Source organism: Aulostomus chinensis, chromosome 16, assembly GCF_037954235.1.
Source record: "Aulostomus chinensis isolate RoL2024-O1b breed Wild chromosome 16, RoL_Achi_v1.0, whole genome shotgun sequence".
Classification (NCBI taxonomy): domain Eukaryota; kingdom Metazoa; phylum Chordata; class Actinopteri; order Syngnathiformes; family Aulostomidae; genus Aulostomus; species Aulostomus chinensis.
The window spans coordinates 10,034,020-10,302,599 of NC_141335.1; the positions used below are offsets into that span (position 1 = coordinate 10,034,020).

At 40.4% G+C, this 268,580-nt stretch overlaps 3 protein-coding genes, 1 long non-coding RNA gene and 1 pseudogene across 12 annotated transcripts; 2 read left to right on the plus strand and 3 right to left on the minus strand.

The window, feature by feature from the left end:
• Positions 1–3,896: 3,896 nt before the first annotated feature.
• Positions 3,897–215,929, minus strand: LOC147247430 (protocadherin-15-like). Of its 5 annotated transcripts, XM_086181511.1 has the most exons (39): positions 170,204–170,450; positions 147,320–147,438; positions 134,112–134,126; positions 132,551–132,616; positions 111,195–111,355; positions 108,939–109,094; positions 107,893–108,012; positions 107,671–107,781; positions 104,208–104,378; positions 98,680–98,788; positions 98,403–98,515; positions 93,535–93,741; positions 91,093–91,227; positions 88,755–88,904; positions 86,105–86,298; positions 84,554–84,686; positions 84,239–84,318; positions 79,006–79,099; positions 72,954–73,082; positions 66,355–66,660; positions 65,015–65,245; positions 60,374–60,490; positions 54,886–55,026; positions 52,991–53,103; positions 37,389–37,498; positions 35,794–35,934; positions 31,936–32,063; positions 27,773–27,988; positions 26,044–26,132; positions 24,764–24,940; positions 21,746–21,964; positions 20,280–20,288; positions 18,884–19,003; positions 9,779–9,800; positions 9,150–9,188; positions 8,934–9,007; positions 7,011–7,125; positions 4,863–6,858; positions 3,897–4,043 (listed from the first exon to the last, which is right to left on the minus strand). In XM_086181511.1, the coding sequence occupies exons 2-38, from the start codon at positions 147,408–147,410 to the stop codon at positions 4,885–4,887; spliced, it is 6,576 nt and encodes a 2,191-aa protein (XP_086037637.1). In that variant the 5' UTR covers positions 147,411–147,438; positions 170,204–170,450; the 3' UTR covers positions 3,897–4,043; positions 4,863–4,884. The 5 variants fall into 5 exon arrangements, with proteins under 5 accessions (XP_086037637.1, XP_086037633.1, XP_086037634.1 ...); XM_086181507.1 differs by lacking the exons at positions 3,897–4,043; positions 4,863–6,858; positions 7,011–7,125; ... (4 more) ...; positions 20,280–20,288; positions 170,204–170,450 and adding exons at positions 184,412–184,469; positions 215,459–215,929 and having other exon boundaries at positions 21,727–21,964; XM_086181508.1 differs by lacking the exons at positions 3,897–4,043; positions 4,863–6,858; positions 7,011–7,125; ... (4 more) ...; positions 20,280–20,288; positions 170,204–170,450 and adding exons at positions 184,412–184,469; positions 215,838–215,917 and having other exon boundaries at positions 21,727–21,964.
• Positions 215,930–224,421: 8,492 nt separating this feature from the next.
• LOC147247431 (elongation factor 1-gamma pseudogene) lies at positions 224,422–225,609 on the plus strand (annotated as a pseudogene).
• An 11,460-nt stretch (positions 225,610–237,069) lies between these two features.
• plek (pleckstrin) lies at positions 237,070–242,454 on the plus strand. Of its 4 annotated transcripts, XM_086180756.1 has the most exons (10): positions 238,401–238,478; positions 238,646–238,691; positions 239,628–239,783; positions 240,320–240,501; positions 240,591–240,682; positions 240,778–240,962; positions 241,052–241,156; positions 241,800–241,883; positions 241,977–242,046; positions 242,175–242,454. In XM_086180756.1, exons 3-10 carry the CDS (start codon positions 239,682–239,684, stop codon positions 242,312–242,314), a joined length of 960 nt encoding a protein of 319 aa, XP_086036882.1. In that variant the 5' UTR covers positions 238,401–238,478; positions 238,646–238,691; positions 239,628–239,681; the 3' UTR covers positions 242,315–242,454. The 4 variants fall into 4 exon arrangements, with proteins under 4 accessions (XP_086036880.1, XP_086036879.1, XP_086036882.1 ...); XM_086180754.1 differs by lacking the exon at positions 238,646–238,691 and having other exon boundaries at positions 237,070–238,478; XM_086180753.1 differs by having other exon boundaries at positions 238,371–238,691.
• Positions 242,455–257,596: 15,142 nt separating this feature from the next.
• On the minus strand, positions 257,597–258,797 carry LOC147247433 (uncharacterized). The gene is made up of 3 exons (XR_015109320.1): positions 258,526–258,797; positions 258,274–258,426; positions 257,597–257,745 (listed from the first exon to the last, which is right to left on the minus strand). It is a non-coding gene; the product is annotated as an uncharacterized LOC147247433 (long non-coding RNA).
• A 220-nt stretch (positions 258,798–259,017) lies between these two features.
• prokr1b (prokineticin receptor 1b) lies at positions 259,018–266,785 on the minus strand. 2 transcript variants are annotated; one of them, XM_086180392.1, is made up of 3 exons: positions 266,556–266,785; positions 264,690–265,259; positions 259,018–260,200 (listed from the first exon to the last, which is right to left on the minus strand). In XM_086180392.1, exons 2-3 carry the CDS (start codon positions 265,127–265,129, stop codon positions 259,498–259,500), a joined length of 1,143 nt encoding a protein of 380 aa, XP_086036518.1. In that variant the 5' UTR covers positions 265,130–265,259; positions 266,556–266,785; the 3' UTR covers positions 259,018–259,497. The 2 variants fall into 2 exon arrangements, with proteins under 2 accessions (XP_086036518.1, XP_086036519.1); XM_086180393.1 differs by lacking the exon at positions 266,556–266,785 and adding an exon at positions 265,347–265,410.
• Between the last annotated feature and the right edge of the window lie 1,795 nt (positions 266,786–268,580).

Here is a 268,580-nt window from a genome sequence, read left to right on the forward strand (position 1 = left end):
CACAGCAGTACTCCTGCATGGTGAAGAACGCAGTGGTAAAAAATCCTTCCGCGAGGGAGTTAATGGGGTTACAGTCACACCTTTGGCCAATTAATCTGGTTTGAAATGAAACTCTCGAGACACACAGATATCATTTTACATACGTAGAAGTGTTTGCTGCAGCTTCTGCTGACGAGAGGTAAACACTCACGCTGCTGGCGACACAAAAATTCACCCAGGTCTCGCCGCAGCCACGTAGTATCCAAATATCCTGTAGAAGAATAAAAGAGCTGAGAAACAGCAGGCACTGCTTCCTCCAACTGCTTGTACAGGCTTCACTTCCTGGTTAGTGAGGTCATGAGACTCTCTGCTTTCCTGTGGTCATATTTACTATGGCCACTAGATGGCATCGGTCACACATGAACACGAGCCCTTTGTGCCACTTGTTTTCACAACTTCTGTTGAGGACAGGCTGGACACCTCACAATCATGAGGCAGTCATTTTTTTATATAAATATTGAATGAAGCCCCATTTTAAGAAACATTGGATTCTGGGTTCTCTGAAGCCTAACATTCATTACTGCAGGGATATATCCAGTCTTATGCAGTAATTTAATCAACTAAGTGACACGATCAGGGTGAAGAGTAAAAAAAAAGTAGACTTGGAACATAATCCTGTGAAATGCTCAGTAGAACGGCTTCTTTTATTTGATGGGACAGCTTTAATCTAATTCTTCAGGAGAGGGACTGCTGAAGTACGTCCTTGTGTTTGAGAAGATGAGGACACAGATATATCGCATATAGACTGCTAATTATTGTTCAGGTTAGGAATGTGGATATTTTGGAATCCTCGGATTCCACGGCACATTGAAAACGTACACAAAAGAAACACAGCAGGTATTGAGTCATACGGTGTTTCTCCGTCTGAATAGGGGTTCTCGAGTGCTGTCAGCGACGCTGCTTGAGAGCATTCAATGGCGGGGATGATTTTTGATAGACAGCTTTTAGACTTGAAAGAAGTGGGTATAAAAATTAATCCACACAAGGCGTCAGACATTTAACAGCTGAGAAAACACAAGTGACTACTAAAAACAAGCTGATCTTTGTGCTTTTTTATTTCAGTCTCGCTGCCATTTTCTTTTTCCATCAGCACAGTGCAGAAGCGTGTTGTTGTGGGAACAAGCTTCCCTCCTGACCTATTTTCTGTGCAGCTTCTTAAGCTACTTCACTCTGGCATTCACCTCCTGCTTCTTCGGGAACTTCAGTTTACAAAGATCTCTGTGAACTTGATTGGCATTCTCTCAGTTTGATTGACTCCAGGACACTTTTTGTAAATGTCATTCTTGATGTGTCAATCTCTGATAAACCGAGACACAAATCAAGAGTGTGTGCTTGGGATTTCCACTGCCGTCTGTCTTTAAAAAAAAAAAAAAAATTCCTTCAATCACCGCCATTTTTAAAACAACAGGTTTTTTTTGCCTACCTTTTTTTTTTTTTTTTGCAGTCTTAAGTTGACAGGTGAGAAAATGGGCTCAAGAAAGCTGTCAGCTCCTCACACTTCCCTTCATACTTCCCACTGCTTCTTAGAAATACAGTAACTATCCATCCTCATGTTTGTTGACCTGTCATTGTTCTTCTTTCATGTGAAAACCCACCACACAGAGAAGGCTCCATTCTAACAGACCCCTCTCCCCAGACATCACATTTTTATGAGCGGACCTCAGAGTTACACTGCCAACTGTTTATTCAGCCTTCATCCAATTATGCAATTCAAGGACTACCTCTCAAACCCACAACATTCCTTACATCGCCACATTGAGTTGTACTTTAATATACTGAGAGCTACTTTTAATATTCAGTGTTGTTGAATCACCTTGATGTTGAAGGTAGGGTGAAGTGGTGAAAGTAGGCCTGAAATTATGCTTCACAATACACATCTGAGTTGAAACTTTGCTGAAGCTGGTTCCTTATTTTGTAGTTCTTTCCTCCACATGTGGGTTCCTGATGAGTCAGTTAAAGAAAAACTGCAATATTTTTCAATACGCTTATTTGCCATCCTCCACAGAGCCAGACAAGAAGACAGACTAGCTAACCGCTAGTTAGCTTAGCACAATGCATGTAAGTGGATGGGAAGTGTTAGCATTCCTAAGTCAAAAGTCATTAGCTTCGGGATCTTGGGCTGTCTAGATGTTACCTCCACATATTCTCTTGCAAAGTCGGCCATGATTAGTAGCAGCCCTTCTAGTTGTTGACAACAACTTTTTTGTTTTTGTCCAAAATATTGATGTGCTGCGTGAAATCATGACACCCCGTAGGGAAAGTAGTTCTGGCTATTATCATACGCTAAAATTACAATGTCTTGTAATTTGAAATTGTTTTGTCATAAAAAAAAAAAACATGAAAAGTATTTGAGAACAGTTTATGTGATGACTTTTGACAGAGGTATGCTAACACTTCCCATCTACTGCCATTCATTGCACGGAGCTAACTAGCAGTCAGCTGGTCTCTGTCGGTTTCAGCTCCCGAATGTAGCACAGAGGAGAGAAGTGTATGTTAATTCTTGTCTGGTTCTGGGGAGGATGGACAATGTGGATTTCTTAAAAAGTTAGCATGTTCTTTTGATCAATTATCATGAACACAGTATTTCTGCCAAAAAAAAAGGGGGGGGGGGAGTTGAAAATACATCCGAAGTTACAAACGTCCATATAAAAACATGATCATAATTCACTGTTTAAATACAGTGAAGACAATCATGTGGATACTATGCATTTAATGTCATATGTTAGCTTTTTAATCACTGTTAGATACAAAATAGACAAAAATAATTTCCTATATATATTTATATATATGTATATCTTTAGAAATCTTCCAAAACATTGTCAAGTGATCACAACATAAAATAATCGATGTCAAATCATTTTTTGCAAGTTAATGCTGTTATCAAAATAAGCGTCTTTTTTTTTTAAACTTTATCATAGACTATATAATCACAATTTCTTCATATTTTCACCTTAAAGTCTCTATCTTTAACATCGGTATGAAATCAATTTCTTTGTGATGCTTTCAGGATAAAAAGGGCAAAGAAAAACATGGTATTTCTCGATGTAAAAGGCCCATCTGATGCGTTGCAAAAAAAAAAAAAAAGGATTTCGGTTAAACATGGTCCACATATATATTTCTTGAGGCACTCGTTGCCCTATCCCATCTGTAATAGTGCTGTCGGTGATAAATGCTTGTAAAGTTACTGACTGGTTATTCTTTAAATTATTCACAAGAAAGAAAAATCAAAACCAAAACAAAAACGTGACTGTAGTCTGGGACAGCGATCACAGCTTCTATGTTTGAGGCACACCATCATTTTTATAAACAAACAAACAAAAAAATCATGACAAAGAAAACAACAAGACAACAAGAGAGAGGTGACTTTTCCACACGGTCAGTCAGAGTTTTGTCATTGGTATGTGCAGGCTGTTCCAGGGGCCCATCCATAACTCCTCCTCGTCTGATAATGTATGGTCACTGTGGGACTCCAGCGTCTCCCTGCTGTCCTTGCGGTTGTCAACAGAAGTCTCCTGCTCCTCATTGACACACAGGCCAACACCGCCGACGCTGATGGTGCTGCTGCTGTTGTTTCTGTCCACTAAGGCCTTGGCAATATTGGTTTTGGAGACAGAATTTTTAAGAATGCTGGATCCCAGGGAGCCACAGGGGGACCGAGTGTTAAGATTGATGTCCACGTTCGAAGGTGTCCCGTTCTCCGTGTTGTTTTCTATACCTTCAATACTAATAACAGGAGGGGGTTCTTCATGAGTCACTCCCAGCTTGTCTAATTTTCTAAAATGCTTTGCCAGCCGGCACGGAGATCCAACTTTCAAGTTGTTTGGTTGGGGCGTCCGCCTGGTTCGGACTATAGTGCCGTTCTGGGCGAGGTAGATGTTCCCGTTGATGTTACTGTGGCTATTGGGGAGTTGACTCCTCTGGGTCTCCGTGGTGGTCTCCTCTCCCGTGGAGCCAGTCTCATTTTCTCGATCTACCACCAGCTTAATCCGCTTTTTCCTTCCGGGCTGAGAAGGAATTAAAAAAAACAAACAAACACTGAGTTTAAATACGGTATTTGTTTCAGAGAGAACGTTAAAGTTTCACCTGAGAAGAAACACAAAAGTAAGCACCCACGTTAACGGCTGTCTACCAGATGTTGAGATCATGGTATTTCTGAAGTACTTTTACTTCATAGTAGTTTCAGAAGTCCAGTTCAACTCTCTTGAAGAATATGAACAGGAACTTCAGATGTTTTTTAGTGGATTTTGGCTGCTGTGTTTCCATACTGATCATGAGAGACTATTGATTAATGCTCCAGCACAGCTCAGGCTGGGTATCGATCAAAAATTCCCAGTACTGGTACCTTCACTGTTACCTTTACTTTGACTCTAGTTCCTAAATGATCCTTTATTTTTCAGTACAGACTTAAAAATAAACAAAAACAATTTGATATCAATAAAGGCTTGATGTCACAATTCTTCGATTTTAGTTTTCAGCTCTTTTGCACTTTCACACTCATTCAGTTCACTGTGAGCCATCCTGTTTTTTTTCTCTTGAAAGGAAAAAAATAGTGATTTTCTCCTGGAAAAAAAAAAAAATTCAATTTCACAATCCTGGAAGACCACCCTACAACATGCAAGAGAACACAGCAGAACAAGAGCATGATGATAGAGAGTAAGAGTGAAGGAAAGCATGCTTAAAGAGAAAGGTAAAGCTTTTCTGCAGTGGTAAGGTTTTTCCCCTCCTCTGGGCGAGTGAGGAGAAGTGGAGGTTTGAAACACTCAGCAGAGAAAAGCACTGATCTCCAATCCCATGCAAGGGTAAGTGATTTGATTTGCTCTTACGTCACTGTGACAATATATTGTTCTAGAAGGAAGTCGAGTTGCCTTCGGACTCTGAATCGGTGTCTGATGTCGCTTCCGTTTCTCCCGTGTCTTTGGACCCACCAGGGGCTTCTGATCCAGATCCACTGGCTGAAGATTTGTCAGAGGAGATGGCGTCTTCGTCCACCTCAGTAATAGGAGACAGTCCACCATACGTCTCCTCAGAGGTGCCATCGATGCTTCTGATGTCAGAGCTGTATGGGGGTGCGATGTAAGGTGCAGATGGTCCAGGTCCTCCTGACACCACGCTGGACCGTCTAGATGATGTAGCATCACTGAGCTCGCTGGTCGAGTCTTTACTTTCATCTGCAGTCTCGGATTCGTCCTCTTCACTCTCTTCTGTGATTGTGTCTGTTGACTTAGGTGTCAGGATGGACTTCTGGGAACGCCAGCTGCCACTAGAGGAACTGTAACTAACTGAACCCTCCTCACTGCTTCGGGAGTTCTCACCTGTCACCTGAGTGCCGGAGGAAGACCCTCCACCAGACTGTGACCCAGACGTTTTCCTCCAGCTGGATCCGCGAGAGGAAGAGCCCTCACCTCCTGACCCTGACTCGGCCTCGCTGCCCATTCCCGTCCCTGACTCAGCCTCACTGACTTCTTCGCTGGATTTCTCAGAGGTGACTGCACTTTTTGATGATCCGGTTCTCTGTGATGACCTTACGCTTGAACCAGATAAAGAGGCAGCGGTGCTCATGCTACCACTTCTACTCCCACTACCACCCACACTACCACTCCCACTCTCACTTCCACTGACGCTACCACTAACACGCCCACTCCCACTCTCACTAGCACTCCCACTGCCTCCCTTGCTGGCCTCAGTAACTGATGATTTCATGGAAGAGCGAGCAGAAGACCCACTTTCTCTTGTGCTCCCCGAGGCCTCTTCCTCTTCAGACTCTTCATCAGAGTCTCTCTCTGTTCCAGAACCCTTTTCAGTGCTGGTTTCCTTTTCTGTTGCTGTGCCTGTTCCTGATTCTGTTTCTTTCTCAGTTTCAGACTCTTTCTCTGATTCAGACTCTTTCTCTGATTCAGATTCTTTCTCTGATTCAGATTCTTTCTCTGATTCAGATTCTTTCTCGGTCTCTGACTCTTTCTCTGTCTCCGACTCTTTGTCTGTACCTGATGGCTTCTCAGACTCCGACTCTTTCTCTGACTCTCGTTCAGTGCCAGATTCTTTCTCACTGACTGATTCCTTTTCAGTTTCTTCCCCTTCTGACTTGGACTTGCTTTCCTCATCAGAGTCCCCTGGCTCTTCATCAGGTTCTTCCTCTGAGTCCACAGTACTTTCGTTGGCATCGTCCCTGTCTAAATCTACTTTCAGATAATCTCTGTCAACACTGCTTTTCTCTGAGGATTCCTCGTCGGAGCCTTTTTCCTTGCTCTCTCCACTTTCACCTGCCTCTGGCTCACTTTCTGTCACGCTAATAGACACTTTAGATTTCTTATCATCCTCACTGGCTACTTGTGAGGTGTCCTCGTCTCTCTCACTGCCAGTAGCGCTAACACTACTCTGAGACTTTCTTCGGCCTTGCAACTTGTTGCCGAGGTTGATTTTCTTCAAAACTTTGCCAAGCCTGCTGCGGGAATCAGACTTGCTTTCGATGGGTCCCATAAGTGCTGGGCCATCAGTCAGACTCTCCTGGCTGTCAATACGGCGGGCTGACATCAGTTTGGCGTAATCCTTGTCCTTCTTCCCGGCACCAAACATCTTGAACATCTTGGCAGTCTTCCATGGAGATGGGCCAGCATCAGATGGCTGCACTCCTTTCTTACTGGCAGCCAGGAGTTTGCTGAGTTTCATGACAGTTTTCAGCTTCTTGGCAGCCTTGGACGGCTCACTTCCCTCTGCTGGTTCAGCTTCTTCGATTTCCTCCTCTGGTGGCGCGTCCCTGAATGCAACCCTTTTGGGTGGACCTCTACCCCTCACACCGCGGCCCCTGCCCCTGCCTCGACCCTAAAACAGTCATATTTAATTCAACAGGTCTCTGTGATGATGACGAAGGCATAATGTGACAAGACAGCTGTTCTAACAGTAAAATGAACACATGATCTATTAAAGCAATGATCACTAGGCCTGTGAAACTGACATTTAAAGGCAGGTAATACCTCAGGGCCATGCGGACTGTAGTAATAACCGTCATCCTCCATTATCACCTCTCCATACTCATCATACACTGGAGGTATCAACCTCCTGCGACTGCCATACTGAGGAAGGTCATATCTGAGAAACAAATTCACAAAATTAATCAGTTATTAGATCAAAACTATTGATAATAACACCCAACCAACAAAACTGTTAAAATTAAGCTTATATGACCCTCTGTGTCTTTTAAAATAAGGAGGCTGCGGACTCAGTTGAGTATTGGATCCTGACTATGGGCACATTAAAGATTATTTCATCATAAACTTGCCTCAACTGCCCAGTATGTCAATAACACTGCTGGAACCATATAGGACATTTCTTTTAACTTCATAAAAATGTTTCTTATCCGTATTTGAATCTTATTTTCTACACCTTCAATTAAATCTTTTTTTCAGACCGGCCCTTTGAGGCAAGCTTTTAGCTTCTCTTTCTGTTTGGTTTTGTTTGTTTCCCCCCCCCCCCAAGAATTAGCAATATCTTTGATCAGATGCTACAGTGATTTTCTGTCCTTATTGAAATTCATTAGCCTGTCTGAGAAAAATAATGAATAGAAATAATATACTGTGAGGCTAAAAGAGCTTTTTTTTTTTTCCCCTCAAAACAATCCTCACGACAGTTAGACACTGTCAAGTGTGCGCTCGCTCATATTAGTGAAAATTAAGTCGATTTCATTCCAAAAATGCATGCTGGGATGGTAAAATTTGTATTAGTAATGCCTAATTGCATAACTAATCACCAGTAAACTCACAGTGATAAACCAAAACACCCACAAACATTTGATATCTATTAATAATTTGTCATTATTGAAAGATGTTTCTGCACCGAACATGACCAGACCATAGTTTTTTTGGTTTTTTTCATAAACATAATTTACATTTTCCAATATTTACCACCATTAGGTTTCCATATTACAGCAGATATGGCCTCAATTAGCTCAGACATCACTGACATTGAAGATATGAATTATACTTCAAAACTGCTGAAATGGAGCGGAGCCTTAGGGAAAGTAGCAGATGGCAATTTATATCGCAGACACCTTCTGAACATGTGAGGGCAGCTCTGTGGACCACATGCTCTGATGATTGCGGGATTAAAAAGCGCTTTAAAGTGCATTGCAAATAGAAATAGATCAAAGGCATCGAAGTCATCGTGATGCTACACTCATTAGCCCTGCCAGCTTTTTACAATGAATGTTGTGACATGCTATTAAAACACAATTACGGCTTGTTGCAAATGAAGGGCAGTGTGATATAACAGCTAAGGTAATTACTGTTGGGATGATGACACTTAAGGCAAGTCGGTGAGCGGCTACGGAGGTAAGTGCCGGACGACACGGGTAGTTTTGAAACATCTGTCAAGAGATTTAAGCCGCTCTTCGTTTGGATAATCTTGTAACTTAATTGCCCCGTGAGGCGCGAGTCACCTGCTACAGTGAGAGTTTAATGAACAACAATTTCTCAGAGGGTTCAGTGCCAAGTTTTTGCTCTTTATACCACATTGGCAGCCTAGTAAGTGAACCAACCCGCACCCTCCTACTGAGTAAGCCATGAGAAGAAAAACTTGGGTCCTCTCAGGTGCCCACCTCAAGCAAGTATAATTGGTCTCATTTGATGGGCAAAGAGAACGTAAACACTCAGATGGTATGTTCTCCTGAAGGGGCAGCGTTAGTTATGCTCATTATTTTATTCTCAACTTCTTTGAAATGCTCTCCACACCCCCTCCAAGGACCGAGGCACTGGGAGCTGGAAAGCAAGATCTCAACATGCATAAAATCCTGCTATTAAATTTTTATTTATTTTTTTAAACTTTGAAGCAATGGAGATCATTTTTGTGGATTGGATTAAAACTGATAAAAAAATGAGACGGTCAGCGGGCTTCATGCTCACCCTTGGTCATAATTATAGTAGTCCTGTGTGTAGTAGTCCTGGCCTGGGTCAATACCCGACTCCCTGGAGAGTTCCTGCATTTCACAGAGGTAGAGGTAGAGGGAAATTGCTCAGCACTCCTCGTTCAAAGAGGAAGAGCAGCAGCGTACAGGGTGAGTACATTACACATTGACCACAATCCCTGTGAGTTAAGAAAAGCAGGAGCGTTGCTACTACCTCAGGTCTCAGAAGGGATGGCCTCAGCAGTTGCTGTTGCTGTCAGTGATTAGTGCAGGAGAGGGGAAAAAAAGGTATGGCAGGAAAGAAGGGACGGTAGGGGAGAGACACAAGGAAGAGTTCACTCTGTCGTTTCAGATTGAAAGCAAGTAAAAGTCAAGTATTCGTTATGCATCATGGAAGTGAAAAGATTGATTAAATGTTGGAAGGACGACAAGGACAAAGGAGGAAGAACTTGGGGATGAAGAAAATAAGACGCAAAAAATAAAATCCTGTGAACGGCTTATGGATATTTACGGCATTTCTTAGTTCATTTATAATACATTTGATTTAAAAGTGACTACTCACTTTGTTTTGTTGATGACATTTTTTTTTTCCCCCCAGAAAAGAAAATACTCATCAAATTGCTTATCCGCTTTTTGACAGGAGAACACTGGAGAACAAAAGGAATGAAAGCCTAACGCTAATGTCAATGAAAGAAGTCCCATCTACAGGATCCCATCTTTATGCCTTTTTTTCAATGTTTTCCATCAAGTGGGTTGAAGATAAGAATAATAGGACATAAGCTTCGTCGAGCTGCCTTGAGAGTGACAAATTGTCTCGCAAGACATCACAACAGGAATGCTTACCTGTCTGCCGTAGCCTCGCCTGCTGTGGGATGCGGAAAAGAGGAAATAAAGACAAATAATGAATATGTATTGACAGCAACATTTCCTGTGCTTTCAGATAAAAGAAATGTTAAGTCTACAGGACTAGCACGTCTCAATCCTGCTGACCTGTCAGGAAAAAACTGCTGCTTTACTTACTGTGCATTTTCAAATGTTAAATTACACAGTTGCAGATATTTTAGAAAAGATGCCCGAGGCCACAATGTTATCACACTGGTGTGGGCTAATGTTTTTTTTCCCTCTCCTTTATCTTAGCCAAACATGGAAGTGGGGGTAAAAAAAAAAAAGGGGAAAAAATGCAACAATAAGCGCAAATATGAAAGAGGCTGGGAATAAGGGACTTCAGTGTTTATACAGACATATCTGGAGCATCTCAGAGCAGATATGAAAGGGCATTGTGGTTCAGAGAAGAATTACGACTCAAAGAAAGTTAATAAAATTGTCTTTGGTTATCGCATCATACTGTATATAATGTGCCATTTCTTTTCTTTGTTTGTGTTTTTGTTTAATTTGGACTTAGTGGTAGTATTATATACTAGTACTAACTGAAAACGCTATACACGATAGTATTGTATCTGGAGCGCATTCACAACAAGTCAATAAGAAAGGGCGAGTAATGGAGCCCCCCCCCACTCCAAACCTCCGGGTTCATAAGCGTACAACTGTAACTTGTCTGAGGCCATAAATAATGACGACTTTCACACTCAGATATATGGCGAAGCAATGATGTGAGCTTCCTCAGGAGAGCTGTAATCTGTTATTATGGGCAGGGACCAGGGACAGGGCACAGCTATATAGCCACACCTCTCAGGCAGAGAGGATGATGGGAGACGAGGTGGGGGTGGGGCGTCTGATGGATGACTCGTTGGCTAGGCTCCTGGCCTCTACCGCTTCATACAATATCAAGAAAACAGCACAAGCGGGGACTTGGGAGAAGATGGGTGATAAGTTAAATTTGTGCAGGAGGAAAAAGAACCGTCAACACTTTAGACTGTTTTGCTGATTTGATCCTTAACAAAAAGGCGTCAAAATGTGGAAAATATTTCTATTTTTTTCATTATTATTCTGCTGATATAAATGCCAACAATTATCCCCAACTCTTTGTGGCAGGCATTAGTTTAAGGAATAGTTTGACATATTGAGAAATGGCACTCGATTTAAATAATTCTATTTTTGAATAACATAGACTTTGCCATCAATGATGTGAACGAGTGTGTGTGTGTGTGTGTGTGTGTGTTTGTGCTGGGGTGTGGATGTCTAAGTTGTTTTTGTTTTTTAACCTTTATGTAGGTATAATGGCCTCCATTTTAAGGCAGTGCACTTAAATTTCATTGTGTTTATTATATAATGACGATAATAGACTCTTGAATTTTGTATTGTGGAATCAAGTTTCTGGTTAAAAACTACGAATAAGGGAGGGACTTGTTGCGTATATTGATTGACTTCTATATTAGCCAATAGTGCCGTATGAGCGAGTCAAATAGAATTCCAGCGTGAGTTGCAACCTTCTGGATGAGTGACGCGCCCGCTCCATTGCGTTTTTGCAACCGCAACTGAAATATATGACAATTTGGCGGCACTTTGCTAAAGCGTCGTGAAACCCGTTACCATGGTGAGACACTGTGAAGACCACCTACATCCGTGTGAACATCCGCACCTGAAGGAGAAAGTAGAGGTTGAATTTAGCCAAATACAGAGGTGAAGTACTAAACCCCAGGCCCAGTATTCAGGCATTCTCTTAGGACCTCCTTCCTGTGAAACAAATAAATTCCAGGATTTTCCAGGGCCCTCTCTCCTATTGGTGCCCTCGTTAGCCATTCATTTTGCCCCCCTTTTTACTCCTCCTCTGGTTATATAATTAATTTGCATCAAAGTAAAATCAATGCATTACGATTCCCAGATTAATTTGAATTGCGGGCGTGAATGTGTTAACGTTGACAGTTCTGGTGATAAACTGTCTTGTAGAATGATACAAACGGTCAATGTTCTCATGCTAGAAGATTTAAATTCACCAGCGTCCTGCATTTAACCATTTCCACCAACAGCGTTCCTCAACAGTTGCTGTTTCCCTGTTTCAATTTGCTCCCAAAAACCTTTAGTGTGATGTTTAATAATCCTGTATTAAACTAAAATCAGGGGATGTCAGTCTGCGTCAGTAACAGCTGTAATATTCTGATGTGTCGACCTGACTATTTACCTCGTGAGACTGTTGGGTTTGACAAAACAAAAGGAGAATCCTTCTTTCGAGGCTAGTCAGGGTTCTGGATAAGAACCCCTGTCAGTGATGGGCGGGGTTGCAATGTGACATCAGCGACAAGCATCGATGGAAGTGTCATGAAACAAAAATGGTGGCCCCTGAATGGTACTGCAGGATTTTCTCCACAGAAAAGTTCTGTTCGCTCTTCCATCAGCCGGCTTTGGCTTCTACGTGGTTTTGTTGATCTTATTGGTTGAATTTATACACAGATGGTTCATCCGTTCACCTGCTGAGTATTTCTTGAAAGTGTCAGCTCTTTTCTACGGGGGATTTTCCAGATGGTTCAAACCATCTGGCGTGTCAGGTAAGCCGACTAAAGGCCACATCAAGGTAGCTGAATTGCTGCTGATTTGTCTTGGATTGTGGTTTAAATGCTTGTTGTCCTCACCATTTCTCACTCGCTGAATGTTCACCTTAATCTTTCACGTGTACACGCCCACAAGACATTTCATGCACAATTTCCTGCGCTGCAGGGGTCAATCAGCACTGATAAACCAAGTTTTGTGTAAGTGCATCTTAACCCTGTCACATTTTGCCTGTCAGAACGGTAAATACACATTGCACAACACCTTTTCTTTCATTTACAGGCACAAGACCTTGGCGCGCCATCTTTCTAAAAAATTAAAAAAAAAGTCTTTTGTTCAACTCTAATAAGGACACAAATACTTACAAGCCCTGTGTTGTTTTATATCAGCCCCGTGTCCTTTAAAAAGGTGCTCTATGATTACAACACTTCCATTATAAAATTTTCCAAGTCTTTTATGTTTTCATGCTATTGAATTATCAGTCAGGAATAAAAAAAAAAGTATTTGATAAAAGCAATTGTAAAACTGGAGTATAAAGAATAGCATCCATTAACGTGTACTGCCCTTTGGGTTGAAAGAAACAGCGTGTGATCTGTTGGCCTCTTTACAAAAGAGATTACCCCATGTAGTGAACATGGAATACAGAAATAGCAGGCCTTCGATTTGCCCATCAGGGAAACGTGTGATGAATCAAACATTACATTGCACTGGCAGGGAGATATGCTAAGACCATTTGCCTCCGGGCACGGAGGGTGAAACAAACACATGGCAGCAGGTATGCGGGGGGAAGATAGAGGGGTGGAAGTAGAGTAAAAAAAGGACGAGAGAAAGGGGACAAAGCAATGAGAGGGTAACAACATTTTCTGAGAACTGTGAGGATAGACTAACAAGAGGAGGTCAAGGGATTGGGAGATATTAGAAATAAGTGGAGAGGGAGAAACAGACAAATGGAAGCGGCAGCAGGTCAGAAGGATGGAAGAGAAAAGGCGAGGTAAGTGTAGTTGACAGCCCTACAGGCAGCAGCCCTGGTCAGCCATTGATTGGTTCTGTAATTAGCCTTTTCAAGTGTGCTGCCCAACATCACTGTGACTACTTTATCATGCTGGGAGGATCTCTGCAGACACAGGAATTGACAAGGCCACCACAGGTTGGTTTTCTGCCTACAACATAAGTCGGGGAGGCGGGACAGTATTTGAACAAAATAATACACTGCTTGTTTTAGTGCAATATTTCGTCAATTTCATACACTTTTAAAGTGTCGATGTAAATAGTTCTGTATTCGTTCTGGTTTATTTGTCCAACTGCTATTGGAATACATATGACAATGAATTTTCTCTTCATTTGCATGTCTTTTGTTATGTGTTATGTGTACGAGTCCGCGCCTATGTGACGCTACGTGGTCTGTGTCTATATACTATTATTTGTGCTTATATGTCTGCTCTTATTTGTGCTTCTGTGTGTCTGTATATTTTCACTTCCCATCAATCTGCAGGTGAAAATTAGCCTTCAAAGCTAAATCTTGATGTCAGCGCTCACGTTCCAAAAGGTGCATTATGCCCATTTTTACATAAAATAAATAAAGACATCTGTGCCTCCTGCTCATGCATCACCCCATATGGTGCCTTGAAATATATATAAATACTTTTTTTTTTTTTACGGTAAATCTTTAGCTACAACTACCTGTATCAACTAAAATATGTACTCATCCATCCTGAATACTCCAAAGCTTATTTCACAGAATTTGCATACATTTGGGGATTTCTTAACAGTATGTTAATTTCCCTCTCATTTGAAAAGAAAAAAACTGTTTAATTAAAAAAAAAATTCTCTTACACTTAATTTGTGCTCAGCACAAAGCAACACTTTCCTCGAGTCCTCTTATCTTTGCGAAAATAACTCTTAGCAAAATATAGCCATTAAATTGTTTAGGAAACAGACCCCAAGGTGGTAGCAATTAAAAAAAAAAAAAGTTAAAGTTTAGGGTAATTTAATTTGAGTGTTTTTCCAACCCTATAATGCTTATTGCCAGTTCGCCACAATGTGAAGTTTTAGGAGAGACTGGCCAATATAATAGGACCATTCGAGAAGAACCGTATATGATCGGAGAATGTTTCCTTTAATGTTCGCATAAATCTAATGTGATGCACCATTATTATTGATCAAATGAAAGTCCAGGTAGTTCAAAAATGCAATTAAACTGGTCCAATCTTTTATAATTCAAGCCTACAAGCACATATACAGTCAATGTGGCAACACTGAGGACACCGTTTTGGCAAGTGGCACTAAAATATGGTTTCCAAACAAAATCAAATAGCATCATTTATAAATAACCATAACCAAGTAAAAAAAAAAAAAAGAATTTTGTTACTGAAAAAAAAAGATAATGTGTTTCTTTTTTTTTAGTCTTATGCTACTGAGTTCTTTCAGAAAAAGTACTGCTGGTGAAATGTACTTAAAAGTACATAGTTTGGAGTGTTACATTTACTTAACTGACATCATCATTGAGCTACTTTAAACACATCATGAATAATTTTATCGTACAACAATGCATATGACAGAGGTTTTAATGTCGGCCAACGTACCTGCATATCTGAGAACAGCCACTATTGGCCATGAAAATTGGCCAGCCATTATAGCGGTCAAGCTCTAGAAAACTTGATGAAGCTTTTATGTAGTACTACCAACTGTGCAAATATGAGATCAGACACAACAGAAGAACAGGCATGGAAATGTAAAGATGGAATCAATGAGAACATGGAAACAAAGAGTCAGAAAACTGTGGATTGAGAGTGTTCACTGATCTCAGTGGTATCTTCGCTGTTCGTGGTCAACTTTGTCTGCTGAACGTCTGCAGCCTTGTTCAGTTGACTCGCTCCGTTTGCAACAAAGTTCCCACTTGGCGGGTCGATTTGGACTGCAGAGCTGGAACTGGTTTGTTTTGGCGTGCTCTGCTCATGATGGAGATCAGATTCTTCCAGTTTGTTAGCAACCTCTGTCTCCTCAGTCACTTGTGGTTTCTTTTTAAATTTGGGCACCTTACAATTTTTGTCCACTTGGCTGTACAAGTTGGCAACGGACCTCTCTATGTCAGCTAGATTCTGGACGTTTTTCAGGATCCCTTTCAGCTCCTTCTTCCCCGTGTCAGTCGGTGATGGGGTAGGAGAAGAGGGGCGTTTCCGTTCTGAAACAGGGCGAAGCGAGGACGCGAGTGGCAAAGAGGTTGGAACAAATTGGACAAATGGACGCCCATGATCGCTAGCAGGTGAGGGAGGGGGGGGGAGAGGAGGTGGGGGTGGAGGTGGAGGTGTAAGCTGTTCATTATTAGGAGGAGGAGAGGACTGAAGGGTAATGAGAGGTTTAGAATCATAGGTGGGTGATGATGAAGAGGAAGATGGATCAGGGATAGGGGATAGGGAGAGTGAGGGTGGATGCTCCTGCTGAGGCGGAGGCGGTGGCGGGTTTTCCGGTGGGTCTGGAATGATCTCCACAGTGATCTGACAAGGCTGCACGGTCATGTAACTGGAGATGCTGGAGCTGAACTTCCTGAGGACAGGAGGAGTTGGTTTCTGACTCGGCAGGGTCCACGAGTCATCTCCCTGGGTGACGATAATGTTGGGGGGTATGTCCCTGCCGACAGGAGTGAAGGTGTAGGGGTAATCCATGATGGAGAACAGGGTGTCGGGGGTCACCTCCAGTACATCGGTACCGTCTCTGTCCCTGACAAGTATAGGAGAGAGGGAGCCTTGACTGAGGCTTCGTTCCTGCAGGGCCTGCTGCTCAAACTGCCTGGCCTGCTCACGAACTGACAACTTGGTGTCTGTGCTGCCACACAGGTCAAGTGTGTCGGTACTGTCCAGCCGTCCCTTGCTTCTCAGAGCTTGGAATATCTCATACTCCCAATCAACTGGGTCCATAAGAGCTTGTCTCCTGGGTACCCCGAAACCGTGCAGGTCTCTGTGAAGGCGGGCAGGCATCGACCACACACACCCTGCCCCTTCTGAGTGGGAAGGAGAAAAGAAGAAGCGCTTTTCAAAAGGGCTCTCCCACTCCTTTGACACATCAGGGCTGCCGAGAGGACTGTTGTCACTGTAGACGGGGTTGTGGGTGGTGAGTGGGTTGCAGTCAGAGAGGAAGGTCACGTTGCTTTCTGACTTGGGTAAGTTGACACGCAGCGTTCCGTTGCTGCGGGCTGCAATGGCGCGACTGGCAAAGGTACTAAGAATCCTCTGGTGGTCGGCTTCCTCAATGACAGACTTTTTAGCCCTGCCACGGTAAAGGTGGAGGTGAAGAAGAAACAAGACTTGAAAACAAGTAATGGAAAGTTTAAGGGAAAGAAAGCTAAGAAAAAAGGGTGAGGAAAAACTAAATACTACAACTTGCGCGTATTTTTTACTGAACATCAACTCAGTATTATCACATTATGTATTGAACAACTGATCACTGAATGTAAATGGAAAAATACTAAATACATAATTCACATTTTACAATCTCGCGCAACAATTAACCTGCTGTATGTTGTATCAAATCAACAAATCCTTTTCGCAGAATGAAAGATGTAAATTAACATTAAAATAATGAAATCCAAAGTTCTGTCAGGCGGGACAACATCGTATAAAAAAGGCAATAGATGGTCCTACAGGATGGGAGGGAGGAAATGTCTAATTCAGAATATGTAATTTGAGTTACACCAAAAATGTACAAACCTAAATGCTAGAGAGGTTGCAAGGGCTGCTATTATGCTAATATGAAAAAGTATTTATGGATTTTGTATATTTTATAATTACTTACTGCAGTCTGAATCCAGAGAGACAGGGGAATAGAAATGATGGAGAGGATAGAAACACAGACAGATGGTAAGAAGAAGTAATGTCAGAGGTAATAAATAATCTGTGAGATTTTCATTTGGGGAACACAAAAGTGATTGAGCCGAAGGCCCGGTGATGATGGTGTTTGCGATGGAGTATTTAGGACTAAAAGAGCTGAGTGCGCACAGTTAATAATGTATTTTCCCTCTCAGTGCTCTTTGGATCGCTAGATTAAGATCAGAGGTTGTTCTGCCAGAATTCCTCTACTGCCACGGGTCGGTTCTTCAACGGTTTTCTCCAGTTTCTGGAACAATTGTGACTAAATGGTTCCTGAGGCAAGAAAACATCGATGGCAACAGACTACCACGTAAAGCTTGCTGTCTAATTGCGCATCAAATCGATGCTGTGACCTATGAATTTACAATCGCTCATTTCCTTCTCCTCCTCTGGCCTCATCTCCGTTCAGCATATATCTTTTTCCGTTAATGAAAAGGATGTAAGCTCGACCTACCAAAACTGAATGCTATTGTTAAAAGTACACGAAGAAACTCAACACAGCAGCGTCGCATCCAACTTGTGTTTCGAAAGAGCAGAACAACACATCCGGACACCATAGAAAGGTAAGTGCAGCACAGGTCACATGATTAGTATCCACGTACAACTATAAATCAGGTTTAACTGAGGCGCTACCAAACATAACGGCAATAAAATAGAGGACGTAGATGAAGTTTTATCTCAGAGGTACATTCAATTTTTCCTTTCTGAGGGTAAATACAGTACTGATGTATCTGCTATGTGTATTTGAGAGTACAGCACGCAAAGCGCGCGCACACACACACACAACCACCCAACACACACACACACGCACACACAGAGTATACCTTTCTCCTAAAAACAAAACTTTCAGAGTGTTTTAATGGGGGTCATTTAGAGGATCAACTCAAGTTTCTAGTGCAGGCTGGGAAGAAGAAGAAAAAAAAAACCCAGTCCCCATATAAACAGCATTTATTCCCCATGAGAGCTTGTCTCCTGCAACAGAAGCAAAAGCTTCTGCTTGTTGTTGAGTGTTGGTCAATGTCTGTTGTAAACACTGCAAAGGATTTTTACAATTTACCATTTTTGTCCCAACAGAATTGATGTTGCTTCAGTCTTGTGAAAATCAGATCTAAGAGGGCTGCACTTCCACAGCGGAGGCTCACAGAAACCAAGCGTTAACGTTTTCATTGAACTTTCAGGAGTGCATTTAATGCAACGAGTGAAACCTGACTGTGCCGATGGCCAAATACTCACGCTCATGAAATATTTTGATTGATTTCCATTCCTGTTTTTTGATTAAAATCTTACCTTGAAAAAGGACCAAGCAAAAATGCAAACAATCAAATCGGAAACACATATACACCAGATTAAATCTAATCAGCAGCTGTTGTTTGCAGACATCTAAAGTGGATTATAGTTGCTGAGCGATCCCTTGATGCAGCTACTAATGCGAATCAGGCAGCAGGTAAATTTCTGATACGGCTAGTGGTCATTTTAGGTCAAAGGAGGGATGTGATTTTGAATCCAGCAGCTTGTTTAAAGGTCAGGGAAGAGGCAGAAGTACTAGCATTAAACTTGAAAGCATTTCTTTTTGAGTTTAGGAAGTGATGTGAAGAGGCACGATGGATGGGAGCAAGGTAAAAAAGGGTCATGGTTGACTCACATGCTGCTGTCCCCGAGCTCTTCATAGAGATTAGCACCAGGAGCGCTGGCTGGAGCTGCTTTCCCTCCCGGTGGCAAGGCCATCTGAATCCTGGCAGTTTTGGCACACTCTGCCTGTCGCCTGTGCAAAGTTCCATCAATTACAGTCAATCAAATAAGCATTTCAGAGTTCAAACATGTGTACATGCACATATGCAAGAAGATTCTCTCACACAAAAAAAAACCCACTTTATTTCAATATTTCAACCACAAGGTATTTTTGCAGCTACTAACTAACATATGTTTGTGGATAGAAATAGAATAAATTTAAGACCTGGTAGGAATGATAAGATAAGAAGAAACAACAACAATAACAACAACAAAAAACATTTCAATTGACCAAACTTGAGAATTAACTCACCAAGTGAAAATTTTTAGGCGGCTCATGTAAATCTGGTGTCAGGAGGAAGTATTTAAATGCATCTCACAGAGCTAAAACACCCTCCCTCTCTGCTGCGCCTCTCATTTCTGTGCAAGGCCTGTTATTATTTTTCTAAACAAGCAATTTCTGTTTTGAAAGCATTTCGTGTCTTATTAATTCTGCCATTTTTTTTTTTTTTTTACACGTACATTATTACATGTACTTTGCACACTCATTGTTTTCTATGGCATCCTAGTTTCTGCTTATGTTTATGTGTATTCTTTTCCACCATGTCCACTGCCGGCTTTTTCAGGTGTTCAGATGTGCCCCAAGTACCGCCATAGTTAATCGTTGTACTGATTCATAAGTACATTTACAAAAATGAACAAGCAGGTCATCCCATTTGACTCAGTGGCCATGTATCAACCTCAAACGAGCCTATTATGCACTATTATGTTTGCCAAAGTTTAGTCCACTAGGCGACCCTTTGTTAGCTCAATAAAATGTTCAAACTCTCACTTAACACACGGCTGCAGGAATGGATTCTCCCTGGTGTTCACGTGCATTAATAGGAGCGGTTATACAGTATTTATCAGGAATGTTCATTTGAACTTCTAGGTCAAACACAAGCAGTTTATGCACAGTATGCAAAGAATAATGAGATCAGACAGCTGGCAGCTGAGTGACAAATAGAATAATAGTGGGATGATAATAGCACAGACATTGTCTTATTGACTTAGGGTGGATTTTCCTTTGAATTTTCCACATGAAGAGAAACGGTTTAATTAAATATTCATTCAACAACCAACAAAATGAACGAGCTAAATATGTCATGATAACGTTTACATTTCAAAAAGGGTTTCACTGGAAAGACTGCATTAATTTCTTTACATATTAAGAAAATTAATAAATACTTCAGATGAAAAACAAATGTAATTCTCACAAGCAATGAGAGAGAAGGATCACTTCAGGAGCATGAATAAGAATAATTACTTACTCTTTGAACCTGGAGATGGGATTGGATGCACAGAGAAAAAGAGAGAGAGACACACACACACAAAAGATGAACGATTACATGAATTGGCAAAGGTTACAACAGCAACCCCATATAATTAACCAATACAAACATGGGCATCAGGTGAAATAATGAGTATTATTCATGCAAACATTCCTCAAACAAACATGTTTACCGACAGTATTTAGCCTAGGAACAGGAAAACACACCCACCCACCCAACCCTCACACACACGCACATATATTTTCACTTTATATTCTTTCACTTTGCAGAGGAAGAAGCACTCAAGCCTCCAGCAGTGACTGCAGGGCTGCATGCTAAAATAGCCGCTGTTTTTTTTTTTCCTTAAGTAAATCTTCCATCTTTCATTTCACCATTACTTATTCAAAACAAAATTCAATTACTATGCATGAATGATTCACTTTTTCAATATTACATGAATCCCCAAATTTAGTCAAAACAAGTGAGCGATGTTGACAAAAGCATTGCGAGATTTTCTAAAATGATGTAATCTTTTTTTTAACCAAAGTCATGTAATGCCACCAACAAAGCACCATCTGCCACGACAGTTTTTGTGTGTGTGCGTGTGTGAGGTCTAATGTCGCTAGCAACAGCTTTGTACTACATGTTGAGTGTCAGCGTTTGCTGAAGGAAAACTGTTCCACCCATCTGCCGTGGATAAATATTCCTCAAACATCAGCGTTTATGGAAGCAACAATTAGAGGGGCAAAGAACCCGACTCTTGTTTGACTTCAAATGACTTATCAAGCTGAATGACGTTATAAACAAAAGGCATTGTACTTTTGTTTTTTTTGGAAATACCAGCGAGAGTGACAGAGAAAGAGCAAGCCGTACACATAGAGAGCTGTTTATTGGGTGTGTGTGTGTGTGTGTGTGTGTGTGTGTGTGTGTGTGTGTGTGTGTGTGTGTGTGTGTGTGCATGCGTGCTAGCCAGAAATGATTAAGTAGCGTGAAGATGCACTGTGACGGTCACAATTGGCTATAGATATTTGTCACAAATGAGTGTTAATTAATCTGCTTTCACAGAGCATGAGCAGGGAGATTAGCCCAGCAGAGTGCGCAGTCAGCATGTCTGATGAGAGAGGGAGTGAGTGAGCACGAGAGCGAGATGCACAAAAAGGCAGCAGCCAAGCAAGCAAAAAAGGGCTTTCCCTTTATCTTAAACACTTGAGAAAAACACTCTTCAACAATGCTGTTTGTGGTTTTGCAGCCACTGTTCTGGCCGACCACAGGGATGTAAACAATGGCTTACACTACGTTCCAACAATAAAATGTATGCTTTGTTTGTGAACTAAGGCCCCCCCCCATAAGTGTCAGTTAATATTTTCCAGAAAAATAACACCACTTAATTAAAATGTATTTCCCTCTTATTATTCTAACAGCCAACTAAGGATGATTCATTGAAGCAAGCGAGGGAGAGTACTCACTGTTTGTAGGTGACCATGACAATGAGGATGGCAGGAATGCAGCAGAGGATGATGATGATGGCCAGAGCTAGGAGGGCGCCCTCTGTGTAGCCAACAGCTTGAGCGGCCTTCTTCACGCTGGCCACGATGTCTGGTGAGCGAATCTCCAGGATTCTGCCACCTTCACCCAGGTACGGCTGGAACTCCTTGTTGATTTCCAGCACGTTTCCATCAAGAAATCTGGGATTGATATCATGGGAATAGGAGGAGAAGGTTTTTTTGTTTTATTTTAAGAGGCACAGTGGTTGAAATTGTAAATTCTTGAATATCATTTATTTCAAGGTCAGTGCCATCTGATGATAGAGTGGTACGCCCCAGAAATGTGAGTGGTGTGTTCCATCAGCGGCACAGAGGGGAGTTTTAGACCAGCTACACTTGCTCGGTATCTTCTGGCTCATTCATATGTGAGTCTATGATTCGGACTCGCAGCAGATTCCTGGTGTCTATCATCAACATGAGGATGCTCCAGTTGCTGACAGCGATTATTGACTGCAGTGACTGTCGCTACGCTCATGTTAAGCATCGTGGATGGACCTTGTGTTTCAGGCTTCAATCCCACGAACTGGAATAAGTTAGCGCATGTCTGAATGTCGGTTTATTTTCTGAATGGGTTTTGTGCTGCTAACGTTCACGCTGGCTTATGAGAATACGTCTTCATGGACCAGCATGTTATGAATGATGGGACAAGAAGATATGTGCTGCTGTTTTATCAAAAGATTAAAAAGTAAACAGTGAAATCCTTAATTCAGCCTTGCCTAAATACCCGCATTCACATTTCAGGGGTGTTTCAAGAACGCACTTGAGGAATAATTTGCATCAATATTGTAGTAACATGCGCAAATATTACACTGAGGCGATTCACCCGCTGTTGTTTCAATGTTGATTTATAACAATAGCCAGTTGTTACCGAGTGTCTCTCCAAACCTCCTGCATCACAAGGGAGTGAGCACACTGCCACAACCAATTACTGTCATTTTTGTTTTGCTATAGGTGGATAAATGAGAGCAGATGAAGGTTATTAACTGGCCTCTCTGGCAATCTATCCTCTGGAGAGCTCAAATGGTAGAGACTGCAATATTCAAGGTGGCATAAGGACACTGTAATGCAGGGGTACCCATCACTTTGTTGTCTTCCTCTTTCCCTTTCAGGTATCCGTGACAGCAGAGTCGCAGATATATAACATGTAATTACCCCGAAACTTTGTCAGACTCATACTGCATGAACAACGACGTTCCTGACAGAATCTGTATCTTAGAAGCAGATTCAATGCGGAAAGCAAAGAGAATAAAAAGCCCAAGAGAGGAAACTCCAGTGCACTTTAACAACAGCGCCGCCGCCATTATGGACTGAATATGTCAATGAAAACATCACAGGATAACATAACAAGATGACCAAGAAAAGATTTGTCTGGTAAGTTTTCAGTCCAAAATGGCAGAGAATGCTGTATGTCGATGTTGAAAGGGACGCCCAATTAGCTTTCTCTTCTTGTCAATCAATGTAGTTCTTTGTTGAAAGCCTCCTTTAAAAAAAGCTCAATAGCCTTTACTTACAAAGACCGAGGAGATCATCGACTTCAAGAAAAGTCACAGTCCCCCCCCCCCAGCCCCCGCCCCCGTATGACTACCGAGGGAACTGAGAGAGTTTGCAGCACCAGTTTCCAGGGAGTGCGCATTGCAGATGGCTGATCCTGCTCTCACCTAGAAGGCCAAACATGGCTTCGATTTTCTAGGGAGACCGAGGAAGGTGACCACCCCCCTCACTCATCATGTTTACAGGCTCCATTGAGAGTATTCTGGTCCCTGCGGAAAATGATAGAAACTGCAGAAAGGACCATCAGTGTCTCTCTCTGACATCTACCAAACCCAGTATGTCCAAAAGCCGACCCCTCCCATTATCTCTTTGCACTCTCTAGAACTACCAGACTATGCAATGCCCCCCCCCAGCCATCAGGTCTCTGAGGAGGCACAGAAACCTGCCTCCCCCATCATCCACCAAACACAACTGAACTGATCTGAACTGGGCAGCTCAGCCACTTTTTAACCCCTGGGACTTTCTTTTCCTTTCTGTGCATTTCTTTTTATGGTGTCTTGTCTGCTACATGTTATTGGCTGGGGAAAAAAAGATTTAGTTCAAGCGTGTATTATAAGTATGACAAATAAAAAAACCTTAAATACTGGCAACGATGGCCAACTGTACTGTTTTATGGCAACTCTCAATTCCAAATGTCAATCCTTGACTTTAAAACAGTTATGATGGAGAGGTTATGTTGATAGATGACTTCAGCGCCACTGCCGCCAATGTTTCTTTTCAAAGGATCAAAACATGTTGATGGAAACCCGACTAATGTAAGGTAAGCACATTCGGAGAGAACAATGGGGACGACTAAGACGGGTGCGTTTTCGACTGACTCTTATGGAAATGTTTTTTGCTGACAGAAGGGACATTAAAAAAGGTGATTGTACGTTAAATGACTTTTTTCACCTGATAGAATGAAAAACATCTTGTAAGCACATATTACAAGAAAGCAAACATGTTCTCACATTGGTCAAAACAGTGTTTTTGCAAGCTCGCTCAGACAGACCCCCCCCCTGTTGGAACAACTTTGAGCTACTCTTGACGTGTTGGTAGACTGATTAAAATGCTCTACTCTCGCTTTACCCCCTCCTAAACCCATGCCCTCCTTTTTTTCTCCCCCTATAGTTGCCCCTGACATATGATGGATTCGGTGCACCTGCTGGATAATAAAAATCTTATGAAAAAAAGCACACAAAAAAAAAAGCTGAAGCATAAAAAAAGAGGAGACACTGTAAAAGTGAAAGCCAAGGGGAACCTGAGAAAGTGATACTTGCTGACTCACTGTTCGGACAGAAGGGTAAAGAGAGAGTGCAGGAAAACATGCAGCACAGCGGGAACATTAGAACATCAATTTAGACCAAAAAATGTGGACTAGACTTCTTTCAACAAAAATCTTCCACTCACTTGAAGAGCTCCTGGCGTGAAATGGCCCTGTTTGTGAGCGGGTCAATGGCGTACACCATCAGGTCTGACTTACTGTAGTCCTCTAACTCAAAGCCATCGCCATGGCGACGTGGCCCAATGGATTCCACTATTACCTTGGCACCTGGAATCTGATCCTGAACGTGTCGCTCCAGGATACTGAAATCACCACAAAAGTAAAAAAAGAAAAAAAAAAGAAAAGAAAAAATTAATACAAAAGGAACAGATATCAACACTTTTGATGGAAGCCTTAACTTAGGTAGCACATTTGCTCATAATCCATTTTTGGCACCTCTGCGCCCAAAGCAATATGAGAGCCACCAGTGTCAAATACTCCACTCTGGCAATGATTGTCCCACTGGGCAGCAGTTTGCTCTCCAATAATCCTCCTTTGGCAGGGAGAAACCCAACCTCCTCAAACACCTCATATTACAGCCAAAAAAGAAAACCTTGCTGTCTGCCTTTGCCAACACGGATAAACAGTTAGACTACTCAGGTAAAATGACCACGGATTATCACCAGCGCCGTGCCAAATTACAGAGCTCTTAAATGACATCATCGCAAAGAGCTTACCGTGACTAATGTGAGTATTTTTCAGTCTAAAGATCGGTGTCATTTGTGCGAGGTAGACACAGCAAGTTCCTGAAAAGCAACTATTAGCACCCATTTGCCTTTCAGATGGACTAATTAGGCTAAACACTCTTCCCCAGGAGAAGCAGAAAAAAAAGAAAAAGGAAAAGAAAAGATTTTTCAGTGAATCTCTATCAAACAACTTGGAAAAGAACAAGTGACACTGGAATATAGACTCAACTGTCACATCAGTTAAAGCTTGCTGTCAATTAGCTGATCAATATTTAGTGGTAAAAGATGGATTTGAGTTTTTTTTTCCAGCCACTGTTTGTCGCAGGGATTTCTTACATTGCTGAGTCACACACGCACTATGGAAATGGAGGTGCCACCTTGAACCACGTCCAGTGGATATCATCATGGCTAACGCACTGCATTAATTCTGCAGTGTCCATATTAATAAGGAAATCAATTAAGCAAAGTCATATTGGAGGGCAAGCAAATGTACCGGAAAATAATGTTGGATGGATGAGAGTAGAGGGAATGTAGTGAATGCGGAGAGGAATAAACATGTTTCACTGTTGAATCGTGTAGCAGCTGATTTATATCAAAAAAAATATTCACAAAACATGAGAGAAACAGCTTTAGTCTCAGTAATTTGGTGTTACATAATATTACCCTGAGGATGGCTTTACCTAATGAGCTGTTCTTTGTGCTCTTCAACTAAAGTGGGCGGGACGGTCGACACAACAACTTGCATGTCCAAGGCATTGACCACAGACACCTGCAAACCAAATACAGAGAAGGAGAGAGAGAGGGAGGGGAACAAAAGAGAAAACATCAGAAAACAGATCCACCTCGTCTTTTCGTGAGTCTGGTCGGCTCTTACAAATGCTTCATCTGGCGGACCCTCTAATTGCCTGCCTGTATTGTTGCCATGCGGCAAACTAAACAGGTCCTAATCCTGATGCGACAGTTAAGTGCATAGGCAACAGCTTCTGCGCTGCGAAGCCAAAACTCCCATGTGGTTTCTATGAAATTAGGTTGCCCCTTGAAAATTAACGAGCACCATGGTTAAGCACTCGCCGTTCTCTCACATCCAGGCAATGTCCCAGACTCTCCTTCTGTCTCGTTAGAGGCTTGTTAGCCAGCACATTTCGCTGAAATTAAAAATAAAAAAAGTCTATCCACAGTCAGCAAAGATTAGCACTTAATCAGGCGGGGGAGATTATTAGCAAAAAAGGAAACACACGCAGAGACATTGAGACAAACATGCACATAAAAACAGATGTTCATCACTGACACATGCATGGAGATTTAATACACACGGCTGAAAGGAAAAGTTTAATTGGATCATCAGCTTGTGGCACAGGCCGCATGTTTAGAGTAATGTACCTACTGTGAATAATTCAGTAGACTGGATGTGAGACATTTAGTGCTGCAGTGCAAAACAGACCACCACAACAAATATATGCAGCATGAGACTGGCTTTCACTGCAGGTGTCTTTCTCTATATTGACAGATTAATGGTGAAAATAGCCCTTCATGCCTATAAAATAAATACGCTTCAAGAACAATACGCCATAAAATAGCTAACGAAGTGGTTCTCAAACAGTTTAATATTAGTATTGATGCGGGGCAATCTGCAGAGCTCTCTCAACACCTTAGCAACTAAAAACTTAATTTAGAAAGCATTTACTTTTTAAAGTTCTGATCGTTGTGTAGCTCTGGATCAGTTAAATCACATCCAGTGTACTTATCTTTACTTCATAATGAAAGCAGGAATGCTTTAATGCTATGATTTTGCCAGAGCTGTCTTGCAGAGCATAGTTGCTAAGCTGTGCTGCTTAATTCCACAAGTTCATCACCTCTCCTGTTTTTACAAAACTCCCTCCTTTCACAAAGAACACCGTGTTCACCCTAATTGTTTTTTGCCTCTACATTTACAACCCCCCCATTTCAAACTCCACAACTCCAGTTTAAAACATATATTTTTGATTAAAAACGTTTAGACTTGTTTTTTCTCACAAATCTCAAACTATTTGAAGTCTGACATGTAAAATCAGGGGAAATTCCCCTTTAATAAGGCCTTCTGTACCAAAGAAAGCGACATAACAAGAGTAATTCCATACTTCAAAGGACCATCTGCTGAAGAGAGAATACGCTGTTGAAGCCAAACAAAACACGCATTCAAGTTGCTGCTCGTGTGTAGCTGACATATAGGTCAAGTACTGGCACACTGTGTAACAGAGTTGTAAAAAAAAAAAAAAAGCAGTGTATGTGAGTAGATCCTCAGTGAATGAAGATCTTGCAAACATTTAGAATTGCTTCAATTATTAGTCTATCTGCAACTCTTCTTTTTTTGTGTGTCTTTGGCGATACGATACGATAAATATTTTAAGACGCACTAGAGGAGATCCTTACCACCACTTCGGCGCTGCTGCTCAGACCCTTCCCATAGTCATCCGTGGCGATAACTTCAAACTTGAAGTACGACCTGCGCATGTTCCGAAACATGATGGCCGACTTGATGATACCTGTGAACGTCTCAATGACAAAGCTGTCCTGACCCTCGGGTGTGGGTGGGATGATGAGACGGTACGCCATGGCGCTGTAATTCCCGGTGTCCTTATCAGTAGCCTAGAAACACAGTAGTACCAAAAAGAGAGTCCAGTTCACATATTTCATATTTGGTGAAAGAATTGTGTTATTTTTAAACCATTTGCTTGAGGCTCTTGATCATGACGGGGGCTAGTATGACCAAATCACAGGAAATTACTGATAGGAAATACCTAGTGAGACACCAGCGAGTCGGGCAGGAAGTTCAATAATCTCCAAAGACAGAGATAGAGAACATTTGTTTGGTGACCTACTGTGGAGAATCCATCTTTCTGTGATTCATCACAGCATCAACAATCAAAATGATTCCATTTTCTCACAACAACAGACAATTAAAGCAGTTTGATTGAAGGTAGTTCGGAGAGCAACAACCTCCAACTGTGCGTTTCGAATTTTGTAGTGTCTTATGGTATCAAAACCATACGTGTAGATCTAATTAACAAATTAAACCGTTGATAGTTTCACACAAAAAGAGCGCACCTTCCAACTGATATCCTTTTGGCACCGATAATTGCCTTTTTCCTGTGAAAGTATTGTGCTTTACATAAGAAGCTGATATGAGAGATGCAACTGGAGGCGCGTGTTATCTTTATCCAGCTGCAGCCTCTTCCAGGGCAACTCATTTCCCCTTATTATTATTCTTGCCAAGACATTTTTCGGTCTATTAGGTAAGTGAAGAGAACCCATTTTAACAAAAATATGTCTGAATTAAAATACATGTAATTTTCAAAGATTTAAAGGGCCCCCTACACTACATAAAGCTTCAATATTAGAGGTCATTATAGGCAAAACCTCAGAAAAACCTTTGAGGCACAAATCTTGACAGGCAACTTAGCTCAAACACAAGCATCAATTTCCAGAGAACTCGTGTGTCACATGTGACACTGATAAATAGCAGCAATCTCGCTTTCCTCTCCAGCTATACATCGGGGGGGGACACAGCAAGGACCCCATGAAAGGGTTGCATGAATAAAGACAGGTAGAGGCAGTTCAACCAAACTGGCATCTTGTGTGAATGAGTACTTATTTAGAATTGTTAGTATTAATAATGACTTCATTTGTCACACAAATTCTACTCGGCAACTGACAATAAGTGTGACTCTGCTTTCTATTCAGGGAATAATTGCTACACATCTGCAAAACTCTCCCTCAATTATCTCAACTTCCGTAGATCTGAAGGATGTCAAAAGTGGCATGTGGATTGCTTGGCACCCAAACAAATATCCAATTTTGAACAGCCCATATGTGTAATATCAATGCATTTTAATGCCCTCAACGAGCCGCTGTGTCATGTGCAAGGGACGGCGGAGCTTCACGTTGACATCCGTGCCATAGAAAAGCGTTCTGAGGAGAGAAAAGTAAACAGCGAAAAATGGCACACTTACAAAGCAAAAAACAGCGAGGGAAGAAGATCAGCTGCACCACACACGAGGTGTTCAGGTGCATTGTGGGGAGTAGGTCATGCTCTGACCCTAATACATGACTTTTGTATTTGGATGTGTGAAACAAAGGTAATACCTCAACAAGCAGTTGAACTAGTTTGGTTCAGGATTCACACGGGATGAGTTGAACATTACCACACTTTGAATAAACCAGCATTCCATTCGGTTGTGCTTCAACGTGCCTCGACGCAGCGACGCAAGTGGCGTTTAGGTAGACTGTAAAGGTCAGGGATGTTTTGAAAGCCTAACAGAGAATGACTGTAGATATGTGTGTCAAACTAAGCTATTACTTCCTCAAATAGTTCAAAACCAGCTGGTCTCATATGCTCTGAGACTGTGGCCATTGTGATGCACCACTACAGTGAGAGAAGGGGCAGAAAAATAGGAACAAGATGAGCAATCCACTTTATTTCAGGATGCACATTATATTATTTTCAGACGCAGCCCCTCCAGTATTTCACTGGAAATAAGAAGACAGCCCTTATTTGCTGTTACAATACACTGACTGTCATCTGTGTATAAAAGAATGTTCTTTCATTTTGCTGGTGTATGTACTCACTGCCACCTCACATGAACTGTATTCATTCTTCAATGCGGCATGCTCTGAATGAGCGCTATGTTGGTAATATCTGATCAAAGGACGAGGTCAGAACAAGGGTCACACAGCGCAGGGTGTATTCATGCATTTCTTAACAGAACAGTTCTACCCATATTAATAAAACATTTCCTAGGCTTCAGATTCACGATAACACGTTAATTTAGTTGCATCCTGCTGGTTATTGCTTGTTTGAAAGAAAGAAATCTTTTAAAGCCCTGGCAGGTTTGCTGAAGGGCAACAGGTTAGACAGATGGTAACCAGGATGTCAACAGTCCTTCAGAGGGTTGGTGACTCTACAGAGGTAGAAGGATCTGGCGATGTCTCCGAGGAAGGCAGAGCGCAGCCAGTGATTTTCCGTGCAGTATTGACGACGTTCTGGAGAGCTCTCCTTTCTGCTACTGGGTGGCCGGTGGTACCACACAGAAATGAAGAATAACAGTCCTTTCATGGTAGCGGAGGAGTCGTAAAAGGCCACCGTCGGCTTTTCACCCATACATTATTTGTGACTAAATTATTGGACTCAAACCATATTTGGAGAAACAGCAGAAGTAAGAAGGGTCAGAAATGTGGATGACGCACCTAGTAATTATCTTATCTTCATTAACATTCAACCGGAGTACGCTTCACACAAGCTGTACACCAAAGGCCTCTGGGAAATTCCATGCAGTAGTTCTACACTTGGGTTTCTAATGTAAGTTAGAAAGTGTTAACTGTTAGTTAGAAAGGCTGATTTCCCAATTGTTTGGGTGGTACAAGCTACTGCACAGCCGTTCGATCAGTGCTGGAATTTGAGTGCTGAATGTGAACCTAAATTAATTTGTCTATCACAAAATGTTACAGGACGTACCTTTCCTGATAAGTATAAATACTTCCATTCTTCATGTTTACAGCACACACATACAACATCCTCAAACTTTAATATCAGCTACACCCTTACTACTGCCGTCAATTTTTGGGCTCTTTAATGACGAGTATCCTTGGACGCATATAAATTGAGATTTTTAATGCTGTAACAAAAAGTTCTGTTAGGGGAAGTTCCAGAGATATCTTGTGAACGGAGATCTCTTGCATTGTCGTGTTAATTGTACTTTAACGACAGACTTAATTCAATGTCTGAAATTCACTAGATTTAATCGGAACCAATACATTTATTCTACTATCTATTCTCCTGTTGATATATTTCAATCTAGACTCCATTTTTGTCTTATAATGCTGAGGTGGAATTCATTACATCTGAGGCAGACTGATTTAGACTCATAACTGTTTCAATTACTGGTGAGTTTCAAGCCTGTAATTTGAAGGGCTATTACACTGCAGCAGTTGTTCGCATCGGCTGGAATGTGTTGACATTTTGCTGTTAATTTTTTGGCTTGCAAGTATTTATGAGATAAACGCCTCGAAAAAAGAGAGGAGAATTTAGTCATGATTAAACTTAGGTTTCTGTCAGGGCTTTTCTTTCAGTATGAATAAAAATATTCAAATTTTAGTCTCTTGTAAAACGAGAAAGATAAACCATAAACCCAACAAAACCTCTGATCCCTCACATGTGAAAAGATCTTCTTCATTGCACATTTTAACGGTGGTCTACGCTACCACCCAGCCACTCACACGGACACAATGACTGCGATACCGATAAGCAGACAGGACATCCAGCCATGCTTCTGTGAACACACCGGGATTACAGTGCTCACCTCGCTCTGATCCCACCTGCTCGTGGTCAAGACAGTAGGGAGAGCGAAATTGAAGAAGAGATGTAGCGAGCGATACAAGAAGGATATGAACCTGCCACGGAGAGCGGATCGGATGGATTCTCTCACAATGGCTGCAGGGTGAGTGTTCAAGAAGTGGCAAATGCAATCAAGCACTCAGGCTTAAGTCCTGCTTCTATGTATGCTGATAGGAAACAAGACCAGCTGATATGGTCTTACCACTATCTTGAGTACAGAGCTGAAGATCTTGGTGTCCTCGGTGACTCCGCCTATGTAGAGCCTCCTGGAGAAGACGGGAGGGTGATCGTTCTCATCTTCAACCTCAATAAACACCTTGGCTGTGTTAGCTACCAAAAAAAAAGAAGAAGAAGAAGAAGAAACAAAAGCAAATGGCAGCAAAATTAGTTAAATAACGATGCAAATTGTTCACTTCAGTCATGAATACAAGTTACATTGTCTACCACAAAACTATCCGAGCCATTGGGCAGAACAGACATGATTATCAAACATATCCAAAGCACCAGGTCCTGACCAACGTGGGATTTTGGTGGCAGATTCCAATATTGGGGTCATAAATTAAAAGAAAAAGGGAGATAATATATACAGAAATACAAATGTTTTGCAATGATCCCTCAAACGTGGTTCAAATACTTTTGACAACCATATGTATCAAAGGCAGAACATTTTACTGTTTGGCAACATTCATTTTACCAAATGGCATCATAAAAAAAAAAAAAAAAGTTCTCAACGGTTAATATCGGCCGCCACCCTAATCATTACGTCCCTGAACAAGAGCATTGAGCAAGGTCAGTCAGTGTTTTTACAAAGGCTGATACATTCATGATGACATACATTTCATGTAGGGTTAAACATTTGGCTAAAAAAAATATTATTCATTAACGGTTTCCTGAGGCCAGACCTTTGACTGTGAGCTGTTTCTTCGCTGGTGCTTCTCGTTTTGCCCGGTATCACTCCACTATTAAAACCTCACTAAAAACAGTATGTTGGCATTGCCTTTCAATTAGATTTAGGTTGGTCTCCTGTGATTGGTCAGGGAAAAATCAAATCCCTCTCCAAAAACAGAAATCTTTCTGTGTGACACCACTGAACCATTGGTTAACTGACTCTTATTTTGAAGCCTTGAGTTCATTTTAGCTTAATGATACAGTTACAGTTAGATACAGAGCTGGAGCGAAGCACAGGGGTGGCCCTGACTAAGACTCAGACAGGTACTCACCCCTAAAACACATCCTGCTTTTTCACATATTTTTTTGCCCTTTTTATTCTAAATGGGATCATAATTTACGATATGAACATTATGCTGCTTTGAAGACTAGCGATTCAAATAGTGAAATCGGTAGGAAAATGTTTACTCAGGTAGTAAAAATATAGTGATTTTTCTCAAGGATTTCAGTACATTCAGATTTCTTTTTGCTACCGTTAGAATAAATACAAGTTTAAAGCACCCTGTGGTGCTATAACAGTGGTTAGCTCCTTGATTATTCTGAAGAGTTTGCATTTATTATCAACATGATTTGTTTCCTTACGTTCATTCAGATCGCCACTTCACAAATTCAATTACCCAGAGTTGCTGCTCTCACATCACATGAACTACAACACACAGGAGTTTATACCATCATGGCCACTGTTGACTTAATCAAACGCTTGATGATGTATTGTATAAGTTACCCTTCAAAATTGCCACGTCAGTATCATTTTTCATGGTCATCAGTTGGTCCACAACTTCAAAAGGAGAGAGAGCTCGAAATAATTTCCAAAAACATACCGCAAATAAACCGTAGCTGACCCATCACAGTACGTCAGAAAGGTTTCTATATGAACACACTGTTGGCTAGCCATCAGCAACTTTAGAATAATAGCATTTTTAAGCTTTCTTTATCTTGGGAGAGGGCTTTGTAAAACTCAAATACAAAGCTTACCTTAAAATATATGATATCAACCTGACAATAGGGAGTCACACATATTCAGATCAGACCAGCTGGAAAGACTTTAAAGCGACACAATGTAGAGGCAATTATCTCCGTTTCATTTGAAATGTAAGTTGTTTTGGAAAACTTGCTTTGTAAATTTGCTTGCAGAAAAAAAAAAAAAAAAAGAATGTTTTCTTGTAGCACAGCTAATGAAACAGGCTGAAAAGCCATTTCTTGGTGTATCCCACATCATTTGACTCAATAATGAGTTGAGTCAAATGATAAGAAGATCAACAAAACAATGGAGCTGGTTTGGATTCTGTTTACCAACCAATTAGGGATGACGCTCAGACTCAAAGTGAAACAAGGCTTTTGTGAGATAATGAATATGTCGTAGAAATCTAGCCTTTTAAGCCATTATCTTTTATGTGAGGTCTAACTCGGAGCATTTACTGTTGAAAAACTTTTTAATACCCTAATTTGGTGCAAGACGACGCATAAACAGAAAGTTCAGTCCGGCATTTTGTACATAATGTATAATTTTACGTTTTTCAAGTAAAAGGGAAAAGGAACATTTTTACATGACACTACTAAAATTGAGGGTTAAATTTTCGAATCACTCATCCAGTCCCGTTTAAAATATTCAAGATACCCCCCCCCCCCCCCTCATTTGTCATACAAAAATGTCATGTGTCATTGGAGCTGAGGATAAAACCGGTGGTACTGGACAAATAAAAAACACATCACATCCTATTACAAGCACAAATGCTGTAGTGTGAGACAGAGAGGTGGGGAGGGAGGACCCACCAGGGATGGGAAAAAAGGTCTGCAGATTTTCTTTCTCTTAAAAAAAAAAAAAAAAGTAGCTCTCTTCCATCTTAAGGACACATAAACATAAATATGCTCTCTCTCTCTCTCTCTCTCTCTCTCTCTCTCCTTGTCTCTTTGTCACGCACAAGATGCAGGAAAAAAATTGGCCCATTGAGATGAGGGGCTGTTACTAATGCAGACTGGAATTTGCATGAGGGTGAATTTTTGACTTACAAAAAACCGTGTGTGTGTGTGTTTGTGTGTGTGCATCTCCCGTTTGAGTTTGTATGCACTTTTTTCCTGCGTGTGCGTTCGAATATTCATCCAGATCAGCAAAGCAATGGAGGTGTAAACTCAATAAAGACTCATTACCGAGGAGAGAGATTTTTCCTATCACGGAGCCCTGATTCACATTTCAATAATAGGCCTACAAGTGAGAAAAGAAGTGTCTTCTCCAGTCTGCCAGGAGGATGTTACGCCTTTGATGCCAGGCAGAGAAAGACAGCCCTCTACTTTACCTCTCTCACATATGCGCCGTGTGTGTATGTGCATTTGTAATTGCTGTCATTAGTATGTAAGAGACAGCCTGCGATAAGGAGGAAGGAAGTAATGTAGGTTGTTGGTTATTCACTAGAAACTTGAATGCATTAAGAGTAAGGTATGAATGGCGTTAGCGATAACACTTCATCTATCATTTCACAGACAATTATCTGTTTGATAGAAGATCTTAATCACGTTCCAGATGGGATATGTTGACAGAAGAACGCCGTTTTGAGGTTGAAGTATTCTTCAAAGAAAAGAGTATGGCGAGAGCTATCCTTGTAATCTTGCAAACAAACATAACCTGATGCAACAATTATTTCATTGGACACACACACACACACACGCGCACATAATGTTTGGAAAAGGTTCACCAGTTCATCCTCAAGTTTCAGGAGATGGTGACAGTGACCTTGACCTTTGACCACCAAAAATCTTTTCAGTTCATCCTTGAGTCCCAGTGGCATTCAAGACATTCAAGAAACACCGCGTTAACAAAAAATGGGACATACAGTAATAAAAACAAGAAAACATAATGCCTCCAGCCTACTGATTTAAACAGTGTGAGGCCATAAAAATAAATGCAAATATATGTACAAGCATGCAACAAACTCTGCAAAATTTTGGCAGACATCAAAACAAAAAAATAAAACATAATTTCTACAAATGAGTTCAATCAATAATCACAGTTTGATGCAATGTCAAAGTACCTGGAATCAAAGAGATCTTCTATTCCTACAACACAATTCTGCCATCAACCCCCTCGTGAACCGATTTACTGGCTGCTTTTTCTTACTTTTAGAAGGCACACGTAGGTTGGACAAGACAACCAGCATGGAGTCTGCCTGGACCCTGAGGACATAGCCGGTCACATTTTCATAATCCAGCGACTTAGCTGTGGAGATGACGCCTGTTCTGTTGTTCACACGAAAATGACCTGGAACCAAACAAAATCAGAGCGTATGAAACTAACTGCAAAATACACGAGGAAAAAAAAAAAAAAAAAAACTGACCAAAAAGAAAAACCGGATGAAGGGGAAAAGAACATAGATAACAGGAAGGATAAGATCTCTGCTTAGACACAGGAACAGGAATACAAAGATGAACCCAAATACGGTGCTGTGTGGTCAAAGTTAGCATGTTTGCTTAGGCTTTGTCTGCACTCTCAGGGTGAAGTGTGTTTAAATGAACTCCATAGGTAAAAAGAATGAATGCAAGTACTCTTGTTGAAAGGCATTTTTCTTGCTGTGCATGACTCAATACAGTCATTTAGCACATTCACACACACTAGCAATGTTAGGCTTAATTATCTAGATATGAAAGTCATCTTTAATCATTTCTCGTGTAAGAATCTTTGATAATTTTTGTTCATAGTAGCATTGGAAACAAAGCAGTCAAAAGCACCCAAAACTGTATTTTTTTTTTTTTATCTTTCAAGTGCTCACAAATTGATGTCTTAAGTTCACAAACACATTTTTCCCCTCCTGCATCACTTCGTTGTGACACCAGAATGCAGAAAGAGCCAGCCACGTATATTTGGCTTGAAGTTAATAGCAACTGATGGCAAACAACAGCTAAAGCAACAACTGAAATTGATTCGGTTGTTCACACAAATCAAGTACTTTTGGACTGCTGACCACCTAAAGAAGGATAAAGGACAAAGAAGACTTGGATGCTCTTGAAAGTGAGAAAAAGCTATTTTTAAACACAGTTGCGGCCATCTTGTTGCTGCAGCTGTCGTTAGCTCGAAGGAACCATTAGCTTCAACCTAAGTCGTCGGCTCCCTCGACATTCTGGAGTCAAAAATTAGTAATACAGGAGTGAATTTTTTTTTTTTTTTGTGAGCTCAAGACACCTATTTGTGAGCCATTTAAAAGGCAAACTTACAAACAAAAACTCTTGTCGGAAGGAGACGACAGAAGATATGTGAGGTGCATGTGGGGAAGAGGCCACTAAGAGCTCACTTTTACCACATTTGTACTTTCTGTATTTCACAGGTACATCTTCTTTTGGTTTAACGAATCTGACATCTGTCTGGTTGCTTTCTCAGGGAGCAATTATTATTAGTCCTCAGACTCACATATTGAAAGCAGCCTATAGTCCTCAGTACTTCAAAACCGAAAAAGAAAAACATGGTTATGACCTACGTATAATTGGAGCTGTATGAAAAAATATGATCGGCCATGTTGCGATGTTGGACATATTTGTCTTTGCTTTGTGATATACTGTATACGAAAAAACATGAGAAAAAGAGGATTTATATACGTGTCATTTAAGTGTGTTAGTCAGGGAGTTTTATGAGCTTGAACACTGCACTGTAACATACGATAGCAGGAAAACATCAGACACTGTAGGGTTAACGCACTATGTTCCATAATCTGTGCTATATACCTAAATCATTTCCCGCCACAATGGAGTAGAAGATGGTTTGGTTGATAGCAGCAGCCAGAATCGTCCCAACTGGTGTACCAAAAGGAGCCAGTTCACTAACTGGTGGGAACCTGGAAAGATACAGTTGACAAACAGTAATACAAACAGCTTTATGATTAAAAAGATAAATGACAGGAACTAGAGCACATTGTTAAAATACCAGCTGTATAAAAACACTGTGATAGAGCCTGTTTCAGATGATCATTATTTGAATCACTGAGTCGTCAGTTAATTCATGTAAAATTTAGTACAGATTTGTCCAGATATAATTGCACGTCTTGTCAACCAATATTATGAATAGTAGATCTGTATGTTTTTTGCCCTGGAGTTAGGTTAAGTCATCCATTTTATTTTTTGTTTTACTCTTAAAAAAAATAGAACACATGAACAAAACTGTGTTCTAAGCATTCCTTCTCTCTCCCTTGTTTTCTTTAAAATGCTTCTTTTAATTGAATTAAAGTCACAAGACAACTACAATAAATGATTTTGCCTCCTCGGTGGAAATGAATAATTTTTCTCTCAGGGAGCGCAAAAATAGCAAAAATTATTTCCATTTTCTAAACAGAAAACAGAGAAGTGAGGATAAACGCACACAAGACAGACTATGAGCTCTAAAGTTGAGTGTGAGCGAGGCAGCGGAAGGAAAGCTGAGCTGGGAACCAAACAACTATGGTCTGGGGGCTTTGGGTAGTGACCGCAACAATGTGATTGAACATTCAAGCTGCTGAGATGAGAGTTTCCCTGCAGGGTGGCTGGTCTCTCTCTCTCTCCATGTGATAAAGCAAAGAATTCAGCGATACAAGAAAACATCTGTACCGAGCTGCTGCTTTGCGGTGAGATGAGCCAGATGAGGTTATTCGGGAGGTTAGTTTTGGAAACGACCCACTGTGAGGAGACTGCACATTGGGCAGAGTAATAAATTGTGAAACTTCATGAGAATGTTGAGGTTTTCACCAAGAAGGGCTGGAGGACAGTGCTGGTGTAGAAGTGTGTAACCAAATGCTGATATTTACAGTTAGAAGGGTGTAAAAATGGGCCAAGGAGGAACCTAATAGTGCCCCCTACTGGCAGCAATAAATGATGTGGTCTTGTTGGGCTTTTTTTTCCCCCCACTTTGTTCAACTCTTCATTGTGGGTTGACAGATCCATCCCAAATTTGGTCAGAAACACCTTAAACAGTTAGTGGTGGGTTACTGTGATCCCAGTCTGAAGACATCTCCCAGTCTGAATTCAAATCCTAGTGCCATGCATTTACAGGAAGTAACCCTGCTGTAAGAGAGAGGATTTCATTTGCATTAAAATTCCATTTTGTTGCCCTCATGTGATACACAACAACGTGTGTATCTTCTGGCACGACCTACTTTGAACAGGAAGCAATATTTGCACTACAATGTACACATTGATCTGCTTCTTTAGGCAGTGCACCTTTAGTTGGGGTTGGAGCATTTAAGCGCCAGGAGCTTTAAGTATGCCTTCGCTTGCATTGGAGGAGGAGGATTTGAAGGAGATTTGATTCATTGATAACAAATCGTCTGTTAGTTTCCTTTTTTAATTATAAAAACAATAACGTCCAAACAAAATTAACAGTAAATCTAACAAGAATTGTTCCTCCCGTAAAGACTGAGACTTTGTTACATCTAATAGCAGAGCTTGACTTCTACAGTAGGCAAAAAGCCCAGCATTGCTGTGCTGCAGGTATGTAATCATATCCAGCAGATATGATTGTCACCACACTCCACAGAAATTACCGCTGCCAGAAATAGCAGGGAAGCCTGTCTCTGTATTGTGTCACGAGGGCTGATTTAAGCTGATACACGCTGGGACACCTTCAAGTGATGCCATTACTTGCTTATTTTCTCATCTGTTTAAATGAGGAGTGGGTGGTTGCGTTTGTGCACATGTGCTGGGTTACATATTCAAAGATTTATCTGTTATTATTAGTATTCACAGCAGCAGAAATTAGTCTGTGAGATTGCTGTGGGAGTATCATCATCTGTGACACAGAATCTATAAAACAGTAAGTCTTTAAAGGTATTTATTCAGAGTGGACGACAATGGGGCAGCAGGTTATGAGGCGCCTAATCTCCTCCAGTCTATATTCAGAACATGTGTTTAAGTATTATCATGTCTCTAGTCTTTACTGACCTCTTTGTTCCAACACATTTCACTACACGAATAGTAAAATAATCCAAATAATGAAAATGAGGCCATTTCCAGTTTCCCTTCAGGGTTGATTGATATTTTATAGCACAACTCCCCCTTACACTACTGCAGTTATGTGAGATTTCATATGGAAGCAATATCCTGCTGTGGAAGTGAAGATCAGAAAGAAGTTTAGTCGCAAAGAAAAGGAAATTTGTCTTATATGAATACGTGTTAAGAGAAACGACAGTATCCATTGCTCACTGCAGTTAAAAAAAACAAAAACTTTTTAGACAGTTGGCGGTTGCCACAGAACATTTGTTTACTGTCTCTTCAAAGTTTCAGAGAAAAATAAAGGTGCATTCTTGGAGGACATAAAGTTAAGAAGAGCGGTTTGTTCATCCTGGAGGCTACAGTTACTGTCTCCAGAGACAAAGCATCCCCAAGGACATGTTTGTGAATAATTCAGGAAAATAGGAGTCATTCCCTTAGACCAGGGAATGATATAGCATACGATTTTGTGAATATTATTGCTGAATGCTGCAATGAAATGACCAAATTTCATGTGCTTGAATAGCCTTTTACAAAAAAAAAAAAAATGCAGTGCAATTGACATGTAAATAATGTGCTGTTTGGATAATAGTAAATGATTTCTCTACAATTTCCCCTTTGCTGTGACTACTGGGCTGTCATTGAGTAATTGTTGCCTTCGTGGCATCCAGGGAAAGGATGGAACGCCATTCTCCATGTAGCCGTCACTTAAAGAGATTCCCTGATCGGAGAAGAAACAGGCAAAATACAGGAGGCAAACAATGGGAACAAAATAAGAGGAGTGTGAGTCTAAACCAGTCACATTAACGTCACACTCGTTGGTGGTCACTAAATGTATGTGAAATCTTTTCAAAAATAGTGTGTCCCGTGTTTTGGGGAATTATGAGTCCAGCTGTGGTGATATCATCTGCTAAATGAGACTGTTTTCCCCCATGTGCACCTCCTTAGTATCTATACGTGATCACGGTCATGCATGTAGATTCAATCAGAGTTTATTGTTCGAATTTGACTAACGGGTGACATCGAAGCGGTTGCTATATTGCTCACTACTCTACAATATTCAAGCTTTGCAATATCAAAACAAAGGGGCTGATTAATTGCTGTTTTGACATTAAATAAAATGCATTCAACAGGACATATGACGTGATTAATCTGTAACAACTTGTCTTAATAGTTATAAAAATGATCATTGTGTTAAACATCATCCTTGAGATCAAGAATAAACAAGATTTGAGGCCAGGCTCAGTACACGCAAGCAGTTTATGTATCGATGAATATAAGGGAGACAAGTATCTGTGTGTCATAGATTTCAACGAACTCCTCATTGTTTCAGATCCAACGTTATGTGACAGAACAAATTCTACGCCATCATTCAATATTTATAAATACTGTATCAGTATAGATCATTAAGAGCAGCTGATCATGTGTGTAAAACACTGGCGTTAGAAAACGGCAGGAAAACTAAGTGTCCTGCTTCAGTCCTAAACCCTGAACATTCCTTTCTTCTTCCGTCTGCTGAGACACCAGTCGAGAGTCCTCACAAGTGTGTTAATGAATGAAGCCTTCTCTCTTTTCAGCAGAGCTCTGATGAAGTCATATATTAAACTGAAAGTGGGACTGGTGCGCGCCAGCTTCCCGCGCTGTCTTGCTGTTAAGAGGGTTTTAATGATGGTTTTTTTTCCTTCCCCGCAGTCTCCTTTCTGTTATTTTACACAAAACTTACAGTGCACTCCTGATCCGTGTCCCAGCGCAACATTTGTACATGAATTTCAACAAAGAGGGAGTCAGTTAGTCAATCAGTTAGTGATTCAGTAAGCTCCAGCCTGAATTGATTACCAAACAGAAATGATTGAAAAGAGCACGATAAATTGCAGAAGAGGATTAGCGATGTTTTGAGTTGCCTTTCTGTTGTTTTCTTTTTGTGCACGCATTCAACATGATAAAGACACCAGACAGTAGTTGTAACATCCCTGGAAATGAATATCTTGGCCTTGTATATTCTCTTTGGTAACAGAAGTAAAGGCAGCATGGAGGACAGTGAGGGTGCTTCTGCTCTTTTGCTCCGTGCTTGAATGCAGAGGGGTTGAATTTGAGGCCGAGATGAAACAAAGTTGAGGCGGTTACTGGCAGAGGTGACGGGCTTTCATCACATCCATGTATATTGTTAATACTGGAGCTCTAACCGTACGTCCCACCTGGGTTTAGTGTTGACATCAAAATCATGTCATCTGCAGAGACATCGGACCCAGGAGGGATTTTTCCCACTGCAGAAAAAAGCTGGATGCTAGCTATTTTTGGACCAGTGAAAACAGGGCTTAATTGAAAGCAATTAAGTGTCGGGTTGGCTGTTATACTGGAAGGACTTGTGTATTCAAGAGTCACGCAGAAGGCAAAGTCATAGTAAATTATATGTAATGCAATACCATGTACTGCTGAGCCGGACCAAAGCCACTTTTTATTCCTTTCATATTTAGATGAGGTAAAAGCTCCTCCAGAGTGCAATACAGAGAGAGATAGAGGGAAGTCGGAGGTGTTGACATGTCTACAGGCAGCTGCAGACAGTCCTGGTGTCAACATGAGAGAGGGTGAATGACACGCCACTGAGAAGCACGGGCGGCACACAGGTGTCAGCAAGCGCTCTGCCCCAGGGCCAATGGCGCAGTGATGCTTACAAGACAAGGCAGAGGCGTATAAAGCTGGTGGTGCGCCAAAGGAGTTGCTGTTATGGTGTCGAATCTCTTTCTACCTCACATCGCCTCTCTATCCACTGCATCACACGGCGAACAAGCGGGACGGACATGCTGGGAGATAGATCACAAAAAGTGATCTTGTATATCTCTCTCAAGTCCTCGTGCAAGTCTTCTGGCCGATGTATACATGCAGATGAAAGGAAACAAAGGCCAGAATTTAGCTGTGATTCTCTTGTGAAATCCCATCAATACAAATGTGCCGTAGCACATTCTGGCTGCTGATGGTCGTGTTATGCTGCACATTTTGCTCAGCAATTATGTCTCATTCCTAATTTGATGATTGTTGAGGTGTGCTAAAGAGTTAGTTAGCCAGTTGTTATGTCGTCCTGGTGTTAATTTGTTTGTTCGTGCCTGGAAGCAAATTTGGAGAGTGACAAATGGAGACTAAATTAGGCATAGGGGATGCATTGAAGCTCCTTCTCCGACACAAGCAGACAAAAAGAAATAAAATATCTGCCATGTTTCCGTAGCTTATATTACCCATTAAGACCACAGGCAATGTCACTTAAGTCCCACAGCACACAGGAAATAGCTATTAACCTGTAATAGTTATTACTTTTCATGTGCCAATTCAACAGGAACCGGCTGAAAATGGCAGTACTGGAAGAAATAACACCACTATCTTTAAGTGCATTGTATGTACATACATTAGAAAATGGTCTTTAAAGGGTGCAATGAAAAAAATGCTTTTTGCCTCTTCGCCAAAACGCTATAAATTCCTCCACTTCTGCTTCAACTGGGTCCTTAAAACTTTATGTGCTAAAATTCATTCTGTGCCCAAACTATTTTTCTCCTTTTCAAACACTGAAGCCCATTTAAGTCACAGTTCAAGCTGAGATAGAGAAACCCGTGTTAGAGAGTATTCGGTTATTGACTGAGGGATGAACTTTAAAGATAACAGGTTATGTTTGGCAGGGTGGGATGTGAAGCAGAGGGAAGAAAGGTGAAATGAAGAAAAAAAGGGGGGGGGGGGAACCTTTCCAAGATTTTGAAACCACCAGATGTTCAGAGCGTTTTGGCAAATAAAAAGCCTTCCAGTTCCAAGACATTAAAAAGCTTTTTTATTCTTAATATAAAGTATTTTCTGCCATTGACGCCAGTAACTGTGAACACACAAAATCCAACTGGGTCATGATGGAAGAGTGGCAAGGCTAGCTGCATTAATGCTGCATACATTCTCCAAAAGAGCTGTGAGCGGCACACTAAATTACATTTCTGCAATTGGGACTGAATAGTTAATCAAATAAAATCTTGATCCAGGCCTCTGTGCAATCTGCTGTGTGGAGAAAGATTCAAAGATGATGACAGGTATGTTACTTTGTTAATTTCAATACTGCTAATACCTGAAACACATCAAACAGGCTGGAAAAAACTTCAAAGAACTCTCGGGCACTGACTCCAACACCCAACCGTGCGTTAAAAAGGCTGCAAATGCTGTGACTTCTTACCTGAAGGGAGTCACGTGATTTGGGGAACCAGTGCAAAATAAAGGACTAATGCTTTGCTGCTCCCAAAACTGTTCACACTGGGCTTCCTGCACTAATGTTCAATGTCAAGCAGCAGTTGAGATAGAAAAGTGGAGACCAGAACTGTTTTATGAGTAATACAGCCTGATACAACTCTTGTACTTATATGTGTCTATTCTTAATACTTATATAACAACTGGCACTGTGAGAAACGTTAGTTGAATTCCTGTGTTTCTTGTACATATGGCGTTTTGACAATAAAGCTGACACTGACCTCCGCTATTGAGGACGTATCTTTGATAGCAGTTGTCTGTTGGTAGGAATACACACAAAAAAGGACAATTTTCACCAAACTTGGCGGAGGGGTGTAGAATGGTCCAAGGAAGACACATTTAAAGTTTGGGACAGATTAGTCACAACAGAAATGCCTTAAGTAACATGGTTACTGTGAGGATATGTTGCTTTCAAGTGCATGTCGGATTGATGGGATAATGGATTTTTCCGGGTGCAGGAAACTAACTTTCAAAAAAAAAAAAGAAAAAAGTTAAGGTCCTAATCACATTAGAATTTTAATTCGATGGAATTTGAGAAGGAAAGATGACGTAATGAAGGAAAGTTTTAATCATTGCAGAATTACCTCAATTCCACCAATGTAAAATGTTTTAAGTTAGAAGTTAATTGGGGACACAATTTCAAAATGTAATTTTAACTTATGCAGTGGGAATGTATGCTTACAGCTTCTCAGCATTATACTGCTTAGGATAATACAAAAGTCCTGCAGCCACCTGAAATTAATCCATGTTTTCAATGTATAACTATTACTACACATTTTATTGCTATCAACCGAGCCCCAAATCCAAAAATTGTGTACAAATTAGCATTTCATCACCTCCTCCGGCAAACGCCTTCTCGTCTGTAAAGCAAATTCAGCATTAGCAGATATTAGCACATAATGTTTACAAGTTGCTGACTCATACTTGCTAAGAAGATTCTGTTCAATATTATCAAGTGCTAACAAACAACCCTGGAAATACCGCATTTCTGACTCCAAATAATGCTTGAGTAAGTATTCGCATGAAAATACCGCTTTGTAGAAAACAAGAAAAACATGTTTACAACCCCTCGTCTGATCATGCTACTCCCTGAGCTGCTCCACTGATCGTTTATCTTACCACAGCAGACCACATGTATTTATGGTGAGGCCCTTTTTTCCCCCCTCCTGAGTACCACAAGAGAGACATGGGCTTCAGTGAAAAATATCTTCAGGGGAGGGGGAGGGTGCACAAGATGGAAAATACTGGCAAAGCTGGAGAAACAACATTTACTGAGCAGCCAGATATGGTGCACCACTCTTTAGCTTACTGTCTACCCACATGACATCACTTCACATATCATCCACTGGATCATTTAGCACACAAGAGGAGACCTGGCCAGCGAAATGCTCGTATGATAGTGGATGAGTGGGTTGTCCAGACTCAGCCACAGAAGTGAGGCACGCGGTGTGTGATATCATACAATGCCATCGGTAAATTACTGCTCCTGACTAAATCATGTCACCTACCACGCAAACACCTGGAGGTCTCACTGACAGACGGACATGATTACCTCTCAAACTAGAATGCCGCAGGGAGCGCAGAGGGGGGGCTGTGACGTTCTGGTGACAGCGCTACAAATCATAACAACAGAAAAGGGGTGGGGTGTGTGTGTGTGTGTGTGTGTGTATGTGTGTGCATAAAGACTATGAATATAGCATCATCAAAATACATTCAACACTCTCCCCAATCACCGACATCAGGCCATCCTGGTAAGATCCAGAACATGGTCCTTACATCTTAACATTTCTCTCATCAAATACAATGTCAAAATCATCCAAAAACAAGATATTAACCAATACATTAAAAAGAATGGACTTCAAAGATGACAAATCAAGAATACCATCAGGAACATCTGGACACGGATGAAAATTTGACCAGAAAGATGCAGCTAAAGCTGGGCACGCAATGTACCACTGGTCTGATTTGTGCCTACAGTAAGAAGAGAGCAAAATGCCCAATCAAGCTGACATCCTAGTCTAAATGAGTCGTGCAGGTCAAAATCCAGTCCTGCCGAAGTTAATTTACTTCCTATCTTTCCTCATAATTTAATTAAATTCCATGATGTCATACCTATAAATAAGTCAGAGGTTATTAGCTATTTGTTCTCTTGATCCATCAAAATTATGGAATAAAAGAAGAATTGAAGCAGGTGCCGGAAGACGACATGAAGCTTCACAACTCAATATATTAACTTTCTTCATCATACTCAATCATTTCAAATAATCTGACTGTTTGACTCTTATTATCCGTGACCCAGAAAATTCCTGTGAGCTGTGCATGACCCAGCTACTTTTCTTCCTTTTCATGGTTGTCTTTCAGTGTCAACCTTTAGCTGAAATTTGAGATGTTTCCATTGAGTGTTACTCAGCTTCTCCTAGACAGCCACATGTCTGCCTACTTAGCGGAGACAAGTGAAAGGTCAGTGCACTCCTCGTGCTTAGAGGTTCAAGGCTCCGGGCGGCAGCTTCAGAATTGTGGCTGAAAATCAATCATGCCCTTCATAAGTATGCCAGCACTCCTCACCTTGTTGCTATGACTCACAGGTATAAGGAAGGAAGGATAATAAGGAAGGTAGGTAGACAGAAACAGAGAGGAGAGATATTGCCTTTTTTAATGTAGGCTTGGTGTGAGGTACGAGGGCCGAGTGTGGGAGAGCACATTGTAGGTAACCCTTAAAATGGCTGCAAAGGGTGTATGGAATATGATCTCCATCAGTATGCTAGTCTAATGGTTGCATGATGGCTGCCGCTTAAATAGCCGCATGCTATGACAGCGTGCCATCATCCAAATTATGTGCCAATCACAGCCTTGTCTGAATGACACACACAATATGAACTCTGCTAAAAATGATCAAGGCTATTTCCTTCCAGATGCCAGAAAGAGTTGATGTAAAGCACGGCGTTGAATTGTTGTCTTCTTTCTCATTTCTCTAAAAGGAGCAGCATTAAATTGACAAGTAATTTATTGCTTTTTGATTAGTGGCTAATAGTAGTGTAGTCCAGGATGGTTGGTATTTCAAGCTGCAGGACATCTATCTACTTCAAGTAATGTGCAGCCATTTGTGAGTTCCACCCCTGGGAACATTAAATCACTGGTCACACTGTGGTCAGACATTCACAGGAAATTCACACAGCAAGTCTCTCTGGTCTACTGACATCAAGCGATAGCAGAAGAAGGTATTACTGCTGTTATGCACATTGGAGACCCGAATAAGGAAAAGTTATGTTTACGCCGAGTAAATCTGCATATGTATTTCATACATAATACATGTTTTGAAGTGTATAAACACAACATATATATTAATTTTAAAGAGCACTGACACCATGTAAAGAGGCAGCATGCATGACGTTTACAAAGTAGTCTATGCATGTCACTAATTGTGCAATTATTAGCATTACAGCATACACCATGGCAGCATTTTGTTGATTGTAATAATGTTCACTGTTGACACTGTTTACTATGCTGACAGTATGACTGAGCATAGCTCAATAATGGGCTACAGAGCTCTTCTCAGGATTGCCAGCCTGCATATTAATGTGACAGGTATGGAGCAACATCTGCTGTCTGCAACTACAGTGAGCTGACGTACAGAGAATAAATAACAGTGTCATCCAATCCCAAATTATATTCTCTTCAGGTGAAACATTTCTTAAATATCCTTATGATAGTATATGAACCAGATAGAAGAGATTCTCGGGCTGTTCCAGACCCAGATTTTTCTGAGTTGATTCAAAATCAGCTGATCAATACAATAGTTTGACAATTACTAGTAGCAACAACTCTCTACTTAGAACCAGAGTTTATCATGAAATGAAAAGGAAAATACAATAAAAAAAAAACACAAGGTATCAACCAGCAGCAAGGCAAGTAAACACTAGCTGTCTCCTCTTGTAGGACGCTAACTCAATGTGGTGTCTTTGGCAATAAATTTTGGTATATTTCATATTTAATGACTGCAGCTGGTCGTGATTTTTGGGATGTCTGGTGACAGGTGACCATGGGCGCTTATCACATATAGCGAGCGTAGCCGCTGGCTATGCTACCTGGGCCTAACAGATGCTGTCTGCGACTGGGCAGTCATCGCTGGTGGTACACAGCAGAGAACAGCCTCATGTGAAAATCATGCTGAAGTTTGAGGCTTGTTTAAATGTCTTTGTAGGGGTTAGAAACTGGACGGCAGAGATGTGGGGATGGCTAATATAGTAGCTTGCGATGTGATGGATCAGTCCACAGACAAAACAGCTTCACGTTAGGCAGCACAAATCACTGACCTAAGCAGTCTTGTGGGTTTGTGTAGCAGTCACGTTAATCATACGATTGTTTTCTCTTCAAAATTCCTTTGTGATTAATTTTTTTGTCATTCGCCTGAATTCTTGATGATTTCCACGACTGTATAACAATGATTATACTATAAAAGCAGCAACCTTGAAATGAATTTCCCTGCCCAATGGTTAGCTAATAGGCTCTGAGAGAAAAAAATACAAAAAAAACAATGTCATATTCACTTTGAATTGTCTGAGGGTACAAACCAAACGGAGAATCATGCAAATGAGACCACCTGTATCACAAATTCAGCTCAGTTAAGTGATAACAGAGAGCAGGAAGCTAGACAGAGCGTAAACTTTGATAACTTGGCAAAAAAGCTGCAGCGGACCGAGGCTGTGTGACAACTATCTGTCGACACTGATTTAAATACAGATGAAGCCGATTTAACATTTGAGAAAGCATTTAATATGATGGGAAATTCAAACCAGTGTACACATCTGAGTGAATTTTGCTAAGAAAAAGAAAAACTCCCTCTCAACCTTTTGGTTGTTGTTGAGCCACAAAGTGTATAGCTGACATTCAGAGCAAGACTTATGTATTAAAAATACTTGGATATTTGAAATAGAATATGCTAATGTGTCTAGTGGCATCTATTTCAATAATGGCTCAAAACAAATTCCCAATTGGGCAAGAAGACATTAATGTACACTCGTGACATGCAGACTGCAGTATATCCACGGGCCCCGCGGATAATCCACAGTTTAGGTGCTAAAAATTAATATTCTGATTAATAGTGGATGGGTTGCAGGTGATGAAATACATAATTAATGGAGAAAATATTAATCAAACTCTCTAAAATATGAACTGCAGAGCTGAGCGGCAAAGCTGCAGCCCGCTGACAGCTTCATTTTTCGTCAGGCATGAATAACGGCTGGCTGCACCTGTGTGTGACGGCTACCTAGCTAAAGCTTCTCCAGTACAGACGGCGTTGCTGCTCCAGCGCTGCTACCGTCAGCCTCTCTACATTTCATTTGCCTTCATGTCCTTCTACAATAGAGTCTGTCTTTTCATTGTACAATAAAAAAAAGCCTAAAGCCACAGGAAGAGGGAAAGAAAGCACCAGGAACTACGCTCTTCACCTGATGCTCTTACACAGCCCAGTTTTTTCCATAATTGACAGATCCTGTAGTGAAAGCTGTTGCTGGTTTGATGGTGTTATCTACTGACAGTTTTTTGCTGAGAACTACCGGTACCTGTGTTCACTCTTGCGCACTGCTTAGCATTGCAATGTATGGGGGGGGGGGGTGAATTGCAAATGTGTGTTGTAAGTCAGAGGAAATATTTCCTTTGGATGAGTGGCAAGTGGATCACTTGGAAACATGCAGACCGACTTCACCACGAATCTTTGCATCAATATAAATCAAGGTAATGTATACATTTTTAATTACAGTAAAAAACAAAAAAAATGCACATGAATCAATTGTGATCAAATGAATGCTCACACATGCTCACATGAACAGATATTCACCTCCTCGATCAAGAGAAAATTAAGGGTTACTGTACAGTGAGGAAAGAAGCAAAGAGAGGATCAAGTAAAGAAAATGGAAAAAAAAAAGATATAAACCGAGAGGAACAACTCAAGGGAAGTGGGTGCTCGGGGGAGGGGAATGAGGAGAGCAAAATGACATACTTGGAAGCAGTGAGGCAAAAGTCCCATGTGATTTACGAGTAGATTTAGATGGGGAATTGCTGTGGGCAAGCACAGAAAACTGCTCAGACCACCAGGTTTACAACATGGGCCCAGAACTTCAGTTTACGTGGGTGGATTTATATAGCTGGAACATCTTAGGTAGTGTTTTACCCCCCACTCAACTCCACTTACAAAAGCAGACAATAATCATTCCTTTCCTGTGTGACCTAAAATCTTCCCACAGAGTCATCTTCATGACTTCAATATAAAAGAATAATTAATAGTTTACACAAACAGTATCAAATTTCTCCTGTTGGAGCCACTGGATCTAAATATGTACAGCAGATGTAACTTGACTCTGAAGTAGTATGCTATCATGCGAACAGTCAAATAGCCATCATGGAAGAATAATTAATATGAGATGAGGACGCAGTAAACAATGTATTAGATTTTGACATTTATTTATGTTGATTTGCATCATGTCATTTTATTCCCATGAAAGGCAAATAGCATTAGCCAAAGTAATGTTTTGTATACATATACAAAACAATGTTTTACGGTGTCTAAGTAAATGGAAAAACTAAATTTGTTAAAGCAACGAGTGGGTGTAAAGGAAATGTGATGTACATGTTAACATGTACAGTTAACATCAATATGCATCTTTCTGGTTGTGAACATTGTTGCAAACATTTAGATAATATAAACGCACACTTCAACAACCTAGTCATTTCTATAAAATGCTTTAAAAATTGATTTTAGGTTGGGTTTTTTTCCCAAACTGATCAAACTGTGTATGAATTATTCCCATACCTGATAAATAATATCACCTAATGCATTTAATGCTTTGTCAGGGGTTCACCTAAGGATATTTGTAACTTATTCTTTGAAGTGTTACAAAAACTGCATCGGGTGGTCTGCTCCAACCCTCTGAACAACAAGAAGCAGCATGTCTTATCAACTATGGTATAAGCCATTTATTTTCGCCAACAATGACTGGGAGCCCTTCATTTCCCTCTGACAGATGGAAGGGACCAACCATAAAGCAGGAGCAGAAATCATTAAGTCAGCCAAAGCCCTGCAGACTTGTTTTAATTGTGTGCTCTGGAGCTGTAGGCACAGCTTACCTGATTGCTGATATAACTAACTGCCTTCACAGAGACGGACGAGATCTTCCCGGGACATTTAGAGAGTGATTTGTGTTCAGAAGGTTCCTCGGGGAGAGGAGGACGGGGAACGATAGCGAGGTGAGGAATGTGGAGACAGTCCATTGTAGAGTGAGCAGATTGGATGCTCTCTGCTGGAGACGACGTTGTCCGACAGGAGAAGCTCAAGCACCTGGCTAATGCTTTCATGGCTCATCATTTATAGCGAGCCCGCTGCAGTGTGTGGCTAGCGTTGTCGATCTGGTACCCTACTGAGGTCTGAGCCTGGGCTCTCGACCTTCGGCGAGAGTGTCAAACACAAGCAGTGATTCAAAGTGTTAATCAATGACCTTTCCACTGCTACGCTGCTGTGCATGTGTATCAATCATTGAGTAGAGCTGAGCTACGGGGAACTATGGTGCTGGATCATAAGCAGTCACATGTACTCTCTGACATATGAGAAAAAAAACAAATATTACACTCGAGCTGGAACAACACAGGAAAGGCAGAAAACCTATCTATGGTAAGCAAAGAAACCTACAATTCCACCTGTGTTTTGACAGGTTGGGCAGGACTTCTAAGACCTGTCTAGCGCATAAAAGCACATTATATTCTGCTATAGAGAATAGTCTACCAAGACGCCCTACGTTGACTGACACGCAAGCTAGTAAATAAATCCACTTCAATCAAGCTTTACTTTAAGCTCCCAGCGACAGCATTGTGCCAGACAACTTTGCCATCAGACCGAAGGCCAGAGTTTGGCGAGAATCTCCTCAGACAGGTACCAATTGCAACATCATCTATTACAATTGTAGCACACGCTCATTATGGGAGATTTTTCAAAGCAGCTTCAGCTGTTCTGTTAATAATCCATGTAGATTTTAATCATAAATGACTCCTCGTCAGTAACATCAGTACACCCGGCCCTGGCCAAGCAGAACCGCATACTTCATCCACTGTCAATCATCTTGGAGATATATGGATTCGATCTCCTCATCCTGCATCCCGCTGGCATCATAGCCTAAACACTTGTCAGAAGTGACTCTTATTAAACGGAGAGGGAAAACCTGCTTCGTTCTCAGAGAGAAACAAATGTGGTTTACAGCAGTGATGATCTGCAGCATCTACCCCGAGGCTCTAATACATATTTATAAAGAAAACCATTATTTTGTCATGCTTGTAGAAGAAAGCCCGAGTGAGACTGGGCTTCTTTACTGAGAGTTGCCGATCACTGCGTTTACATGTACAATAGCAGTTGAGCAAGGCCATTTCAACTGGAACACTGTCATATTCCCAGTATAAATGGCAAAGAATTGATTTAGCAATGGACGTATGTCTACAGCCGCAACAATCAGTGGCCGTATGATGCCTTACAGGTTCACCTGTTTCGTCACATACTAAACAAATTAACCAGGAAGCTGTATACCGTCCAAACGGTGGACTCAAATTCAAAACTAAAACAGAAAAACCTTCAGCTGAGAACCAAAAGTTTTTCTCGATTTATTGATTCGATTTTTTTTTTCCTTTTTGTATAAAAAAATGCTTTGTTTTTGCTGAAATTTTGCCCACTTGACATTTGGGTTAAACAGCACAGTGGGACCCCAGATCCTGCACAAAACACCATGCGGATTAGAGGATGATCCAAGTGTATACAGGTATGGTACATAGGTATGGTAGTCCAAATTTGAAAAGCATGATTTCGGATGGACAAATATCTTCTCATGTATTTTTAAAATCCTGTTTTAGCCCCGCAAAAAAAAACCCCAACATCAATAATTTTCCTTTTATAAGACCATGTAAACACACTAAATGAGATAATAAATACATTAATATCGAGAAAAGAAATGAGAAAACAAATGTGTGTGTTGTAAAATTCTGTCAAAATACACTTTTTTTAACGTCTGTCTCTTCCTGTGTGGGACAACACACCATTTGCCGTTTTGTACGTGAGTGAAACCTACCTGTACTCCTCCTGTGTGAATATTGGGATACGGGAAGGTTGAAGGACAGTAACTTCCACCAAAGTACTGTTGGTTTTCACTGGCTCCCCATCATCAAAGGCTATCAAAAACAACTGCAGAGGAAAAGACAGAAACACACACATAACACGCAATTCTTAAGGTTTTGTTTGCCACACTAATACAACACAACCCGTCTCTTTTATAAGGTTGGCAAGCGTTACTTTTGTGGACATGTTCAGCATCCTTAACACTGGCAAAAGAGGAGCTAGTGATCAGCCTGTAAAGCTCCCAGACAGCAAGGATGCATGTATTGATCTAGATTCATAGACGGTGGAGGAAACTGTGGTGTGTTGGTCTGGAGGGATATCAAAAATGAGCCAAAAGATAACATTTTTAAGAAACAGAGAGCAGAGCAGACAGGGGAAGAAAAAAAAAATATATATATATATATCAGACGCATCCTGCAGCACCTGCACACAAACCACAGATATATACCTTACACGTACAGGTGGTAAAATATTTATGTATCAATAAATTAAGAACATTGGAGAGCATTTGTTAATCTATAAGAAAAGTCAATATGCCTGGTTGCAAATACAGCAGAGGCCATTACACCATTGTTAAAACAATTCAGCAGCAAAAACGTTCTTCGATTTCAAGTCAGTATGCACAAATGTTGAGCTTGCAAATGACACAACAAGAAAGAACAAAAGAAACATTAACTGTAGGATGGATTGTATAATGATACTGGAATAGCATGATTTTATTTATGATGATGATAAATTTAATTATGAATAGTACACGGCAATGCTGCCATCGAGTCATCATCACATTAACATGTCAAGTCATTGTGGTTTGTTAAAGCTGACGGAAGAACTTTGTCTGACCTGATACTCCTCTTGAATAAATTACTCAGTACTCAAGGTTGTTCCTGTTAAAAGGGAGTTTTTTTCTTGCCTCTATCACCCAGTGCTTTCCCATTTGGGACTTGTTGGGTCTAGACCTGCCTGATATGAACAGTGCCCTTAAAATTCTTCTGATCTGAATTGGTGCTATGTAACTAAAACGGAATTCTTAACTTATTACAGCCCGGCATCCGCATGATTAATACTTTAAATGTTAATTTGCTTAAACTTCATCGGGCTGCCTAAACCTAATTCTTGACTGAACTTTAGCACAATATTTACAGTACATGACCGAATGGTAGACAGGAATAATGTCATGGACTCAAACTTTGCATGAGACGTGCGATTGCATACAAAATATGCACGGACGTGTTTTTGCATCAATTTGTGTCGGCTCAAAAACTTGACCAGAAGAATCTGATTATGAATACGCCTTGAGTACATGAATTTGCCTCATACACGCAGAAACGGGAGGGTAGTGAGTGAGATCAGTTAGGGACTGAGCTGCCACACTTTCAAACATATGCATTAACTAACAGCTAACACCTGCTGTTTGGAGGACAAACATATAAGTCCCTCCAGGACTTTTATGGCAAGTGTTTTTGTGATTGCTGTAGTTGAAAATACTTGATTTTCCAAAAATCTGCGACAAAATTTGTGGGATTTTGCAGGAAATAACCACAACACTGTACGGACAAAATGCAAAGTGCAACTTCTTACAACTTTAAGTTACTATGAATTACATGCAATTAATGAGATGGGTTGCGAACATTATAAAACCTTTTGCAGCAATACTGCCAACATTTTTTGCAACTACTGTTTAGGAATTTGATAAAAATACCTGACTTAGCATTCCTTTACACGATTGCAGGATTTTCAGGAGGGACTTCCATATTGATTCAATGGAAAAATATGCTTCACTTTTTGTCTTAATACACGACTACATTGCAACTGTACAACATTCCAGTTACTGGCACCATCATGACTCACCTTAAAGGTAACGCTAGGCTCCTCATTGAGGTTGACCTTAGTGACGACCCGTCCGCTTTCCTCTTCCACCTCAAAGATGCTCCCGCTGTAAGGTGACTTCTCCTGGTCCACTTTGTAACGGACAAAACTGGCTGGAGTTCCCTGGAGGACGGAGGACGAAGACAAATTAATATAGAGCAGCGTACCTGCAGGGGCAACTGTTGAATTAAACTGTGGAGCGAGACAGGGCATATCAAAATGGATTTAAGCAATATAGTTTCCTGGGGAGCAGAATCATTGTAACATTTGATTGTTATGGATTGGAGAATGCATGCGCGCGCACGCACCGTACACGCACGCACACACACACACACACACACACACACACACATACACACAAGCCAAGGAAGGTGCTGCGATGAAAACAGCAAAATGTAAAAAATAATTACACGCAGTTCGCACACTGAGGGGCTCCAGTGTTCAGTGTATGAACGCTTTGTTCTTTTTTCATCTTTGATTGTTAAATCGTCATATTATTTTCTTATTGAGACCTGGCAAAAGCAGTTTAAAGTAATGATATCAAAGATTTGTATTTATACAAATAAATTTCCAGTCTTTGCTGTTATTGCAGACTAAATGTATCTTGCTGTATCTCTGCATAAGAATTTAACCGGTGAAACAAGATTTGACATCTGTTATGAAGTAGTCACAGGAAATGCAACGTGTTTATCAGTAGGCTTGGCAACGAGTGTTTTTAGCTCACCCCCCCCCCAAAAAGGTCTACAAAACAAACATTTTGGGGATTTTTTGACAGCGGATCAGTTTGAAATATTGCAGCGAGTAATGGAACAAGAAGGAACAGCCAGAGAGAGCTGTTAGATGAAGAGCTGCAGGCGACAGGCTGCAACTTCAACTTCTCTGTGAGGTAACTCCTTTCACGGCGTCCTGCTGGTTCTCAGACACACGCTGGGTGCTGCATAAAATCTGATCCTGCTCATAGCAGAAAAATTAATGTCGGGATTCTTTACAAAAATAAAAATGTTTTCCTGCTCCCAAAATTCTGGAAAAGGGAGCACTTAACTCCTCCTACCATCAGTGAGGTGTTGCCTAATCAACCTGGACTGTATTTCCTACATTATTAACTAATATATCTAACTTCATCCATTTTATCCCTTGTAACACATCAAAGCTCCCATTAGTTTGTCCCTGATCAAGCTGCATACGAAAAAATTCACTGTTATTTATCGATTCGGAGCTCTTTCCTTTCATTTGGATTAAAAAAAAAAAAAAAAAACTTCAACATTAAACCCACACTCCAGTCTCCAGAGAAACACTTTAACATTCATCAGTATGAGCCTGGACTTTAATATGACCCTTTGATTAAGATTAATCACAGTTCCTGATTATTAATCATCTCCATAGTTTATCTCATGCCAAATTCATCCCATTGGACCTCAAATTCAGTCTAGGTTTTAATAAGCTTTTTGGAACTCTGCTCTGTCTTGCTCCCTTGCCTGAACTGATTTTGATTTTGCTCCCCAGGGACTTGCAACCCATGGCTAGAGAGGGGGGTGAATCCAGGAGTAGCTGCGGACCCCTTGGGAGGTTTACTCATACAAATGTGTCTTTAGAAGTTATGAAACTATCCGAGTGATTTCACTGAGGGGATTCTCGGATAAAAATGGGTTCGTTTTTCTAAAAGCTCTTCTGATTATTTTTTCTTCAAACATGTAATAGAAAAAGACGTCCACACACAGGTGTGTGTGTGTGTGTGTGTGGGGGGGGGGGGGGGTGTGCCACGTTCCGTTGGAGTCAAAGTCTAAAGTTTCACCTTCAGTCTTTCTCGCTTCTGACCGACTGGCGGGGAGGCCCATTAATCATGTGACAGAAGCTAGAGTCACATGAGTCCAGGTGTTAACAGGGTTGGTGGTATCTGAACAAGCTTATGCGGAAAACACTCACACTCTGATGCGAGGGTGCAACCTCGTTCCTGAGTCACAGCCAAAAACACCTTCTCTTGTCTGACTTTGGACTATGAATGATTTATGTCCACTGCCCGAGTGAACTCGGTCTGTCATTAACATTGCAAATGAGAGAAAAAAATCGGACATACAGCACTTAGTGCTTTGGCAACAAAATAATTATTCCTTAATGACACCCACAGGAAGGTTTTGAAAGCGAAAATATTTATCTAGCGAATTCAGACACACACAACAGACAAAAGCGTTAACCTGTCGATGTCTTAGCGGTGCGTCATCCATGTTGGCCCCATTAGGCCCATTTTGTTTGTTTGACTTTTCTGGCCATCTAATCTTGCTGGATCAGCAGGAGAAATCGTTCTGATTCGCCAATGTATGAATGTATGATATAAGAAGTGAGCAAAGCTGCAAACAAGTTTTTTAAAGAAGGCAAAACGTTACTCTGGTAATATTTTTCTGAAAAAATCCCAAATTCAGTGCAAAACTCACAGTGGATTTTGGTCTAGGGAATCCATGATGATGCTAACCATGAATACATTATCCCTCAATTGGTGCCAGTTCATATGCTGTGGTTTGGTGTGTTTTTGCACTTACTAAGGGCTTGAGACAACAACATCAACACATTGCAGCTTCAGTTGATAGTTGTATGAAATAATAAACTACATGTTTGATTTGCATTTGACTGAAAATACTGGTTAAGTACAGCAGTGAAAACAGCAGTTTAGGAAATTTTATTTCCTGCTGCAGTGAACAACACTGAAGAAGAAAAATGACTGGCACTGCTGAAATTACAGGCAACTGTTACGAGCCTTGTTCAGAAATATGCAAAGCTCATATTTGTCACATCAATTCAGAGTTTCTTCCTCACAATTGTGCAGAGAGATGGAGTATGTATATGTGTGTGTGTGTGTGTGTGTGTGTGGGAACACATTTGGGTGTTAAGCAAGCAATAGACTAATCCTTAATTCCTGAAAAAGAGGTGTCTATGACCGACATCCTGTCAATAAAACGGTTTGAGTCCCAAATCCAGGTCAATAAGAGACTGGGTTAGTCGGCTCCTGTTAGAAAATCTAATCCCTCTGTCCATCAAACTACTTTGCTGCATCTCACACACACACACACACACACACACACACACACATGCACGCACGCACGCACGCACGCACGCACAGCTTCCCCATGACTGCACTCATGAACACATAATGAAGATTGTTCTGCTATTATTGAATCACCACACTGCTGGGTATTCGCACCCGAACAATATTTCTCAACAGAAGTGTAAAATCTCGTAAGAGAAGAAAAAGTTCACATTAAAAAGAATAATTTTGAAGCTGCGTGGTTGGAGCAGTAGAGAGGGAGGGAGGAGAGTCTCCCTCTGAGAGGGAAAGTGAGATGTACAGCAGTCATCACTGAGCCGCAGAGAGCTTCTACCACCCACAGCTGAGGCTAACGTGCATCTACTGTATATCCCTCAGTGTCTGTGTGCTGCTGAGCATACAGAAGCACCCCCAGCCTGGGTGAGATCCCACCAGCAGGAGGACCACTAATAACAAGCATTAAGACCATCTGTAGAGGATAAATTTGATGCCTCTTATTCCTGAAAAACACCATCAGAGGCGGCAGCTGTGAAAGAAGGAGCTCAGTGTGAGAGTCCTGCTCAATTTTCACTGTAAACATGAGAGAATAAATAAAAAATATATATATTTATATTAATGGCTCAAAGCCAAAATCTTTATGGAATAACTTTTTAGCTGCAGTTTATATGTTTGAACAGACTCTGTATATATACTATATTCCTATAATCCATCTTTAAGGTGAGGTTTTAAGGTTTTTAAGGTTATTTTGACAAGAATGATTACAGTTTAAAAAAATAGGGTTCTGTTCAAAAACTATTATTATAGAGGAGCACAGAGCTCAAAAGGGCTTGAGATTAGACATCATTTTACATTTGCACACATAAAATGAATAAAAATCTAGTTGATGGAAAAAAAGTAGGAAATGTGCCTATTTAAATAGGGAATATTGCACCAGTGTTAATGTTACTGATATATTCTGGCTCTATTATTTTTTTGTTTTATTCCAGCTAAATGAAAGTCAACTGGACTCACTGGTGCTGTCTGCTGAAAGGGATAGATTAGACAACTTTAAATGAAACCAAAATTAAACTGAAGCATGAATACTTGTGACCCACCTCCAGTGCACTCGAAACACTAGCTGGGTTTACATGGAGCCGAATATTCCAATTAGAATCGGATTAGAAGCCCAAACCGAATAAAAATGTTCCATATAAACACCTCAATCCGAATAAAGAGGCCTAAACCGAATGGAATTTCATTCGGTATCACAGGGGTAGAATATTCCTTTTCCCAAACCGATCAGATGTAAAATCTTATCATGTAAACGGTGAAACGGAATGCTGTCAGGCTGTGTTCTTTCTGCGCATGCTCTGTCTTGACGTAAATGCGCAGTGACGTTTCCTCACTTGATAAAAATTGCGGCTTCCAAGCAGCAGTGCACGCAGAACTGGTCTGCGGCGCAGAGTTTGTTTTTAAAACAAACTCTCAAGACCTGAACAAAAAAACTCAACGAAGCCGGCATCGACCGAAGCGTCGAACAAATTAGAAACCGCTGGAAAACTCTGAAGACTGGACAAGGCTAAACAGCACAACAACAAAAGTGGATAAGATCCCACAAACTTTCCGTTTTTCGAGCCGATGGACAAAATTGTGGGCGGTTCCGATTAAATGTAGTGGCACACCAGATCGGAATAGATCAGGTCACATGTGAACAGTTGACCCGAACTCTTCAATCGGAATAATTTCAATCGGAATGAAGAAAAAGTCTGCATGTAAATGTGGCTACTGAAGTTTAAACTGAATGACAGGAATGACATAAATGTTAAAAAAAAGTACAAAACAATGTTCATGCATTATTGTTAGGGTTCATTTTGCAGTACTAAATAGTCATGTGATGCGCTTCCAACCCGCCCCTTTCCGCACAATGATATTCGTTACCTCAGTGTTTCCTCCTCTCTAGTCGTACAATTTAACTCCTGCACTGTTTAACTTTGTTCTTTGGTTTGCAGATTCCAGAAAAAAAAAAGGAAAAAAAGAAAGACTAATCTTCACATTTCCAGCTAGTCCCAGGAGAAACTGCTGAGATAGAGCTGAGTTAAAGAAGTCTTAGGAAGCATGAAGATTTCTGACTGCAACCGGTAGAGGAGTGGAAAGAGCGAGGATGCTATAAGAACCCTTACAATTAGAGCGGCGAATGAAGAGAAGCATAGCCCTCTAATGAGAGCATCCGAGTCTTGGAGAAAGTCTTTAAAGTGCATCGTGTCAAACGCTTCGGATGAAATTGCCTGATGTTCAGAGAGCGACATATTGCGAGAAGGTAGAAATCAAAGTGCGATGCTTTCATCTCTTCTACCTATTTTTTATAAAAACCACGCGCGAATTTCTTCATGTTTTATTTCAAACGGTGTGTACAGTGCATATTTTAAACTTAAATTTGACTTTGCTCATACTCACTGGTGGGTCCTGGTCGTCTGCAAAAACAGTTGTGATGACGGTTCCTTTCTCTGCATTAGGAGCCACCATGCCTTTATACAGGGTTTGGCTAAAGATGGGAGAGAAGTCGTTCATGTCCTGAAAACCAGAGATAAATACAAGGTTATCTGTCAACTACTGGTGCTATTTACAACCCTGAATTTCTACAATTGAAAGATTTACAAACAGAGCAAAACAGAGGGAGGCCAACATATTTTTCTTTGCTTACATGAAAAATTTAAAAAGTCAAACAACTTTCTAGCTCTATTTCAGTAGTACATTCGCTGTTGGCATGCTGAGTAGCATCAAGGCAGAATTTTACATCCTCTGCTTTGTTTGATTCCAGTTAACAACGCCATTGTGGATTCAGACGATATTTCTACCCTGCAACAATTCCATACTCTTGTGTATTGAACAGCATTGTTAGATTTAGTTATGCTGATATACATAGAAATCTCACTATAACAACTGATTGCTAATGAAGTAAAAAAAACAAAAAAAGAGGAATATAGAGGATGAATCATAAAGATTTTGATCACACTTGGATGTCAGCGTTTTATCTGCTTGGATGTAAACTGGCGGTTCACTGTACACAACCATCAGAGACTCTGAGACATCAGCTTGAATAAGACGTCTAGCAAGGTACCATTCAAAAATAAATGAAGAAGAAATCCCACTGCTTCCAACTGCAGAGTACCAAGACTAATGTGAAACGTTGTGAATACTGCCTTCTTATCTTAGGTTTTTTTTTTTTTCTTTCTTTCTTTTTGCATGGAATTCCCTTCAGGCCATGAAACTGTTTAGTTGGAGTTCAGCGATACAGAAGCTCCCAAGAACATCGCCACTTCTTTTAATAATGTGTTCACTGTAAATAATGTATCGCCTGTATTATCATGAGCCTGCACTTTGATGGAACCTCATTAACTCTGCCATTTTTGCATCGCCGTGTTCGAAGGAGAAGTCGGTAGGCCAGTCACACCTCTGGCAGGTGAGGCTCTATCATAAAAAGCCACAAGCGGCGATGGCACATCAGTGTGTGGCTCTTCTGGAGAGTGAGATGGAGGTGAAAACTGATCATATGTGGATTTTACATGACGGAGCAGACAGCTACTCTGGGGTGCAAAAATCCCTTCTTGCATTTATTAGGGGGCGCTAGAGAACACACATTTGCTCTTTGTGTCGTCGCTGCTGTTTCCATGAACTCAAAACTCTGTCTTTACATTAACCGCTAATGCTAAAGCTGATCTAGCGCTGTACAATCTTGAAAAATATCCAACTGCAATTATTTTGACTGAAACTGTGATATAATTTCAGAAATAAGAGGGATTGGTAATTATACACACACACACACACACATATATATATACAGTGTATAAATATATATACACATATATATATATATATATACACATATATAGATATACATATATATAGATATACATATATATATATACATATATATGTATATACATATACCGTATTTTCCGCACTATAAGGCGCACCCAAAAACCTTGAATTTACTCAAAAACCGACAGTGCGCCTTATAATCCGATGCGCCTTATGAGTGGATCAATATTGGTTCATTATGGCTACCGTAGTCAGGGGGCGTCGCCGAAGTAATGGCGGTAAAAACGGTATCGTCACTGAACTGCCAGACAACAACGGCAACACTGACTCGGATAATGACGACTTTGACGAGACGGAACCGGGCACGTTGGATGCCGTACTCGCCCAACTGTTCAACTCGGACACTGAAGAGGAAGAATTCGATGGATTCGTGGATGAGGAATGAACTGAAAGAGTGAGCTTTACGTGTTTCTTTCCCGTGTTTACAACTGAACAAGGCTTGGGAGATATTGTGAATATGGACATTAACGTTTGGACAACGTTGAGTTATTTAGATATTGTTATTTGCACTATTTCGAGAGTTACTATATTGTGATTGCACTAGCGTTTGATTTACTGACTGTTTCTTTTACGTGTTTACTGAATCAGGGGAAAGTTCCCCTCCCCGTTTGTGAATGCACTATCTTGTTTTGGGAGTGAACGGAGTTGTCAGAACGTTGGTTTGTATTCTACGAATAAAGTTTGACCGACTGACTTATCTGACTGTTTTGTTGACGTTCCCTTTAGCGCAGCTCCATCTAGTGGATGCATAACGCAACCCCAGCCACTACAGTCGTTTAGATTCTATGCGCCTTATAATGCGGTGCGCCCTATATATGAAAAAAGTTTTAAAATAGGCCATTCATTGAGGGTGTGCCTTATAATCTGATGCGCCTTATAGTGTGGAAAATACGGTACACACACATATCATCACATGATTTTCATTTTCACTAAAGAAAACATTAGAATGATTATGATGTAATTTTTATGCAGACCTGTATCAAGTAAAGATGTTTCCTTAACTCAGCAGGCGTGATGTCTCTGCTGTACCACAATATTTAATTCAATATGTTATTTTCACACATAATTAGCCTTTAACAAATATGGTACCTTCCAGTGATTTAAAAATTGCTGTTGGCCACATTGGGATTTCAATTAAACTTTTGCAGCCTTATGCTAATCGGCCCCAAAATGTAATGATGTGCTCTGTTTGGCCAATACTACCCCTCCACCCCCAGCAGGTTGGGTGAAACTCGGCCTCATAGTTTTGGTGTACCCCCTCTGACAGGCAGACGAACACATTGGACAACACAGTGGCTATAATCACGAAAGAATGAAGTACTGATTTTTTGATTTTCTCTTTATTTTCCTATAACTTTTGACCGTTCTGAACTAAATTACGGGTAGCAGCATATGTTTTACAAATCTACTCTGATGTAAATACAGTTTGAGTGTTTCCTTGCTGAAAAAAATAACAGATCCTTATCGATGTGCTGCAAGTGTTCGTAAGGAAGCTGCAAACAAGATAATACACACAGGGACTTAATTTGCTTAGATCATATTATTATTGGTCGCATACACATAAATATTCTATTTCCATCCATGCACACGCGCATGCACACACACACACACACACACACACACACACACACACACACACACACACACACGCCCACACTTGCAGACCTACACACACAAGCACACCTCTAAGAGTAAAGGAAAACGATAGGGGAGTTTCATTCACAAGACGAAGCCACACAGGACACTCAATATATCACTGCTAGGCATCCAGCGAAAGAGACAACAACAAACAATACAAGTGGAAATCAAACACAAGCAACCTTCAAATAACCCTCTGCAGATGTTACACGAAGAGGGAAGAGGAACCACGATGCCGCTCTAGTCACAGAGACGCCCGCGTGAATCCACTGGGCTTCTTCTAATTCATGTCTGCCATTTCAAATAGCAGACAAAGGTTTGATTTCAGTGGCTGTGCAATGTCTTATCCTATTAAACACAGCTCCTGGGTGACAGCACGAACGGTACAACAAAGCTTACCCTTATCGAAGGACAAACTCAGTCTTACAGGTTGTCAGCCCATGTGGTGAGTCTGCTTGAATAAACTTGAGCTCATCGTCCCGTTTAGTCTAATAGGAAGAGATAATTCTGCAAACTTGGAGACAGTCTCCCCGGGCCAACCGACTTCATGCAAAAAGATAAATGTGCACGCACCCATTTTTTTTTCTTGAGGCTGATGCATTTACAGATACACGCTGATTTAAATACACCCAGTGAATAGCGACACAACACAAGATGTCTAATCCTTTTGGAAGGATTGAGCTGTTAATCTTTGAAAGGGAACACAAGCTTCTGAATAACCTGACATCATCGCTGTCATAAAGCTAGACAGTTGAGATCTGGAAGCAGCTAGCCATCGGTATTCTTTGTCCCGGTGAAGCTACAGGGAGAGGGTTTTATACAGGGGCAATCGGTTTGTCACATTAGGGCGTTGTCATAAACACAAATATCACAATTTCTCTTTGAAGCAGAAGCACATCCATCATCACAAATCATACCAAAATGGGAAGAAGCGCAAAGCTAGTTGTGGTGACGTTGATGTCTACATCTATGGTGTAGTTCAATGATATCCTATAGCTTTTTAAATCCTATGAATGCATTAAGGCTTCAAACATCACATAAATGGGGTGTTAGTTAGTCAAGCTGTTGCTGAATAAATCATGTAAGTCTCATACGATCCTGTATGGTACAGAGCTGCTTCGCTTTAAATCGTCCAGCTGCAACTATTAATTGATTAGGGGGTTTCATGAAAATTAATCATCGACTGATCTGATAACTGCGCAATCTGTTCAGCTTATTATTGAAGCGGAAATGTGTTTCAGACTCTTTTATGAAAAAAAATTAAGAGTTTTGGGGTTTTGGATTGTCGGATGGACAAAAGAATGTGCCAGTTTGAGCTCTAGGAAATTGTGATGAACATCTTTATTATTTTAATTCATTAAATGATTAATTGGTGAACTGTGAAAATAATCAGCACATGATGAAAATAGTTATTAGTTGCAGCGCTAGTAAAAGCACCCTTAGGTGATGCTAACTTCTGCGTTGGCTTGCATAAATACGTCAACCCTCCGGCGCTCTGTTGTAAAACTCAGCTAGATAGATGGATTGAGGCTGAACTGTTGAGAGGATGTGGTGGACTCAGTGTCCTGAGGTTCTTACCGTGATGCGGACCGTGACGGTAGCTAACCCTGGAGGCATGACCCCTGCGTGATCGACAGCTTCCACCTGGAAAGTGTAAGAAACCCCCATTCCCATAGCTGCCAGGTCCTCAAAGTCCAGGGTTTGCAGTACAGCTAACTCTCCCGTGACAGGGTTCAGAGAAAACAGCTGCCTGGCCGATTCGGTCTTGATTCGATACGTGACATTGGAGAAGAGGTCTGAGTCCACAGCCTGTAAAGAGAGGGAGTGAGGTGAGTAGGAGAAGAAAAAAAATCCATCCAATTACAGTACTGTACTTTTAAATGTAACAGAAAATGTATGCAGCAAAAAGTGAGGTGAGGAAAGGGCAGTGCGAAGGAGAGCTGCATATATTTTAAACATATAGGCAGGAAGGCTGCAGACAATGAATATTAATGCTTGTATTATAAATCTGCAATTTTTTTTTCACTCAGCAAGGGTTGCTAACGTTAATGACTAAAGTGCAACGAAATGCTTAAACTGGCCCTCATTGGATGAAATCACAACTTTAAAAATGATATATAATTAACTAGAGGAAATTAAAAGCAACGGTATACTGTGTAGACACACGCACACACGGAGCACTATTCCATAAATATATAAAGAGATTAAGTTATTCAAGCATTAAAAGAACTTGTTTCAATCTACCAAAAACAGCTACTACCTTTTCTCTGATTTAATGTCATTATGTTAGTTGCACTCGGCGGGCTTCTTGCCAGCTCTCCCCCCCATTCGTTAAAAGTTGAGGTGTCGTCTAAGAGATTAATGTCACAGTGCAAGTGTCACTCAAACCCCTCAACCTCACCACGTGCTTCTCACTCTCCCGCCTTGCCAGGAATTGTCACCGACAATATGCCAGCAATTAGTCAGCTTTCTTCCTCTGCATCCAACTAGGTTTGCGTTACGCTTCACGTCAGCGTGTGCTGCCATTTGACAGTACCAAAGACACATTTTACAAAGTTGAACATTTTTTTCTCGAGAATTTATGCAGCATTACATTAATGTTTGTCAGGCGAAATGGAGAATGATCTTGTAAAGCCTCGGATATGACTTGAAAAATCCAGCTTTATGTCTTCTTCTGTTTCCCTCTGCTGCGTACATATAAGACTGTATATTTCTGTCTCTGCAAGTGTTTCCGCCTGGTAGCATTTGACATTTTAAACACTAAATTACCCACACTTGGAAGTTAACAGATGCTAAAACCCTGTTTATACAACAGTTGCTACAAGCATCCGTGCTGCCTGATATGCAGAGAAACATACAGGGGTTGAAAGAAAGACACAAACACACGCACACAAACACACACATCTCCACACACTTACACTTAGCTTTAACACCACAGTCCCGATGGGGCTGTTCTCGGGCACGTTCCCCACATATGTTTGTTGAGAGAACACGGGGCTGTTGTCATCGATGTCCGTGACCTGGACTGAGACGGTCAAGGTGGTGCGACGTGGGTCCACTGCTCCATCTGAGGCTTCTACCACCAACTCATAGCGGCTCCTAAGCTCCCGGTCGAGCGGGACTCTTGTGTAGATGCTACCGTTAGCACTGATTAGGAACAAGTCAGGATGATTCACGATCCTATATTGCACCTGGCCATTAGCCCCCGCATCTGGATCTGTGGCCTGGGGACACAGAACATAATCAGGGAGGGGGTTTGTTTTTGGGAAGATAAATGATTGTGTTTGCAGTTCAGGCACATACAGATATTCCCATGAAATGTTCACATTTGTGCATCTGTCTCATGCGCAGATTCCCTTCTAAATCTGGAACGTATGATTGATTGTCATTTTAATAAAAAAAAATGGTGATGTAATTGTCGCCAAGCACCAAAAAATAGTCACAATGACAGGAATTCAAGAACTTTTTTGAATAAAGAAGGCCTGGAAGATCAGATAGAGGTGTAATAACTAATGATGCAATGCTTAGAGGTGATTTGGGTGCTGGGAAAAAAAGAGGAGGGGTAAGTGGGATTGCTAAAGGAGACGTATAAGGAGTCGTCAATAAACATCCTTCCACTCCTGACGCTACAAAGGTAAACCGACAAACCAGTGGGTAAGACAACCCAGAATCCATTTACATACATCAATAATAGCAGAAAGCGAAAAATATGCACCAATACACAGCGTATGAGTAAAAAAATTTAAAAACAAAATGTAAAGGCATTTCCCTTTAGGCAGACAGCAGCTGTTTTGTGTTGATGTAATCCATTACATGATCCATTAGAGCTGGGCTTTATTCTAACACCTTTCTTATTTACACAGGCTTGGAGCTCAATCTTATGTAAGCTGCAGTGCCGTAAGCAGGCTGAAACAACTCTCATGCATTTGAGTCGCCTTTCCTGGTCTTCATTTTGAGATTTGAGTCTTTGTTACAGACACATGAGTAATCATCCATAGGTTCAAAAGGCCAAAAACCTTTTATAATGGAAACTCTGCTTTTCATCAAAAGGAAATCCTTGAATTCCAAATCCCCCTTTGATATCATGCATAATATTCTTTAAATAAAGAGAGTAAAATAATACAAAAAAAAAATGGAGAAATGAAGAGATTTAGAGAAGCACACGTTAATTCCCCCGCGGATATGACAGCTCATTATTATGGCTGTCTATGTACGCGCTTGTGTGTATGTTCACACTCCCGCAGTCAGCTGGTAATTTTTTGTGGTAATTGAGAGAGTGACACACTCAAAGAGGAGAATAAAAGACAGAAGGAGATCAAACCACATTTTATCTGTCTGTTTGGCAATCGTCTCTCAACAGTGCAAGTGAGGACATGACAGTACACAGAGGGGGGAAAGACCCCATGAGGTAAAATGGAAGAGTGGGCAGGAAGATACGGCTCCTAAGAGCTGCTCTCAGTTTGCTTTACGCGGAGCGTCGAACATATATCCAAAGCCTCTTCTGGAAATCTGACTTCAGCTGGGAAAATAGAGAAAAGCACATCTTGTATATATGCACTTACAGATCAGTGCTCCTCTGAAGTGACTGCATTGCCAAAAATTCACCTGCTTAGAGGTGTAATCCAGTTAGTTCGCAACTAATAAAATCAAGTATTTCTGTAGCTTTATGAGCCATGTTTCTGTTTAATCTTTAAGTGAATGTGAAGCAAATATTGGAAAAGTCGCAAAAAAGGGAAACATGACGGTGTGTTCATATCAGCTGGTTTTGGTGATAATAAACTAGACTGTGCATATTTTTGTCAATAGGTGGCAGTGTTAGGCAGCTGATCATTCACATGACTAAAGATTTGCTACATTACTCCTTAATTCTATCAATATTTTCTAAAGCAATATTTCAAAATATGCTGATGGAAACACAACTTTAGGAGCATATGCAGCTGAGGTGATTAATGCTGAAACCTCAACTAATATAATGAATTACCCAATCATGGTGTAGCCCGGCTAGAATAAAGCCTGTCCAATACTCAAGGTAATGAATTTCAAAACTAAATGAACCCTTAATGCTTTTATCTAAAGACCCAACAAAAGGTGAGATAATTGTGTTAACCGAGTGCAGTACAGCGAAGTCAGCGAGGCAAAAAAAATAAATAAAAAAAATAAAAATAAAAATGCAGCAGCCTCTCCAGTTATCAACCGATGCTTTCATGATGCAGCTGGCATGAATGCTAATCAATTTGTCCTCTGGTGATCATGACGCTCAGATTACGGCTCCCTGCTATGAGCAAACAGAATGGGCATGTACAGTGCTGGATTTGTCAGTCACAGAACAAATGGCAGTTAGCACATGCAGCAAAGCTGTCAATTGTGATAACCTGGTAATCTGTCTTTAATCTACACGAGTGTGTCTCAAGTAAGAACAGGTGGGAAGCAGTTCCAATTACTGTAAGTCCAAAATGCTTCAGGGCTAGCATTAAGCTACATAATAGCATTATGCATTGACAGTGTAGTTACCTTCACTCCTGGCAAGTTGCCTTATGCTGTGTTTGGCTGTATTATTACTCCCTTCCTAAAAGTACTGTACATTAAAGATGAAATATATATATTTTTTAACCTTGCCAAATCTCATTTATATTTTATATGACCGAGGAGACAAAAATATCAACAAAAATCATATGTTTGTAACAAAGTTTCTCACATCAAAACATCCAGGCCTACAAAAGAGGTGGCTGACAGATTTATCAGGCATCAGGGGTATTTTTGACTTTTCACTTGCTTTTGTTTGCTCCGGTCCAAAGTAGCTTTTCCCTGATGGTTCGGTTTGTTTTCATGCAGACAAAACCTTTACCAGAATGTAAGATTGTGAGAGATTTCACAGTGTTTATCACAAAGGGGTGAGAGCGTGAGCGTAAATACAGGAAGAAGGTCCAGTGCTCTTTACTAATTCAATTAATTTCAACTAATTTTTTTCAAAAAAAATCAGATTGGATACTATGTTGCATCCAAAAACGTGAAGTACACTTTATTACAGAATCCCCTTAAGGCTCAAACTTTCAGAGTGCACGGTTTCTTGGATTGAACTGAGGTTGGCTCACGTTCCCACCACAAACCACTTGCACCAGAGTTAATCTGGAAGCCTACCAAGACCGACTCTTCAGCAAGGTCTTGGTCCGCCCCTTTGTTCCGTACTAGATTGTTTGATTGTCCGCTTGGCATGAACCAACTGCACCAAGGTGGGAAAATCACCAAAATGAACAAAGTAGGCGTGAAAGCAAAAAGATTGCATCAGAGTTGTTGACCTCCCTCCACTTTCGACAACTATAAATACAATGTTACTGAAAGGCACTAACACTTCACAGCCTATTGCAAACATCAACTATATCACTTCCCCAGTGTTCAGATTAATTTGGAGCCTCATCCTGAAGGCTGAGCTCTCCCAACACCGTGCAATGAGCATGATCTCTTGAAATTTAAATGTAGAATCTCTGCGAGGAAATAAAGCAAATCTCTTTGCACTGTGTGAGGTTAAAACAAAGGCAAACCAGAAATATTCGAAAAACTGTGGCTTGTTTGGTGTATGTCTCAATGTGCCTGCTGCTAGTGACAGCCTTCAGCCTTCAACTGTTTTTTTGTTTTTGTTTTGATCACACTTCTTTTTTAATAGTCATACGTAATTTATACCTCGTCAACGACACAATGAGACGATGAAAAGTGATTTACAGAGAGTAAAAAAGTAGGCAGGCAAACTAACTGAGCACAGTTAGGTCAAGCGCACCATGTGGTCCAGCTCAGCTCACAATTGCAGTTCCATCAGCTGATTGATGAGCTATTTCCCTTTCGCGCTTCCAATCAGCAAATCAGTCCTATTTTAGCTGCTTTAGTTTGTCTGAACTTGGCTGCTTTGCAACCCCTCCCCAGCGCCTCCTTTTCGTACCGTTTCTGAATTATCAATGTCATCACATCTGTTGATATTGATGCTCGCTCTGTTCTGTACCCTGGGGGTGTTTCTTATTGCTGCTCTCTCTGCCTCAGGCTTCCCATGTATGCACATAGAAAGGTAGGGACCTGGGAGGTCCAAAAATGGAAAAAAGGAACAATTGTGCGCACATTCAAAAATACACACAGGTGCAGGACAAAGAGCGATTCACCACAAAAACAAAGAAAAAATAGATCCGCACACTGCTGCGCTCCCAAGAAACTTTTATTCGTTGTTACACCGCAGCATGTCAATCTCCAAGGCCGGAGTTTTGGGTGTTGGAGATCGAAATGTTGCCTGGGAGCAGAAAATAAAAAATTTCTTGGGAGCTCAGCAGTATATGGACCATTTTTTTTCTCTTTTTCTTTGGTAGGTCCGAATACAAAGCCACACCACCAAATATAGCGTACTGCGATTATATTAACATTTCTTTTTTTAAATGAAGATTATCAATAAAATCAGCCGACAGTTGTAGCCCATATAAACATATTGAAGATCCTAAAGCTTAAAACACACCGGGGTTGTCCGGGGATGTGGGAGTAGTGACAGGTGCGGCAGTCGTTCTTTGCATGAGACATGACGCATCTCTTTCTTATCGCAGCATCGGTTATTTTTTCCCTTTTCATTGCGAGATATCCCAGTCTCTCACATAATCCATGCTGCGGGTCGCCAGAGCAAACAGAAGAGTAGTGACTGCATAAAAATACTGCTACATGGCGCTATTGTCATCTATAGCGTCTCACACGGGAACATTTCCTGCGTGTTCTTGGCAACAGGTCTAGATGACGGCTTCCTGAAGGTCAAATGGACCTATTGGGTTTGTTTTAAGCTCATCAGAAATATATGTTTGCTCGAAGTCATGAAGCGATTCAAAAATAAACTGCAGTAAATTCAGGCAAACAAGATAACAGCGCAACCAATATGAAATGAAGACACGGACATCCACACTTACATCTGGCTCATTTGTTGTAAAAGGCCAAATGAGTTATGTCTTGCTGTGATTTCTAAAATGTTTATTATGTTGTCCTTTTCTTTTCTCTATGCAACTAAAATCAAGTAGAACACGACAAGAACGGAGCTGCATTGAAAAGAAAAAAGGAAGGAAACGTCTCCATCCCTTCTTGATCAGCTACAGCAGGCTAAGCTGCAGCCTCTCCATGAGCATGTGCATAGAGAGCAGGATTGTGTTAAGCTCACTACTTAAATGTACTTTTCATTTCAGTCAGAAAGGTGCAGCCTCAGCTCAAGTTGGCAAGATGCCAGCTGAGAAAACCGTTCTAAGCAGGATCGAGGGGGATGGGGGATAGTGGGGCAGGCAAAGCCCCAATCCCGCTGCTGGCTGCGTTTGTGAGGGAACACTTGGGAGTAATTCTGCAGGAGTATTAACTCCTGCAAAAACCAAGCCTCTTGCATGCGTTCCTTTGTCTTATTTCACATTTTATAAACTCACAACACCTATTGGTAGTCTGTTATTTATTGTAATCAGACGGTTAAAAATCTGACATATATGGTAAATGGACAGTGTATTGAGTGGTCCAGTGTAAGCTTTTGGTGAGAACATTTCTGGAATAAGGTCTGTTGCAGACACTAAATTAATATTTTTTAATGTTTTGTTGTAAGAGTAGAAAATACAAAAATTTACACACAAGTCAAACATCCGAAATGTAGTTAGCTTGTAGCATAACGTTAGCTTTGCAGCTCCAGAGCCTGTATTTACGCTTCAAAAAATCATAAAAGTGCCTTTCAGTTGTGAGGATCGTCTAGTGAAATAAAGCATTTAAATCTCATTAACTATATAATTACCTACATTTCAATGTAAAAAATTCTTTAGGCTTTTGGTCAAGTGCTTTCTTCAAAAAAGTTATCTGCAGTCAGCGACCTAGCATAGAGATGAATACTGTTATCAATGATTTATATAGTAATAAAAAATACTTGCAAAATGTTTACCAAAAATACATAATTCACATAATGTAGTTTAATCTCGTCTGACATATCAAACAGCACAATTTTGCAACTGACTCAAGAATTTCTGTGCATGTTCATTAAAATTATATCTCATAATTAAACTAATCACATTCATTTGCCATCAAAGAGAGAGAGAGTTCCTTAATTACCTATTTATGGACAATGAAGATCATTAAAGCCACTTTTTCCATTAGTGACTATTAATGTACATGCTCATATAGGGTATGTCTCGTGTCATTGTTCCATGATTAATCCAGTGACAAACATCAGTCCAATTAATCTGCAACACTAATTAGAAAAGTCCAGCTGGTTCAGAAAAAAGCAGCCAACTGTGAAGCAGCTTTAGGTGACAAATCTGTCCAACAAAGATCAGTTGTTTGAAAACCAAAACTAACATTTCAGTGGTTATCAGAGAGAGCGAGGAACTGTTGTGATCAGTTCAGTTTATGAGGAACTGGAAAAACTATCACTGGCTATATTTCAGTTGAGAAGGGTGATTTAAACAGCTTAAGTGTATCCTGTTCATAATTGAGACTCATAATTATCACCATGCCACATTTATAAGAGTATTACACTCACCCGGACTTGCCCCACGAACAGGTTGGCTTCTTCTTCTTGGACAGTGAAATTAGTTGGTATGGTGAGGTCAAACTCAGGGTCATTATCATTGACGTCAGTCACAACTATGTTGACAGTGGTAGTGGACGTCTGAGGTGGAAAAAAAGAGCAAAAAGTTAATGACGTTTTGGTTTTTGGCGGTGTTTGCGAGAAACAAGTATTCGGTTTGGAAAGATGAAAAAATTGAGTAAAACACACAAATTCATACATTTACAGTAGTAATACTAAATACTACTTATTCATTAAGCTGTGTTTTTTCAGACATGACAATTAGTTACAAGAAACAATGATTTTTATGAAGTACTTGGAACCTGACAACAGCTGTAAAGACAAAGCCCAGATTCGTATCTATTATTTGACCAGTTGCCATAGAAATCAATAAGGATCCAGGCTTAATCTGACGATTGTTGCCATTTTAAACTTCCTCAATGGGGATAAAAATGTATTTAAAGTGAAAACACACGGCAAAACGTTATAGCACTAGTATGTCATGGAAGTATCCTGAACCATTCAGATAATTAGGAAATAAATGATAAAATCAAGGAAGAAAGTTATGTAGAATTTCCAACTGTACACAGCAGGGTTTGCAAAAGGAACTTTTATTTCAGGTAAAGTGGATAACCCCTGCAAACTACAACCCAAGACTCATAAATAATTACATGTTTTAAAATGTCAAAAATATTTCTATTAGATAAAAAAAAAAGAATTATTTGAAACAAAAGAGTGAAGCAGGAATGAGACCAAAAATAGGAAACGTGAAAAGAGGACTGCTGATGGGCCAAGTGGCTAGTGGCAAGTACCATGATACTTGAGTTACACTAGTATCGTGATACCACAGTAAATCACACTATTCTACAGGAACAGATATGGTGTCATACTAGGTGAATTGGCAAGTTGGTTGAGTTCCCTGAATATCTATTGACAACGAGACAAGGTTTCCAACTTTCGTTTTCTTTGCCCAGCCGTTATTTTCTTTTTAGGGCCTGAGCCTGAAGGTACTTCAGGCGAAGACCCTATTATTTTATTCTCTTCCACGTCGACTTCTTACAGGCCACTTCCTCGACTGCTTCACCCACTGCTACAGGAAATACCACCTCAGCATCGTTGCTCTTCTGCAACACCTACCAGAGCAGACGTGCTGAATGTAAAAATCGCATTGGCGTTTGGTTGGAGGAAGCTACGACATCTGGGATGGCCTGCAAAGTACAGCACGTCCCTGCAGCTCTATAGAGTACTGTAGGTCAACCTTTAATGTGTTTTTGAAACGCAAAGCTGCTTCAGTTCTCAAAGAGAGAAACAACTTATTAAGCAGGCTGGCACAGATACACTTTGTTTAATTATTCTTCTATCACTACTGGGTGCACAGGTTAAAAAAAAATAAAACTCAATTAAATCCAACAATACAGTCTTCTACAGTATTCTACAACACTGGGTAAACAATGCTGTCAGAAGAAGGAGATAGTCAACACTTTCTGCCAATGACTTTGACAGCCAAAATTCTAATGGCAGGAGGATCTGGCACAATGAAACTGCAGATGAAAATGCTTTTGTCAGTCTTTCACCTCACGGGAATGAGAACAGAGACAGACTGGAGAAACTGGAGACTGATATTATGTTGACTTTTTGCCACTCTAGCAGCAGGACTGCGGGGATGGCGTTGGTCCATTTTGTGGATAAATCTATCATCCCCAGAAGATGAATCTTTAAGACTTAAGAAACTCAATCTTTTCTATATAACCACCATGAGAATTCCCTTTGTGTTTTTAGTGAAATACAGAAACAAATATTGGATTTTTACTAAATTTAGTGCCAACATTCATATCCACATCGAGATTTAACTCTGCTGATAATGTTGACACAGTTTTCTTTGTCCTTTTACCAGATGAAAAGGCTCTGGCATCAACAATATCACAACTCTTGAAAAGGTGAATAAAATAATTGAACGCGTGTAGGAATACGCCTACAAGCACTTCGGATAATAGGAATGAAAACATTAGTTTTCATTTACAAAAGCCAAACCAAGACCTCCATGATTACAGAGAACAGAATGACTGCCCTTAAATCATGACAAGTTAATATTTATTCGGTTTATTGTTTAATCTTTTCTCTTTTTCATTTACAGATAGTGTTTATTTTGATGTTAGCTGTTGTACTCTGTAAGGATGTAAGACTGAGTGGTCCAACAGCTGAATTTAATCAGATTCACAACATTTTCCCCTCTTGGATAATATACTTTAAATAGTACCAAGCATGCAGAAGTACAAGAAGAAGAACAGTCAAAAAGATTATATCAACACTGGCACTTTGCATTGCATTAGATGATAATTGCACAATGTATTTTACTGATGTTTACAGAACATTACAATATCTTTTTTTCAAATGATAACACAGTACACGTGCAGCAGAGGAATAAAATATTTCTTTTTTGCAGAAAAATATATTTCCAATGAAAATATTTACATTCTAATTTGACATGCATGAAGAATAGCTGCATGCAAATATTGGAGTAATTGGTCGGCGTGTTAGAGGGGAAGAGAGGATGAGTTGGTAGTGGGAGGAGTTGGCCCCTTCCAAGAAAAAAAAAAAAGAAGCTTCCTTCAAGATGAGTGTTTGAAGTTGCCCTGGTAGATAAGACATGCAGCGGTGCATGTCACAGAGGAAATGATGTTAATGTTACCTTCATCTCACTGTCCACTGGGAATTCATTCTACATTGCTGTTTGCTTTGTTCCAGCTTCTAAGACATGCATAATCAGTACTTTCATGTCAGAAATGACACTGAAACCCAGGCTGATGACTTGATGCTTCTCTTGCTCTTTTGCTACCAAGGAGACTTAGCTTAGCATCAGCTTGCAGAGTGGATCTTTATTTCTTATTTCACACAAGACCTGAAACCAATCGGTGTCTCCTTCCAGGCGCCAACGTTCTCATCAAACCTAAAAATTCTACTTTTACGGCCACAGGTCTGATTAATGAGCTGCAATTATTTATTAAATGTAACATAGAAGAGGGTTCTGTCATGTCTTGATCTCTGTCCTTACAGTGTGAAAGATACAGAGGTGCCTTGCCTTTCAAGTGACAGCGCTCTCACCAGTCACGTTGCAGGGACAGATATGATCAAGCTGTTAGCAGTCATGTATTCCCTCAGCTGAGGGCCAGAAGAACAGATTTATCCAGCTTCCCATGGTGGGTTTTTAGCATCTGAGCCTACGAGGCAGTGGTGATTACACCGTGCACTGTTGAGAATACAAATTCTGGATTGGTCACAGAAAGGGAACACAATTTGTTTCATTCAACAAGTGTGAACTTGTACATAAACAAAGTTCATGTCTGTAGCCTCACTCAAAGTGGCACCAGGGCTTCTTTAGGCCCTGTGTCAGGTTCCCATGGTTACCAAAGTTCTGTGTTAATTACACATCTAAATCCCTGGCGGCCCCTAGTGTCTGTCCCCACTCCCTGTGATTATTCTAATCTTTCCCCTCTGTGCCAACATCTTTACCCATCTCCCTTGTTCTACTTCTCTCTTGTTGTGACAGTAGGACTTCCCATCAGTGACATTTAGCCCACTTGAGCCATGCAGTAATCTACTTTGTGAACAAGATGGCTTCGCTCTCTCTCCCTCTCTCTTTCTCTCACTCCCATCTCTCACACACATACAATATAGATAAAGTAGTTCTTCTAGGATTCCAGGAGGAGGGCTTTTTTTGTGAGTACTGTGGCAAAAAGAGCTTAATTTTTGCACCTTTTTCTTAGGAAAAGCGAAACATTTTCTGGATTTTTTTTTTTTTTAATGAATTACAGGAAATGGCAGAGCTTTGTGACTGGGTGTGACCATTTTTAGAAAATATGCTTCTGTGTTTTTGTTTGTGAATGAGTTTACATCAACTTTGATGAACCAGAAGTTTTGCGAAGTTACCTAGTGACCAACTGACAGTGGCACAGGTTCATTGAGAGTGCTATTTCGCACGAGCAAAGAATAATTTATTGGTGAATATGCCAACTAACATGTAAACGGGAATATTCCCTCCACTGTGATGCATATAATCACCTTAAGAATACTACCTCAACCATGTTGTGCATGTAGATGTAGTTTTCATGTGAATGTGTGCACTATGTCCATCAATATCAATGTTAAGACCTACTTGTTGAAGATGACTCCGTATTCATTTGCTCCTCTGACCCATGACCTTTGGTCCCCTCCCCTCTCCTCTCTCTCTCTTGCAGTTCTGGGGTTCTCACCAATACCGAGGCACAGCAGTGCCCCCCCCCCCCCCAACCCACCCCCCAAATGAAAGCGAAAGCAGATATAAGTGTTAATACGGAGTTGTGTGTGACTGTTGAGGGGGGTGGGCATATCGTCCTCACTTCTTTGACAGCTCATCAGCTAATGTTCATTATCTATCACATGCAGCATCTTAAAAAGGAAACCACATTTCAACTCTGCCTGGAACACAGACAGCTGCAAAAGCTGAGCCAACTGAGGTGACATCTAATTAAATTAAGATGGTTTATATGATTATCAACTCTCAGTAGGAGAAAAAGCAGCAAAGATTCACATGCAGTTTTGGGATATTGCTGCCTATCGGAGTTACAAAGACATTTCTGGAAACCTACACTCTCAGAAGTCATCATTTTTTGGGGGATGAACTTTGGAAATAGTTGTATAATATCTTTTGTAGTTCTGGAGGATGCTTGTATCTGAAACATTACACATCCAGTGACACAATAAAAAGACACAACACACATAATCCATCAAGACACGTAACAGGTAGCGACCATAAATGGGAGCAACCGAAAATAATAAGGATCCATATTCATTATGTGAGTGTTTTCATAAGAGGAAAAATGTACAGACAATTAAGCATCTTGAAAATCAAGTAGGACTGGGACTTTTTTCAAGCCGACACACACCGCGTAATACCAGTAATACAAAATAACTATATAAATGTTCCAGGTGGTGTATCTGTGCTCTAGCTGCTCTCACTCGTATTTTTCACTCCATTGCTCATGTTTAACTTACCGTGTTACCTACCACACAGCTATTGATAGTTTCACCTGCTGCAGATCGATTGCCTGCCTGAGGCATGTTGTCCCAGTTTATGTAAAACATAAATAAAGTGGTGTTTTGCATTTGCTGCAGAGATGAGCTGGACTACAGTTTTATACACAGAGCAATGATGAGGATACTGTACTGCGTGCCTGCTTTGTGTGATTTGATGAATGAAAGCACAGATTGATTGTGTGTGCGTGTGCATGTGTGTGCGTGTGTGTAACATGGGGGGGGGCGAATCATTGCAGCTCTACAATGAAATATTGGAAACGGTTATGTTGGCAGCTGCAAAAAGAACTGCATTGTCTACCTCCAACAAATACCGCCAAATCTTTTTCTTCTTTGAGGGTTGGAATAATGCATTACTCTTTTTGGCTGGCGTGGTTACATCAAAATGAAATTCAATAAAACAAACACATTTCAAGCTCAACATAATATCATCAAAAGTCTTTGAGATTAGCATTCCAGAACACGATGTGGACCATCTCCGGGAGCTTAATCCGTCTAATTGAAATACATGATCTCATCAAAATATGCTCACTTTTCTTCTTAGATATTCGACTAAATTATTATTTTTTTTCCTGGATAACAGAATATGATCAAAATGGTTTTCAGAAGCTGAGAATTTCAAATCACCGAAGGAATTTAATGTCAAGAAAAATACCACGAACAGCTAAATCCTGCTAATGAGTTAGAGCACTCTTCAGAATCCAGGATTTTCAATTTGATCAGGATGGCCTGCAAGAATTAATCACTTGTCCCATGGAATGTCTCTTCATGGAATCTCATCAAAACCCATTAGTATTTGAAATATCCTGCAAACAAACAGACATGCCGTTGAACGCATTACCTACCTGGCGGTAGAAATTAACCAGAAAAAGCATGAAATTCCACATCTGTTAGCAAGCACTTCATAAACTACCGTGTTATTTATATCTAACATAAAGGGGTTAGGGTTCCTCACCCCTCCAGGGTTCCCATCCGAGGCTGTGACAATCAAACGGTAGCGATCGGTGGTCTCTCTGTCCAGAGGCTCCGCCAGAAGTAGAAGACCAATCCTGCAGAGACAGGGGTTAGAGAGGAGAAGATATGATTATAGACTCTTGCACAACAAACTCAGAAAAAAAGAGCAAAATATATGAAGTATTTAGTATAAACTTCGCCGCTGAGTCATTAGGGGGTGATAAAATAGGGTGCATTTCAGTTTACTTGCATAAACATATATAAAACATGGTCCTTGATAGAGGAGGTTGAGTTTTGGGCGAAAAGCAGGTGGACTTTTAAATGCTTGTACTCTGTCTTTTACTCTGTGTAGCACGCCTCCTGCTCACAAAACACACCGACTACAGACAGAAAGATTCATGTTTTCTTTCCAGAGACTGCTACAGACACAGCAGCCTTCCTGCTCGTTCACAAGGTATAATTTGGCACGCTGGCATTGCAAACACAGAGTGTGGATGCATTCCCAAGCAGAATGCAGAATTATCTTTGTTTGCACAAACACACAGGCACATAAGGTATACACACACCACACACACAGGCACAGCATGCACAACACAATTTCAGTGGCTCACTCAGGAGAGGCTCTGCCAAGACCACAAACGGAAGGAGGCAGCATAAATGCATCTGAATGCACAGCGAGATTAATGACCGTGGCAATTCCCTGCTGTCCCCCTGCTCCTTCACATTTCTAATTTAATGCTCCTGTGGATAAAAAGCCTGAACAGAAGCTCACCGATACTTCATCCCTGCCCATAACCTCTAACTATAGAAGCGATTCTTAAAGTGTTTGATACGTCGGATGATCGCCAGTGCACGAGGGCAAACTTTTAAAACAAAAAATAATTGTTTTTATTGGTACTTGAGCAACAGAGTAGGAAAAACACATCTCTCAGTGTGCTCAATAAAGCCAAAGGTACAAGAAGCACTGGGCATGAAGATGGTGATATGACACAAAGTAGTCAGCCTGAGGAGTCTACACTCGAACTGCGTGATCTGATACCAACCTGCTGCCATTAAAGAATAGGTGTTGTCAGACAGACAGCGTGTTGTTAACGGCACCGTCAAGAATGACAACAGCGGTTATTCATCCAGAACACAGCTGATCATTCATTCAACTAAGGTTAGGTTCATATCTGGAAGCATGTTACCTCCAGTTGGTGTTAATCTGAATAATGGATTAATGCTGGGTTAACATAAATCTGCATGACAGTGCATGCGTTTGAGGGATGAACCCAATCAAAGGTCATCAAAGAAGAAGTTTACAGTCAGTATTCAATTCAACTCCCCCGACTCTTCAGGCAGCCGCCGAAAACCCCATGAAAGGGAAGAAGCAGTAGGGGAAAAAAGAGAGAGAGAGAGAGAGAGAGAGAGAGAGAGAGAGAGAGAGAGAGAGAGAATGAGGAGTAACAGTATAACAGTACATAATGTTATAATGTAAAGGCAGCAAGATCTGGGCTTTCTTGAAGGATTAAATACCGCGAATCATCTTTAGTTCTGTGTTTGATATTGGCTATTATTCAACTTTATTTAATCCCACTAAGGTCTCTCAAGATGTTTGATTAATATATGCATGAGAAATACCAAATTGTATGTCTCTGGTCCACCCTGGCAACAATAATATCTTTTCCCATCAGTCAGTGGATTTTTTTTTTTTTTTTTTAAGACCAACACATCCAAACATTATAGCTTATAATATAATCTGCGGCTGTAATAGAATAAAGAATTGTGTGTCTTTTTTATTATTATTATTTCAGATGTAATGACATTTCCTCCAGGCTTTCCTGACATATGGTTACAAAGGGTTGAATGTGAGGTCACAGTGACCTTGACCTTTGACAATAGAAATTTTCTAAACTCCTGGACATACGTGCTAAATATGAAGAAATTCCCCCAAGGTGTTCCTGAGATCGGGTCGACACAAAGTGATACTGCCCCTGGCTAACACTGCCTGTGAGCGAGCTTTAAAACTGAAATCAACTCGTGGACGGACTTTAATAGTCTGATTCAAACGTTGTTTTGAAAGGACAGCTAACAAATGTTACTTTCAAACAACCATTCACAACTAATTTAGAATTTCCAATCAAAGAAATTACATGTTTTTGGGTGTGTGCGAAGAAGCAAGAGGGACACGAGGAGAACAAGCACACAGGAGAGCCTCAGCTGGTCGGCAGAGTCAAACCCAGAACCTTCTTACTGTGAGGCGACAGTGCTAACAACTGCACCACCGAACCACCCACTGTATAAACCGAAGCCAATAAATGTGGGAAAAGCAGGTGTCAGCCAATATACTGGGCTGGAAGATTTATGGGTAGTTAGAACAAGGTCAAATGAACTAGCAGTGTATCTGGAGTCTTGGCAGTTGCAGCCGGCTGTGACACTGAACAGTTACAAACCAACATTGACCACGATATTCAAATCCAGACAGACAAGAATACGTAAGGCACTCATCGCCAGTCCCCGCTGACATCTGAAGCACTTCATTAGAAATACTTGAGACATCATGTGATCTTGACTCTGCCAGTAAGTACGTCATTACTGAAAGCTCTGTTTCGCGGCTGGTGCTTGACACACTCAAAGCGACTCATTCACTGGTGTGGCGAGCTCGATACTGTGATGTTGAGGGTATATCAAGCATATCAAGCTCCCTCAGGGGGACCCGGCCCATTTAGAAGGAGTTATAGACTGGAGAGCTCATTATTCACCATAGCTGGACTGAACCATCTCCATATGTAGTCTGAATTTGAACATGCAGCAATGCCACAACTCTTCACTGAATCATGGATTTCTGAGGGGTTTGAAAAATGAGATTGTGAAGAAGGGCTCTGCGCGGTATTTTGCACTCTCATCAAGCCTACCGGCTAATCATTCTTAATTTATCGTGTGCTATATCAGCACCTGCTTGAAGTTTTTACACCACTAGGAGCTTGTGATGTGAGTTTAATATTCTGCCGCACGTAGAATGGAACGAAGGAGAATGTGTTATTTCTGTCTGTCTGATGTGTCCTGCCGTCTGAATATAGTTGTAATTATATGTAGGGGGCACAACATATACCAAAACACACTGTGACATACAATGACACTACTATACCAACACACACTGAAATTCTAATTTCATGACTAAAATACTTGGTGGCGTTTTCACTGCGGTAAGCATAATTAAAGGAACAACAAAAACAAACCAAACAATTAGAGGAACAACTGCTGCTACCAATCTGCAGGCTTTGGAAGCTGAGAGAGCGAGACAAGATTGAGGCAGTGGAAGTAGTTATGCATCTGATAAAATAAAATTATGTACTTGTCAACAGTTTTTGTTGTTGTTGTTGTTGTTGTTGTCTTTTTTAATAGCGAATGTTAAGTGCAACCATACTTCTACCAATGTCGGTAAAGATCGTTTTGGAAAAAGTATATTACATCACTTTTGAGACAGAGTTCTTCACTATCCAACAGCTAGCGTTCCTTGCAGCTAAGCTAACTAGCAGTTAGCCATCGGGTGGAAGTCTGGAGTTACGTAATCCACACAGAGCACAGAAGAGAATCTATCAGCTTGTCTGGCATTAAAAGTAAATGCTGGAAAATATACATCTCTTTTATGGAAGTCTACATATTGATAAGTTGCAGTGTGAAAAATATTGATTTAATGGGAATAAATCAGAATATCAAACCAAAAATTGTATTTGGAAAATTATGACTGCTGTATTATAATATACATCTTTATCAGTATGTATAATTTATCTTGCATTTTTGTGTGTTGAACCATAAATACATCCAACCTCTGATATTTAACTGGGATATTTAGCTGTGTGACAGCAATGACGAAAATAAGACTGATGTATATACAGTAGTTCTCTCATACTGTTACTATCATGACACCATCAGCATCCCTCCATAAAACAAATGCTTTTAACAGAAAAAGACTGCAGTTTCAACGGACATTCAAGAAATGTGTCCTGCCTTTACAGTCTTCGTGTGTCTCCTCTCTCCGTATTTTCCTTGTTGTTTAAAGAATGATAAGAATGATAAGAATCACTGGTCACTGTTAAGATTTCTTGCAATTTCCTCTGTTGCTGCTTATGCTGGATTAAGGTGAGATTTTAAATGCTGATGTTGTTCTGGAGTGACAGAGGAAGCTGGTGGCTGCCGTGAAATTCCTAGGGAATGTGTGATGTCAGTCTGCTCATTTATCCTTTCATTTGCATGTTCTAAATCTGTTGTCATTTAAGAACATGGCTGTGAATAGACAATCTCCCCCATTGCATCCTCCTATCTTCTTTTCCAAACCACTTGACCTCATTCAAAATGTCATGTAAGAGTGCTGAATGCGTAAGGAATTGGTGGGAAAAAAACAGCACGTTTTAACGCTTGAAATGCCCCAAGGACATTTGCTACATCACAGACATTGTTAGGGGCTGCAAACTGGTCGTTTTAAATAAACACAGATTGAGCGTAGGTGTTTCAATGCACCGTCACATGCAGAGAGTGGAAAAAAATTGTCACGTTAAAAAAAGGAGATCTGCCACACAGCGAACTCAGAGCGGAAACTCCTTGAGTCACAATAGCAGCTCAAATCATGATGGAAGCATCCTGCAGTAACACATTCTAGATGTGCCTGTTGGATTTCAGCTGTTAGAATGGATGACTGGCTACATCATTATGAAATGCTACATGTTATTGTTGTGGTTTACTCTCCTCTGTGCATATACGACCCCTCCTCTTGTTCTTTTCCTACTGCTTCTTCCCTTTCATGGGGTTTTCGGCGGCTGTCTGAAGAGTAGGGGGAGTTGAATTTAAAACAGACTGTAAACTTCTTCATGCCAAATATTACAACTTGGCAAGAACATGGATGTCATGGGTACAAATAATCACCAGATGCAGCAAGTCAGTGTAAACAGGTGTGTTTTTCTGAGCTACGTTGGGATTATTCATGGTGCCAAAAGCCAGTAGCAGTGTTCATAAAACAAGGTCATATACTGGCCAATAAAGCGGACAAAAGCAATAACTAACACATCAGCATCTGCTCTCTTCCACCACGGCACAACTGACTATTTACATTTTGAAACTGTTATCAAAGGAGTGAAATGCTGCCGTTATCATCTATCTATCTATCCATCCACGCTCCTACAGAACCAGCCCTCTGTCTCAAACAGGTTCTATCAAGAATACCTTATGAGACCTGTCAATAAAATGTCTGGACTCACGTCTCGGTGAGGTTGAAGACCTTCTGGGTATCCCCACTCAAAATTCGATATGTGATCGGGTCGTTTTCTCTGTCTGTGGCCTGGGGAAGTAAAAAGAAAGAAAAAAAAGTAGAAGCAGAGGTTCTAAGGTCATAGAGTAAAGCTGAAGGCTATGAGATAAGAGATTTGAGCAACAAGGGACCAACGTGAGTGTAAGCTAAAGAATACAATCTGAGGAAAAAGACACGTTGATTGCAATTAAGGCAAAATTAAGAAGTAGCATCATGATGAATGCTTGTTAATGATTGTGTATCTGTGCTTGGGTTGTTGACTCGCCTGCAGGTTGAGCAGAATAGCTCCGATCCTCATGGCCTCACTGACTTCCAGGCTGTAGGTAAGAAGAGGGAAGCGCGGGGGGCTCTGATTGTTGGGTGGCAAAACTTCAATATAGACTGTAGTGATGGAGCTCCTGGAAACAAGAAAAACATATATTAGCCCACTGATTGCATCACATCCTCCTATACCAGTGGCTCCAACATGGGAATCAGGACTCCCGCAGATAATGAAAGAATTTATTGTATTGCCAAGATAAAAAAAACAACATTTACAGACAGCAAACTGTTATTGTTGATTTTTAAAGTCTACCACCAGTAACATATAATCTGTCTTTGCATTGATTCTATTGATTCCATTTAAAGTGTGCCTGCAAATGAATATTTCCAAGTATAAAATACAAACTGAAAGAACTATGATAACAGTTCTTAAACTAAGGTCTCCGAGGCCATACGGATTTAATTTTACATAAAACATCAAAATCAAGAACGATTGTTCTAAACAGCCTGCTGAGCCGTAATAATGTGCCTTCAACAGTTTTGTCTGATTTTGTGATGATTAGTCAACCAAGGGTTCTGGGGAAAACCAGCTGGCAGCATCTTTTTTAAACTGCTTCATTTACAAATGCATGATCAAGGTGTTGAAACAAGTCATCGTTTCAACCTGGAACCTTCTCTTTTATGGCGTATTCATGGTTTCCTTATGTGTCCCTTGGGGTCAGCAATGGCTGGCGTGACATGAATACTGGCAAGGGTTAGTGGACGCCATCCAAATATTTGAGACAGTATAAATTGAACATAAGGAGTCCACACCACCGTCCAGCTGGTAGCGTCTGCATCCAGTGGCGAAGACTATTGATGCGTTTCATCTTTTAGACCAGTGTACTGTATTTCCCCGTCTGATGTTATTTCCCTAATTTTGCTCCTTTTTTCTTGTTCAGCGAAATGCAGGAGCTTCTTCTTAAACATGCAGGCCTCCTTCCCAGCAATCTTTAAGCGGGTAACAAAAGAAGTTGATCCCAACTTGAAGGCCAAGGTGGATGGTAATTGCTGAAAGTTAACTGCAAGCATGACTACAGGCAGCTGAAGTCCTGCCCCCTCCCCCCCCCAAAAAAACCACCTCGTCCACTTCCAGCTAGGGTTCAGGTACAGAGTTTAGACTGAAATGTGAAAGCTAGTGCTTTAGAAGAGCTTTCAAACAGCTATTTTTTGAGGAATCTGTACCAGAATCTTTCCAGTTTGTGACTGAAGAAATCCATCTGCCTCATAACAGCTTGAGTCGCAAACGTGTCTTCGGTACAAAGGCTTTATAAGTCATTTAGGGGCTGACATAAGCATCACCTTAAGTACGTATGAAATGCATTTAAAAAAATAAAGAAATGCAGGCTGGAGAGAAACGCCGAAAGGAGAATGACACTGACGGAAATGACTCGAAAATTAATCTGCTATTTTGTCCACATCACATGAATCTCAAAACATTCAGTAAAAAGCTCTTATGAAGAAAAAAAAATTCTGTGAGACTAAAGAGATGGAGTGTATTGTGAAGTTGTTGTACCTTCTCTGAGTCTCTGGCGCATTGTCGGAGGCCTTGACAGTCAGTGCGTATGATCGTCCCACCGTTAAAGTGACGCCAGGCGCTATTGTGATGCGTCCTGAGTGATTACTGATGACAAAATGTCCCTGAGCTCCCGCTAGTACCTCATAGGTCACCAGACCATTCAGTCCCTCATCAGCGTCTGCTGCTGTTAACTGGAAAAGAGAGAGAGGGGGACATCATACGGGAAATATCTGGAGATGATCACAGGGAGCAGGGTGTGCACAGCTGTGAGTGCTGTGCCTACTGAAGTAGTCAAGCAGTAAATATCTCTAAATTGAAGTTCATGCAACCCACTTTGAATGCATTTAGAGGGTCTCTTATTATACAAAGGAACCAGTACCAAAAGAGCCAAAAGTATAGATGCAGCAGATGTTGCCATTTGACTTATTCCTCAATCCAAGCGATCCATGTTTAATAGCATTAATGACGTTTGGTTTGACAGAATTTATTCCATGCTACATTTGATACAAACAGACTTTGAAAGTCAGCTTCTGGAAAGTGTTTTTGGAAACTAAAAAAAAAAAGGAGTTCTCTTATTAAATGTTTTAAAAAGCAGCCATTTCCTTCAAGCCAATTATTTAGGGCATCCCACTGCTTGTAATTGTGGCTCCATGCTGTTGTTGGCTTCAAATCTTTTAGGCCCTGAAACTTTAATCTAAACTACACGCACCTAGGTTTTTCATGTTCCTGATGTTGGAGTAAAAGCTGTTGCATCAAATAAGGAGAAGCTTCCTCAGGGGCCTCCTGCTCTCATAAACGGCTTATAAAATTCGGTTAAGCGGTCATACCAAACACTCTACGACCTCTGGCCTCATTTCAGAAAAGGCGAAAGGGACATTTTTAAAGACAGATTAAACACGACCTTTCGGTGTCTGGCGTTTTTTTTTTTGGAGAAGCTGTGCTGAAAGAAGAGTTCAACTGAAAGATAAATGATCGTGGCCAGACTACTAAATGGGAGACAATGAAATGATTGAACTTCTAGATACATTGAGCCCAAGGGGATTTTGAGGACTGTGTACACACAGAGTATATCTAAGCACGTACCTACGTACCTGCTGTACGTGTGCATGGATATTTGTTTGTATTTTTATATTTGCATGACAGAGAAAATAACATCCTGACCTCTAAAGCAGGTGCACTAATGAAATCAAGAGAATAATGTCCCTAATCCATTAAAATAATCCAAATAAAACAAGAAAATCGTGTTTTTAACATTCAATTCAATCTAATCATTTATCTGCGTCAACTCATATTGATACAGGAAATAATGTTCCCTTTGTCTGGCTTTTGTATTTGTTGTACCAGAGTGGAACTGCTGTCAGCCAAACAGACTCTCTCAGTCTCTGAACAGTTTGTTTTTCACTAAATGGGTATTAAAATGCCATTTCAGTGTAGTGGCGAGGCTGCATGCCAGTGCCCTTTTTCACCTTAAAGCCTTTTCATAATTTAAAACTATAGTGCAAATGTCCTTTATATTCCATCCCTCTGTAAACGAATTCACAAAATGCTCATTAAATTTTACGCTACCAGGTAAATCCCTCTTTATTTAAGAGTTTATGGAGTTTTGCTGTAGTTTGTCTGTGAGCCACGCTGGTTCACTTTCAGTGTTTCACCCAACAATGTTTGGCCACAGCTTAAAGGGAAAGTGAGAGTAGCAACAAAGTGACAGAAAACTTTGGAAGAAGCATCAAAGAGATATTTCTGGAGGAAAAAGGAGATGGGACAGATAGCGAGGACGATTGGTGTAGCTGGTCCTCATTAGCGAGCCGATGCCGCATTTCTGCTATTGCTTAATATTTGAAGTAGTTGATGTAGCAATTAGATTTATTCCATATAGCTATTGTCTTGTAACTGAGAAAATGTTCTGTTTGTATACTTATTACTGAACACAAGCCAGGGGACCTTCCCAGGTTGTGAATGTACAATGGTAGAGAGCTAGTTAGCGAGCTAGTTAGCTTGTTGGCTGTTTTACAAGATTGTTTTTAGAAACAGAACTGTCCTGTCTTGCAACGCAAAAAAAATTGAGTTTACACCACCTGACATCTCTCAGCACCAGACACATTCCGACAACCTCATTCTGTGCCGCTGTGATACCAGAGGGTGGAGACAAATATTATGCACTACAGCTTTAAGGCGTGTGAGTGGCTAAATGCTACTATGCGTATTCACACAATCCCCATCAATTGAAACGGACATTGTGAGTATTTGACATTTACCAGATGTACTTTATTCCCCCTGCATGTGCAGTCAGTGCTGTTGTGCTCTGTGATAGCAGTATGACTGGGCCTTGATCATCTGTCATCCTGCTGTTAAAAGTGATGTATGGCCATCATTACTGCCAACCATGCCACAATGGAGTACAGCCATGAAAGCAGGTGATTTGATGGGTAAAAGGTTTCTAATCCGTGTGCTCTAAAATGAAGAGAAACATTCTGACTTGTCACGACAGCAGATGAGAGGCAGGGAACTGTTCCAGGGGTTTGCCTGTCAACACAATGCACTGAATTGTTGTGAGTATTTTCTGTGAATATGAAAGCGAGAGAAAGCATAGTGCGACAGTGAGATTTCAAATGAATAAGAGCGAGAAAGAGATCGTTGGACTCATTACCTGTAGCACTGTCTCCCCTGGCTGCATGTCTGTGAAGACCTCAACACTGTAGGAAACCTCAGCGAATGTGGGCGTGTTGTCATTCGCATCAATGACTAAGATGTTGACAGTTACCGGGCTACTCTGCTGGACGCCATCTGATGCCACCATCTATAAACACCAGACAGAGTAATGCATGTTGTCGCTTTAGAAACTCAAGACAGGAAAACAGACTTCCTGAAATAAATCAAAAAAGACTGATATTTCATCTCAACTTGTGTTTTCAGGGCTTTAGTGTTTGATTAGAAAATGTGCCAACATGTTTACAATACCTTTTTACTTCTGAACAGCCACAGTAAAGTAGCTTACACCCTTTCTGAACATAGTCATTTCTCATTCCCTTTAAGTTAGAAAAGCAGTCAAAGAAAGAGCTTGTACAAAGCTTGATAAAGGACAGCAACATGAGCAAGCTGCATGTTTTTAGTCCCTGGCAACTCTGATCTCCAGTTCTTGGCAAGGTACAAAGAAAACGGACTGAGCAGAACAACAAATGAAGTGGAGGAGAGAGGTGATCTACACAACAGGAGTGGCAGCAGCATGAAATGCATGCTTCTGTGGGGGGAAATTGTTTTTCTCTCAAAACATCTGAACTCAGTGCTGAAATGGAAATGGCAGGAGTTACTGGGTATATACTGTACATCAGGGGGGTAGCTTTAGTCACAACGAAACATCCACAAATTCACGGTAAATGTGTTGTACACAAACACACAACAGCGAATAATAAAGCGGCTCTTTTTCTCTCCCGAACTGATTTTGTTCCGCGGCCAGCCGGAGGACAGAGACAATTTTTGAGAGCCTCAGGGGGGAAACAGGATTTGGATTCACCGAGTCATCACAGTTACATGTACAGTATAGACACTCCATGATTACACATGTGCCAGAAAACACACACACACACACACACACACACACACACACACACACACACACACACACACAGTATAGAGGTAAACATTGTTATGATTGCATCCCTCTCTTTCACACATACACACACACATCCACCACAATAATAACTTTATTTGATGCGAACATTATGCATTATTCAATAGCACTCTCTTAAATGACAGCACAAGTACAACCTGCGAAGCCTTGCAGTTATTAAGTAAACATTATGTTAAAAAGCTGTTAGCGAGAGAACGCACAAGACAGCTTCGCTTTTAAGCTCTGAAAAGAAAGACAATTAGGAATATTCATCCAAGATGTCACATCTGCGCTTCAGATTATTTCAGTTCATTTTAGCTGTTGAGATGAAGACAAATGTTTGGCTAATTTATTGAATTCCTCATTGAGTTCTTTAGAAAGGCCCTCAATTATTTATACATAAGTATTAGAGATAATGGTTAGGAGAGCAGCATTTGAGCTCCTCATGACCCAAACCACGGAGTAAAAATACACTCGGGATATTAGATGTGGATGACTGAAGATACGTATGTCTGTACGTTGCGTCTGCAGCTGGCAGCCAGATAAGAAACTGCAACTTGTTGCTCTCATTGTGTTTTCAGAGAACGGACAAAAAAACAAAAAAAAACCATCAAAAATGAAATCTAAACAAATTTCAATACCTTTGTAAAGAGGACGGTTAACCGTTATTACGTCACTTGCCTATGATTCGTCGTTACAAATCGTCCTCATAAAGATTTGTCCTGTCGCCAATACTGTGCCACTTTCTTTGCAGCGTTTGCACTGATGAAGCTTGATATTTGGTGGAAAGACATGGAGCAATAAAAAGAAACAGGCATGAAATTATAAAGAAAATGTATCTATATACATTTTTTACATGTCATAGATGATTTCCAGTCAAATTCCTTGAGTCAATGAGAATATTTTGACTTTTGGAATTCACCTTGAATGCATTCTGGAAGTGTGATCTGGAAGACATATTTTTGGTACTTTGGAAGAGAGTTTCTTTTGGGAGGTGAGCCTCTCTAGATTACTACTTGATGATAGTTAAATATTAAAATTTTTATGGTCGTTTTTTGTGTTTGAAAGGCTCTCAAGATAGTATGGTGACAAAATAATAATGTTTAGGGATTTGTTTTTGTATTTTGACATTTATATCATGACCACAAAAAATATCATGAAATATCGGGAAATGGATTTTATTCACTGACCTCTGATTCTAGTCTCTGTACAGAACTACACCGGGCTTCTCATAAAAGGATAGATTTGCCCTTGGGGGGAATTTTGGACCCCTGATAACCTGATAAAGGTCATATTGTTCCAGCAGTGTCAGGTCACTTTATCTCCCAGTACCTCTTGGCGATATACAACAATAGGAGATGTGGGTCAGAGGTCGTACCGTGAACGTATAGGCCATCTGCTTCTCCCTGTCCACAGGTTTGAGGAGTCTCAGGTAGCGGATGATCCCAGTTGGGGACAGACCAAAGATGGAGGTGTAGTCATCCAGGCTTACCTTCACCATGGGATCTTTTGTCTTTCAACAGAAATACACACACATACACACACACACACACACACACACACACCAACGCACACATGCACACGAGCACACACACAAAAAAAGAAACATGTTACCGCGAAGACAGCCGTGGTTTATCATTTTTTTGAGAGGTCGCAGCTGCGGGGAAGTAAATTTTGATCTGCCAGAGAGTTGGAAAAAGTAATCAGCTGGTCTGTCTTCGGAAAGAAAAAAAAAAGAAAAGCGAGAAGAGGAAGCCAAGGATGGAGGCAGGAAACAATGACTGTATCAATAAGGGAATGAAGAGAGGAAATTACTTCTGCTAAAACAACACTCACACTCTCCCTACTGGGGGAGAGGGGGAAATAATGAGCATGGGAAGCCATCGTTTAAGAATAGCTTTTGTCTAAACAGCGAATCACCAAAACTGTGTCATGAGCAAGAGCTTCACATCATTACTGTGGCTGAACCATTAACAAGTCCATTGTGGTCATTTACGTCTTCGATTCACGTCCATCAATGTCTCCTCTTTGGTCAACATCATGACTGGGTGGATTATTGATTTTGTTATCTCTGTTTCCACTTCACTTTGATTAGTTAATCTTCTCCAAAGACCGAGTAAAGGAAAGAGTTAAAAGATGTACCAAAGGTGGCTATTATTTGTTTTGGCTTTGCGTATCTTTTCATTGATCTAAATATAACTCATACCATACAGTGCATAGGGTAAGGGATTTAAAGTATTTCTCTGCTGTGGTGAGCGAGCACGCAAGCGAGCGCACACCCACGCAATTTACTTATTGTGTCAAAACAGCCTCTTCAATTGACTACAAGACTTCAAAAATGATACAAACAATGTATTTCAAAACGGTTAGTAGACAAGAATAATTTGACAGAAACCACTGCAACGCTACAGCAGAAGACGGAGAACACAGCACAGCAAAAACCCATGGAAACACACACCAAACACACACTCTCATTAAAAGCCAGTGCATCATCAAGATTTCCCATACACACTTGTCATTACTGGAGAATTGCTTAATATTTCATTTGCCACTCATAAGATTTTGGAGGGAAAAAAAACAAAACATAATTCTTACTACTCTGAGTGCACTGGAGAGAAGTTCATTCGTTGTGTTTATCAGAAAACATTGTTAAAAAATTCATAGATGTATGCTGACAATATCTCCAGCAGTGAAGAGTGCTCCCAGTTTGTTTTTACTGCCCACAAAGTGATACATGCATTAAAAGCAGGGACGTCCCGAGTTTGCAGAGAACAGGGATCTAGTGGATTGGGGGATTTTGAACCCATTTACTTCTAAAAATAAGGAAAACCCAAACAACAACACATCTTGGGCAATTTGGAAATATCATCTTAAATCTGGGGGCTTCTCGGAATAGGTTGATAGAGGTCCACTATAAGTTTTTATTTTGGAAATGTGATAGAGAGAAACGTGAAATAAAGAACTAAATATAAACGTGGACCTTTGTCATCTATGTAAAATCACCGGTCTTTCTTGGACTATTCTGTACATATTTTTAAAGAATTAAATTAAAAAAAATAATAAAATGTTGTGAATTTGACATCAGGTCTAAATGGGTTAAAGCAGTTCTATAAAGCTAAATCATTTCCTATCCATAACTTGGTGCAACTTACTTAACACCTATGCATTCTTTTTAAGTGAAAGGACAACCGAAATTCAACTTTTTTTTGGTTTAAATTGACATAATTTGGTTGATTAAAACATCAACCCTGCAACAACTGTCTCACTCTTGCTTCACTTGCCAAGAAAAAACAAAACTTCTCAAGGAAACAGAATAGTATAAGAAAACCACTCCAAAAAGCTATAATGCTGATTTAATGCTCCAACAATAAGGGGAAAAAATCCGTCAATTGAATTTGATGTAGGGTTATAAATGTACCCTACTTTAAGCAATTAAGTGCACACAGAGCACCTGCATTATTTAGAAAAAAACATACATAATGGACTAACCTTGGTATCAAGATGAATATTATTTAAGGGCTCAAATGAAAAATAAGCACAATACTCAGGACATCCCTGTGCGTGTGTGTGTGTGTGTGTGTGTGTGTGTGTGTGTGTGTGTGTGTGTGTGTGTGTACATGTGTGTCACTGTCTCCAAAAACAACCCCTTTACCTACAGGTGTATCACCAGGAGCCAGCTACAACAAGGACACAAATACAGCAGGAAGAAGACTCGTGAGTGAGTTATTTTCTGTACAGACCCTCACACATGGACAACATGAAGATCTCTAATCAATATGTGCGTGTGTGAATCGGTGTGTAAAAATATGAACCCATCTACCTCCTCAATGTCATTATCCAGAGCGATGATTTCCAGGGGGATGGTGAGGTTGGCACTGGCTGAGATGGTCGTGCCCACCGGGGAGGACTCACTTACGTAACCCTGATAGGTTGCAAACTGGAAATACGGTGCCTGGTTGTTCTCATCCAGGATTTCTATAATGAGGTCAGCAAAAGCTGGGAGGGGATGACCGTTGTCCTGCTCAGCCTAGAAAACACACACACACACACACACACACACACACACACACACACACACACACACACACACACACACACAAACTGTAGTCAGTGTTTAAGCATTATGAATAGGGCTTCTTTTTTTTAATAATAATCCAAAACTGCTGGAAATGTATCAAGAGGGTGTAATAATTAGCGTGGATGATGAGAAGAACATGTGGAGAGCTACATCGTCCCAACTCTCAGACACAGGGATGTTAGAGCCCTCATTTCTCTGAGTGTGATTCCCATTACAAAAAAACCTACACTGGCTAAATTTAATCAGGGGTCCACTTAGGATTAGGTCTTAGAAATTACCAAAGCACTTAACACAAATACTATCATTTGTGAGGGAAAGACAGTAATTAGTGGCGCTGGCTTCTCCTTCAAAATGAGTTACCAATTTAAGAATGAGGGCCAAACAGAAACGCAAGCCAATTTCAATGTCAAAAATTAACCCCCCCCAAAAAAGTTAACAAGTAAACATATGTAACAGCACATGCTTCTAATTTGCTAGACGACTGTCGATTGCCCAAACTCCATTAAAACTCTATGCCTCTGTGCAGTTTTTCCCTGAAAGCACTACAATAAACTGTGGAACAGCTTGATATTATAAAACCCCAACTGTCAAGTCTTCATCTCCACAGTACGTTAAAATATTTCATGCAGCATCCAGCCATGGAACAAAAACGCATTTAAATGTCACTTTGCAATTTCGGCTGAAGACAAATATGAGGGTTAAATAATAAAGGTAAAATTGCAAAACTGGAAAACAGTTTCTCAGAATCAAAGTTGCACTCCCGTTAAATCAAATACTTCAACACTTACAATGTGTTTCATAAAACAGCTACGAAAATCATTTTTATTTTTACATGACATGGATTCATAATCAGTGCATATTAGCGCCATACTGTGGAAAACTTGGATGAACAGTGTATCCAACATTAGCTGACACGAGTGAACCAAATTATTTCCAAAAATTTAAAACGCAGAAGAAAATAAAGCGAGGAGCTCACAGCTTTTTTTTGTTTTGTTTTTGAGGCACCGAGTGACCTAAATTCACACTAAAAGCTGCTGCAGCAGTAAGTGGGAGTGGTCACACGTCACGTTTGAAACGGACCGCATTTGTGCTTGAGAACCCCCCCCCTAAAGGGTACCAACTCAGGTTCTGCTGCTTTTCTGCAAAAGCGGGCCGGGCAGTGGTGACACCCGTGTAACACAGATACACAAAATGACTCTTAAGCTCACTGTCTTATTTCTAAACGACTCACATGCAGAACTATGCAAACTGTGTCCTGTTACGCCAGTTGCATCAGATACTACAGCAGCCTTGTGAGACCAAACTTTTCCTTCCTATGCTCTATTGCCTCCCACACTGGGATACTTCGGAAACATTGAAGCTTTGAAAATAGAGAGGAGAGGGGGAGTGAGACGACATCAGTTTAAGCCATGACCTGGAACTAATTCTGCACATTAGCTCAATTTCACTGGGCTTGTGTTGCAGAGTGCCAATTGTAACAGCAGTATAAAGTACTACTGCTAAACTGTGAAGTGTTGCAGCCAAAAGTCTTTTCTTTTTTCTCCTATATAAACCAGATGATCCCACACCCTGTGACATTCTTTTTAGTTCTGAAACATCCAGCTGAGTTTCAATCCAGTTGACATTCACATCTGTTTTTATCGCCAGCACAATGTTATGCCAGTCTTTTCCTTCTATCTGACTTATAATAAAGAACCCCCAGACTGCAGTGACCCAAACATCCCATGTACTCGCAAAAAAAACACCTAAGGGAAAATTGCTGTCACTAACGGAGAGAATGTGCGTGCCAGGATGTTTGCTCTTTGTCTCGACATTCACACAAATTTTTTTTTGTCTGAGGGAGAAAGACAGGGTGTAAGATTACAGTGGGTGTCCCCTGGTGATTTTGCTCTTTAGTGGTGTCTCTTTTTTCCCGTGAGGCAGTGCTAAATGGCATGCACTCCACACTGCTACAACACACAACCCCTGAACACAAGTCGCTGTTTATGACTGACCCGTGACTCGCATCAATCTCTTCTTTTCTTTGCTTTTTCTACAGCCCATTTCTCTCCATTTCCCTTGTCTTCAATTCATTCTCGACATCTTGTGTGGTATGGCTCCGTCAGGATCAATGATGAGCTACAGATGTGATTTTCTTAAATGCGTGTGATGATATAGCTTATTTTAACATTAGCGTCTGATGAGTCAATTTCTCAAGAATTAGCTTTGCTGTGTCAGAGCACTCTCCAGATACCAAAGTCCAATTTTCGCGCTCTGTTCCTGCGAGACCTAGTGCAATTGTTCCCCCTCCTCTCTGTCACTCTGATAGATAAACTCCTACATCCTACAAATGCATTTATATATGCTTTCTTTTCCTGCCCCCCTCCCCCCAAACATTCATGCTTCTTCTAGCTATGCAAAATCCACTGCAAAATACAATAATACCTCCAGGGCTCCAGACTGCTACAAACAAGGTCGCATAAGTGGTTATTTATTGTGATTGTGCTAGTAAAACTATCCCACGATTGCATTGTTGTGAGATCTCAATAATTATCTGTTTTAATGTCACGGCCTCTGTGTTAGCGATTGTGGTTTACAGCAGAGCTTTTCTGTCAGATCCAGAAGCAGACTGCTAACGACTAGCCTGTGAGCAGAAATGAATAGAAGAAACGAGAAGGCCGACCAGCTTATTCCAGAATCTAAAGGAGGGGTAATATAATGTGATTAAAAAGGTGAGTAGTGAAAATATACAGGACAGAGCAGAAAAAAATAGGAGTAATGTTGTCATTAGCTATCTATTGTGTCATGCTAGCAGAAGCTAAATTCCTGTTAAGAAATACAGTATTAAGAAGAAGAATCTGGAAAAAAAAAAAAAAAAACGTAGCTGTTTTTCCAAACAGACAGTAGACTAGGCTACTTAGAAAGTAAAGCACTGCTGCTGTAAATAATTTCAGAAAAGTACTTTTTTTGCCTTATTTTCTCCATTTACATTATCTTTATTATTTTATTTAATACAATATTAGGCCAAGGCAGCGTTTTTGTTTTTTTTAATTCTGCAACCACAGCTGCTTTTATTTTGAAGACCCACTGAAAGTAATTTGCAGGCAACGTTTCTGATGGTCCAGACAACTACATATACTTCGCTCCGTCACTTGGTCAAGTTGTTCTCAATGACAGCTAAATGTGTTAAGTTGTCAAAGGCTGCATTTCAGTTAAGTCAAAGATACCGTGGAAGCTAAATGTGACTGACGTTAATTTCTAGGTGCAGCACGGTGGTTCGCACTGTCACCTCACAGCAAGAAGGTTCCGGATTCGAGCTCCGGGTCTTTCAGTGTGGAGTCTGCATGTTCTCTCTGTGCTTGCGTGGGTTCTCTCCTGGTACTCCAGCTTCCTCCCGCAGTCCAAAAACATGCAAATGGGGACGAGGCTGATTGATACTCTAAATTGACCGTAGGTATGAATGTGAGTGTGAATGGTTGTTTGTCTCTATGTGTTGGCCCTGCGATGGACTGGTGACCTGTCCAGGGTGAACCCCGGCTCTCGCCTGAAGGCAGCTGGGATAGGCTCCAGCTCCCCTGTGACCCTTAGCAGGATAAGCAGTAGAAAATGGATGGAAGGATGGATGGATGGCTGGATGGTTAATTTCTGGTACCAACTGTGCAGTTTAAAAAAAGCATGCTTGAACAGCAACAGCATACTGCATGCTTAGTTTTTATGTCCTATTTTTTTTTATAATCACTGTATATATTCTGAAGCTGCTTGATGTAGAAATGCACCTATTCATCAACAGCTCACTGACTAATACAGCGCTGTTCAAAAGAGGAAGAAAAAGTTAATAGCACCAGTGCGACCTGTGCGAAAGTTTGTCTAGAGCCCTGGTCTCATGTGATCTATCAAGGTTTACACAGTGCTCTGAGGTGTCTGCGGGTTAGTGATGGGTGGATGAAAGTTTTGGCTGCACTGCTGACCGCACCTGCAGCGGTGAGGCAATCCCTTTCTCCACTCCACATTAGGATTCATGAGAGCGCAGCAGCCTTTCCTCCTGCTAAATCCATGAATCATAACATCATTTTCACCCCAATCTCCCGCAGAGTTAAAGATAATGCTAATGGCCTTCAGGGGTTGAGGTTATCTAGGTGGATCAGAATGAGGGTGAATGGTGAATTCAATGAGATTATCAAGTTAAATTTAATGTGGCACATTAAATATACGAGGACATAACTGAGATGTTTAATAAAATAGCTTTGTTTTTGCTAATGCAACAAAAGAATCAATAGCCTTAGTCAGAGCCCGATAATCAGGCTCCATTACATTCACTGAATGATTTTTGGAAATGTGTAATCTATGCAGTTTTTTTTTTTTTCACAGGTTTAGTTTGACTATGCACATCTGTGACTTAACAGCATCGGGGGATTATTATCATTTCAGTTTGCAGTAATTTTTAACAGCGGAGATTCTGTTTTAATCAGCCTACTCATCATGTGACACTGCAGTTTTGTTTTGTTTTTTGCAAGTGAGGTTCAAACAAAGGTCAAACTGTAAATCTTGCTCACAGACCTTCAATACAACAAAAGAATCGTGCCGATTGTAGTGATGCAACAATAGTGAGTGCGTTGAAATTCCTCATTTACCTTAATGATGAGTGTGAACCTTTGATACAAGTCTCTGCTGATGGGCTGCAGAACACGAAGCTCTGCAGTCGTTCTGTTCAGGGAGAAATACTGTGGGTATGTGACTGGATGGCCTGCAATAAAGAATAAACAACAACATCGACAGATCTGGATTCAGTGAACTTTATAGTACCATCAGGAACATCAGACTCAACATTCTGAAGCCAGGTCGTGGTGTACAGACAGAGCCAAGGAAGATTAAATGTGTAAAATCAATGAGTATACGTGATGAACTTACCAACCAGGATGTAGTAAAGAATGCCGGGTCTTTCTGAAGGAGGTTGTATGTTTCTGTCCATGTCTACTGCCCTTATTGGAGGAGTCACATTCAGTGGATTCAATTTGCTCTGCAACAATGAAAGTGGAAGTTAGATAGAAGGCAATACACCAAGATGCAAATCCATTTAGTTACAGTGACTACTGACGGTGTAGTCGCACAGACCAAAACAACCTTGAGTGCAATCCTTGTGCAGAGGCAGTAATTTCAGTATCTTATCAATCAGATTTAGTGTGCTCCAATAATATCACATAATAACATACTGTATCATAAAAATTTAGCCTCTGCATAATCACACCTGATGTCTATTGGATATTCAATTGTTCCTTGCCACTGCTCCTGCACTTGACTCTCCCCCTGGACCACTTAAATGTTCTCCACTTCCAAATTGAAGTCAAGGAACTGCTGCGCGTTCTTCAAACTCCATCTGCTGATACTGGATTCCTCCTAATAATGTTACCCTGCTAACGTCTTTTGTACGCTGCGCTAGGATTGTGTCTCCAGTCAGCAAAAGTGAAGAAATACAGTTGTGTGTACTTTGTATTTGTAGTTACACTTGGCCACAGTTCCAAAAAGTGAAAGGTCACACACATTTTGGTTAATTAAAGTCATTTCTCAGCACTGAGTATAAAGACTTAAACAACTAGAAAGCACTTGCATACCTGAGCAATGGAAGCTATGTAGATATAGAATTTGAGAGGCAGTATAGTCCAGATCCATTCATATATATTTTCTTCCCAACTTCCACAAATAGACCACAGATCTACAACACAATCAAAACCATCTATCATCTGTATATGTCATCTTTGTCTCCCTATGAGCCCGACAGCTGCCTGGCATCGTCCAGTGAGGCCCGTCTAATGGGTCTAACTCTGTATCAACTTTTAAATCTTTTCTTAGAGCTCACTTTTATAATATATATATATATATATATATATATATATTTTTTTTTTATAAAGCCTTGGATAATATAATGCTTGTTTCTATTGCACGTTTTTGATTCTTTATTACTTGTATTGTCTTTAAAGCATTGGGTAACTTTTTTCTTTTTTTTGGAAAAGTGCTTTATAGATAAAATGATTATTATAATTACCTCCTGAGGCTCTCCAATTAAAACAAATGCCACAAGGAATTTCATTGAAACATATGTTCAGAGCAGGTCTTTTGGATCACAGAATTACATTTTTTCAAGATTATTTCAGGATACTCCTTTCAAAAAGTCATGTGCAGTTAGGTGTTACTCATTAGCATGCTTCTACACGTGCCAAGGAGAGTTGCATATTAAAGATAATCTGTTGTGTTGTTGTGGGCTACATTTCCTGTTCATGGATACTCAGACATCATCAGCACTGAGCTTTACCTCTTTAATTTTACACTATCATATGGCCAAGTGTGAATATGTTTAGCACATCCGATTTAAGAATATGTCTCCTCATGCTAAATACCTCCATATGGCAGAGACAGTGAGGCCTGTGCTGAAATTCCTCCGCGTATAGACAGGCACATGGCTAACATGGCTCTGGCAGGAAGAATCCCTCCCTGAGGGGGTATATTTATATCCCACAGCTCGGGAGTAATCCTTACATCCCCCCCCCCCACACACACACACACACACACACGCACACCCCCAACCCATCACCAGCCCTCTCGTTTTTACAATGTCTGGAGGTGCGCTAAATCAAATCCCCCTAGCTCTGCACAATGATGATTAGCTATAATACCCTCCTCCAACAGTCATTATACAAGGAACTCCGGAGCCCACATTATATCCCCCCAGGGCAAAAAATAAATACAGATCAACTTAATACTGCCTGTCTAGCCATTGTGATTAATTACAATACACTCATCAATTATGAGGAGACAAATCTCCCTGTGGACAGATAGGCTAGCGAAATGGCTACGGATTCAGCCGAACGGAGAAAAATCAAACCAGAGGGAAAAAAAAAAAGACTGAAACCGTAAGCCAAAATGTTCAGGAATGAATGTCTAAAGTGTTATGGAAAAGACGTATTTCAAACTAAATTCTCTGAAAAATTCCTGTGATAGAAGCCAGCATGCAAGTGTGTAATGTGTATGTCCTACTGATGTACATATACAGTAAAGCATATATTACATCTCTGCAACATTATGGTGTGACTCTTTGTGAGGAAATGGCAAAAGGAGGTGGCATGAGGCCAAAATTTCATCCCAGTGATAAGAAAGTTTTGGGTTTTATGTCTTGAGCTTAAAGGTCCTGTACACTGAGCAGTCCATGAACCTTTTAGGATAAATTACACATTACAAGGGTAAACTCTGAGTGGAAATCCCTTGTCTATGCACTGTGCTGTATTTATACATAATTGAGTCAAAATATTCATGACCGCTCTTTCTCTCTCTATGTACGCTGAAATCATTTTTTTCATCTCCGTGGCATTCGTATCATTTGATTTCTCTTTTTGTCTCGTTATAATTTCATTTAATTCAGTTCCACTTGCATGTTCAAGCCCGTACAACTAAAGCACACCTGATGCAGTCCCCCGCCCCCACACTGCCTCTCAGCATTATTCTCAGCCAAGTGTGTCCCATTCATCACACTCCAGTTAGTAGCGATAATGAAACTATAAGTTAGTTCGCCAATAAACAATAAACAACGCAAAAAGAAGTTGGCACTCATTTGTAAGTTCTAATTCCACTCGTTAGAAAAAGTAAAGCGCTCTGAAATTACAGTCATTTGTTCACATTAACCCTTCAGTGTACGGGAAGAAATAAGAGAGGATGTGGTACGACGTGATGTAACAACAGAATCAATATAGCATTATAGCAATAAAGAAAGGATTCATCGTTAATAGATTGATTTTTATTCTTCTGATTCTTTATTTCCACTGTGAAAGAAATCCCAGCAGATTTAGCCAAATCTAGCAACAAGGGGGAGAGAGGGAGAGTGTGTGGGAGAGAGAAGGAAATGTTTTAGCATGTTAATAAGAACCTCATTTTTAGCCAGCAAACAACACAAAAAAAAGACTCTTTTTAGCACATTTTTGCAGTAAGATAATGGTTTTAATATGGAGCGCTGTGGTTTTAGAATTTCACAAAGTAGAGGACACAGGGTGTGGAGGAGCATTCAATATGTTCAGCAGGTGTAGGTGTGTTAAGTCCTCCCCCACCGACTCTGTGACGTCTCTACATGTGAGATAGAGGATTAGAGACTCAGTATTATGTGAAGTTCTGCCTCCGCACCTGAGAAAGGTTGCTCTCATGTCCGATCTGGACGTAACACCATATAGCACCCGCCCCGATATCCCCACACCACCAACATCACCCTCGCTGCTCATCTACCTTTTAAACTAAGCAGGTGTTGAAGAAGTGGCCAGACGAGTGTGTTGGGAGAGAGCTCCCCACATACTCATAGAACTGGACTGACATTATGCTGTATATGCTCCACCCTCGCAATGAGGATCACTAATGGTTTAAACTTAAGAGGCCTATCAGGAATGACTCCCCCCCACCCACCTTAGCAGGATCTGAACGGTTCAGTCCCATCCTAACATAACACATGAAATTTACCAAGCTATCAGCTTGGTGCATAGTTCTGGGAAGTCTCTTCTCTGCAAAAGAGCACGTTGGAGGAGTCTATTCCTGCTTCTTTTGCAGGGAAGATACTTCCCAAGACTATGCACCAAGCTCATAGCTTGAAACTGACATACCACTCGACAGCAGTACCAAAGAAGAGGCAATACACCTGGTGGAGCAAACCCTTTGGCCCAGCAGGGCAGGGTAGACCACTGGATTATTGAAGATGGCCTTATAAATCCAATAAGCAAGCTGTAGCGCACACAGAAAGACCCCCTGAGTCCTGAGTGGGCATATTTATATTCCTAAAGCTGTAGTCTGGAGTAATCCTCCCACCCCTCCCTAACCAGTGCTCTTGCATTTGCAATGTCAGGAGGTGTGCTAAACTAAAGCCCCCTAACTATGCTTGATGATTCAGGTGCACAGGTCCAAAACTAGTCTCATGCCCTATGATTTCTGAAGCACCGGAAAATACGAGGAAAGGAAGAGTGCATTCGAGGACTCCTCTGTTACTTACAGTTTTGTTTAAAGTGTAGTTCCTTCTCAGTCCCTTGTCTATCCGGGCAGAGAGCGGTTCGGACCACAGCACTCGTGCTGGCTAATGATCCATCAATTTGATGGGATTATTGGGGTGCCGCCCATCCGCCTCCTCCCACGCAAAGAAAAATACAACTCCGGCAGAATGGAGGAGTGATTAATGACTGATGCTGATATCCTCGAACGGACCTCCTGATATCCAGATGTATCCCGAAGTGCTCCGTCGAATTATCCACAGGGATATCTGAATGGAGCCTCATTTAATAGTGTGACCCGCCACATTTCAATACATCCGTGAATCTTTACACTCCTAATTGTAGTCTGAGAAGGAGTTGCAAATTGTGGGCAAGTTAGAAATTCTAATTTATGCCTCTTGCACATTAGATTTAGATATGAAAACCCAGATGACAAGTTCAACATGACGGAACGTCTTTAGAGGACGACATAGTGCCAACTTCAATTTCAGCTAGTGCGGTAAATCAAATCAAATTCAATCCAGATTACACCGGCCCAATCCAATTCAACACAGATCAATCCAATCCGGTCTAATCTAATTTGGATGCAACTGCTGATGAGCTCTGGGTAACAACAGTGAAAAGCTCCAAAACAAATAAATAAGAGGACCTTAAGAGGAGATTGTTTTGCCAACTATCTTTGAAGTCAACATGTAGAAGAGGTCCTGGAGGTGCTTAGGAAACAAATCAGAAGAATCAGTCTGCTATTGAATATTTTCATGATATGATCTGAATAATATGACTTTTTAAACCTTCAGGTAAGATTATTTTTATTGTTTTTTGAAAATTCTGCCACTCGATTCAATGTCAATCACTCCAGTTCACCTCAATGCGTTCTAATGAAGTAATTTCTAATGGAAAAGATAAACTGTATGCACAGATATATCACCTCGATGGGTGCACCCTTCTCCACATCACACTCTTCAATGCATTGCTCAACCGCCTCTCCATGTCTTTTTCTTCTGCCCTATGAACTCCAGTCGTATTTTGCTCTGATCCCAGGTCAATACAGCCTTCAGCTCTAATTGCTGGTCCAATGCACCCGAAAATAGAGCCTGGAACCTCACACAGCAGGCTTAAGTTTGAGTTACAGTTGTGTGCTCAATCAGTGTGACAAACTGACATGATTTAAGCCACCCGGTGCCCAACTCCCATATAAATAAACCCTTATTTACAAAGAAAAAGGTTGTCAACATTTATGACATTTGAAATGTGTTGAACAGTTTAGTACAAGAAATGTACAAGCATATCAGAGATCTGAATGATAATGGGCAAACACACGCACACACACACACACACACACACGCTGTTCTCTAACTTGGAAAACATGTGCGCATATCACCATTGTCTTGACCAAGCGGTAGAGCTGCACGTCTGCCTCGTTCTTACCGGTTCAGTGAATTCAGGGATAGCAACGCGGTAGGTGAGGGGGTTGCAGTCGTGCGTATTGTTCACCAAAATACAGGGCAGAAACATGGGTCCCAGGTCATCTCCATCTAGAACGTCCACGGTCAGAGTCGTGGTCGCCGTGCGTCTGTTTGGGGGGTATGGAGCCCGGTCCTGGGAGATGAAGAAAGGCTTTTAATTTCAATCACTAACAACTTACTGCTCTAAAATCAACATGTTATGTAAAAACTGATCACTGCAGTTGTTTCCAAGCGTCGAGTGTTGCTACATTGCACATTTATAGTCACTTCATGCTTAGTTAACCATTTGTATTGCTTAGATAACAGTTCCTTAACAGTCAATTTAATTTTCAGGGTAAAGTGATACTTTAGGGGTTATTGGTCTTCATTTTACAGTAAGAGACACGGAGAGCATTAATAAATAACTCATTTTTCTTTAATTGTATTCCATAATTATGGAGGTTTATCATTAGCAATTTTTAGTACAACCTGGTTATACACACCAGTGTTGAATAAACATTACTTTAGCATAATTAACCATTTATTAATTGTGCCACTTACTGTGGTAAGGAAAAAGAATCTCTTACAGAACACCTTAAACCCCCTCACTATGACACGAGTTAGCTGTTAAGTAATTGTTACTGATGGTTAACTAAGCATGAAGTAATAGTTATTAATATGCCCATCTTGCACATGTTACAGATAAAGTTGTATAATTACGCCAGATAAATCTTTTATTAATGCTCTTTGTCCCCGTGATTATAAATTTCAGGACCTGTGCTCCTAAAGTGTTTGCATTTTTCTTTTATAATCCTTCACTTGTTGTTGCTTTTTTTTCCCAGAGAAAAAGCGAGAGCAACCTTTTTAATATCAACTGGTACACCCCCACAAGGTCATGTAAGGAAATATTAAACTAGATAAATGCAGTTAATATAAACAGGTGCATATGTTAAAAGCAAGATATTCTGCTATATAATGTATGGATGAGAGGTTTGTTTTTTTCAGATGCACATATCTTAATGGAAGGAATAATCCTGTTATGATACAAACAAAACAACAACATCAGGCTACCAGATGGAAAAAAACAAACTCTACTACTAAACTGCTTTTCTTCTTAAGGAAATCCTTGTTGGCAATAACACATCTTTACAGCAGTTATACTTAGACTCCCTCTTGAGCTACTGTTGCTTCTCTGAGTGGCACCATGAGAAGTGAGCACAGCACTTCAAAGATTGACATTGTCAGTATAATTAAAAGTTTGACACAAACAGCACCGGGGTTCTTATAAATACCATGCCTTCATTCTTTTTCTAGTCTGACAGCCTCTTGCAAAGGAATCTCCACGGAGGACTTCTTGCAAGGCTAAAAGGTTGAGTCATTTGCTCCCTCATGCAGGAAATAGAGTGAATAGAGGGAGTTGGGTTGACTGCTAAATGACTATCTGCCCTACAGCACTGTCACTCTTCCATTCTATAGAGACCTTGGATCATTGCTTATTAGGCTAAAGGTAGTCAGCGATTTATATGTTATCATGATATCATGAGGGTTGCTTCCTGTTTTCCTTTTGTTGTGGTTGTTGTTAATGATAGCGATTCTTCATATTAATGCTAATAACACTGCTTTGAGATATTCAGGGACCAGAGAAACATGCAGTTATCATTTATTCGGCCTTAATGGCTTCATTAGGATTTCTTGTTTTACAATATTTTCTCACTCATGTCGCCTCATGAGAGCGTGACAGGAATTGCCCTTCTTCCAGTGAAAATCAGATTTTAAAAACACATAATTAAATCAACTCTAATGCGCAAAGGGGTTGTAGTATGTACAAACTACAAACCGTTATCTCAGAAACATCTCAGAGACAACTTCAGTCATTTTTAATAAAGAAATAATTTGTGCAGAAACCCCTGGGAGCTCACTCATCTCTGACTTAAAGCGATTCTGAATTAGTTAAATGTGAGTTCCACAGCTTGCTTATGACAGGTCGTCACACTGACAGCCAATCTGAGAAGATCCCTGATTGCATCTTGTTAACATCTAAACATGAACAAGTATCCTTCTTATCTAAATGCAAAGTGACAACAATGATTTGCTTGTTGTTGTGCGGTGATGTGTGTGTGTGTGTGTGTGTGTGTGTGTGTGTGTGTGTGTGTGTGTGTGTGTGTGTGTGTGTGTGTGTGTGTGTGTGTGTGTGTGTGTGTGTGTGTGTGTGTGTGTGCGACTTCATGTGTAGTGAGTGTTCAAGGTTGAACAATCCTGGGAGACAGGGGGCAGGTCAACACTCCTGGATCAGAAACATACACCTGTGTGTGATTTACTCCTACAGTTTAAACTTTTTTAAAGTGATTTTCTTCATGATCAATGTGGCTGTATTTTATTATGTGTTGTTTTATTGTAAATGATCCCTCTGGCTGACTGAGGCACAAATGGATGGATGGAAAAGCTAAAATGTTAACTGACGTACACTGTCCCAAGAGGAGGCCGCATTCTTTCAGTAGCGACACGAGCCACACCGGAGCGCCGCCCCATGAACGGACGAACAGGTACACAATCATTCGCACATCAATGATGACGTGTTGCAATGCATTTGGAAAGTCTTTTCAGCAAATGTTTAGTCTGACACACGTCAAGGGATTTGCTTTGTATTGATTTTATCTACCGTTAGCATGAGGGAATCATTGCTGCACCTTTGCAATAAATACGCCAAGTAAAACAAGACTTTTGATCCTCAACACTTTTGGTCTTTACAAATGGAAATCAATAGAGGTGTTGATTCGCATTCTTGGGACCTGAGATCCATACTCACACACTGTGAACAGGTCATTCGGGATCATAGTTTGAATTACAAGGGTGCTAATAGGATTTTGGTTCCCCTTAAAAAGGACATAACCTCCCCTGAAGGCGCTACGATGAGACATCTCGGGGACAGAACTTTTAATCAAGAAAGGATGGGCTCATATTTGTTCATTTCATTCACAGGAAGTTCAAAAGTGTCTCATCTGTTCAGAGAGAGCGGGGACTATTAACAGCAGCAATGTGAAGCACCACTAGGAGGGAAAAAAAAGAAAGAAAAAAGAGCCATAATATGCACTGAAATCCAAACTGAGAACACAAAAAAGTAACGGTTACTGACATGAACTTTCATGAAGCAGGTTCAGTTACAGTGCCCCCAAAAGCCAGCGTGTAATTCAAACTCTGTTAAGGATTCGTGTTAATGGACTATCTGAACAAGGCCTGAGTAACTTTGTATTCAAAAGGCTTCAAAGGGAACAGCAAGGAAAAAAGCAAGTCCTTGAGTCGTCCAATTGCATGCTAAAAAAAATGTTAATACAACTAAAGAGTGAGAGACCGCACAATATTTGTAATCTGTTAATATCGAGTCCTTCTTAGCGTTAACACTTGAAATACGAAGTGATTGGGTTTGGGGAAAAAAAAGTCTCACTTACATTCGCTTGGACCAAAACCAGGTAGCGTGTTTTCTCCTCATAGTTTAACCTCTCGGCCAGAATAATATGTCCTGAAAGGGTGTTTGCAACACTTGCTGTCCTGTTAGATGCCTGAAAAAAGACAAAAGCTGTGATGGGAAAGTACTAAAGAAAGATAGAAATAATATACTGTTGATTTGCTGAGTAAATTTACGGTGATGGAGAAGGTGTTTTATCATATACCGGATCATCTGGGTTGTAAAGAATGCTGTATTCTATATGTCCATTCGGCCCATCGTCAATGTCCGTTGCGCCGTTGTTTCCTGAGAAACCAGTAAATATGGTTGTTCCGACTGGCGTCAGCTGGAGGGAAATGAGCAGGAGAGAGAAATGTGAACAGGTCCAACATGTGAGTTCACGTGTTTTACAATCCAGAAGCCACACATAGAGCTATTGCTGGAGCCACTCCGCGCCATTAGTATAAAAAGGGAAATGTCTGCAGTCAGCAGTAGTATAAAGGCTTATGCACACTGCTGACAGGAAAAACAAAAATTAAGTATGAGAAGTACGGCTTCTCTCCAGAGCCCTCAGCAGAGTCCACATGACCAGGCGGTGGGCAGGAGAGCTTGTTCAGGGGAGAAGTTGGCAGCGATATAGAATGACTCACAGTATTGTTGGGGCTACTGCACACAGCTATGATAACACACTGTGACAGGAATTTTCAGAATATAATCTACGCAGAAGATGTAGCTGTCCAAAACTCAAAAGGGAATTATTTTCTAATATAAGAAGATTTGATTAATCATTCCTGAATCACTCTGAATCACTGCAGGGGATGATGTTTGTTATGACGTATCGGTGAATCCTCAGCAGGCTGCAACATATTTTCTGAAATCGCCTTGCGAGGAATTAGCATCCCACACACTTAAAATGCTGTAAAAATCCACCGACTGGTTTTCAAGTATCAAGTTTGTTCATCCGCTGATTAAAGGAGAAACATAATCATTTGCACATAAGCAGAAAGCTAATGACAATTGCCGACAGTTAGATAGGAAGTCAATGTTCTCAGTTACAGAGTCAGCGACTTAATTCAACTTTTCAAGAACCACATTAAAAGTTCATTTGTAACCAAGCGAGTGCAATAATGTGAACAATTTTGACTCCCGAGGACAGTGAGATGAATATCTGGAAACCAACATGTTTGATTCGTAATCACAATACCAAAATAATTCAGTAGATACAAAAAGAGCTTTGATACAGACAACTAGCGATCGGCAGGAGGCCCTTACCTCATTTACCGCAACATAGTAGCGCGGCTGCTGAAAGCGAGGGGTGTTGTCGTTCCGGTCCCTCACAACGATCCGTACCTCGTGCAAAATAACCGTACCAACCAGCTCATTGGTGCACTGAATCTGAACCACAATGGTGGTGATATAGTTAGGAGGCTGAGAAAGAAAGGAGAGACAGTGGGGAGGTCATTCAAGTTTTATCATACCCGATAACATCTGACAGGGCTAATAATAACTTAAAGTTGCATTTTATAAAGAACCAGACTTCTCATGAGATGACTAATTCTACACTCACACTGGGTGACCTGTACGTGCACAAGCTGAGGAACAATGCAGAGAACAGGCACCAAAGTGGAAGTAGCAGGGTGTACCTACAGTGGAGTCAAAAGGTACAAATACTTGTCTTTCTACTTCTCAGTTCAATTTGTACCCTTTTGGTTAAAAAGGTTCACTTCAGGCCTCCTGAGGACCAATACTGTACTTTTGAGTGAAAAATCTTCAAAAGCGTACTTGTAAAGTACAGGAATGTTCTTGTCTCGTACCTCCATTTTTTAAGTGCGGAACTGTGCCGAGTGTTAGTGCGCTCTAAATTATACATACATTGACTCTCCAGGATACACGTTAGCGAACCAGCTCATCAAATTATACATTCAAACAATGCTGAAAGCAAAATGGGAAAGAGAGAGGGCTGAAGAAGCGTTGAGAAAATCTAAGATGATAATCATGATTATTTTGATACGTATGGAGAGGGTTATTATTAATCTTGATTTTTCACTTTAAGAAACACAACCTTCATGTCCATCTTGTGCTATATTCCAGTTAATGCAGGTTAGCTTTATAGGCTGAATTTCTTCAACAATGTTATAACCCCCTCTACTTGTTGCTCCTCTGTTTCTTGTGTTTCTATCAAAGAATTCCGTCAGTTTTTCTTCATCTTCTTTTTTTCTTCTCAAATCCACCTCGAGAACACTTAGTAGCAACAAAGCTAAAGACGATCAATCAAAACTGCACCGTCGAGTTATATGACACGAATGCAGCATTTAAAAGTGAAGGAGGTGGAATAATGTGAAATGGGGGGTCGTAATAACAACAATACTGATATTAAAATGGATGGGATTACGTGAGTTTAAATTAAATTTGTATTCCAATAGTTTCTTTTTTCTCTATCAAAGGCAACACAAAATTCAAAAGGTCCCCTTGGAGGACCAGGCCTCATTTCACATCTTATACTGTACATTGCAGGTTTATACTGAGTACTGAACTAAATATATGAGACTGAAACATTTAATGTTTGACTTTTTTTTTCATGTCACTGTATTCCTTTTACTCTTGGCCAAAAAAATTGGAATGACACAGTGGATTAATAATAAACGTAAGGAGCGAACGGAGGAGAGCGAACTCTTGGTGTAACACTTTTAGTTAATCTAATGATTTACACTCCTGTAATCATTCACGAATAATTGCTTTATTGCACTGATAATGCGGACATGACTGCTATTATTTGCAAAGTGTTAATTGAGGCTATCGAACATGCCAAGTTTGATTTATCACCTCTCAGCTGTTGACTGTTTGTAAGCAGAAAAATAGCAGCTCAACGGGACAAAAAGGACTCACACAGGAGGAAAAATGATGTGAGAGACAGACAGACAGACAGACAGACAACAGATAATCATTTTCTTACATACTTTAGCTGTTGATCCAAAGGGGGTTTTAAAGTAAATGAGTCAATTGATGGCATGTTTGGCAAAGAAACGTTACATTCCCTTCACTTCCAATATTAGAAGCATTATAACCTTAATGTCTTAAATAAAACGCTTGTAAAGAAAAAGCGTTACTCACTCACATTATGCTACCTCCCGTAATAAAGCTCTTCTTGCTATTACGAGCAACTTTGGTCAAAAAAAAAAACTCCTTAAATATTAAAGTGGATGCTTTCTTTGTTCATCATTTGAATAGCTTCTTAGTGTCAGAGTTTTTAATAATGACCGTAATAAAAAGCTTGTGAAAGAATAGACTCAGCTATGATTAATGTGGAAAAGGACACTGTGTGTATACAGCACTTAATCATGACCATGGGACCAGTGACCTAGGGACAGGAAAGGAGCCCACTGAGATCAGGTCCACTGCTTAAAAACTATTTTCTAAGTTGCAGATGACCAGAGAAGCGTCTTCTCTGTAAATTATGGAGATAACATGAAACCTCCAGACAGATAAAGTATCTCTCTAATTACAGGGTCGCCGGCAGCATGTACTCACATCTCTGTCCAGAATTCGCCCGGTGCTGTTGAGGTAGAGCCTCTGTCGTGCTGGTTCCAGTATCACCCAGTAGTCATAGTTGTCCAGTAAAGTCAGTGAGATGGTTCTTCCGGGGTCTTGGGCGCGGCCATTTATCTGCATGTTCTCCACCAAAACAGTACCTGTGAGAGTTGGTACATTGTTGTCACTGAATATGTTATTTATTTGATATATCATTGTCATTTAAAGGGGGATTCTCTCACTCACACTGTGTTTGTGCTTGTACTATCTCTCCAGTCATGAGAGATAGTATGTTTTACACCATCTTGGAGAGGACATTTTGTTGGTTCTCATTTTCTGCGGACATCTTCTAAGGGCAGTTTGACTGTTAAAAGCTTTACTTCAACGAGACTACCTATCTATTTTGCTTTTAAAGTACTTGTGAACGAAAGGTGGCGTATTTTACCTCCTGCATCACTTTTTCGTGACTTCAGAATGCAGAAAAAGCCAGCCCCACACATTTAGCTTTTAGCTAATAGTGACAGATGGCTAATAACAGCAGAAGTGCCCAAAAAAGTCTCTTTGCAAACTCTCAAGCACATTTTCCAGTATAATGAACATCTTCTTTATCCAGGTGTATGCTAATGAATGAATGTTTGCCGCTTCTGTGAGTGAGAGGAAAAACACGAAGTGTGATAGCTTCTCCCCCCCCCCCCGTTTAGCTTTTTTTCTGTTGCTTTAGCCATAATACACGAAAGTGTTACTGTTTGACTTTAGCTCAAATCAAACGGATTACTGAGCTTTCAGCTGGACAAAGAAGATATGGACTAAATCAGAGAACACCCTATAAGATTGTAAATTGATATTTTTGGGCTGCCATTAGCTTCAAGCTAAATATACGTAGCCGTCTCTTTCTGCATTTGGGGGTCACAAAGAAGTGAAAAGGGAAAAAAAATCTCTCTTAATCTCTTAAAATGGATTCAATGTGCCTATTCATTGTCTGTCTGTGTGTGTGTGTGTGTGTGTGATGAGAGTCAAGCGAAGACTGGTGAAGTGAAGATAAACAAAAAAATTGCACCTTGTCACTCTGCTGTGAGTAACAATAAAATATTAAAAGCAATAAAAACAACAAGTTTTAATCCATTTTAATCCGCCCACAACCAAAAATGGACAGACGGCAACTCCAAATGTCTGCAAGTCAGGCCAAAACATCGACATAAACCAACCAACCTGAATCTGGGACAGTGGTGATGGATGCTATAAGCTCTGCAGCTGATGGCAGGGAGAACTAGAGCTGTCATAAAAGGTCACACTTCAATCATTCGAAATGAAATTAAATACAAAGAAGCGATTACATAAGAGAGACAGCAAGAGGCACACTTTGAACTGACTGCTAACACAAAGGTAAGTATCCATATAAAATGATGCAGGGGGTAGAGCAGACAGAAAAGCACAAATAAGCCAGATGTTTGACGTTTGATGAAAAGCAGTTTGGCTTGGAGTTTCGCTGCAGTTGAATACATGACTAAAGACTTGAGCCCTGCAGCCTGCAAGTTTCGTTTTCTACGCTGACCACCAAACAACCGCTTCACTAGACTGCCTAGCACTGAAATCACAGCTCAAGAACTCTGTAGACAGTTAGACCTCTTACGAAGGCAAAGCTCAAAAACCTGATAATTACTAGCTAGAGGCACCGGCACTTTCTAGCTTTGATGTCACACATTGTAATCAGGACTGTTTTTACTTTGCCACAGTCGCCCCTCAGGGAAAACCCTCCCAAAGCTTGTTACATCGAAGGATTACTTGACCTTTAAGTGGCCAAATTAGGAAAACTCAGGAATAACTGGTGGTTAACTATCATAAAGAGAAGTGGGGAAGTGGTGAGGTTTGTTAATTGAGAGCCACGGTGCAAAGAGGGAAGGAACAAAAATTCAAACTTAGATACTGTAACACTATACCTTGCGGCAGGATGGTCCCTTGATGAAGAAAATTTTAATTTAAATTTTAATTAATTTCAATTAGAACGAAAATAAAATTAGAATAACACCTTGTCAGATGAAATTTTTAAAAAAATCCATGTTCATAGCAACTCTGATGTGTATTGACATTTTTAAATGGTCAATCACAGAAGTTAAGAGTTTCAAAACTCAGGGTTGTTTTACAAATGTTCTCATTTCCCCAGAGAAACTAAAACACCAGTGTAACATGAGAGGATTTATCTGTTGGACATTCAGCCTCTAGAAATTTTGCTGTGGATCCTAGGTGTGTGTGTGTATGTGTGTGTGTATGTGTGTGTGTATGTGGGGGGGGGGGGGGGGGGCGTAGAGGGAAATAAAATATTTCTACGGTACAGACCCAGGAGATAACGTGAACAATAACCTGCAGCATTTTGGTAAAACCCTCCGACATAATGGCTGAAAATTATTATTGATAATTATGGTTATTGTTGGTGAGGCAGTGTTTGGAATTTGTGACTCATATGAAAAGTGTAAATATACTTGAGTAAGCAATCAAATCAGCTAATAACTATATCTGCAGAGAGAGAGAGAGGAAGGGAGAGAGAGGGGGGGAAAGAGAGGTATGCTTTAAACAATCTTTTGATCTTTATATCAACGCTAGACAAGAACGCAGAAAGAGCCGGCCACGCATATTTAGCTTGAAGCTAACGGTGGCTCCAAAAACATCTATTTACAATCTTGAGTGCATTGTCCGGTATAATCCTCATTTTCTTTATCCAGGTATATGCTCAGTTATCCGCAAACACTTTGATTTGAGCTTAATTCAAACGAACTCTTTTCTCCTGCGCTACCATGAACCAGCGCTTTCAGTTGACCAGCCGCCGCATTCAACTGAACCAACTCGCTCACACTCACCAAGCTTATTCTCAGAAGCAAAAATGCAAATGAGCCGCTATTCCACATCTCTGTCTTCTGAGGAAAATAAGGTTTGTCCATAAAATTACAAAAATTAATGATTTCTTATTTAACTTGGATTATTTGATATCACCAAAACTCATCCCCTTTGCAGTTGTGTTTCAGGCACAATAATCAATGCGTTCTGTCGATGTAATGATGATCCTACTGTAAGAGTACGGTTGTATTTGATTTTTTTTCTTTTATTGCCTTACAGCCTGAACATAATATATTTTATCCTTTCATAAAAAAGTATCTATTTTACAGTGTCACTTAGACTCTCAGATATTCAAGAAGGAGGACAGATGGAGGAATGATAGAAGCATTATAATTATAATCCAGACTCTACTGTTAATGACTGTGCTCCCTGTTTGTAGCGTCTGTGTTGTGATCACAGGAAACTATAATTATCCAGCACATTGAGGTTAAACCCTATTTGAAAAGTGGATCCTTCCAAGAATTCAATTTAAGTATCAGAGGACCTCCCTTTTGCGGTTTCATTAATCAAAAACACATTTTTTATTCTTATTATTATAAATATGTCTGCCTCAGTGAATTGAGTAATGAGCTGCGGCTTTTTTCTCTCGCTTGAAATGATATTACGAGACAGACAAAAGCTGCTTTTCTTCTGAAACTTGAACTTTTTTGATTATTTTTCATCCGTGACAGACAATAGCACCAATGTTACGGGCCCCTTTTCTCGGTGGAAGATGTCTGTCAGACGTATATCAAAAACAACAACCAAAAAAAAAAAAAAGTTATCCAGAGTTGTACTTGTACTTCCTCCTCACTTTCTAAATAAATAAATAAATTCTCTACTAGCCTGTGACTCACTGAGGGTGATCTCAGGTCAGAGGTGCCTCTGATCTGGTCTTCACAGTGCCTCTCGGTGACAGCAAGGGGAGCTTATTTTTATCTCAAAAATATCAACGATCTTGCCATCTGGAGATGATGACATCAGAGAAATGTGGATGCCTGTTTCTGATAGGGATCCAGATTTAAGTTAGAGGTCTTAAAGTTGGGCGGCACGGTGGTGCAGTGGTCAGCACTGTCCCCTCACAGCAAGAAGGTTCCGGGTATGAGTCCCGGCTCAGGCACGGTATCTTTCTGTGTGGAGTCTCCATGTTCTCCCTGTTCCTGTGTGGGTTCTCTCTGGTACTCCAGCTTCCTCCCACAGTCCAAAGACATCAAGAGGGGACGAGGCTGATTGATACTCTAAATTGACTGTAGGTGTGACTGTGAGTGTGAATGGTTGTCTGTCTCTATGTGTTGGCCCTGCGATGGACTGGCAATCCGTCCATGGTGAACCCCGTCTCTCGCCCGTAGCCGCTGGGATAGGATCCAGCCCCTTAAAGTTTGGTAGTATTAGCCAAGAAAGTGCTCTTACTGAGTTTAATCCATGATCATAATTTACAGAGGGTGCAGTGTGAGGCGAGCAAGTTAACCCAAACAAATAAGTGGGTATCTGGGTACCTTCAGATGGTTCAGTCAGAAATTTTTGATTTTGTGTGGGATTTTCTTAAAATCTACAAGAAATTCTGCAGTATTTAATTTTTGGTGTTTTTTTCCCCTTTAAAATGATGAGAACTGGGTAAACATTGAAAAGATTGTCGGCTGCTGTGGTAAAATCACAAATGTTTTAAAGGAAGTCTGGATTGGAGGAAGGACATGAAACATTTGTGATTAAAATCAAGTCGGTGCTGTCTGAGGGAAGACTGCACTGATGTGAGAATTTCTGACTGATGTAACTGGGGAAAAAAATTCAGTAATGGTCAAATAAGGGAAAAAAAAAAGGAAGGAAATAAAACTTCCACTAGGAGTGATTAAAGAGTAAAAAGAAGCAGTCCACCTGATATCCTCCATCTGAGCTGTCGACAAATGTATTTCACTGTTGGTGAAGCTCTGCCCCCCTTCCAGGATGGACTCTTCCACTAAGTAACGCAGCCGTGCATCAAGAGAATAAGATGGGACGGTAAGAACAAAAAAAAAGGATAAAAACTCTGCAAAAAGTACTTTTTCTTGGTAAAAAAAAAAAAAAAAATTCCAATTGTTCCAAATGAAATGCTGAAGAAACTTAGGCATGAGTGACACAGTGCTCTCAACTCTCGAGCCCAAGTTTCCACCTAAGCCTGCGATGACTATATAGGTCATTTCAGAGCAGCTCTGCAGGGACCCCCTCCCTACTTTTACCAGGCACTGCATTTTTACACTGCCTCTTAAAAAAAAAATCGGATACATAATATCTTATCCATCTTTATGTGGATGACACAGATTTACATATATGAGCATGCATAAATGTAACAGAGTCAACAGCTGTTACTGAGATATCCATTAGCTAAACTGCTTGATGCCAAAACATACTGAGGTCCTTGAAACTGCCCAAAAAGAAAAAAAAGAAAAACTTTTAATGCCCTAACCCCTGTAGACATCTATTACAGACTTAAAGGGTAAAACTTGTTGAAGGAAATCAGTACATAAATGCTGATTTAGCCACTCTGGCTAAAGTCGGGAAAAATAAAGGATTTCTGCCCTAAAAGAAAGAAAGATTTTTTTTTTTTTTTATTATATACCGTCTGGACTGTTGTATTTAAGTGCCCTCTTGAAATGGTCAAACATTTCTTTCTATCGCTGAACAAGGGCACATTACCATTATCAAAGCATCACAAGTGATCTTAGTGCTTAAAAGCTCTCAGATGCCTCTGTAAGTGGCACCTTTCTGGCTGCTGCATGTATGATGTTACTAAGGAGACCTACTTTCCAGATAATGATCAGTTCAAGAGTCCATTTCTATTAACAACCTTGCTCAGACAACACTTAGTTGGGAAAACATGTTCTTTTTTTTCCTTTTTTTTTTTAAAGAAAGCAAATAAAAACCAAGAACTGCCTGACAATGGTCATAAAAGGAATGACAGGCACTGAAGCAACAAGCTTCTTCGACTGTCTGCTGTCAAACAAGGCTCTCATTTGCATATTTGCGGTCCGTCTGTCAAATGTGTATGAAGCTAACGGGATGTCAGTTTTGCAATTATTAGTCACACACCAAAATCAAAAAACAACAACAATAGCAAACAACAACAACCTCCTAGTTGCGATAGCGTCAGTAAAGGGATCACAAAAGTCATTGGGCTTCATCTCCTGGGACCAGGATGGCTCAACGAATGTACTTTTGAGAGAATCCTCAAGTCTGGACTCAAGTTTTGGACTGACCAGGAGACTGAGACTACCATCTAAAGACTATCATCCAGCCACATTTAATCCCTCCTCAATTTGGACTTATTCTGTAAGAAAAAGAAAAAAACAAACAAAAACAAAACAGAAGAATATCAGATGTAGTGTTGCCTCCACCCTCCTCCCTCAGGAACAAGTCCAAGTCCACAACTGGTTTCCCTTGAATTGTTCCAACAGTTTACACATTTTTTTTTTAATTCCATAACTTGTTCTCACACTTTTATTTGTTACCATAAACTCTTACATCTTCTTCCCTCAATTTAAATAATTCATAGCTCCAAGATGTAAATTATTTATTTAAATTTTTTTTGACAAGTTTTGCCTCCGAATATTGTTTTTGTCTTTCGAAATCCACGTCCAGACTCCTTATGAAGTTTTTTTCGACAGCTTTTCTGTACTCAAACATCATTAAAAATGATCAATAATGACTGAAAACTTTACATCCAGGCCTATTTTACACCAAAACATTTTTTTTTAATATTATTTACATCTACCACCATCCACCCATCATTCGTGACTGCCATGTGCCAAAACTGAATCACACACACACACACACACACACACACACACACACACACTCACACACACACACACACACACACACACACACACACTCAAACACACACTTTAACGTGCACCAGCTGTCGGGGGACCCACTCCACGGCGCATGTCGCCAAAACCAAAATGTGTGTTACAATCAGGACCAGATGAAGAAATCTGTTATATTACAGCCATCTTAGCTCTCCAAATTCTTAATAAGCTCCAATTACTTTTGATATAATCTGACATGAAAAACATCTGTCTGTTTATGCAGTTCTGCCAAAGTAAACTCGTCAGAGAGACAAAGGGGGAAAAGAAGCAGCAGCTGTTTAATTCAGACGGTCGGGTAACAGTCTCTCGCTCTGGAGGAAAATACTCGGCTTTTCCTTTTTTTGTTTTTCTTTTCTTTTTCTTAAGTGTGAGGTGCTAGTCGTAAGTATGCATGTGCTCATATGTGGCCCTGGGCACAATTTTTTTAATGCAGGGCATGAAATTAGCACCATGCTATTCTCCAAAACTGGCTTAATTTAAACCTGGGTAACCCCCCCCCCCCCCCCCCATCATCATACTTACAGTTTGTTAATTTGTTTTTTTGTATTTCCCAAAATAGGCCAAACAACTGCTCAGTATTAACCGATGTGAAAGAAGCACAACCCACCTCCCCACCATTTCATAGATTTTAAGCAAACTTTGGAAACGTTGCCAGAAAAGGCAGAAATTACGTTTTTCGATCAATGGGTTTCCCTCTAAAACCAGAATACACGTTAACATCTCAGATCGTGTTTGTCATTGTCAAGGTAGTCAAATAAATGCATGAACGTTCAAATATCGTTCGCGCCGGCACACATAACTGTAGCTCTGTCATTAAAACAAGATTATCCCTGAGTCCCATAATGGGGAAACATAACAGAAGATAATAAATGACAATACGGTATTTCAACCCGAACTAATACATTCATCTAAAATCTTTCTGACAGGGAGGAGCTTCTTTGATTAACCCTGTTGTGTAAAGCAGGTTTCAGTGATTTAAATGAAGAAAATATTCTTTTTTTTTTTTGGTTCAGATAGTTCTGTTCTCGTTTAACACCAGCTCGCGACCTGGTTTGTACACAGTGATTGTATGGATCTCTCCCACTGGTCTACCTCCTTGATCAGGTCACTCACACCACATACTGTAGTGTGGATGTCCCTGCATTATACATGATAGGCTCCACACATGACAATTCCCAGGCACAGCAATTTAAAAGACTTTGAAGGTGTGGATGAAGGTCTGGCTTCCTGAAAGTGATTAATCCAGACCTTCATCTACTTCTTTTTTAATTTTTTATTTTATTTTTTTTAAGTCCAGAGCCTTTTCAAAGGGACTTGTTGCCCAGGCAGAAAGGGCATTCATTACCTTGAGTAATATGGAGTGTTACCTCACTCTCTGGAAAGAGAACTGACACTCTTGAGCTATAACTCAAATCCTGCTGGTCTGTCAGTACGACAATGGGGACCGTTCTACCTTCAACAGCATGAACACATTATGTACTGGTATTGTTAGTGCAAAATGCTGGAACATACAGGTTGCCACACACACACACACACACATATAGGTTTAGTATATATTTTTTTGTGTTTTCCCACAAAGCGTTACTATTACACAGTGAAAAAGCCATGTTTATTCAGGTCTATTCGGTCGTGGGGGACAGACAGAAGAGCAATGACGGACCTGCAGCAGAGACTGACATACCCTAGGTCAAGTGGATCCAAGTGGTTGGTCCTCTACCTCCTCAGATGAGGCTCCAGCATCCGAAGAGGGACTACCTGCAGGGGCACAGCTTCAGCTCCTCTACGTCCCTCTTTCTCTACTGCGTTAAATGATGGAGCGAATAGATTTGAAGAAATACTTAATGAAATATTCACAGAAGAGTACTTTGCGTTTTTGTGTTATTTGTCTGGTCTTTGGAGTGAGGCCAGGCCTTAGTGCATGGCAGAATCTCTTTACGGGGCAACAATTTATGAAACCTCTTCAAGAGCACTACAGATTGTTATCATCATTATTATTATAATCATCATCATCATCATCAATTTCTTTGATTATGTAATGGACAAAGTGAGAGAGCAAGCAATATAATATAGACGCTACACAGATGCTACATCAAGCAAAACAAATGTACAGAAAAAGAATCAATATGTGAAGACCTATTATTATTGGTACTAGTATTGATGGGAGTATTTCTCCCAAACCCCAACCAGGGATTATCATTATTGTGCCATTGCATTATCTAGGTTTCTAACTGGCATTCAGTATTAGTAGGTTTAACGCAATAAATACATATTTCTAGCATCATGTCAATGTACTGAGCGTATAAAAATCTGCTGCATGATGCTTAAGTGTTGGTTAGCATCTGAATCTGTCAGAAAAACTCAAGACGCTGAAATTTCAAGTTCTTAAAGGATGTTATTCTGATTTACAGCCTGAAGCTGCTCCATTGCTAATGAATGGGAGGCAGACTTTGTGAATTCTTAGAGTGTTGGCTTGAAAGAGGTCCCGAGAACTAGAACCGATCCCCTGTGCTGCAGTATGGAGTCAGAAAGACAGACAACTCATCTTGTCGCTAGCTTTAGGACAGTGATGAATATTTGCCATTGGAGCCAAAAATGGGTGACGGTTTTCATACTGACAGCAAAATCCGAGCAGTATTTTTGAGAATAGAAAATAGAATGTACTGTATTAATATTTCTGAGACATAAAAAAACAACAACTGTGCTTTTCAGAAATGTGATATATCATCAAAAAATATATTAGTTTCCCACTTTTAAAGACAGTTACACTGTTCAGGATTCTATGTCCCTCCACTGATTAGAAAAGAAGAGCGCCATTTTACAGTTTTCCAAAAGCAGTAGGAGTAATAACAAACTCAAGACAAAGATTTTAATACTACTACTACTGCTACAACTACTATACTACATACTTTGCAGCTGCTTCAGCTGCTTTTTTTTTTAACTAATCCCATTGCCATTTATATCCCATCACAGCTTCAGTAAGTCAGTCAGACACTCAAGGTTACGTGATGAGAGTCCGTTCAAAGTTAAATAAACAGCTTTCTGCAGGTAACATCGTTTTATTGAGAGAACTCTTCCTCAACAGCGGAGAAGTATTTAGAGAAACCTGCTAAACCCCTTTGCATTCAGCATTTATATCGTTTGTCCAACTAAACCAGTTTCTTGGTCATTTTAATATCTCTTCATCTTCATTTGAGGATTAAACTAATCTGTATTCTCACTGCAATGTGCTTGAAATTAAATGATGAATGTTCTCTGTCTGGTTAATAGAGGAATGCAAATTACTGAGCGACAAATAGGAGTAAATCCAGAGATGCACACAGCTTTCGGTGAGCCACATTCATATGAAAACAAAGAAAAAGCACTAAAATGTGTTTTAAATTTTACTGAGCAGAAAGCTGAAGTGCTGGGCTGTTTTATACGTGTCTAAAACTGTAGTTATGAATGATGCAGATGTACTATTCTCATTTTTTTAAGCTCTTGATCTCCTTATTATTTTTGCTTCCAAGCTTTTGTTCATAGAAATTCGACATTCACGCTACCGTCTTTCTTTTCTGTTACATTTATTAAGGCAAGAATGAAATAAAGCCCTGGAGTTTGTTATCTAAAGTTAAAAACAAAACCCAGAAACAATAGCAGGCTATCAAAACACATGGAGAAGACAGAGGATGACTTTACTATTTACATACATTTACTAAGAAAATAGTCCCTTATCGCTATGAGGTAATGTGTCTCGAGGAGTATTTGGATGATCATCTTTGTTTTGGATCTTTCTCCTTCCTCACTTTTCTGGGATCAGATGTTAAGTTCGCCATGTGCTAGCAAGCTACTCTAGTTAGGCACTTGAAAAGCTCTCTGACTGAAACAAATTCCTCTATGACACAAGTTGCATATTGTCAAAATGTTTTAGCTCAGCTCAGACAAATATAATTATATAAAAATAATTTGTCACAATTAAGTCGAATATCCAAAGCGATATGATCGTGAGTGTGAGAGGCTCAGACAGGTTTGTTTTTCTTCCTGCTGACTTAATGGCTGTATTCACCACTTTTGCTGCCTTAGGGGTCAGTTTTTCACTTGGGTAGCTCATAAAATCTTCATTCTGGTTTCTTTTTCCCTGTTGGAAGTGGATCCCACCACAGAGAAACCTTTAACACATTTTTTTTCTCAGTTTTTTTTTTTTTTTTTTCCTATAGCAGATCGAATTGGCAACAGAGAGATTGGAATTGTTTTCCCCTGCAGTGTGGGCAGGACTTAATTGTACTCTGTCTTCGAGTTTGTGAGGGTTTCCTCCAGGTGCTCCAGCTTCCTCCCACAGACCAAAAAACATAGTTAGTTAAAGGTTAAATGTGAGTGTGAATGGTGAAAGCTGTCTCCAGGTCTGACCTCTGCACCCTCCCTCACCCGACGTCAAGTGGGATTAACTCTCGCCGCCCCGCACAACCCTCTACTACTGGATTCAACTGATCTGTTTGGTTTTGTTGCCATTTAGTCCCGCAGTGCTTACATGCACATTTAATCGTTTGCAGTCTCCAGTTTTGCAGGTGCAATGCTGCATTTTCTCGCTGCCGCTTGCATCACTGGATTAAATGTGAAATTTGTGAGAGGACTATGATGTGTCACCTATATACGCATCCTCTTAAATGCATTCAAGACAAATGTGAGAACCCTTTTAAAACTAAAAAACTACTGCGCCCACAAACTTGGCATTGTTTCAGTGGTGCAGCGGTAGAGTTTCTCTCCTGATGATACCATCAAGACAGAGTTGGCTCTGCAGCTTTGTGGGGGGAAAACTCTTGGAATATCAAGTAAGTTTCAAAAGAGAAGGCATTTTTTTTTTCCTGTTTAAAAATGTCTTACTCATTAAAACCTGTAAATGTTTTTTCCCTGCTTTGTGTAACACTCTCAACCACAGCCCCCCCCCCCCCCCCCCCCACACACACACACACACACCCCGGTTGCAGTGATATTTCCTCTCATGTGGGCTATACTACAATAATCCTGTTCTATAGTTTCTTCACGTATATGGTGGAAGGTGCAGTGAAAGAACAGTAGGATTCCCTTAGAGAGATGTGGGCATAAAAAAAAAATCTATGATGACGCTATTAATCTAAGTTGACAATCCCACTATATTCTGAGGGAAAAAAGTAGCTGAATAATGCAGTGAGGGTTGTGTGCTCAAACCAAAAGCAATCATAAAAAAAGGCATTTCTTTCTATCACCATAAAAATATGAACTGGAAAAAAAAAAAACCTTAAGGTGAATTTAGGGCAGAGAATACACCGTAAAAAAATGTGTTGTCTTGCATCATTTTGACTAATTGATGCAAATAATGACAGCGCGCAGAGTAAAACACAAATGTTGTAATTCTATGGCTTAATTAGGATAAGCACACATGATTTACAACTGAAACAGAAGCAATTATCCTCTCCGTTTATCTCCACAATACACTGTGATTTATTTATTTGCACATCAAACGCTAAAACGTGCAAACGGGCAATACAGAAAAAAAAATCTCTAACACACCTAGAAGTCTAATTAGGGTCGAGTACTGAGGGAGACAGTTCGACACCACTCGGGCACTGATAAACATGAACCTCTAGCTTGATATAAATCACCTTCTTTGAAAATTATAGCTTGTTAAAAGACATAAAAATGATGAAATGTTGTTATTCACAAGGCATTTGCATGTTATGCGGTGAGTAATTGAGGCTCACTGAATGTCCTGCCCTCTTGTTTTGCTCTCTAATCCACAAGGAGCAGGTGTTGCGCGCTAATCCCGACCGTTCAGCTTCCCTCTAATTATATATTGATGACCCAGCAATCATCATAACTGGATGTGATCATACAATTTACCAGCGTGCATGCGAGAACTGCACAAATAAACAGAAAGAACATGTTCAATTAGACATCTGCATAAGACTGCACTTAAAGGGACATGTGCATGCACGCTTTGAAAATGCGTGTGTGCACACAAAAACAGCAGAGCTTGTTTTGTTTGAGTAACAAAATCAAAGCTCCACAAAAACAAATTGGCCACTTGGGTAAGAACAGCCACAATTTGCCCAGATGTTTCCTCTCCTGCTAAACTGTGATTATAAAGCAGAACAGGAATATCTAAAGTTCTAATCAGCAGAATTAAAAAGGGAAACGGTATCAAACATGTCTTCAGTATAGTTTTTAGAAATCCTACCCAAGTGTGCACCAGATTTTTCCGGTTGGCAATCTTGGATGGTTATCCGCTACACTGGTGGATTCTTCAATGTTTCTTTTTGCTGTTACACTCCAAAATAATTTCCCTTCCTGTTTGGATGTAGTTTTGTTTTTACACGCTCAGTTGGATATTTTCCACCTGGATTCTTCATTCTTGTTCTTTTCCATTCGGATTCACTAATCTTCACTGCAAACCTTGATTTGTTTTCTAGTATATTTCTTTAGCCGAGTAAAGATTTTAGTCCTTTCAAACCAGTTCAAACTGGCCGCTCATTGGGGGCGAGACAACACAAGTGGGACTGTGAAACAAAGACAGGAAGTTAAAAAGATGAGGGACACGCATGTAGAGGAGTTCTCAAAATATAACACAAACTGACGAATGTAACCTTGCAAGGAAGTCGGTTTTGCAAGATCACGATGTAATGAAACAATGGTGGCAGGCTTCAAACTTGCATCCCAACTCCCCGTGGTTTTGACCAATCAGAAGTCCTTTGAGGGGATAGGGGTGTGGTTTAAGTGTAACGTCAGTTAGATTGTTCAAAAATTTAGACAGTTATTCCCTTAAAGAAGAGCGAAAAAGGCTTTACCTCCATAGAAAACTTGTTTTCATTCTTACTAAATACTTTTGGCTTCCGCACGAGTTCTGATTAGTTAAAATTACCCTGTTTGGTGACTAACAGATGGTTCATCCAATCACCTGCCAGGTATTTTTGGAAACATCTCTGCCCTTTTCCAAACTGTACAGGTTATTAAAATGTCCAAACTTTGTAATTTTACCACAGCTGTGTGCTTGAGCCTTGCCTTCAGGCCCTGATAGTATTATAATTATATTATTCCTGTATGAATAAACTTAGTGGCCTTCGTGGTCTTTACCAGCTTTATCAATATGAATAAAGGCAGATGTGAATTAATTTTCCCTCTAGTTTTCACAGTTAAAAACACAATAGTACATTGTTTAGGAGTGTATTCAGCCCTCATGGAGGATTCAGATTGCTCAAGTCCACAGGCAACATACTGATGTGAACGTGAATACACTGTATTTGTATAAAACCTTTCTACCTTAATGGTACTTTAATATCTCGCGTCATTAACTCACACATGAACCGACTCAAAAAGAGGACTCAAGGACGTCTTGGTTGTCACACTGCTGATATTTTCGCCATCACAGGGCACTACTTTAAGTGGAACAGTAGCTTTGTGCATCTACTCCTGATGTCATATCCTGTTTGGGAAAAGCAAATCACACTATTAAAGTGAGGTGAACGATTAAAGCTGACTAATGGATCATTTTGTAATGTAAAAAGGGGGTCAACGTGTCACATGTACTCACTCACGACTACATCCATTAGACTTTGCTCAATCATTTCGCATGTACTTTTGTGGTATGATGTCCTGATTCAGAGATATGTAGAGAATAACGCAGTAAAAAATTGACCTGACACTGAAAATGAATGGAGCCTATCAATTCAATGTCTACCGCTTATCCCATTAAGGGTCGTGAGGGGGGGGGGGGGGGGGGGGCTATCCCAGCAGCCTTTGGGCAAGAGGAGGGGTTCAACCTGGACGGGTCATCAGTCCATCACAGGGCCAACACATGTAGACAGTCAACCATTCACACTCACAGCCACACCTATGGTCAATTTAGAGTATCAATCAGCCTCGTCCCCTCTTGATGTCTTTGGACTGTGGGAGGAAGCTGGAGTACCAGCGAGAACCCACACAGGAACAGGGAGAACATGCAGACTCCACACAGAAAGATCCCGTTCCCGAGCCAGGGCTAAAACCCAGAACCTTCTTGCTGTGAGGCCACAGTGCTGACCACTGCACTACCATGTCCTGGATGGAGACTAAAAGATGGCAAACGCAGGAAATTTCAAGAGCCGATGTTTATAATCTCCCAGTCTGTTTAACAGTCTTTTCTCCCGAAGTCCAGTGTCTACACGTCCGCCTCTGGGATTCTGAGGGCCTGCTCAAGGAAGTGTGTTAGCAGGTTTAAACAATTAATGAGATGAGACAGCCTATGTGAGCGTTTGTTTTTTTCACTTTCCCTCAGCCACCACGGACTCATTAGCCTCTCTCCTTAAAGTTAATTCAATCCCCTACCCTCTTTCTCTCCATCAAGCTTGTCATTAATTCGACCATACTCCGCTGCTTAATTCCTTTACATTAAAAGGATGTTCAGTTCGTCTTTTCTGTCTTTACAAGTTACTGATCCGGCCTGTTAAACTTTCAGGATATGGAAAGATCTTCATACCAAGCCAGTGAAATTTTAGAATCTTTGAAATCAATTTGAAGGAGAAAAAAAAAACTGATGAAACTCAACTTGTTCACCATTGTTTGGATCACCACTGATTTCGAGAATCCAGAGTGTTTAACTGATTCACAAGTTGACGAATCAGTATTTCCTGATTTGAGTGGATTAATCCCAATTTGAATCCATTTCTGGCTTGAAACTTGATATTAAGCTTTCATTTGTGGCTGAATGAAACAATGTCTCCCCCACCAGATCTATAATGAAATAAACTCTAGCTTTTTCAATGTACAAAATATCTGCAGATTTAATTTGATACTGAGTATATTAAGTTCTCTATATAAAATATAAAAGAAATCAATTTGGGGATTTCATGACTTGATTTAGTTTTGTTCAGAAAAGTAGAATCCAATTTTTCAGCTTCTGCCCTACTTGTAAGGCACAACTGTAGAATTCAAGCACTGGTAGTGTATTGGCTAGAGATAGTTGAATGTTTATTTCAAATGTATTTAAAACGTGGCTCATTTTCTCTTGGTGAAACTAGCTCACCGATCAGACTGCAGTTTATAATTTAACTCCATTAGTTGCAACTAAAAAGAAGTGACATCCTCTTCAAATTCAGCCCCTCCCCAAAACGAGTATGTAGCGCAACGCTTTGCTGTGATAAATCTTCAAACAACCACAGTCATGAGTTCAGCTGCTTTGAAACAATAGATGTCAGCGGGGGAGCTTATAGATGTATGAGGCTTTAAGTCTAGCATAAGGGCAGAAATGTGTACATCTTTTAAGAAGTGTAGAGAAAAAAAAAGAAAGCAAAAACAAGGTATAAAGAAGGTTGATGCCCAGGTTACATAATTTGAGTTGGCCATGTGTGAAGTGTAGCTGCTGGAGCCTTTATTAACCTCCGCTGCAGATTTTTATTGAGGCGCACTTATATTAGAGAGAGGCCTTTATTTCTAGCTCTTTGTGTTTGATAAGTATATTTGCTCATATTTTAGCATTAATACTCATTTGTCCTGCTCGTCTCCCAGTTCCTGATTTTTTATATTTTTGTTGTTCTTTTTATTTTATTTTATTCATGCCACAGCCGCTATTGGAGAACCGTCATTTAATTGACTACCGCCTTTTACTTGAAGAAACACAGTATACAAATCAGTCATGCGAATCAGAATCAAGGAAACTGTCGCGTCCAATTTTATCAGAGGGAACTGCAGCTCATGTGTATTCTAACCTCTAACAACACGCGCTTCTATATGTTAACTTCACCGCAAGCAGACTTTAAGGAACTAATTCATATCTAATCTGTACATTCTAGATTTACACACGGCATCTTTTGAGCAATACATCAAAAGCACGGATATTTTCCATAACTTAGCCAAGTGTTTATTAACTATATCGGCTCTTACATTAAAAAAATAAAAGGATTTGTCATGAGCATAAAAAAAAACGTGTTACTTTTACACTGTATTTTTAACAACTGAAATCATGTTAGACTCACGTGTGAAATGTGCGGAATACACGCTTTCAACATGGTAAACATATATTTGCATATGATAAACTGGGTAGTAGAAAGTTTCCTTTGTGGAAAACCTGAAATAGGGATGGGACTACTGGAAAGGCGGCCATAAAAGAATGAACCCCAGCGGCGACTATGTTTATTTATGCAATTCCAGCTCAGTGTGACTATGCATCTTCTATCATTTGCTGGGGCTATTTTTCTTCTCTTCAATGTCTCAAATACTTTTGGGCAAACGCTTTTCAGATCGTCCAATTGTGCTGATAAAAACTCCGCTGATTGATGATCTAATTGGCAAGGGGGTGGGAGGAGTTATGCGGAAATATGGCGGTGACAAGCCAGCATGACCAAGGCCAGCAGTCAAGTTGCACCCTACCCCTGCACTCGCATTGCTCCCAGCTAGAGCACGCCTACGTCACCAACTGACATTTCCAAGTCTAATATTTGGTTGGGAATCTTGCAGATCTGGTGTCATATCTCCTCATGGGAGCAGGACAGGAGTGAAAATCCTCTCCCATGTCAAGCTATATAGGCTCCACATTGTCACCATAACAAGGGAGGTGAGAGGCAGGGGCACATAGAATATATTGCAGCGTCATACATTATATCTGGATTTTTTTTCCCCCCTCCATCCACAGGAGTTTGATCCCTCCTTCACTGTATGCAAAAGATGTGTGCCGGTGCCAGACCACTTCATTTATTTGCACACCTTCGTAGCCCGCATCACACCCAGGTTGCAGGGTGTCATTCAACCCTGCAATAGCAGAAGTCTGGTAGCAAACAAACCGAAACGTGACCAAACAACGCAAACTGAACCATGGGCTCGCTGAAGAGTTGATGTGAGACTCACGTAACCTCCAAGGTTAGAACGGGGACGCTCAGGCGGACGAGATTAAAGTCTGAAATCGATGAAATCTTAACTCAAGAACACCTTTACAAGTTACTTCCCATTGCTCTTTCATAAATCTACCTCCATGTGCGGCAGCCAATTGCTTACTTCTGCTATATATATATTAAAAAATTAAAGCTTTTTTTTTTAAATGCTGCACCAACCAAACGAACCCCTCTAAAAATCTTGTAGCACTGCATTTCTTTCCTGCTGGTGAATTGCTTCAATTATCCATAAAGTCAATTGTTTTAGACACTGGCTGTATCCAGAGGGTAAAGTTTAAGGTCAAGCCTTTCAGAGATTGACATTATTACTTGTATCATCATCATCATCATCATCATCATCCTGAGGAAGGATTTTTACTTTGATTGCTTTAGGTCAAGTGGGTATTAGCCTTCAAGAACACGACAATTTATCATCATTTAGACTTCATCTATCAGGGCAGATACGACGCGTAAAAGAACGTTCAACTTGACTTATTTGTGATAAAAAAAAAAAAATACTCCAGCCACAAAGATCATCGCCGTTTTCCCATAAGCTGTTGCTTGTTATGCAAGCGGTTGTGAAGATCCTCACACGCTTCAGGCAATAGTTGATACAAATCATGGATTTGCAGATCGAAGATAAGAGCTATAGAAGAGAGTATCATCATTTATGGACACAGTAATTTCCCCCCACTGATGTAGGAAGCTTTCCGTCAATGAGGAAATATACCTCCTCACTTCCCTCCCTCCCTTGATATCCAGTTGCTCTTCTCCATGAGATAGAAATCTCCAATCTAATTAACTGCTTTTGGATTTAGCTCATAGACTGAATAAGCAAAGGAGCCTATAGAAAACAGGCTTTGTCTTCCCAATAGAGATCTACTCTTAAAGGGAGCGAGACATTATGCGCCGCGTCTAGCAACCTGTCACTGGGCCACCAGAAGCAGTAGCTTGGATAAATTAAACATATTGCATTTCATCCGAGCAACTAGACGGCTATCCCCTCGCGATTATACCCAATTTCAAAGTGAAAAACCTTCAAGGATAAAACAAGAAAGAAAAAAAAATGAGTGGAAAAAAAAAAAACTAGAAAAAAAGAGTTTATTTTCCCCAATATCTATTCCAAACCCTGTTGTTTAAACCTGTTCAAACATAAATCCACCCCAGACAATCAATGAATGAAGAAAATATAGCGCTTTTTCCATTTGCATTGCGCGTTTGTGAGCAGCAAGGCATTTCCACGGGGAACCTATACTGTCTGACATGTCTGACTGGTGTTAAACGTGTTCTTCTGAAGACCCAGGGGGAAACCGATATTTATATTTATTTGCATGTCTGTTTTCTGACCCTGACCAAACAGAGGCAGGCAGACGGGTGATTATGTTGTTTGCTTTTCCATTCACTGATATATTGTACTGAATGAGCATAAAGGCAAATGCTCAGAAAGGATGGAACCTTATTATGAGCCATTTGTATGGTTTCTGTGTGAAAGCAAAGAAGAGATGAAACACATTTAGATGGATAATTGCTTTGGTCAATAACGGCGGGGTTGCCTGTTTTACATTCCATTACGGGGAGGACGGTCTCTGCTGCCGTTTCATCACTGAGAGATAAATAAAAGGATGGCGGAGCCAGAAAAGACCTATATCCCAGGTAAATGAGTGCTATATGAGGAAGATTAGTGCAAATCCCTCACACACAAACACACACGCATACACACACACACAGCATGGGAACATGTGAGGTGAGGGAGGCTTTGGGATGCCGGCTTGGCTACCTATCTCACACATCCCTCCAGCAATCGATCAAAGTCCTAAATTACAGCTGCACACAGGGAGAGCAAGGAGTAGGTTAGACAGTATGACAGCCTGAATTGGAGGCTATTGCATTGATAAATGGTGGCCATGTTTGACACACAGCCACCAAATCATACACTTGGGGCACATGTATGCACATATGCATATCTGCTCATACACACACACACACACACACACACACACACACACACACACACACACACACTTAGCTGGCCACTAGGGCTGTGCGATATGACTAAAATCTAATATCCGAACACAGGACATCTCATATCCTGATCATAATACACATCCTCTGTATATATCTTCTGCATATTCAACTGATGCGGTTTTATTATCAACAAAAAAATCAACTAAGAGAAGAGTGTTCATCTAGGCTCATCTGATATATATATATATATATATATATATATATATATATAATAAAAATAAATAATTTTAGATGAACAACATGTCTTACAAGTCTAAGTAGGCTTTAATGAAGTGGGAAGAAAAATAAAATTACTAAATCAAATACAGTCACGGTTAAGTCGTTTCACTGATAACAATGATTTTCTGTCCTTTCGATAGTAGTGCAAATTTTCATCCAAGCATTTCACAAACTTTGAAGTGTTGAAATCTTGAAAGGTAAATGAAAAGAAATGCTGAAACTATAACTGTAAACAGATACAATTACATGCCTAAAATGTGACCGCTATTAAAGAAAATATATCACAACCAGATACTGAGGTTTACAGGCTTGGCATGAAAAACGCTGTGTCAATCAGGATCGTGTTTGTTGACCGAGTCTGGGTTTTTTCTATAACTCTGCTTTTGTGGCTGTCAATCATAGACTCTCATACTCCCTGGTGTGTTTCTTGCGGACATAGTAAGAGGTAAACGGTGTTATGCTGGCTGCAGCAACAGCGCCATACTCTTCAAACTACGTTTCTGGTCCGTATTCAACTTTTCAAAACCAAACCGTTGACATCCTTTGTTTCTCACGGTACTATCCATGAGGTGGAAAGAGAAAAAACAACAACAAAAAAATGTAAAAGCAGCACAGCAGAGTCGGAGAAGTGGAACATATGTGAAGTCATCATCTGAGTTATAAACAAGCTGTGGGTCCCACCTTCAGTGAAAGCTGCTCATTAAACTCAGTTAACATGCGGTCTTAATATCTGCAGGGAGAAGCGACTCAGACAAACACACACCTGTTCCATTTGGGGGAAATGCATTTCTCATTCCCCAGTGACCATATAGCTCCTCTCCAAACAGCAGTTGATGCTCTATCTCACACACACACACACACACACACACACACACACACACACACACACACACACACACACGACACATTGATCAAGATAATACAGCATGAAAAGAGAAGAAATGTGAGGAAAAGAAAGATTTTAACAAACTCAAGTGTGTTGCAGTCGTGGAGGTATGTTGAGGGAGGAGACTGTATGCCAAACACCATCTGTATTCACTCATTCAAACACACACACACACATACACTTCCTCTTCACCCTGGGAGAGCAGTACAAACATACACACCAAGAAGAGCAAGAATTTATTTATCTTTAATTCCAAATGACAATCCAATATGTCTGACAAAACATCTCCGATAACCAACCTCCCCCAAGAGCCATCAGCCGAGCGACTGTATTCTATTACGCAACAACACCGCACAGTCCCAACAGGAGAAGTATTAATATGTATTGCATTACCAAAGCAACAGTCACCGCGGTACAAAAACAATCCCAAAAGTGTCATTCGTGGCACTTGAGCGTAGAAGAATTTACAATTCTGATACAGAGTGAAGTGTACACTCTCATCATTTTTGCCTTTACAATGATAATAATAGCTTTGACCGACGAGTTTCAACAAAATGAGTTTCATAAAAGCAGTTTTTCACTGCAGAGCTGTTGTGGGCTGCATTATATTGTATGGCTGTACCTAATAAAGTGGCCAGTGAGCTTAAGTGACTGTCTGGTACGTACCATTGGGGCTCTCCTCGTCGATGGTTACGATCGTAGCGGGGGGGCCTGGCCGGGACAGCTTACACTCTGTATACATAAAGAAAGAAAAAGTAGTGTGAATTCAGTAGTTTTAATGCTAACATATTTCATCAAAATGACAACATGTTAATTTACTATTGGAGTGAGCATGTTTTGAAATCAATGACGGGAAGTAAAACACATGCTCTGATTTTCAGAGTTCTCTGTCATAGGATTTTACTCTCAAGGGGTCCATTGAACTGCTCTTTTTCAGTATAGTGTTGTTGTTGTTTGTTTTTTTTTTGCATTTTTCATGGTGTTTACTATTATCTGGATACAGGAAGTGTGCAGAGCTAGTGAAGCCAATTTTAGCCAATTTTCCCACAGACACATTTTTAATGTTTCAACCGTCTTCATTTTTGCAAGACGTATAAAGTTAAATTATCCCCAACCAAGTTAGCTTAAGGCGCAAGTCGCTAGTATAGACAGACTGTAGAGAATGAGCTGTGGTGTCCCCCTTTTACCGAAAACTTCATTTTTTTGGCTTCATGTGCTACTGAGCAACTTTCCTACAGGACTGATGAGGCTCAGATGCCATATCCTGTTCTCTGTATCCAGACAGTTTAGTTGTTTGGTTTTTGTTTACATTTCAAAAAGTTGGTGGTCTCTTGCCACATTTCACGTATAGTGTTTTTTCTACCAGTTACACCGACAGGGGTTTAGTACGTTAAACTCCTGATCAGGTTTCATTAACATTTAAGGCAGAAGAGGTAAAGTTACTCAATATTTCCCAGATGAGAAAAAATGTAGAATTCCAAAAGGTTTCATATCCTCTCTGACTCATCTTCCAGTAAATAAAATCCTGCTCAACTAGCTTCAGTGTTAGAATGCTACAGTAATTCAGTATGCAGTGACAAATCACTATTAATTAAACATACTATATAATAATACATGAGCTGCAGTGCATGGACTATTTTTATACAGAATGAACACTTAACTTTTAATACTGTGAATACACTCCCCACTGCCTCCACTTTGGAATAAAGGACTGATTTAAAATAAAGTCTAAATCAGGACTGCACAATCAAATTAATTAAATCAAATTAAATTATACATGTTTTTTTGTGGCAGGTATAATCAGTTACCGCTACCACATAGACGATCACAAGAAAGGACTGTACGATAGTGACAACGGGGGTGGTCAAAGCATGTGGCAACCTCATGAGCAGAGCACTGACGAGAGCAGCTTCACAGATGGAGGTCACAGCAGCTAGATGGTGGGAGCTCACGGGACACAGGTAATGGCAGCTTGACAGACAGCACCAGATGGGGCAGTAGGAGAGGTGGAGATGAGGAGCGGGGGGGGGGGTGTGTCTAGAATAGAGACGACGCATGGCGTTCTGCAGCTGATGCGAGGAAAAAAGTTCAGGATTAAATGTCTTTCAACAGGGAAGAGGGGGAGGAGGAAGAGGAGAGCGAGATACATGTGGAAGGAAGTGGTGATATGGGAACATGGAGGGGAAAAAAATTAAAATTAAAGGAACAGACAGTGGAGCCCTCTTACCCTCATACTGCCAGTCTGAAGAGGTCAGAGGTTAGTGGAGCCAGAAGCAGAGCAGAAGCATGAAAGAAAAGAATGAAACAGTTGGTCGAGCTTGAAAAGAAGAAAAACAGACCAATAGATATTAGACCACAGGGGAAAAGAGATATTTTTTGGGAAGAAGCATCCTACAGAGAAATGGTGACTGTTAGTAAACCACACACTGCTTTGAAAATTACGGCCAGTCGCGCTCCTCTTGCTGCCAGTAGCTGCAGGCGGACAGGGGGACATTACAAATGTGAATCAATTCCAAAACAATAGTCTCTTCGTAATTTAAGAGGTAGCATGTGTTCTGGAAAAGGAAAAAACAGTACGAAAGAACCTGAGTTCTTTAGCACCGTCTCATCACTTATTTTTGGAATCACCCATGCCTCCATTTTTTTTTTTTTTAAATATTGAATTTCACGTGGTGTACTGTCAGGTGGTGTCTTCTTCCATTACATGAAACCAGAGAGGAGCAGAGAGGAAAAAAAAAAAAAGACACTTGGTCACTGACACCATATCAACAGGCGACGCTCTCTGGTTTCACACCCTTCTTCTGTTGTGCCACTGTGCACCTGTTGTAGTCGCATAGAAGAGTTGCCTTATCAAATATGCATGCCCATGAGCATTCAGGGATGTGTTGGCGTAAATGTGAATATTAACCAGAAGTAAAAGAAAAAAGAAGAAAGAAAACCTGAGGAGGAGGTTTGTCTGTGTTTATATTGACGGCTCTTTCAGACACACTCATTCATTAGCATTTAAATGGTAATTAAGCAGACTGTTTATTACCATAGACTGTAGCATTGCTCATGTATGAATAAGTGGATTAATTTCTGGTACCTTCTAATTTATTAACCTGATCAGGGCGTTTAAATTTTCTCCGATTTTCACACCCATGCGAGGCACGTCTTTATTTCATATTTGACCAACAGTGTGAATATTTTCATTTTGAGTATGAATCAAAATGTTGGCAGTATACTAACTTTTCTTGATTAAAGGTGTCATTTGTAATTCAACAAGCTTTATATTTCACACGAAATCAATAGGGGGCAGTACAAGTTTTGAAAGTTAGCTAATAAGAAACAAATGCTAACTTCTTTATCACCCTCAGGTGAATTTACCAGTAGATTTATTTTCCGTCTGGCTTTTAAAACTATTCCTTTTAGATGAAAAAAAAAAAAACAACAAAAAACTGTTTCAGCATTATCTTAATCGTATATTGAATCCAAGCTCTAAACATTTTGCTCTGTTTCTGAACAGAGTTTGAGCTGACTTAGCCTGAAAATCCTGCTATCTTGTATTGTGTTTATAAAAAAAAAAAACATCAAGGGGATGGAGAGAAAAAGACCTTTACCTACCGCTGGCAGTCAATCAGTGTAATGCTGGCAGCTCAATTCCAGACTTCTTGTAAAAAAATTATAAAAATCAACAAAATTTGTTTCACTTCAAATCATGTTCACACAGTGCACCCTGCAAATTACCACATTAACAGATCTGAATACACCAGTGTCCTGTATCTTATCTATAAACCTGCTTTACAATCCTTAAGGGACAAAAAAAAAAAAAAAAAAATCAATACTGATTTTGGACAGTTAATTCCTCAGGTGTATTCACTGTTCCAAGATTTTAAAGTAATTAAAATAACCTGTTCCCATCTGCTAAATGAATTCCAGGGATTTAAGGGTTTTCCCCTAATAGAGACAAAATGATCCGAACGCGCGGATCGCACCCCGCAATCTGGGACACAACATCAAATAAGTAAATAAATCTATTCCGAGTGAGTTTTCTCTCTATGAAGTAGAAAGAGTGAGAACAGGTGGGCTTCTGTTTGTAGTTATAAGTGGTAGCTGCAGCAGGAGGCAAAAAGTCTGCTTTGAAAACGAAGGAAAAACTAACCAGATTTAAAGAATATGGTAATACTACACGGCCATATTTGTGATGGCGGCAGGAACATAGAAGTGTCATGATCTCGTATTGATGAAACAATGTTTAAGCCATAGAAACTGAATTATTTCTTTTTTTTTTTTACCATTTTTCTCTTTACTTCACCCAGTATTTTTTCTCTTTCCAATTGGTCACATTCATCCAGCTGAAATAAATAAATAAATAAAACTTCACTACAAGTATACCGGCATTTGCAAGTAGTACCTGAAGCCAAGCCACCATATAATATACAAATTATCAACATTGCAAACAAATACGGAGGTTGGAAGAAAGTCCAGTCGAAACCACGTCTTGAATCATCTCAGTGTTTTGCAATATTCCATCCTGATTCTTTCCATCAGGCATGCTTTCTTTTTTTAAGTGTAGAAGATATCAAAGACAATTTGTTGCCAAAGTGGCTGTTGGGATTCACAGGGGAACGTGCCAAAAAATTCTCCTCCTCCAGCAACACCCCCCCCCCCTCCCTCCACACCGCATTGAAGACAACACCAAAAAAAATACGTACATGATGAAAAAGTAATTGGATATGGAGGACTGCAGTGATTTGGCAGTTAATGATCAATCCTGACAATCCTAACAAAGCTATAGTTCTGATTTCAATTGTATGAATCAGGATAAATTTATTCATGGAGAGAGGTAGCAGAGCCACTGCACTGTGGTGCCTTTCAAACTGCAGAGGACAGCCAAGCTTTTCATATGATGCTAAGGGAAGGAGCGAGCGAGCGTGTGTGTGTGTGTGTGTGTGTGAGTGTGCGCGCATACGCAGTGGTTATATGATGTGGAGTACATGCCTCTGGCATGTAGAGTGATACACAAAAAAGGGAAAAGATCAAAGGGTAAAGATTCAGTCAAATGTGCAGAAGCCAACAAAGAAAGAGTGAAGTCGTTTAAAATGGTAACAAATCAAAACCAAGTTGCAGAGTGTGAGATTACCCAAAAGTTAAAGACTGTTCTGCTGCTCATCTGATATTACTAATCCATACAAACGAAGAATTGTTTTCCTTTATTACAGTCTTAGTCGGCATTTGCATTTCTCTCCATTTTGCAAATTTGGGCCTGGAGGGAAAGTGGGTGAAACAGACGGATGCAGAAACTGGCAATATTCTACAGACCAAACAAAGGATCTGACATCATATAGCAACATCAAACACACTTCTACAAATGGTATTGTTTCATCTTTTATTGAATTTGAAAATGTATCACGATGTCTTTATAACTCCTCACATTTGCCCAGCTTGGATGTTCGTATTTCACTTGTTTTTCGTTTTGTTTGTTTTTTTAAGTGGCTCTCCTTGAGTCCTCCTGGTGCTCAACAGGCTTTTGTTCAATAAATCTCCAGACACATTGCTGTTAATGAGCAGATTTCTCTGTTCGGAAAATGAAAAATAACCAGTGAGGGGTGGTGGTGGGGTGGAGACTAACAGCATATTATCTCTTATGCTGCTAATCAGGGCACTTCACATTTTACATTCCTCATTAACAGATAATTACATTTTGACCTTGAGTCATCTAATCTAATCCAACATATCAACCTGACGATGTGAGCTTGAATCCATAAAACTTCCATTTTTACAAAAAATACATCTCTCATCCACGATATCCAAGTGGATGCCAGCAAGTCTGTATAATTCACGTAATGTTTGAAAGTGACGAAAATTCATCCTACCGAAAAAAAAAGAAAAAGGATGGACAATTAAAATGAATTCATCTCAGATTCGTTCAATACCTGCTTAAGAGTGGGATTCCATTATCCACCACTATTTTCAATGCATTGCACTCTTTTCAAATGACACTCGAAAAAAATGCAGAAGACCTCAAGGCAGCGCATCGACCACTACGTTACTGGAGCAACAAGGCGGGATACATTCTGCCCGCTGACATTTAGTTTCATGGAGCATTTCTACCTGCCTCTCAATTCAAAAGCAAGTGCTTTCCTATGGCTTCATCTGCAATAGAACCTTTTTAGCAACCAATAAATCCAACTGCTGCTCCCTGGGAGTAGAGATCCACAAAAAAAAAAACACAAACACACAAAAAAAACAGACTTTTAAAGGACAACTGACCTAACAAGTGCTCCAGGAGGCTGCGCTGTCTCAATCAATTCCTGCACAACCGTAAGCATATAAAAAAGCTGAGAGGTTTATTATTCAGATAACAAAGAAATGCAACATTTCATACTCACGAACTGCTTGACCTCTCTATACAATTAAAATGGAGGGAGGTTGTCAAATAGGAGGGAGGCAGGTTCTTGGGAAAGGGCAGAAGCAATGAAGCATAAAGTGGGAACTCATTTCTCAACATTTAGATGGATGGCAAACTGCCACCTGAACACAAGCTGATCATCTAATACTTCCACGTGCAACCGTAAATGCTTCTGCTCCTTTCATATAAATATCACACCTTGTGTGATAAGGGAGCGTCTCAGAGTCTACAGAAAGCTTGAATTCATTTCCCCTTTCTTTCTGCCACAGCCCCCTGCCTCCGCTGACCCCTGGTCTCCACAATCATCTACTTAAAACATTTTAAACAAGAGGATTGTCATCATGACTAATCCTCAGAATGGCAGACAGCCCAAGACAGGGATGAGTGGAACCTGAATAAACAGGGGCATTGTTTTAATTTCCCATTTGGATTGATAGGGGTTTTGCATGGATCAGCGTTCAGTTTCAGGTTGAGGGGCATTCTGGGAGAGGTCCGGCAGCTCCTGGCAAAGGAAGGGGAGACGGATCAAGGGCATCTATCCAGGTAATGGCTGCAAATGCACGGACTAGCGTGGTCAAATGACTGGAATTTCAAACAAATACATATTGAAATTTCAAAATTCAATCAAATTCTATATAACACAAAAGGGAAATTGCATGATATGCAAATTTAACAAAAAAACATTAAGATTTAGCCATTCCAGCTGTTGCTTTTATGCAGATGTTGATTCAGCAGCGCGTCTATTTCCGTTGTTGGCTCAGCAACAGAATCCTTCGTTCCATTCAGCCTCTGGCATACAGACGGCGAGGTGTAGTCCATCCTTGAATAATGTGTATAAAGGGGGTGCTACATTGAATGGCTCTGGTTCTGGAAGTGATTCACCCATTCATTTTCTCCACTGACATTTCAGAAAATCCTTATACGAAGAATTTTAAATGGTACTAAGCCAACCAACTACCCGATGAATTGTGACCATAAAAACGGGGAAAAAAGGCAAAAGTCACAGGACTGTATCTGTGGGTTAAGAAACTACTTCACCCATAGCCATTGTAAATGATACTTCTGACCCAGCACTGTTTCACATGATGATATTTTGTCTCCAAGGTAAATAAACGAGTACGATCAACATACAGGATGTTTCTCCAGCCAGGATCATCACCTTGTGAAACTCCAAATAGCCAACAGTGACGGATGCAGGAAATCTGTTTCCACAGTAATGGTGAACGCAACCTGCCATGGATGTTGCTGCTACACTTTGCGGGTAATGTAGTACTTTGTCATTGTAAATGCAAAAAAGGTTGATGTCATATGAAGTTCAGGCTTTCGCAGGACTATAAATTCTCCCAGCTCGCGGTGAAGTCAACTTTGGATGGTTGTGACATCACATCTAAGAATCAAATCCCCTATAGAAAATACAGTATTTCCACAGACCTCGCTGTTTTAGCTTTGTAATGTTGGCTTGAGGCGGCTGTCCACATCACACAGTAGAGGAATTGTACGGTATATAATTTCAGATTTTGTTCCAATGATGAACAGCACAACCTTTCATTTTCCTTTTTTTTTTCTGCGGAAGCCATTTTAACATGTCACTGCAGGCTCCCCATAAGTGTAATTAATAATATTGTTTATGGCCCCGTTCCATTTAGGTGGGTCAGGGCGCCGGTAGTGGGCATGATGGCTCTTTGGAATGACTGTGGCAAAAAAAACATGATGGGGGTGGAAGCATGATTCATCTAATCCATATGTGTTTACCCTGCTATGACATATCTGCTTTGAAAATAGCAGATTATTGTTCTTCTTTACCTTCATCCTTAAAAAGACAGCATTCTAGATGAAGTCTTGATTATGCTAGAGAATGACAGTGATTGGAGGGTGTCTTTGTTAATTAAAACACGAGAGCGGAGAGATTTGATTAGAGATTAATTAGTGTCGGAAGTTCACTTGAGTAATTTTTTTTGTTCATCATACACCAGAAACTGGATGTGGTAGAAGGGGAAGCAGATATCAGAATCCCCCTCGTTTCTCAAAGGGCCTTCCATATTTGCCCTCTGGATCATCTATATCATATATTAATAATATTTTTACTCTGCCACATTGCCTAACATACATGTAGTTGAAACTGAATATCTGTAAACGTCCAAAAATAAACTTTTTTTGGCCATTTTAGGTTTGCTATTTAAAAAGATGAAGAGAGCGTCCTCAACCAGCCACCGCAGTGTTGGGTCAACAGATGAGACCCTTGACAGTTGTTGTGATAACCTTCAATAATACACACCTTCTATAACAAACAGAATTCGCCCTCCATTTTTTTTTAATAACGATGACATTTTCCAATGCTCGGGCAGAATGAAACTTTATGTGTTACAAAACTTCAACAGTTCAGACTTTCAATCATCAGTTCAACACAGTCCAGGGTGAACAACATCCTCCTCCGTGAGTGTTAGTAGCCGGCTGAATGTATTCAGTACATGAAGTTGAATTAGTAGCTGAAAGTGCTAGACATGTGCTCATAGGTTTTGTGTCTTTTTTTTTTTTTTCTTGCTGTATTATTTAACAGTTTTGAAATTCTAATGTTGCTACAGTTGCAGCTCAAACTAAACAAGACTGGGCTTGAAATATATCTTTTCTGTACAGTTTTAGCATGCACTCGGTAGTAACATGATACTCCCACCAAGTGATGGCAGTGCTACTGCTAACAGGTGTTTGCTGTTAAACAGGAGAACCTGGAACTGCTCATGTAACTGCTGCTTCAGTGAGATAACCTCATGTAACCTTTTCTTCTATATGCTTTGTCATATGTTACATGCACCCCCAGAACCATTCAACCTCCTGCAGTGAACCTCCTCTAACTCCACTGAGGGCACTTGCACCAGGAGTTGCTAGGCTAACGCGGCTAACATGGTCGTGAGATGAGGTTGTTACAGGCAATGTGAGCAAGTTAAGTAAAATATAGGGTGCTACAGCCCCCCACCCCCACCCCAACTCATGATGACATGATCATAAACCTTCTGGGTTTAAGCACTTCCTCTGTTTGGCTCGTACTTTTAGGCTTGTAGAGTGAGATGGATCAGGTTCAGAACCAATCAGACGGAGAGAAAAGGCAGGTCTTTGCATGATACAAGTGGGAGAAACATAAAAACACACTTATTTTTCATGAAGGACTTTGAGAGTCTACCATATGACATAACTGCTTATACCCCAGTTTGGAAATCGTGGGACTACGAGCTTCTCAACACATTCTTAAAGAGACTAGTGCTCCAAATGAAGTGGTTGAACAATTGAAAGCAACTAGCAGGCAACCTGGCTTTCAAAACATGGTGACGCCGTGGCATGGAGGTTATTGTTTGGCCATAAGCTTCAAAACTCTTTCCAGTCTCTTAGTGCTGACTTCACTCCTCTGAAAATCATTCACACAAGCGACCCAAGCAAGTATTTTTTTTTGTGCTCAAACTAACCAGATCTCAACAGTATAGAGCTGACACATCATCAAACATCTCTGGAGAACGGAGGACCTTGGGATCAATAATTCACACCTAAAAACCAGTGACTGTGAATGTTAACAAGCTTTAACCGTCTGTCTTGTCCAATCCAAATGCACTTCTACGCCTTACACACTTAAACACAAACAGCATCTCCAAATGTAAAAGTATCTAAATCTAAGAATAATTCATCTTTGTCATGGGAAAGGAATTGTTGTAGCTTAGCTGAGCTCTTATTCTAGTAGGCTAAAAACCATTTACAATCACAATTGTTAACAACATAAGAATTCAACCTCATAAACTCAACAACAACAACAACAACAAAAAATCAGGGAACAACATATCTTACCTCTTGTAGATCAAACCGTTCACGGTTTCTACCACTTGAAAGGACAAAAAAAATGGCTAAATTGATGTGAAGACTGACAGGGCTTCATTTTTCATCATGTCTAGGTGTGACACAAAGATGGAAATCTCTGCTGAGAGAGTCTCTCTCTCTGTGGGGATTCTCGCTATAATCATCTGTAGCCACTTATATTTAAGGTTGTCATAGCTGGATGTGTCAAGATTACATGTAAAGCTAATACAAGTAGTAGAGGAAAGAGAGATGAATGACAGAGAGGTGGGTGACATTCATTTCTGCATTATTCTGTTAAGGAGGTTGCAGAAGCTCCCTCCTGCTCTTCCTCAACCCCCCGCCTCTGCACACACACACACACACACACACACACACGCCTCGCTGGCCATCTTAGTCTCTCTGTGAGGTTAACTACACATGCAGGAGGCCAAAGGTTGCAATCATACACCCAGTGAATAGTTCACCGCACACACTTTCTTACGCACTCGAATGGGTTTGTTGGTAAAGGCCTCTAGCAGCACATGGACCAGTCTTACACACACACACACACCACACACCCCTCGCCCCTACTCCTTTATGTGCTGCCCAGAGCTTGATTACAGCCTAGTGGTGGGCAGATTAAAACTCCATCCCCATGTCACTCAACTACCCCCTTCACACACACACACACACGCACACACACATCATCCACAGGCTTCTGCTGCAGCCAGACACCGTCTGCACATCTGGCCCCTAATCAGACAATCCCAAAAATAGATAACAATTGTGGGTCAGAATGGATGTGCAGATGGGAAGAGGTAAGAGAGAGAGAGAGAGAGAGAGAGAGAGAGAGAGAGATGTTGTGAGAGAAGGAGGTGGGCTGATGTCCTATGAAAGGAGTACCCACAAGCCTGATAACTAATCCCCACCCACACCACACACACACACACGCACACAAACACACACATCTGAATGAATTTGTGTGTAGATGGGGCATACATGCAATGCATTTGTCCAACATCTGGTTTTAGCAACACAGGGATTTACAGATATGGACCGTGTACATCTGTCCACTATGCTTCAGATTGAGGTTTGACCTTTCATTAACATTTGTTAAAATGCAGGGTATTCCAGTCTCCACTCGCTCGCTGGCGGATCGATGGATAAACATGAGGCTGCAGGGTTTTACATCAGAAATGTACATGTCTGAGACAGATTATAGGAAGTAAAGAGGAGAATATAAATGGGTGGTACATGGCTGAGGGGATTATTAATGAACATTGACAGCAAAGAAGGAGGTAATGAAAGGAATTATCGGGCAGAATATAAAAGAGGAGAGTTTTCTCGGTGGTGGCCTCCTATTGGTGGAGGCTAATCATTTGCTTGCCAAAGACAAATGTGGTTGAAAATGTGTATCTTAAGTTTTTTTGTTTGTTTTTTTCTTGATAAAAGAACCACCAGTCAGTCTTGACAAAACTGACACAAAGGGTTCTTCCCACTTAAGGTTTTTGTCTTTAAATAATACCTTCTGGATCCAACAATAGCATCAAACCATTTAACATCAGTTTCTTGAGATGGGTAGAGCGGGGGAGGGGGGGGGGTATGAGCGAGGAAAATAAGGGATGTAGTGTTGGGGGAGGTAGAAATCCCTGCTAAAACCAAGATCATCCCTGGATGACACTGAAGGGCAAAAAAGGAATGGAATACAATTGCCCACCCCCCACCCCCACACACACTCACACACACTCTTCAAACTACAACAGCTCTACTAGATTCTGTCTCACCCCTTTGCACCTTCACAACAACTCTGGCACACTCTGATCCAATCAGCGCCCGTTCGAAGGAAGAGCAACTATCACTAATTCATAAAGGAGCAGAAGCGCAGCGGTGATTTGATTGCCACATGTGAGGTCCGGCCCACAAATTTTCTGATTGGCCAGAAAAGGGAGGCTCATTTAAAAATTAATAAGGGATTTTTTTTTCTTCTTTTAACTGCTGTTACATTTTACAGTGATACCAGGAGGCTGGAAAGACTTCTTCACATAACAATATGCTCCTTGAGCAAAAAAAGCAAAAGGGTATACATGAGGAGACATATTGGAGTTTTATCAAAGGAGGAAAATGCTTATTGACAATTTGATTTTCTGCAATGTCTTATCCTGACAAAGGCACTCTCTCTTTGCTCCTTTTATTTGTGGTACTGGACATGTGAACAAATAACACTATTCAATTCCAAGATATGGAAGTATCCAAAAGCCGATAAACAACGTCCCGTGTGGTTACGAAATATGAATTACAAAACTATGAAATGTAAAATACTGCCGGAAAACAGTTCTGCAGCTACTTTGTGCTAATTATGATATGAATAATAGAGGTTTATATCTTTTGGTAGCTATTTTACACAGTACTTACACACATATGTAGTGTAATATCACACAGCCCGAACCTTTGCTCCCAGTATTTCCTCTCTAGGGCTCTGACTCTCGATAACCACAGAACTTGAAATCTGAAAAGATGGATTCTCTTGTGATCTTTTGACCTTTTCAGTACAAAGTAAACCAATAACTTTTAAAGCAAAAGCAGTTTTTAATGCTGAAAAGATAATGACATGAATGCCGAGATGAACACAAAAACAAAATCCGGATTGTTCTCTAACCAAAGTCCTTTTGTTACACATGTGGGAGTCAAATCCCCAGCCTCCTCCCTACAACACGTGTGTATAAATGTACACGCGTGGCATAAATCCAGCGCCTCCTTTACTAGAAAGACACAAGCTCCTTCCTACGCTTGATAAAACGTTGCCAGAGGACATAATCAAGGCAGCAATTACATTTCCTCCAAATTATTAATTTAGACACAAAATTTCTAGAATTTAATGTGGATCATTTGCTCAGTAAGTCAACCAAAACCACATCAAGATTGGCCAAATAGACACAGTGAAGAACATGTCGGAGAGCTTCAGTGCATCGACAGAAGTTGGACCATAAATTGGCCGCAAACACATCATCTATGAGGCCAATCTGGGCTCAACAGCTGTTATATTTCTGGTCAGTGGTTTCCTCTCACACTATTATATATTAATGCAGCCAGAGCTTTGGAGTGACACGTCATCCAAAAAAAGAAAACCACAAGACACTTGTTCATCTTCAAAAAGGCTCTTTACAACATCGTAATGTCTCGACTAAAATGACATCAACCCATGAGGCAGTCCTCGCAAAATAGAATCAAACGAAAGTAGGCAAAGGTTATATGCTCTTTTCTGCAGATTTGCAGGCCTGTTAAAGAGGGCAGGGGCCGCAGGAAACAGATGAATAGAATGAAGGAAAGAGGGAAGGGATTAAGGGAATATATTTCAGAAAAAAAAATGGCATCTTCAAATCGACCTGAATCAACATTGCCATACAGGAGGGATTTAAAACGCAACTCCGTGTGTGTGAAGCTTCTCCTCAGCGCCGTCTTCTTAAAATCTGCCAAATTTATACAGCTGAAATTCACTTTTAACTGGCATCTGCTACAAAGTCAAGAGAGTTAGGACTATAAATAATGAGATTCATTCCATAATGTGTAAACTTGAATATGCAGAGAAGATGCAGTCACTGAATTGTGTAGGAAGAAGATATTGTCATCATTATGTGAAGAAAGGGAGGTGCCAAAAGGCACAGAGAGCCAAGACACCTTTCCCCTGTGTCATTTCATTTTTTTGTAACACATATTTTTGGACATGTAAGGTTAGATTTATTTGACTGTAAATATGTACATATACATCTATAGCTTTCTCTATATACTATAGGTACACACACATAAATATATACGTATATACATTTATATACTGTACATATATACATAAATATATCTATATATAAAAATATGTAAAATATGCTCGATATGTAAAATCGAGCCGCGTCAACAAATGGACTCATGGACTCAATTTTATATCGCGCTTTTCTACCTTAGCGGCACTCAAAGTGCTTTACAGTGTCGTCTCATTCACCCATTCACACACACACTCACACACTGATGGTGGAGGCTACCATGCAAGGCGCCAACCAACTCATCAGGAGCAATTATGGGTTCAGTATCTTGCTCAAGGACACTTCGACATGGTCACCGGATCGAACCAGCGACCCTTTGGTTGCTAGATGGCCACCCTACCCCTGAGCCATGCCGCCCACAGGCGAATGACGGCGGCTGGTCATCAATCGCCTCTGTTCTTTTTTGCCACCCGCAGGTTGTCTCTGCTCTGTTGCCGTCTCCTGCCACAAACGTAAGCATCTGCAAAGTCCTTGACCTCAGTGTTGTGTAGGTCTGTCAGATGTTTTCTCAAATCGCTTGTAGCAACAAGCTAATTTCCTCCCCTCCTCCTGACAACTTAGAAGCTCATAGTTTGCAAACAGGCTTTACTTTTCATCTTCATCTTTCTGAGAAAAAACAAACAAAAAAACTCCTAACTGCAGACACCGCACCTCCCCTGCAGCTTAATTTCTGTTGCCCTAACTTTTCAAGAGTGAAAGTGTGTACTACACACAGTATCGGACTCGATACTCAGTGTTTTCTTGATAAATAACAAATCATATCACTGCCTCGCCATAACTAGAATCACCAATGCCTCTGCTCACCAGTCCAGTTACAGGTAAAACTCATGTTTCTCCAAACTCTGTGGACGTTAGGGTAATTCTAAAAACAAGAAAAAATAAATCAGGACAAAATTGAGATGACACATAACGCAGCGAAGTTGACCTTCTCAGTATAAAATGTCATCACATTTTTGTTTCATGTTATTAGACGATTTGAAATTTTGTCATAATTATTAGTGTGTGGACTCTAGACCTTTGTACAGGAATGTGTTTTTGTGCCGTCACAGTGACCTTTATCTTAAACAAACAAAATCCCGGAGGTCAAGTAGGTGTTTGTGGCAAATTTGAGGAAATCCCCCCAGGGCGTATCTGAGATATCTACTTAATTATAATGGGAGAGAGGGACGAGGAGAGAACAGGAAAACAACTCCTCGGGCCCACGGCTGTCGCCAACACAGAGGCATAAGAGCAAACCTTTTCTCAAAACAGATTGCTACAGCTAAGACTGGTAGGAGTAAACAGACAGTAAATCCTATTTTCACTGCAGACGGCATTCGCAGCACAAGGTCTGGACATTTCTCTTGGCAGTGCAACAACAGTTAAAGGAGGAAGGGGAGGCCTGAGGGTTATCACCTCAATGCTGGCTGCTCATACCTTCTGTGTCCTGGCCCCAGCTGAATGTTAACAAAGAGAGGATTGCCATTCCTGTCCCCAGCCATCTGATGAGCCACCACCCCCGTCGCATCTTCTGTCAAGCCTTATTGCCTGCCCACCTGGACAAAAAGAGAGGAGAGAGGATTTTTCATTCATGTATCGGCTAGCCCTCTGGCCCTCACCGATGCACAGCTGTGTCCAACACACTCACACGGGATGTTTGCAAAAGAGAAAAAATAACACACACACACACACACGCACGCACGCACATCGACCTACCACAACTACAACATCCATAGAGTACTCTCAAATGCAGTGGTACTTTGATTTACCATACAAATATGAAAATCCCTTGATTTTGGGCTGAAACTTTCCCCCAACTGCTCATATGAGGGTTTGCAGTAAGTGCAGCTCCTTTTCCCCTTCCCCTAACTGACAACGCATGATTGGTTGTGCCATGAACGAGAGCATGATTAAAATTAAGTGTTGCACTCAGGTGAACATTGAGCACCACTTCTCCAATCAATCTGCCTTATTACCCACAACAGACATGCATCCACACGGCATGGTTTCAAGTTGGGAATCAAGATAGCAGGCATGCAGATAAATCAACCGACGCGTGCATCTGCTGCCGAACTTAACCGTGGTGCACCGGGACAAGAGCCTGGTATGAATCTTAATTTTATTTTTAAAAAAGAACGAAAATCTGAGAATTCTTGGGACGATCAAGTTTTCATTGCACCAACCCTTTTATATTGTGAATTTGTGATTTAATATTCATCCGGTACATGAAAATATGAGCGGACAGTTACCTGGATGACTGAAGGTCAATAAAACCTATTTATTTCTGACTCTTCTTTTCTTTCTTTCTTTTTTTTTGACCTGCAGTTTTCAATTTTGGACAGTTTTCTTTCTTCTAAAGAGATGAGGCCCAACAGACTGGATTTAAAAGCTCGCGTTAATAATTTAGCATTGTACAGTAAGTTGGCATTGTTGAGCTACCACTTCCCTCATTTCAAAGCCAATGACCTCATCTGCATGGTTGAATTGTTTAAGGCATTAAATATGTATTACCACAAAATATTTGGTGTTACACTCTTTTAGTGAATGTCTTTCCAAATCATTACCACAAGCTACATATTATTTTTTGGGGGGGGACTGAGGGACAAAAGGACTTCATTGACATTAAACTGTTCCTCATTTTTAAAGAAAAAAAAACCCCAAACAACTTCTGATTTTGACTCGAGCGCAAGGTGAAGGTTAAGATATTCTAAAAAAACGTACTCAAACTACTCCTACACCTGCTTTTTACTGAATACAATTAGAGGAGAACTCAGACCTCCACACCCTCTCTAGCGTCAGAACATTCCCTCGAAAGATCCCAATGTCATCAAAGGAGAAAAACAGTTTTTGTACCTGCTGTGTGTATCCTCCTGTGTAAAGTACTCCTAAGTTTTAATGGGTTACATCTCCACCCCAGGTTTCGTGACAATCAGCCACTGCATATAAAGACTGGAAACATACCCTCCTTAGCGAAGGTAATAATGGATAAAATAAGTGATTTTTTTTAGATGAGAGGCATGATACTTTTACCCGACTTGACTACTTATGGCGAGTGGAACTCCTTTTGACCTTCATTCTAAGTTAAAAACACACTACAAGCTAAATATAAAGAGCCCATCCAGTGGATACTTTCTATGCACGAGCAGAGAGCCTTTAGGTGGAATTTAATGGTGTAATATCAAGTAGAAAAACCTCCTCCAATTAAATGCATATTTCCTGAGAAATTTATGAAAACATCCAGAGGACAAAGCTGAATATTTATACTAAAGGTAACATCTGTCACGACCCAACTGTTTGGATCAAATCTGTAAATATATCAAGTTTAAAATGTGAATTCATATATGGAATAGACTGGTTTGAGATGAACATCTGAGGCAGGACTATCATACACGACGACGACGACAACACAGATAGTTAGATTCATGGAAATATCACTCAAGTCTTTGAGCAACACCACAAAAGTTAAAAAAAAAAAGGTGGGGGGGCAAAATCAGCTGATCTAAAGAAACGGGAGGCTTCAGTTACAGGTTAGCTTGCTGCTGGCTGAGTTTGCACCGAATCAGCTGGTAAAAGCAACCTTGAACTCCGGCTTATAACTCAAAAAAACTCCATTAAATGTACCTTCGAGAGAACTTTGTTGCTGAAAAAATCTTGAACTTGATTCTTCAAAGGTGTACCTGTAGTTAGAGAACTGTTCTTGTCTTAAACACTCCATTTTGTGTGTGTGTGTGTGTGTGTGTGTGTGTGTGTGAGTGTGTGCGTATGTCGGAGAATCACGTAGTTACAAGCCTTACAATATCTTAATACATGATCCGAATCCACCCCAATACCTGTAATGGGGTTCTTCTTTGACCCGTGCTAGACGGCTGTACCAAGGTTTGAGAAAATCAGCTTGGTAGCTGTTGCCTAATCCGGAGAAGAATCAAACAGCGGTGAAAATGTAAAACAGACATCACTGAAATGACAAGCTGTCTGTGCAGAAGTGTGGAACGGACAAAGAAACTGCAGCACAACATTGTATCATCTCTATATATATTAATGGGAAACACACCGACAGACAGATCTACTGTGAGCACCTATTCAGGGGGGCTTAGGAAAATTACAAAGAAAAGCAACAAATGTACAGATATGACTTGCCATTCATTGCACTCACAAATCTATAGAGCACATCCACTCCGGAGGAAGGCAAATGTGACAGTATGAAGACCAGCGGAGCTCCTTCAGCTTTTATCTGTCTCTGCTGTTTGATGTCACACCTTCCTCACAAGCCTGATTCTCCGAACAGGCGATAAGCTGTGAAATCAGCTTTCATAACATATGCTAGGGGGACGGGAGGCGACTCGCGACATCAGCACTATCATATCAAAGCATTCTTGCCACAATCGAACCGTCTCATTCCATTATCACTTTTTTTGGGGGGGGGGTTTGTTTGTTTTTTTGCGAGGGTGATTCCCCTGTACTCTATTTCACACATGCAATTTTTTTTCTTCCATTAGTATCCACACAGACCCTCAAACAAATAACCCTAGCAACAGTTAACCCAGCACCATCCGACCCCCCCCCCGACAGACATCTCGCATGAACTCTTTACGGAGATGTCTGTGTTCTCTTCTCTCATACAGTGCAACAACAAGAGTGATTTCACATAGGTTTTCCTGTTCTCTCGCTACCTTCTCATTTCTCCAGTTCCCAGCGGTGTTGCCTTTTGAAGCAAACTTTATTTCCCACATTGGTACATCTATTTTTCTTAAGAGGGCTGAGTAGGATTGCTTTGATCCCTTTCACATGAGAAAACTCGCAGGTTTGAACAGCAGACAACCAGCCACCCTGAAGAGAAGTCATTTCTCTCTACAGCTTCTTCCAAATCTCCTCCTGGTTGACATGGGAACGCTGTATCTCATTTACATAGGCTAACAACGATGTTCCTTCAAACTTAATGAACAGGGGAAACTGGGGAGATTGCTGACCGTGTGCCGAGAGAAAAAGACAGTCTCCGATAATCTCGTCTCTAAAGCTGTCCTGTCGTGGTCGTACCACGAGTCACATCCTGAACACATCAGATTTTTTTTTTATTTCCTTTTTTTTTTTTCCCAGTAACAACGCAATGCTTTGATCAAACTCAGGAGGCGACGGTTCAATTCCACTCTGTATTATCATTGTACAACTACAGCTCCGCTCTGACTTCATTGGCTTAGGTGCAAAAAAAACAAAAAAAAACCAAAAACAACACTAAAAAAGGACTTTCTCGCCTTTGTTTTTACTGAATTTCTAGCATGATATCCTATTTATTTAGGATGACAAAACTATAAATAGTACCCAGTGTTTAAAGCGGTGTAGGGGAAGAGGTGAATGAAGCAATCACAATTATGGATTACACAGTGTGAAGAAGCACTTCTTTATCCGTATGTTCCAGGCTCTCTACCTCTCTGTTGCTTCGATCGCTTCTCATCCAGCATCAAGTTCTCTTTCCACCTCTTTGGTGTTGACAGACTGTCAGAAATGTCTTGATAACAGAAATTACAGCTTTTTATGGGACTGGGCGCGCTGCACACAGAGGGAATCATATTATTAGTGGTAAACTATTGCCTCCAGAAGATGGACGTGAGGAAAGATAAGCAGTTACATGTTTGATTAATAGGCGCGGTTTTGGTCAGGCATATCGGCTTATGATTTGTATTAGTCATTTATAGCTTGTGGCTGACTGTAACAAACTAAGAAAACACAAATGGGCACATTTTAAACTTTAAAATTCATTGTCACAATAATGCATCAACCAGGAGAGAAATAGTTTTCGAAAAAGATGTTTTAAAGTTGAAACATTAAAGTGAATCAATTGTTGATCAATCGCTCACTTTTAAATACCTTGGTTTTTTTGGTGGTGGTGGTGGTGGGGGGTTCTTATTACCTGTGTAATTTCTTGGTGACACCAGAGATCAAGCGATATTTGCTGGAAGCTAATGGAGAGCAAGTTTTAACAACAACAAAACTATACACAATCCATCCATTTTCTATTGCTTATCCTGTTAAGGGTCGCAGGGGAGCTGGAGCCTCTCCCAGCTGCCTTCAGGCGAAAGGCGGGGTTCACCCAGGTCACCAGTCCATCGCAGGGCCAAAACATATAGACAGACAACCATTCACACTCACAGACAGTTTAGAGTATCTGATTAACCTCGTCCCCTCTTGCATGTCTTTGGAGCCGGCACAGGGAGAACATGCAAACACCACACAGACAGATCCCCTGCTCGAGCCGGGGCTCGAACCTGGAACCTTCTTGCCGTGAGGCGACAGTGCTAACCACTGCACCACCGTGCTGCCCACTATACACAATGCCCATTTTAAATTTAGAAATGCATCATCCAGTATAATCCATGTCCTCTTTGCCAAGTTGATTTGATTTTGAAAAGTAAAACAGGCCTGTTCATTCATTGGCCTGGACTCCCGTTACATTGGCACATTTATTAACTGGGAGGAGGTAATTCAACTGAAAATGTGAGCTGGTCACACACCATCGAACGGAGTGAAAATCTAGAACTGTCTAAGTTATTATTTTTGCGCAAATTAAAGTAATACTGAGCATACCACTGGATAATTAAGACCTGGATTGTTGTGGATGACAGATGTTTTGTATAGTTTTGCTGTCTCATTTCCTGTCGTGTACCTATGTTACTGGTGTTTTCTGGATTTTGGATTCACAAAGTTATTCAGTGGGGATAAGTATCTTCATGAATTTAAGACAAATGATTTAGTACTTCATGAAAAAAACAACAACTTTGAAATACTATTTTTAGAAGTCTCTACACTGTTTGGTTATTCAAATATTTCGGGACGTAACGGCTCCAAACGAAAAAGAATTCCAGTGGTCCAATTCAGACTTCTTGTCGATAGAAAAGTTCAGTTGTTGAAGTGTGTGTCCCTGCACCAGAGGAGGCCTCATCTACACAGCAGAGCAATGGACTGGTTGGGTTTCATCCCCATTTGCCTGCTAAAAGCAATGCTTTTAGTTTTTAGAGTAAAAAGGCTGCCTTTGACTAAGTGAGATGTGGTGATGTTTATACTCAGGATGTCCTGATCTAGTTGGTCTGGCCTTGGTCCTGAAAAGTGTCCCCATTTTTAAGAGATGCTTAATCCAGCTACCAAAGTGGGAGTTTGAAACTATTTAATTGCTTGGAAAATTAAATTATTGGTACAATATTAGTGGGGGGCACGGGATCTTTCTGTGTGGAGTCTCCATGTTCTCCCTGTTCCTGCTGGGTTCTCTCTGGTACTCCAGCTTCCTCCCACAGTCCAAAGACATCAAGAGGGGACGAGGCTGATTGATACTCTAAATTGACCGTAGGTGTGACTGTGAGTGTGAATGGTTGTCTGTCTCTATGTGTTGGACTTGCAATGGACTGGTGACCTGTCCAGGGTGAACCCCGCCTTTTGCCTGAAGGCTACTGGGATAGGCTCCACCCCCCGCGACCCTTAACAGGATAAGCGGAAGACAATGGATGGATGGATATTACTGGGAGTTTAACTGGAAAATGCTGCTCTTGACATTGATGCAACACTAAAAGAGAAGATGCCCAACCTGTTTTAGTTCATGAAACGACAAACACTCTTGCAAAGCAACGAGTAGAATGGAGTAAAGTACCTCAACCTCACAAATTACCTTTCAGAGAGCACACAAACTTGACATTTGCACCTGACATCAAATCTCTCTTGCGATTAACTCGTACAAACTTTTCAATCCATTCGATCACCATCATATATTATACCAATTATTGCACCGTAAAGGTATTTTCTGAGTTAAAGCAGTAAATCTTCAACGAACCCAAGGAAACAAACATCCTCCTCATCAACAGCAAAAGGCTCTTTCAAACACATATACACATGAAATGTGTAGAATGCTCATACTTTTTTCCTGTCTTTTGTCAAAATGTGTCAATTCAGTTCATCAGCAGTTGAAATTGCCAGACTGTGGGGATCTGTCACGGCGGCCACTCAAGCCGTGAAGTAATGACGCCTCGCTGTTGTTTTTCAGCTGTTGAGTGGGAGTGCAGATGATACTTCCCTTTCAGAGCTGACAGCCGAGGATTTTATTTATTTATTTATCTATTTATTTTTTGAGTGGTTCAGCTATCAAAGGGGAGCATCATCGACATATATCCAGCCTTCTTGTGCATTATCATGTTCAGTTTGTGTTGGACATGTTGGAGGCTGTTAAACTCCACTGGGTGGTAGAGAGAGAGAAGTTTCTAAAGTTGTGTACCTTAAGTTATGCGAATGGGAGGGAAAAAGATATTAACAGTTTTCAGTATAACCACCATGGGGGGGGGGAGAGAGAGAGAGAGAGAGAGAGAGAGAGAGAGAGATCCTTATTTGCCTTGAATGGGGACTAACTGCGTTAACTGAGTCTTCCAGATTTTCCAAATGGGTCCTATAGCTACACTTCCTGTATACAGATCTTTTTATTCCTCTATAACTGCTACAACACGTTACAGCCCGTACTATGATTACATCTGGGCTTTTGGACTTAAAACACCATATCAATGTGTATGTATTTTAACTATAAAAAAAACATTATGACAGTGTTGCAAAATCACACGACTGATTTCTTTCTTTTGCTTTAAGAAAAAAAGAAAAGAAATTTGACATCATCAGTCTCATACCACCATCCTCCCAATAACTCAGGTCCTAAACATTTCTGCTTCATCAAGAGTCTCATCTCCATCCTCATTTAATGTGTTGTGTCACGAAATTGATCGAGTGACCTAATAATTTTTTTTTTTTTTTTTTTAAAGCAGGGCAATATAAAGTCTGCAAATATCATAGTCATTAAATCAGAGACAGGAGCAGTGTGAGGTTTCATAAATGAGAAAGTGATCACTTCTTTACATAATAAAATCAGTGCATTAAAACTGACAACAAAACAAGGAGTGTGCGTTTGATCACCATGTTTACCACGTAGTTAAATCTCAATTAGAATTATAATAGCAGCAGGATGTCCCTCGAAGGCTACATGCCTTGTTCTTTCACATGCACACAATAAGGTACAATAACAACTGATCAGAAGTGACTTGAGCGGTGTGTAGCAGATTAATTAAAATTGCTTTAATGGATGGAGATAAGCAAACCAGAAAACACTGGAAACACACCTTTGAACAAAGTGAAAGAATAAACAGTGAATAGAAGAATTAGGGTGAGATCTGAAGCCTTTTGCAGAGAATTTCATGCATTTCAAAGCATTTTAATAGCTGAGCTGCAGGTTATGTATTCATATTTCTGCACTGATTAGACTCTGACCTGACCCTGACCTGACCAAGCCCGCAGACCAAAAAAACTTTCAGACATCCTACAACGTTCCTCAAAATTATACGTACTTAAAATATTCTTTAATTTGTTTCTTGTATGAGGTGTTGATTTTTGGCGTGTGGGTCAGAAGAAATGTAACCTCAAGAGCTTTGACCCTAACACTGTTATGGCTCCGGTTCGTGCACGCTCTCCAGGAGAGCGTGTCCCCCTTCAGCCACGGTCGCGCCCCAGCTGCACGCAATCGGCAATCAACCCACCTGCTGCTGATGAGGACGCCACACTCTATAAGAGCCAGTGCCCCACGTTCCAGTCCCCGCACATAGTCATCTGTGCAGTACAGTAACGTCTCTAGCTCTCGTGAGATATACTTCTGGATACATGCCTTTGCTGTGCGCTTTTTTTTTGACATCTGTAGTCATCCGTGCCTTTTTCCCTGCTCCCCAGAAAACCCTCCAGTGCTCTCCTTGGACCTGGTCTCTCGAGTCAGGTGACTTGTGCTCTCCCCAGCCTCTCAGATTTCCCCTCTTCTGCTCCATGAACTCTCAGCCCCTCCCCCTCCCATGGACTCTTGCACTTCTCATACACGCTCTCAACACCCCGCTGGCTGATCTTCACATAATTATCTCACGTATTCCTACACCATACATTTAGATTGAGACGCACTTCATATTCTGGATTTAATTAACAACGCCCATATGCGGGCTGACTTGGTTCCCCGCTTCTGTGCCGCTTCCTTCCCCTGGTATTGTCACAGACTCCCTGCAATAAAAGTGCGATATTAGTGCTTTCTGAGTTTCATCATCCTTCAACATGTCATCCAAATCAAATCCACCTCTTTAGTGAAGGTATAGAAATAAATTAATCAATTGTCAAGTTTTTATTCTTTTTTAATGTTTATACTTAAAACATCACAGCTCCGCGCATGTAGAGAAAACCTCTCTGGTGCTGCATAACAGTTGGCAGCTTGGTTAAAGTACTGCTGGAGAATCACGGTTTTTCTTTATTTAAGTAATTAATGCTATGCATTTTAACTTTTAATTAGGTGATGGGTGATATTCTGCTACTACTGCGGCTTATGTCAACAGACCTAGCAGGGGGTGGCTTAGAACCAGAAACACACTGGCGGTACACTGAGAGGCTGGTGGCTATGTATTCGAGACACAGCAGGTGACTGGTTTTAATACACATCTGAAAAAGTTATACATGACCTGCTGTGTTTTGCAAAATATATCAAGGCAACTTGACCACAGATGTGGCATTGAGAACAGAGAGCAACTTATTTCACCCTTTTTACATGCAGGAGAATCACTTTTGTTACACCGTGAAATAGACCTTTTTCCCCCACACCCCCGCCACTGTCACGGTCTTTTCTTCGACCTTACATGTCAGATTGCTGTGACTTTGGTCTACACACATGGCACTTAAGTCCGCTGCCTTTGCACAGTTTTATTATTCCTTATGCTAATTGCACGTCTGGCACACACGCACGCTCTCAATTGGAGAGCATCAACACACTCAGGTGGGTAAGAATAGATTCGGCTGTCAGTGAACCTTTCATGAATCCAAAGTACGATTTTCTTCTTACTGCTTCGTACAAAACAGCAAAAAAAAAAAATTGCATGAAGCCACATGTTCGGGTTCCAGACCAGTTCAGAGATATTCATTACCTACTGTGCGATATAATCAGCAGTAGCAAGGGAGCTCCAGAGCTCTAATGACTGGAGTGATTAGCAGCGGCTAACAGACTGGCCTGCATATGGCTCACACCCTGCTAGAGATAGCCTTCAAATACCAAACAGAAAGAGATCAGGCTGCACATCCAGGCAGGCAGCTGGTACTAAAGTCTTATCTCTACCCAACTCTGTGTTTAACTACCCACCTGCAAAGTTTAGCGATAATGTGACAATTCATAAACAGATTAGCTTATAAGGTAAAAACTTGGATACTGATGTGTTCTGCCGAGCCTGACAAACCCCTACTACACTCCCCCGTTATTTCAGCAGCATCAGCCTTCTATGTTTGTACTGGGAATTAATTGTTTAAACTGGATTTGAAATCAGTAGAGTGCACACACCATGCTTACGTGTAGCAGTCCAGCTGGTCAAACTGTCAATGGACCACTCTACAGCTCTTCACCATACCGACCCCCCCCCCCACACACACACACACACACACACACACACACTAAATCAGTGATGGGGAATTCAAGGGTTCACAGCATGACTTCTGGAAGAGCCAAGAAACTTTAAATGAACCATTCTACATCCAGAGCCACATTCACCTCCATTATTGAAAACCAGATATAACTGAGGACAACTGGCAAAGAGCCTGTTCCCCCTGAATGAAACTCCCAGTGTGTTTGAGAGACTGGCTACCTTTTAATTTCTCACCTCATTAGTTTATCTAGTTGCATGATACAAACCTACTAAACAGTACATGTCCAAAAAAATATGTTATTTTATACATTTTCCTACATAACCTTCAGTTGTACCAGCTGTTTTAGAGCCACATCCTCAAGAAAGAATCAAAATGAACTTTGTTGACCACATTAAACTGTCTTCCTAACAGATTATCAGATTAGTTCAAACTGTAGAGTGATCACTCTCTGCGTTATAGCCTACCTTAATCTTTCATCTGAAAAAAACAAATGCTGTTTACTAGACTAGAGCACAGCGAGAAGCAGGCAGCACCAGAGCGAAGTGATATATCATCACGGAATATGTACAATGTAATCAAGGGTTACACAGTTAGGGCTCAGGTGAGTCATTTTTAGAATTCTCCCTCTTTTCCAGGTTGTTTTAATCATCTACAGTGGCAGTGCATTAAAAACTGAGAGTTGCAATAAAGAGTGAATTAAACTGTACAACTCTTGAAGTGAAAATATGTCCTCCGTGATGAGGTGTCAGCGAACAGGCTGTTCTCATTAACTCTTCGTAGTTATACCTATCCAAAGTAATGCAATACAACATCTTAATAATCCACATAATTGATAGCCAGGGGCCAGACAACAGGACATTTTCCATCATATTTCTGGGGAGTAAAACAAGCGAGTTTTAGGAAGGCACTGGGACATTAGCAGCCGTGGCGGAAGTTCGTCTTCAATGTGAACAGAGTTTGTATTTCGCTAATGTGTAAATAAAGTTGGGGGGGGGTTTTACCCTTATCCTGACCCCCATAACAGCAGTCATGTGATTTCCTTTGAGTTGCAGTGGCAGAGGCAAGGATGTCTGCCATTTTTCTGATGAGAAAACTGGGTATATTTTAGCAAGATATTTGGATATTTGTGGCCATGTTTCCAGAAGAGAAAAAAAAAGGACATCGGGAGACATTCAGCCGTTTTTATTCACCTATTAGTGTTTTTATAACCGCGCCAAACCTTGATCCTTCATAACCAGGTGGATTTTCTACCTGACAAGACCTTAACCACATCATCGTTGTAACAATCTTAAATGTTTTTTCACCAAAGACGAAAAGGAATACAAAGCATTTAACTTAAGGTTCTCATTACTGGATGATGCAGCTCATGACCTGTGATGATGAGCTCACACTCCAAAAAAAAAAAAAAAAATGGTTTCATGAAATACGTTGCAACGTGGCTATTGACAGACACTCTCTCTTTCAGTCCATGCAGAAACACTCATGCTTGCAGCTGCAACGTGTTTCGAAAGCATCTAATCCTCCTGTGATCGAATCAAAGAGATGTGATTGGTCAGACAGGTGACCTATAAAACAAGAGCACCAGATCAGTGCCGGAAATGCAAAGTGTAAATATCAGAACCAATCCAGCTTAATGAATCATTGAAGCCACAACTGCGTTTGATCCCCTGTTATCTAGGCAGCCCTGTAATATCCTTAAATGCACTTATTTCTTTTTATCTTGCTCTTACAGGCTTTATTATCTTTTAGAAGACTATCAAAACATTTTTTTTTTAATTACGTATCTTATTACGTCAACCAGGATGAATATCATTGTATTGGGATATTTTACATTTTAGCCAATATTTTCCTTCAATTTTTCCTGGCCATGGTTCCCAGAGGACAACACGCTGACTGAGTGAAGTCCAACGCGAAGGCTCATTTTATGCATTTGGCAGGAGGAGAGTAGTCCTCAGTGCGAGCAGTGAACTCAACATCTACTTGACACAGAAATAAAAAGCTGTTATGCCATTAATGGTCATTTGATTTCCCTAATTTTATAACTTTTTATGCTAAAATACAAGATGTATATCGTATGTCTTCTGAGGAATGGTTACGAGTTGACTGGCGCTGATCCTGAGCACAGAGTGAGTAACGTTTAGCTTTTTTTTTTCCCTGTTTGCAGAAATGACTGACACTAATGGGAAAATGTACGAACACCATTATGTGCTTTTTCAGAGCCGCAAGCACCAAATGAAAGATTTAATGTGGGCCTCAAGAGCTCTTATGATTATTGTGATGGGCTGGGATGGTTTGAACATGATAAAACCCTGTGCACCTGTTTATGCAATGTACTTGTAGAAATGCAGACAAAAATATACTTCTAAAAAGAATAACTACAGTAAACGGAAATGAGGGCTCCGATGTTTGCAATCACTGCTGCGGGTAAGAAAAGGAAACATCCTGAAAAATAAAAATGATGACTTATATAACATATGTGTGATTTAAAGGTGAGGAGCACATTCAAAATAGCATCAGAGGGTTGTGTAAAATGGGTGACAGCACTCATACTTCTCAGCAAAACACATGACCAAACTAGATTGCATTGTATATGTCCACTTATCGTTGTACATTTTTATTATGTAGAGTATACACTGTATACAATAGAAAACCTCTTATAACAGCAAAGAAAACATTGTACTGTACATCCTATGACTGACACACAATAGAGGCACTCCAACTGTTTGTGTGCAGACTTGGTGTGTGTGTGTGTTTGTGTGTGTCACATGTTTCATCACTTCAAGTATAGCTAACCTTAAATATCAGTGCATGAATAAACTGAAAAGCATTCTTCTGCTAGGACAAATTTTTAGCCTTTACCATCGAAGTCGGAGCCCAATACGAGCAGCAAGCAGCGATTTCTGCGACTCTCGCACCCCCTGCATGCGATGGAGTGTTCCACGGAGCGAGGAGGAGGTAAAACCCGATAATGTTTGGATTTTGAACGAAGAAGCAGACTAATACTGCAATGCAGCATAATTTTGATGTAAAATCACGTTTATCAGATCAGGTTTACTTATGTAACCACCAGGTGGTGCCATGACTTAAACCTAGCTTCACACAGGGACTTTTCATCAATTGTGTGAAAGTACCACCATGTGGAATCCAGTGATAATATGTCCACCTCGTGACGGTAGCACCGTAAACCAAAACAATCACAGTCTTCACAGTAACCAATCACTAAGTTCTTAAAGAATTTCTGACCAAATGTGAGGCTGATCTGGTCGACCCAGTGGGAGAAGTAAACCGGGTTTCATTTCATGCTGTCAACCTGTGTTGCTACGACTAATCTGCCTCAAAATTTAATCAGTGTGGTCTTCCTTGTACCATTCTACACCCTCCACTAAGTTTGGTGAAACCTACCCCACAGCATGTCTGTAATCCTGCCAACATGAGCTCCTTGGCGAAGGTAATAATGCAGCAATGTCATTAAATTGAACGAGACCAGTATGTTGATACCTGCCTGAACTTGCAGACAGTAAGGAAATGTCTGGTAATTGCTTTGGCAAAATACCTGGCATATTCCTGTTCACTGCCAGATCATTGTGGACAAATAAATATATATTTGCCTCAAACTTTGTGAAGTGTTTTGGCGTCTGCATCTAAATGCATTAACCTGCTACCCCAAAATGGATTTCTTGGATCATATTTTATCATCTCACCAGCAACACAGCTCCAAGTACCCACTAAGGCAGGGAATAGCAGGGCTGTGTGGAAACACGGCCAAACTAACAAGCTGATAGGCAGCTGGGAAATGTTCTGGTGTCATCACGGAAGACAGCCGGTTCTGCAGGGCGACTTAATGATGTGAGGTTAACTTACAATCCCAAAAAGAGACTGCTGTCATATACCACTGTGCATTTAGATGCAGGATATTACATGTTATATAAAGTAAAGCAGAATAACATATGAAACCCAGTGATGGACTGTTGCCTTTTATGCCACTGTATTATCTCAGGTGAAAAAGATGACTTCAGGACATGTAGATGCAGCTGGGGAACAGCCTGGGATAAGAATGAAATGTCAGCGTGATAAGGATGAAAAGCACTGAGGTGTACTACCATCTTCTTCAAGTATTGCTCTATTGTATTGCTGAATACATTATAATAAGACCCTCAATAAAAATGAAACATGATCAAATGAGCTGCTATTTCGGTTCCCTGTAATGCCCCCAGCTTATTTGTGAGTCTGGATAGACAATAAATAGGAGGTCAGATGAGTATGTGTGTCCTGGTTGCTGCTCTTGCGCCTCCTCTGGTTGGTCGGGCACCTGGTATCACCTGGTGAGAAGATCTGTATCTCACCACCTCCAGAGTTCAACGCTGCAACTAAATCTGAAACTCCTCAGATCTAAAACCACAGCAAGAGAACGGTGTAGTTGCCTTAACAGACAAGCTCCCTCAGTGGAAAAAAAACAACCTTCTGATGCCATCTCATTCCATATCCAGCCAGAGGATTAACAAAGGGCGGCACTGTGGTGCAGTGGTCAGCACTGTCGCCTCACAACAAGAAGGTTCTGGGTTTAAACCCCGGCTCAGGCACGGGATTGTGTTATGTGGAGTCTGCATGTTCTCCCTGTGCGGGTTCTCTCTGGTACTCCAGCTTCCTCCCACAGTCCAAAGACATCAAGAGGGGACGAGGCTGATTGATACTCTAAATTGACCGTAGGTGTGGCTGTGAGTGTGAATGGTTGTCTGTCTCCATGTGTTGGCCCTGGGATGGACTGGTGACCTGTCCAGGGTGAACCCCGCCTCACGCCCGAAAGCTGCTGGGATGGGCTCCACCCCCCGCGACCCGTAAAAGGATAAGCAGAAGAAAATGAATGGATGGATGGATGGAATAGCGACGATGAGCATCCCATAAAGAAAATCTACCAATACGTCCTCCTGTTCTTGTTTAATTGTTGTTATTGAGTCTATTTCTGCAGTAACTGCTCACTACTGCTTGTTGTCGCTTTGACAAATGCCCTTTTCTACTGGCCCCTTTGTCCAGCAGTGTAATTAACTATGAGGACCAAACAGGAGCTAGTTTACTGTTGGGCAGAAGAAAGGTCCTGGTTGGTTTATAACTTTCTAAGATCTCACAGTGCCTCAATATAGGAAGGGTTCCAGGGCTCAACTCTTCAGCCTGAGAGATGTAGATGAGAAAGGAACGGGGTTAACATTATCCTCCAACACTCAACATCCCCCTGGTGAAGCTCCTCGTCATCTGGTGAAAACGTCATCTGGTGAAAAGATGCACTCATCATTGCAATGTAAAAAGGCCAATTCCATTCTACAGTATCTGTGTGACTTCTGTTGACTTTTACAATTGCATAAGCCATAATAGAGTGAAAAGTAAACCTGCCCACAGTGCAGTAAGCAGATAATATATTGAGCTGCATCTAATGTCAACAGGACCCAGTGGTCCACTAAACCTCTAATTTTCTCTAATTCAGTGCTAGAGAGGCACAGATCTCTGAGGTTCTAATCCCTGAGCCTTAGTCATCTCATGACCACATTCTAAATCTCTAAAACCTCGCTAAGCTCGGTCCATACGGGTGCCGCAACCACTCTGCGCTGTCTGCTTAACATCAACAATGCAGTATCCATGTCACAAGGCACACTGCGCCACACAAAAGCAACCCCTCAGCCACGCGGTCTTAAACACATGCAGCTGACACCCAACAAAAGACCGTTGACTTTTAGAAAATCTTTCACCTCAGGGGGTGAATTTTATCCCCGTTAATCGCAGACGAGGCTGTGTTTGTCACAAGGTTGGTCTTAAATATAATGAAAAAAAACTAAACCATGCACAGAAACATACATTCCAAAGGACAAGAATTATGAGGCATGTGGTCTTTTTTAGGATTCTTAGCCACAACCTGTTAGCCAATACTGCTCCCTGCTTTGTTCCGATGAATTCTTTGGATGCATATGAGATTTGCACAAACCTGGGTCAGGCATGAAATGACACGGAAAGAGGTCACATGAGGACTTTGAACAACAGCGATCGAAGGAATTGCTATCAACCACGTGACTCCAGCAGACCTCAATAAACTGATTCAAATGTCTCAGTTTTCATAAATCTCTCATTATCTCAGTTATTCTTGATGTTGCTCAGTAGTTTTGCATGGGCTCCATCAGGAAAGTCAAAGAAAAATGTTCAAAAACACAGTTTAAAAAGCCCTACTTTTGGCTGATTAATGGTCTAAAGGATAGAAGAAACATATTTTTATTTGGTCTGTTATGAACTAACACAGCTCTTTAAGTTACATCATCGTGAAAATTATTCAGTTATTAGTTACAACGTGTTATTACGCACAAGCTACGCCATCTGAACACTGCCGGTTTTGGTTAAGAATGTTATGTTTTGGACATCTGAAACGCGCTGGACCTGCGCCACGTATTACCTTACTGGAACATAGCGTGGTTTGGAAGCAGCCGCACGAGTTTAATAGGCTCTGTTGAGTTCTGTGGTTTTAATTGCCTGAAATATGGCAACGAGGATAGAAAAGTAGAGCTGCAGTGAAAAAACAGAACTGAGCAAAATAAAATGTTGTGTGTACTCGACCAATTAGAAACGTTCCGCACTGCAGGCCCCGCCCCCGAAATAATTGATCCTTTGGCTGGTGCTATGCCCCAGAGCAGGGACTTATTTTCTAGGTAAAGATCAATAAATTTAGTTCCCTCGATGTGCAGCAACAGCCAAGGATGGACCCAGTGGGTTTCAGGAAAAAGGTTTAATTTTATAACACTAATGAAGAAAAAAAAATGCTACAAAAATGCTCTAAAACACAGTTGAGTGAAACTTTCAGAGAGTTTTGTAAATACTTGTGGTTGCCCACTCTCATTGGAGTTTCAAGCATTTCTCATGTGACTTTCTGCAACGGTGACAGGCACCACAGATGTCATGCCAGCCCTCCACGAGTGGAACAAACAAATAAATAATGCAAATGGTCAAAATTCCACATTCGAATAGGGTTTTTCATTACTTCAACTCAGCAGTGGGGGGGATACAAATCAATTATTCTATTTCTTTCTGTCTATTTCTTTTTTAAACTTTTCAATACACTTAACTGCTGAGACTAATTGGACGGATCTATCCCTTCTTCAGCCAGATCCATACGAGACTTGGCTCATAGGATCTCATTGGCATTTTCACTAAATGCCCTTCAACGGAGGCAACAAATCTAAAAACAGATGTTTACTAGCTAGTTGCAATATGTGACATGTGATCTACAGTTAATTAACGAAAAGCATGAAATCCCACGCTTCACTGGCTTTGCAGCTCCGCTAATACCTCTATCTCCTGTAAGCGTATTAATTGTGATTTATTTGAGACACATTATGCTGATTAGTTGTTGAGGTTTTTTTGTTGTTTTTTTTTTTTATACCCATGTTTATATCCAGCACAACAATGCTGGTGCTAGTGGGTTGAGTGATAAGAGGGCTAACAGGTGTGAAGAAAAGATGCTCAATTATATTTAAAGACATCATCAAACTAAATAGACCTGGCACGGTGACGAGTCCATACGCCAATCTCCCGCTCCAGTGTTGCCCGTTTACAACTAATGGTTCCCGCTTGCACATTTAATACATATTAGGTGTCAGAGACTCACTATATCTGATATCTGCCCTCGCTGTGCAGTACCTGCCTTTCTCCACATGAAAACAAAGAGGCAGAGAATGGTGTATTATCAACTGACAGCATCTCCACTGACTGCACCAGATATCTGAGGTGAAACACCAGGAAGAAGGTACAAAAGTAATAAAAAGTACCCAACAATTGCCCCTTGTTTCCTCTCACTATGTAACTTGGGCCCAAATCATTTCAAGCATCGCTACCCACAAGTCTCTTTTTCGTACAATATTGAAATGGCTACCCTGAGGTGTCCATTGTGCATATGAATAAATAAGTATGTATGATAGCAGTGCACAGTGGGGAAAATAGTCTTGATCCCTTGATGAAATCACATGCTGCCTTCTGAAACTCTGAGGACAAGTCTGCTCAACGACACTAACATTTGAATCATTTTTGTAAATTTTAGTCAACGAATCTCTAGAAACCTGGCAGATCAGATGGTGCATTTCCATAACAGAAGTGGCCCATAAAACCCAAAGTACAGGGCAGAAACTTTCCGAAAATACTTGATGGATGAACCATCTCTCTGATCAATGAACTGACTTAAAAGCTGAAGCCAGTGGGTCGAAGAGTGAAAATGTCTTTACGATGGAGAAAAATCTGAGGCGGTTTTAATTTATATTTGGAATAGGAAATACTCTCCAGTTCTGGTATAACTGATGCTAAGCAGCATCCATGCTAACCTCTAGAGGAGGCTTTCTTGTTGCTGGCGTTAAACCTAAATCACCATCAGCTTCTATGAAAAGGATGCCGATTGATCCGAACCAGTTAGAATCACCTAACCCTAAACCCCCCCCAACAGAATAGTTTCTAGAGCGATGATGTGATGTTGAAAGTGGCTTTCAAGGTGGGACATTTTAGTCAGATCTTAGTGAATTTGTTCATTGTTAGTTTTCCTCTAGTTTCAGTTTGTTTATTTTTAGTTTAAGTCTGGTTTCAGTCACTTTGTTAATTGTTATTTTAAGTCTCGTCCTAGTGAAGTTGTGTGACGTTAGTTTAAGTCTCTGTTAATCGACAAATCTGAAAAAAGGCAAATGGACGAACATTTCTCCAGGATTTTTTGACTATGAAAAGGATTTGTTGATCCTCACAGTAGAACTGAACTGTTCTGCGATCTCCATCCCTTTGCTCCCGGTGAGCGGCTAAATCTGAAGTTGTTCTCACGTTACGTGCATTGTGGAGAGCCTCGTAATACCGGTCGAAATGTGACTCCCCTACTTTTGAGCCAAGTTTTCTCAAAACTGTATTGTTACAATGTACCATGAAAGTTCACACAAATTAGACATTTGGGTACAAAGCCTTGACCTGTTTCTGAAGATTTATGCCTTCGGTAGGAACAAATGACTCAGGGCTCGTCAGAGAAAGGGTAGGAAACTAACGAACACGTCATTAGTTTAGGTCTTTTCTATAGGATTTATTGACTTGATCTCGACCAAAATGTCAAATAACACCAGCATCCTTTTACTAACAGTTGATTATGTCACAGATTTTCACACGATCCTAAAATTGAACCATTTTTTTTTCAACTCCTGAGATTATTCTCCACTTTCATTGCTGAGGGCCTACCAAATTAGTGCAGTCTTATTTGTCACAACACCAAAATGCATTTTGTGTTAAATGCTGATGCAACAGAGAAGATTAGATCATTAGTCAGTCTCGGGTACTGCGGGCCTTGTTAATTATAGTTTCATCACTCTCTCACACACACACACACACACACACAAAGCCTGGCTCATGTCGAGGTGGAGTCTAAATGAATGCAAACTGCTCCCCCAAAGCGATCCAAGCGTGAGGCGCCTTGAGCTATGTAACAGTAAGCTGTTGAGACCTTGTGTTCCAATATTGGAATTTAATGAAATATCATGCAAACCCATCGAGTCGTCTAACAAGCAGCTCTGACAAAGATAACCCCATACATCCAATTGAGGATGAGCAGCCAGTGTAATGATTAGTCTCATTTAGACTTCCACCTGTATGCACCCCACCCTGCAGGCTCCTCACTCCATCCTTTAGCGCAAACAAGACACTCCATTACATCTGAGGATTATTCAGCACTGCCTTATTTATCCCCCTGGTTCACTTCAGTTACCAAAGTACCTCTTTAGTTCACCTTATTAATACTTAAAGAGAAGGCGCCTTGAGCTTCCTGTCTTCCATCATGACGATAAAAATGGTATATACCCTTTACCAGTCCTCAAGCTCATACCCGAAGTAAAGACCCTCCTATCAATCATGTGGAAACTACCAAAGCTGCACTGCCCAAGTGCTTTAATATGCAGTTCATCTAATGGCCACTTACGACAGGCTTTGAGAAACCCTCCAAGAAATCCCACGAGGTTGAATGTTACTGCTCGTTTCGTACCTCCCTTCCATGTCTTTGTTGCCTTTTTGAAATGGACAAGTGACACCTTTTAAAAAAACAACAACAAAAAAAACTTCAAACCCTTTTCTCGCAAAGATTTAGATGTCACAGATATTGAAGCCATATTGTTGCAGGGTCCATTCCAAGTTTATCTGATTGAGGGGTAGTGAAATAGCAGCTTTTATACATCTCTATTTAGAATTAGTCTTTTTTTTTAAAAAATATATCAGCATGGGTCTGATGGCTGATATTTATATTCACCCAGATTTAAAGATATCTGTTCTTCTCTGCTTACATATGGATTATGATGAGGAAACACTGTGATAAAGTATAATTTATTGGCTCTACCAGATGTGTCGGAAATACCAGAAGCACATTACTTGCATATTTTTACATATGCCACAAAAGTTAAATATCATATAAACTTGTATTTTGTATAAATAACATCCAGATCGGTAAGTGTAAGCCGTCAACAAAACCAGTTGTAAACATATGGGCAAAAGAATCCAATATTGTGTTTATGCATAAAATATGAGATGAAAATTAGTGGCTACAAATTAATTACGAAGTCACCTTCATACACAAACATCCTCCAAATTTGAATATATCTTGTCACATGTGTATAAAGTCACAAACCAGACACATGCCACATGACAAGCCTACTCACGGACAGAAAATGTAGACTGGAGTCCCCTAAAATGTTGTGATTTAGAATTAACTCATGTCATTGTAAAAAAAATAAATAAATTAAAAAAAAATATATATATATATATATATATATATACACACACACACCCTGTAAATGCCAAGATGTGCACAAAAGCACTAGCACAGATGCCCACACACATACACACTCAAACTGAGAACATATGGTAGAGAGGCCATTCGAAGTCAATTGCCTAACATGCAGGGGCAGATGTCTAATAACGCACCGTCAAAGCTGCATTGTTAATTAGCATCTGAAGCATTTAAACCACCTGCAGATCAAACCATAAAATCAGAACATCTGCGGTCGCAAAGTAAATCGCCAAGTTGCACTACAAGTCAACATCGTACTGATTCTTCTTACAGTAAGTCCGCCACAATACGACTGCAATTTGACTGGGTTCCGGGACCTACGATGCCCCTTAACACAATCAATTAGATACATCAACAACTCAAAAAAAAAAAAAAACAATAATTTTTTTAATTCAATCACAAAATCATGAATAAAAATGAAACGGTATTTGTTTTATAAGGAATAAAATAACAGTGGAATGACAGAAAAGGTAAAAAAGGACATGCCGTGGAAATTTATAAAGGTGGACCAAAGATGGCGGATCACAATTAATATTTGGGTTTTGCAATCCATTCCGTTGCATCACTGGTCAAACGATTCACCACAGTGATACGGATGGGTGTATGTGACATGGTCCATCAGCAGCCGAAAGTCAGATTTTTAACCTGACACACTGACTCTGTATGACCTGGCAAGACAGTAGCACAAATACAACCATTTCTTTCAAAAGTTTCATTTTAAATGCTATAAGCACCATTTCATCACATGATGAGGAAAGACGAAATGACCGGTTGTGACAAAAAAAACAAAGATGCGTCCTGCTGTGACGTTTGTGTCTTGCACAATGACCATAATCAACGTGGCTGCTCCAATTGATTCCAACGCTTATCGAACCGTTGTTGATGACGCGCAATTCACGAGGAGGCAAGGGTCAATGGGCTTTTCCAGATGTTTGTGAAATAAATAAAAAAAAAAAGTAGCTCTCAAAATTCAACATTGTCATGTGTTTTTCAGTACGAACAAAAATTTTAATGTCAGATGATACAGGCATCGGAAAATATCCGCTATCAGCCAAATCAATTGTGAGATATTGGCAATAATGACCAAATCCTGCATCCTCACTTTTCACAACAGCAAAAAACAAGAAATAAAACTTCTTACAAAATCTACAAATTGTAGCTTTAATGGATGAAAAAAATGCACTCATTCTGTCTTGACGAGATTTACACAGGAGGGGGAGGTAAAATAGGTGTTATATTTTTCTGTCCATAAAGGAGCTTGTAAAATGTTTGAGCAACATGCTTTAGTATTTTTATGTGGTGAGTTGACATGAAATTGGGAGGGTGAAATCTTGATAAATTTGATTCTGTAAAACATGCCTTAAAATTGCAGTCACACATCTTTGGGGTTCAAACAACTCAACTTGTTGGTACATAGCCGATTGTTCAAGAGATTCCATATTTTACTTTAAAAAGTGTATTGACTTTGCCATCGATAGGGCTTTTAAAATGGGTTCCCAGACCTAAAACGGGTTCGCTTCAGGATCAGACCCACTTTTAACATCACTTTGAATGCGAGCCTGAGTTGAAGGAGTTTGGATGCATCAGCCGACCTCCTGCAGCGTAATCTTGTCCTCTAAATTGCACTTTATTGATATGTAGATGAACCAAGATACAAAAGTCAACTAATAAGACACGCAGCTGTCTGGTGGTGAATTGACCTGGAAAAAAAGACACTTATTGCGGTTTTTCCCTCACTTCATAAGAGATGATGTGGATAATCAGGCTGAAAATAAAAGGGAAAACCTCTCCACACATCCATCAACGTTCGCCTTGGGGCGGTCCGTCAGAGATATGTTACGGAGATCAACTAAAGTGGATGCTGATGCTTTCGGTCAGTTGAAAGTTCGCCGTCATGAGGCTGAAGTGAGAGGAACGTTCGCAGGCGAGGAGTTTTGATCAGCGTCCACGAACCACCACCGTTACGCACCTGCCTCAACGCCCACGTGCCAAATAACGCGACTAACACGTCACCATATTCAATCAAACGCGAAAAGAAAACGTCTTACCATGTTTTGGCTCAGGTTGTACCGTGGAAATATCCCGTTCCAGCAACCACAGTTACAGGGCGGCGGGGCAGCTGCTGCTTCCCCGCACAGGCGCATCAGCACTCGGGCTGCCCTTACGTACTCAACCCGCCACAGAGCCTCACTCACCGGAGGGCTTCGCTGTATATCCTCGCTGGCTCTACTACGAGGAGCAGAATGCATGAAGCAGCCCTGTTCAAATCTCTCTCTGTCTCTCTCTCTCTCTGGTCATGACGTGTAAAGCAGGTAATCTCATTACACCGGTCACTAAAGGTGAGCCGGGCTCAAGCTGTGTGGCCCCTCCCCTCCACTCCACTCCACTCCACCCACCCTTCGAACATATATGTTATGCCCCACTATTGTAGAAGATACTCAGCAAGGTCTTTTACAGTGAGAACGGATAAAGTCTCCAAACCTACTCATGAAGGTGAAACTAATCCATAACAATGACAGCACGTGGAACTGCAATGCCACTCTCATCACAACAGTTTCACATTGAAGGTCAACAAAAGCTGTTTACAGTCAGTTGTCAATTATTTCAGAGTTAAATCCATTAGTCAGTTCTGTCTGAGGAGCTTGGAGTGGGGCTGGAGAATAATACCTCAGGAGGCAGTTATTATGATGCGCCTGTCACTTTGCAACAATCACTGGCCTTTTCTTCCTACCAGCTTAACCAACAACTAAAAGCCTCCCATCAATAAACTCTAATTAGCTGCCATGCTGAATAAGTCCTGAGTAAAGGTTGCAGCCGGCCATATTCAATGAAGCAACTTCATCACAGGTTTAGTTGGTCTTGTTGACAGGAGACATGCCAACAACAGTGCCATCTTAATCAATTCCACTATTTGGTGAGATATGAACAACTTGCCAGTCTATTATGATGTTGCAGGGACACAGACCTGCATTTAAAATCAGTTTGGTGTGCAGCAAGTGATCAGCAACCAAGATAATCAGCTGAAATGTAATGTCCATGCTAGGGCTGGGTACAAATCGAATCCCTTGACTGTAGCAGTATTTATCGTGGTATAAATTTAAGCGTAGAAATTATGACAAAAAGCAAAGAAATAATGTCATTTTTAGTGCATTTGTCTCGCAGAAAGCAGAACTCAAAATTAAAACCCAGCACTTTATGGTGTAAAATAACATAACAGAAGTACAAAGAATGTTTTCTACATTGCAAAACAGATGGTAAAATAAATTGCTCGTATTACCTCTGTTTGCTGTCACATCTTGCAAAGTATTGTTTTCTGTTCAACATCAGATCTTTTAAAACTGAACTAAGTCCAAATCACGGACTTAGCACTGATTTTAAGCTCCTCCTGCTCCGCTGTCTCTGTGCTTGCAGCCATTTTGAGGCAGGTGCTATGACGTCATCGACGGTAGAGCGCGAATCTCTACTGCAGGCCAAATTTATATCATTTCTAAAATGTACGCCGCGCAGTCCTAGTCCATGCATCATCAAAATCAACAAAACGATGAAAATGACATTCATCGGTGGCGAGCGCGGGTGAAACGTGAACGGTTCCAGCATAAGGTCTTTCATAGCGAGAAATGACTGAACAAGCATAGCGCAGACCCAGCAGTTTCCTCCATGAGCTTGTGTGTGTTCTCCACATGAATGTGTCCCTGCTAATCAGTAACTAGAATTACTGTTTCATGGTTGAATGCCTCATTTATCTGTCACAGTGTCCTTGACCTTTAACCTTAGACAGGTCATCCTTGAGTCCATGTGGAAATTGGTAGCATATCTGAAGAAATTCCCTCGAAGCAAACAATACCGCACTTACATGAGGTTTTTTTTAATTCATCCTCGAATCCTAGTGGATTATTTGTGGCAAATTTGAAAAATGTTAAACTCCCTCACGGTTACCTGTAAATATCGCCTTAACAAGAATGGGACAGAAATCATTCAAGTTAGGTAACAGCGAACTTGAACTTTGACCATTAAAATCTTTTCAATTCATCCTTGAATCCCAGTGGATGTTTGTGGAATGTGAGGAAATTCTCTAGGCGTGTTTCTGAAATATCGCATTGTCAAGAACAAAACCCCGTATTGGAATGCATCCGGCCTACTGCTGTCACCAGCACAGAGACATGATAATGAGAGTAACTGAAGGCACTTGTTGAAAAAAGGTTTCATTACCAGCAGTTTGCAGGCATTTCACTCTTCATTACTCTATTATTCATAGCCTTCTTCAAATATCTAGCATGTGTGTGTGTGTGTCCATCCTAATAATGTTTATGAAAGTGGAGAGGAATGGGTCATCTTCTGTGGCTCCAGTCAGACAAGTAATACATAATTCAGCTCAAACTGACAAAGCGTTTTCTCTTTAAAACAAATTATGCAGACACAAATATTTAGTAAGTAGAAGCGTTTAAGTTGTATTCTTGGGGGAATGCTCAGAGTTGTTACAACCAGGAGAGCCTGAGGTTGATTTTTATGACTGCTTATTTGTATTCAGTTGAGGGTTTGATCGCTAAGCAGGCGAGTCATCTTCAGGGAAAATAATTCCTATCAGTGATGTTGCATTAATACAGCACTTTCAATCATGTCTGTAAAGCTCAGGAAATAGAATTGTGGGAAGTCTCTGCAGTGACAGACAGTGACACTTTAATTATTCTTGATGGATGTCTTTCTTTCTCCTAACGCTGGCGCTGATTTATTCTTCTTTTTTTTTTTTTGCGTGGAAGATGCATTGTTTTCATATACATTTTTCAGATCCATTAACTGGATTTCTGGAGTAACCAAAGTGTTTGGATATATACATGACCTTTCAAAGAGGAGCCGGAGGTTTTCTAACGCTGTTTGGTGTAATTGGTCGCACACCATTTACAGTATTATTTCACGCCATCAACAATAAACACGGATCTAGAGAAGAACTTCAAATGTGATGCTGCTTTCCTCTCGTTTGATAACGAGTCGTCTGGTGGTGAGTGTTCTCTTCCATCCATGGGACAATAAATCATTCAGAGATTAATTTCTTGGATAGTCTCGTCCTACTTGGATATTCTTCGCTCTGCTTCTTTGAGGTGAAATCTTGAAAGATACTGTCAACAGAGTCATCAAAGTAGCATCAGAGAAGTCAAATCAAGGGCAGGGACATATTCTACCACACAAACGGATGCCTCCGGACAAATTGAAAAATTCTTTGTCGTGAAGTTTCATTTCCCTGGACGACACGTGCGTATTCACTGATCTGTTCAGTCCCTGGGCTTGTCTGCCTTCAAGGTCCCTGGAGGCAATATCACGGAAGCGCCAACAGGTACTCGCACGCACACGCACACGCACACACACACGCGCACACACACACACACACACACACACACACACACACACACCTTGATCCACAGCAGAGCTGCGAGTGTGACACCTACATAAACCCTACAGTTAAAACAGTACCGTTGTTATACTGTGATTTTATAATATCATCACAATCAATCATGTGACAACCGGGATCCATTCACATCTTTACATACAGTATGTAAACAGACACAACGATGTCATAATCAGAATCAACCAAAGAGGTTTTTACTCTGTTTGTTTTAAGCGAACCACCAATTAACACAAAAATCCCAGTTGTATTTATTTTTCAATAAACTTTTTAAGCCATATCATTTCACACACTTCAGTCCAAAGTTGAAGAATCTGATGTTGTGTTTTCGTAACATAACAGTTGACCATACGATAGCTTAAATCTAATGTAAGCGTTTTAGCTTCTGTTCAAACTAATTAGTTGGCTACAAGGTTAAGTTTCTTTGATGACACCACACTGATAGTTGAAGCTGGATGTGGCAGTTGACTCGCTGAATTTGTTTTGTTTATAATTTAATTTGTCTTTTTTTTTCTTTTTTTTCTGGAACAACATCCTCAACATAATCTTTGGCCCCTGCCGGTCTGTCACATCCTGGTAAGTTGTCACCAGGGTTATGCACAACGTAAAAGAAAGCTAATCATGTTAAAAAATATATCTCGGCATCTCGAGAAATTCAAATATTTCATTTTCAAAAGTCAAGCCCTTTTAAGACATCTTCCCAAGTCAAGCTGAGTATTTAATCAACGTCAATCAAACAAGTCCTCAAATTTGTGACTCAAGTCCCCCAAGTCAAGGAATTCTGAATGTCGCTGTGTTCAAGTATGACAGTGATGCCTTGCTTTTTGGGCACAACACGCTGTCATGACAAACCCTTACCAAGTACATGAAACTGGACTTTATAAAGTCCATGAAATAGTACAGGTACTACATTAAGTCAGAAACCACACTTGGCTCAGCAGGTACTAAAACATATGTTGCCATTTTTTAGATCTTCCTTGAGAACTCAGACTGAAAAAAGACTACTGTTCACATTTAAAATGTAATACTTCAGCAGCCCTTGAGTTTGTGTGTGTGTGTGTGTGTGTGGTGTTGGTGTGTGTGGGAGGGGGGTAACGATGTTAGCTATCCATGGCTACACATGTGGGCAGCGTGCATCCTCCCCCACACACAGTGAAGTATCAGGTGCTGTCCGTGGTGCTGAATAAGAGCCCGTTCTGCACAGCAAGCCCAACCGCCCCACACGGACACACACACACACTCACACACTCCTGCTCTTGAGCTTCGTGCCATGACTCTTCATTAGCAACTTAATTATCTCTTAAACCGTTTGCTGCCATAAATCAGGATGAATTGTATAAGAGAGGTAAGGAAAACTACTCATGAAAAGTTGTTGACAAATCAATATTTGTACCTGCCACGCGATGTGAAGGACAGTGAGTTTTTATGTTATGATGCCAAAAGGTGTGTTCAGATAGCCTCCATGGTCGAGTGAGCCACCCCTTCAAACTAACAAACAAAGACACGCACAGGCACTAATACATAAACACACATAACCGCTACGGGCTCTTGTTTGTTTGTCTTATTCAGACCGCGGGCTATACACTAGCCCCACCCGACCCACGATAAAAATTGAAATTGACTCGGTGCAAATGGAAATGCCGAAGGGAGTCTGAGTCAGATAAGTGTCGAGGGACATTCATAGTTTGGCACTGACAGCTTGTGTGATAATTAGAGGTCAGAGCAATTCAGACAGCAAGCAAGAGGGAGAGAGCAAAAAAGAAAGAGAGGGAGGTCAGAGGAAGCCAAAAAGGCAGGGTAGTGTTTGTGTGTGCGTGTGAGAGAGAGAGAGAGAGAAAGAGAGAGAGAACGAGACAGAGAGAGAGAACGAGAGAGAGTGATTAGAGATTAAGTGAGCAAAAGATAAGGAGAGACAGGTCAAGGCAAAACAAGGAAACATGAAAAAAGAGAAGAAATGAAGATTATTGGGGACATCAGTCTCAAAGATGGCTGATATGAGAGATGAGATAAAGACAATTCTAAAATTGTTCTGAATGAGTCAAGGAGAAGTTTGACATTGCTACCTGAATTAAATGAATGTCAATAGTCTGAAACGGAAAAAAGTACAGAGGTTCTACAATGAAACTACTTCAGCTGTATTTAAGATTTGAAGGAAAAAATGGAGGGATGAGGACAGAGAAACCCCTGGGGGGGGGGGGGTGAGTAACTGGTTCCTTGGAGTCTCCATGCTCCTCAGTGGGTTAGGAAACATTCAACGCGACCGCATGCATTCAAATCCAAGAACTAATCTGACGATGTCCCTTTCACTCAGGATACTATACTATACCTGACACTACAGCCTCGAGTATGAGCAGGTACCAATACAACCTAATAGTCTTTTTCCCTCTAAGACACAAAGCATTTCATTCTACAAAAAAGCAAAAACATTTTCAAAGTATATTCTATTACATTCCCTTCTTCCTTAAAGAAACAAAAGCGCGCAACCCGACTCAATTATGTAACACCTGACACATGCCGCCCCTTTATGCTACTCCTGACTCTTCTCTGTTTGCAGCAGGGGGCTCGAACCCGCGGTGCATGGGCCAGATATGGCCTAACCCACGGTTTCATACAGCCCTCCACATGATACCATATATCATAGTACTTCTCTTGTCATCAGTCATTGCAAACAGCCAGTAATCCCTCTCTAACTGCTCCAAAGTAAAAACCAGTTCAGTTCCAATCAGTGGTAAGATGCCTCTGGAAAGCTAACTCTATGTTTTGATGTTGGTTCCTTGTTATAAGATGATACTATCTTTTGTCGCTGTTCCTTGGTTTTTGGCCGACGTTATCCTTGGTGTGAGTTCGTAGTTATGAGCGAACTTATTGTTTTGGGTTTGGTTCTTAGTTTGTGGCTCACATTCTCTTTTGCCGTTTGTTCATAGTAATGAGCTAACGTACTGTTTTGGTGTTGGTTCTTATTCTTCTTTATTAATGTTACCTTTTGACGTTACTTTGTAGATCGAAACATTTTTTTTTTTGTTTTGGTGTTGGGTCTTTGGCGCCAAGCTAACTTGAGTTTAAAATGTTGCTTCTAAGTTTTCTGCTCACGGTAGATTTTTGGTGTTCATACTAAGTTCTATTGCTCACCAACACACCAATGCTGCTTTCAAAACCCACAAACTAAAATTTGAAGAGGACTTTTTTGTTGTTGGAATACTTGAAGTCGCTCCCTTGTGACAAGACTAACAGCCCCCCCCATTATTTGGAGTTTACTGCATGGTGCAATGTCTATTATGACAATTTGAATTGATGCATAGAATAGGATTACATTTATATGTTTTTCTGACAACCAAACCATCAATTTGGACCAGTACTCATCCCTACTCCTCATTTAAGTTGAAAAAAACATACACTTTTGCAGAACGTGTAACTGCTCCCAAATTCTAGCCACCGTGTAAATTCAAACCTGGTGTAAATGTATATTTTATTGCTGTCTCAGAGTTCCGCATGTGAAATTATTCTCAGTATGAAAAATTTCTTGGTAAATCCTACAGTTGAGCAACTGTATGGATGTCATGCAGTGTCAGAATCATACAAAGCAGAGCGAGCAAAACCACTCATCATGCCAGCTTTGCATACCAGCTGTGTCTTGTTATCTTAGAGCAGCGATTGTGTTGCCAGTGAACACAACCCTGACATCATCCTTGAGTACTTTTTGCTCTCAAACTGAGGTAATTATCTCTCTTCCAACTATGACATATCCACCTATTTTCACCAGCTGTTTGTTAATTGCCGTCAAGTGATGCTCAGGTGGGTTTATCACAGCTCAAAACAGCTGCCTGTTGAGGCTGAAAACAATTTGGTGATGGTGGAGAGAGCGAACCCAAAACAATGAAGTGTACTGCACTTAAATATTCCATAGCGCCAGTAGGAACTGTGGAGATGGGAAATAATTGTCTGTGTTCATTAGCGAGAGTGCTAATCACACATGTAGCCATGCAATTCATCTAAAAAAAATTTAATTACATCAGGTTATAATTAGAATAACATCAGTGTGTATGAGCACATTGGTAGCAACTGGCATGAAACAGCATTATGGGAATCTCTGTGATATATTTTGTTAGGTTTCCTCTCAGTTGCCCTGCAGCAGTATGACAGCAGATACTCATGAGACATGATGTCTTTGGGCGGCTCACATGGGTATAGAAGTTAAAGGGCTTTGATAATTGGAACACATGGGGACCAGAGCACCAGCACCGGATCTGTTACTCAAAATCCCAGAGGCAAGAGAAACCAACACTGAGGGCTGTAATGAAAATGTTCCCTCTTACTGTTTTTCTACCCCTCCCTGCCTTCACTTCTCCTCTTCAGAGTGCACCTTGGTGACCTTGGGGACAGAGTTCTTTTGACAGCTACCACAGGTTATTAGTTTTACAACCAGAGGCAACCAGACTTTGGAGAGTCCATTAGCACCTCGTAGAGTAGTTGACTTCAACAATCTAGCAGGAATTTTCAAACTTTTAAATTGTATGGAACTGTCCCCGTTATCCAGAAAACCTCAAAAGTTTGTGCCATCTTTGCCGTTTGCAAGAACACAGTCACGGTTTTGTCTTTTATCATTCGTTGCTAATCAATATCTTATATCAAAAAGAAATATTAAGTCATATGATTTTAAAAAAGGTTGTCTTCACAGCTGAATTCAATGTTGTAAAAATGTATTTCCTTATGGCAAAATATTACATTATTGTAATGATTACCTTTTTGAAAGATACATTTTCCTGCTGTTCGGCAGAGTTAAAGGATTCCACCCTTTAGAGTGAACTGAATATATACATCCAATTTCTTATTCTTTCACTACATAACCTCCACCTCTCCTCCTCTACTCAATTCTGTGACGCTTGCTCTCTCTTTATCTCTTTTTTCTGCATTTCCATTCTTTCTGTATGGTACTCCAGATAAGATGCGGGGGGATAAAGGACGTAGATTAGGAGATAAGACTGAGATGGAGCTAAGATAAAGAAGCAACTGCTATACAGGGAAAAAAAGAGGGTCGGTGGGGATGGGGCTTCCAAACTCCTCCTTGTTGAAAAATCCCCTTGACCTGTGTTACCAAAATGCGAAAAGTAAGATTTGTTCAGATGATGGAGTTCATATGCAAGCAGAAAAAAGAGACTAGCTAGTAAAATGGCACCAGGGAAATTGAGAGGAGACTCTATGTAAATTAATTCAGTCCAATCTTCTTGGCTTACGTAATGGCAGCCAGTGGTTAAAGTGCCTTGCAGTGAGTCAACCTTACTCCGTGACACCTTGAGATGTGGTGACAACAAATTCTAGCACCCATGGGCTCCACCTTCCTCACAGGCAAGTCTGGTGTTTTGCGTTTTCATCTGGTGCTTTTCTACGTCACACAAGTTGCACTCGTTTCCTATCCAAACAATCGATTTCTAGCAACATGTTACTGAATAGGGATGGGATTAATTAACTAAGAGTTTATCAAATCTTTTATTAGTGCCGGGTTTTTTTTTCCAGAGTTTTTCATCGCAAAACAAGTATGTCATGTAACTACACAACTGTAAAGAAAAAATAATAAACGATGTACTTCATTAAAGCATGTTCATACCTCATAAAGACACAATCTTTCATATACAGTGTTTCTACACTGTTTTCAGACTCGGATAATGAACCTGTATAGGCCTGCTCTTTCATAAACATGGATAAAGATAAGGAAAATTGCTAATGGAACACATATATATCAATACTTTTTTTTTGTAGTTCTAGTAATGAGAATTTCATACAGGCATTTGAAATGTCGTTGTCGTCGTCATTGTCATTGTCATCCTCCACTTAACTGGGGCTGGGTCGCAGGGGCAGCAGCCTCAGCAAGGAAGCCGAGACTGTCCCTCCCCAGCACTTCCACCAGCTCCTCTGGGGGAATTCCGAGGTGTTCCTAGATCAGCAGAGAGATATAATCCCTTCAGCGTGTCTCCTCCTGGTCAGACACTCCTGGAAGACCTCCAGAGGGAGGCGTCCAGGAGGCATCCTCACCAGATGCCCGAACCACCTCAACTGACTCCTCTCGACGTGGAGGAGCTGCGGCTCTACTGTGAGTCCTTCCCGAATGACTGAGCTTCTCACCCGACCTCTAAAGCCCCTTTCACACTGCACCAAAAAAGCAGATGAACATGGGCGTTAGGGAACTCTAAAAGGGCATTTCCACCCTCGTCCACTGACCCTCCAAGCGACCCGGGTGTTTAGCGGCTCGCCTCCGCTCTGCTCGGCTCGCCTGCAGTGGGAAAAAGGCAGCCCACGTTGTCTCAGGTTTCCTGCGCTATGACCTGTTGACATAGATCTACCTTCCTGTCACATTCTGATTTTGTCACTGTGCCGCCTGTCAGGCTGTCATTGTGGAAGCTCCGGAAAAAAAAAAAAATACAATTGGGTTAGGCTGCGCTGTGAGAGCTGCTCGCTCATCTCTCAAAAAAGTTTTGGCCTCTGCCAAAGATCGGTCTTCCTGTTGATGTCCCAGAGACTCTATTTCACTCCTTTTTTTCAAACAATTTACATGCGTATGATCTTACGTGAATTAATCTATGCTTGGGTCCTCCCACCAACCGGGGAACCCTAACGTTGAAGAGGAGATCTGATGGCGGATTTCTGGAACCGTATGGGACACGGTGATTTATGGGAACATCGACATTTTGAGGGAGCGCAGGTTCGACAATGCTAACGTTTGACTCGAAGACGTCCATGCTGTCGTTTGTTGACCTCAGATTGTTCCAGTGCACTTTTATGTGTAATGATGATATTGTCAGCGCGATGATGTACGAGAGAGAAAAACACAGGCACGCAGCCCTCACAGCAGGAGCTCAGACCCGCGTCTGCTGGAAGCTTGAATGTGCCCTCATGCCGAGCAGACACGGGTACAAAACCGGCTTTGACGTGTGTTTCAGTGTGAAAGGGGTATAAGGGAGAGCCCAGCCACCCTGCAGAGGAAACTCATTTTGGCCGCTTGTATTCTCCGTCTTGTTCTTTTGGTCATTACCCAGAGCTCATGACCATAGGTGAGTGTTGGAATGTAGACTGACAGGTAAATCGAGAGCCTCACCTTTTGACTAAGCTCCCTCTCTACCACAACGGACTGGTTTAGCACCCGCATCACTCCTGATGCCCCCCCCCCCCCATCACACTGAATCAGGAGATACGCATATTGTCCTCGCCCTGTTGTATAATGTGAGAAGTCACAGATGCTCCGACTTCTTGTGAAACTACATTTTGCAGTAATTAACAGTATCAACAACATTAAACAATGTCCAGAATAAAAGCTTCTCACAGAGTGGGAGAATCACAGGAACATTTATAACATGTATAAAAGAGCCCGACTTCCAGCAATAACTTCTACTCTCCTTTGCTTGTTGTCAATCAGCACAGTGTATGGTAGAATCGTAGGTCTGGCATTCTCAATCACCTTCTACGTTTTGGACTTGACCTCCTGATCCAGTTAAGATGTTCATGAGGACTACTCCTGACTCTCGGACATGCCTTTCCCATCTAACCTCCTCCACACACAGCTTCTAAGAGCTGCAGTATGTCTCAGCATCCCCTGCGTCTCGGGTCTTTTCTAGTGTGGTAGACCGTTAACCTCAACTGTACTATTTTGTGTCAGTCCAACCGTTTCTAGCCACTGGTAAGATTTCTCAACATCACCTTCAATGGTAACCCTCCCCTGGTTGAGATCTTCTCTTCTTCCTCATCACTCCCTGTCTTCTGCTGCCTTAGGTGTTTCATTAGCAGTGAAATCTGAGGAGGACTCTTACGCTGTTCCTAGTTTCGTCCTTATGTAGACTTCCTGTGACAGTTTATCCTCTTTGGACAGCTAATTATTCCAACTGGATATCTTATAATTGGTAGGGCTGGTGTGTTAATGGCGTGGACTCTGGTGAGGTGAGTCAGCAAGTACTGCGTATGTCTACATTATCTGGTTTTGTATGAAAATCACATACATCATTTCATACTTGCCATGTAAACCTGTTCAAGTAATAAATAAAAAGGAATTGAATAACCCAGAGCGCCTATATTTTCTGGGTTTCCTTCACTACAAAATAGCACAGTAAAGACATTATTCCAGAAAATGTAATCCTGCTGTGCACCCACACATCGCCTGTTCTGTACATTTCCTGAACATATTAAATTTGACTTCCAGGTAAAATGCAGGTCACAGACATGTAGTCCAAGTTATCAGGCAGTACAACCTTTGAGAATGACTGTGTATGTTTGAAAGGAATGAAGTAACAGTGATAAACATGCTGCAGCCTTCACAAGAAAGGAGCAGGCATTAAGGGCTATGAAGCAAAAGGAACTGTGTACCATTACTGGCTTCTAAGGGGAATGCATTGGTGGCTCAGATGCAGCTGATGATGGAGTAAAGCTGTAGAATAGACGGTCTCAAAGGTACACATCTATTCTCTCTCCTCCCTTTCATAATCCCAAAATGAGGCGAGAACAATCTGAAACACAACGGTTAGTTAATGTTCATTTGACTATTAGTAACACTGAGTTAATTAACTATCATTTTGAAATAAAGCAATAGCTTGTACATCTGATCCCTGGTCACAATCCACATCTGGGTGCTAATTTCTCTGGTGTATCTTAGGAGTGTACTCATCTAACCCCCATCAGCTCCATCTCCAGCTGCATTTATGCACCACTTGCACAGTGTGTATCTTTATGCTGTGGGACATGCCCCAATTCCTGCACCACTGCCTCTTTATTTATCCCATTCCTCTCTCCTCCTTGTTCTTCAGTTCAAACTCCCAACCTGTCACTCAAAATGCGCAGAGCAAATCTGTGTATGTGTGTGTGTATAGTTACTCTCGACCCGTTACTTTCAGAAGTGGTGGACCAAAAGACTTTTCCTACTTACACAACAAAGTCACAGCAGAAACTGAGAACGAGTGATTGAGACAGTTAAAAACAGAACAGAAAGTGGCACACAGACACCCAACCACTGAAATTCAAACTATCGACAAGCACTTTGATCGTTTTCATTTGAGGAGAATCTTAGGACTTGCATCTGGCTTCCCAGGAGAAAATTACAAATACTACTATTAGCACAGAGTTTTCATATATTGCACTGATCACGCCTAAAAAAAAAAAGAAAAAGAAAAACTAATAACACAGGGATGAGATAATAGCATGGTTAGTTCAATTCCAAGGTAGGTTTGCCCTCTGTCTTTCCATGGGAGCATCCTCTTCAATGACGGTGAATAACTTATTAAGAAAGTCTGACTCTGAAGTCTTTTACCAACAAGTCAGCGCACATTAGCACTGACTTTCTAATACTAGCCAGTTAGCTAGCAAGCTTAGCAATCATGTTTTAAACTTCTGGCGGTCAATGTGCTTGACACCGATTTGATGTCATGATCCTTTTTTGGGCAAGTTCCTCATAGTTTACAATCATACATGTATACAAATATCATATCAGGACTTGTGAGATGCGCCTCTGCTGCCACCATCTTGCAGAGGTGTTGTGACTTTCAACTTTCGTTCTTGATTGATGTAACTACTGCTCTCTGATATGAGAGCTTTGTGTGTATGAGTGCACTTTTTTCAGAGTAAACATGCAAAAGTCGCAGGAAAAAGGTCCTTTGTTCAAGTATTTCAATAATTAAGGCAGAATAAAGGATTTTACAAAACACAAATATCAGCTAATAGCTTTACAACTTGGAATGAGAAGCCAATTATAAGAGTTCTGACTGTAACTATACGTAAGTTTCACCAGGACTACTGTTACTATGCAACACCCCTCCACTCTCACTTTGTATCTGCCTCGCACGGCAGACATTCAGTCATCAGTCTAACATTTTGATTTAACGGGTTTAACATCGAAACGCCACGTTTTCTTCATAACTGCTGCCTACAATCTGAAAACACATTTTAAATAAAAAAAGACAACAGCAAAAATAAAATCATCATAGTGAATAGAGATTCCATTGAGAGGATAATGAATATGGTCATCGTTTGTATTTTGGAGTTTTAGAATTGTAAATCTCCCTGAACAGGAAAGTGTGTTGAAACCGAATCATTGAAAAATCCCTTCAACTCTCAATATGATCATGAATAGTAAAAATTTTCATCCTCATGCAGCACACATGCAAACTTAATTTTCTGAAAATCTGAAAAGAAAAAAAAAATGCTGATTACCATTATATAAATTTGGATTGTGGCACTAATCCTCCCATCTGGAGAGAAAAAGGGAAAAAACACAACAAAAGAAAAGGGCGCAGTAAAATAAAGTAAACAGAATGTTGTTTTCACATCTGGAATTTGGCAAAATCATGTGATGAAAATAAGACATGTCTGTTTATTTAATGAGTTAACGAGAGGAATCAGCTCATTTTAGGTAGGTCAGGGCTGTACGGTTGGGAAAGAATAGTATCGGATACTGTGAGTTTGTTTTCAAGGACAAATAACTTAATTTAGTTTGATGGTAAAACTTTTCTAATCCCCAAGAATCTTCCACTGAAGGCATGATAATCTAAAGAATGGTCAACAACGATGTGAGCGATCTCTTAAAATATTTACCAAGCGGACCCTGGACAAGCAGTTTCCTACGATGGCAAGAGATTTGCTTAAGAGTGAGAGCATCAGCAAATGTCAGGATGAATCATCTAGCAGGCATCAATAAAATATAACAAAGCAATGCTTTTAAAACCTCAACAGTCCATCCTGTCTGATTCAGTATGTCTCTGCAATATCTGTGGTCCACCTGAGAAAAATCTGAGCGTAACCGGTTGGTTTAATGCACACCATCATGCACACAGCAGAAACACACAGGCTGCATCCTCAGCAGATTATCAGAAATATCAGTAAGACATACCTGACTGGAGATTGTTTTATCACACCACATCTCTCCCCTTTGTCAAATCTGTACACACCTACAAAAGAAAAAAAGACAAATAAAAAAGAAATCAATGTTGAGGTGTAAGTATTAAGTAGTACACAGGTTTTACTTCAATATCTCCATTTTAGAGTAATTTGTGCATCTACTACAACAAATTTCAGGGGCAAATATTGACTAAAAACTTGTTAATTTTGGGGGATTTAGAATATTGTTGGCACGTCATCGGTACAGAAAAATATTGGTAATTTTTTAGACATATTGTTCCAATGAACAATATGTATCTGGGCCCAGTTTTGCTCAAGTCTTTTCTTATTTTCTCATCATCCATACCAAGGAAACAACAATAAAAAAAAAAAAATCACAATTCTGTCTTAACATATTAGAAATAATGAAAATGTTACTTCTTCCATTTCACAATGTTTTTTTCAGTATAAACAAAACGTGAGTAACATGAACTGGTTTTATACAGATAATATCTACATCGGATAGCCAAAGTCAGCATAGCATGGCAGACATTGGCAAAAACTCCAATATCATATCAATCTAAAATTTTTAGGTGTATAAGACTGTAGGCTGTTGACTGACGGCAGCTTGGCTAAATTAGTTATCAAAATGATGTCTATCTATCATTAAATTAATAATAAAAATAATCTACTGAATAAAATTGACTAACGCAGAGCCCCTTCGAGAGATGCAGTGATGCAAGCAGCAAAATTTGATGCTTGCGGTGGTGATATGAGCACATCCTAATCTTTGTACCTAAAGAATCTCGCCTATGCCTGTTCACTGCTATGATCTCCCACTCTTCCAAGTCCTGCATCAGACACCCTCTGCATGACAGTGAGCGTTCAGGCAGTGGTTGGTGTAAGACATACATGTCACTTCCTCTTTGCACATTCTGGGTAACATGTGCGACAGCTGGCTCACTCCCAGGGGAGCAGCTGTATTCCAGAAGCTGTCTACAGCTTTTACCCTCCTGGGCTGCAGACTGAGGGCTTCTGCACCAGGCACAATATATTGCTCAGGTATTTTTTGTTTTGTTTTGTTTTTTTTGGGGGGAAGGGGAAGGTTGGGATCTCCTTCTTCCTTAAATATACCATCCTACAATTCTCTATGTCTATTTCTAGTGGATATTTATACATTGCCGTTGTTTCTTCACTGAATGGCATTGTGTACTTGCTTTGTTTCATTCTTGTCATTTTTTTAAGGATGAATGAGTCTGGTTTGAGATCCCTGTTCCCCACTTTGTGTCTAAAGTGAGATCTTACACATCAGACTGCTGGGATGGTCTGGATTAAGTGTTGCAGGATATTTTAAGGGGAGGCACGGTGGTGCAGTGGTCAGTACTGTTGCGTCACAGCAAGAAGGTTCGGGGTTTGAGCCCTGGCTCAGGCACGGGGTCTTTCTGTGTGGAGTCTCCATGTTCTCCCTGTTCCTGTGTGGGTTCTCTCTGGTACTCCGGCTTCTTCTCACCGTCTAAAGGCATCAAGAGGGGACGAGGCTGGTTGATACTCTAAATTGACCGCAGGCGTGAATGTGAGTGTGAATGGTTGTCGGTCTCTATGTGTTGGCCCTGTGATGGACTGGCGACTCATCCAGGGTGAACCCCGCCTCTCGCCCGAAGGCTGCTGGGATAGGCTCCAGCCCCCCCACAACCTTTAACAGGATAAGCGGAAGAAAATGGATGGATGATATTTTAAGATGCACTAAATCAGCAGGACATATTGGAGCAGATGTGTTGATTTAACTAAATGTAAGTCAAAGGAAAGAATCTTGTTCAGCCAGGTTTTAACTGTTTGTGTTGTCCCGATAGGAATGCAAAACTGAACCATAAATAAAAAAGAACCGCTCAATACACAACCATAAAGGCGCTGTGCATATGAGGTTTAGAGTTGCGATTTTTTTCTCCTCAGCCAAGTGTGTACCTTTTGACACAACATTGTCTTTGGATGTTTATCTTCTCCTTCGTGTCCAAAACAAACCAACTCAAACCAAAACCATCCACAAAAAACTTGAATACAAACTGAACCAAGGACTTGGTAAACAGTTACACCCCTAGGTCACAAAACCAACCGAAAACAACAACAAAAACCTTCCAAAAGCAACATTCAGTCCCAGATAGACTCCCTCCCTCACTGGCCACACAGCCCAGCAGGAACACATTTGTGCATGCAGCACAAAAATTCTCCATGGCATGAATGAGGTGCGGATACAGTTCTGACATAACATGTGAACACCACAAGGCCAAGCCTTAGAAGATGAACTAATAATTATTATATAACTGATCATCTAACCATGTCCGTAAGCAACCGGCAGGGCAATGCGGACTACCCACTGAGAGTTGAGCTGTGGTTGTCAGTGTATGTGAGGAATTAATGTGTTCTGGTTCTATGATGATGACCCATCAGACCAAGTTTAAAGTTTACAGCAAGTCGATGCTGTATTGAGCATTCCTATGTAGTCCATAAAGAGTTGCCAGAGCCTTAAAAGTACATCATATCTGATTTTCAAAACATAACTTGATTTTTATTTATTTATTTTTTTTCCAAAGGTGAACAGGCGGCTATTGGGGAGATCTGACTTCTAAAGTAATCAATAGACTTTCTGGAAACAGCAAGGTTAAAGCATAGACATATATTACATATACAAGACTAAACATATACGAAGAGATTTTCATGGCCTCTTTTAGGAATTAGTTTTGCAGTGTTTCTGAATTAATTTTAAAAAATCACAGAAAAAAACAAACAATTTCTTTTCTCTCCGGTGAATGAAATAAAAATGCGTTTGAGGCTCAGTCCTATGCCATTCTAAGAAGGAGCATTTGCTTGCACTATGATTAGTTAATGTAGGGCTGAGCTTGTTCCATTAGAAAGACTGACTCAAGACAGGCAGCAAGAGCCACATGAAATAATAATAATCATGCAGCGTTTGGCATTATTCTTTATGAATAAGTGAGAAAAAGACACACAAAAAAAGGAAATTGCAGGGGAGGAGGTGGGGGGGGGGGTCATATCAGATTTCAAAGTGTGGTACATTCAACATAATATGTAACTGGGAGACACAGATTCAAGGAAAACATGTAGGAGTGGAAAGACACGTGTCTCAGATGCTTCAGCATTCAATAATATGCCCCAGTCAGAGCTTGCTTCCCAGAGCACTCATGTTGCTTCATTTCCTGTTCCACCCTTTGGATAATGAATAGCATTCATCAATGGATGGATGTGTCGGTGGCAGCATGAAAGGAATAAAGACAGGAGACAACTACAGGAGGAGGAAGTCAAAGACAATGGAAGAACAAGATTGTCTTCCTTGTCTCTACGCTAACATGCTGGACTCATTGAACACTTTTCATTCAATCAATATTGTCGATGGGGATCTCCAAGAGAAGATTTGCAAACCCTCTCTGTTGTACATAATTACAGTGCATAGAAGTCCGACATTAATTCGGACTGCTGTCAAAGTTTAACCCCAAGAGCGAGACAGAGAGAAGCAGTCTCTGAAAATGAGCCACAGCGCTCATCCACCGTGCTGTGCTGAGCAGTCCGGTGACGACTTGGAGGAGGATGAAGGTTCTGTGTAGCCTTTGTCATTGTTACTGTGTCCTGACAATACTTTTGATGCCCCCTCCCCTCTCATCCTCCTGTGGTCCCCAGGACAAGATTGTGCTGCGCTGCAAAGTGTCGTGCAGCTTCAGCCTGGATTTCCCTACAAGCTTAACAGGGAGTGTAGCCCTCTCATTGTTTAGCACTTCAAAGGAAGCACAAGAAGAGCAGAAAAAGGGATAGAGAGAGATAGAGATAGAGAGAGAGAGATGGAAATTATAGACATTGTGTGAGTAAGGGAACATAAAGAAGAAGGCAGAGGGGAAGTAGCACAGTAACAGAGTGCACGAGTAGGAGTCAAAACATGAGCGAAATAAGGAGGAGGAGGAAGTCTGAGAGTGTGTAGTTCCTTTCACAGCGGTGAAATTGTCACCTGCTGCATGTAACACTTGTGTCCAAAAGAGAGAAGATTACAAGGCTAAACCTTACTGTATTGGAATTAAAGTATTGGTGGAATTTAGTGAGCGAGAAATCCCATCACTAGAAATGGCCTCTTTGGTTTCAGCGTTTTGGAGAAGCCAGCAGATGTCAAGATCAAGACCCCGCCCTTTCACGTCTCTTGCTGACAGCATGATTAAGGAGCTGAATTTGAGTTGATTTCTCTCTCTCGCTCTGTCTCTCTCTCTCTCTCTCTCAAACTCTCTGGTCTCAAGCAATACCAAAATTCAGCAATCATATGGCATTAGAAGAAGAATGGAAGTGAAGGTTAAGGCATAACATTCTCTACAACCAGATGGAGAATGGAATACGGCTCTTCTATCACTTGAACAGCTGGGACCAATTCGTCACCTATACCTGCAGTGTTAGCTCTACTAGGCCTATTTGTCGATACCTCTGGATATAAAGTGAACACTTCAAAATCTTCAATTTTGTTGCTTATTTAAGATGAGGGACAAAATCCTGATCAACATAGATCTTCTTTTAAACCTTCAACTAGTTTTACCTATTTGGGCATTAAATTAGTGCCTCAATTACAAAATATATCCCCAATAAATTCTATAAATTTGTATATAAATCTTAAGAAAGATAGATGTCATTACCAACATCTTTAATAGGCAGAATAAATATTTTTAAAATGAACATATTACCGAATTTTTTTCAGATTTATTCCAAAATATCTCTTTGGCGCCACCTGATGGAATGCTTGAGAAAATAACACCACTCATCAGGATATTTATGTGGAATAAGAAATGTCCCAGAGTTTGCCTAGCTCTATTGTATCTTCCATTTGACGCGGGGGGGTTGAAACCTCCAAATCTCTATTGGTACTACCTCGCAGCATAGAGATTCTGATGTCAACATGACCTCATGGATGGACAAAGAAGCACAATATGCTCAGATACAACTTCATTTCTATTTGTATCCAGCTGAATTGAAATATCTTTAGAGAGAATACAGTTCATCCTATAATATTGAATATGGTCAATGTGTGGTGCCAGGTTAAAAAAAAATAAATACATCCATCCATTTTCTACCGCTTGTCCTGTTAAGGGTCATGGGGGGGCTGGGGCCTATACCAGCTGCCTTCAGGCGAGAGGCGGGGTTCACACTCACACCTACGGTCAATTTAGAGTATCAATCAGCCTCGTCCCCTCTTGATGTCTTTGGACTGTGGGAGGAAGCCGGAGTACCAGAGAGAACCCACACAGGAACAGGGAGAACATGGAGACTCCACACAGAAAGATCCCGTGCCCGAGCCGGGGCTAAAACCCAGAACCTTCTTGCTGTGAGGTAACAGTGCCATAAATTTTTTTTTTTTTTTTTTTAAACGTGAAAATATTAAATTCACTGTCAAAATTAAGCCCAATTTGGGGTCATGGCTCAATTAAACCAGCCGGATGCTGGGTTCCAGTTGTGGGCAAAGAAAGGGCAATGTAAAATATCTGACTTGTATAAGGAAGATGTTTTATTGTCTGTCGAGGAAATCTCTCAAATACATAACATCCCAAAGAAACACTTCTTCAAATACTTGCAATAGCGGAGCTTGCAAATATTCTGCTCTGCAAAATAAGCCATTAGCAATTCCTACACTTACACCTTAGAGGACATTATTACGAACAACTGTATTAACAGGGGTTGGATTTCATTAATATACAACTGGCTGACATCTGGTTCTAATACATCATCAGTGCCCATACTTGATACATGGAGGACAGAATTAAAGGTGGACATTTCAAATAATGATTGGACCACAGCCTGTAAGGAGGCACAGTCGCAAACAGCCAACACTCATTTAGAATGACTCCAATACAATTGGTTAATGCTGACCAACACAACTCCTGTCAGGCTTCATAGATCAAACAATAGTATACCTTATACAGCCTTTAAATACAATGAAGTCAAAGGGAGATTTTTACACTGTATCTGGGAACGCAACAAGATTAAGAAATTCTGGAGGGAGGTAATTATTGCTATTATATCAATAAATATTTCAATTGATCCCTTTATGACTGTTAAATTGGAATTCACCAGACCTCAACCTGAGTGCAAACACACTTATTAAGTTTGCTGTACTACAGGCAAAACGTCTGCTAGCTCCGAATTGGGGGAAGAAAAAAAAAAAAACTGTGGTGCCTACAATTGGCGCTTGGATCAAATATACAGTATGGCACAGTGTACGTCAATAGAAAGAATAACACATTTAAAAAATAATTTCTATGTTATCAACTTTTCCAGTTCCACTGCAGTAAATGTCAGAAAACATGGTTGCAGTGATACACCGTTAGTAATGACGATACCTTTGAGGAATGTCGGTGTGAGTAAATGCCTCACTGATGAATTTATTGTCTCAATCACTAGTTTCAAGCAAAATGAGGTTCATTCTGCAATGCAGGGTTTCATTTAATTTAGTTTCCAAATACAATCAATATCATACCTTAGGAAAGGCTTATTCAATTACAAATTCAAGAGGGCCAGATTTTCAAACCAAGAAATTTAAATGGAGCCAAACAATTTCAGCAGCTGGCAAACAGCAGGTCATGACAAATTTTAAACTTAAACCAAGAAGTGTGTCCTTTTAAAAGCCGTCTGAATTTTTTCTGAGGGCTCAACAAAATGTGTTTTTCTCAAGTCTTCTGGTTGTGTCTTGGCACCATGTGACCCGTGACCCGTTATTTGTATAGGCCTCTTTTAGGGCATGGCAAACTTGTGATTGAAAAGCTGCTAGCATGATGCAATCTCTCCAAACTTCAAACCTCAGGGTGCAAAAAGGCCAAAAGTTGTTGCACTTCTTAAAAAAATAGGTGTCAACAAGTGCCCTCAATCTCCTCACAGTAAACGTGTTGGCAGGGGTCAGGGTTCTACAGCAAAACATCTCTATCTCAGAAAGACATCCTGATAGGCTGCTGTCTTTGCGAGGTCGCTCCAAGCATATAGTGACCATACCATGGAAAACAAACAAACAAAAGTTGGTTTCCTGGGTCTCTTCTTGTTTGTTCTTTAGTGTAAAAAGTGTGACGAGAACAAGTTTTTGTTACAATTATTCATTTAGTCTACTTTTGTCATATATGTCTTCCCAGAAACTGATGGAAATTCACCCAGTTGTATTTTGGACAGCATTTTACTTTCATTTACAGAAGGGTGGTCATAGCAACAACCTTGTGTTTTGTGATAAAAATGTTAAGTTATTCAGAAAGGACACAACACAAAATACCTGCTTTGTTTAGTAAATGACAAATTTCAATGTGCATGATCGTCAGCCCTCCTGCTTCTCCACCACACTCTTAATTGCCGTATTCTTAATTGTCTCACCGTTACCACAATCAGAGGGCATAATTTCATCAATTAAAGCAACAAGAAAGAAGATCTGCAAAATCACAATTCAGCAAGGTGTCACATATTCAGATCCATCCTAAATTGGTTGGCTTTAGAAAGTAGTTTGACATTTCATTGATGCAGTTTCCATTTTAATGAAACATATTTGGGTACACTGATTTGTGATAAGGAGAAAGGTCCCCATCTAATTCTTCAGCCAGACAAATTCCTGCACTGAGCTGACCAGGCACAGTGTTCCTGCTAGCAAGAAGCTACAAGTAGCTGCATTCAGACATTAGTTTGGATTTAGTCAGACAAAAATGCAAAAACTTAGCAATCTCAAAGAGAATTACTACAATACCCACAATTCACTGTTTATATGTGTTGGCCCTGCGATGGACTGGTGACCCGTCCAGGGTGAACCCCGCCTCTTGCCCAAAGTCAGCAGGGATAGACAGCCCCCCCCCCCCCCCCCATCTAATTCAAAATCTGAAAATAGGTCTATGTGAGGAATAATTATGTGACCCGTCCTTTTTGAGCCTCCAAGTGAGTGTGTGTGATTTTTCCTTGTTCATGTGGCCATGTTTATACCAAGGCACTACTTCGGATAGCTTTCTGGTAAATCCCAATAATTGAAGCTTGAAGTATGCATATCTTTTTTTTTCTTTTTTTCAAGTCTTTCCACATCTGTCCTCGGTTAAAAGGCTTTTCTATCCACGGACTCCTGGGGAAGAGATGAGGCAGCAGCAGCAGCACACAACAAAGAAAGAGTAGCCCACAGAACATTTGAAGCTGAGAAAAATCTCTGTGTTTGTGGTGGTGATCAAGAGGAGCATATTGTTTAGGTGCGTTAGGGATGAGCAAGTACACCATTATCTGTACAACCACCAAAATGATCAGCATCCGTACATGAAGGGGGTGGGGCTAAACCAGGAAATGAGTGGGGCTTGAGCTGGGAGTGGATGCAGCTTATCAGGGATGTGTATGTTATTTGTTGTATTGGGCTCAAGAAATTAATAGTGATTGATCAGAAGTTGCTACATTTATTATCAAAGTCAAAGGCTCATATTGAGCTTTAGATGTGTTTGATCAGAAAACTAAATCAACTCTTTACAGAATATTCTCAGATTGAGCCTCTATCGCCCACTAACTTGATGCCGTTGGCTTGTGATGTAGAGCAGCCGACTGCTGGTTCAGAGTCACTGTCAGACAAATTACACTCTGTATCACTCATTGTCCTGAGTATACAAGTGTTTCAAATAGAAATCATGTCAAATTAACTGTGCCAGAAAGTACTTTCATGTGCGTGCACACACACACACACACACACACACACGCATGCCTGCGAGGACAGAATTAAAAGGGGGAGTGTTATTCATTTGCAGGCCAGAAGATGGTGGGGTTTTGTTCATTAATGATGAAACAGTGTGACTGTGGACCTGGAGATTATGCAGTGCTAACTGATATTTTTTTAATAAAAGCATCTCTTTTTCTATCAATCTGCAGCCCCACATGCGATCTGATGTAGAAAAAAAAAAAAGAAAAAAAAAAAGAAACAGAGCTTCATTCAGCCGTGTCTAAGCACCGGGTCCAATGACCTACAGCATTCTGCTCATTTGTAATTTTCCAAACAGAAGCAGGTCCATGGTGGAATAAATCCTAAACAGTGTTCAAACAGCAACAAGAGAAGTGAACCCTGAACACAGAGAAGTTACGCCTGCACTCAGCAGCGAGGAAACATTTCCATCTACTGTGAGATGACGGAAGCAGCCACAGTGAGCGGCACTTCTCATCTGTGTGTGTGTGTGTGTGTGTGTGTATTGGGGGGGACTCTGTGTGTGACTGACAGGCCTGCTGCCTATCAGAGAACACTATGGCATACTATGGCATAGAGACACTCAATGAGAAATTTCCGTCTTCGAATAAACACCCAACACAGATAATGACACATTGTGACACGTTAATTAGTCGGTCTCATCACAACCGCAGTATCTGTACCGGATATTCATCCCGACTGCAAATGTTTATTTCTTCAAGGACAGCTCTGTTCTGCACTGTGCGCATTGTGATTGCAGTACACACAGTGCTGATGTATAAAGTGTACTGATTTTGTAATCAATGTACTGTACATTCACTCACTCATATGAAAAAGCTGGACATTGTCTATAGATGGAAGATTTGATGGGCTTGTACTTTTCTCATGTAATGGCTGAGGCAAAGCCAGAATTTCCCCTTATTACAACATAAAGAAAAAATCAAAGAAAAGAAACAACAAGCAGTTTGAGTGCCATAATAAGCTTTCATTTCAACATACTGTACCGCTTCTCTTGCACTTTTAATGTCCCCAAGCTGCACACACAAACACCTTATACCTATGTCATGGTAGGATGCCTCTCGCCCTAACCTTAACCACCACAACTAAATGACTCACCCTAATCCTGAGCCTAAACCGAGCCAGAGCCTAATTCTCAACCCCCCCCCCCCCCCCCCCGCACCAACACCACACACACACCACAGAATGCCCGAAGCCAAGCCAACCATTCAGTTGTTGCGGTGCAAAGTGGGTAAAATTAACCCAATCTTGTAGAGCTACCTGTTCTTCTTAACACTTCAACATCTACGATGTTGTAGACCTAGCTGGGCACTCTGAACACCTGCATTGTGAGTTGTCTTTTGTCATTCCACAATGAAGCAAGGCCTGGAAAAAAGACAAAAACAAATAAATCCACTTGCATCAGTTTGGTTGTGTGATTAAAAAAAAAAGGGAGAACTCTTGAGTTTGATAGAGGGAAGCAAATGAGGGATTACATCCTGATTCAGAGAACTGGTTAGCAGGAGCTCTGAGTTAATAAGGAGGACTGCAGAGAACAACATTGGTTGTGTTTGAACTTTGTTTCACCAATTACCTTTTACATGTTGCCTGTTTGTATATTCTGGAACTGGGATAATATTCGGTGAAGATAACACACAAAAAAAGTGTTATCTATGTTCCCTTACCTATGGAGCTTTGGGTGACAGAAAGTGGATACAAGCGGCTGAAAATGAGTTTCCTCCCCTGGCAGCTGGGCCTGGCCTTCTAGATAGGGTGAAGAGCTCAGACATCCGGAGGGAGCTCTAAGTAGAACCCCTGCTCCTTCATGTTGACAAGAGTTTGACAGTTGGAGCATCTGGATAGGATTCCTCCTGGACATTTCCTGCTGGAGATGTTCCAGGCACGTCCAACTAGTACAAGGCCTTCGATGAAGACCACCCTACAGGGATACCTCATCTGGCCTGATGAGTGCCTGGAGGTCCCTTCAGTGAGTGCGTTGCAGGGAAGAAGGATGTCTGTGTAACACTGCTCTCTCTGCAAACACCACCTTTTGAATCCATTTTCCCAGTAAGTAATATTCTTTTGTGTTTTTCTGTGCAATCAAATGATGTGCGAATTGTATGAGAGCAGCCACCAAAATCAAGTTTCTCACATTTCTTGTTTGACACTAAAATCGGTTACCTTTTAAGAATTAATTCTGAATACGACACTCACCATCTGACACACCTGGGCATTGACTGGTAGCCATTAAACTGAGGAGACCGAAGACCGAGGACACCCCTCCCCACATTATCATCATGTGACCACACCAATGCACTTCAGTTCAGTAAAAGCCATAGAGACACTTACTAGTGAGAAAATAGTCACGCTCAAACTGACACTTTGGAAAAGAAGCTTCAGTCAATGACAGACAGCAAAACCGCGATAAAGAAAAGGACCCACAGAGATTTTTAGTCCTGGAAATTACAGCAGATGCTATTAAGCCCCATGATCAAAGTTAAAAAAAAAGAAAAGACTAATGCAGTCTATTGAGTTTTATCTTATCTCTTTCAGACCAGCAATGATCAATGATGGCTGTTTTCCAGAGTTCACAGAACACACTTCAATAACTGTGGATGGAGGTGAACAGAGGGAGCAAAACAAGATTGGGGTTCTAGGAGAAGGCCTGATTCTTTACTTATGAAAACATGGAAAAAGCACTTCACTACACACACACACACACACACACACACACACACACAAATATACATATACAGTATATATACATACACACACACGTATATACATATTTGGGCTGAACGATTTATCGGTTTGAAACCGAAATTTGTGAATCGCAACGGCCGCGATTATTTTTTTCAATCTTAATATTCAATCGAAGCGAGTCTGATCCAGTGTTCATGACACTGCAGCTGAATTGCAGTGCTACTTGAGCAACAGTTGTGCTCACCAATCACAAGTACTGCGCTCTCTATTCTGACCAATCCGAGGTGTCTGTTCAATAACAAGGTAACGCTTTACGTTAACCCGGCGTTGCGACAGTGGCAAGCATGGCGTCTTCAGCAGAGTTTGAGACAGAAGAAACGCCACCTGGATTTAATCCGAAAAAAAGCAAGCACTTTGATTTTGTGGGATTGTTTTGGGTACGAAACCACCGACATCCAACAAAAGAACGTTTTGTGCAGGACCTGTCGGCGTAAAGTAGCTACATCCCGAGGCAACACCACAAACCTCCTTCAGCATTTATACAACCACCACCGACACCTGTACGATGCGTATATGGGAAGAATAAATAAATAAAATAAAATATATATTGTGAATTAATCGCAATTGCAATATTCCTCAAAATAATCGCGATTAGATTTTTTCTCAAAATCGTTCAGCCCTAATACATTTATACTCATACATATATATATATACACACATACACACACACACGTATACATACACACACACACATATACATACACACACACACATATACATACACACACACACACACACATACACACACACACATATACATACACACACACACATACACATACACACACACACACACATACACACACACACACACACACACACACCTTGTTTATTGGTTAAAATACAATTTAATTTGTTAGGATAAATTAGGTTAAAACATAGTTTGTTGAACTATTTTATATTCAAGTGTAGAGCAACTGTTCTAAATGTGTGAAAATGCCAAAGTGCTGAAAACCACAACTTTTACAACTACAGCTCGATCGGTGACATGTCTAATAGTGCATTACTGTGGGTCCCTGACAAATGAAACTCACAAAACATCAATGTGGATCGATTTTTAGATCAGCACCATCATTCTGACCTCAGATCTGTGAATAAAATGAGTATGGGCATTCAAATCTGATATAACTGATCTGATATCCTATCTCTGGCTGATGCCTCCAAACCATGAATTAGAGAGGTATGTATCAAGAACCCAAAGATGGAACTGAGCATGTTTATCACGCTAAAGAACACCTATTTGGACTGCTAAGAGAACATTTATGTATGAATTTGGATGACACACTATTTCATATTTGTAGGTTTTTTTTTTATTATTTAATTCCATCCATCGTCATCTTCCGCTTATTCCTTACTAGTAAAGGTTGCGGGTCGTCCTATCCCAGCATCTACGGGCGAGAGGCGGGGTTTACCCTGGACAGGTCGCCAGTCCATCGCAGGGCCAACATACAGAGACGAACAACCATTCACACTCATACTCACACCTACGGTCAGTTTAGAGAATCCAATCAGCCTCGTCCCCAATTGCATGTCTTTGGACTGTGGGAGGAAGCCGGAGTACCAGAGAGAACCCACACAGGAACAGGGAGAACATGGAGACTCCACACAGAAAGATCCCACGCCTGAGCCGGGACTCGAACCCGGAACCTTCTTGCTGTAAGGCCACAGTGCTAACCACTGCACCACCGTGCAGCCCTAAATTTAATTCGGTATGTAAAATAAATTAATACACAAAAACAAAAACACAGAATGTAGCCCATAAAGGTGTAGAGAGAAGGGACATAAAATTAAAACCTGACATCAGCACAACTCACACAGAAAATTTACTTGGGTCATAAAGTGTATGGCTACTACACAATACTGCTGAGTGCCAGTAAAATCTCCGGGCCTTCTTTTTTTTTTCCAAGTGTGGTGATGGAGCTTCTATCGTGAGCCTTAGAAGTGCAAACAAAGTCCAGCGTGGCACAATCTTAAATGCCACCATCGTATGTTTCTTTGTTAACGGCTACATTCATTGTGTATGGGTTTGTAGGGCAAATGTCATCCCTCAGAGGAGCGGAAATATAACAGTGATTTATCTCCTCCGGGATTCCTTTAAACAATTTGAAGACAAAAGAAAGCAAGTTGATGCCCGCGAGGAAAATTCTGCATACTCTTGTAAATGTATTTGTGTGCTACAAACACTGAAATATTAACACAGACTTCAAATTTAATGCTCATGAATGCCAGTCACGCTTAAAATTTCAGTCGTCTGCAGCCTATACAGGTAGAAACCTGCATTCGATTATTAATGATTCCTTCTGCAGCACACTATGGAGAGACCGGTGAGGTTGATGTGTGGCTGTGTTATAGTCCGCATGCAATCTATTGAGGTTGCAGCTGAGTGCTGGCAGGACAACAGCCTGGCAAAATGAGGACTGCATTGGCTCCAGAAGTCCTTTTCTTAACACCAGTCCTCATCCATCAGCCCTGCCCAGCGGTTTTCATTGTGAAGACATACTAAAGCACCAAACACAATGTAGGCTTTATTTTAAACAAGTCACATCGGATAATTTTTTTTTTTTTTTTAAAGACAGTTTATTAGGTTGCTGTTTTATTTTTATTGGAATGTAAAAATAAGATTACAGCAAATTTCAGTTCTAAAAAGCAATAAAATCCTCAACTCCACACCGTCAAGTGATGGGGTGATAGGGAGTGTATTCGGCTGTAAAATTGCCATCGCATCTACGAGACATTCTAACACTGCTCCGAAAGTGATAACCTTCACTATAACATGCAAGGTGACTCAGCCATTTGCTCCCCGGCCTGCCCACTGAATAAATGCACTGTCAAACTTGAGGAAATATACATAAAAGGCCCCTGTTGTGGATGTTGCAAGAATGGTGATTGTGCTTGCCAACTGGCTTTCGAATGCAAATGGAAGTTTTTGGTGTATAAATAGCTCTCCAGCTTCTGGTGTTATCTGAGTTGTCAGGATAATTCATATGGGAGGTGCAAAAGGGGAAGGATTATACAAGAGCCGGGTATATTGTTGCAGAAGGGTTGACTTTATGTCCAAACAAATGGATATCCTCCTTTGAGGAGAAAATGGGAACACAGGCCATGACAATATGAATAAAATACATTTAAACTCAAAAGATCATATCTACTCATAGTTGTGTGTTTTAGTTTATGGCAGTTCTGGCTTAAATGCTGAATTATTTACAGAATTTAGCCAAGTAATCATCATCTCAAGCAGTCTCGCTCGTTTGTTTTTGCTCAGATTAATAGAGCATCGACCAGGTACTTGATGAAGTACTTAATGAAAATGTAATTTCCATTTCTCATTCCAACATTTTAGTTTTGAATCTCTAAATAGATGCTAAATGCAGAGTGGGTTGTGGGGGTTCCATCCTCTTGCCAAAATAGGACCCCTCCTGGTTCCAACCCCGCCCCCCCCCCCCCCCCCAAAAAAAACAAACAAGATAGCTACAGGCTAATGGTAGTCAACAAAGCAATGTCACTGTAGCTCCGCCCACTGCTGTAATACGGCCTATGATTGTCGGGTTTAGTGACATGTCACAAGATCAACAACAACAACCATATCCCTGTTTCCATCTCACTGTGAAGCCAAGCTTTTGAAAGTTCCCAAAAAAGAAAAGACAAAAGAAAAAGAAACGTGAATCAGGTCCGTTTCCATCAAGTGGTCGGAGCAGATAAACTAGGTTTTGGAAGATTGTGATGGATGCAACATACGCTAATATGGCTGACTAAACTGTAGTATAAGTGGGTTACAAGCAAGAAACAAAACAGGAAGTCGCCCTGGCAACATTCATATTATTGTGCACTTTTCTTTTTCACGCAAGTGAGCGTACAAATCCCCCTTTTCCAAAGTAATACTTCAAAATTGCGTAAACAACCAAGGTGACGAAAGCCAGGCTAATGGCAGCTTATGAGGAGATTAGCATGGATGCTACTATAGCATTATTTACATCAGGACTGGAGAATCTCTCTTATTTCAAAGAACAAAGAAAACCACAGGGGGCTTCCATTCTTCCACCAACTGGCTTTCAGCTTCTACAGCAGTTCTTTGACCTGACTGTTTGAAATTAGCCCGTAATAGATGGTGACAGACGGATAGTTCAGCCACTCAAAAGTATTTAATAAAAGTATCCTTTTCCAAACAGTTTATATGGGCAACCTCTAGTACATCAGGTCATATGACCCGGAATGAGAGCTCATATTATCAGCTGAATCTATATCATTCAGAATATAATCTATGATTTCCATTCCTGGCAAAATAATGCATTCTCTGATGACAGTGAGGAAAAGAACCACCCATAAAAACCCTCATGTTTTTGTCTGTACTGAAAGGACTGAAGGACTCTCCTGGCAGGCTGCATTTCAAATCTATGTGGCTGGAAAATAGTTTATCCTCACGTAGAGAGAAAAAGAAATCACTTATTTCACTGAAGCAAAAAGGCATTTATTTTATTCAATGTACTACCACTCACTGCTGAGGTAATGGCCCTTGACCATACGCATTTACACACCGCTGTCAGCTGAGAGATGTCACAGATATACCCAATGCAGCAGAGGCACCTAATTCCTCATTTTACACGTTTAAAACAGGATGCAGCAGTAGCTCAAGTCCAAGGCACGGGGGAAGGCTTTTTTATGCAAGAGGTCAAAGATTGCAGCAAAGCAGAGCAAAGTGGAGGGGAAAAAATAGGACTTTTCAATTTAATTGAGCTTCTCAAATTAACTTCAAAGTGACAGAAGTAATTCTCACTTCTTGCTAGGGTTCATTTTCCCGAGCTAAAACCTTGTCCTCTTCATTAAAAGCCCATCCCTTCTCATCCCCTTGAGCCTGTCATGTTCAAACACTGTTCTCAGCTCCTTGCTAGGCAGGATTAATGAAATACTTGATATAAAATGTCAAAATAAGGGAAAAGCAGCTTGGACTAGGGACCACAGTGATTATCATTAAGTGGGGGGAAAATAATGACGTACATGAGGTAATGTTCTTTCATTTCCTTCCATTTTTATCTTAGAACAGCTTTCGTTGTACTGTGGTGCTTCACAGTTGAAGAGGAAACCTTGCACCTGGTTTCAGGATGACACCTTCTGGAACAGGTATTCACTTATTCATACATTATTACTTATTTAAAGATACTCCAGTGGATGTAGCTTAGGACTAAACATAAATTCCGTTATTCTCATATCCTGTTACTTAATTTAACGGTCAATGGAAGCCACGGTTGCTAGGGGTAACCATCCACTTGGCAAAACTTATGTTCGTTATTTCAAGTAGATAGAACCATGTCAGTCTAACAGCTCATGTTTGGTGCTTGTATTTTGTGATTATGTTTGAATTGTTCTGACAATGCGACACATGCCTTATCTCTATGTCAGCACGCCTGCTATGTTAAATACAGGTTGCAGCGAGAACACCTGGAATATAAATAACAGATTAACTGTGACGGGTAAATTCCCACACCCTGTTTAGCTGCTGCACCAAGAGGTCATCTGGCATTCAGAGATACTGTACGGACTCCATATGATTCTCTGCGAGCTACACGAGTGTCTGGAAAACAGCACCACTTGAATGTACATCGCATGTAATCGGGGAAGACAATGAATTATTCATAAAAACCAGCGACTGCATGCAATAATATCTGTGATGCATTTTATTTGTAACCCACCATGATGAGGCACATTTGTAGCCAAATAGACATACAGAAAACAAGTTAGGGCATTTTGTCACGGTGCCTGGGGGTCAGGACAAACTACTGCCACTTAACCACTGGGCGGCGCTAAGACACACGTGGTAGTATCACAATTGACCATCATAGAGGTGCATTTAGTTATTTCTACATTTTGCTTTCATCATATAAAAATGTTCTGTTTTGGTAGAGTTGAACGATGCTATATTCATGAAGCCACGTATGATCGATGAACGCAGACAGCAGAGCTCTATAGTGATAGCTCTGGTTAGCCTTCAGTATTCCCATTGTGTCATGGAAAATGGAGATCCACAATGATGTGCCTAAGCGGGGTGGAACACCACAGGCGCTCAGGCCGGTGTTTGTTGTCCCAGTTCTGATCGGTATTGACAGGAAAACATAAACAAGGTGAATGTGCTAATTTAGACATATGACCCACATAAGATAGGCGGTTGGAGCTCCGCCATCAATTATATACACGGAGGCAATGAAATCTTGTTGCCTCCGTATCTTCTGCAACTTTTAGTCATCTCTCCCACAAATTCAGCCTGCGTTCAAGTAGAGTTGCTCTAAAATTGCTCAATACAAGTAATGAGTTTGAAAAACAGCCCGGAGCAAAAAGCCTGTGCTGTTTTTGAGACAACGACACTCAGAGACAACAGGGATCACTTCCTTTTGGAGTGACGACTGTGTCTGTAACATCAAAAGTGGCTCTCAAAAGGAAAAAAAAAACAAATGGAGCAAACTCCTCCTCTCCTCGGAGTGGGAACAGGACCGGCTTTCATTGGCAGGTTTTCACAAATCAGGAAAATAAAAGCTTTCATGGGAGAATTACACCAATTCTACACTCAGGGTGTTCTAACCCAGAACCTTTGTGCTGTGAGGCAACAGCTGGAACCACTGCAACGCCACACACAAGTAATCTAATTTATATCTGACAGAAATATGAAGCACTTTCAAAAATGGAAAGAATGTCAAGTTGGTTGGTGTAAATGATTGGCACTGACTAACGAACAGTGTAAAGGAAATTTTTAAAAAAAAAAGGTCTATGGCTCTTTCTTTCACCAGTTCTGTCCTTGCTTGATGGTAATGGGAAAAGTTACAGATGAGGCCCTGTATTGGTTTTGACAAAGTCAGGCTCTACTTCATCCGAACTAATTATCAGAAAACGTCAAAACAATGATGTCCCTTATGATTTATGTTTTTTGAGGCCATATCACTCACAATTACTCTGATTAATATTCAATCCATGACTTCCATAAATGGAGGAGGGGAGGGGGTGAACATGACTCAGACATTTCTCTGTTGTCCGCTGAGACGGATCAAATAGCGCCGCAACATGCGTCAGATTGATCCCTTTGTGCGGCAGCCCACTTTAAAATTAACATTGAGTGCCACATTTTACTTTCCTTTTTTTATATTGAAAGTAAAAGTAAAATTGTATTTCACTGAGCTGCATGCAGCCCCATTGATCACTGATCCATACACTGGGGAAAAAAAGAAAGACAAGACCCACTCTGTGACGTATCTGGTGAATTTGACACAGAGACCGAACGTGACTCGTTTTTAGCAGGATTAAAGTTGCCAGAGTGGACCTGAATATGTCCCGAATCCTGATAATCTTTCCTTTGTGGAGAGTAAAAGGGGAAATTTAATAAAATGGTATTATTGCTAACATCTTTCCTGCCTTTGACCTTATCATTTTATTACTTACAAAAAAACAAACAAACAAAAAAAGAACTGTAATTTAATATAATTTAGCTTTAAAAAATAAGAGACAGAGGCTGTGGGGTAAAACTTTAAATTCTGAGAATCATTGTATGCAGAATATAGATGAACACAAAAAAGTACAATTAAATATAATTAGTTCCTCCCATCATTTAATCTCCATCTTCATGTATCTTGATTTTGGATTCGACGATGAGGCTCCGCTCTTATTCTTGCAGAGAGGACACAGCACTTGAAGATCACATGATTGAATTTTCAATCATGATTTCAAGGCCAGTTGAAAGTGGAACCCACAATAAGTCACACAGCCTACCTCTTGACCATTTGATTAGGATAAAGCTGGCTCCGCTAGGTCACCGTTCCCACCATGTAAATTAACTCTTTTTTACGAGGAGCACGAACACACCGCGTTGCTTTTCGGCTGGAACGGCGTTGTGTGGCTAGCGAATTGATATGCTAATGTCCCCTTCACAGGATTCTAGAGGGGAAAAGTCCTCCACCTCAAAGTGGTTCTGTGTCACCCTTCATTTTCTTTGGCCTGATCATGACACAGGACTACACGCACACACACACACACACACACACACACGCCTGCCCGCTCAACACATTGCACATATGTTAATACTACACAGTAGGTGGAACTAGAAGAAACCTGCGTTTCATTAGTTGTTCTACTTCCCTTCAGCCCCTGGCATGATGTAACAGCACACATGCATACATGGAGGTGGAATTGGGAAAGTTGGCACGGGGAGCGCGGGGGGGGTATTAATGGCACCCACTCACTCTGTCATCAGTAGTCATCACACAGTAGAGGAGAGATTGTTTGCTCAGACTTTTTTTTCTTACAATCGATCCAATTGGTTTGGTGCAGCCACAAACCAAGTTTTGAAAACTCAGCTTCTAATGATGGTTGTTGCTGAAATTATATGGCGGAAGTGACGTGGTACTGCAGTGCACTGTGGGTGATACACGCCAATTGAAATAATCATTGTGTTTCATATGGATCTTGCAAAAATATACTTGGATTTCCAGAGAATTTGAGCAGCAGAGATTCCCTAAGGACAAGTGAACAAGGGCATGCTGGAGGGCAAGTGAGAATGTAGAATTACACCTGGAACACACTGGAGCCGTGTAACGTGTTCCATTAGTGGTGCACAGCAGTGGTTTTCGATCAGCTTCACTGGCTTTGTTCTAGCCGCCCTGCAACCAATTTCTATTGAGATTCTGTCATTTTACATACCTGCAAAAAGAAAACAAGAGCTGCATCACACGGTGACAGTCGCTCATCATGCATCCCGGACACAGAGTGTGTTTCAGCCCTTATCGGTTGGCGGTGAAGTTGCTCTGCAAGTCGTCTACTAGAAAAACAACTTATCTTGACAAATTTTGGAAGTTTTTCGAAATCTTTTAACATTTTGAAGGCAGGATGGACAATGACGTATTTATGTGCCACCAAAAATTTTTCTTCACCTACAGTACATGCGGCGGCGGCGGCGGCGGCGTTATCATCAACAGAGCTTGACGTGACAAAGCAATGATGCTATGGTGCATGTTTCAGCTTTCAGTTTGTGTTGACAACACATTTTATACAGGGTTAGTTGCTCATCGTATTTTTTTGGCATTGCTGAGGAGAGAGTGCAGAAGTATGCTCATCCAGAGAAATTGTTTTCTCTATCCAACTCCAACATGTGATTTCTTCTGCGCCTTATCTCTCTTGCAGAGAACTTGCAGTTGATGCACAAATGTATTTATTTGTCGGCGAATTCTAATACCAGTAAAAGTCTAGGACCTTTCTTATAATGTATTTCTGCTGCTCAGATAAATTAAGATGTAATTCCATTATTACTTCCCCTAACTGTCTTTGATATTTTACGAGTACTGATCTTGTATAATACTAATTAGCAAATTAGAAAATGTAATTGATGACTTGCCTCTTGTTTGACATCAAATACACTCGGAGATAATCGTTCTTTTTAAGAACTGACTGTCCGCAGAACATCATAGTGAACTAGAAAAAGGCGTCTCAGCCAGTGCAAACTTCCCATAATTAGAAATCAACATTACAAAGGTTGCGAGTCACTGGAAAACACAGAATGTAAGAAACTCTGTCATGACTGAGCGAGTCTGCCATATCAACAATATTTGGTAAAATGACAGTATCACAACTGAGGTATTTCTAATTATAAGAGTGGAAAATAATGGACTCAATATTTTCAGAGGACTTGTGCAGAGATGAGCTACCGTCTGTGTACAGAGTACAGGGATATGCAATTTGTCGCACAACTGAAGCTTACATATTGTTTATTTATTGAAATTATCATTTCCTGTGTTCCTACTGGCTGCCGTTTGACATGTGTGCTGTATGACACTGCAGCGTTTACATTTCTTAAGCTGAAATATTGATTTTATCAAGGAAAAGGACAACGCATTTTACTCTTGGATATTTTACTGTTGGAAAAAAAGATATATAATTCTGCCTCGGATGAGTGAGAAGTGCTTTTCATGGTGTGACCGTGGCAGTTAAGCACAAGTATTAACAATTAGTTTAGTTTATTTGTTTAGCACAGTGCAGTACATGACAAAAACTGTGCACGGTGGGAACAAAGCCTCTAGAGGCTTGTACAAAGCTCCACACTGGCCTCCTGTCTTCCACACCTTTCATTCAGCAAAAATCAGCCTTTTACCCTGAACTAAATACTGATTCTTCAGTTGATAGCAACTGATATCAACTCACATGAAATATTTTGTGATAACACTTGACATAAAAAACCTACCGTATTTTCCACACTATAAGGATCATCGGATTATAAGGCGCACCTTCAATGAATGGCCTATTTTAAAACTGTTTTCATATGTCGGGCAACCGCATTATAAGGCGCACAGAATAAAAACTACTGTAGTGGTTGGGGTTGCGTTATGCATCCACTAGGTGGAGCTGCGCTAAAGGGAATGTCAACAAAACAGTCAGATAAGTCAGTCAGTCAAACTTTATTAATAGAAAACAAACCAACGTTCTGACAACTCCGTTCACTCCCAAAACAAGTTAGTGCATTCACAATACGGTACCATACCTACCGCTAGCTGCGTGACTGATAACCTTGAGTTTGAACTCTTCGTCATAAGCGGGTTTCTTGAAAGGTGCAATTTTGGGGTCTTTATACACACACAAATGGTGTGGGACTGGAATTCCCCTTTACCGTTTTTACTGCTGTTACTTCGGCGACACCCCCTGATTACGGTAGCCATAATTAACCAATATTGATCCATATATGAGGCACATCAGATTATAAGACGCACTGTCGGTTTTTGAGAAAATTAAAGGCTTTTAGGTGCACCTTATAGTGCGGAAAATACGGTACATACGATCTGTATTTATGTAGTAAAGAGCTGCAGAAAGTTGGGAAGAAGGACATGTAACAGTTTCTTTATCTAAACTGGAGCATTCTTTATGTTCATAGCCCATCAATTTCATGTCCTCCTTCATGAGTTCATTTTTCTCTCATTCTCCTGAGTGGTTAAGATTTTCGCAGGCGAGCGCTCCACTTAAGTAACTCGTTTTACGTAATTTGTTTTATGTTAACCCATCTGAAATGCAGCTGTAATAAGAATCCAAAGTGTAATGTTGCTTAAAACTAAATTTGGTGTCTTAAAGTTATGCATTTCTAATTACTGAAAGAACCAAGGAGACAGAAAGTGTAATGCGGCAGCCATAGCTGTTGTTGAAAAGTATCAAATGTTTTGTTCCGAAGAGGCCAGTTTATAATTCAGCGTTTCACAATCAAAAACACCGAAGCTCAACTCAACCTCAATTAAAAAAAAAACAAACAAAAGAGCATTTTCAAGTTTGCTTTTTCATCAATTAAACTGTAACCAATGTCTTGCATGTACAAAATCAAATCAAGGATGCTAGTGCTACGGCGTTTCAACAAGCTACACCAAAAAAACAAACAAAAAACCATAGTATCACCTATGAAGCAACAATTATCCTCTGCCCTGTGGAAAATTTATCAGATGTCTTTAATTTGATGATTCATATGAACTGTATATATGAAAAGTCATACGTTTTTACAGCCCATAGGGAATGTCAGGAAAAAGCCACAGTCCGAGATATTTCTGTCAGGATAATCATTGCCTACAAGTAGTTAAATCAGACTGCCAGTCAAACCAGCTTTTCCAGCTTATATTCTCACTCCATGTTTCAGAGAAATACCCTTTATACTGTTTTTTTTAGACAATCTGTATCTTTCAATCCTGTTAATTTAAATTAAGCAGCTTATTCTCCCTCTGTTTGTGAGTGTGTTTGAGGATGGGGGTGGGGGGGTGGGGGGTGGTCTACTTAAACATCATGCTCCAAAAACCTGCAGTTGCCTCCGAGCTCTACAGCATTGCGCGCTCTTTACTACACACCTTTAGGCTGGAAATAGATATTTAACGAGAGCTTTGTTTTGTGCGCCGGAGCGTTTGAGTGTATGCTCAGAGAGAACAAGACAGCATGAGAATTTGGAGATGTTTTATTGGCGAGGTGGGGGCGTGCATGTCATGCACTTCAAGATTCATGCCTCTGAGAATAAAATCCTTCACAGGCCTCAACAGACTGCCTTGGGTCTTGATGTTTATAATTTGTGCAATGCTGCCGAAAGTGTAACCTAGATGTTCGGGAATTGTTTGGCAATTGTGAGTGTAAAATTTAAACTCAAGCCTCATTATACTGATGATGGCAGCTTTAACATCCACATTGACCTTGACAGGCAATTGTAAATAAATAACTGACCTGGTAGCTGGAGGGTTTGACTTAAACTCCTTTAATGAGTACGTTCATACTCCTCATTGCCAAAGTTAACTTTTGACCTCTTCTCTGGAGCACCTCCCAAATCTGAAACTCTTCTCACAGCGGCATACAGTCTTTCTATAACCAATAAAAAGCTTAGAGTTCAGATATAAATGTTTAAAATCAAAATCAGTTTAAGATTTTGTAATGCCGCCTGAAACTTGGTTTCAATCAGTCAGGAGACCCACTAAGTGAGGTCAAGTGAGATTCTAAAAATTGCACAGTCAAGAGGTTTAAACTTGTCACAGTTTTTGCTGGTGTCAGAATCCAGAAAAGATTAGACGCTGCTGTTGTTGAACACCTGTTAAGTTTATCTGAAGCATCTTTTACGCGAGACTAAAACTTCTGCTCTGGGGTCATCGAATCTCTATATCAGTGATTCCCAACCTGTGGGCCACGAAGGTATTGCAAGTGTTAAAAGAATAATAAAATGTTAAAATATTATTTTCATTATTTTATGTTTTCCTTCAAGTATTAGACAAGCGACAAGCAAATGACAGATAGGAAATTTTGTTGTTATCGGCCGGTCCACTTTGCAGCAGGACCACATTGCGTTTGACTTGTTTACGTTTGAGGCCGATGGCTGAAACTTGAGTGTAAGGACGGATAGCTGGCTAGCAACAGGGAACATTAACATTCTATAGCCATCGCAGGTGGCCCGCAGGAAATTGTTGAGACTTAAAAGTGGGACCTGAGTTAGAAAATGTTAGGAACCACTGCTCTGTATAGCCTAGTGGTCAACCCAACACTAATATGTTGTCTGTGGCTGCTTACGGCTACTAATGCGTAGCAAGGCATGCTAGCAAGTTGCAAGGAACGCTAGCTGCACTCCTGGTGGTGTTGACAACACTCCCACTTGACAAATTATCCAGAAATTCGCCACCAGCAAACACATACTGGCATTAGTTAAACGCAAATTTAATTTTCATAGAAACCACAACCTCATTCAGCTTGCACTCTCTGCTAGCGTTAACTGCAACAATTAGCCTAGCTGCCTTGTTGCTGCAAGCTGCCAATGTCTAGTGTTATTTCAAAGTTTGCTGTGACTATGGCCATCAATAGCAGAACATTTCTTTTGAATTTCCTCATTAAAAAAACTGTGGTTCAAAAGTGTAGAGCTTTTATTTAACTTTATTTAATCTTCTGTTGTATGCAGGAATATTTTGGTCAGGAAGTATTTCAGTTATGACATACCTCATTTCATAAATTAAGGTAAACTCAGCTGATTTTAACAATACTATTAAAAACGGAAAAAAATAATTGATACCATTTGTACAACTTCATTCAGCTGGAGGGAAAGGACTGACTACTTTATTTGTGTACAGGCTCAAATAGGTGTGGCCTATCTAGGAGTGCAGTAACAAAGAATTTGAAAATTATGACTCATGGATCTATAAATACGAACCAAAGCTTTAAAGTAATTATTACATTATCACTGTCAGGTTGATTAGTTTAGTTTTTAATTGGAGAAGCAGTTGAGACCTGCGCGCAGTTTGATTGTTGTAGCTCTTGCAGATTCTGAGTTCCAGATAATCAGAACAATCTGAGCAATTACAATAAGATTCCTGGCACTTTCGTATTCAAATTTAACAACTGCCTGTTGCTCTTATCTTCACAGAAAGACTGGTGATTTTAAAAATATCAAAGTATTCTTCGAGACACCCCTGCAAAGTCAGAAACAAAGAGGTGAAGGCACTGAAACTGAGGCAAAACTGTGTTATTTTTTAAGTCTGTCTGTAACCAAATCTACAATAATGAGTCGTTATCTGAGAAAAATGGAGAATATAGAGAACATAACTAGACATTATATCTCAGAATGACAAGAAAGGAGAGATAAAGGTGAAGAAGAGAAGAGAGAAGGACAGAGCCGATAAGATCTGCATTGCACTCACATGCATGGTTTTTCATTTTCCGAACAAGTTCTCTTCCCATTAATTTTGAGACTATCGGTGTTGCCAGACTGAGATAACCACATAGTGTATGCAATCATCTGCCTTCATGCTTCAGCGGAGACCCGGACACAGATTTCTGCTACAGTTGATGGCCACAATATTTAGTGCAGAAACAGGCATTTGAATAGAAACCACTAAGAAAACCTAGTGACTAATCTCAGCATGCATTCTTCATTAGTGACAGCTAATCACGGGTCCACCCAAAACAAATACATCCAAATTGTACTGTACTGACAACATAATACATTTTTGTGATGTTTTATCATGAAATAATATGATGTGATAAAAAAATATGCATGCATCCAAGCGTGCTTTATCACGTGTGGTACCATACATATGTTGACACTGTCCTGGCAGATGCAGCGTAGGGTGTCATCTCTGAGTGTAGCCACCTGAACACGATCACCAGGTTTCTCAAGCTAGTTTATCCGGCTAATGACGGTCCTGCTTTGCAACTAATTGATAGGATAGGAATGAAAGTTTTTATTAAGAGAAAGCAACTCCTGCAATTGAGACAGAGAAGATATAGCACCATGCTGGAGAAGAGAAACACAACTGAAATGCATACGAACACTGGCTCGCAGAGAGACACAAACCCCAAAACCACCAACTGTAAGCTGACATTTTAAGCGGAGAAAGAAACTGTCAGTGTTGGCTGGAACTGTTGGGCCATCCTGGGCTCCCTCAACCAAAAGCTAATGGGATTTTTTTTCTTTCAAAAACAAGCTCTACGGTGATCAAAAATACAACTTTTGTTTTTTTCAAGACTAAATCCGTTCAGTAGAAGTACAAAGTTGATGTTACGCTATGAATGAACCCCAACATAAAAGCATTATTTTCCTCTGTTTTTGGCATAATGACATTTAATGTGTGCGACAAGCTCTGTAGTCTCATTTAGCCACTCGTTAGCAACTAAAATTCACTGGCGAAGTGAATGCTGTGGAACACAAAAGTTGTTAAAATTTGTAAATCTTTTTCTAATCACAGGCTTTATTTCAGGCTTTTAACCAGTAACTCATTCAGAAACAAAAAAACAAAACGAAACAAAAAACTTCTGGCTTTGAGATGAGGGAATTGGATTCCAATTTACTCCACGTTTTAGGACTCATTCCTCTACCACTCCATTTCCTCCCTAAAAAGAAACGAGATTTTCAACTTTTATGAACAGTGTGGTACAGGATCCAGTTTCATTCAGCTGGAAATATTTGAAGATCGCCCTCTCATTAAGAGATCCCCATCCACGCATGTACCAAGACACAAAAATACTCGTTTAGATGCGTCTGACTTTCTTTCATTGGAATCCATAAAGCCCTTCATACTCTTCTCCCTTATTAAAAGTTCAAGATAACATGAACGTACGAATATTTCTCATCTCATACGTTTAACTGCTGGACACTAGACGCCTCCTACCTCACATTAAACTCCATTAAGACACAGTTTGTGTACCGGAGGCTTCAAAATTTCACATTACACTTGTGTCTGTGCTGAATATTGGATCAGAATCAGCATCCAAAATATTTGTGATGTTACAAATTCAGCCCATCGGTTCGCCTCTTGAGCACACTGACAAATAACTTTCATACTTTCACCCATGAAAGCGAAAAAAACACAGCTGAGACATCGTTCGACTGGAGGAAGAAAGACTGACGCTCAGGTTTAAGACTGCTCAGTACATCTCAACATCTTATTAACACACATTGTTTTCAAAATCTCTCTAAATAAAATCCTAAAACTAAACTGTAAAAATGTAAATTAAGAGAGACTTTTACAGCAGGCGGCAGCAAGTTTGAAAGGTAAAATACCTCAAAAGTTGGAAAAAATAATCAGTGACAAGCTGAGAATGCAATCCTCCTACTGCAACAACCTGTAAATTTTGCACTTCAGTATGTCAACTTCCATAGTACTCTTCTAAAGTAACCCTTATTTGTTCGACTCTTCAGATGAATTTCTTTGCTACTCCCCCGTGGTTAGTCTTTTGTGCTTATTTCCATTCTCTCTTTCAAAAAATAAAAAAAGGATAACAGCCTTGATCACTTCTACCTGACACAGAGCACAAGCTTTTTTGTGCATGATTCCTCACTGTTGCTTCTTTATTTCCCACAGCTATGGAGAATCTGTCTCTCTCACCAGCCCTGGACAGAATACTGCAGAGCATTGCAATTTCATGCACTCACGACAGATAAATCTTTCTACTTGGCTGGCCATGAATCTTCCGAAGACTGAACGGCCACACAGTGTGGCACCTGACGTTGTATGTTATTGAAGATGCACCATTTGAAACCTGGGGTGCATCTGCGCCGCTCGAATACCTCGTCTTATATTCATGCCGTCAGGGTACAAGAAATTAAAGGAGCCACATAGGGCTCCAAACAAACCAGGTGTTATTTTGTTCAATAAGCCTGCAATTACAAATTAGGCAAATCAGGTCTGCGAATCTGCGTCGGCGCTACACACTCCGTCAAGAGCAATAAGAAAACAGTCATAAAGAAGGGTTCATTTTAATGACAGCACAAACAAACGTGCTATGTTCGACTGCACGAACAAATCCCGAACATGATCCCTGGCTGTCTCACAAACCCCACCACCATCGTCACCATCACCATCATCATCATCATCACATTTCCACTCACACAAACAGCATCTGATGGCTTCTACCGTCGACATATGACACAACAACAGCACGGAGCAAGAAAATGAGTGCAGCAGGTGATAATTGTGGATAAAAAAGGATGGATCAGCCTGCCACTATAGCTGGCTGACTGACACATGAAAGGATAGAATTTACTCTATTTTCCTTGATTTGTTATTCAAAAATAATCAGATGACTTTTTTTCCCGTGACACATTTTTGCAGCGACACTGTCCTAGACTATTGCAAACTCTATTTACATATCAGTACATTTAAAAGCCAGAACAAGATTTTGCGAAGACTAAACAACTGAAAAGTGGGGCTCACACATTCAGTGACTGCGCCAAAGGAGATTTTTTTTGATAGTCATCACTAATATTTGGATATAATGGCTAAATGGGCAAAGGCAAGCATTGTAACGACTAAAAAAAAGTCTCTTAAATTCACAAAATTCCATCAGTAACATCACAATCAAGGTTGATTGATGTCAAAGCCTTAAATCTAAGACATCACGTCCTGTCACTCCATGCCAACGAACCACATGCTCACGAAAGTGCAAAAATAATTCTGCAGAGTAAACAAACATGAAGGCAAGGGAGCTAGCAGCTGTTTCTTACGCACAAAAAAAGAGAAAAAAATATATACATCCACTTTATGCCAGCAGGAGTGTGTTCTTGTCATATATTTCCAGATTACTGTGCTACACACTATCACTGACCAGGTCAGACTGGTGGTGATTAAGCCTGTATAAAATCCTGTAATTCAACCCAGACTAAGTGACCATCAAGCTGTTTGTAAAGTCACTCGTGAAACAGGAACAGCCATAACAGATGTTAGACCTTCCAGATCCTCGTAATGCTCTTTCACAATACACACACACACACACACACACACACACACACACACACACACACACGATCAGCCTTTAGTGTGGGGGCAAATCTTTAACCTTCAATAAATGAAGCTTTAGTTTCTTTCCAAGCTGGTTTCAAACCCCTTCCATACTCCTCAATCATTAGATGCTATCCCACTGTGCAAGCCATGACAATGGGCTGCCTATGGAGCAAGACACAGTCAGAATATCAATGGAGTCCAACTGGCCTTAGCTTGGCTACTCTTTATCACTCATCTTCCAAACGTGAGCCTCTGGGTGCTAGTAGCCCAACCCATACTGACAAAGACATCCTGCAGCAATGCTTTTTAAGTATTCCCTCAACACTTCTGCGTGCACTACCTAAACCTGTAGCTGCTGGTGAGTGCAGTTCACATAAAACAAAATACAAGCAGGAGAAGAAGAGAGATGGTGTCTTAATCCTGCTAGAATAGGATGACGGGGCGGTTCTCCACATTACATGGAGCTATGCTAGAGTACAGTACCTGGAGCAGTACAGTGGAGTATTTCTAGATGAATATATGTATCAGTGCTCTGCATCTTATCACTCAAACACTTGAAGATTCCCTCCACGCGTGGATTACGATACACAAAAATACACCAAAAAACACTTGTGTGTCTGACTTCGTTTGTCCAGAAAAAAAAACTATAATTACCACAATAAAATACTTAAAAATGACAACTTTTTTCAAAATTCCAGAGAGCAAGAATATGCGAGTATGTTTTTAATGCCATAAGTGAGCTCTGTTCTCATCATTTATGACCCGCAGGCTTTAAGTTCCCACATCAAACTTGTGCTCGCTAAATCTTCTGCATCAAAATCAGCTTCAAAAATATTTGTGATGTCACAAATCACACTTGCCGGCTCGCCTCTTTAAATACGATTTTCCCTCTGCGCAGAGAAAAATTACAATTTCCCCGGCGAGTGACTGAAAGTGTCTCCGGTGAAGCTTGAACATTCAAGTGGGAGAGGATAGAAAAAGAGGGACTTTTTTTTTTTTTTAATGTCAAGTTTGGTTCAATAAGTCCTCAGAGAGACTTTAAATGTTTCAGGATATACTGCAAACGTGGAAGTGCAGTATTAGATTGTTGGAGAGTTTGATTCTACCATCAAATAGATAAGAGGACAGTGGGTTACCGTCTGCAATAAAGTGAACTTTCTGTGCACTCAGTTGTTCAGTCAGGAGTAAGTGCACTTTTGCTTCATTGACTCCAGACTATTTTTTTTAAGCATTTTCCAAGAATTCATCCACCATTTTAAGCCAACTACACTGTTAAGATTCTAATACTGTCCTCTCAGTGGATCAAGACACTTTTTTTTACTTTCGAAATGCCACAGTATTTTATTTATTTTGTTGATCCCAAGAAATGAAAAGCCTGTCTTGTCAGAAGCAACTCCATATTATATCTTGTGGCGTCTCATGCGTGGTGAGAGCTCCTTGTCGTGTTCCCAAGAGGACGGAAAGATCACAAATATTTTTTGTAGCCCTGATCGTGAGCAGGTCAAGGCATTTCACACCGGAACAACCCGAATATACTGTACTGCATCTGGAGGATCGATCGGTGTGATTTGGAACACACATTCTGCATTTATGGATCATCAGGGCGCGTGTGTGCGTGGGCGCCCGATATAGCAGCGTGCAACAGAGGGATAACACTCAATTAACATTGTGTCAATCAAACATGTGTCGCTCGAAATGTCATGAAAGAAGAAAAAAAGAAGAAAAATCGCAACAGCAACCGTGCGTAAAATAACCATTCTAGCTGCTACAACTTCCCATCATGTCACACGCAACCCCCCGCTACCACCACCACCTCCAGCAGCCGTGAGAAAACTCAACAATCACAATATTCTCTTACCTCACTGGCGCACCCGCTTTATTCCAAGTGCACCAAAGGTCATTGCGCAAATATTCAGAGGACAAGATGTAAGAGTGATGAGAAGTAGGTTAGACCTAATCCTGTTCTCAGTGTCCTTCAGACGGCGTCAACCCTCTAATCTTCCAAGCGAGAGGGGTCGGAGCCTCCCCGGGTGACTCCGTTTTAAAATCTCCCCGCTGCCAGTTTTTTTTTTTTGTTTGTTTTTTTTGTGCGTCACTTTTCACTCGCTCAGCCGGTAAAGTTGTCCGCGTTTGCTTGACTAGGTGACCGTAAAATAAACAAAAAACACATAAGCAAAAAAAACGTGAGGGAAAGTAAAAGGAGGTCGGCGCGGTCTTCTGTGATAGAGCCTTCTTACCATTCCTGACAGGTGGTAAGCGCACCCACCCCGCTAAACACACATCACGTAGCGGGGAGAGGAGAGTCTGGAGACGGCTGGAGTCATAACGCGATTCCCGGAGAAGATTAACCCATGAGTTGTGGTCGTTCCCCCCCTCCACCACCACCTCAACCTCTCTTCTTCCTTGTTTCTTGCGCTCTGGCGCCCCCCAAAGTTGTGATTGGGCGTTCTCTGCCCACACAAACACACACACACACACACACACACACACACAAACACACACTCAAAAATATGTTTGTCCACCCACTCCATAAGCAGATTTGGGAGCACTGGTTTAACAAGATTTAGGAGAGACAGACTCAGAGACTGCTGGTTTTGAGTTGGTGCAGAATTTGACTTTTGATTTCATTTGTATTGTTGTAGTCGGAGAGCATCAATACTAGTGAAATAAAACATGCAAATTCATCACTGTGAGATGATGAATTTATGGATCAAATGAAAAACATCCCCATTCTTCTTGGCGGTAAGCAGTTATATTATGCACATCATTTTTTTTCCTTCAGTCCTTCCTTTTTGTACAGTGGCCCTGAAGTGTAAATCAGAACGACAACAATAAACAGTAAGTCAAATCAACAAAATGAAAAAAAAAAAACGTAGTAAATCAGATTCAGAGACACAAACCAGACACATTATCTTCTACTCTCTTAAAAATGGGGAATCAAAATTCAAGGATTTTTTTATATCACTTTGTCTCTTTTCTTTTAGTCATAATGTGCACATCTAGATTTTGAAGCCTTGAGGTAAAATTCTTCAAAAGTGTTTCCCAGTGATTCTGAATGAGGAAAAATATAGTGTCCTTTCAAGATAAAGGGTTCAGTCAACGAATGTTTCATTTCCTTCATTTTTGAGTGCGTATTGATGATCAGACATTAACAACAAAGATGGATGGGGGCGGTCATAACGTGTATCTGCCTTTTCTTAGAGGTTAGTGTGTTCGTGGCTATGTTTGCTGGGATATTTGTTGTTTCTTTATTGACAAAAATCCCTATTTTTGTGACCTCTTTCGTAACATCAAGGCTCATCCAGGTTATTCTGGCTCTTGGGTGAGTGCATAATGACACGGAGTCGGCATGATTGACTCTAATTAAGCAAACTCTCACTTTGGTGTTGTGTCTCTCTGACCTGTGACATGCACGTCGAATTCTTAGCAGCTGGTGAACCATTTGGAAAGTCTAAACAGTATATTTCTAGTGAGCGTTTCACAAGTGCGAGAAGTGTATCATGGCTGCCAAGATGTGAAAAGTTGCCCATCTGATCACTTGTGGATGTTGCACTGGTTGTGCTTGTGTGTGCATGTGTGTGTGCATGTGTGTGTTTGTGGGGGGGGGGGTGTAAGTGTGTATGCAACATTGAGCTGTTACAGTGACTTGTGGTAGTGTGACACCATGATGTATGACCTTTATTTTGTAAATCCTGTTAGTTTAAATACAGTTTAAACACACACACACACACACACACACACACACACACACACACACACACACACATCAACAAGATTGACGTGATGGATCTGCCCACATCTGACCACCTGGTTTTACCCCAGACTGATCTCATGTATCTGATCCAAGCTATTTCTAATCTCTTTTATTCTTCAGTGAAAAAAGTAAAGATAAAACAGAATTTGATACCAGATTGAATCAACGAAAGCATAAACACTGTGAGAGGGGGAGGGGAAAAAAAAGCGACCAAGAAAACCAAAAACCTCTGGACTCACTGAGACTGGCTACAATGATCTGATTCAGCTTTTTATTATGAGACCAGGATCCCGTTGATGACCGAGCCAACTTCATCATCATCATCATCATCATCATCGTCATCGTCATCGTCAACATCATCAATATCATTTAAAGTGTGGGGAGGTTAAACGGTCCGTCCACATGAAGTCAGACGTAACGGCTCATGAATATGGAGGGAATCAATAGTGTTAAGAAGCTTGACCGAGGCTGCTGAACTCATGGCCGTTCCTAAAGCTCCAAGTGACTCCAGGAAGAAGGCATTTATATTTTCTGCACCATGTGCTTGAAATAGTCTCCAAAACGACCTTCAGCAAAGACTGAATATAAAACTGTTGTAAAATCAATAGAATCTGAGTCAGTTCATAATTGTTAATGTTTTAATTGACTTCTGCTGGAGTGCACTTTTTGTCTTTTTTTTTTTTTTTTGCGGGACAACAACAATCAATACAAAGTAATTTCATTAGCGCGATAGCTAAATGAGCTGTTGGAATAATAAGTAAAAATAACCCAGAGTTCATTCCAAAAAAAAAAAAAAAAAAAGGTATAAATTCATCAATGACATCACAAACGATGATTCTTTCCTCCAAAACCAATTTAGATAAAAAAAAAAATATATCAAGGCTTTAAATGAATAATGCGATGTAAAGAAACAAGGAGGAAGGTTTGAGAGGTATTCTTAGTGACACAAGCAGAGATATGCCTTTGCTTCTTTTTTTATTATTACTATTATGCAAAGTTTTGTTTTTATGGGACACAAACTATCCTGAAAGTAAGTGAACCACAAAATCTGATCGAGTCCTCTCCCATAAATATGCTACATAAAGATGGAGGTCAAACTCATACTTTTTACTGGTGATTGCTTGCACATATTTTATGATAAACCAAGAAAGAATATGATTTTCATTTGCCATAAACCCCTTGATGAGAAATTAATTGTAAAAATACAGCAAGTCGAGTGACACTGTCATATGAAAAGAAAGGTGAATGATGAACTTGCGCCCGAGCGATTGTACTGTATGAGGTGTTTTCCATCTGCGAGACCGTCGATGCTGAAAGGTTCTTGCTCAATTAAACACAAGCAAAGAACTTGATGCTCAATGAATGATTGAAAAACTTCCACATGAGTGTACGCTTGATGATTTATTACTCCTAAAAGGTTCTGATGTAGCATTTCAGGTGGGACTATTTGGGATTAAAAGCCATATGTGAGCCTGAGACGGGTATTAAAGCAGCTTATGCTTCTCTACACAAACTAAATGACTAAGCTCAACTCTAGTATTGAATGTAATTAATCAGCAGGAAGAAGGTGGAGAAACCCTACAATGCTACGCAGGCTATTCCTCATGAAAATGGTCCTTGAGGTGTCCTTTATTGATTTACAGGTGGGTTGAAATCATTCGTCCATAAACACTGAGCTTAATCATAATAACTCAATCCGTCGACTCTAATCGGGAATTTGCGTGGGGAGATTTTTACCCTAATTAAAATCCATTTCTGGTTGTCGGACAGATACATTAGCCAACAGATTTAACGGATATAGTGTTTTTGTAAAAGCAGAAAGAATGACATTTATTTAAGATGGATGAATTCGCATTTAATAGCCTCAACGTAAAGCAATGAAAAATGCGGGTTGATGTCAGTGAAACTAAACAAATTGTGGATTATGTTAAAAAAATAAATAAAATAAAAGTTTGAGGTTCTTGTTTGTGAGAAGTCACTGCCCTTCACTTCAGCGCTGCCATACAGTAATCTGATTTAAATTTTGAGCTAAAACTTTTTTAGAAGTTTACTTTTACTCTCTTAGAGTTAAGGTACCTGTATTTACATTTATACTCATATATCATCCATATTGTCTCTATGTGTGCTCTTTTAGTCCAGTTCTTCTTAAAATAATGTAAAATGAGATGAGATTCGGTGAACTAAAATAAGACAACATAGGATTAGCTGGGACATTGACATTGTAACAGCAGCAACAGTGGATGGTCAAGTTTTAAACATCAGTACATACACAATTCTGTTGTGTACCGGTATATACTGGCGTATAGTGTTGTCGTCAACACCCTCTAATCTGAGACCAAGTCATAACCAAGACTGAAGTGTATTAACACCAAGACAAGAGCAAGACTTTAAGATGTCAAGATCAAGACCAAAAACCGAGCCGAGAGCAGAGCCAGGAGACGGTAACTGAAGGGCTCCTGTTGCACATGAAATCTTCATGGTTTATATCGCTACATTGAATCAATTCGCTGCCACCTTCGTTCCTACTTCTTCCAATGACAGTTGACGTGCGTGTGAGGCGGGAGAGGTGAAGGGGGCGCATCCATTAACATCAAAAATCATAGCCGTGTTCAAAATTAACGGGTCGAGTTGCTGGTCGCTTTTGAAGCTTTTTTTTTTTTTTTAATTATTATATTCAATCGGGCTGCACGGTGGTGCAGTGGTTAGCACTGTGGCCTCACAGCAAGAAGGTTCCGGGTTCGAGTCCCGGCTCGGGCACAGGATCTTTCTGTGTGGAGTTTGCATGTTCTCCCCGTGTCTGCGTGGGTTCTCTCTGGTACTCCAGCTTCTTCCCACCATCCAAAAACATGCAATTGGGGACTAGGCTGATTGAATACTCTAAATTGACCGTAGGTATGAATGTGAGTGTGAATGGTTGTTCGTCTCTCTATGTTGGCCCTGCGATGGACTGGCGACCTGTCCAGGGGCCTCTCGCCCGTTGACGCTGGGATAGGCTCCAGCCCCCCTGCGACCCTTAATGTGTAGGAATAAGCGGAAGATGACGATGGATGGATTATATTCAATCAAATACCGCACGGGCCACATCGCCGCAGCTAAAAAGAGACTGAGTGAGTGTGGTCGATTTCAAGACAAGACTGAGATCTATTAAATATGATACAAGAGTACTGGTGGATTCTAAGTTTATTAAAAATAAACATACCGTGTAGCCAGATGTTGTTACAACAGTGGAACATGCAGTCCTTCATAGTTTGTCCTCTATTGCTGACAGATGATGAAGCTTCATTCACACAGAATTGAATCAAACATTAATGAGTCATTATTTATCTAATGAATATTTAATTTATTTCACCTACTTTTACCATCCACTTCAGTTCAAAGAAAGAATCTTTCATTTTAAGAACATCATCCCTGATTTAGCTCTTCAAAAACAAATTCCAGGGCACGTAGTCAGGGACTGGATGTAATTTTTCACAATTCATTAAAATCTTGGAATGGACACTGTGAGAACATAACTCAGATATTGCAAAACAAAATGTGACATGTTTAGTTAATTGGCTCATAATGAGATCTCACAGTTTTGTGGCTTTGTTGAAAATATTCAGTGCCAAATCTGACACTCTGACACTAAAACCTCATGCTGTCCTTAACTATTTTACATGATTGTTTCTGCTTCATAAATTGTCTTCTGTAATGAGAAAATGAACTATTTGACCTTCCAGGCGGCACCTTGCTTGCTATGCATGAGGCAGCAGCCATATTGGATGGATTTTTTTGGAAATAACAAAAGCTCTGGCCAGTAACCGGTGGTTGCCAGCCGCTGTGTGTCAATGGCAGGTGGCAGTCTGTCACAAATATGCCAACTGGTTTGGCTTCACATGTCCTATGATTTTCAGGAAAACTGTCGAGGCCAGATTGCAGGAGGTGACAGTGAACACAGGGAGGAGGCAGAGACGACAGGCTCATTGGATTATCACATTTTCATCTAAAGCTGTCAAACAACCAGTAAATGTCTTAAGAAGCATAAAACATTGGTTAATATAGAGCCGATGATGAAATCATCTCTGATACCAAAGGCAAGTCTTTTTATTTGAAGGGAAAGAGACAAAAAAAAAATGGTTTCAAGTGAATTCTCAAAAGTCTTTAGAAAAAGTTCAATCAAGAAATGGCACGTTTTTACGAAATAGAGTCTGGAGCTAAGCTGACACTTTTCCAAGGGCTGCTTATGTGATAGGAAATATTTTTGACATTTGTGTTTTACAATGTATAGCGTTTGAATAAAGCTGTTTTTTTAACGACGTGTAGTTTGGAGGTTACATTCAATCATATGAATATTGAATTGTCAACGTTGTGGTGAGCAGAAGCAGGCAGGAACTGAACAAAAGGTGTTATTTACTGAAACAAACCAAGGATTATGAAAACTCTCACACTAACTACTGAGAAACAATCCAGGAAGACACAACGGGATAGACGGAGCAGACATGGATTAACAGAGGATATGACAAGCTTTAATCTATGTTGGTATTAATATTGCTGCTTTATTAAGTTCCAAAAACAGAACAACAACAGACAAGTGGAGAAGATGAGAACAGGAAACTAATTACAAGAATCCCCAGACTTTATTTTGTAATGTACGTTATAAAAGATCATTAATTCAAACTGAGGTAAAAGAGTCAAGGCAGGATTCAGACTTGTTATCATGGCTGCAGACGTCAGAGAGGAAGCATGAACTAAAAGAAAGATTTGCATTATATAGATGATTTTCAAGGTGGCACAGTGGTGCAGTGGTCAGCACTGTCTCCTCACAGCAAGAAGGTTCAGGGTTCGAATCCCAGCTCCATCACAGGATCTTTCTGTGTGGAGTCTCCATGTTCTCCCTGTTCCTGTGTGGGTTCTCTCTGGTACTCCAGCTTCCTCCCACAGTCCAAAGACATCAAGAGGGGACGAGGCTGATTGATACTCTAAATTGACCGTAGGTGTGATTGTGAGTGTGAATGGTTGTCTGTCTGTATGTGTTGGTCCTGGGATGGACTGGTGACCTGTCCAGGGTGAACCCCGCCTCTCACCCATAGCCGCTGGGATCGGCTCCAGCCCTGCGACCCTTAATAGGAATAAGCGGAAGAAAATGGATGGATGGATGATTTTCAGTTGGGGTGTGATTTTTTTTGTCCTAATTTTGTTTTAAAATCTTGAGTATGAAATATTTTCTTTCCAGTATTATAGGGAATCTATTGAAATATTTATGTTCAGGAAGCTTTCCATGAAATGCTTCTGTTGCATCAGGGTCACTAAATTCCATTGTGGCATGACACAAATAAAATAATTAAGTTAATTCATAAATGACTACACATTTCAAAATATCCTGATATGGGCATACAACTCAACTATAATTTATTAAATTTTCTGATAAAACAATGTACTTATGTTAATATACAGCTTATAAATGCTTAATAAGACGGGCAGTTATACTGTAAGTTTACAATATGATTGTAATTTCATAAATAATACCAACAAATAATGCAGATCATTACAAATCATCAAACTCTTTACATCTGGGATGCAGGAGTCCTAGTTGGCAAAGGAGATTTTTCTGAGAAGAACCAGTGTGAAGTCTTGACATGAAACACAAGCTCATCTTTAATTCCAACACACTTTTATCATCTTATAACAATTCTTAATAATGTATTCCAAGATATACAATATGCCGAATCCATGCAATTCATAATTCAATCATGATCAATAATAAATTAAATGTAAATAAGATCTTCAATGAGGAGGCATGTGAGTGTCAGACAGTATGTTTGTAGCCAACACATACATGTTACATAATATTAATGTGTTGAAACAAATCTCCTGCTCATTATTAAATCACAGGGCTGTCATTGCTCTACTAAAGGTGCAATATATTAGTGATGCAAAATTTGGGGAAAGTTACTCCTCAGTCATGGGGGCAAACTTTTTTCAGGTGATATTGAATTATTTATTGAATTGAATTTGTGATGTCAACCATGTGTTTGACAATGTAATTTTTTGCATATTGAAGTTGCCCCTTTTGTTTGGATGACTCATTGCCAAGTGAATTTGCGTCGAAACGTTTATATTGATATTTTTCTATGCTCCATATCAAACGACATAATTCCCTTCAGTTTTGCTCAGCACCACCACTTAACATACATTTTCTTAAGGCACTTTTACAATTTAGCCATCCATCCATCCATCCATCCATCAATTTTCTGCTGCTTATCTGATGAAGCTGGAGCCTGTCCCTGCAGCCTTCAGGCGGGGTTCATAATAAAGTCATTTATATTTTGAACTTGAAAATGATGTCTTCTGTCCTCATTTGTTTTCTACTTTTGCAGGTTTTTATAGACATATAGGGCATCACGGTGGTGCAGTGGTCAGCACTGCCACCTCCCAGCAAGAAGGTTCTGGGTTCGAGTCCCGGCTCGGGCGCAGGATCTTTCTGTGTGGAGTCTCCATGTTCTCCCCGTGCCTGCGTGGGTTCTCTCCGGGTACTCCGGCTTCCTCCTACCATCCAAAGACATGCAATTTGGGGACGAGGCTGATTGATACTCTAAATTGACCGTAGGTATGAATGTGAGTGTGAATGGTTGTTCGTGTCTGTATGTTGGCCCTGCGATGGACTGGCGACCTGTCCAGGGTGAACCCTGCCTCTTGCCCATAGATGCTGGGATAGGCTCCAGCCCCCCCGTGACCCTTACCAGTAAGGAATAAGCGGAAGACGACGATGGACGATGGATGGATGGTCTCTTTAGCACCAATAAAATGTACAGTAAGTCAGAACTTTTGAAATCCTATAATAACTCTTGTGCCCTCTGAAAGACTTTAAAATTAATTTTCCAGAACGTATAGTAAGTGCCTGTAACGAAACACACTTTAATGTTGCAGTAATTCAGTAATTCTCATCATTTTGTTCAATATGTAAATTTCCTTAAATTATTGTATGCCACATTTCAATCGAATAAACTCAAAAATACTGTGAACTCCAACAGGGTTCATGCTTAACAGGTCATATATATCTCTTATCTGTACATACAAATTTTAGGCCTATGGATTGGGACCTTTTTTCAAAAGCACAGGAGCTGCAGTGGATCAACTTTGCTGAATCAGAGATTGTCCCTCCAGCCTACGCATGGGTCCTCCCCACACTAGGAATCACTCAGTCCAATGAGCAGGAGATCAACCAAGCCAAGGAGGACCTGAAGATGGTCCTTTCAGTGCTTAACGAGCACTTCAAAACTCGGATGTTTCTGGTTGGACAGAATGTCACCCTTGCTGACATGACAGTGGTCTGCTCCATGTTGGGGCTGTATAAGCAGGTTCTGGAGCCTGCATTTCGCCAACCTTATTTTAACGTCACCCGTTGGTTTTTGACGTGCCTAGACCTACCTCAATTTAAGGCCATCCTTGGAGAAATTGAGGTTTGCCAGACAATGACCCAGTTTGACCAGCCTACAAAGGAAGAGGATCCCGAGGAAGACATGGGACAGGAAAAAGAACCAGAGATGTTCGACCAACAAATGACTGATGAAATCCAGCCTACAAAGCAAGAGGATCCCGAGGAAGACATGGGACAGGAAAAAGAACCAGAGATGTTCGACCAACAAATGACTGATGAAATCCAGCCTACAAAGCAAGAGGATCCCGAGGAAGACATGGGACAGGAAAAAGGACCAGAGATGAAGAAAGTGGATGAGAAATTAGATCAAGAGAAGAAGTGTGACTGTGAGGCTGTTCTGGCCAACAAACCCAAAGATCGCTCTGTGCATCTGCCAAAGAGAAAATGTATCCTGGACAAATTCAAGAGAAGGTTCTTCACAGCGGACATCTTGAAAGACGTGCTTCCCATTTTTTGGAAGTACTTCGATCCGGAGGATTACTCAATTTATTAAAGCCAATACAAACACCCATGGCAGCTTTCATTTACATTTAAAAACTGCAACCTTATTTTGGATATGTTCAAGCGCCTGCATAAGCTTCGCGAACATGCCTTTGCCAGTATTATCATATTTGCCGCCATGAATAGAAGTAGCATCTCTGGAGTATGGCTCTTCAAAGGCCAGGATGTGCCCCTCTCCCTGACTGAAGAATGTAAGGAGGACTATGAATCATATGACTGGCAAAGGCTGGACCCCAAAACGAAAGAGTGCAAGACCATGGTAAAGGAATGCTTTACCTGGAAGGGAGAGTTCAAGCATGTGGGTGAACCTGTCACCCGGGCCATGGTCTTCATGTAAGAGGAGAACTGAGAGAACACCCTCTGAATCTGCCCCCCAATACGAAAGCTGAAAACCGATCTTCAGCCTCAACAGACTAATCAACTGAAAGTAATGATTTGAGAAAACTCTGTCTTTGTTATGTGACCCTATAAATAAAACACTTTCCACTGTAAAACTGTCTGAAGCTGACTTGACTTTTGCTCTGAATTTGTAGCATCTTTTGATCATTCCTTCTCTTCTTTTATTTTGATTTGTTTTCTGTCTGAAACTTGAGGAGTGAAAAACTGAACAGTTTTGAATTGAACTGTGAAAGGAGATTCTTAATCTAAAGTTGATATAAATACAGGAAAACAAAGAAATATAACAACCCAGTGACAGTCAGGGTTCATCTCACTGATCATTTGTGGGCGCAATAATCCACAAACTTTGATTTGTTAATGTTTGTGTTGTGTGTTTTGTTTCAATTGTCAGGGCTGTTTTCAAAAAGTAAATTGATTTAATGCACTAATGTGATATTAAAGGGAAAAATAATTCCAGAACAACTCTGTTTTCTAAAAAGAAAACTATGATCAAATTCAGAGGACAAAGTCTACATGACTGCAATGAACTTCCGCTGAGGTGACTGAAGAGTTAACCCAGAAATTGTGTTCTTTTTTTTCTTGGACAAAAACAGATGGACGTCCAAGATGAGGCAAGTTGTCAGAATAAATAGAGTAAATAATAAAAAGCTTAAAGCTGCAGAATTAAAGTCGACACAGCTATGAAATATGTCTATAATCCATCCATCCATTTTCTACTGCTTATTCCTGTTAAGGGTCACAGGGCTGGAGCCTATCCCAGCAGCCTTCGGGGGGAGAGGCGGGGTTCACCCTGGACAGGTCACCAGTCCATCACAGGACCAACACATAGAGACAGACAACCATTCACACTCACATTCATACCTACGGTCAATTTAGAGTATCAATCAGCCTCGTCCCCTCTTGATGTCTTTGGACTGTGGGAGGAAGCTGGAGTACCAGAGAGAACCCACACAGGAACAGGGAGAACATTCAGACTCACACAGAAAGATCCCGCGCCCGAGCCAGGACTCAGACCCGGAACCTTCTTGCTGTGAGGTGACAGTGCTGACCACTGCACCACCGTGATGCCCTATATGTCTATAAAAACCTGCAAAAGTAGAAAACAAATGAGGACAGAAGACATCATTTTCAAGTTCAAAATATAAATGACTTTATTATGAACCCCGCCTGAAGGCTGCAGGGACAGGCTCCAGCTTCATCAGATAAGCAGCAGAAAATTGATGGATGGATGGATGGATGGATGGCTAAATTGTAAAAGTGCCTTAAGAAAATTTATGTTAAGTGGTGGTGCTGAGCAAAACTGAAGGGAATTATGTCGTTTGATATGGAGCATAGAAAAATATCAATAAATATACACGTTTCGACGCAAATTCGCTTGGCAATGAGTCATCCAAACAAAAGGGGCAACTTCAATACGCAAAAAATTACATTGTCAAACACATGGTTGACATCACAAATTCAATTCAATAAATAATTCAATATCACCTGAAAAAGTTTGCCCCCATGACTGAGGAGTAACTTTCCCCAAATTTTGCATCACTAATATATTGCACCTTTAGTAGAGCAATGACAGCCCTGTGATTTAATAATGAGCAGGAGATTTGTTTCAACACATTAATATTATGTAACATGTATGTGTTGGCTACAAACATACTGTCTGACACTCACATGCCTCCTCATTGAAGATCTTATTTACATTTCATTTATTATTGATCATGATTGAATTATGAATTGCATGGATTCGGCATATTGTATATCTTGGAATACATTATTAAGAATTGTTATAAGATGATAAAAGTGTGTTGGAATTAAAGATGAGCTTGTGTTTCATGTCAAGACTTCACACTGGTTCTTCTCAGAAAAATCTCCTTTGCCAACTAGGACTCCTGCATCCCAGATGTAAAGAGTTTGATGATTAGTAATGATCTGCATTATTTGTTGGTATTATTTATGAAATTACAATCATATTGTAAACTTACAGTATAACTGCCCGTCTTATTAAGCATTTATAAGCTGTATATTAACATAAGTACATTGTTTTATCAGAAAATTTAATAAATTATAGTTTAGTTGTATGCCCATATCAGGATATTTTGAAATGTGTAGTCATTTATGAATTAACTTAATTATTTTATTTGTGTCATGCCACAATGGAATTTAGTGACCCTGATGCAACAGAAGCATTTCATGGAAAGCTTCCTGAACATAAATATTTCAATAGATTCCCTATAATACTGGAAAGAAAATATTTCATACTCAAGATTTTAAAACAAAATTAGGACAAAAAAAATCACACCCCAACTGAAAATCATCCATCCATCCATTTTCTTCTGCTTATTCCTGTTAAGGGTCGCAGGGCTGGAGCCTATCCCAGCGGCTATGGGTGAGAGGCGGGGTTCACCCTGGACAGGTCACCAGTCCATCCCAGGACCAACACATACAGACAGACAACCATTCACACTCACAATCACACCTACGGTCAATTTAGAGTATCAATCAGCCTCGTCCCCTCTTGATGTCTTTGGACTGTGGGAGGAAGCTGGAGTACCAGAGAGAACCCACACAGGAACAGGGAGAACATGGAGACTCCACACAGAAAGACCCCTGCTCAAGTTGGGCTTTGAACCCAGAACCCTCTTGCTGTGTTCCTCCCCTACAATTTAACCAACAAACTGTAATTTTTCTAAGGAAGAAAACAGAACCCCACTCACATTTTGCGGCCATCTGCCTCGACTGGTTGGATTGAGAGAGAAAAAGGGAGGGGACAGGCAAGATGGAATCGATATGAATATAATCTAATGAGCATGTCATCCTCTAAATCAGCCACATTGACATTTATAATCATTGACAACAGAATCTTGTTATCTCACCACACAGTCCCAGTCTGTGCAGGATGATCAGCCCATTTCATGTCTGTTGTCTGTTCTCTGTCATTATTTACAGCAGCCTGTCAATGCAGTTATAATATAGATCGTCTCATTTTCATTTTTTCCCTGTTTGTGCTGTCAGACCTGAGCAGGTATGAAATTGTCTTTTAATTACAGGCAATGAACACACCCTGTTAGCCAGCGTTCATTCGGGGCTGCTGGCAAAAACCTCTGCCGTGGACGTGGCAAGATTTACATTAAAAATGAATGAAATGTTGACTTCTTAGCTGCCAGAAGGACCCATATTTATCTATACACTCATATACCTGTGTATATATATATATATATATATATATATATATATATATATATATATATATATATATATATATATATATATATATATAAATATGAAAATACTGCAAACAACCAGCCACTTTTGATTAAATGAAAAACAGAGATTAAACCGCTCAGCTCTCTCCAAGGATAATACGTAAAAACACATGCAAAAAAATACTTCTACAATTTCATGTCCCACACAGTTGGGCAGTAAATAAGACTAGTTCCCAAAATGCTGAGCCGTTGGAGTTTGATCATTTGTCATTGCTTTAATATCAGCCATGTCCTTCCAGGTGTTGTCTTTTTTTTTGATTTAGCAACAATATGCACCGTTTGAATTAGTGCTCAAGGCAGGATGTCAACCTCCAAGCTCAGTCCGTGCACGATTGATGCCATCTTTCACATGTTGCTGCAATAACCATTCAGAAAGCTCTGATTTATGAACCAGTTTATTTTTTCCATGACAGACCACAGAAGATTCACTGCGTTTACTTTTGCTCTTGTTGCAGACCAACGGCACCAGATGGCAAAAAAGAAGAAAAGAAAAAAAAAAGAAATGTTTCATTGTTTCTTCCTGTCCTAAGAGAATTCAAGTTGTATGAATATGTTCTCTTTAATCAGATTGTCTTTTCTGCCAGAGGATTCTTTGAACAAGTGTCAAGGACTGAATCCGGGTTGGTTCATGGAAGCATACGGACCCTGTATGAGCCTTGCATGAGCTCCCCAATTTGTGCTAAACTGGCCCAGAATAAGAGACAAAAAAGAGAGATGATATAAACGATTCTACATATTCATAAAATTCTAATTTATCAGAATGTATAGCTGTCCAAAATGAAGTCATATTTGAGAGAACAGAAGGCGAACAGGGAATTGAACGGGATGTGACATGGGCCGAAGACGCAGGAGTAGATGGAAGACGGAGAGACGGACAAACTTTTTTGAGTCAACATATTGAGAATAAACATGATTTTAAAAGATCTAAGTCAAACTACCAGTCTTATAGAATAAGGGTGGATCCATCCAGTGTGTTGTGGAGAGGAATTGATGTAATTTTACCTCAGACTCAGTCTTGGTTGGTGAATTATGCCTGTTTTAGTGCATAAACACATTGTTGTAATCAGTAAAGGGACTTTGAAATGATCGTGCCAGGAATGGGGTCTGTTTGGAATAAGTAACCGCACCAAAAAATGGTATTTTGACTTAATTCTAGACACTTCTACTAAATTCTCAACAAGCAAAATGAAAAAAAAAAAACTTTATTCTCCCCTTTTTTTTATTCCTTTTCCTCCTATAATACACTTCCATGATCAAGGATGGAGGGAGATCACAACATTCTACCTTTAATTTGGATAAAGCTTTGATCTCTGCAAACGTTTTCAAAATGTTCCATTATTTTCAATCCAAATCTTTTGTATAATTGTTTCAGTTTCATTTTACACACTTTTATTTGACCTCATTGTAGAACACATCTGACTGTTACATCAAACATCTCATGCTTCCTATTATGTTACACTACTATCATCACTTTTTCAGGTCTCCGTTCACATTGAGTACGGCAGTCATTAACCTGGTGGATGGAGGATTGAAGCTCCAGCAGAACCCAGAAAGACTGTGTGTGCCATGAGCCCGATTGTCCTCAGAGAGATTTGATTTATATCCCGCCTCAGTCTGTTGTTTGGCATCTTCCCAGTCCCTGCTTCATTCTGTCCCCCTGAGCGCGAGAGAGTCAGTTCTTTCGCATCAAAACATATTATTTCCATGCCAGTGCTCTCAGATGGCCACATATATCCACTTTTAATTAAAACTAGCTATGCAGAGATGTTGTAAATTTTGTTAAATCTTTGTAATGCACACTGTATCCATCCGGAAAGTCCACGATCATTGTTTGGAGTTGAGTTTTCATGATAGACGCTGAGTTGAGTTTTTATGATAGATGCTGTAATGTCAGGAAAAAAAAAAAAATATATATATATATATATATATATATATGCAGTTGTCCCAACATTATCCGTTTCAATAGTGAATGCGCAGATGCTTGCAGAATCTTTGATCTGTTTTGTGTCTCAAACAAAGTGAGACCAAGGCCTGAGGCAAATACACAGTTGGAGAAAAAAAATCCCTCATCTTGGTTTTAAGAGTGAGAGAGAGAGAGAGAGAGAGAGAGAGAGAGAGAGAGAGAGAGAGAAAGAGAAAAGACAAATAAGGTATTGTTTGTTCACTAACGATGTGGGCATAATGGCCTAGCCTGTGGCCACAAGCATGAATGTCAGCATCCATTTTAAGGAGCTAAAGGGGCAGAACATGCCATTATCATCTACAGGTGCTGCCAAAAGTCTCCAGATCAAATAGAATTTATAGATGAATAAAATCAATCTTTAGGGGCAGAGGCTGAACAGGGAGACATATGGATATGCTTCATCAGGACTTTGGCCCAATAATGAGAAGAGATGACCTCAGTGGCTCAGGGCTGTTACTCGAATCGATATCTTTTAAAAAGTTTAGACAAGGCAGAGGAAGGTGCTAAAAGTCTTTCAGCGGTGTGGCTAGTTCAGGCTACAATGGAATCATGATAATCCACTGGCGAAATAGTTTGAATATAGCCACACAGCATATTTTCTGATGTGTGCACCCAATAGTCCAGAAAGACATTTTTCAAACTAATGGGCAGAAATATCAAGCAGAGGCAATGCAAAATGAGGCGTAACTATGAATATCTTCAAATGTGCAAGGGTTATTGTGAATATTTTTGACAATGGTGTTTATTCTTTCGCAGACATCTGCCAAAATGCATGCAATTATTCTTGAATGAATGAGAATTTGTCTTTCAAAATAACCGCTGGGTGGATCTTGCCGCGAGGATGTCAGGGAGACCAGTCGGGATAGAGAGAGAGAGAGAGAGAGACAGATCGAAGCAGGGAGAATAACCCTGGATGCAAAACCTCATGACCTCATCACCAGATCTCAGACTTAACAATTTCAACGATGAACCTGAGCACACAAAGAAATACAAGAGTCAAATCAAAAACTTGTATTATGGCGGTCACTTCCTGTATGCATTGTACAACATCACGATGTCAGAAGACAGTATAATTCAAACACCAGATTTGAGTTTCAAATATGGGCTTGGCTCAGTGGGATGTGTGGTATTATATACCCTGAGGGTAGGCCACTGCCATCTGTTTGCATCAGTCTTACCCTATAAAGTTGATCCATGTTCCTCCGATTCATGTAAGCATGTGTAGGGCAGAGATAATAAAGGTCACTCTGCTTTTTTTCCCACTAAAAAGTTGAAACGACCTAATTAAATTTTGAGATCAACTGCAGTCTGTCTCCCTTGTTAAAAAAAAAAAAGACTAGATTCTATGAATATGCAAATATCTTGTTTCACAAGTTTAGTTGCTGGACACGAGTTGTGTCCTACTTCACTAAAAAGTCAGTTCTCAGCTCACTGGATGTTTGGAGTTTCGAAATTACGAAATAGACCACAGTCCAGTGTTATTTGAATCTTGCTGGCATGAAATGACCTTCATTTAGTGGCGAGAACACAGTCAGTGTCGTCCCCTCAGCAGGTGCATGTGGAAACAGCCATTGAGAGTTTTGAGTGCACTTCAGTTATTTCACCGTGGTGACAATCAAACATCCACGTGCGGTAATAATGAGCACATTTTTGGAGAGGAGGGAAACTTTTTTTCTAAAATGGTAAATGGAAAGGGTGTCTTGCTGTCTTCTTTTTGTTCTTCTTCATGCTTTTTTTTTTTTTTACTCACGGGGAGAGAAAATAAATGTTACGCATGCAAGCAACCGCAAGCTCATTTGTGGTAACTTTTGATGCATGAGGTATTGTGTGGATTTTTATTGTCATTGTGTGAAGTGGTTGAAATATCATGTATTTTGAAAGGTTAGCAGGCTTCCTATGTAGGCTGCTGCAGCTTTTTCAGCCTCAGTTTGATCTGCGTTCGTATGTGCCGGAACGTGTGATGTTTTCGCTGCAAATATAAGGCTGAGATGAAGCATATGTTGAGGAAGAACCCAGTAATTTTGGGGGTAGATCTAAAATTTAAAATAACTTCTTTTTTTTTTTACATTTGATTCAATTTAGTTCACCTTGGCATTGGTCAATAGCACCGCCACTGCTCACAATTTCTGTTCATGTAAGCAGTATTGATTTGGCTTGACGTTGCTAACGTGTCAGCCATACTGGATTATTGATCCTAGCAGAATCTGAAAGCTCTCTCTTATGCATTTAGGGATTTGTTTCATGTTATCATTAGCGGTTCAGCAGGGCTGGCTGCTTCACATGAGAAATAATTTTACAGGCAATATGACCGCGCACCATTGTAGGCTTCGATTAAAAAAAAATCCAGTCCAGCTTTTCGTGTTTTCTTCGCAGACTAGACCGTTCTTCTTCTTTGTTGCCGACTTCCTGCTGCAACCTACATAAGCACAAAGCATATGTCAACTAGTCAACTAGTTTGCTTAGGTAACATTTCAACCTCTTTAATGCTCGGTTATTAATGCTGATCATATCTCTATGCAATTCGATAAAGTCATATAAAAGCCCGTTTATGTGTTTGGTTAAACTTCTCCACAGCGTCTGCTTGATGTCAAGGATAAAGGCTGTTTGGCAGTGTGTGCTTGATGTCCAGGCACGAAATTATGAACAGCCTTGCAAAAGGTCAAGTTAGAAAATGTCGGAGCACAACAGGAATGGAGGGACATTGAGAGAGATTGAGTGTGCAATTGAAAAGAAAAGCCATCAACTGCCCCCCCCCCAACCTCCCCGCACATTTTCAGCTCAGTACACTCTTTAGCAGAATTATTAATAGTCTTTGTGAAGTACTGAGGACCGGGATGAAGATGTCTCAGTCCCTCGGCTGAGAAACAAGAGCTATGGCGAAGGGTGGGGCGGCAGGAGGAACAACACATGCAGTATTTATGACTGTGTTCAATATGAGGGGGGGGAGAGAGAGAGAGAGAGAGAGAGAGAGAGAGAGAGAGAGAGGAAGAAACATTGAACAGATCTTCAAAGAGGAGCGACATCGAGAAACATCTGTTACTGTATAAGGAGCAGTGGGGGAAACATTCAGCTCTTTTACTTCTGGAAATGTCTCAATAACACGCCATAGAAATACTGCATTACCAAATAGATGTGGAAGTAATACATTCAAATTGTTATAGGAGTAAAAGTATCAAGTTATTGACTGCAGGATGTACTTATCAAAAGTAAAACCAGCAAGCACTAAGAGAGCTCCTCTGATAGTGTTACGAAGGTGGACAACACATTGAATGCTGGCATTAACTACCACTTAGATTAATTAATTTTTTGATTGATGGAAATAAACGGATCATGTGTCTTTATGTGACCTCAGTTTTGTTGTTTAACCATTATTTACATCGTGTTTCGACGGTTTGAGGCAGAGGAATCAAGCGTTAAACACAGTCCCGAGGGGCCAGTTGAGTCAATGTGCAAATGGCCGACATTTTAACAAGCTTTTGCCCGTTTTCAATTTCGGCAAATAAAGATATTTTCTTTTGACCTCATAATTTTATGCGTGGGCCACAAGGTGTCGTTTGGTGTCAGGCCCTTTTTCTGAGAAAAATAAGAGGTCTTTACACGGAAGTTTATTCAAGCTAAAATTGCTATGAATATTATAAAATATAATGAGACTCTTTGTTGTTGTTGTTGTAGCCACAGTCAAGGTTTTCGGGCGGGATCGGAGAAGAAGGTTCACCTTTTGCTTCGGTTTTATATTTTCACAGGAGAAAGGTGGACAAATGTGGGTGTGACGTGCAGCTACAAGTCCGGGTTAGTTTTCAACACATCTTCATGTTAAAAAGCTTGGAAAGAGAATGTCTTTTTTTTTTTTATGCCGCACAGAATCACACACAACCTTCCGATGATGTCAGTGGTAGATGATATAAGTGTGGGAATCAATCCTTATAGGTCATTTGAGGTGTGACAAGGGCTTTTTGAGAGTGAGAGTGAGTGGGTTTTTTTTTTTTTTTTACTCTTTCATAGGTTTCATCATGCTTACAGTACCTCACTCCTCTTCACTAACAGATTCTTTCTTCTCTCTATTCCCATGACTCCGGCTTTCTTTGAGCTTCAGATTCCGAGTCAGAGGACAAAGATTGAAGTGTATAGTTTTCGATTTCTGAAGTTGTCCTTGGACATTAGGTCTGGATTAGAACAAGCAACTACAACTGCTGGGTGCTATTCCATTTTTTATTTTTTCCCCAGCTGAAATTACCATTCGATACCTCAAGCTCCTTTCCAGTCACCACCACAGCGAGATGCCGCTCCCCCCTCCCGCCCTCCTCGCTGAAAGGAAAGAAATCCTCAATACACTCATAAAAACCAGCCCACCTTGATGTTTATTCATAGCATGGGGAAAAAGGAACGTGATTCAAGACATGTCCTTTTGGATGAATGTCATGGTCACAGAGAACATCCCATTGGTTGAGAGACGGAAATATTCCCATCAGCCTGTGTTCCTTTTGTCTTTATAAAAAAAACACCCAGGAGCACTAACGGGCATGAATTATATTTTTGGAATTATCTCTTATAATGAAACGTATTCCTGCTGATGTTCATCATCACTTTCCTTTTTTCTGCACCTGCTTGGATGTGCCACATGTAGGTTACATGTGATATTTGCATGTTGAATAACGTGTGTATTAAATGGAGCACGTTTGCTTTTACATGAACTTTGCAAAAAAGAAATGCGACAGACAGACATTTCCCGTATTGAGGGAAGCCAATGTGAAATCCAATGTGGAACTCAGAAGTGCTCATTCGCGGGGTTAAATGTAAAATCTATGGAATTATATGTGAAATCTATATCAATTCCAATCTGGAAAAAAAAAAAAATAGAAACACCCATGTGAATACCGTGAGATTACAAGGGGAAATCTATGAGAATGCAAGTGTGTCAGCTGGGTTAGCTCAACGATTAAACAGAAAAAAAATAGTCCACCTCACAAAACAAATAAACATTTAAAAAAAAAAAAACAGGGTTTAAAAAAAAAAGGCAATCAAAGAAAATTCAATAAAAACAGAAGTAAGACTTTGACTGCAGGAGGACAATAAAACAGGCACACTAAGATTTCATAGCACAAACATGCAATTTACTAAAATCCAACATGAAAATACAACACTGAAAAGAACGGCAACAAACAAAATGAAAGGACGGTTGAAAAAAAACAAACAACTCTTGGAAGCTGATGTACTGAACATGGCGGATGAGGCCGGTCGTGACACTTGTGGAACTATTTGTGACGTGTTAAATGAAGTGAACTGCTCTAACACGTTGGATCCGTGTTCCTTGTGCTCAACATCACATGTATGATTTCCTCATGTAATGATGATAAATGTGGAAGACATGAGGAGTTCATTCAATTTAAGTATCTGGGTTTGTTTCCATCTCACAGAGTCAATTGAAGGGAAAACAGATGGGTACACGTTCATCTTTTTTCTTTAAAATTTGTGTATGAGGCCCTCTAGAGGAACATTTACAACATCACAAAATAATCTGTTCTAGATTAAATTTGTAATCCCCCTGTATTTATATAGAGAGAGATTGATGGATTTTTTCAATTGACATTATCCAAATCATTATACAACATTAAACAGTGTGAGTGAAATCATCACCTGTCCCAACAGGGTTTTGAGATTATAATCTTCAGTACTTTACAGAGGTGCAAAATAGTGTGGTTTTGAATGCTATTTTATACCTAAATGAATGTTCGTATTAATCTGTGACGTGAGCCACTCGGTCACATTGCTGTTAAGAGCAGAAAGGACATCACATCTAATCTGTTAAAAGAATATGAGTGAATTCTGGTGTAATCTGTTGGAATCCATGTTGAGTGGCAGTCTTGTGTGTTTATCAGTTTTTAGGGGACGAGTGTAAAACTGCTGAATTGTCAAAGCATCCTTACTGTGCCTTTATGATTCATAAACAGTAAATAATATATTTTCCAGATAATTACAAACCATTTTCTTATTTCTACTGTATGTTAACTTTGTGATCCTCAGCCAGTACACATCAGCCACATCGAGCAATAAGGAAAGTAGGAACCTTGTACCAAAATAAATCTGATTCACTTCAGCTGCTCTGATGTTGCAAAACGCCAACACTCACTGTCAGCCCCATGCTAAATACAGTTTTGGGTCTGTCATCATTGCTCAAGTTTTTATTTTTGGATCTCAAACCACAATGATGGAAGAACAGCTCATTTGTAAGTTATGTCATAGAGAAGTGACAAATATTGAGCAAGTACCAAACTGTCAGAAATGTTATGAGCCAAAGACCAAGAACATTAAAGGTGCCATAGACAACAATTTTGAAAAAGATAAATAATTGAAAAAAGAAAAACATCCACAGAACATCTGAAAAGGAGGAGATTGTAAGTCTCAATTCAACTGAAAAAAAATTACAGTGATGAATTAGTTTGCTGGACAGGTGAGCTAACGTTCGCTAACTAACACTGGCAATTGCCCAAATTAGAAACTTTAGCATCTGATAAATTCATGTTGTTATTGTTAGGGCGTGGCAACGTCACGAAATGTGAGATGGACCACATGAAATGTCTGTCTTATGACTGTTATTACGACTCCGACCATACGTGGTTAGTTTTCTCAACCTTGCAACCAGCTGAACAGATTAGTGCAGCAAGAATGAGTGAGACACCAACTGACCAGGATGTCGTACATCGCACCTTCAAAGGAACATGAAGACTTTTTGGTCAAATTTAATTATTATCCATCCTCCTCAGAGCCAGACAAGAAGATGGATACCTTTCTCTCCCCTGTGTCTACCTCAGAAAGCAGAGATTCGTGGCTGACCGCTAGTTAGCTTGGTACCATGAAGGGTAGTGGATGGGAACTGGCTCGGGGGAACAACGGTAAACAAGCCTATTTCCCAAAAAGTTGGTGTGTTCCTTTAAAGCAACATTTCCGACATAATAAAATGAAAGATGAAAACATGTTAACTTTACTTTTTTTATCTCTGTAAAACAGATCTGCCCTTAAATGTGAAGGATTCTACTTTGACTTACCGTATGTTATACTCATCCACCATGTTTGGTTAATATCAGGTTAAAAGATGGACAAATGTCAGTCATCACATTATCTTCTTGAGGGAAGTACTAAAACTTTGGACACACATACAGTTACATGAAGGAGGAATTGGTTCCATCTGACCTTTACGGGATGACTTTTCAGTTTGACCTCTTGTGTTTAAGCGGGTTAAGTGTAACTGTGGTGAAAAGACCAAGACACTTTGAAGTAATTGTGTCCCAACTGTCACACTGAAGTTTAGAAACATCAGCTGCCAAAAGTAATAATACCACAGAGGAGAGGAAGCTAGATGACCATGCATTCTCTCATACAACTTCCTGTTTTTGTGTGTGTGCTTTTGTGTATGTGTGGGGTTTTGCGATTGTGGTTGGGAAAGACACAAAAAGAAAGAGAGAGAGGGGAGGTGGAAATACTGAAATAGTCAAAACCAGTGTTAAAATTTCTGTCAGCAACAGCAGCGAGAGAGAGAGCGAAGCAATGGAGCCGCAGCAGATCAGAGAGGGATACTTGGTGAAAAAGGTAACAATATACTCAAGATCTGCACTTCCTTGTATTTCATTTGTAGTGCTTGAACATGTTCTAGAGAATTCTGCATGATAATCACGGACTTTACAATGACTAAATTTGATAATGTTGCAATAAAAGCCTTTTGAAATGGTAACTTTGAGATGCTTCTTTGTCAACAGGTCAGAGTTAAGTGCACAGACGACTGATCAGGATGAATTACGGCAGGTCATTGAAACACAGTCTAACAATAAGCGAACAGTTCATTCCAAGCCTTTAAAAGTCTCCAGCTCAAGTGATATCGTGTTGGTCAGCACCATAGACCTACATTGTTATCTTAAAAACCCATCCAAACACGTCGCGGTAGCTAACATGCTCCTTCATGTTGATGAACATGGGTATTATGTAAGTTAATTTGTAGACAATGACCAAAATAAAAGCTCCTCAGCAGCTAAGTGCTACGGTCAGGGTCGTTCTGTGAGAGGAGTTAGACTTCCTGGGTGTTTCGGCAATTGCAACAATTCTTTGATGCTTTTAAGCATTTGTTTTTGAGAAAGTGTGTTTATTTCTCATGGGGATTTAAATGTTATATACTGTGCAGTGAAAAAGGGCGTTTGGTTACAAAATAGGACTTCAGTTCCCCAAGAGATTGGGTAGAACCAGTTACACAAATACAAGTTCATCATGGCTTGGTAGTTCGTTTAAACTCGAGACAAACATTGCAGAACATTTAAATATAGAAACCCTGACGGTAAACAGTGGACTTGCTACAGTAATTCCTTTTCCTTGTTTTATGTCTACACGCGAGAAGCTTTTAGATTCATTTCTGCATTTTTTTGCATGTCCCCATGCTCAGTTTGTGAACTGAAACTTAATGCCAGTTGAATATTTTTTAGCATTTACCGTTTTATGTCACCTGAACAAAAAAGTAAACCCTTGTGACAGAACCATCGTGACCTTCAAAGCTGCATATGTGTCAGATTTAAAGGCCGTGTACGGAGGTGTTTCTGGGGCTCTCTCAGTAGATACATTTGGTACAAGGAGGATCTAAAGCAGCCACGCATGACCTCAGCGATGACAAGGAAATATACAGTAAAAATATTCACTTAATGCACAACAAATAATAAGAGTTTTGCAACTACCACCTGTCCTACATATCCAAAGGGTGCAGTGTTAAACTCCTGGAAGGCTGTGTGGGTAGTGCTGTCAGAAGATGGCATGGAATTCTACAAGAAGAAAACGGATCGATCTCCCAAAGGAATGATCCCTTTAAAGGGGTCGAAGCTCATCAGTCCCTGCCAGGATTTTTGCAAGAGACTGGTAAGTTAATATTAGGTGTACCTGTATAAAAGCTGTGAAAAATGAAAGTTACTGCTTAATAAAAGGGATTCACAGCAGAGATTTCAACCAAGAAATTGTAATTTTTAAATGAATTAAGGTGTGTGTGTGTGTGTGTTTTGACGGTGTGATGGTCACTAACGTTCATATTTTACTTTATCCCAGAAAATGTATTTTGCCTTTCAAAAAGGTGTCTTTTACCCTTCTGCAACACTTCTTTGTGATTCCAGAATGCAGAAAGAGACAGCTATGTTTATTTAGCTTGAAGCTGACAGCTAACCTTCTTTAGCATTTTTGCTGTCGTTAGCCATATTTTAGCGTCAGGCTAAATATAAGTGGTAGGCTGCTTCTGTATTCTGGAGTCACAAAGATGAAATGAAGGAGGACCAAAAGGTCTTCGTGCGCTCAAAATACTTGAGTGAATACTTATTTTTTTTCGCCAAGTATCGTTTGTGGGGGAGATGTCAAAGATCGCAAATGAAGTTGGTACTGACTATCAATATGCATACACTATTCAGATGGTTTTCAAGATCACAACAGACAAGAAACAGGATCATTTCTTCCAAGCCTCACATATGGAGGAAAGAGAGTTTTGGGTCAAGGACATCAAGAGGGCCATTTCCTGTCTCGAAGGTGGAAAGAAGTTTGCCAGGAAGTCCACGAGACGCTCCATTCGCCTGGCTGAAACAATCAACCTGCCGTAAGATCTCAAATCTGCAAACAGCAATCAATATCCTACTGTATGTAGTATAATGGCTTGACATTAGCATTTTTAAATTGTGTTGTCAGGGAGCTGTATGCGCTTCTGAAAGACCAAGATGATGGAGTGAAGGAGTTAAGATTGGAGCATGAAAGTAAAGTCTTCAACCATTGCTTCACCGGTAATGCTCTCATCTATTTCATCTTACAGGTGCAAGAAGTTCTATTTCTTTTTTTTTTTAAATCCATTTTTGTCACTTCCCCATTTCTTGTACAGGTGCCACAGTGATAGAATGGCTGATTTCCAACGAGAAAGCCAGAAATAGGCCCGAGGCCCTCATGTTAGCAACGGGGCTCATGAATGAGGGCTTTCTCCAGCCTGCAGGGGATCTGTCGAAAGACGGAGCTGAGAGCGGAGAACAATCTGTCTTCTTAGATCAGTCGGACGCTTTTTACTACTTTGTAAGTTAACCTGAGCTATAATTCACACAGTTTTATATAAACGCTACATCACTTTTTGTGTGATTTTTACTTTGTTTTTTTTTTGACAGGCAGATAGCGGGTTCTTCTGTGAGGGCTACTCCAGTGATGAAGACACGCTTCTGAAGGAGGAGTTCAGAGGAAGTATCGTAAAGCAGGGCTGCTTACTCAAACAGGTGAGGCGTACAGCTACAACAGGTGTGGCAGCGTGGCTTCGGGGATGTTGAACTTAAACCCTTTAAAATCGCTCTTATGTAGTGAAAGAACACGCACGCTCAGCAGAACTGGAACCAAAACGGTTTTGTTTTCACTTTGATTCTTCATGAGTGCCAGTAAGATTTCTTAAAATAAAAATGTTTCCTACAGAAGCTTTTTGCATTCACTAGAGGAAAAGAAGTTTTTCTGATAAAAATGATTTTTTTGAGAATAAATTCTTTTCTTTTTTTATGAATTAAGAGGATGCTTGAGTCATAGTTTAGATTTTTATCTTAAGTAAATTTAATACCCTTCTCTTATTTTCAAAAATTTTATTGAAAAAAAATGCGTTGAAATTTTTTTGTTGAACTGAAGAAGCACCCAAGAGAAGTCTTGCGTTCATAGGAGAAGCTTTAATTCCTTTACTTGAAATGAAAACGTATTTTTGTCGAGGGATCATAAAATGACACACGGGACTCCTGTGGTTTAAAGTGGGACTTTTTTTTCCTGTCAAAGCAGTTAGCATTTTCACTTTCATGTCTTTGATGCAAAGCTGTGTTTTCCGTTTAGAGTTGTTCACTTACTCAGATTGATCGTGTGATTTATTTATTTTTTTCATCCCAGGGACATCAACGGAAAAACTGGAAAGTTCGCAAGTTCATATTGAGGAACGACCCTGCTTACATGCATTACTATGATCCTACAAAGGTAACTGACTTGTGCTTGCATGCTGAGACAAATTTGGACTTTTTTTTACATCTAACGCAGACAAATAAAACCCTCCTTTATTCCCCGTGTCAGTCTGATGACCCGTTGGGTTCCATCCATCTCCGCGGCTCTGTGGTCACAGCTGTGGAGTACGCGCCTGATGGTGGGTGAAACTGTCGCTGCAGGAAGCTCTGTTGCTTCCCAACGGTGGCAGATTCTCTTCACTCATTCTTTTTAAAAAAAAAAAAATTTTTAAACAACAACTAATATCTCTCACATTTTCCTCCTCAGCCAAAAAGTACGACATTGACGGTAACCTCTTCGAGATCATCACTTCAGATGAAACTCACTATTTCCTTCAAGCTGCTACTGCCGAGGAAAGAAAGGATTGGATCAAAGCGGTGCAGGCGGTGTCAAAAAGTGGAAAATAAGAGAAGCGGTTGAAAAGCAGTGGAGTGAATCTGCCAGGCACAGTTTTACCAAAGCTTTTTGATAACTATATTCAGCAGACGGTTAACTGAGGGTGATTAATATGATATCCCGTAGTGTCATTTGGAGAAAATTGGGAAGAACGTGAAGCAACACTTTGTCGCTCTGATCAATTTACTGTTATGTACAGTTTTAGCGCAAATGAGTAATAATATTTTTGTATGGAAAAATTGTTATTCAGACCACTTCAGTGTTTCTTTAATGTGAGACCTTTTAAGACATTTTAAGCGCAACATTTTTGAGAGCGCTGCCGTGTACGACGTTGAATGTTTGATCTACACCCTGCTGCGTGTGTTATATCACCAACATGAAGAACATTCTGGGACCAAACTAAAAAAATGTAGCGAAACAAATTGTACGATTGAATACACCACATATTGGGCCTTCAAGAGCATTTCACACCACCTTTTAACCACTGCCGTTTTTTTTCTGTTAAACTGAGTTTGGGGGGTATTCTCTGCTGCGGTGAGGTTTGTTTGGGTGTGTGACACCATGCTGCAAACACATTGTATGAAAAGAAAGAATAGATAAAATGGTACGACCCTTTTAAATTCAGATACGCACTTTATGATCATATGTACAGTAGCAAGTGTGACTTACGCACTGAGGACACGATGCCCTTCAAATATTTGTGAAGCATTATTTAGGTGTTGCATGATGTCACAGACGCATTTGATTAGGTTTTTTAAAAAAATATAAATTTATGAACAAGGCGACACAGTGGTGCAGTGGTTAGCACTGTCCTGACCTGTTCAGGGTGAACCTCACCTGAAGGCTGCTGGGATAGGCTCCACCCCCCGCGACCCTTAACACGATAAGTGGTAGAAAATGGATGGATATGTCATATAAACATAGGATCAGTTTTATCTGCCGCTGGGATAGGCTCCAGCCCCCCCCGCTACCTGTAACAGGATAACTGGAAGAAAATGGATGGATGGAACAATTCAGTACTTTGTACGCTGATGTGTTATCTGCAAATATGGCAAAAACCCCTCCACAAATATCTGAAAATACAAATTCCAGAAATAAAAGACAAAGTTAACCATGAGATTGTGAATATCTTTGTAACATTTGCAACTTTGAAAATAACAATTTTCTACCTAGTTTTTATTTGTGCCTCCAAAAAAAAAAAAAAAAGATGGATATACAGAATTTTGAGTCAAACTTGCCCCAGTGGCTGCGTATATGAAAGGTGGTGAGACATGGATTGTTTGCAGTTTGATGCTTGATATTCTGCCCACGCCCGTTTGTCTCATTTCCGCCTCTTTCACATTTCTTACGAAACGTTTGAGATACTTTATGCTATCCACGAGCACACACGGGGTTCCTGAGTGTTGCCTCTTGGTATCATGTTCCGCCTTCACAGTTCAATGTCACTTTGTGGTTTATTGCCCCGCTGTGACTGTGAGGCAGTTCGTCAGTGACAAACCGACTAATGCTTTCACAACGCTCGTGTTAAAACCCTGTGAATTTCAAGTGAAGGCAATGTCTTTTAACTCGAGTTTGCAATGATTCTGATATTCTTTTTTGTAATTTTGACCATCAATCATAATTATCAATCAATCAATTGTAAGTAGAATAAGAAATGTAACTTATACTTTTGTTTACAGCAATAAAATAGATTTGACTTGGGGAAAAAAAAACAACAATCATCTTATGTCGCATTGAAATTTTGCTTTTTCTCGGCTATGATTGTGCAGGTCAGACCGGCAATTCCTATTTTGAATCTATTTTTTCTTATTAGTTGGTATAGTTTGGGATCCCATTCCATTCTCTGATACTTTTGAATGACTTCACTGCTTTTTTTAATTGTTCCATCTTGATTTTCTACTGTTAAGTGCATTTTTGTGTTCTTTCGGGTAGCAGATGCACAATTGCAGGTTTTTCAGTGGTGTTACTGATCTTTTTGTTAGATTCCAACTAAAATTTTTGTTCCAATATAAATCTTAAAAAAAAATTCCACAGTTAATTTTTAAAGGAGCAAACTGTAGATGTTAGAATTTGACAGTAATTTTTTAAATTTATGACAGTGATCGGCCTGCCCAATCAGCCGTTGCCTAACTTTTCCAATGTAATCTGACTTCTATGAACCACTTCCTGTTTCAAACAAAAAAAATTTAATCCTCAATTGGTATTATAAATTGAAAAACATAATAGAGTCTTCGCCTGAAGTACCTTCTGGCTCCGGCCCTAATAAAGTCCACCACAATGACAGCATAGTGCTTGTACAGCTGTGTGTGTGCACAATATAGTAGATTAGCCACTAGGGGGTAATCATGAGCTGAACTTTTACTGAGCTGTCCTGATGTCCAGCTTTACAGAAGCGTATATTATATTAGCTTTTGCTTTTAACTCTCTGGTCTATGTTTTGTGTGTGTGTGTGTGTGTGTGTGTGTGTATGTGTGTATGTGTGTATAAGAATGTTTTGTGTGTGTGTGTGTAGAAGAAAGCCAACATCTTCTATCACAATGGTGTCTTTTTTTATGAAATCACTTTTTGTGCAACTGAAATATCACATACACAACAATCTACTCTATTTTATTGAGACATAACAAATCATTTAGAACTTCCTGGCACTGAAATTAAACGAGTCCATGTAACTTCCCTGTTCTACCTGTATATATGCTTTTATTAACCTTTTTGAACACTAGGAGGCGCCACATATCAATCTAAGACTTGCTCTGTGTCAGTAAATTGGAATCTTGCTGTTAATGTCTAATGGGCATTTTGTTCTACTTAAAAAAAAACATGCAAAAGTAGGTTAGTGTAATCAAACTGCTTAATGCATTTCATTTCAACATGCTGTGGTCTCATGCGGCACAGGATGCACTGGAGGTTTAACAGCTGATGTCATATTGACTGGAAATAGGAGAGTCACACTGAAACCATTTGGTAGGATTCGGTACTGATCTGGAACTGCAATTCATGACCGATTCCTTAAAGGGAAGCATTTACTGTGACATGAAACTATTGTTTTACATCGCGTAGTAATTTGACAATCGATGACACTTTTGACTGCGTGATCGAACCCTACGAAAGGGCCAATCAAATAGTCAAACAGGATCAAGTTTTAGTCCGCTCCAACGTCAAATGTCACCAAAAGATATTTACAGCACAATTTCAACATTCTCAAACTGCCTTCTAATTTCTTCCGTCAGTCTTTTGTTCAGTCTGAAAAGGGAAACGGTTCAGAAACTGCCAAGAGAATAAACGCCTGCATTTGAACAGCATATTCAAGTTATTCTTGATGTGGAAGAGTGAGTTTAAGTTTGGCTGACTGGATATGAGAGCTTCATTTGCTGTGAATCTGTCCACTGGTGATACCCTGAATGCAGCACTTTCTGACAGTTGTACCATTCTATCAAAATGCAGGTCAACCTCTGCCCAGGTACTTCAAAGCAAGTCAGATTTAATCATCTGTTTACACTTGGTGTGTGTGTGTGTGTGTGTGTGTGTGTGTGTGTGGGGGGGGGGGGGGGTCAACTTCAAAGGAGATATTTGAATCCCTGACTAACAAATTAGTCTGGAGATGATATCAATGAAGTTGTGAAGTATTATGGGGTCATGAAATTAGTGTTCACACAACCAACTCGATTAATCTGACGTTATTTGGTTAGAAAACACATTCTTGGTCAAGCTATTGTATTTAAATTGTGTTGATCATATATTTTAAAGTGATTCTTCATCCAGAGAGTAACTTCCTTTCAAGTATTCACAAATATGTGTCACGATCTCATATGAAAGGGTTTTTGTTGTTGTTGTTGTTGTTTTTGCCCGCATTACATCTTCGTGAAAACATAACCTACATCTTGTTAGCTCGACACTCATGAAGACTGAACAATTGCAAAACTGCCCAAAATATCAGTTCACCAACGCTCTAACGTATCATCCAGGGTAATCCCCATTGCCTTTTACACTAAAGCACTAAAAGTTCTGTGTTGATTAAAGAAGTCTAGGATTTTACCCAACTAACAGTTGTTTTGTTTTGTTTTTGTTAAATACATTTTCATGTTGTGAGTTGGTCACCATTAGCTTCAAGCTAATAATAGCGAGCTGGGATTTTCTGAATTCCACACCAAGAAGTTTTGCAGGGGGAGAAAGTATTTTGTGAGTACTTCAAAGGCAAATTACACCTTTTGTGGGTTAAGTAATATTTTAATCTAATTTTTTCAAATGAAGTCATTTCTTTCTTATACTGTTCCTACATGTTAGCAACGCAGGAGCTTCTAGTGCTTTAGCCCCTTCTCAAATGAAGGTTGGTACCCTAAGAATAGGGCCTTTGCCCACAAATTAGCATTAGCCTTACATAATGTTACTGTCACAGTTGACAAAGGAGGCAGGGGGACCCAAATTCAGACAACGGCAAAGAGGCAGGATGCAAAGAAATTCAAGATTTATTAAACAAAACTCAAACAAGACAAAGCTTCCTTGTTTTCTGGGACTTTCCGTGGACGGCCTCACATGTCGAGAAGACAAACCACTCGTTAGCCCCATACCTGGCAATGGCAACCACACAGTTCATTTTGTGTGCTGGTTTGATGGTCTTTGTTGGCCTGCAACAACAGAGGCTTCAGAGAAGAGCCATGATTCCATTTGTTTGCATCACAAGAGACCTTTACAAGTTGGCACGTGACAAATGGAAAGAGGGAAAGGAGACAATCAGGCTTCATCCTGAGCATCCAGATGAGTTATTAAAAGGAAACAAGCTTGCAGATTGTCCCTGTAAAGGTCTGGGTGTGACGTGTGTGGCTCATTTTACAAACCCAATACATCATTAAAAAAAAGCAATAGTAAGTAAGCCTGTCAACTGCATCGTCTTCCCAGTCTTACCTACATCGATTGGTTTTCTGAGCTCAGATTCTTTCCACTTTTAGACAATTTTAGAAGACAGAAATTATGCCACTGTAGCGTGAATGAAGCAACAATTTTCTGAGAGCAAAATTAAATTTCATTCTGCAATAATTGGCTGCGACAGAAATGACAGAATCATTTCTCATAAAAAAGGGTTGATAGAAGGGTTGAGCCTGACCTGGCATCTCCATATAACAGAGAGGGCTGAATGCACCTGAAGGCTGGATGCATTTTCTGGTAATACTGGAACATGACAGCTTCATCAAAGCTTCATCATCACACACATTGTGGGTTACACTCTCCATACAAATCACTCCTGCATTCCATTAACCAGTGCAGCTAAACTGAGGGCCTAAGCTGCCTCTATCTGAGACCCAAGAGATCCCACTGCTGCTTTGATAACAGCTCTTTTCCTCCAGAGCTTAAGTTTGGAAAGAAAACTGGTAGAATAAACTCAAAGAGGTTGAAGGTCTCAAGTAGCTGTACTGCTTTGAATTCCAAAAAAGTACCAAACCAGTACACGTTTTTCGGTATCAGGATCAGACAGGCGTTTTTTTGTTTTGTTTTGTTTTTTTGTATCCAAATGATATTTTGTTGTTTAAATGTTAATATGTTTTTAACTACTTATGACAGCACTGACATGCATGTGTGTGTTCCTGAAATGTGTGAAAAAAGTTGACTTCTTCCTTTAAAGTTTTATTCTCTCCCTTTAATGATATGAAGAAGAAGACCTTTATAAATCAAACAAACCCCCAAATTTACTCCTCTGTTGTGAGACCAAAGCTCAACCACTAAGCCTTAAGTATTTTCCAAGATACGAGAGAAAAACACATTAAGGTCTGTCAGATCAGTAAAACTTTTCATAACTAGCGAAAAGATATGTCTTAAACATCTCTGATAATGAAAAACACCTTAGTTCAGTTCATTAATTCTGTTTTTAGACAACACAGTGAGTAGCGTTACAGCGAGACAACATGCAGGGTGAAGATTTAAACGCTGTGTTTATTTAATTTGAATATCATTTGATGAGCATTTTCTGCTGTGTGTTTGGTTGACTCTGGAATGGTTTCTCCCTCAGTCAGCTTTTGTGTCATATTTCCATACTAAATCACCGCATACTCGCCACACTTTGACACATCTGTCTTTTGTATACGCCAATAGTAACACACCCATGACAGCCCCTTCATGTTTTACAACAAGCCCCCCTGACCCACAGCAAGCAGTGTGATTGAAATCAGTTAGTGAGATCGTGGTCTCTGAACAACTTGAGAGACAGAAAAACTTGTACGCATGTCCCTTCTTTAGCTTTGTGCATTGATGCAGAGAGTCAAACATCAGGATGTTGACAGGCTGCGCCATCACCACTATGATCTCATCAAGAGTGGGTTAAGCCACACTAATAACTATTGACACAGTGGGATCTCTGTTTGATTTTATGTCTGGTGGGACTGAAATGGAAACAAGACTGTGGTGCCGCGTAGGACGTGATGCCTTCTTAAGGAATCTTCCTTCAGATGCAAATTAGACTGTCACACTGTGACCGCAAAATCATATTTAGGAAGGTTTTAAAGCAACACAGCATTCATACTGGTGGTTAATTAGATACCAGACAGTTAATTACGAAGTAAACCTATGAAGGGTAAAGGTTCTGAGAGCTGAGAGTTGTTAAATACTTTGACCAGAAAGGCTTGCGGAGGATTTTTTCAAAGATGACACAAAAACAGCCTCCCCATGTTTTGTCAAGGAACCACAGGGCAGAGAATCAAAGTCGGCACATTGAAAGCAGAAGAGAGGCGAGAGAGGCAACAGCCTCTGCTCCTGATAGGTGGTCGTAGAGAATTATCAGCGACATTAGACCACAGGTCTTCCTTTCAGAGCTTTAGCTTAAGCTGACATGAACTGCTTTACTTCATCAGGAAAACAGTTAAAAATCGAAAGACATCCACAACCACGCAGGATGGTTTTAAGCTTAAAAGTCAAATTAATCGACTGAAATTGAGCCAATTAAATAAAAACACACACTGAGCTTCATTATGCTCGTGCAGAGGTGAACTGAGCATCTGTACTTAAGTGAAAGTAATGTTTCATTTTTATAGTGAGTGACTTCAGACTTCAGATTTATGCTAATTGCTATATATGGAGAGAGCTAGAGTCTTCTGTTTGTAAGTTGATTCAAATACACACCGAATATAGCAGGACTCCTGGAAAGCATGCCGGCAACTGCATGGAAACCGCTAGAAGGAGACTGCAGTGAATGTGACTGTGTGGTGTCTAAATATCTACAATGAGGGTAGTAACATCATTTTAATCATTTGAAACAGGCTTATTTATTTACTGTCATGAATGAGCCATAAATCTATGCGAATGTACAGTTGCTAAGGTTCTCCCCCATGAGCTTTGTATCGCCTTGCAATCACTCCATTAGGGAACAAGTCCCAATGCACATACATGTATGCAAACAGCAGCAGATTGATCCCTTTCCCACTACGACTATGAGATGCCGCCTTTCTGTTATTGGTTTGGTCTTTTTCTCCTGCTGCATCAAGTTCAGCATCACAAACACAGTCTACACAGCAGAAAACAGAGTAAACAATCAGTAAAGCAGCAGGAAGGGCGCCTGTGCGTGTGCTGTGCTTCCCATTTCATATATTTTGCTCCAGTCAGTTGTTCACACTAAAATAATTCAGTGTGTGAGTTGAAACAGACATCGATGTTGAATCTGGTTTGTGGCGGCTTTTGTCAACTCACACTGCTCCTTGGAAACATTTATCCCAGTGTCCTAGTGTCGACTGCTCAACACATTTAAGAAGAAAAAAACGGATGAAATTCCCTTTACGTGCATCAGAAACGGCATTTATTCACACTGCGTGGGCGTGAAATTTAAAAAGAATGCGATATTTCAGTAAGCATTAACAAGAAATACACAGTCTGATATTGCAAACAATTCTTCATAAATTATACTTTGAAACGATGATGAACGCACCGTTCAAACACAGCTTGTTTCGTGCCACCTGCACCTCATGTAACTACTCATAAAGGGAGAGCTGACAAATGAACAGTTCTTCATTTAAGCTGTTCGAGGAACGGTATTGATCAAATTGTTCTGTAGTGAGCACAGACCCAGGTGAAATCACAATCATTATTCACGACCAACCAACGATTTAGTGTCACTGAATGTCTCTCGCCTACAAAGCTCTGGGCCATCCGAGTGTGTGGAAACAAACATTAAAAGTATTATCTAAAAGAAGTGGTTTAATGGGATTGGTTTGTGTCCATGTTTTAGCTGAGCTGCTGGCAATACCGTACCTGATGATTTGAAATGAAGAGTGCTGTAGGTGTTCAAGAAATAGATTGAAGACAATTTGATAATTTCATTCCCATTTAAGGAATATAGGGATCCGCGTTTTGGGAATGGACCAACAGTCAAACATCAAGCAGAAGAAGCCAGAGACGAGGAGAGGAGAAAGACGGGATTTCTTGTTTATGTCAGATGGGGCTTCCTGGATAGAGTCATCCTGCTGGATCCACCTCTGACAACAGTTGAGCTACTAAAGCAAAGGCCTCTATGTTGGGAATGAGTAAACATAGTCTCGTTCAAGTTCAAGAACATTCGCAAAGCGAAGGGGAGAAGAAGAATTCTTATTATTGTCGGCTTTAAATTATTCGACTGCTGGTGGTGATTCCCATGGCTTTACGTTAATTGGAAACTTGATGGAATAAATTCCAAAGTGGCAAATCTTTATCTTGCGTGACTGATAAGCTGTTTCTGCTGCCTTCATGTTTGCTTCATCCCCTGGGAAGAAAACAACATGTCCCACACTGGCAGGCACCAAAGAACAATTGCAACTTGTCAAAGTGAAAGTAATTCACAACCAATGTTGCCTACACTGCCATCTTCGGGAATGAAACTTTACCTTACACCACGTAGTCACTCTAAAATCAAATTATTTACATTTATAGAGACTAATTTTTATAAGGTGAGTTCCCACAGTGTACCTTTGTAGACAGGGAGACACACACACGCGCGCGCGCTCACAAACACACACACACACACACACACACACACACACACACACACAGCCAGTTGAACGGAAGGTGTCTTGACAGGGTATTTGGATTCCTGACAGTCGCTGACAGGGAGTGAATAATGTGCACCGGTAGCCAGCTGTTGATGTCTGACACCACTGGAGTGAGTTCACTTCCCATTTTGGTAAAAAGAGTCATCATTTCAACCTGAACCGTGATCTTTTCCTCAACCTGAAATAAATGCTTTTGTGCCTAAATGTAAGCAAACTGTGCAAACGACAGTTGTATGGGCTGGAGGACTCGTGATGCTGTACTCAGACAGTTATGTAAGGGAATATGAACCCATTGTGTTACATTGCCCTGAAATGTTAAAGACATTATCATAGAATATCAAAACATAATCTATTTATATTACAGTGCAGAAGGACTGAGTCGTGATGGAATGGTCTTGTCTATCAAGATATGGTTCCCCTCTGAAGTCTTAAATAATGATTATATTAGAGGAGATGGCCACCTTGTGGTCCTAAGCACAGGCGATGAAACCCATACTCTTGTATAAGTCACAGTTGACATCTAGTGGCAGTAATTATGACCACACAAGCTCTAAAAAGCCAGGAAATCCTTATAAGGAGATGGAGGAAGCTGTGGATGGATGGGCAGAAGTTAGAAGGCTGCTGAGTGGAGAAAGCAGCTTTGTTTGGTGCCATTTCATGGATTCTTTTCGTTAAAACAGAGCTCATCTGAACCCAATCCATTGTCGTTTCCAAACTAACCAACTGTTTTTGTGCCTTAACCTCACCACACGGTCCTAAAAAAAATTAAAAATATATATATAAAAAATATATATATATATCTGTATGGGTTGGAGGACTTGTTGAGGTACAAGCACATAACATAAAAACAGCATCAATAAACAAGAAAAAGCCTGCACACACACTCTAAGCCACAGAAGTTTATTGGAGAAGATTTCAATCCCAGGGTTGAAATGTCGTCAAGTAAACAAGTAGAGTAACAGATTTTACATTATTTATCTAAAAACAAGAGACACAGTTGTTTTGGCCTGATGAATCTCCAGATCCGTGCAGACAAGAAAATATCTTGCTGCAGATGAAAGAAATAAAGAAGAGAGAAAACCTGCGAGTCCATGAATACACCATGAGGTGGATCAAAAGTCTTCTAGTGTCTGCAGTGGTGTATTTGGTCAGCAATACCTGCAAACCAAAGGATACCTTTTATATAGTTTCCAGTCAGGTGTGTTCTTTCACAGCAGGAGTGCATGAGGGATTTTGATTTTATTCTTTCTGGTGCACAACAATGCTCAATGTCAAGGGTTTATTCCTGAATATTTACAGATTACATGACGAGGTGCTCCACCATCAACAATATGCATGGAAGCAAGAGAGCATCTCATTGCCGCCGTACTCCGACTTTTTGTTATCCCAGCCACAAATTCTTGTCGTCTGCGTTCAAGCGTTGGCGCTCTAATATTGTTTGGCTGACAAAAAAATCGACCCCCCCCCCCCAAAAGGTAACTCAAAGGAGACATATGAAATTATGTCTGGGTGCAGTAAAATGAAATCAGTGCTTTTATTAAAAATCTTTTCTGATGTATGGAGGCTTTTGCTATGCCATACTTTTTATATTACTTAATATACTGGAAGTCATTTTCCCTTTCAGGTAAAAGAACTGGAAAAAAGAACGAGATCATACCATGTGATGAACCCATTTTATGGATATTTATGAGGTATAGGATCATGTTTGGCCTCTGAATAAGTACTTTGAGGACAATATGAGGAGAAATGTTGATGTGTGAACACAAATGGAGCCAAACGATCAAAGGCTGAGCTCCCTTTTGACAGCAAAATTTACGTTTGAAAATGTTCTTCATTTGTACAGCCTAACAGTAGGTTCTCCAGCAAAAGGGAGATACAGGGACTGACATTTCACCCACAGGGACCAGAACAGTGAGATTAATGGACACAATAAGGTTGGACCCTGATAACGGCCAAATCAACATTTCCCAGCATCAAACAGCAGCATGTAGGGTAAATTAGCATAAGAAGGCAACAACCTCAAACCTGCTGTCATACTAAACATGAACCTAATGACTTGACTTAGATAACTGCAAATCAATGAGCACTACACACAATGAGGAATGAGGTGGATAACCAGAGAGGCTAGTGTACGCAATTTCAAATAAATGTGTTCCAGGGATAAGCTTTAATTTGTATGTTTCTCATACAGATTAATGGTTTCAGAGCATGATAATGAGAATTTGAACACATAACCAGTGTTTCAACCCTCTACTGGGGGTTGATGTGCAGGTAGCAGCTAGTCAGGAGGTGTTCCATCCTGGCTGTCAAAACTGCACCACCAGCTAAAGGTGGGTGACTGTACAAGCCTCGTTCCTGTGACTGCTAGCAAAAACAAGCTAACAGGCTACGGGTGAGCTAAATAACAGGCTTTTGTTACTTCTGCAGCTTTCCGAAGTGTTCCAGGCACATATTGTATACACTTAGAAAAGCAAACCAAATTCGCCTTTCACCCTGTTCACTGGGCATTTGTATTGCCTTGCAGGTGTGTATATTCATTATGGACCGTTAACTACTTGATGTCCTGAACAATTTCACATATACGGTACAAAGCCTTTAGATCGATACAAGCTGCTGTTCAGCAGACCTGTTCCTCGCGCTAAAAGAAAACAACTGCCATACAGCGTCAATAATTGTAGCAAAACTGCAGTTAACAGGTTGTTGTTTTTTTAAACACAATCTACAACACAAAGCAGTACTGCCATACTTGATTTTGTTCTATAAGTCAATTGTACAACATTAATTACACCTTTAGCGATAATGCACTAAATTGACACATTTATGAACACAAGTGGCTCTTACATGGCATTTCACTAACTCTTTAAGAATCACAGAGGTTTACATAGCAAATAGGTGGATTTATGTTGTGCTGCACATTAACTAAGATGGCGGACCCCTTCAGAACTGCATTAAACTGTACATCTATTAAAAACATATCTGACTCCTGTATTTAGTAATGAGGGTTTACCCAGAGGTAAACGGTGCGAATATTTACCTTCTATCAGGGAGATGGTATATAAGGGACAAACTGAAAATATATAACAGGTGTGGTGCAGTGATGCAGTGTATTGAAATGGTTTTTAGACATCAACATGGCACCGAGGGAGAGATTATTCCAGGCTTTTGCAACAAATGGAATACTTGTTATTAGTATTCATAACATAGAGCATCTTGATAAGAACAGAATAAAAGACCACCAGATTTATCCTTTGGATTACCACATAGTATAATTTACCTCCACCTGGAGCATCTTGACAATAATTCAAAGATAATTTGACTTCTGACAGGGATTCTTTTCATTTGTGTCTTAATTGCCATTTGTTTGTTAGTCTTCTGTCAGCAGGATTACACCAAAACTACAAAGCTGATTTCATGGCCCTAAGGGAACCTACCACAGGAGTCCTGCACGGAGATTTTGAAGGCTGTTAGAAAAAAGTATCACTATTCCAGCTTGTTAGTAAATTTAGTATCATTTCATGTTACAATCTGGTCAGTTTTCAAAACTAGATTGTAGCTGCAAGACTTAATTGTCATTTCAGCATGTTTATGTCAAGAACATAAAACAACATGACTCAAGCTTTGGTTCCACAGCTATAAAAATTATATTAATTAATAAAAGAAACACTGCAAATTTTGTGGAGTGTCTCCTTCCTAGCTTAATGTTTGTTCAAGTGTACATGGTTGATAAATGCTGGAAGGAGTAAACAGTCTTTCTACAGTGTTTTCATAAGAGCACCGGTTGTAAAATTGCCAAGACCACTTAGGCAGCCGGGGCCTCTTGTCTCCAGATTCAATCAGAGGGGTAATTAAAAGGTTATCTGCACAGTAACTTTATTGCAATGTAAATCAAACATAAATTAATGAGAGAACATTTTTCTTTTCAGGGTTGGTTCAAATCTAAGTGAGAACGAGGAAGAACTCAGAGAGCTAATGGGAGGTGAATAGCTGACCAGATTACCATTAAAATAAACATCGAACATTTGCCTGTTACCTTTTGTTAAGCGCATGAGTAAATTGGAAAAATAGCAAGAACGCTCCATAATCATCGCACATTTAAGAGTTGCCCTTATGTTAAAGATGTAAATGTCTACTTTAATAGAGGTGTGTCGCCGGTAATTTTCACCTCTGGTTTCTTTTCAACTTCCATGACAGCTGCTCATGCCACACGACAAAAGTAAATCACACGTTTGCTATGTAAGAAGCATCTGTGTCTCTTAAAATATGTGAACAAATGATGTTAATTGCTGTGAGGAGAATAATAAAAAGACGATATATCAAGTGTTGCCCTCTCCACGTCGAGTGAAGGTGGATGCATCCAAGTGCAGGAAATTCATTCAGAGCCACTTTCATCCAAAAGAAAAACTGAATTGCTGTTGTACTGAGTTTAATTTGGTGGTCTGGGTCTGTTCTGGGAGTGGCGGAAGAAAAGACCCCCACAGGGTAGAGCAAAGAACACGGAACAGAGTCTGGAACAATGACAACAGGAGTGACATTGATTACAGTGATTCATGATGATGTTGTTGAAGCTCTGCTCTGTTGTTTGCTGGTTCTTTAAGGTCACTTTATCTATAAAACAGGATCCTTGGGCCCTGGATGCTAACTAGCGGTAAAATGAAGCAGAAAAAAACCAAAAACCGAACAGACTAACCTGGTGAACAAAACAAGTATCATTAACTTGGACAAAACTGATGATCTAACACGAACAGAGACAAACGATGGGACTAAAACACAACAGAATAATCACTGCTTTAGCACTGAAATCATGAGCTTGTTTATCTCACACGGGAACCCTGAGCTTTCAAGAAGGTTTCAGTTCCAATGACTGAAGAGTTGCAGCGGATCTTGTCTGGGAGTTTTTTCCAGCGATGCAGAGCATATAAAAGCTGCTTGTTTAATTTTGACTCTGAGGACAGTAAGCAGACCTCTGGATGGTTTATAACATAGTAGAAGATCAGAGATGTATTTTGGCTCTCTGTGTTTTATGAAAACTAACATCAGCATTTTAAAATCAATTCTTTGACAGACAGGAATAAGAAGTGATCCAACGTTTTCTTTTTTTGTCGAAGTAAGAACTCCAGCAGCAGAACTAGCTGCACTTTTGATGGATTTACAAGGAGGTAAAACAATCAAAGGGGATTTACTATTAAAGAGGAATAATTACAAAAAAAACAATAAAACATTAAGTCCAGGCAGAATTAGAACTGTAGTGCATCAACTGACATCAGGGAGTCGATGGTTCAGCCCCAGACCCCCCACCCCCACCTTCTGCCTCTTGCTTGCTTCCTCACTTCCCGATAAATATATCATCTGTCCAGCGTGATCTCATGCGTGCTGAGATGAAGTCCAGACACTTTTAAACCACTATTAGTCTCTTTCCTAACTTCGGGTCATCAGGGGACTTAATACCTCCCTGGAGATGTTAGATAGACTCTTTAAAAACAGAGGAAAGTTGAATGCTTCAACTGCCAATTTAAACAAAAACAATCATGTCTTCCAATACACAAGAGAGAAAACCTGAGTCATCCCTTGAATCAATCAGAGATGTAGACATAAAAGACTACTGATCACTTGTCTTCCCCTGAATACCTGGTGATTAATCATCTCTATCTAAATGTTGAACACCAAACAGACCCATTCTCCATACATGTCTAACTGACTTTATTGCAGCTGTGATTTATGTTCTACGCCAGGTTTCATGATTTGAAATTAAACATTGTTCATGCCAGAGCATAATTTATATCTTTAGGCATTTTGAATTATAGAAACATAACAACCGGGGGGATATGCTTTATCTTTTATTCTGTTCTGAATAGCTTCTGTATGCTGGAAATGTCGAATCACACCTGAATCTAACCAGAGGACACAGACATACGTACAGAAACAATGATCTTCAATTGCCTGAGAATCTTTTTCTTTTCTTCTTCTGATCAAAAATCAGAGGTGCAGCATGCATGTTTTTGAGTGTTCCTTGAAACACTTGCGTCCTTCTTTGTCTGCCATCATTTGTCAGACATCTCACCCTCGTCGCGTCTGCTTCAGAACAAATATCCATAACAAGTAGGAGGATTGATTTTATGAATACAAAGTCACTGAAAAGACACCTATGGCTCCTCACCATGCATCTACGTGCTTTTCAGCGCATTATTCTGATTATCATGGTTCTGTGACATATATATCTTTGAAGATTTACATGCATGGCGCTGTTACATCAAAGGAGATCTCAAATATCCATCATTAGAAGATGAGGTTTTACCTGGTTTAATCGTTTCATCATTGCTTATTGCATCACCCGCTTCCCAAGCCAGGATTAGAGGGAGTGACAAGGTCAAGGCAGGTGTGAGACATCTGGTTAAGTCTGCGTTCACGGCTTTCTTCGATAGGTTAAAAGGTCGATCGCTGATTTTCTGGTGGAGAAATAGAGGATGCGTGTGAGCAACATTGTGCCTGGTGATGTAAGAGACGCAAACACTTATGTAGAGAGGCAATACAGCTGCAGGAATTAAGCAGAGAGAGAAAAACCTCATAATAGCGGGACAACTAAATTTGTACATTTCAAGCAATCTCGGAATCCATTCGCTATGTCTGACGATTTAGTCTCTGGGAACAAGGGCCGGTAAAGTCCTGTGAAGCCAGCAGCTGTCCGCACCAAGACTTCCTTATTCCGTCCATTGGTCTTTGTTAACAGTCGGTATAGCAACTTGAGACATTTGAACAGAGTTTAAAGAGGGTGAATATGAGTGAATTGTTTCAAAAGAAATGAGTTTACACTCACTAAACAGTTCAAAATCACCGAATGATTAGACTATGGTCATGACGCAAACTGTTCCCGAGGACGCAACCGAGGTTTCAGTCCGTTTCAGTCACCATCCTATAATAGTTTAAGGATACCAGTGCTCTGTGAAATAGCCTCAGGTCATGGCAGGCTGATTTACCAATTGAGCTTGACACAACTGTTAGTGCCACTGATGCCATTGGGTAGTTGTCTGGAAACACCAGCCCATCTCTGTATCAGTGTTTCTTCATTTAAAGTCCAAAAACTGTCACACCATCAAGAAGGAAGACACTCGAATAGGGTCGCCAAATCCCTGAAATAGAAGTATTGAACGGATGAGGGTGTGAAAGCATACATCTGGATTACTGCATTATTAGTACAAGTACTCGATTGAAATACATTATATACCTACTGGTGAGAAGTCTTAAAGATTAGATCAGGAAATGCAAAGGCCTCAACTCTTGCAACCAATTGGAGGAGCATTCTCTTCTGACCTCACCTGATGTGGACAGTCATTGATTCTCAAAAAAACCTAGTACAAACTGTGTCCCGTATCACTTCAGTGACAGTTTACAAGTATTTGAGGGGACGGTTGGCAACTAAACCTGCTAAAATAGGACAAAATAATGCAATCAGACTGGCAGATGACTGGACCGATAATGCAGCAGGATTAATCAAACCTGGTTGTTTGCCTGGTCTTTAGCAAGCTAGCTTCACAGGATAAATCTCCATGGTAACGTATGTGCCCCAGGCAGAGCCTGCTTTAGTGCAGCTGAATCAAGGCTAAATCCAGCCAGGATAACTGTTAAGTCCCAGCCTTGTCAGCTACCTACGTTTTGTGCAATGGGTCAAAAGTGTTTGTGTTACCATCAGATACATTTATCCCGAAAAGAAATCATGGAAAGACATTGGAATATGTCTTTATTAGTTTAGGAAATCTTTAAAGGAACATCAAACAAACCACAAAACAACAAGATAAAAACAGGACGCAAAAAAAGTTACAGTACAAATTACAATCTCCATTCATTTAATTCTATAAAGAGTAATTGATCTTACTAAAATTTAAACAAAACCGACACAGGTAGTTAACGCCGTGATGCATTATTGGCAGTAGGAGCTGTTTTATATACACAACTCTTCCATTTGCTTACACAAATACTACAGTATTTCATATATCACAATGTATAATCACAATATAAATGGCCCGACTACGACATTCTCATAAATCTATTAAAAGTAGGCTGCTGTTTATACTGCTGATCGACACAGTTCTTCATCGGTGTCCTGTTAGATCTTTCCTTGTGCTTAATGAAACATATCATACATTGAGTACATCACTCCAGTTCCTTAATACTAACAGAACTAATCTCCACAAGTGTTCTCTTCATCTCAAGTGAATGCATTCAATCTCCTCTGTTACAGGAACAGATGAGGTCCTCATATCCATCTCATCCACTGTCCTTGTTGGGGCATACGTGGACCTCCAGCGCAGCAGTACAATTTTCTTAAGATATTTAACGGTGTTGTTCTTGACACTGACAAAGCAGAAGGTGTTGATCATGCTGTTGCTCATGGCAATACATTCAATGATGTAGAAGGCGACCAGTGAATTCTTCTCCCGGGAGATTAGTGTTGGATGAAAGTCTCGAAGGATGGTGAAGCCGTAGTACGGCGCCCAGCAAAGGATGTAAGCCGTCAAAATCCCGATAAGGACAATCACGGTCTTGCGACGACAACGCAGTCTCTTCCTAATTTGCTCCGTCTGGAAACCGGGGACGTTCTTGAACCAGAGGTCGCGTGAAATTTGCGTGTAACACATTGCCATGACGATGACAGGCCCAATAAATTCAACTGCAAAAACAAACATGAAGTAGGAGCGGTAGAAAACCTGCTGGTCCACTGGCCAGATCTGAGCGCAGAAGACTTTGTGAGTCGTCGGGGTGACACCATGAGGGTACTTGGTCTCAGAGGCAAAGTAAGCCGAGGGAATGGAGATGAGAATAGGGACGATCCAGACACCTGTTATCAGGCAGTAGGCAGTTTGATACTTCATCCGAGGCCTGAGAGGATGGACGATGGCCATGTACCTGCAAGAACACACATTTTTATTTAGGAGTAGGTGGAGGCAGAAAAAAAATCCATAATATAGTGCAATAAAGCAGCCTATTTGGCAGTCTGAGTGCTCTGCAAACTCAATGGATTCGGCAAATGGCTCTAAGTCATTCATGTAAGATTCAAGTTCAATACAAAGTGCTCCATTATTCAGTAATCATTCATACTGGCAGAAGGTATTTTCAATGCATCAAAAAAAAAGTATATGGGTAGTGGGGGCACAATATGTGGCAAAACCTACCACTTAAAAACACTGAGTTGTTTGAAAGGAGTGAACCAACATAAAAATCTTGGTTATCAGAGTTCAGCATGTTTGTTTACAATCCTATTTTGTCTTACAAAAAGGAGTTTTTATTAATAGTCGGATGAGAAATCATTCTACATTCTGTCCCCCACTCAAAAGGGGCAACTCTCCTATCATCACCAGTATTGTAATTTCCGCTTCCAGTGTTTGGGAGTGTTCCTGAGGGTCCAATACGGAAATATTTCAGCGCAATTTATTGTGACCGTGCATATTTGTTGGCTTGACAATATACAAGAACAGCAGCTGCACGTTTTAGACGACCGAAATGGACTTCTCTCTCTTCAGTTATGATCTCTTGGCGGCTGCTTGTGCTGCATGATTAGGTTGAAAAGTCATTGGGATTATTGTGTGTTGTTAGATTTTGAGGAAATGCGTGCAATTATGTGTCACACAGACAATTTTAAACAAAAGAACAATGTGATGTGTGTACACGATTCAAGTTCTTTCAATATAGGATATAATTATGTTGTTTTTCACTTTAGTTTCATTTCACGCTTCGCTTTTCTCCTGCATCGTAACCATTACATAACCAGAAGTGGACGTAACGTTCACGCAATATGGAACCTGTGCGTCACATTCAGACACCCACAAGGAACAAAATGATCACCCATTTGGTTGGAAGCAGGCCTGTGGTTTGTCCATCGTAGCTGCAGTGCCTGGGCCATTGGTTGTAGTCAATGTTAAACTCACACAGAAGATTTAATAGTTTGGGACTCGAAAAACTCATTTCAAATTCCAATAGTACGTTTTGGGGACGCGGCTGCAACAAAGCATCTGCTTCTTTGTTAACCTGTGGGTGTTGCATACATTCATGGACAGAAAAAAGAATAATAATCTAATATTTATATATCCAGGAAATAATGTAGTCATATAAGGGTTTATTCCCAATATGGGATGTATAAACCAGAGGGAACACACCAGCTTTATGGGACATTTGCTTGTTTTCCATTCTCCCCAGAACACCGGGAGAGGATAAATGACTTGACTGTTCTGGCTCAGGCCTCCCATTCACTAGCATTCACTGTGCTAAGCGGTCAGCGGGCTACTGTGGGTCTCAGCTCTGAGGTAGAGATGGGTATTTATCTTCTTGTCTCACTCTGGTGTGTTCCTTCAACAAATACTGTACTGTGAAAATTGATACACATTCTCCACAAGAATGGGAAAGTCAAAATCATAAAGTCTAGGTCCCTAAACATCTGTGAAATGTATAATGCAGAAGAGCCTAAGTGTGTCAACAGAGAGATAGAAGCAATCAGCGTCCCTTGTACTTAGATAGATGCTTACTAAACACTAGGCAGCTCAATTATTTACGAAGAGAAAGTACTGCTGCAGCTATGCGGGTGGCACATGTCCAAGTACTTTAATGATCTGTTGCAAAGCAATGAAACAGTCTTTAACAGGATTTAATCAACTTTGGTAACGGGACCTTTGAATATACGTGTACAAGTACTGTTTTCACCTCAGATATTTTGTATGGTCACAGACATGAAATCATGGCTTTCACGAATAGCACTAATGACCATTTGGTTCTTTTTTGGTTCTTGGTTCTGTCAGTGAGCTCCGAGAGCGATTGAGAAAGCAGGGACAACACCAGAAGGGCCCTTTACAGCTAAATTAAATTTTCGCCTCAGTAACTGTGCAATTGCAACTGGGTCATTAAAATGTTTTCCTATGTGTTTGCGCTGCTGTTTTCTCCTCTTCATAAATGAATTCTTAGTATCTATGATGTGTGTTAAAAGGACCTTGGGACAAACAAACAAACAGGGGAAAGAAAAAATGTTAAGATTTATCCTCAGTGTTTGCATACTGCTGCTCAAAGATACTACTTGCCTGTAGTTCAAACTTGAAGAGCACAGGAAGTGACAGAAACAAAAGGTAGCTCAAGAGGCAAGACTTACACTGGGCTTGTTGCCTTGTAGTGTTCTGAGGCGCTGTTCTCCCTCCTGCTCCACAGGACTATGATGACATTGCACAGGGCCTAAGCATGCTAACATCATTACTGAGCCTGACATTTAGTCAGAAATCCCCTGGACCCCGATATATTTCATCACACACAGTCATTCCTTCATTTTTTAGGATCTTCCGTACGCATCCAACCAATAGGTGACAAGAATGATTCTCTTAAGCTTAGCCATCGATAAGAGCTGGCATAGGCTAAGATTAGTCAGAAACAAATGAGGTCTCTGGTCCTCCATAATTTTGTTAAGTGTTGTACAATGTGTATACACAAGCATGTGCACTAGTAGAGTGCCAAAGTCAACCTCTTCCAAATGTGCCAGGGCCAAGACAGCGTACTGGGCTTGAACCACTTGACTTTGAAGGACTGTGCGTTGGCATGGTACAGCTCACTCAGGGGCAAAAAAAACAGCTAGCCAGCCAATCTGAGCACCAAGATGTCTCGCCTTCAACACCTTCTCGCCAGGTTCGCTTAAAAATAGCAACTCTGTATCTCTTTTTTTAATCTGACAAAGAGCATTGGGTTCAAAACATCGTTCATAGATGCATTGATGAAATGCATGCATACAGTGTGCAGACTTCTATTTTACAGTTGCAGAACACTGAATTGCAGGGCTTTATATAAACCTCCTACACCTGAACTTAATCTCCCAGATCAGACACACCTGCCTCATCAGCCCCGCCCCCCCACAGCAGACAGCAATCTGTCAAAACAAGATACAGCAGTCCATCTTAATAAAGCTTAGCCTACACTGAACATATACTTTAAGCTGACACATCTCTTGACTGATAAGACTTAACAGAGGTTCAGTCCTTCACCTTACTGAAGACTGCAGGTTTCTACATGTTGACTGTATTTGATCAAATTTTTAAACATTTTACAGCCCGAGCAAGAGAGCTCATGACAAAAGAGAGGATGTAATTGGCACAGTGATGCACGAAGACGGAATCATTCAGGGAGGATATCAACCCCTTGCAGAGTAGGAAAAGGAATTCAACCATAAATACACCAAGACAAATTTAAGTCCCCAATTTTCCACTGCAGCGTGGTGTCAGTAAATGAAAAGAAATGCATTGAGTGTAAAAATCCACCACAATGTGAATATATGTATAAAGTGCATCTCATCCCTGACTTAACCACAGAACCTATAGTTCGGTTGCGGAATAGAAATAGTGGCCAACTGTATCGAGAGAATATTGCAGAAAAATCAACATTACGACAAAGTTACATGCGTATAGAGGGATAAAAAAATGCAGTTCTTTAAAAAAAGATGATTGTTCTCTTAAGTGAGTGTAAGGCATCCATGACTACACGAGGCTTTGCTGACACGTGGTGAGAAGTTTTTCAATGGCGGGAGGAATTACAGGTTCTGTCAAGCCAGTAGTGAACTGGCCAGATTATTGTGACCACACACATTTGCACAAATGCTATTAAACCAAAACGTCCCCCAAATCTGAGACCTAAATCTTAATAATTCTATGGTAAAACAAATAAATTAATTAATAAAAAAACAGCTCCTTCAATCGGTAGAACGCAGAGTACGACTTTTTTGTTGACGCCAATTTCTAAAATCTTTGTTGAGTATTTAAATTTGAGACGTTGCATCTGTGTAGCTGTTGTATTCTCACAACTCTTAGAGCAGAACATACATAATTTCAGCTTTGTTGGTCGACGCAGTGTCTAACCTTAACTGATTACCGACTTAAATCCATGTTTTTAAGTGTTGTCTTTTTTTGCCTGAAACACATAAGTAACTGAATAAATTGTTATTTGTTTCATGCAGGGAGGCGGCATATATCCAGAATACTAAAACAGGTCTCACCTCCACTGATGAAGAGTACTATGCTTATTAGTATATGATTAAAACCCATAAAGTTGGTTTAAATTTGTTTTAATCATGAATTCTGTCTAAGGGGTGGAATAATTATTGTTCAAGCTGGTTTTTTTAATTGACCACGACCATGACTCATCTTTAGCATCGCAAAACAATGACTTGCATCACCTTAACTATTGCTCAAACACCTGATGTGAAATCAAAAAGGGATACCAGATACAGAATTAAATTCTGCTGTGATTTCTTTTTTTTAGTTAAAGCCTGACAGCCAACAGCACTTTATGAGTCATATCCTTTGACTTGTTGTTGTTGTTTTTTTGCTACGGGAAGTTGTGTATTCGATTGGTCACACGCAGATATATCACCCACCTGTCAATTGCAATGGCAAGCAAGGCATTTGTGGACACGTAGAGCGACACGGTCCGGAGATAATTAACAGAAGCACACAGCACCAATCCGTGATCCCAGGAAAGTTGTTTGACGACGTAGTAGTCCACCAGGAAAGGGCAACACACCACCGCCACGATAAAGTCTGAGATGGCCAGGTTGGCGATGAGCAGGTTGGTGAGGTTACGGAGCTTTTTGTAACGTGTAAGTGTGGCTATGAAAATGAAGTTCCCTAAACCACACACAAGCATGATGCAGACGAGGACCATGCCGATAACAATGGTGGCCACAAAGAAGGCCTGTCCCTGCGTGGTGTCTGGGATCTCATCAGGCGGGATACCGTAGTCCATATCATAGTTCTCCATGTAATGATCCATCTTCCCTGCAGGCAGAGTCATGTGGCTGACGTTCGAGTCCCCCATCACCTACTTAAGCTTCACTTACAACAAATTAGGCGACGTCTGTGGAAACACCTTTGTTGATAGATCGCTTGTGTGAATGTTTATGGACGAATCATCTTTGGAATCAGAAAATCATCCTCATAGTCATCACCTAAAACAGAAAAGTTGCCATCTCAGCATTACTGGCGTTGGGTCAGGATTCATAGCAACATGATACGATCAAAACGCATTACACGACCTCGGCACCTCGGGCGTTATCGTGTTGACATCTGTGTCATTTCAATGATGTTCTCTAATGAGAGATGCGTGGGGAGTGACGTCATCACCTAAAAGCCTAATGTCATTTATTAGGACTGTGTCACTTCACAGGAAGCCGCTGTCACTGACGAGTCTCAGCTTGATGACAGCGCCTTTGATTTAAATGTTCTTTAATGCATATGTGGTAAGAAGAAAAGCTATGATTACAAAAAAACAAAAAGATAAGAGAGGCATTAAGTCAGATTGTACAAGATTTATATGCTGCATGTACTTCTAAAGTGGGGGCGAGAAGTGATTATGATGTTCCCGAGAGATAACGATGCCCAATCAGGGTTCGTGGGAGCTTCACTAATGTGACTTTGGGTATTTAATTAATACAAGCTATGAGTTTTGATTCAGGAATGAAGATTTTAACTGATACTGATACCGCTTTATCATTTATATTGAGACTGGGGAATTGTGTGTGTGTGTGTGTATGTGTGTGTGTGGGGTGAGTTTTCTGGAAAATCATGTTCATATTTGCAAATGAGGAAGCATTTTTTCCAATTATGCATCCAGGTGGCCTGAAGTTTTGGTGTTGCCAGTTACATCGTTTTATTTTGTTGACATTGGAGTTCATGTATTGCACTTTTTCCTTAAGCACTAGATAATTCATTAAGTAATACACAGAAATACAATTGTACATGGTATATAAATCAGGATATAAGTCAGATATTAAGAAATTGTCAGTTTTAAATATAAAACAAAATGGCACAGATAGGAATTGAGTTCCATAAAGTACATTTTGAGGGCAAAAAATGAGATATCACCATTCCCACCTGATTACTCAGGCTATACTTTAAAATAATTATTTTTAAAATGACAGGATTGCTGAAATTGCATGTTGAAATATGCAAATGATACATTAACTCATAAAATATGCGTGGTTTTGCAGAAATGTAAATGTACACTTTAGATGTTTTGAGGGTTAAACAAATAGGTAAATATCTTTAAATAGACCAGTGCATGAAATAAGTGTGAATTATGAAATCTGAAAATGGAAATAAGGTTCATAACAAGAAAGAAAGAAAGAAAGAAAGAAAGAAAGAAAGAAAGATCCACTAACTGAGACGAGGCATTCTAGCTTTATTGTAAGGAAAAGCATTTCTGATAATCAAGTGAATGAAAGACAAACATTTAAAACACTTACCCGCACACGTTGGAAGAGCTTTGGTGAGTCATGCAGCTAGTTAATGAAACAACTAACCAGTCTTCTCCGTCAGACGGGTCCCCTACCTGTGGATATTTCTCAGACACACGGTCCCCGCCATCGGTATCCCCGCTGCACATGTCCGTCTGCCGCAAGTCCCTGATCCGCAGCTTTTCTTGGACGGCGAAAAAAAAAAAGTTGCGTCTGTTTCTCTTCTGCTTCAAGTAACCCACTCCGATGATGACGTATGAGCGAGGATGGTGCGTGTACGTACGTGCGTGGGAGAGTGGGTGGGTGTTGCTAAGGTGTCACACCAAGGAGCCACAGGATCATTTACATACTTACTTCAACCTTCACCTATCTCGCAGAAAAGGATGGAATTAAATGAGATGAAGAAAAAAAAGTAATAACCGCAGCCACTTCATTGTGAGATTTCAAATGTGTCAATCACAGCAAGACACTGCTTTAATGGAAGATACTATATTCCTGACTGAAGACGGGACTCATGGAGTAGCGACAGGCTTTCAGATTCAAACTAATAGCTTTTTTTAACAAGCTATATAATACCAAATCATTTTCACTGTATATGTAGAAACAATGGATCTCTGTTCATGTAGTGTACACAAGCTGTGCACGCATATTTATTTTCCAATTAACCAATGCAATTCTACTTGAGGAACATGTGAGTTTTGCCAGTACTTTACCGGTGATTACTGATCTGCACCTGCCGGAAAATTTAATGGAACAAAATAGTGAGAGCTGCTGGCTGGAGAACCAAAACAAGATGCCGAAAGACACTAAAAAGGCAGCGACAAGGTTAGAAATAATGTGACAGGATTAGCGATCTGAGAGCACACACACAGCAACTCGAGCCGTTCTTGTCGAACACAACGTTATTTGAGCCTAAACTCGGACTTGGGTTGTTATTGGCGAGAGTCCTGAATAAATCAAACTAGCAGAGGTGCACAACGATGGCAGATATTGGTCATTTTTAAAAAAAATATATGTGTATTGGTCTAATGGCAAATATTTATAATGGCCCAGTTGTCCTCAAGTCTCTTGCTCATGTCATTTGGGATGAGGGAATGATGCAGTAGATATGTAATTCATGGCCTTTTCAAAAATGTTATTGAAAAATATTTGAAATATTCTTCACGTTTACACGAGTTTTGTCATGCAAATAGCAAATCAACTTGTTTTATAAAGATGATATCAACATCAGTAAATGTCAGCTATTGTCCAAGTCAGTTGTAGAGATATTTGTATATTGGATATCAACAAAAAGAAACAATATCCTGTATTACTCCCAACTAAAGGTGCCGGAGGACCAGTTCCACGAAATACTCCTACGAATTTGTTTTCAAAGATTTGAGAGCTTTTTTTTTTCGCCCTCAGATTTGTCTAACAGACAGGAAGCAAAGCCGTTTTCCAGGTTGTAAGTATTCATATGTGATTGCTGTTCGAATGTACTCATTTCTTAGCTGGTTTTTACATTCAAACAAACATTTTATATTTATGCTGATGTTCGTTAACTGATGAAACGTAATCATGTCATGAATATCTTTACCCTGAATTCACGCACCTCATTTTCTTGGTGTGTATGTGTGTGTGTGTGTGTGTTTGTGTGCGTGTATTGCGGTCCGTTTATAGACAGGGAAGTGGAAGGCTTACGGCGCTGTATCTTTGTAGTCAGCCATCCCGAACAGAAGATAAACAGGGACCGACAGCGGCTCTGATGACTTTTTACAATCAATTCCTTATTGTGATGGAGAGCCAGTGCTGCTATCTGTTATATCGCCTCTGACAATCATTTGTCAACAGCAGCGAGATGGCTTTTCATGTCATGTCACACTGGGAGGAGAGGGCTAACAGGAATATAGTAAGTTCAAATATAACGACAAATCATATTGGACACGAGTTGACCAGCAGACAAGTACCTCTATCATCTCCAATGGAGGTATTCCGGGAATATGAGAGAGACGAGGCAACCGCTGTTCCGTATACTCCCATTAGATTTTATCACCC

Coding starts and splice junctions, on each gene's coding strand:
- LOC147247430 (XM_086181511.1), bottom strand. CDS start 147,410: ATGCGACGGGGGTGGTGGCTCATCAGATGGCTGGGGACAGGAATGGCA. Junction 108,013..108,938: donor ACTATGTTGCGGTAAATGAG/GTAAGGGCCTCC, acceptor ATTTCCCTCCAG/CTGACGCCAGTCGGAACAAC. Junction 65,246..66,354: donor CTGTGGTGTTAAAGCTAAGT/GTAAGTGTGTGG, acceptor CTCTCTTTACAG/GCTGTGGACTCAGACCTCTT.
- plek (XM_086180753.1), top strand. CDS start 238,614: ATGGTAACTTTGAGATGCTTCTTTGTCAACAGGTCAGAGTTAAGTGCA. Junction 240,502..240,590: donor GCTGAAACAATCAACCTGCC/GTAAGATCTCAA, acceptor TTGTGTTGTCAG/GGAGCTGTATGCGCTTCTGA. Junction 241,884..241,976: donor ATTACTATGATCCTACAAAG/GTAACTGACTTG, acceptor TCCCCGTGTCAG/TCTGATGACCCGTTGGGTTC.
- prokr1b (XM_086180392.1), bottom strand. CDS start 265,129: ATGGGGGACTCGAACGTCAGCCACATGACTCTGCCTGCAGGGAAGATG. Junction 260,201..264,689: donor CTTGCCATTGCAATTGACAG/GTGGGTGATATA, acceptor GTGTTCTTGCAG/GTACATGGCCATCGTCCATC.